Consider the following 288,358-nt stretch of genomic DNA (forward strand, 5'->3'; position numbering starts at 1 on the left):
AAAACCTCAAAATTGTGAACACAGTTTAAACAATGCAAAGACATCTATAGAGTCTGCAACAATAATTCAGAGTGTGAACTGCCCCACCATCCCAGTGTGGTGGTATCTCATAAGAACAGCCATATTTGGTCAGACCAATGGTCCATATAGCCCAGTATGTTGTCTTTGGCATTGGCTGATGCCAGATACTTCAGAGGGAAAGAACAGACCAGGGCCATTAATGAGAGATCTGTCCCCAGCAGCCAGGTCTAGCTTCTAGCAGTCAGAGGCTAGGGACACTCAGGGCATGGGGTTGTGTCCCTATTTTGGCTAATAGCCATTGAGGCACCTCCACAAACTTATCTAATTATTTTTGAACTCAGTTATATTTTTGGCCTTCACCACATTCCCTGGCAATGAGTTCTACACAATGACTGTGTTTTGTGTGACGAAATTCTTCCCTTTGTTTGTTTTAAAGCTGCTGCCTATTAATTTCATTAGATGACCTCTACTTGTGTTGTGTAAAGGATAAATAATACTTCCCTACTCACTATCTCCACACCATTCATGATTTTATATACTTCTACCTCCCACCCCCATCATCTCTTTTGCAAGCTGAACAGTGTCAATCTTTTTAATCTCCGCTCATATGAATGCTGTTCCATACTCTGTTGTTCTCAGGTGCCCAGAGATGATTTAGATGTCACTGTTGTGAGCTATTTCAGTCTTCATGTAAGAAAGGCAAGGAACTGGGATGACATTTCATTTTGGCATTTGGGAGATCCAACTTATTGCTCTTCCCCCACCAGTCAAGAAGCCAAGCCCAAGAAGCCTAGCATAGCCTGTGGCCTTATTCAACTCCAGGGAGTCAAGCTCAAGAAGCCTAGTGAATCTTAAAGAATACATCCTATTTTGAACATCTTCACAGGAAGCAGTGTGTCATTTTGGCAACTCATGTTGTTACAGTTTATTTTGCGGGTGGAGCTTAGAAGAGTATCGCCCTCCCAGTCTGACCCCTGGATGTATCACATGCTGGCAAGTAACAGGTGAGGATTCCATTCTCATTTAATGAAACTGGCTTTCATAAGAAACTACAGAGCTGCTCAAACTGCAGTTTAGCATTCCTAGCCGACTGCACTCACATACGCTGACTTCTTAGTGCCCCTTCCATGCTCTTCTCTCTGGCACCCCATGCTCCTACCTCTCTGTAGATTTCAAGCAGATTGCTATAGAAGTGCGATTGAAAAGGAGGCTTTGCACCACTTTTGTGCTTCCTGGAGTGATCAAACTGCTAGTCAGAGCCCTGAGATAAGTTAGGGGGCCTTGAAAACTGTCTTAATCTACTTCAGCTGTGAGTGACCTAAAAAGGCCCTTCCAGCCACTGGCCATCACATGCTTCCTCACCCCCAACACACACTTTCCCCCTGCCACACTCCCTGTGCTTGTGGGCAGGTGGAAAGATCCTGCTTTACCAGTTAATCTGGTTTTAAGGCAGCTTTGTGCTCGTAAATCTGTTCCATTGTACAGGAGGATTGGGACCAAAAGACTTGGAAAGACTCTTCATAGTTTCAAGAGTTGCATCCATTATTGACAAAATCTTATGACTTAAAATATTGTAAATTTCCTTTGTTACTGCCCACAGCTTCCTATATCCAAAAATGAGTGTTTAGTACTTTAAAAAAAATTGGAACACCTTTATATCCATAGGCATATTTCTCTAACCCTTATTCTTTCTCTTCCCCCATCCATTAAAAAGTGTATGTTATACTCTCAACTGCTGGGACTATAATTATATGTTCCTTGGAAGAGGCTGGTCTTCTAAATGCTTTTTTCATAAGCAAGAGAGTCTCAGGGCTTATGGTCACTATTCAGAGGTTATCTCCCAGATGGAGAACATTGAAGCTCACACATTAGCACTTCTCTAGCATTTCTTCCATCTTTAATACCCTTTGCAGACATTAAAATGATTCATGCACACAACACCTTTCTGAGGAAGGTATGACCGGGTGTCTGGGATAGACTCACACTGGTAATGCCACACTCAGAAGAAATAGGGAAGACAATCCCCAAAGATGGGGGTTTATTCTATAATTACTGGCTTTGTTAATCTAACACAATGGCTTCTGCAGTACCACATTGGTTAACCAGAAGCCACACACAGTCCTCTTTAGGCATTCCAGCCCTTGGCTCCCATCCAGATAAACAGGTCTAATATGGTGAGTGGTTATTGAAAACCTAATTCACCATCAATGAGGTTCTTACTCATCCCACAGGATCAGACACATACCCTCAGGTCAATATGAATCACAGATTCTATCCAAATATCACACTATCACCCAATCTTCACAAAGCTAACTAAAGATTAAGAAAAGAAAATAAGAGAGTTATAAATGGTTAATAAATCACATGCATACAAAATCCTTATACCAGGTTTGTAGCAGTGATGGAACAGACTGCTGGCTTGCAAAGTCTCTCTGGTAACTTCCAGAAGATTGGAAGGTCCTCCTTCTATAGTTCAAGATGCTTCTTTTAGTTGAAAATCCACAGTCCAGAGGATTAGGGCAGGAAAGAGGCAACATGGAAATTTAATGTCCCAGACAAAGCCCACAGCCCCCCTCCCCCATCTGTGAAAAGTTACTGGCCAAGATGGAGTCCAGGGTCACATGAGCATATCACATGTCCCTACATGGCGTGCTGACTCTCAGTGGGTGGCCATTGGCGCCTGGCTGTCTGAGGTATCCTCAGGAAGAGCTATCTGGGGAGGATGAGTTTCTTGTATGGCCCATCGTAAGAGCTGAGTGTCCTTGATGGGCCACCAATACATAGGTGTCTAGCCTTGATAGAAATGTATCTAAAGGGTGTCATCCGGGACTACAACACAGGTTTAAGATACAAGCACACAGCCACTATTCATAACTTCAGATACAAAGATGATACATGCATATAAACATAATCATAACTTTTCCATTGACCCATATATGATACTTTGTATAAGATTTATGGAAATTGTATAACAGTGATATAAATGGTCACCTTTCTTATACACAGCATCACAGAAGCAAATAACACTCTCTTTCCACAGATGGGGAACCTGAACATAAGATGTTAAGTAATTTGTCTTCCTTTGATCAGCAATATTTTTGAGGTGGGGAGGTAAGGATCAGTGCTCCTGGCTCACAGTCACATGCTGAGACCACATCTTTTCTTAAAGCAGGGCCTTTCCTTTCCAATGTAGTGAACTATTTCTTACTTTCTCAAGCACAGTTATATCTATATAGTGCAGCCTATCAAAAAAGGTGTGTGGCAGCATCACAGAACCAAGACAGAAAACAGGGCAGCTGGAGGAACCTTGTGGTGACCAAGACATTTTACAATGTACCCGTGGTGGTAGGTATTCAATACTACCATCATGCAAATTTCTATTCCAGTAGATGCTTACATGTTTAGATAGAATGTGTCAGTATGTGCTGCAGCTTTAGCTGAGTGACAGCTCTTGCAGAAGCAGGGTCAGCTGAGAGCCCAGGGCAAAAAGTAATTTTATGAAGATGAGTCATACAACCTGAGGAGAAGGTCCCACCCCTCTTGGTCTGATAAGTCATAGAAGGTTTCGCTACATGCAGAACTGAAAGTGGTCGTGCTGTCCTCACTGAAAAATGTTCTTGTTACAAAGGACTCTCTTCTCCTGCAACAGCAAGCGAGCAACATGCTTCTCAAAGCAGGGTGATGTTACAGAATTAGAAATATTACCAGTCTGCCATCAAACTATAAATAGCATCAGCAGCACAACTGGATTGTGGGTGTTTTTTCTGTGTTCTGCAGTGTCATGTACATAGTATATACTCTAAACCAGTCGTGGGCAACTTGAAGCCCATCAGGGTAATCCACTGGCGGGCTGCAAGACAGTTTGTTTACATTGACCATCCGCAGGCACAGCCGCCTGCAGCTCCCACTGGCCACGGTTCACTGTTCCTGGCCAATGGGAGCTGCAGGCAGCCATGCCTGCAGAAGATCAATGTAAACAAACTGTCTTGCGGCCTGCCAGAGAATTACCCTGATGGGTCATGTGTGGCCCACAGGCTGCCGGTTGCCCACCACTGGTTTGGTATCTTTCAGGATTGGGCCTTAAATGCCCACGGTTAAGTCTCACATACCTTACTAATGGCAGTAAACAGGAAAGTGAAGTGTCTGGTGGGGGATGTGGAAGAATAACCTGGTAAAGCATCATCAACATTTAAAAATATGTTCAAAGGATTTGAGGAAAAGAAAACATTCAGAAATTAGAGTATATCAGGTGAAGTAGGACATTATTCACAGGAGACAGAGACAAAAGAAGTTGTTTGCCATTAGGGACTGCAACAAGCTGGCAAAACTACTGTAAATAATAATTACTAGTAACAGTATTATTAATACTATTATTACTAATAACATTCTGCACTTTACAAAAGGAGGGTAAAGTATCATTAGCCTTAATAGGCTGCCTCATCTTGCAGAAAGCTACATTAAAAGTAGTACACAGGGCCACCAAGAAGGAAAAAGCAATCTTATCACCAGACTTACAATATGGAGGCGTCACCTAGAAATGTAGGCTTAGTGAAAGTTACTAAAAAAAGTTCTGGAATCTCAAGGAGTTGGCAGAAGGATAAGTCTTTCCCCTAGAAGAAAAAAATAAATAGTTTAGAATCATTTTTCTTTAAGGCACAAAATATAGTAATGCTATTCAGAAGCATTAACATGAGGAAACACTCACATGTTACAGAAGAATTGTCTGAAATCTCAGGATGCTGTGAATGCATTCATATGATTGATTCATTCATTTGTACAGGAAGAGAGTTGAGAGCAATTTAGTTTTAATTTGGCTAAATCAGGTTAATGGTTATGGTTCTATCCCTCATGCATTAGTAAAGTTTATAATAAGAAAACAGTCTATAAAGATTCAGTGTTCTCTAAAAACATATTAAAGCTCTTCCTAATGAGAAAAAAATTCATATGGCAGCAGAGACTTAAGCAAGCTATTGTACGGGAACATTACGAATCACTTATGATGCTGTCCTTCTCAGCAAGTAAACTTCTAATTAGAGCTGACCAGGAAATGGAAATCCCTTCCATGAAAAATGTTGCGTTTTGAAAAAAAAAAAGCATCCTAAAGAGGGACAAAAGTAAAAACCACTTGTTTTTTTCCAGGGGAAGGGATTTCAGGAAAAATTCCATTTCAGGAGATCCAAAAGGGAATTTTTTGGCTTCCCAGCCACCTGCCTAGAAGGCTTTGTCAGTTTCAGTAGTGAAATTGAAAAGCTTTCCAGCCTCACTACAGGAGAGGAGAGGTGGGGGCAGAGGAGGGAGACTAAGCCATTTTGTGTAAACCTAGTTGTGCATGTATCTACACTTACATTCGTTTTGCATTGGTGTAAGTGTCCCCTTATGCCAGAGTAACACCAGCTCGCTGAGCAGCATTGAGCCAGGATCAATGTACTGAAGTCAATGCAGCACGAGTGAAAACAAAGTGTTACTTGCGTCAAATCTAATAGTCTTCCAGCAACTCTCCCACAATGCCTGACACTGACTGCTCCAATCACAGTTGTGAACTCCACTGCATGGGGTCACATGGGTGCTTCTAGCCTGTGACATTTTCCAGGGCATAATCTAGACTAATGAACAGTTGTGTCCCCTCAGCTCTCCAGCTTGGGGTGCCTCTTACATTGCTTTGCTGTAAGAGCTACCACTTCTGGTCTGCTCTCACACAGCCTCCAACACATAAATTGCTTCCAGCTATATTGTATGAATACTATAGCCAGTCGCTCCTGAATTACATTGCAGAGCAACACCAGCAAATTCCCAGTCCCAGACCTCCCCCAGCAACGTGAGTCTTGTACTGCCCAGTGTCACAACCAAGTGGCCCCCTCCCTCAGGGGGTCCCCTGGGGAGGCAGATCAGCGTTGTATGTTGCTAATGCTGTTGCAAGCATCGCAAGGCATTTTGGGAAGGGTTAAAGGGTTAAAGGTGTGAGTGTGGAGTGGAAGATTCCTTTGCAGGTTGCAAGAGGCCGAAGGGGGAGGAGGGAGAAGAGAATGGGTTAAATCAATGCCTCAGCTTCCAGCACAGCCTGAAGATAAGACGTGGGCTCCAGTCCAAGATCATGGCACTCGAACGGACTGTATGCAGCCAAGAAACCTGTAGTCACATCTACATTTTACCCAATTCCAGCCAACCCTGAGGAAAGGGGGGTCAGCTGGGCAGAAGATTGCAAAACTGGCGAGACGGTGAAGGCCAGCAAGGGGGAAAAGATAGTCTCGTGTCCCTGAAGTCAGTGTGTTTTGGGAAAGCTGAGGATGCTGCAGAAAGCCAGTTTGGACTGGTACAAAGAGCACGGGGAATAGAGGTCCCTGAATGAAATGCCCCCAAAAGACCCCAGGACTTAAAATCCTCCTGAAAGTTGAAGCAAATAGGAGATCAACAGTGGACCCCAGACGACCTGTGCATAGGACAGAACTCCCGTCCACCTCTTCTCCCTCTTCTTCGTACATTACACCCAGGCTTGGCCAGCCCCCGGTAGTGTATATGTGAGTACGAAAGTGGGTTAGGGCTTGGGACACTAAGGCTTTCTTCCTTCCTTTGAGTGACGTGGGGAGCCCCACATTCACCGCTGTTATTATACTTCATTTTATAAATAAAAGCTTTAAAACTTAGACCCTTGATGTGCTCCTTCTTCTCCTCCCCTAACGATCCTCTGGCCTCAGCCTGATTACCTGACGCCTCAGGCAGACTGGTAACAGAAATCTGTCACACCAGCTCTCTCCTAGACAGTACAAGCTCATATACAATCTGTCATTTTATTAGTAGAATATGATATGCACAAATCCTGTAATCCTAAATGGAGTTTCCCAAATACTTCAATCCAAACACACTGGTTTAGATAAAACAGTAAGACACATTTAACTTCAGAAGGATAGCTTTTAAGTGATTCCCAATAATGAGACATAAAAGTCAGAACTGGTTACAAGAAAGCAGAAGTAAAATGCAACTAAAGTTTAACAACCAGCTAAGCGAATTCAAAGCAAAGTCTCTCTCACCACATTTCAGCATACTTACCAGCTGAACTTTTTTCAGTCAGGATTCCTCCCCCAGTCCAAAGCTGTTTCCTTTGTTCTTCCAGTGTTGTTGATGTCATGAGTAGGTAAAAAGTGAGAGATCATTTGCAGCATGTGCTCTTGTTTCTTATAGTTCTTTCTCTTCCTCCAGAATCATCTCCAGCTGAGGTTCAGGAGACACAGCCCTGGTCTACACTATGAGTTTAGGTTGAATTTAGCAGCGTTAGATCGATTTAACCCTGCACCCATCCACATGACAAAGCCACTTTTGTCGACTTAAAGGGCTCTTAAAATCGATTTTTGTACTCCTCCTCGATGAGGGGATTAGCACTGAAATAAACCCTGCTGGGTTGAATTTGGGGTAGCGTAGATGCAATTCAACGGTATTGGCCTCCAGGCGCTATCCTAGAGTGCTCCTTTATGACCACTCTGGACAGCACTCTCAACTCGGATGCACTGGCCAGGTAGACAGGAAAAGCCCTGCAAACTTTTGAATTTCATTTCCTGTTTGGCCAGTGTAGCGAGTTGATCAGCATAGGTGACCATGCAGAGCTCATTAGCACAGGTGACCATGGAGTCCCAGAATTGCAAAAGAGCTCCAGCATGGACTGAACGGGAGGTATTACATTTGATCGCTGTATGGGGAAATGAATCTGTGCTATCTGAACTCCATTCCAAAAGACAAAATGACGGAATATTTGAAAATCATCTCCAAGGGCATGAAGGACAGAGGTTATAACAGGGACCCAGAGCAGTGCCTCATGAAGCCTACCAAAGAACCAGAGAGGGAAACGGCTGCTCCGGGTCAGAGCCCCAGACATACCACTTCTATGATGAGTTGCATGCTATTCTAGGGGGTGCCCCTACAACTACCCCATTCCTGTGCTTCCCTTCTCCCCCACCCCTCCTGGGCTACCTTAGCAGTTATCACCCCCATTTGTGTGATGAATTAATAAAGAATGCAGGAATTTGAAAAAATGACTTTATTGCCTCTGCAAGTGGAGATCTTAGCGGGGAGGGGAGGGCAGTTGGCTTACAGGGAAGTAGAGTGAACCAAGGGGGTGGGTTTTCATCAAGGAGAAACAAACAGAACTTTCACACTGTAGCCTGGCCAGGCATGAAACTGGTTTTCAAAGCCTCTCTGATGCACAGCGTGCCCTGCTGTGCTCTTCTAACCGCCCTGGCGTCTGGCTGCGCATAATCAGCGGCCAGATGATTTGCCTCAACCTCCCATCCCATCATAAACGTCTCTCCCTTACTCTCACAGATATTGTAGAGCACACAGAAAGCAGTAATAACAATGGGAATATTGGTTTCACTGAGGTCTAACAGAGTCATTAAACTGCTCCAGTAAGCTTTTGAATGTCCAAATGCACATTCTACCACCATTCTGCACTTGCTCAGCCTATAGTGGAACTGCTCCTTACTACTGTTCAGGCTTCATGAGCCATGGGAGCAAGGGGTAGGCTGGGGTAGGTGCGACCACACGGTGCTGCTGACTGGGAGAGCAGCCTGAGGCAGAAGCCTCTAGCTGCCATGATATTCCAGGCAGGACTGAACCTCAATTAGATGAAACTTAAAGAGGAGAATGACCTGGAGTCATTCCCATTTTTGTCCAGACGCCCCCGACTGACCTCACCGAGGCTAGCCAGGAGCACCCATGTCTGCCCAGGAGCCCCTGACCAACCTAACCGAGGTTGGCCAGGAGCACCCATGGGATGACGACAAAGGCTAGCAGTCATATTGGACCATCTGCTGTCTGCAAGGCAAGGCAAGATGCTGCTGCTGTGTAGCACTTCAGTACCGCGTGTGTCAGCAGCACTCGGGAGACATACAGTGACAGTGAGCTGAGTGGGCTCCATGCTTTCCGTGGTATGTTGTCTGCATGGGTAACCCAGGAAAAAAGGTGAGAAACATTTTTTTGCCATTGCTTTCACGGAGGGAGGGAGGGGGCCTGACGACATGTACCCAGAACCACCCACGACAATGTTTTTGCCCCATCAGGCATTGAGAGCTCAACCCAGAATTCCAAAGGGTGGCGGAGACTGTGGGAACTGTGGGATAGCTACTACAGTGCCACACTCCGAAAGTCGATGCTAGCCTGAGCACTGTGGATGCACATCGCAGACTTAATGGACTTAGTGGGGACACACACAATCGACTATATCAAATGGATTTCTAAAAAAATTGACTTCTATTAAATCAACCTAATTTCATAGTGCAGACATACCCACAGTCTGTGTGAATAGGAGTCCCAAGCTGTTTCTTTGTCAAGATATAGATATTTTTCACTCACACCCTCTTTCCTGGCAAAGAATGGCCACGTAACCAGGTAATGGTCCATTTGATCTTGTTGACACCTGACTGAGGCATCGGCTAGTCTTTTGTCTCTGGGAGGACTTGTTTGTGACTGCTCCTCAGTTCAAACATGTCTTAGTAATATCATACAGTAGAATCTTAACTTTACTTACAATGTTGCCACACATTTTACTAGTGCAATAATGATCAGCAAATTATGAATTTTCAAATGATACCTTACAAGAAATACTTTGTATAATATGAGGCGCATAGCCCTGTAAAAGAGGTTAGCATAGGATACAGACTGTCACATACACCTTTAAATCCCTTGTGAATTTTTGAAATTCACGCATCACTTCCTGTGCTGCTTCCTGCAGCTCCCATTGGCTGGGAATGGCGAACCATGACCACTGGGAGCTGCAGGAGACTGTGCCTGTGGATGGTCAATATAAATAATCTGTCTTGCGGCCCACTAGCCAATTAACCTGATGTACTGTGTGTGGCCTGCGGACCGCAGGTTGCCCACCACTGTTTTAGGGGGAAGAAGGGAGGTCTGAATTTTTAGTTTCACTTTCCATTCCTACTATCCTGACCATGGTTCTTTTGTGTGTTTTATCCATAATTGTGTTGGCCTTGAGGGATTTGCCCTCCACACCAGAGGAAGGTGTGACCCCAGACAAGGAGTTAAAAAAAAAAAAGACACAGGAGGACAAGTCTGTGAGATCCTGCAACCTAGTGCTGCATCAGATCTTGATAAAGGGCCTGCAGGGTAGATAGTGCAGGTTGTATGGAGAGGGAAAGAGCAGACAGGAGAAAGGCACAGGGAGATGCACCTGGACATAATGGAGCTTATCTGTCAGCAAATTCAGATGGTGCAGCTTCTTGAGGCCCTACAGGTTCAGCAATGCCAGGCTCACCTCCCATTGGAATCTGTGTAGAACTGCAGCATAACACTCCCTATGCCCCCTCCCCTCAGCATTCCACATGACCTCAAGGCCTGCACACCTATTCCTACCACGCCATACCAGGGGAAAACATGAAAATTCTTCACTGCTTCACCTACACTGACCTATGAGAGCCACAGCTGATGTCTGTGTAGGTATAATGGACCTCAATGCTCCTTTCTTTTAAGACTTCTTTAAAAAAAGAAGTTAAAACATATTTACTTTTAAGTTTCAGATTTTTTTGGAATTGTGCTTGTAAGTGAATAAAACTTTTGTTTTGAAAATTATTCATCTCCATTAGTTTGCCAAGACTTAGGCCTGGTCTACACTATGAGTTTATGTCGAATTTAGCAGAGTTAAATCGAATTAACCCTGCACCCGTCCACACAATGAAACCATTTACTTTGACATAAACAGCTCTTAAAATCCATTTCTCTATTCCTCCCCGACGAGAGGATTAGAACTGAAATCGATATCGCCGGTTTAAATTAGGGTTAGTGTGGATCCAATTCGACGGTATTGGCCTCCGAGAGCTATCCCACAGTGCACCATTGTGACCGCTATGGACAGCACTTTCAACTCAGATGCACTGGTCAGGTGTATAGAAAAGTCCCGTGAACTTTTGAATCTCATTTCCTGTTTGGCCAGTCAGAGCTCATCAGCACAGGTGACCATGCAGAGCTCATCAGCACAGGTAACCATGCAGTCCGAGAATCAAAAAAGAGCTCCAGCATGGACCGAATGGGAGGTACTGGATCTGATCGCTGTATGGGGAGATGATTCCGTGCTATCAGAACTACATGCCAAAACATTTGAAAAAATCTCCAAAGGCGTGATGGAGAGAGGCCACAACAGGGACTCAATACAGTGCTGTGTGCAAGTTAAGGATCTCAGACAAGCGTACCAGAAAACCAAAGAATCAAACGGATGCTCCAGGGCAGAGCCACAGACATGCCGCTTCTACTCTGAGGGTACTGCTTTTATGGAGGCTGCAGAAGCAGAAAGACTACGGCTTACCATGGCTGCCTGCAAGCCGAATTCTGTTGCCCGGCCCTGCATCTGTGATCTTTTAACACCAAAGACGCAGGCACTCAATATAAAAGATGCAAAAAGTGACCTTGTACCGAAATATGTGAATAGTGTTGTTCACCGTGAACAAGTATACCCATTGTTCAGTATCTTTTTAAATACTTCTCTCCCTTTTTTTCCCTCTCACAGCCACAAATTTTTCAAGGCTCTCTCCTCGGTCCCGAAGGCTATCTCAGATAAGGCAGTGAAAAAAACACACACTTGATGAAATGTTCTCTGAGACCATGCAGTCGACCCACAATGAAAGAGCTCATCTGAATGAGTGGAAGGACACAGTATCACAGCACAAGAAAGCGGACAATGAACGTGAGGACAGGAGGGATGAACGTGAGGACAGGAGGGATGATCGAGATGAGAGGTGGTGGCAGGAAGATCAGAGGAGGCAGGATTCAATGCTGGGGCTACTGCGGGATCAAACGGACGTGCTCTGGAGTCTGGTGAAGCTTCAGGAATGGCAGCAGGATCACAGAGTGCCACTGCAGCCCCTCCTCCCTCCCCAAGTTCCATAGCCTCCTCACCCAGACGCCCAAGAATGCAGGGTGGGGAGGCTCCGGGGACTCAACCATTCCACCCCGGTGGACAGCCCAAGCAACAGAAGGCTGGCATTCAACAAGTTTTGAAGTGGTCTTTTCCTTCCCTCCTCCCACACCCCACCCTGGGCTACCTTATCAGTTATCTCTCTATTTTTATAATCAATACTTGGTTTTTAAACTATAGTGACTTCATTTCCTTTGCAAGCATGCTATGATTGAAGGGGAAAAGGGGGTGGCTTACAGGGAATGAGTCAATCAAAGGGGCGGGTTTTCATCAAGGAAAAAAACAGAACTGTCACACCATAGCCTGGCCAGTCATGAAACTGGTTTTCAAAGCTTCTCTGATGCGCAGCACTTCCTGGTGTGCTCTTCTAGTCACCCTGGCATCTGGGCGTAATCAGCGCGTAATCAGCAGCCAGGTGATTTGCCTCAACCTCCCATTCCACCATAAACGTTTCCCCCTTACTCTCACAGAGATTGCGGCGCACACAGCAAGCAGCAATAACAAAGGGGACATTGGTTTCGCTGAGGTCTGAGTGAGTCAGTAATGTGCGCCAGCGACTCTTTAAATGTCCAAAGGCACATTCTACCATCATTCTGCACTTGCTCAGTCTATAGTTGAACAGCTCCTGACTACTGTCCAGGCTGCCTGTGTATGGCTTCATGAGCCATGGCATCAAGGGGTAGGCTGGGTCCCCAAGAATAACTATAGGCATGTCAACATCCCCAACTGTTATTTTCTGGTCTGGGAAGTAAATCTCTTGCTGCGGCCGTTCAAACAGACTAGTGTTCCTGAAGATGCGAGTGTCATGAACCCTTCCCAGCCATCTCACGTTGATGTTGGTGAAACATCCCTTGTGATCCACCAGTGCTTGCAGCACCATTGAAAAGTACCTCTTGCGGTTTATGTACTGGGTACCCTGGTGCTCCAGTGCCAAGATAGATGGAACCCATATCCCTATCACCCCACCACAGTTAGGGAATCCTATTGCAGCAAAGCCATCTACTATGACCTGCACATTACCAGAGTCACTAACTTTGGTAGCAGCAGCTCAGTGATTGCTTTGGCTACTTGCATCACAGCAGCCCCCACAGTAGATTTGCCCACTCTAAATTGATTCCCGACTGACCGGTAGCTGTCTGGCGTTGCAAGCTTCCAGAGGGCTATCGCCACTCGCTTCTCAACTGTGAGGGCTGCTCTCATCTTGGTATTCTGGCATTTCAGGGCAGGGGAAAGCAAGTCACAAAGTTTCATGAAAGTGCTCTTATGCATGTGAAAGTTTCGCAGCCACTGGGAATCGTCATACACCTGCAACACTATGCGGTCCAAACGCGCTGTGCTTGTTTGCCAGGCCTAGAATCGGCGTTCCACGGCATGAACCTGCCCCATTAACACCATGATCTCCAAAGCGCCAGGGCCCATGGTTTAAGAGAATTCTGAGTCCATGTCCTCATCATTCTCATCACTGCGCTGCCGTTGCCTCCTCCTCACCTGGTTTTTCAGGTTCTGGTTCTGCATAAACTACACAATAATGCGAGAGGTGTTTACAGTGCTCATGACTGCTGTGTTGAGATGAGCAGGCTCCATGCTTGCCATGGTATGGCGTCTGCACTGAAAAAAGGTGCGAAACGATTGTCTGCCGTTGCTCTGGGGAGGGGTGACTGATGACATGACTTACAGGGAATTAAAATCAACAAAGGGTGTGGCTTTGCATCAAGGAGAAACACAAACAACTGTCACACAGAATGCCCTCTCAAGGATTTAACTCAAAATCCTGGGTTTAGCAGGCTGTCGATTTCATGGAGGGTGGGGGGAGCAAATGAATACAAAACAAATCTGGTCTATTTCTTGTTTTGATCCACTCCATCTATCTTTTACATCTTAGGCTGGCAGCAGATGGTGCATTACGACTGCTAGCCATTGTCATCTCCTGGGTGCTCGGCAGAAGATGGGAATGACCTGGCTGAGTCATTCCCATGTCTACCCAGGTGCCCCTGACTGACCTTGCTGAGGTTGGCTAAAAGAGCACCCAGGAGTACGATGACGATAGCTACCAATCGTAATGCACCGTCTACTGCCAAAAGGCAATGAGCTGCTGCTGTGTAGCAATGCAGTCCCACATCTGCCAGCACTAGGGCCGGCTCCAGGCCCCAGCGCGCCACATGCTTGGGGCAGCATGCTGCAAGGGGTGCTCTGCTGCTTGCCGGGAGGGCGGCAGGCAGCTCCGGTAGACCTCCCATAGGTGTCCCTGCGAAGGGTCCGCTGGTCCCGCGGCTCCAGTGGAGCATCCGCAGGCATGCCTGCGGGAGGTCCACCGGATCTGCAGGACCAGCAAGTGGCAGAGTGCCCCCCGCGGCATGCCGTCGTGCTTGGGGCAGTGAAATGGCTAGAGCCGGCCCTGGCCAGCACCCAGGAGATATACGGTGACGGTCAGCTGAGCAGGCTCCATGCTTGCCCTCTGAGTCTACCATAAGCACATTCAACTGTCATTCTGCATCTGCTTGGACTAGCAAAATCTTTTCTTGGTGCTCTTAGGGTAGCCAGTGCACAGCTTCATGAGCAGGGGCATAAAGGATAGGCTGGATCCCCCAAGATCACTCTTGGCATTTCAGTGGTAATCTGCTGGTTGGGAAAGAGGGTCTCCACATGTAGCTTTCTGAACTGTCCTGTGTTCTCAAAAATGTGAGCATCCTGCACCTTCTCTGATGAGTCTGTGTGGATGTCAGTGAAGCATGCTCAGTGGTCCACCAGCACTTGCATAAGCATGAAAAAAATAGTCCTTTTCATTGATGTACTTTGTGGCAAGGTGCTCTGGGGCCAAAATAGGCATGTGCATGCTGTCTATTGCTCCACCACAGTTTGGGAACCCCATAGCTGCTAAGCCATCCATTAGGTAACAGGAGATGAGTATTGGCCTTGCAAGCTTGCTTGAAAGAAGCCTTCACCAGGGCCGCGCGGGGGAGGGGGGGCAAGTAGGGCAATTTGCTCCAGGCCCCGCAGAGGCCCCCATGAGAATATAGTATTCTATAGTATTGCAACTTTTTTTTAAATGGAAGCAGCCACCGAAATTGCTTTGCCCCGGGGCCCCCTGAATACTCTGGGCAGCCCTGGCCTCCACAGTGGATTTTCCCACTTCAAAGTGACTTCTCACTGGCTGGTAGCAATGTGGCACTGCCAGTTTCCATAGAGTGATTGCCACAGATTATACTAGGGCCTGAGACTCATTTTGTCTGGATGATCTTTTCTTCACTAGGAGAAAAGGTGTTTTATTTTTTTATGTTAGGTGACATTAAGTGAAATCCTAGTGGAGATAAGGCAGTTTGTAGTTTTCATATGAGTTAGCAGGTTGAGGTAAACCTAGGCATGCTCATAGTCCTTACTTCAACCTGCTAAGAGGCCTAATGTTCCTTTCAACCTGCTAACCCATGTGAAAATTACATGCCTGCCTTGTTTCCACTAGGATTTCACCTTGTGAAAAGTGACATGAGTTAACACACCTTTTTCTTCAGTTAACATGTACCCTAGGAGGTACTGCAGTACATATCATATTATAAAATTGTGTTGCCAACTCTGATTTCATCAGAAGTTGCACAATACTTGGTGTTTATCCTAAAGCCCTAGCTCCTGGAATCTTAGTTTTCACATTGAAAGAGTGCCTAGTCCTCATGTTGGCAGAAAAAAGTTTGAAAATCTTAACCTTAAGGTTCAAACACCAGGAAAGCAAATAAAATAAACCCTAATTTATAATTTTCTAAAATCTGATTATTTTAGAGCCAATCTCATGATTTTTTTTAAAGTGGTTTGACTCCTGATTGTTGAATGCTTGATTTGGGTTGGAAGCATTGTAATAGTTACTTCGGCTTCTGCTGCAACCACCTGTAGGACTTCTATCAAAGTAATGTTCAGAGAAATAGTAGCAGGACCAGGACTGTGTCTGTTGGGAGCAGGACTGGAATAGAGTCATCAGCAGGCTAGATGGGCTAGTGGGTAGTGCACCTAGTGCCACTTCACAGCTGGAAGGTCTTTCCATCCAGTCCCTCTTCTTACCAGAGGAGAGGCAAGTTGGGCATGAGGCTTATGCCCCTCTTGCAGCAAGGGCAGTTGATACAGGAACCTGGGCCCTCCCACTCCACCAAGCTCCAACCCAGGACCTTAAAACGATCAGTGTCTGGCACCCTAGGGTGCCCCCTGAGTTACTCTCCCTGGGTCACTTCATACCATGCACTTCCCTCTCCCAGCTCCTAGTCCAATATAAGGTAAAAGGAAAAAGAAAACTTCAGCCCCAACTGGGCTCAGCACACAGTCTTATTCCTCTCAGAGTGGATTCTCCAACGTTCTTGTCCCACAGCTCTCTGGATAGGTCTGTCTTCCTCCTCAGCCTTCCCCCCGCATCCCCCTGAGCTGAGTTGTTCCCTTTTCAACTTTCTCCAGTTGGAGCATGCTCTGCAGGTCTGGGAGAGGTGGGACTACTTGGACCCAGTATTGTCCTTTAAACCCTATGGCCCACTGTGGAATTTATACATCCATCACAAGGACCATGTCAGCTTCCAGTGGGGTTTAAGAAGGGCTCTGGCATGGCTTTTCTGACTACTGTAGACCAGAGTTGAGAACCTCATCATAAAATCATGTTATATATAACATAGAAGAGTCATCTATAGCTCAATAGTCTATAGCATGTGTTGATCACTTGTACAGTCAATTGCTTGACCACATTTTGATTATCTAATATATTCAAGAGACCAAATAACCAATATCAGTCTGGTTTATTACTAAAAACCAATAATATAGTGCAGGAAAGTGGTTCAATGGGATATCAGTCTCCAAATATCTGTCTCCTGCAGTGTTGTTACATTCACCTTACACAGAAGGTGTACTGCAGAATATTTAAGGATGATTGTACAAGTTGCACATCTCTTTACATGTCATTAAAATCTAACCCATCAGCTGGTCTCAGCTCTTGTTGTTCTGTTTCTTTGCTTATCTTTCGTCCATGAAAGCATCTCCTAGGCTTCTATCAGGGTAGAACAATCATATATGTTGACCTTTTAATTTGAGACATTCCAGTACTGGCCTGTGAGTAACTCCCTAGTTGTTGCTATGGTAAAAAAAACACTCATTATGATGCTGACAGTTTTCCTAGCTACTTTAGCCAAAACTTACTTCAGCTAATGCAGGCCATTATGGGACACTTAGCACAAGTAAACAGAATTTTCAAAGGCATAGGCCAATGTGGGCCATACAGAACATTGTTACATGCTTAATGCATACTAATATATATGGTGCAAATATATTACATATATATGCACTGGTCAGCATGTGATTTGGCTGGGGAAGAGGGGTGTGTCTGTGCACATTGGTCAGGAAAAGTATGCTAGAAATATGGGATCCTGATGCTTATTAGCAACAAGGGCCATCAGGACCAAGGGTCAGAGCAGGGCAGACCTGAGTCTGGGAACAGCAGAGGAGTTCAAAGTCAGGTTCTAGGCCAGGGTTGATACTAAGGGTCACAGTCCAAGGCAGATTTCATGGTTCATGTCAGGAGGCAAAATTGATACCAAGACAAAATTCAGGAGCAGGAGCTGGCCACAGGAGTTACAGAATCACCGTTGCCTAGATGCTTCCTGGAATACCCGTTGGGTATATATAGGGCAGGGAGCCAATTGGGAGCCATGAGGCTGCAGTCTGTCTGTCAAAACCTTGAGGTGGAACTTCCTATGGTCTGTATCCACAGCAGGTCATGGAAAGTGGAGCACAAGCTGATTACAGCTGCCACTGGGTGTCAGTTTGGCACAGTTAGCTGCCTGGTAGTTTTACAGACGTGGGTCCTAGACTCATGGGGGCCTTACAATAATGTTGCTGAGATAACACAGTTCCTCGTCCACCATAGAGCAGCACTAAGTGAACCCTTTTTTCCTCATTGGCAGTATGCATGCATGAAATGTAAACCTGGATAATTTTACAGAGCACAATCCATTTAGTAGGAAATTACTATAGAAATATAATATTGAACTTCAGAGAGAAAGCCAGCTGCTCCTAACACATTAATACAGTCTCAAAGCAAGAGGCACACTGCTAGTATGAAAGACACAAAGAATGTTAGATAGAAGAGGAAAAAGACCTTAGAATCAGCAAAGACATGCCTCCAAATTCTGTTGTGTTACACAGGCTGCAGTGTCACTGGAGTCAGTGGAGTTGGAATGAGTGGGAAAGGGCCCAGCGGTCTCCCATTGGGGTAACTATTATTGAGGAAAAAGAGGAGCCCCTATGATGACAGAAGAGATACTATTAATCATTGCTAAGCTCTTCATTGCTGGTGTCTGGTTGTTAGTTCAATCAAACAGGAAGTGTTCACTGTGTTGCTTTAGATCTAACAGGTACGGTGTAAGACTAGGAGTTAAGTTTAATTTAGCAGGGGTAAATGTGTGATGTGCTCTGCAGCTGGGTCCATGGGCACTGTACGTATTAAAACAAAGTCAGGTCATGCTGAAAAAGGTCCAGGTGGTTATGCATTATTTCATTATTGTTATGCCTAGGAAAAAGTAGTTTTCCTGGGCATTTGGAATTGAAAATTCTACTATAGCCAGCAGCACTTATGGAATTAATGATCAATGGTCTGGCTAATGTTTTAGAATGCTTAATCCCTTTACATCTGCAATGGGATTTGTAGGCATGAAAGCAAGCAGCAGGGTGAATGCTTTAATCTTTTCCCTTTGCCAATGCAGTTGGCACAGAAGTAGTCCATTTGACCCACAAGGATACGATTACATGAAATCTTAAAAGATGGCTTTGTAAAATTGAAAAGTCTGAGTATGAACTGAAACACAGTAGGAAAGAACAGAAGATGTATGTGGCTTGAGGGAAGAGTAGTGCGGTAATGTGGAATGAAGCCACCCAGGAAAAAAAGCAGGCTCAGATCAGCCCTACTGACCAAATAGTAGCAGGGATGCCACGTTTTAAGAGTTCAGAACTCCTGAGTAATGCAGATAAACTGATCACATCTCCAAATAAACCTTATTAGAGGTATAAACACAAAAGGAGGTAATATGTTCTAAGGGAGGAAAAAGAATTTTGCAGGCAAGGCATGAGACTAGGATTTTGGAATAGAATCAACAGGTCAAATTCCCAACTCTGCCACAGGTTTATAGGGTGTTGCAGCCATGTAAGTGAACGAAAGAAGTCTGGATGCCTATAGGATAGTATGTCACTTCAGGCCAGATAGTAGGTAACGATACCAAACTACTCTCAAAGGGTGATGTGACTGCAAGTTAATTAGCATTTTTAAAGCTTTGATCTTCCTATCGAAGTTGAGAAGTAACATTATAGAAATTCTTCAGTTTCACATTCACTCAAGTTTTGTTAAACAAGTGAAATGCTAACTGAGATGTAAGTAAAGCTCTCTATGGTATAGTTTTAGACACTTTGATCATAGGACAGAGAGCTCCAGTGACATATGAACATGCACTTGGAGGAAACATGCTGCTCACTCATATTTTAATGGAGATTTTGCCTTCCCTGTAGACTTGTTTCACTAATATTCATCTGACAAGAATTCTGTTATTCTTCTTAACTCTTTGCCAATCAAAAGGTTCTTTGATCATATCCTTTTTATGAAACAAAGGCCATAGAAATTTAATCTTATTATGGACAACAGCTGAATATATTTGCCTTGCAAGAAAGATCAAAATTACCAGCGTTCTTGTTGAAAAAAAAATAGTGATACATCTAAATTGCCTCTGTCAGTTTAATAAGCATGGCCATCAAAGAAATCAGATCACTCATGGCTTAGTTTGCCCAGGTCTGCATTCTGGTAGAGTATAAATTGAAAGGAGATATGCTTTTTTTAAATTTTTTTGACTGTTTGAATATTTTAATGTTTATCAGAGGAAAAAAAGAGAGGTGATTAAACTTAATCTTAAAATGTGTTTTGGAAGGAAGAACAATAAAGGCCTATCTCCTAATCTGGTTAGGGTTACAATTTTGTTTACAAATATGTGAACCTGCTTACTTTAAAAATGACATGCCTCTCCCCAAACACACTCAAGCATTTCATAATGAGTTGAATCAAGCAACCTCTCAGGCAGTTTCCCCACCTCCCTGTCTGGGAGCCCACACGGCCAGACTCTCTCCCATGCCCTCTAGTTGACCACCCTCAGTTTCCCCTACAATCTTTGAAATTAATGGGAGTCTTGCCGTTGAAGTCAGTGGGCTTTGATTCAGACCATAAACAAGAGACCAGATGGAATAGTAGAGCATCTGCCAGGTCTTCAGGCTGTTACTATGGTCAGATCTCCTGCTGTCTGGACCTCTCCCCACCATGTACTTGGAGAAGCTCTGGAGTACACCTGAATACAGTCACAGATTGAGACCCTCAGCAAACCTACGCTAACAGACCTTTTATGTCCCACTAGTATCAACAGTGTTTGATGACTAAGAGAGAGTATGAAAAGGTAGGTAGTCATGGAAGTCTGTTGGTCAGAGGGAATGTCGATGGAAGAGACCCATGAAGACAGAAGTATAGTCTGGAAAGGGATATAAGAATGATTTAGAGAGGAGGAAAGGCTGAAACAAATTTAAAAAGGTTTGACTAAACACTTTAGATAACAGACTCCTTTGCTTTTTACCTGTTTGACTTTTATGAGGGCAAGTTATCATATGTGTTGAAAAACACAGCACAGCCTTGCTGCAAACCCCGTTGAAAATCAATGAAAGGCTTTCCATTGATTTCAGTGGGCTTTGAATTAGACCTCAAGTGCCTTGGCATGGGGTGTTTTCCAAATATATATTACAGAAACTGAGCTTTGGAATCTTTAGAGTTTTGCCCAAGTTGAGTGATAATGTGTCCATTGTATAGTTACTACAAAATTATGCACATTATTTCTAGAAAGATAAACTGATTAACTGATAAAATAATAAAACCAGGGAGAACCTGGACTGAAATAAAATTGAATATGAACGTTAGGTTAGAGAACTGTTGGAGGCCCCAAATCAAAGCCTTTAAACGTACTTAACTTTAAGCACATCCTTAAGTGCATTGCTGAATTGAGGCCGGAATAAGTTACTCTCATTTCCCCTCATGCAAAGCCACAAAATGCTGACATCAGCATCAGAATGTCTACGAGAGCTAGTCAGAAAGTGATACTTTTTCTGCAAAGTGATTCAAGAGGGAAAAAAGATAAGACAAAACAATTGGCAGGAAAAACTTTGTTTTCCCCGCAAGATGTTTTATTTTAAATAAAACGTGTTTTTTTGTCAACGTTTTCAGATGAAAAATTCTTATGCTGACATGTCAATATTCAGCTCCAAGGCATGTCTGGATTCATGGGACAACACATCTGGGAGGTATGACTCAAGGAAACCCTCAGTTGTGTAAGGTCTGAGCAGGGCAGCTGGTCCAGGCCCAGCATCAATCCCAACAGGATATCCTCACAGAGGCTTGTTAAAGTCAGAGGAAATGGAGATTATCTGGCTGGCTGGGGGCAAGAGGGGAGGTGGGAAGAGAGGGAAAAGCAGTGTTTTGAGTGGTTACAGTTTGCTCTTTTAACTTGGAGCTGTGATCACCACTTTCATGTACTTTATTGTATATTGCTTTCAACAGTGCTATAGATGTAAACAAGCTACCTAGTCTCCTTATCAAAATGTTCATCATTGCATTCCTTATAAACCCCTGAATACAGAATTCTAATGTTGAGATATGGCTTTAGCTATCTGAAGCTAAATTATTCATGTTTGTTGTGATGATAGTCTATGAAACGTTTAAACGTATGAAACAACTCCACTCTTTCCCCTATTGTTTAGCATAGCAGCAGAGTTCATTCATTCGTCTGATGCTCAGGGATTTGTTTTAACTTCAGACAGACAAAGAAATGACATGTTAGTGAGTCTGCTGAGAAAGCAGTTGCCTGAGTTGTCCTGACCAAAATCAAATAATAATTAATAAACTATGCAGTAGTCTGCTAAGTACTGGTTGCTCTGATTCTGCATGTTCATAGAGCCCAGTCATAGACACCAGCATGGTGTCTAGGCACTGTCAGTCAGGACTGACCAAAGACCAGTCTTCACTGGGTGCTCCCTAATCTGTCTTTTTCTCCAATGGATTCAATAAAGAAAAGCTTTTGAACAGTTATTCCACTGGGGTTTTGAACTAAAAATAATTATCAAACTTCTCAACCAAATACAACCCCCATGGTATCAATGTAGAGGGAGGGGAGGCTGTGTCTGGATGGACAGAAAGAAAAAAAACAGTAGTGATTCCTTTAGGAGTACCTGCTCCCTGCAGGGTGGGGGTTGAGATCACCAGAGCTAATGGCTAAGTCAGTGAAGCTCAGTAAGCCATTGGTCCCTGGGCACTTAAGGGAAGGTATATAAACCCTCTCTCCCACCAGCCTAAGCCCCATTTCACACCCAGCTAGCAGCTGCAAAGAGAGAGGGGTTTGCCATGGTTACATGCAGCTGCCAACCCTCAGTATGTGAGACTAGGGATCCCCATGAAAACAAGGGTCCCAGTGAAGACTGACTATGGCTACCCCAGGGTCACCAAGGCAGCAGTGGTAGAGGAATGGGACTAGGGCTCCTCATATCTGGTACAGCAATGAGACAATTCCCTTAACCTTTGTACAACAGGAGGGCAGTGGGATTCCAGCAATGGGGTTAGCTGCAGAGGGGTGGAGGGCTGATGGCAGCCTCTCTTCCCTCATCCCCCCTTACCCCAAATGTGCAAACAATTAAGGAAGCAATCATGATCTGTACTGTCTGAGGTATGGCCAGAAAGTTCCCAGAGGAGTTAAAGTTGCACACTAATTAAGCCATCTTCATTGCAGCTTGCCTTTCATCCTGCAGATCTGGGTTAATGGAATCTTTCTCTGACAGGCAAATGCATATTGAAAACCTGATCCTACAGCAGTGGTCGGCAACCTTTCAGAAGTAGTATGCCGAGTCTTCATTTATTCACCCTGATTTAAGGTTTCATGTGCCAGTAATACATGTTAACGTTTTTAGAAGGTCTCTTTCTATTAGTCTATAATATATAACTAAACTATTGTTGTATGTAAAGTAAATAAGGTTTTTAAAATGTTTAAGAAGCTTCATTTAAAATTAAATTAAAATGCAGAGCCCCCCGGATGGGTGGCCAGGACCTAAGCAGAGTGCCACTGAAAATCAGCTCGTGTGCCACCTTCGGCACGTGTGCCACAGGTTGCCTACCCCGTCTTACAGTCTTTATTCATCCAAGAAGTAAGTTGCTCACACCATTAGCCCTACTGGAGTCATCAGTATTGCTGGTGGCCCTGTTTTAGGAAGATATTTTAGCATATGCTTAGGGTTAGGCAGATAAGTAGCCCCAATAATGTCAATTGAATTATTATTGTGCTTGAAGTTAGGCAGATGCTTAAGTACATACCTGAATCTGGGCATACTCACATGAGTAAGAATGGCAGGGCTGATCCTGAAATGTGATGGGCCCAACCCAAATACAAATTATTAGACTGAGTAGAAGACACGCTTAGAGAAACTATCACAAGGAGGAGATTTGGATACTTGGGGAAGTAGCCAGCACAAGAATCAATACACTACTGTCATGTCAAAAGTGAAATGCTCACCCATACTGAGGGCAAAGGGCAGGCTCCTCAGTAATGTTTCCTTTCCCCAGTGCACTAACATCCTGCATGTGTTCACTAGGAATGGCTGAGCACATGTTCAGTGGGGATGGGGGAGGGGAAAAACACGACATTTTGACATGACATTGGAATCAGAGTTCAGTCATACAGTTTATTTAAAGCAACCCATTTGCTCTAGAGCATTTTGTTCTGCTTCCCATTACTATATACAAAAAATGTTATAATACACGCCCCCTCCCACGGTAGAAAGACTACAGACCAAATTCTGCTTTTATTATAGCCAGTACAAAATCATTGACCACAAGTGATGTTGCATGTTTTAAAGGAAAAGGATTTGCCTGATCTTCATTAAGGAATGGATTCTGAAGCTGCAAGACAAATTTGCCCAGCTGATATCACAGATGAATGACATGTCACACTGGTACTGTGCTTTATATCCTGATTTACTCTGAAGCAAGAACAGAGATGCTGAACCACTCATTTTGTGAAATCTCGCCAGCAGAGACCTACAGGCCTGATCCCATGAGGTGCCAAGCACCCACCTGGCATTAGGATAGTAACCCCAGGGCAGCCCTTTCCCAGGGCTGTTTTTAACCCCTTCCAAACCAGTGCGGGGTGACTGCCGCAATACATGTCCCTATAAGATCAGGACACCTGGTCAACTTTGGTTTGAATAAGTGTTTATTCTTTCAGTGTATTACATTCAGTGTCTATCATTTGCTCTTGGTAGTCTGACATCTTAAACAGAAGTATACAAATAGATTACTTCAAGGGCCCCGTTTGCCTAGTCATTTAATAAAGGAGAGTACATCAAAATCCACTATGGAATTTTTAGTGTGCATTAACATTGTCCACATGAAGATTTAGTGTGTGGCAGGCTGCTGCCCTGTACATTCACAGCCCAGCTTGCTGTGCACTGAGTCACCAAGTAGACAAGCCCTAAATTCATATGAATGTGAGCAAAATTACAGCACCTGCAGGATTAGAACTAAAAGATACTAATACTGTACTTTCATTTTTCCCAGTGATATTAGGAGAAGCTATTTCTAGAGTTGGAAGTCCTATTCTAAGGGTAATGACAAATTTTTTTCTATTCAATGGGTTTTAGGTATGTAATTCAGTATTGTGAGAGAAACCTATTTGGCCACCTTCCACAAGCTAACGTCCTTTCCACTTTTCCATGTGGTATACTTTTCCATTAACATTTATTAAACTCATTTCCCCTCTGAGAAATTGTTCTCCTTCTGTGATTACTCAAGTGGGGGGAGGATGAATGGTATAGGAATAATACCAGGTATAGGACCAGCTTTAAAAAAAAAAGTGTGTGTATGTGGTTGGTGCTTCACAGAATAGAGGTTCCTGTTCCAAAGAGCTTACAGTCCAATGACCTGATCCAGCAAATACCCACCCATAAATAACTTTTCCCATTAACATTAACTTTACTTTTGTGAGCAGTCACTCATGTGCTTATTTGCCAGTTTCACTCCCAAGCGATGGATAAGACTAGTAAACAATTATCAGTCAGGATGGAAGGTGTGAGAAAAGGCACAGATTACATATATTTGATAATGCACTTACTCAGGGTAAGCGTGTTTGTCTTTGTGGTTCAAAGGAGTCAGTCCTCTCCACCCCTTTAAGGAAGGTGCCTGGAAACAGTTGTGGTGCTCAACCAAATGGCTGCATGCAGACACAGTAAAACTAGTATGTGTGCACCTATATCCTTAGATGGTAGCAGTCCCATTCACAGCTCCTATAGGGCAGGGATCGGCAACCTTTGGCATGCAGCCCGTCAGGGAAATCCGCTGGCAGGCTGGGACAGTTTGTTTACCTGCAGCATCTGCAGGTTCGGCCAATCGTAGCTCCCACTGGCAGTGGTTTGCCGTTCCAGGCCAAAAGGGGCTTCGGGAATTGGTAGCCAGCACATCCTTCAGCCCACACCGCTTCCTGCAGCCTCCATTGGCCTGGAAGAGTGAACTACAGCCAGTGGGAGCTGTGATTGGCCGAACCTGCGGACTCTGCAGGTAAACAGACCGTCCTGGCTCCCAGCGGATTTCCCTGATGGACTGCATGCCAAAGGCTGCAGATCCCTGCTATAGGGAGTAAAAACATGCAAGATGCTGTAAGTAGAAGCCATAGTAAAGTCAGAGCTTCTATATGTATTAGCAAGCGGATCAGCTCCCTGCTGCCCTTTAGATTATACCCAGTAATATTTCTCTTGGCTATGGCCAGTAACATCCTCCATTGCTGTTTATGGCCACCATAGCAGTATTTCTGCAATGGTTTGGATGAATTAGTATGCAATATACGTATAGTCTGTACAAAAAAAGACAATGACGTAGAATATGTAGAGTTTTACCATCAAATTGTATTTACATATAAGACTTCTTAGTGTGTGAAGATGCTTGCTATGCAAATAAAATTCCTGTGATTCTAAGGAGAATGGCACACGAAGAGGGCAAGATGCATGTCCTAACCATACAATTCAAATATATCTCCCTTCACTGTGGACCACAGGTGTTTTGGCACTGTAAAATGAGTACATCCCATGGTTTCAGTAATCCAGTATGTCAGAATCCACTTGACTAAAGTCTAAAGTTGAAAGTCAATCCCCCTATTAATCATCTTTCAAATCCTTTATATGCTCTATGAAGTGGACCACCTATCCTTAAATTTTTACTCATGAAAAATTGTGTAAGGATATTTCAGTGTGCAATTAGTAGGATTCATATCTGTAGATAAGAACATAAGTAGCTGTTAGCCTAAAAGATTAAGGGTTATTGCCCTGAATCATGAGGGTTATAAGCCAATCACTGGTGTTAGGAAGACACTTTTCCTCTGTGCTGTTTATTCCTAGTTGACTATTATGAGGTCTCTTGTTCCTTCCTTCAAAATATCTGCTTCTGATTCCTGTGAGAGACCAGATCCCAGCAAGAGGGGTAATATTGCTGAAGCACATGTAAGATCATAGGCACCGACTCAGTGGGTGCTCTGAGGCTGGAGAACCCATGGGAAAAGAATGGTGGGTGCTAAGCACCCATCGGCAGCCCCCCTACCAGAACCTCCCCCTCCCCCAGCACCTCCTGCCCACCAGTAGGCCCCACCAATCAGCGCCTTCCCCTCTCTCCCAGCACCTACTGCCTGCCTTGGATCAGCTGTTTCATGGTGTTAGGAGGTGCTGGGGGGGAGGAATGAGGGCGCAGCATGCTTGTGGGAGGGGGCAGAACCGAGCAGGGAAGAGGAGGGGTGGGGGTGGAGTGGGAGCAGGACCTGGCCAGAGCTGGGGTGGGGGGAAGCACCACAGGCAGATTAGAAACTCTGTGCCTATGCGCAGGATGATATCATCTGAAGTGATACCAAGGTCTGCAATATCAGAGGGAAGCTTTAAGATGGGAGGTTGAGCTGGTATGGGCATGCAGAAGGGAATCCTGTTTGGGAGGCATATCAGACTAGAGTTCATGGCCAGAGAATGAGAGGATCACTAAGGAAAAAAAAAACAAAAACAGTGGATGTACTGTGTACAGGAAGACTGAATAGCTACAGAACAATCACTAGACTGGCAAGCCTGTAAAGATTGATCCAGTGACATGACCACAGCCAGCTGGGGGAAGAGGGAAGACACAAAAATTCTGCTTTTAACTCAAGTATATAGGCTTTAATTTGAGCTGCTAATCTGAGTTAAAAGCAGAGTTGCTGGATCTTCACTGCTATTTGAATCTGAGTTAGCTAAGAACACACTCCCCCTCTGCCCCGCCAGTGCAGACATTTTCAAAACACTGCTGTGGGTATTATTTAATTAACATTTGAAAGGAAATGAGATACTGTGGTGAAGGGGGACATACAAGTAGCTAGCTAGAAACAGTGTTGTATTGGCTAGATACTTTTCTGTTAGTAATCCCTTCCACACCAAACACTGAGAGGGTTTATCCACCCAACATCACACTTCCTTTCATGCACACCCTGATAGCTGATGCATCCTTCCTCTCCTTACAATATCAAGCAGCTTCCTTCCCATCTTGAGAGGGACTTTTCAGAAATCCTTCCTACACTGATCATATCACTGAAGTACATCTTCAAACCTATATTCAAGTTGTTATCCTGTGTACTATACTTATCCACTTAAGAACTTTGCCTTGTGGTGCTTAAGATCTAATCTTCAGTACTTTTAATATAATATTTTGTACAATTAAGGCATTATATAGATAGAGTGCAATAGTATACAGAAGCTTCCCAGGGGTACCCAAGGTTGTGAGGCATCTCACCAATACCTACCTGTAACATGAAGCAGCTTTATCTGCTGTAGCTCAACTCCCTGACAACCATCGCTTCTGGCCACACAAACACTGGCTTCCAAATCTCCACAGGCCTCACTCTCCCTGTGCCGACAAATGATAGGCTGACACCAACTCCTGAGTATTCTTAGTGTTCCCAGCAGCGTCCTGTACCACTGGACCCTCACAGAAATTACCAAGAAAGCGGTCCCCAAGCCTGCTTGTTTGGTTCAACTGAGGTTCAGCTCCAATATAACCTCACAGCACTGAGAAACTTATGATTGTTTTAACTATACATGTATTATCAAAGATTTAAGAGATGGTGAATAAGGGTAATGGAAACAGAAATGGTTACATATAAAACAAAATGATGAAACATAAAGTTGATTCTACACTTATCAATAGCTAACTTTCCTGTATGAAGTACATTTGCCCCACCCCCCCAGGCCCTCCAAGGATTCAGTCTTTTTGCAGTTTCCAGTCCATCCAGGATCCAAACATTCATGTAAAAGCAGCAAAGAACCCTGTGGCACCTTATAGACTAACAGACGTTTTGGAGCATGAGCTTTCATGGGTGAATACCCACTTCGTCAGATGCATGCAGATGCATGCATTTTACAGATCCAGACTAACACGGCTACTCCTCTGATACTAAACATTCATGGATACCCCCAGCTCTTCAAAGGGGTTTCCCCTCAGGGAAGGGATACTTAAGTGTATTTTTGCTTCTCCTTGTATTTCCCAAAACTCATTGTTTTTGTCCTCAGAGTCAGGATGACATCCTACAGTTCCCTTCCTGGTGTGCTGCCTTCACATCCTCATGTTAACTCCATGCACAAAAACAGGGCTTCCATTGTGTTTGCGTACAGTGCTTAATCAACATATGAACCAAGCAGACAGTGAATCTACATCCCTTGGTCTGGCAAAACCTGTTGTCAGCCATGCTTGGGACATGTACAGAAACCATGTTTTCAAATCTATAGACATCCATCTCACAACACTTAGGAGGATCAGTATGACATTATTAGATATTGCACTTGACCCTCTTTGAAAGCAATGTACTGGGTGTAGTAAGGTTGTCAGGCCTGTCAGGAGTTACTGTTACAGAACAGTGAACCCTATCAGTCGGCATTGAGGGACTTAGGGTCCCATACACTTACCTCCTAGATGTGGAGATGCCACTGCCTCAGTTTCCCTTTCATGATAGGGTAAGTTTAGCCCTTCAATCAAAAAAAACCTCTCATCCACTTACTGGCATAAGCAAGAACCCTGCAAAACAGACACTATACATGAACACAAGCCTTCATTCCTCAGTACAGGGCTCACACTTTACCAAATGAAAAGTGTGCCTCATTCTTCTGCCTGCTTCTAGGCCTCCTCCCTGGCCTTTGCACAGGTTTCTTCCCCCTCAGCTAGACACTCCATTGCAACTCCAATCACCTTCACACTGAGGAAAGGGAGATTACTTACAGTCCTGTTCAAAATGGTTGAAACTATAATAAAGAACAGTACTGTCAGACATATAGATGAGCATAATGTGTTGAGGAAGAGTCAATATGGTTTTAGTAAAGGGAAATCATGCCTCACCAATCTATTAGAATTCTTTGAGAGGGTCAACAAGCACGTGGACCAAGGGGATCCAGTGGACATAGTGTACTTAGATTTTCAGAAAGCCTTTGATAAGATCCCTCACCAAAGGCTCTTATGCAAAGTAAGCTGCCACAGGATAAGAGGGAAGGTGCTCTTATGGACTGGTAACTGGTTAAAAGATAGGAAACAAAGGGTAGGTATAAATGGTCAGTTCTCAGAATGGAGAGAGGTAAACAGTGGTGTCCCCTAGGGTCTGTTCTGGGACCAGTCGTATTCAACATATTTATAAAGGATCTGGAAAAAGGGGTAAACAGTGAGGTGGCAAAATTTGCAGATGATACAAAATTACCAAAGATAGTTAAGACCCAGGCAGACTGCGAAGAGCTACAAAAAAGGATCTCTCAAAACTGGGTGACTGGGCAACAAAATGGCATATGAAATTTAATGTTGATAAATGCAAAATAATGCATATTGGAAAGCATAATCCCAACTATACATATAAAATGATGGGGTCAAAATTAGTGGTTACCACTCAAGAAAGATCTTGGAGTCATTGTGGATAGTTCTCTGAAAACATCCACTCAATGTGCAGTGGCTGTCAAAAAAGCAAACAGAATGCAGGGAATAATTAAGAAGGGGATAGAAAATAGGACAGAAATATCATGTTGCCTCTATATAAATCCATGGTACACCCACATCTTGAATATTGTGTGCAGATGTGATTGCCTCATCTCAAAAAAGATATATTGGAATTGGAAAAGGTTCCGAAAAGGGCAACAAAAATTAGGGGTATGGAATGGCTTCAGTATGAAGAGAGGTTAATAAGACTGGGACTTTTCAGCTTGGAAAAAGAGATGGCTAACCGGAGATGTGATTGAGGTCTATAAAATCATGACTGTGTACATAAAGTAGATAAGGAAGTGTTGTTCACTACTTCTCATAACACAAGAACTAGGGGTCACCAAATGAAATTAATAGGCAGCAGATTTAAAACAAATAAAAGAAAGTATTTCTTCACACAACGCACAGTTAACCTTGGAACTCCTTTCCAGAGAATGTTGGGAAGGCCAAGACCATAGCAGGGTTCAAAAAAGAGCTAGATAAATTCATGGAGGATAGGTCCATCAATGGCTATTAGCCAGGAATGGTGTCTCTACCCTCTGTTTGCCAGAAGCTGGGAATGAACAACAGGGGATGGATCACTTGATGATTACCTGTTCTGTTCATTCCATCTGGGGCAACTGGCACTGGCCACAGTCGGAAGACTGGATACTGGGCTAGATGGACCTTTGGTCTGACTCAACAGGGTCATACTTATGTTCTTCGGTAGCAGGCTTTGCTTTCAGCCTATAGTTCTGATGATTCCTGGGAATTATAAGTCCCAGAACACTTCACCCCTGGCAAGGGCAATAATATGGCCCACTCTAGAGCTGAGGCAGCATAAAAGGTCAGCATACCACATTACAAACTGTAATGATCTCTAATTTCTGCTCTTACTATTGAATAATATATCTTCCCTGCTAAAATCCAACAGTGACTACTACTATTTTTACTTCTATTATCTGCTAAAGGCAGAAACTCAGTTGTTACATTATTAGATGGTGCTCTAAACTTTTTTTTTTGAGTGATTTGCAAAACATGCTAGCAATAAAAAATGACAACACAGATGATGATATGGCTATCGGTCCTTCTTTTGGTTACAGAATAAAACAAAATAATGTAATTCAATTGTTTAAATTACATTTTTCAGTTACTTTGTGTATACCAGCTTTTTCACACCATATTTTCATGTATATTCATAAGATTTTTATTTTTAAAGGAAGTTGAGCAATAAAAGAGGCATCAATTGACAGGCAAACACTAGGGCAAAGTTTCATAAACAGCATGCTCTGGGTGCCGGAGATAACCAGGCAAGGCTGCGGGGGTAGGGGAAATACACCTAGCCAGCTGATTCAGTCACTCTTTCAAAGCGAGAGACATAGGCTGAAATTCTGGTTTCGGGTTATATGTACATCTAAAAGATCAAGGAGTACTTGTGGCACCTTAGAAACTAACAAATTTATTTGAGCATAAGCTTTTGTGGTCTAAAACCCACTTCATCGGATGCATGCAGTGGAAAATACAGTAGGAAGATACATATACACAGAGGACATGAAAAATGGGTGTTGCCATACTAATTATAAGGAAAGTAATCAGCAGGAGGGAAACAAAACTTATGTAGAGATAATCAGGATGGCCCATTTCCAACAGTTGACAAGAAGGTGTGAGTAACAGTAGGGGGGAAAAATAGCATGGGGAAATAGGTTTTCTTTGTGTAATGACCCATCCACTCCCAGTCTTTATTCAAGCCTAATTTAATGGTGTCAAGTTTGCAAATTAATTCCAATTCTGCAGTTTCTTGTTGGAATCTGTTTTTGAAGTTTTTTTGTTGGAGTATTATTATTTGCAAACTGGACACCATTAAATTAGACTTGAATAAAGACTGGGAGTGGATGGGTCATTACACAAAGAAAACCTATTTCCCCATGCTATTTTTCCCCTACCGTTACTCACACCTTCTTGTCAACTGTTGGAAATGGGCCATCCTGATTATCACTGTTTATCACTGATTATCAGTTGACCTGGGTTCAGAGTTGCTGCAGTGGGATTTTTTCCCCCCAGTGTAGAAGTTCCCTGAAAAACTGCAGCCAGAAAGGGACTCATTACTGCTGCACCCCAACCCTGCCTCCCTCTGTACCTACCTCTCAACAGAGTCTTTGTGTGTTTAATTGTAAGAGCAAGAACAGACACTTAATGGAGGGGTGTCTGGCTGGTGGGTCTTGCCCACATGCTTAGGGTCTAATTGCCATATCTGGAGTTGGGAAGAAATCCTCCCCTCCCCTAGTCAGATTGGCAGAGACCATGGAGGTCATTCACCTTCCTCTGCAGCATGGGGCACAGATCACTTGCAGGTTTAAACTAGTGTAAATGGTGGCATCTTTGTAAACTGAGTCTTTAAACTATGATTTGAGGACTTCAGTAACTCAGCCAGAGTTTAGGGGTCTATTTCAGGAGTGGAAAGCATAATCCCAACTATACATATAAAATGATGGGAAAAGAAGCAGGACAGATCTGAAGGGGGCAAGAGAAGATAGAGGTCACCTTTTGTAAGGGAAGAGGTAGTCTGTTTCAAGTAGAGTGCTCTCCATGAAAAAGCTATAAAATGAAGAGTGGGAGGACATGAAAAAAGAGCTTTAAGGAAAAGAGATTGAGCAGGCTGTAAGACCCCAGAGAAGGCAGAAAAGGAATGAGGACTCAGATGTTCGTGTGAGGGGGAGCAGCAAGGTGAAGACTAGGACATAGAATTTGATTCACAAGAAGAGAGGAAGTCAGTGAAGGGGCTAAAAGAGGGGGATGGATGTGTTTGGAATGGAAGACTATGACAATCTGAATTGCAGCATGTTCCATAGATTGGAGAGAAAATAAGACACGGGATTCTGTAGATCATAGGTGAATTCACTGGGAAACTGTCACAATGATAAGTTTTTCCAGGTAAAGACAATAGAAAAAGGGAACGGAGGCATGCCCCTCTGCAGGTAGTAAGACACACTGAGAACTTGTGAAGTGTCAGGGTAAGGTCCTAGAGACTCCCTTCTGTAGCCTCAGCTTGTATGATGGATATGAATTATGCAATAAACTGTTGACTGAAACACAGATTGCTGCTGAACAAGCTCAGAGTTCACAAACATGCTATTCTTTCCCCAGTGAGACTTGTTTTTCATTGCAAGTCTGAAAGCACTTGTTAAACTCACGACTAGTGAGGTTAAAAACAGTGATTCTACCCACTCTTGGTGTGGAAGCTAGCAGAACTAAATAAGGTAACAGGAAGAGAAAGTTCACTGGAATGAGTACACTCTAAATGCAGATGTAGGTTGGAGGAGGTGTGTCATAAACTCAGGGCACACAACATCAGAACAACTGAGAAGGGAAACGAGGAGAGGGACATTGTGGATAGAAACCCAACACAGTACTGTATGTAAATCCTCTTCTCCATTGCAAATGCTCAAGACTAAAAGAACGTGGACTTTGGGAAACAGGACTTTTGAGTGCTTCCCTGCTCCCAGCCCTGTTCCCCAAGCAGCACTCTTCAGTGGTAATCTGTGTGTGCCAGATTCATCAAGAGGAGAGGCGCTAAAAACAAAATTAAAATCAAACTTTTAAGAAACTTTGTCCCCACCCCTACCCACTCAGGAAAGTCTAATCAAAGCTGGAGAAATCTAAGGGCAGTATCAGCGAGCTGAAAACAGCACAGGAGGGTGAGCCACAGCACCCAGAGTCCTCTCCATTAGCAAGAGAAAATGCATGAGAATTAAAAAAAGAAAATTATCCAGCTGTAAAGAGCTTATGAAAAGAGCTAGCATCTGCAATACTCTTTTTTGGTGTGAGTAAAAGATTACACATTCATACTGTGCCATTTAAAATCTTCTACATAATGATTTGGATTCTGTATCTCTTTCTTTCTTCCCCAGGTCAGGGAGGTTTGGCCTGAATCACTGCCTAATTTTATTAGACATAGGCAAGAAGCTGCATGGATTTTCCTCAAAACCTTCCTGTACGTCATTAGGTTTCCTTACTAGTCCTCTTTAGGATTATTTTCTGAAATGTAGCTGAATCCCAACAATATCAAGATATTGGCTATCAGATGAATATGCATAATCCTCTAATACAGCAAGGCTTTCAGTGATGCTTGACAGCATTTAAGGGATTTTTGGTACAGTTTTTTTGCCCGATACAGGACAGCTCTTTTGCACTTCCTTCAGGACCTGCTGTGATGGAGCAGCCTGGTCATCAGTCACTGAGCAAGACCCTGCAAAGGATATTTAACTAATGCTGGCACACAAGTAGATTACAGGTCTCCTGCAGAGTAAAATCTTGAAAACTGCAAACCTTGCTGTTCTAAAAATTGATGTGTTATTATATTTGAAATCTAACAGGACAAATGAATGACATCTGTTTACACAAAATGAGGCTAAGTATTCAACAAACAAAAATGGACTGTGCTTTCCTTTGCAGCTCTCCCACCACAGCCCTTAACAACAGGCCTGGGAATGGGAACCCATGAAATCCAGGTTCCCTGTTGCTACAGCAAAATCCTTTAATTATATCAAAGAACAACTATTTAAGGGTCTCAGTTAACTCAAAGCTCAATTGATATCTGACCTTTTTGACAGCTGAAGGTAGCACATTGAGTAAAGAGACCTAAACCAAAGACAGATCTGTTTCTTAATTCCTCTCCCCTTAGAAATCATCCCTAAGACATTCTGTGAAAGATAATTAGCCAATTCTTTCTCAAGAACTGTGAAGAAGCTGCTACCCTAAGACATTAACTCAGAAGAACTCAATAAAGGCCACGTACTTCACAGAAGTTGCTAGGCATTAAAAGAGACCATTATAGAATGGAAGCAAATCTAGATTCCATAACTGACCAGCTGTCAACAAAAATAGGTCAGAGTCAACACCCAACCCTGCCCCCCCAACATGAAGAAGGGCAGAAAAAGCAAAGGACTTCCAAGCTAGCAAAGAGACAGCATATAGAAACCATTCAACAGACTGGAGGGAAAGGCCACCATCCTGTTGACTAAATCAATGAGGTCCTGGCCACCTCTATGTAATGGCAGAAACAGCAAAGCAGGGGACAACCAGTGGTATCTGTTTAAAAAAAATAGTTAATATTCCTCTGAATCTGGTCCCAAAGGCCCAGGGGAGTGTCCATACATACTAGCCAGTGCCACAACATTGAGGCCACAAGCTTGTCAGCAACCAAAACCCATCTCTGAAAAAGAGTCTAGGAAGGAGCCAGTGCCATTTCTGCAGGCAGCCTTACACCTTCTCCTCAGCCACCTTGCAGTTCTTTAGAATATACTGTTCAGATCTCAAAGAAATCCCTGTCACAGGATACATCACTCACCACTGGTCTGGCACCTCCTCCTGGTCACTTTGAGGATTAGCTCAAGGGCAATACTCTCCCTCACCACCCATCCACAGTTTGCACACTCTCACTCTGTCTCTTGCAGCCTCAGGAACCACAATGTCCTCTTCATGGCTTGGCCCTCCAGCCATGTCACCATCCATGTTTTCCCTTCCAGGGGTCAGTGTCACAGTCTAATAATCATGCCATTTCCCCAGTGGTGAGGGGTGGGGGGAAATGTGGGCCTGCCCACTATTCCAGGTCCTGATCCAGGGACCCTGTCAATGGCACCCTCATAATGCTCTCTTTGGAACTGCTCACCACTTTTCCCTGGGCCTCTTCCCCTGCACCTACCTTGCCCTTACCTGAAGGCCTTCAAGCACTGCACTGCACTGTACTGTCCATGATGCTAGTGCTCATTCCACCTGCGGGGAGCCAGCCTTCATTCCTTGGGCTCCAGGCTGCTACTGAGCCTTCTCAGCCCTGCACCTCCTCTTAGATGAGCCTGCCGGGCCCGGATTGGTGGCTCCCTGCAACTCCTCCCTGATTGGCTAGTCCTCACACAGCATCTCTGGACTGCCAGAAAGGACCCATCTCCACTGCTTCCTTTCTACACCTGTGTGGGGCTAACATTTCATCACAACCCCCAACACCTTAATCCCAGAGGTGCCCTATGGCAATTGTTGGGGCAACAAAGGGAGGGACTCCTACACTGCCAAGAGCCCAATAAGATCAAATTGCTCTTAGCCCAGTTAATGTGGGCAGAAGATGCCTATTCATACATAAGCACAGAGAGCCTGCATGTCACCATCAGATGTGATAAAAACTGATATCTTCAGTATAGACTGATAAATGAACTGGGAAAACACCCAGCACGCCAACACAGAAAGCCAATCAGACAGCTTCAGAGAAGGTGCAGGAATGGCTCCAAACTAACAGCATTACAGCATCCCAGGTCGAGGATGCCTCTGACAGATGTCTCTGACAAATGCCTCTACAAACTGGGAAGCAATGGCTAAGACCCTTAATTATCTTTAGGACACTAAAGATGCTGGCCCAATACCAACACCTTCTAACCTCTTTAAAAGATAACTATGGTTAACTCTGTCAAAGGCCTTCTCCTGGTCCATTGAAACAAACTGGGCATCCAGAAGACAAAGTTTGCTAACAGTAAAAATATCATGAATTAAAAACAGATTATCAAAAACAGAGCAGTTAGGAATACAATATGTTTGATCTGGGTGTATCAAATAGTCCTTCAGTCAATTGGCTAAGCTCCTGGATAAAGTCTTATAATCAAAACAGAGAAGAGAAATAGGTCTCAAGTTCTGTAAGTCACAGAGGTCCCCTTTGTTGTACAGCAGGGTGATCACAGCCCTGCAGTAATTGAAGGGCAGCTCCTTCTCCTGGATACACTCCAGCACCCCTAGAAAAAAGTCAGGACTGATCAGATTCCAGAAATGCTTGTAGAATTCAGATGGCAGCCCATCATTACCTGAGGCCTGGCCTGTAGAGAGCTGCTGGACTGCAAAAGAGAGCTCCTTCAGCGACACCACTGTTCCTCACCAGTTAGATGGGTAACCCCTAGTATAGCTCCTCCATTGCCAGCACAACACAGGCATCAGGTGAGTACAGAGTATTGTAAAAAGAAATAGCTGCTTTCCGGATCTCAGTAGGGTCAGCCTCAGACAACCATCTGGTAGCTGGAGGCTAAAAATCTTCTGATAGTTTGTGGACTTTTTCTTCATCCTGGAAAAATCCTTGTGGAAGTGTCAGTTCCAGGAAGCTGAATAAAATGGGCCTAAACCAGGGCTCCTTGCACCTTCTCTTCCACCAAGCACCTCAGTTAAGGTTTGGTGAATCTGCTCTGGGTTTCCCACATCAAGGTTGCCACAGAGACCCAAGATGTCTCATTCCAGGGCACTAATGGCCTGATGCAAGCACTACATGGCAGCCTGGGTATACTACTGGCAAAACAGTTGGATCTGGACCTTTTCAACATCCCATCACTTTCTCAGAAACTCATGCAGTGGCTAGTGCTGCCGCCAAAGCTCCCAAAACACAGCAAATATCTGAGTGACATTCAAGTCCTGTAATAATCTGGTTTTAAAACACCAGTGGCAAATGCAGGCAAGAAGAGGGAGAGACACACTGACGGAAACATAATGATGATCAGACAAGTGAGTAGGAGACATGGGAAGACCAAACAAATATATTCACACTGGCCTTCATGGTATAAAAGTGATCCTGTCTAGCCTCTGAGGCCTGGTTGGGAGTAGCTTTCAGCCAAAAGTACTGCCTAACAGTGGGGTGAAAGAATCTCCAAACATCTACTAGCCCAAAGGTTTGCAGGAGACGATACAGTTCCTTGCCTGACTGAATATATGGCTCCTCATGATTCCTATCTAAAACATAATCTGCAGTTCAATAGAAATCCCCTCCCAGGACAATAATAGTATCAGGGCCATATCCAAGCATGGCACGTGCAAGTGTCTGGAGAAAAGAGACATGATCTCACCCCAGAGTAGTAGCAATCACAGTCAAAAGATGAAAAACAATAGTGACAGCTAACCCAGGAGTGACATTGAAGTCATGCTCAAGAATGCTTCCTCATCCCATTCCTTCAACCAGTTCCCCTGATTGTCAGGGCCTGAGTGTGTCTCTTGCAAAAAGACAACAGCAACCTGTTTTGTCTGAGAAATTCAAAGATTTGTGCCCTTTTATGACATCCCATCATGCATTAATATAGAGCCAAAACTGAGCAGCACCATAGAGACTGGAAAGAGAGAGCCAAACAGCAGAGAGAAACAATGGGAAGTGGAAATATTTGGAACAAAATGAGCTGCTATATATTTTGTACAATTCCCACAGGGTTCCTCACCTTTACCAACTTTTTGAGAAGGAAATTTTTCCTACAATCAACTAAGGTATGTCTCAAGACAAGGGCAGCTGAATGAATAAAGTGCTGTAAAACAGGGACATAGGCCTTGACCTCAGTTTCCCGCTTCCCTTAGTGCTATACAAAAAGTCCTTAATCTCCATCACACTGTACCCAGCCTTCCTATATAACTGACTGGCTGGGATACCAGGGACCAGTGAGGAGTCAGGGAGATCATTGTCATCCTCTTCATCTCCCCCAGACTCCACCAGCTCAGTAGAACATTGAGCCACCAGTGTAACATTCCCATCATTCATGAAGCAGAAAGATTCATTGGGAGCAACTGGCATATCCATATTCCCAAGCATGCTAGGCGGTGCAGCTCCAGGCTGGGAGCCAGTGTCATCACTGCAACATGCAGGATTGAGGGCTTGAGGACTCTTCATGCCCTGGGAAGAAAGTACCCCACTGGGAGCTCCTCGCAAGGAGCTACCACCCACCACCACAAGTGTATCCTTCTTCTCAGGGCACACAGCTCCATCATCAGCCACTGCCAGCAACTTAGGGGCCTCCAAAGTCTTAGCCCTTTTATAGTCCCACATAAGTGTACTTTGTCAGTCTGTTCTTCACCCCCATCTCTAGAACCTCTCTCTGATTTCTCTGCAGGAAAGTGCTCCTCAACCTCCAGGACAGAAGTAATGAGGTCACAGCGAAGAGTTCCTTGGGAGGGTGGCTGCTCCCTGTATAGTGGCAGACCACACATAGTGGGGGGGGAGCAGAAACTGGCAGTGTGGGTGCAGGCTCTGTGTCCTGATGGTCCCTTGATGTTTCAGCCCCCTCCCCACTATCCTGGGGTCCCACATTCTTACCAGGGACCCCAAACCGGCAGTGCATGAGCAGGAATCCCCCAAATGACCTGGTCACCACACAGGAAACATTTCATGTTTTCAGAGATAGCAAGCAATCTATGTGGTGCTTTAAGACCAAGTTAATCATCTTGAAAAGAAAGTAAAACAGTGAAGTGGCAATGTCTGTAGATGACACAAAACTAGGTTAGTCAAGGCTTGAGAAAAGTGGCGGGGAAAACTAGGTGATTGGAAAACACAGTGGCAGATGTAATTCAATGTTCACAATGCAAGGTAAAGCACATCAGAAGGAATAACTTATATTACTCATAGATTCTGCAGGCTACATTAACTGTACCCCTTTAGGAAAAAGACCTGGGCATCATTGTGGACAGCACACTGAAAACCTACTTAGAGCTTTTCAGTACAGATGCCTTTGTTTAGTAGCATTATCTTTACAATTCAATTTTTCTGTGCAAGCAGCAGGGAAAAGTCATTATTACATTAAATACAAGCTGTGGCTTCTAAACAAACTATTTCCTGGTCTTTTCTCCACCGGGCCTGTGTCTGAAAAATGTCCCACCATTGCAACCCCTGGTGCTGCACTAATGTAGATGAGGCTCTAGGAAGTCACTGCTATTTTAAGTCCAGGTTTACATGACATGGTGTGAGCAATGCAAAGTTTTACAGTGTTAGCATCATTAAAATATTAGTAGTGTTAGAAAGAAAAAAAGGCTAGTGTAGGCAAAGCCTCTGTGTGTGAGCATGTGTATACGTACACACACATACATACATGTTAAATGTATCCTACATAAAATGGTAGTAACTAAGAGGTCAACTGTGGAACAATATGATAAATTGCACTGATCATCTACCTTTAATTCTTTACCTGCACTCTGTTTGCTAATCCATCTCCAATGGATCTATTTCTAACATTTCAAACCTCTTGTCAGCTTCATTGAGCTGCCATAAAACAGTCTCCTCCTTTCCTCCAAATGATGAAATTATTTCTTCCGGGTTCTCCTCCCCCACCAATAAAATTACAATAGCTTGTGTTATAAGATATGGCTAGAAGTTAGGGCATTAGCTTAGAACTTGAGACGTAGGTTCAAATCCTTGCTCTGCCATAGCTACCTGTGTGTTCTTGGGCAAGTCACTTATAATCTTTGTGCCTCAGTTTCCTAGCTATAGAATGGGCATAAGTAGTACTTCCCTATCTCACATGGGTATTGTGAGGATAAATAAATTAAAATTGTTGAGGAGCTCAGATACTACAGCAATGGAGGTTGTATAAGAACCTCAACTAGCTAGATCAGTGGTTCTCAAACTTATGTACTAGTGACCCCTTTCACACAGCAAGCCTCTGAGTGTGAACCCCTCCTTATAAATTAAAAATGCTTTTTTTATATTTAACACTATTATAAATGCTAGAGGCAAAGCAGGGTTTGGGGTGGAGGCTGACAGCTCACGACCCTCCATGCAATAACCTCATGACCCCCTAAGAGGTCCTAACCCCCAGTTTGAGAACCCCTGAGCTAAATAGATATGTAATATCCAGTTCTGGACTTAGGGTTCCACATCTCAAGAACTATCAGGAGAGCTGGGAATCCCCCTTTAAGAAGGATAGAAACAAATTATACTATCAGAGGGATAGCTGTGATAGTCTGGATCTGTAAAAAGCAACAAAGAGTCCTGTGGCACTGATAGACTAACAGACATCTATGCTCCAATACGTCTGTTAGTATAATTTGCAACAAAGAGTCCTGTGGCACCTTATAGACTAACAGATGTATTGGAGCATAGATGTCTGTTAGTATAATTTGCAACAAAGAATCCTGTGGCACCTTATAGACTAACAGACATCTGTGCTCCAATACGTCTGTTAGTCTATAAGGTGCCACAGGACTCTTTGTTGCAAATTATACTCTCATTGAAGAGGATGAGTTATCAGATCATATTAAAACTGTTTTAAATTATTTTGGAGGTTTTATGGTACCAGTTAAAATTTTTCCTCTTTGTTTTCTGCTTCTAGAAAGAGTACAAAGTGTTACAAAAGCTGCAATACTATAGAATACTATATTCTCATGGGAGCCTCTGTGGGGCCCGGGGCCTGTGGCACATTGCCCCACTTGCCCCCTCTGCCCCCCTGGGCAGCCCTGAAGATCTGATGAAAAAGGAATGTAGGGTTGTGTTATAAATCCACAGATAAATTGTGCCTTTACTACCCTCCACACTTTTGCAAGAAAAAACTCTTCTTGTGTCTTTAAGCCTTTAGGGAAAACATATGTTGTTGGAATGCTTTAAACCTTTTGTTTATTTCTTAACTGTTTAAATGGCAAATGCCTTTATGAAATGCATACTTCCAAATATGTTAGCTAAATGCAAAACTCCTAATATCATTGCCATGTAAATGGTAAAATGTTTTTATGTTCCAACATGGAATCTAATGACCTTGCTAAACTAATTACTAATGTAAGAAGCCACTTTAAGTATAGAATATTTATATTAATGGAAAATTAATTAAATACTGGCACTGCTCAAGTAACTCTCTAATCCAACAGAGGAAGACAGGAAGAATCATCTTTCCAAAAATGATCATTTAGTATCAACAACTTCTTTAATAACTACTTAAACTACTGACTTTCTTTAAAAATGATTGAATATTAAAAGGCTGCTTTAAAAACTGAAAACTTTTATATAAAGAACAGGAATTCGGACTTTGAAATTGAAAGAATATCTCAGAAAATGGTTCAAATAAAAAAAGAGTTAAAACTAACTTTAAAAATTATCTAATGCTTTCCTGGCACAAGTGGAAAAAAGACAATTAAATGTTGAATATGCATCAGGAGTTGAAGGTGTCACCTCAGCAAACCCCACAAGCATGGAGCCAATGAAAGAATGACAGTAACCAACTTTGAATCTCCGGCAGCCTGTAAGAGGTGTATTTTCCTAATTTTATGGAAACAGGAAGGGAGTGCTAAAGCCAGCACCACTCATACACATACACCCCTTCTGCCAACCTGCATTAATAGGAAGCACAAAGCATTCATCAACTTATCCTGTCTATGTCTACAAGCAAGCTGCCATGACAGCCAAGAAAAAGAGAGAAGACTAAAGAAGACACCAGTCCAAGAAACCCTCTCCAATACTTCAACATGGATTGGTAAGAGAAAGTTAGCTAAAACACTGCCAATGGATTTGATTTAAAATGCTTGTAATAATCCTGTTGGGATATGGAAATGTTGTTGTAACTTAAAATATTTAGTTATTTTAATCACCAAATAGTTAGACTATGTATTCCTGACAAGGAGACAAGGCTAACATTGGGAAGCAGAGAAAAAACAGTGGAATTTAACTGAATATAAGTTTCTTAATATTCATGTTTGGCCTGTCTCAGGATAGCTCATTAAATGGCTTCTTCTAAGTACTGGTTTATATACCTTCGATCTCATAGGATTTAATTACAATTGCTTACTGTGCCCATCTCTAAACTGGCTGATTATTATTAATAACTGGACAGGTTTCACTTGCCCTTAAATTATTTTGCCTCTACCTGAACAGTTTTAAAGTATCTAATAAGATATTAAGACTGAATTCACAGTAATTTGAGAAACAATATACTTTGGTCTTAACTTATCAAATGGAGACTGTTCCCCACCTAGTCCCTTCTCAAAGGAGTACGCTCTGCTAAAATCTCTTCACAGACAGAAATAAAGAAGAGATTGTAACTGAAGTAACCAGTCTATCAATTGTGTTTTGTCATTTGTGTTGTTTGGTTTAATGTTTTTGTTTCCTTTTCTTACTGATAAAAAAGCCATGGTTAATCACTGTGATTATTCTGTTTGGTCTCAATCATGGTATTCTGTAAGGTAATTAAAAGAATAACCCTTGTGACTAAAATAGTGGGAGTCACATCCTCAAGCTGGCAGTAAGAGACACGATTAGAAAGAGCTGGCCTACCATTTCCTGATTCTCTAAACTAAACTGTTTTAGTAATTTTTAAAATAAAATCACTTGACATCAACAATTTAAAATTATTTCTTTCTATCCCACACTTCTCTTATTACTAGCCTTATTTATGTGTATTGCCATAGTGCCTAGGAATCTCAGTCATAGCCCAGGACCCATAGGCACTGTACAAACACAGAACAAATAGACAGTCCCTGCCCCAAGGAGCTTACCTAAGGCTCACATGCCTTGCTGGGATTCCTGAGTTTGGCTCTCTCTCGAGGGGGTCTGATGCCCAACTTTGGGCTTTCCTAGGTTCCTTGCACTTTGCTCCTTTTTCATTGCATGTAGAGAAAAGTGGTCATACCTGGTGGAGCCAAAATAAGCTGTCATTCACAAGAGATCTTCATTGTCTTCATCTAACATTATCTTCCCTCTCCATTCTTACATGCTCTGATGAGCAATGAGTTAACAATGTTAACATTTAAAGAATTAACACTGGCATCTCAGTCCCCACTGAGATGAATGGGTCAGATTACACCTCTGTGGACGAGGGGGTGCCGGGGCTCAACCCTTCCTTGGGAGGAGGAGAGCCACACCGGCCTCGTCTCGTCGTCCGAGGGCCTCTGCCCTCGGGATCGCAGTCCGCTCTGGCGGTTCGGACCCTGTGTGCGGGACCGAACAGCTACACAGTTAAATACTAGGGGCCCAGCCCTTGGTTCGGGCAGGGCACCAAACACAGTTATCAGCTCTGGCCCTTTGGAGCAGGGCAGAGCAGTGGCGAGTCAATAGGGGTCCAACCCTTGGCTCAGGCGGGGCACCAACAAACACAGTAACAGTTAGCTCTGGCCCTGTGGAGCAGGGCAGAGCAGTGGTAAAGTCAAAGGGGCCCAGCCCTTGGTTCGGGCGGGGCACCAAATACAGTTCAGCTAGCTCTGGCCTTTGGAGCAGGGCAGAGCAGTGGCAATGGGGCAGGGGGAGTCTGCCACCTGGTTACGGGTGGCAGGGGGAACGCAGGCCCACCCACTCCTCTGCGTTCCAGCCCGGGGCCCTAATAGCAGCTGACGCCGCTAGTGGCGGTCAGTGGGGAAGGGTATCCTGACCGAAGCACAGTGACATAGGCGCAGGGCCTTCTGCAGCCTGACTGTAGTCAGCTGCCTCTGGGCTACTTCCAGCCACCCCGCTCCCCCGGTTCCTACCTGGTCCGTTGGGGCGTCCAGTACCATGGGCTCCTCCCAGTCCGGACAGGGCGGTAGGTCTGGGAATAGCTCCGGGACAGCAGACCAGATCTGGTCTGGCGGCTCCTCGGGGCCATAGTGGGGACGGGGCAGCTCCGGCAGCTCCTCGTCGTAGCGACTGCGGGGCAGCTCCGGCAGCTCCTCGTCGTAGCGACTGCGGGGCAGCTCCCACAGGCCTCGGGACTCAGCGGCTTCCCGGTGAGGACGGTCAACGGGCACATCTGCTCCTGCCGGCGGCCGGACCCTGACTGAGGGCTGAGGCCCGGCTTTTATCCTTCCAGGTCGCCGCCTGACCCTTTGAGGGGCGGGACTTCCTCCCAGCGGTTCCGCCCTGGGGGGTGATTGACGGGGCTCAACCCTCCCTGGGGAGGAGGGGAGCCACACCGCCTCGCTACAACCTCTCAGAACTATTGTTGCAGGTTCTGCAAACACAGGCTGATGTCACAGTGTCCCTTAGTCTCAAAAGTGTGACCTGAGCATATCTCAGCAACCATTGTAACAGTAGCGACTTTGTTTTTTAAAAAATATATCTTAGATTCTGGAAAACAAGAAGGCAGCATAAAAGAGCTGCCCTGTACTGTGTGAATCCTGATCTAGGCTTTCATAGCTCACTCATCATCCTGGCATCTGATCACCTGCTTGAGTAGTTCTAGAGAATAAGCTCATCCTTATTTTTCAGAAATTAGATGGCAACTGTTAAGCTTTAAACTATGAGCCTATCATTAGCCCATTAATGATTCTGGAATTTTTTTTTAAAATGGAGCGTATGGAACGTGGCTAGTGTTAAATCTCCAATGGGCAGCTTGTGGCAAGCACTACATAACCAGAACAAGAGAAATAATTGTTGCACAGTATGAAATCTGCTCCTAACTCACATTCAGCAGTTTCAGAAAAGTCATTGTTGCCTACACTTCTAAACTTATTGAAAACAGACCCTCCAAACAGTGTCATAAAATTCTAATATTTTCTCCACCACTTGGTTCCAGACAGTAAGTGCATGCATTATTTATAGAAAATAATTGCAAGACAATTAGCCCAGTGAATGTAATCATTTCTGAATGGGAGTAGGTAGTGAGACACAAAAAGCATATGGTATTTTACAAACTGTTTATAAATATTAAAGGCAGTGAAAAGAAGCATGGACTTGATTCATCAAGAACATGAAAAGGAAATTTCCCAAAGGTTTGCCAGAGATTATATTGATCAGGTCCTTCATTTAAGGTTTATTTGTACACATTATATCACTTATGATGTTTTCCTACAATACAGACATCTCTGAGCTATGATTTAGGATTTCAAAGTGTTCCTGTTTCTGTTCTCTAGTTAATCTTTAGAAGCTAAGGTCTTTGACAGAAGACAGGTTTGGCTTTCCAAACGAGAGAAAACCCAGATATACAATGAAATGTGACCCAGAACTCTCTTAAAGTGCATCCCTTGCTTTCCTATGAGGTTTACACAAAGAGATGGATTGCCTGCAGTATTTACGGCCTCTTTGCACCACTCTGCTTTTTTCTTGTCCTCCCACATTTCCTCTCCATCTCTCTCTTATTTGATATACCCATTCTCTTCCTGTGTACAACTTCCAGAGAAAAAATGGCTTGTTCATGCTCCCCTGAAATCCCTGTGCCGCCTTCTCCTCATATCTACCTTCATTTTTGACTCCCTTCTTTTTTCAAAACTCTTTCTGTCCTCCTCATTATCATTTTAATGGGCATCTCCTCACATCCCTTCTCTCTTTTGTGCCTCTTTGAACTACTCCCTCCTCCATTTTGTTTCCTATTCCTTTCCTTGTCTGCTTCTCCTCCTCCCATTTTTTTAACCTTGTTGCCACTCCTGGACTTTGCACCTCTCTTCCTGTCCCTCTGTTTTTTGAAAAGCTTTTGTCTTTGTCCCATTTGACCCTTTTTACCATTCTCCTTTTCTCCTTGTATTTTTGTACCTATCTGCTCTTCCCTCGTTTCTTCCTTCCTCTTCCCCACCCTCATTTTGTGTTTCCCCTCCTTCCTGATCTTCTGCCCCATCACCCTCTGCCCAGCACCGTTAATCATGGCTCCATCTTTGTGATTTACACTTCTTGGTTTCACTGAATTAATTTACACATCCAAATCTCAGAATTTTATATTTGTCCATCGACTGAAATAAGCAAATGAGTATATGGACCCCATGCATGTATGCGTGTGTTTCCTGTTTGTCTAAAATCTGGAAATAAGCGGATAATCAGTAGGTACCCGTGTTGTGTGTGTGTGTGTGCGCGCATCTGTCATCTGGACATGTGTATGTATGTGAGCGAGAGAGAGGGAAACCTGGACATAAGTAACTGAGTGTGTCAGTGTGACATCTGGACTTAAGTAATTGAGTGTTTGTGAGATCTGGACTTAACTGTGTGTTGAGGGGTTGTGGGACATAATTTTGTGTGTGTGTGAGGAGTGCTGGTAGGGGTGAAAGTAGCATAGAAGACTTACTGGTATGGGGGCCCGGCTCCAGGCACCCGGAATGGGCAGTGCCTCTGGTGGAAGGGGTGGGGCTGGGGTCAGCCTCTCCCAGCTGGCCATATGCGCTGCCTGACCCGATGGGGCACTGTTGGTGATTTAAAAGGGCCTGGGGCTCCTGGCCCTTTTACACACATCCCCTCCATTGGTGGGGCAGGGTCACAAACAGGGGGGCGGGGGAGAGACAGAGACCTTAAAATGTGGCTGTGGCAACGCTTTAATGTCAGCTCTGTATGGGCTGGTACCAGTGACCACTTCTTACCTGTATGCCATAGTGGCCCACTTTCACCTCTGTGTGCTGGAACAATTTGTATGGTGGTAGATGTGCTGTAGGGTGACCAGATGTCCCGATTTTATAGAGATAGTCCTGATTTTTGGGTCTTTTTCTTATATAAGCGCCTATTACCCCCACCCCATCCAGATTTTTCACATTTGCTGTCTGCTCACCCTAGTGTGCTGAGAGCCACTGAACCGAACTGTAAACCCTGTATATAATGGAAACCACTTTTCCAGCCAGGGGGTGCAGGTGCTGCCACACCCCTAGTTCCAGCACATATGGGATGTACAGGGGGAGGGAGAGAGTGTGGTGGGGGGGTGAGAGAGATCTGCATTTCAGTAACTTAGTATATGTGCTCGACTTTGTGTGCGGGCGCGCCCGTCTGTGTTGCTCAGGAAAGTTCATGCTGAAATAAATTTGTTAGTCTCTAAGGTGCCACAAGTACTCCTGTTCTTTTTGAGGCTACAGACTAACATGGCTGCTACTTTGAACCCTTACAATAAGTATGTTTTGTTTCCTCCCCTGGCAGCTCTGGGGAAGTTGGTGCCGGAGTGAGCCGTTCTCCGGAGTAGGCCCCCAGGGGAGCAGGCTGAGCCGGCCCAACAGAGGCTGTGTATCTCTATCGGGGGTTGGATTGTTCCCGGCCGGGGAGGGAGAAGGATGGCAGCCCTTGTGCACTGAGCGCTCCTGCCGCTGGGGAGAGCTGTTCCCGCGCCGCTTGGAGCACAGGCAGGGCCAGCTCAGAGAGCCCTGGCCGCTTCCCTGCCTGCTGTCGCATGCAACTAGTGGGATCCTCCTCCTGCAGCTGCCGGGAGCAGCCTGGCGCTCCCTCCATAGCAGAGCAGTCCCCAAGAAAGGCTCAGTTCGGAGCAGAGGGGCCGCGGGGGCTTGCAAAGGGGGGGGGACCCTGCTGTGGCTGGCACCCAACTATGCAGGCGGCTGCCCAGTGGCATCGGCGGCTGCAGGCGGGCGGCAGGCAGAGGCAGCCGCCGCGTGCAGTGTGAGCGGAGAGCTCGGCTCCATTCCCAAGGATGCTGGGGGGCGATGCCTGGCGGCAGGGAGGACGAGATTTGTCAGAAAGCGCTGCAGCTGCTGGCCGAGCTCTGCTCCAGCGGGGCGGTGGAGAACGAGAACTGCCTGGATTTCATCTACTACTTGCGGGACAGAGCCCGGCCCCGGCTCACGGACTCAGGTACACGCTGCTGCTCAGGCCAGAGGGCGGGGGACGGGGGTTCCAAGAAGAAAACAACAGTCCCTAGTCCCTTCCCACCCTCATTGTGCCGCTAATTTACTGGGAAGGGGAGAAACCCCACTCCTCCAAGACGCCTTTTCCCCGTGTCTGGAGTCCGGGAGACGCAGATTCAATACTCCCCATCCCACCTCACCCATGGGGAGACGCAGAATCAACACCCCATCCCAACCCACCCATGGGAAGATAAAGAATCAATACCCCCATCCAACCCCACCCATGGGGAAATGCAGAATCAATACCCCCATCCCACCCACCCCCCGGGGGAGACACAGAATCAATACTCCACATGCCACCCTAGCCATGGGGAGATGCAATATCAATAGCCTCACCCTACCCCTGTGTACCTCCACTGAACAAGAGAGGTGAAGAATGTGTCCCCCCTCATACTCACTCCCCCAGCGCTCATACACCCTCTGTGCTCTAACTTCAGAGGGGAAACATCCTCCTAGAATAAAAGCAATAGCTCCAATTGTTCAGGACTCAGTCACAGAATCTATTCTTTAATTTCAAGCAACAACCTGACCTAAGTGTTGTTCTGAAGAGTAATCTACAAGGCTGCTGAAAGGTAAAACCTGATGGGGTTTTAAGTGTTCCTAAATCATTAGGGTTTTCTCTCAGACTACTTGAAGAAAGCAACAACTGGTGTCATCAATTTCCAGCCATTCTTTCAGGTGGTTACACTATTTATATTATTAGATTTCCCCCCTTGAAACTGGATTCATTTAGGACTAAAACATTTATGTACATCAATTTTAGCAAATCTTAATTTCAAAAGTATTCCCAGTGAAATATAATTGTGACTGCTGGTCTGAAACCAGGAATCATTGATACACTGCTTTAAATTGTCTCATCTTAGTTGTCCAGTGTTTTTGTTTGTTTTAAAGCTTAAGAATTTGCTTGCTTCCTGATAGTAGTTTGAACCTATAAGTAGCTTTACTACGTTCATTCAAACCAGAATCTCAGTGTTCAGTGAAAGGTCTTTGAGGGGTTGTTCCTGAATTTATGTGGTCCTTGTATCAGTATAGATTTTCTTTTAAATTATTGGAGTTTTATATTAGTCTTTTATTTAAACAATAAAATCTAATAGCTCACAGGACAATGTTTTGATATAGAGGAGCTTGATGGGTTTCTTTTGCCTTTCAGTGACAGGAGGCAGAATAAACAGCCTTTAAAATTGACAGAATGTAAACTGAGAGATTTATTTTCGATTATGTTTTGAGCATAGTTGTTTTAGTTTATTCTGATTTAAATACTCCCTTTAAGCTTCTTAATTAGAAAGCTGAATTCTGGCTGCCATTCAGAAAAATAGTAAACATTTGATGTTATCTTACCCCAAAGTGCCCAGATTCCTTCTACCCACAGTGGAGAAAACATTTTGTAGAGCATAAGCAGATTTAAAAGTTTCTCATACTATATTTCAATTTCTATAGTGCATCAAATCAAGGTTTCACAGGTGTGAATGAAAATTATAATGAGCAGAACCATTTTTAGAAAGAGTTAAAATAACTGAGAACTGGAGAGTATTTGCAGCACTCTAAATTGTACTGGCAGTTCAGCTGCTCATCACTGCACACTAATAATCATTTATTTACTATTCTTACAGTAGTTAGTTCACTTAGCAGATTTGATTCCAATTTCAGTCTATTCTTCAATGTCTAATGCTTTCAGACAAAGATTTTGCAGTAACCTGATTAATATGAGGCAGCTTTCATGATGCAAATTACTGACAAATGTTTGGGTAAACTAAGATAGCTTGAGCAATCCAATAAGGAGAATAAAACTGGTTAGGTAAAAAAATCTTCTATGTACAATAAATGAAGCAGAATTTTCATATATCTAGGTTATTTATATTAAGATCGATTTTCATCTGTGATAACTTCATTCACTTAAAACAACTCTGATTTTAAAAGATTTCAGACATTTGTAACAATAATGCTAACATTTACTAAAAAATAGGTAGAATAACTCACCAAATAAATTTTATACACATGAATTTAATAATTTTAATAATTATTTGGTTCAAATAAATACTTTGTGTGTGACAGACACTTGACTGTCAAAAAGCATTCAAGAAGTGATTGTGTCTATTTCTAGTTTCTCTAGTTTTTATATACTCAGGTCTCAAACACATTCTTGTATCCTAAGTAATGATTCCCAAGAGGACATCTACTTAAGTCAATTATCACTTAGAATTTGTGAGTTACTTGAACCATATGTAAAGAAGTAGCCTAAATCACTTTGAATAATAAGGGTTTTTGACATTTTTTTGTAGAAGACACCTGACCTTTCATGAAAGTATCATGCAGACATGATATCTGGCATTCTGTCTGGGAGCATTTTTAAAACATACTGTGCTCAATAAAGCTATGTACATTTAGCATACATAGTTGCAAGAATAAGAGATTCTAAGTCTTCTCATATTACTTTCCTTAATGAAGAAAACTGTTTCTGTGTTTCTTATTTTAGCTCATTATTTCTTAAACCAGGGGTAGGCAACCTATGGCACGCATGCCGAAGGAGGCACGCGAGCTGATTTTCAGTGACACTCACACTGCCCGGGTCGTGGCCACTGCTCTGGGGGCTCTGCATTTTAATTTAATTTTAAATGAAGCTTCTTAAGCATTTTAAAAACCTTATTTACTGTACATTCAACAATAGTTTAGTTATATATTATAGACTTATAGAAAGAGACCTTCTAAAAACGTTAACATGTATTACTGGCACGCGAAACCTTAAATCAGAGTGAATAAATGAAGACTCGGCACACCTCTTCTGAAAGATTGCCGACCCCTGTCCTGAACCATCCTGGTAGTATGGGTTTTTAGTATTTGCTGCAAACCTGATCTATTACACAAAGTAACTACTACATTAGGAAGCTATTAATTGCACTTAACTCACATTTCTATAATTCAAATATGGATTGTCAGGAAAATGAATTGCCCATAAAGTTTGGTTTCCCAGTCAAATCCATGGTTGGTAAGAAGACAGTGCATTCTACTCCCTTCAGTAGCAGACAGGCCAAATCCAGCTTGATTTATTCACATAAGAAATACCACTGAGTTAATGGTGTAATGGAATTTATGGGCTATGAAGAGAGACTCATCAGTTTTCAAGGACTGAAAGGATGGTGGCTACAATATAGGGCTGGGGACAGATTATTCTGGGCAAAAATAAGCATGAAGTCATTTTAATTGTGTCATACTCTCTTTCCTATGTAAGCAAGTTTTTCGTCAGCCACCCAAACTACATTCCTCTCAGATAGCAGGAAATCCTGTCAAGCCAGACATAAAAGAAAACCATTTAAAAATACATAGACATTTGTTAGTAAATAGAGCTGACAAGAGTGTGGCTATAAAGGAAAAATATATGCGGTATGTGGCTAATGGTTAGCAGTGTTACTGTTTTCATTATGGCAGTTCTTGTATAAAAATATGTGAATGCTGTTTTTAGAAAGTTTCTCTATGCTCAGATGCATTTTCCCAGTAAATTATATGCTCACCCAAACTCTTCAACCTGGTGAAAATGATGATGTACAGTATCTTTACTTGTTACATAACTTTCCCTATATGGAAGAAAGGATGGTCTATTGGTTAGGGTATAAGCCTGGGATGTAAGAGATCGAGGTTCACTTCACTGCTCCACCACAGACTTCATGTGTAAAATGACTTGGGCAAGTCACTCAGAACCAGATTTTCAAAGTTTTTAGGCACCTAAAGACATAGATAGGTATCTAGTAGGATTTGTTCAATGACAGTTAGGTGCCAAGGCACTTTTGAAAAATGCATCTATCTGCATCTTTAGGCATCTAAATACCATTAACAAGCTGGCCCTTAGCCTGAGCCTCTCTGTTTCAATTCCCCACCTGTAAAATGGTGTAGTAATAGCACTTCCCTACCACAGAGGGGTGTTGTGAGGATAAATATGTTGAAGACTCTGCAATGCTCAGATACTGTGGTAATGAGAGCCACATCAGTACCTTAGATACATATGCATGTGAAAACCATCTTAAGTGGAATTATGGGACCTATGAGATAGTCACCTGGAAAGTGACTTTAATTAAAGCCAACAAAAATTTTGCAGTTGAGGAATGGGTGTTCAAGAGGAATCAGGACAACAGCAAGTATGTGCTGATTCTTCGTGGACTTTTCCTCTAGTAGATTCCTCTCCCAGTCCTTTCTCACTTCCCAAGTTAAACATCTGATTTGGGGCATATTTTAGCAGTGTGTAGAAGCAGCTGTATACTTTTGTCACACAGGTATGTGATTCTGGATTGCCAGAGAAGCAGATGTTTTGTAGAAAGGTCAGTCAAAAGTGTACTATGATTTTGGTTTAGGACTGTTAACAGTTTAGCATTTAAGGTAAGTGATAGTGGTCTTCTTCTGTCCACTAGAGTCAATGCTGGTTTTCTCAGAGTGGCAAATTTTGTGGCAAATTACTGTGGTTTGCACTTCTGTTACAAATAGGACAGTATATATATTTTTGGATGACAACGTCCCATACATCAGATGACAATTTTTACATTTTTTTTGCCACTGCTTTTTGTTGTGTTTGCATAGCTTTTCACCCATCTTCCAACATGCCAGAGAATTCACCAGGGACCAGTCATTTGGCAGGGTTGGTCTGCCATTGTTCTTTGGTAGACGTGCCCATCCCTGCACATTTCTACAGGGTCCTCTAGTGTGGCATGTTTCACCCTTCTCAGATTACCCCCCACCTTTTCCACAGCTTCTGCTTTCTATGTGTTTCTTACTGTGCATGTCCTGCAGCCACACAGTGCTCACTGCCTGGTTTCCAGTTTGTTGATAATTACTGAGATATGAGTATGAAGTGTTTAGTCAAAGGAAATTTTATGATAAAATATTGGAGATTATGTCAAAAAAGACAGTATGCCTCTACAGCACAATCTGGATTGGATTCTTCACTCTTCCTGTAGATAAAAGAGTGAAAGGATCCAGCCCTAGAAACTTACAATAAAAATTTTTAAAAGGTCATTGGAAGCTGTTGTGGACCTTTGGAGGAGGATGAGAAGAATGATCAGGAAAGGTTTATGCAGATAAGGGTGTTATATAAAAGGGCTAGACCATTAATCTTGTGAATTTTCATTAATGTCACACTGAGCGGAATAATGACAGTAGAAATACTAAATAAAGCTGCCTATTCTTGACTGTCATATTGGATTTCACATTTTGAGGACAAGCCAATAAGATCAGAGGTTATTCTTAATTATGTCCTTTTAAAATGATCACTATCTGCTAAAAAAGAATAAACAGTGAATATTGTGGTTTAGTGATGGACATTAGACATGAAGAACTCTATAGGTCTTGAGCAAAAGCGATGGATTTTATACAGTAATGGAAGAATCATACTTTATTATTTAATCAAATTTAAAATAGTTGATTGCAATCAAGAAACCAAGAAATCTAGCCATGGCAATGCGACGGCTATTGAAGGAACAATGTGAAAGGATACAATTTACATTTATGTCAGTGGTAGCTAAGGGTCTTCTTCATCAATACATTACTTAACTAAGTGTGTTTTTAACTCTGCTTGATTCCTTTACACAGGACATAAGTGGCTTAGCTGCATAACACATTATCAACCGGAAAAACAAAAGTGGAAAGCAGCAAAGGTGTTTGGACTGGTTGGCATTCAGCCAACCATGTGAGCACAGAAGCCAAACTTGGGGCTTGTTTAAATGAAAATTTTGGCAAGCCAAGGTGTAAATCTACAGTGCTATAGCCTGTGGTACACAAACTGGCTGTGTGGACCCTGCTACTGCCACTTAGTAGTGGCATGCTAGTGTCCTGTAGATGCACACCCCAGCTTGCCACAGGCTAACTGTTCATCTAGACACAACCTTGCTCACAGAAAATCTTTCCAACACAGACTGTACATTTTACCCCATATTATGATTACTAATGGGTTGTGAATTCATCTTAAAACGAGTCTCATCATGGGGGCTTGTATTTTTCTGAATAAACTGTAGCCCTTATATGAAATCACTTTTTAAAAAAAAATTGGTGAATTAGGCCTGGGTTTTCACAGGAACCTAAAGGAGTTGTGGTTCAATGGGAGCTGGAGTCCTCACGCCTTTGGGCCGCTCTGAAAACCTCAGCTTAGGTTTCTTCAAACATGTAATTCCTTTGTCCTTAACTAGGGCTAAGTCCCCAGCAAGTTTGACATTAACTAGCTTAATTTCTTAAGAGGGACATGTCTAACTTTTCATGCTTGGACAACTCGAAAGTGACTCAACTGATTTTGTTCAAACTTTGAAAAGACAAAATGTATCAGAGAAAAAGATTAGTTTAAGCCTGAGAAATTTCAGCTAAAGGGGAAAAAACAACTTACACAGTCATGAAGTGAAAAAATGTGGAATAACCCTGTCAAGGTATAGTACATTTATCGTCACTGTGTTTTTTACTCATTCTGGACCAGACTCACCATTGCCCTGCATATTTTATAGCCAGTGACACCAGTACAAATAAAGGTAAAATGCTACAATTCTGAATTGATAATGTTTTCGACCCATTTCCCATCAATATAAATCACTCCACACAGTGTAAGGCAGCAGTGCACCAGCTCCTCTGACATTATGGCAAATGAACAAGGAAGACTGCAGCTCAGATTCCTTTGGATTTCAGAAACCAAAATATTGTTTTAAACTTCGTTAAAATATATTGTTAATTACATATTTTAAATGGGAGCTGAACACTGTTTTCCTCTTTTGAAAAGTCAGTCTCAAGTTTTGGGGATTTAAAGAAACATTTGCTGCTCATCTTTAATGTGAGATGGTATATTGTTTTAATTGGGTTTAGTGCACGTTTACTGTAAATGGCTAGGCACTCAGAGATTTTCCATTGACACTAATAGGGTTAAGTACTCAGGTTACGAGAGAAAAAATGATGCGTTCAACAGATAACTGTAAAATGATGTGCTTTGAGAAAGAGGAAACATAAGAGCATGTATCTGCTAAAACAAGAAGGACTACAAGTATGCTTACCAACAAAGATTTGGGGACTAGTTGTTGCCTTACAAAACCAGTGATACAATGTGAAGCAAACTAAAGAAGATGGTGAAAATTATTATACAAGTTACTATATTATTTTTTCTAAACAAAGGTTCTGCTTTAATATAACAACTGTACAAACCATTACAGATCTATACTGTGGGAAATGTCTTTTACAAAGTCTTCTGTGTATGTACAGATGCTTCAGATGTTTGTTATTGGATGTATTACAGTGGGATCCAGAGGTCCCAGATTGGAGCCTAGTTGTTGTAGATGTTGTACAGACATGTATGGCCAGATCCTCAGCCTAGCTAACCTCACTGTGCACTGCCAGGGTTGCATAAGTAACCTTAAAACTGCCCTAAAGGAGTCAACTGAACATTCCTCCAAACTGAGGAATCCTGAGCTGGCAAAAGCTAGTGTGGCTGACTTTACTCCAGTCTCTCTTGGCATTTCCACCCTCATCCCTTTCTACCAGTTCTCTATGGCTGCTCTGAGAGGGTCAGTTGGCCCCTTGCCGGCCACAGGAGAGAGGAAGGAGTAAAGGTGGCTCCTAGTCACTTTCCCCTTCTCCCCACACCTGTGCTGGGTAAGAGATTGGAGCTGTTGAGAACTGTCCCCATATTGTTGATTTAGGGGTTTAAAAAAATAACCTGAAGTAAATTCTTCAGGCTCTGAAACAGCAAGATTGCAGAGAATTACCTGTAAAAAGTTGGACCCAGCAAGTGAGTATAGGGAATAAATATTTAATGTAGCAAGTGAAAAGCAGAAATTCTTACAAAGGATTCCAGGTGACTTTCTTAAAGTAGAAAGAGGGAGGGGAGGGACAGTAAATTCCTTCCTTAAAATTATCCTTGCTGTAATCCTAGAACTTCCCAGGAGTTACACCAGACTTGCATAGTTTACAAAATAGTCCTTAAAGGCACATAGTGGTGTGCTGTACAGTATAGGGTGCTGCTAACTACATTTGCAGTTTGCATTTTTGAAGTGTTTTTTTTTTTTTAATACTCTGTGAGGCTACATCTTTACTACCCGCTGTATCGACGGGTAGCAATCGATTGCTCAGGGATCAATATATCGCGTCTCATATAGACGCAATATATCGATCCTCGAACGCGCTTATATCGATTCCGGAACTCCACCAACCCCAATGGAGTTGCAGAGTTGACATGGGGAGCGCGGACATCGATTCTGCGCTGTGAGGACAGTAATTCGATCTTAGATACTTCGACTTCAGCTACGTTATTCACGTAGCTGAAGTTGCGTATCTGAGATCGATTTTCCCCCGTAGTGTAGACCAGCCCTCAGAGAAGACAAATGTATCCAGTCTTCCACAGTATTACTTTGGGCTCCAATTGGTGTAAGATGCTAAGCATTCTGATTTGTTAGCGGTGCCCTGATAAAATCCCAGCATAAATCTTGAGAGAGAATCTCTTTATTAGAGCTTCCCATTGCCAGTCCAGTCAGTTCCCCATATGACTTCCCATTTTTATTACTGCGCCTGATCCTCTTTGTATTTAAATGGGAGATACTTCAGCCAGACTTGTTAAAATTATAACAAAAACATAAAGAAATTCACTTGCAAAATTAGAGTTGCTTTATGACATAAACATCCAAGGCAAAAATGCACATTGAGTCAAAATGAACCCCTGGTCTTTGCATAACTAGTCACACCTGGAGCCCTTTGCACTAGTTTCTTAAGATAGCTCATCTCCCCCGTTTATCTTTGTATTTCATAGCATATGTTTGTATATGATATGACACATCCTTACAGTTATTTCAATATCCCACTCTGTGCCTCAGTTTCTCCAGCTGTAAAATCAGAATAATGCTTGTCTCTCTCATGGGGCATTGTGGTTTTTAGTTAGGGCGGTCTAACAGAAGGTATGCACATGATAAAAATATAACACTTATTTTTCCTCTCACTTTTATAACTTCTTTTTTGCTATTTTTATTTATATTTTGTTACCCATTTTACTCATTCTTCCTCTGTTTACTTTAAATTCTTTAAAGTTTTTTCATAGACTCTAGGACTGGAAGGTACCTCGAGAGGTCATTGAGTCCAGTCCCCTGCCCTCATGGCAGGACCAAATACTGTCTAGACCATCTCTGATAGACATTTATCTAACCTGCTCTTAAATATCTCCAGAGATGGAGATTCCACAAACTCTCGAGGCAATTTATTCCAGTGTTAAACTACCCTGACAGTTAGGAACTTTTTCCTAATGTCCAACCTAAATCTCCCTTGCTGCAGGTTAAGCCCATTGCTTCTTGTTCTATCATTAGAGGCTAAGGTGAACAAGTTTTCTCCCTCCTCCTGATGACACCCTTTTAGATACCTGAAAATTGCTATCATGTCCCCTCTCAGTCTTCTCTTTTCTAAACTAAATAAACCCAGTTCTTTCAGCCTTCCTTCATAGGTCATGTTCTCAAGACCTTTAATCATTCTTGTTACTCTTCTCTGGACCCTCTCCAATTTCTCCACATCTTTCTTGAAATGCAGTGCCCAGAACTGGACACAATACTCCAGTTGAGGCCTAACCAGCACAGAGTAGAGCGGAAGAATGACTTGTTTACAACACACCTGTTAATGCATCCCAGAATCACGTTTGCTTTTTTTGCAACAGTATCACACTCTTGACTCATATTTAGCTTGTGGTCTACTATGACCCCTAGATCTCTTTCTGCCATACTCCTTCCTAGACAGTCTCTTCCCATTCTGTATGTGTGAAACTGATTGTTCCTTCCTAAGTGGAGCACTTTGCATTTGTCTTTATTGAACTTCATCCGGTTTACCTCAGACCATTTCTCCAATTTGTCCAGCTCATTTTGAATTTTGACCCTGTCCTCCAAAGCAGTTGCAAGCCCTCCAAGGTTGGTATCGTCTGCAAACTTAATAAGCGTACTTTCTGTGCCAACATCTCCTTGAGGTCTCCTTGAACGTTTGAGCTTTTAAAATTTACAAAGAAATTAATACAAAGCCAGTGTTCCTGCCATGGTATTTTTCAGTACTCTTCCAAAGGCGGTCCCTGTTCAGCTATGTCTGGAGTTAGGTGGGTGAGTAGTCCCATTGACTTCTATGGAACTACACACATTCTTAAAATTAGGACCTGCATATGGGTCAATATTCTGAACTACTAGAGCATTGCAATATACTGGAAAATGTGGTGGCAAGGATTATTTCAAGTGAGCTGGAGGCATATGCCAACTGTCTCCATGATGAAAGATTTTCTCTGAGGGCCTCATCCTATGGTGTCTTTGAAAGCAACCAAGTTTGATTCCTGGAAATACACCTAGAGCAAATAAATAGACAATACTGTCATTAATAATGCATCTTAGGAATCTACAGAAACATTCAAGGGAAATGATATGAGGGACCTGTATATAGGTCATTTTATATGTGTTTTTAATATATAATAAAGAGTAGGTTTATGAGTCATTCTTGGAAATTGGATTAGCAATTCAATACAAATTCAAATCAGAAATTATTTGTCCACTAACATCCAACTACTTAAGCAAGTTTCTTATAATATACTATCACTGTCAAATAAAATTAAGATAATCAATGGAAAAATACAGATGATGGGGAAATTACCTAAAAGAGAAACATAAGAAATACCAACATTTTAAGGTGTCTGTGATTAATTACAGTCCAATCCCTCTTCATTACTCCAAGGCTCTAACCTTAAATGCCTTTGCATATTCTGTAGATTTCAGTAATTGGATCAAATTCTGCTCTCACATGTATATGCTTGTAATTCCCACTGAGCCCTTACCGTCACATTAGTAGTGACAACATTTTCTTTAAATGGGATTTGCACATTCTTGTCTGAGGGCAGAATTTGCTTTATTACATCTCTAAGAAATATTCATGAGTTTATTTTCTACAGGCAGTCATTTACATTTATAGGGCACATAGCCCCAGTCACTTATGTATAGGTCTTAATTTCTAATGGCTGTATGGGTTAGTAGTTCCTTGTAAAAACTTTTTGTGAACATATGGTATGATAATGCTGTTGATACATAATGTTGTTATCATTCTAAATTGTTATATTTTGTGCTAATTTGAATGACCAAAGTGCAAATAATAGGCCACATTTCCCTCTCCCCTCCACCAAAATGGCTTCTAATTTCCTGAACAGAATCAATTGTGCGTGCAGATGTCTGCATTTAGACATCTAACTCCTTGATTGCATCCACAAATCAGAATCAGAAGTATAATCCCAACTGATTTCAGTTATAAAAACAAAGGCTTGGTTGAGGTCCCTTCTACAGATTTGACCTCCTATATGTAATTGTCTGATTTTTCTTTTTATTGGGCATTGCAAGGTTATTGCAAAGGAATGGAAAAGCTTAAATAAACATGGAGTTAAGTGCAGTTTTATATCCTGAATACACCTCTGACCGGGCTGTGGGGAGGCAATAAACGTAGAAATAAATTTTAACGTACATGTTTTTCTCACAGCACTGATTGGCTTGCTGGAAATAATGTATAATTCTGTGACCCTTTCCAATATGATGCTTCGCTATGAGATTCAATGAGTTCCAGGCATTAGATATGAACAACTTTTATCTAGTCTGTATTAAAAACCTTAAGTGATAAGGCTTTCACTACTTCCCTTGAGAAACTGTTCTACAGCCGAATTGTTCTTGTGGTCAGACAGTCTTTTTTATGACATTCAGCCTATATTTTCCTTTTTTAATTTGATCCCATTACTCTAAGTCATATAGCCCTGTGTATGTCAGGGATGTTCTATCTTATACCTTGCTTCCCATGGACCTCAGAGACCTCTCCAGCCCTCAGACATCTCTGAGGGATTTTAGGGATGCCCCAGTCCTGCTTCCTTTTTCCCAGCCAGGCCCCTTACACCTGGGCTGGAAATGGGGATGACATAGGAGCTGTACATGATATTCTTCTAAGTAGGAGCAGTCCCCAGGGGGCTGATCTTTACAGTAGCTTCGAACCATCAAAGTAGTCCTGATCTAGTCTTTTTAATTTATTGTTGAATAGTGGCTTTGCCACAAGCCCTGCCAAAGGACTGTCCCAGAAGAAGGCCAGGGTCTGCTGAGATTCAGAGTCTCGGTTCAGTCTCTGAGTCTCCCCTCCTCCACGCCAAGACACACACACACACACATGCCAGCCTTTCACTGGGTGAAGATTACTTCCACCTCCACACTGGAGTGGCTGCAATGACTAGCTTCTTTGAGTAGGGCAGGTGAAGCCAATGCTGCACCACGCACTCCCCACCATTTGCACAGGAGGGAAGGCAGCAGCTCCAGGAAGGCTGCTCCTCCCACCCCCCTCAATGCTGATACCAGCAATAGAAGTAGCCCAGGCAGGGGGTTAGGGCTACACCTCACACTACTACTCAGGTAGGTAACCAGGATAATGACTGTGCCATTACTAAACAATCAGAACCAACTCATAATTGCATCTCCAGTGCTGGCTCATATTTCTAACTACTGTATCTCCTTATCTAGTACACAAACATTATATTTTTGCAATGAGTTCTTTAATTTATATTTCATTTTTAAACACACATTTTGATTTTTTAAAAAATTCCTTTAGGGGATAATGAACATTGTTGTTGGCTAGTTACAGAACTGTACTCAAGAACTTTCTATAAGGTTGTGGATTTTTGCTGTACTTTAGCATTAATTTAAGCTCTCTTGTGGCTTTATTTAGCTTGAACAGATAGAGGGAGATTATTTTAATTTAAAGCTTTACTCTGATGCTATGTTTGTGACAGTGCCTGCTTTCAAATTGATAAGAAAAATAAGTGAGCTTTATAAGCCAAAATTCTTCATTCAGTGGGTTATCAGCAAAATTAAAGATAGAAATGTTTTTTATAAAGACTGTTGCTGATCACAATTTATAAAGTAGTTGATCACTGAGTTTATTGCAAAATAAATATTTACCTACATGTTCTTTAGTATTGACCATAATGAATACATTACAGCAAGTACAGGGGGTTTTATTCTTATCTGATAAATGTATAAAGTAGAGAAAATGTTCTCCATACCAGCTGGTGCAGCGTACATCTGTAACGTTGGCTTTTGTAATCACACCAGATCAGCATGTTTTTAGGTTCTCATTATGTTTAGCAGCATACTGAATACTTGTTAAGCAAGAAGAATGAAGTCTAGCTTTCTTCTCTGACAAGCAGGTCCACAACTAGGATTTATAGGATATGCTTGATATGCTTAAAAGGGATACATGGAGGCAGTGGATGTCGCCAAAACTGACACATAAAGGTTTGCCCTGAGCCAATTTACAACACCAGGGATATATCAAACTGTAGGTGGCAGAAGGGCTCCAGGGCATGAACTCCCTCAGAAAAATCTTTGGATTATTGATGAAAATCCCACATGGTAGTGAAAAAAATCCAGTGGTACTAATGTTTCCAGATTTTAGACATGCAAAGAATGAATAGAATAAAAGACATTTGAGATGGGATGCAGGATCGTCCCTACAGTATATTTTCTAGCATTTTAGACAGTTTTGCTTTACTAGTCCTAAGCAGTGAGGTTTTCAAGACTTCACTTGGGAGACTGTTTCTTCAGCATGATAAATCTGAGGCAGGACATTTTCTCAGATATTTAATTTAAATTTCTCTTCTTTAATTCTGTCTCACTGACAGTGGGCCTTTCTAGCCATGGTGTAGCCTGTTAGTGTGACTCCACCCTCTCTTGGCCATCTCTTAGCTAAGCCCAACATATTTCGCTATTTTAATCACGCTTTGTAAATCAATCCCCTGAGCTCCCAGATAATTTTTGTGGCTGTTCACTCAACTCCCTCCAGTTTGCCAATAATGTTCTGCTAATATGGTGCCCAGACAGATTCTTATAGAAAGGGGTCATTAGCTCCCTGCTCTATTGCCTTTGAGAAGCACAAATTTGAATTGGCCTAGTTTGTTGCTATAGCACATTGTAAACACACGTCAAATATGCTATCCTTTACCACCCTGTTTGCCAGATTTGTATGTGTATCTGTGTTTCCGATTATTTTCCCCAAATGCATGATCTTGTGCTTGTCCAAGCTGTATCTCATTTTATTATTTTCTACCCATGGTTCTAATCTCTGTAAGTCTCTTTGTATTATTTCTTTGTCCTCAGTGCTGTTTGCAATCCTTCAAATTTAGCATTGTCTAAGAAGTTCTTTACTGTGCTGTTGAATCCCTCTTCCATCACTGAAGATAATAAATAAGCCCAGACCTTATGGCACTCCCTACATTATCCTGCCAGACACCACTGCTCATCAATATTCAATTCTGTTTATCATTAGCCTTTATAGTCAGTTTTCAATTCAAATGAGTGTGACCTATTCAATTAATGGTTAAATTGAGGTTTTATAAAACAACATATTAAATACTTTATTGACATCTGTCATAGCTTAAAACTAATTAGAACTTGCTCTGAAATAACCCAGTAAGAATTCTGAATGTCCAGAAGAAAGAGACAATACACTGTCTCTGATAATGGTATCAACGAAACCAAGAGTTTTACAGTCTAATGGTTCTATGTGTAGCAGAGGAAAAGCCTTTCTACATGTCAAAGAGAGAAAGTTCTTTTGTCTTTCCTCCCAGATAGATTTAGGATATAATAAGATACATGGCAAGTTGTTGCAATTGTCTTGAGATATTTCCCACCATAAATAAAATATAATAGACTTGACCATCCATTACATTTTGGTCTCTTCGTGTTGCTGGAGCAGCAAAAAGGAATCATAAAACTTGTAGATCTGGCTACCAGGGAATACGCATAGTGAAGCCCTTTACTACTACACCCTTTATATGCCCCACTGTAGGGGATGTAGCCATTGCACTATGGCCCAGATCTTCAAAGGTATTTAGGCATCTAACTCCCATCAAAATCAATCCTCAGCTGCTGAAAAGTCCTCTTGGGGTCTGGGGCAACCTAATGCAAAACAGAGCAGACCTGAGGCTGCTCTAAATTATGGCAAGTTCTGAGCAGATATCTGGCTGGGCCCAGCGAAGGGGTGGTGCTAAATGTGGCTCACAGCCCTTTTAGCTCCCAGCCAACCAGCTCTGTTCCTGAGCTGAGCAGAAGTTGACCAGAATAGAAAGTGAGGCCAGTGTATTTACACAGTACAAGCAGCAAAGATTCCTGTGGCACCTTATAGACTAACAGATGTATTGGAGCATAAGCTTTCGTGGGTGAATACCCACTTCGTCGTCATGACATGCATCCGATGAAGTGGGTATTCACCCATGAAAGCTCATGCTCCAATACGTCTGTTAGTCTATAAGGTGCCACAGGACTCTTTGCTGCTTTTACAGATCCAGACTAACACGGCTACCCCTCTGATACTTTACACAGTATCAGTCATTATTAGCATATACTGAATATTAACAGACTTAAGCAATCAACTTTTTATAAAGTTAAAAAGTTACAATAAACTACAGTATGTAGGTCTCACACTTTGTTCTTCCCTCTCTCTTCCATAATTCCAGTTTCTTTTTTTCCCCATATCTAGAATTCTCTTCTAAGTCTTTTTCATTGTCTTTTCCTCAGTTAACTGTCATTTTCACTCCTTTCTTTGTCTGTAAATCTCTGCCTCTTATCACTCCTGCTATGGAACATTTTCCCTTTATTCATTCCCACTTCAATCTTTCTTTAGTCCCATACTCATTCATTGGTCCTCCTTTGTCTGCTCTATCCCTCTTCTTTTTCCTTGGGACTCTACTCCCTAATCAGTGTTATGATATTTATTATCTGTTGAGCTCTCACATTGGGGATTGGGGCTGTACAAGACGCAAAATAAAGACAGTGCCTGCACCAAAAAGATTTCAAGGTTTAATCTCATGATGGGCTCTTTCCTTAGCCCCGGAAGAGTAAGCCATAAGGAGAGGCCATTCCTGTTCTTCTCTTACCCCCAAATGAAAAATTAGCTTCCCTGGTCATCTCCTGTCAGTCAATGTCAAAGTGAGCTCCAGCTGTCCTGGGAAAGCCTTGGAAGCAGCTCCATCCTTCCACCCCCAATTAGTTTTTCAGATGAAGAGGCACTACTTCATGCCCTGAACAGCTGATTAGCCTTGGAGGTAAGAAACCTCTGAAGCACTCCATGCTCTGAGAGCTGTAGGGGGAATCAGGCTCTCCAGAAACCATTGACCAGCACAGCCCTTTACCAGGTCCTTTCACCAAGCTGAGACAGTCTCTCCTCTTAATAAGGTCTTGCTGACAAACAGCTACCATCTGTACTGTATGCATATATGATATTCCCTTTCTTCTCTCAGTAACCAACCAGATCAGAAAGCTGTAAAATAAGTGCCTTAAAATGTTATCTGAAAGCTATGTGTAACTAAATATGAAAGACCAATTATTAAAAGAACACAACATAAGCTATGACAGCAAAAAAAAATCAACCATATCAGGCCACAAGCAATAAAAACAGCTTTCTCCTGTGGATATTTTCCCACATTATAGTGTATCCAAGGCCCTAACAGATGGGTCACCTTTTACCATTCTTACAGACCCTGCTCGTCGGCAGGCAGCATCGAACCTGGGCCCAGTGCATGAGCCAAAAACCCTATCGCTGTTAGCTAAAGCTAGAGAGATTAATGAGTTTGCTCTACTTCTTTAAGTGGTCTCAGTACCACTAGCTGGGACAGAACACCACACCCAAAAGATATGTGGGTTACACTAGTATGCTGCGACATGGCTGCATTAAATAAACCATAATTTCAAGCACAGTAGAGTTAATGTGAATGTTTCATGTGGAAGAAGTAATCACTTTCTCAAACCAAAAGCTACGCATATCAGATTCACTGTAAATAGTATACCACAAGGCTGGGCCAGGACTCTGGGATTGTTGCCACCAATAAGATAATTTTTTTAAAAAAGCAGGAAGAAAATTTAATTACCATTGTACGTACAAACTGCTGCATAACGAACCAGTGATTATCAGGCAACTTCATAAGACTGTTTTTAGAAACATTCACAATGTGTTGTACCCAGTGAACGATATTGGACAGAGAAAGGGGTAGTGAGCCATTAAGTATTCTTAATTGCAATATTAATGTATTTGATTAAAAAACCCTAAACATTGCCTATTCTTGTTTGCCAGCGGTTAGCCACCGGAAAAACTCCTCAAAGGTGTTTGCTGACTCATGCTTAGAAGGTGAAGTAATGGGATGACAATTACAGGGTTAGTTTAAGGGAAAAGGAAGACATATAGAAAGCAGTTTGGAATTCTAAATGCTATACATTCAAAATTACACTGTAGATGTGCTGGATATGTCCTGTGTATCAATTTTGCTCGCTCTTATGTTGGTGCGAACCCACTGATCCAATGAGGTTATACAGAGGCAGCATAGTAGATATGGCAATAGATTTGGACTTGGGAGACCAGAGTTCTTTTCCCAGCTTTGCCACTCACCTACTGTGTGACCTTGGGCAAGTCACTTCACCTCTCTATGCTGCTATTTCCCTGCTATCACCCTTTGTACTAACTGTAAGCTCTTTGGGATAGGGACTCTCTCTCACTATCTGTTTTCACAGTGCCTAGAACAGTGAGGACCTGATCTCAGTTTGGCATGTAGGCACTAGTGTAATACAGATAATAAAGAATAATAATTTGTCCCATGTGCCTGCAGGGGAGAGAATGGGTTAGTATAACACCTTTTAGTTTTGCATTCTTAGCAATAAGCACTAATTGAACAAAGGTTTAGAGTTTTGGTGGGATACACTTTGGAGGTTGGATGCAATATGCAAATGTGGGCACTAAATAGGACATAATCTCCTACATTTGGGCATTGAAATCAACAGTTAAAAAAAAGCTAGGCACTTAAAGAGGCATCTGTCTGCCACTGTATTTGTTTGAATGTCCAGATGTGGGATTTGGTTGTGGAATTTAGGTGCCCATGTATTTGCAAGTTGTGCTCTCTGTGTTTAAAGAATCAAATGGAATATTTTGTAAGAACCATTCTGCCTCAGAATCTGGTCTATCTTTGACTATACAATAGGAATTTGGGTTTGCTTTCACTCATTTTCTAAATACCCAACACATTTTGCGATTGCTTCCTATTTTTGTGAGGTATAAGGATGTCAGACATCCATTGTATGTTTTCAAATACACTTCCTGTATGAACTAAGCTGAAGCAAAAAGTGAGAAGACTGTTATCATCTTTGCAAAATTGTTCCAGTTGTGGGAATAAAGAGACACAAGATATGGAATCCTTTTATTTCAGCAAACAAACTATAGCTTGACTCATACCACTTATGAACTAAATGGACACACACCAATTATTTTGGTCTTGATTTATTTGCTCTTTAAGTTACATGTTTGTCGCTAAGCTCTACCAAAAAAACTCAATATCCATGTAATGTTTGAATAAGCTGTTTAAAATGCACCAAGCTTCCCCCATGTGAAATTCTTGTGGGAAAATTGCAGAATGGCAGTGTACCTCGCTTTCGACTGAGCAAGCTCCTTCATGCTCCAACTTCCTTTCATAAATCTCTGGAAATTTAGAACATGCAGCTCTTCAAGATTCTTTTATTTAATCAGGTTTAATGATATAATTGTCTTAGATTTTTTTAATCAAAGTGGATAAAATCTGATCCTTAAATTTTTCCTAATTGAGAAGAATAGCAAGTAAGACATTTTCTGCTCTCTTAAACTGCATTTGTCTGGTAATTCAGCGGAATATTTCCTCTACTTGTCATTGTCTGAATTTATCCATTCTTTGGGACAAATTCAACCATGGTGTAACTCTACTTCAGTGGCATCATGTCAGTTTCTATCAGGGGCCACTAAATCTGGCCTCCAAACTATGGTATCATTTTCTAGTACCATTTCTGGCCTCTCAACTATTGTATCCAACTCACAAGGGTCTTTTAGATTGGGATTTTCAAAATGTTCATAGTAGTTAAACACCTAAATCTCACTAACATTCAATGGAAGTTGGATACTAAATCCCTTAAGCATCTTTGAAAATCCAAGCTTTAAATTATATAAGGGTATAGCAGAACAATCGTTAATTGTTTCTATTAGAGATGAGTTGAAATGACTTGCCCAAATATTGCAGTGTGAATAGATTCATGGTGTGTATTAAGCATCCTACAGAGTTGTCTTAAAATTGCTATGTGTAAATAATTCTAAAATAAGCAGACCTCATCATTAGTGTTCCAGACCACTACCTTACAGAGGAAAGTGAAAATGCAACACAAGACACAGTCACATGGACTTCAGTAGGGGAGCATAAATGTAACAAAGCAGAATGGGGTCTGGAAAGTTTCTCTTCTCTGATTCTTCTAACTATTAATTTCAATGGAGGCTGCATAGGAGTAACCGTGAACAGAATTTGGCCTCAAATTCTATATAAGATAACCCTCTCACCTGTCAGGAACTGTCACATCACAGTGTATCAATGGATATACACATATGGTTGTGTGTGTCCTATCTGGCATATTGATGTTTTTGCTTGGGTTTCCTATTCAGCCAACAGTCAAGAAAGGGAAAGATTGGTTACTGATAATCCAAAGAAAGAAAGAGTAGTTCACTCAGTGTGATTACACTGAGTCATCATCTTCATCTCCCTCATCACCCTCATTTTCCTAGGTGTACAATAAATAAATAAATAAATAAACAAACAAGAATTTACAAATTCTTCCTTTACAGTATCAGAGGGGCAGGGTTTTCCTCTTGCTCTGCCCTTTTAGAAGATGGTGAGGGGCATGGATCAGCATTCATGTCACGCTCCCGGTCAGCAGCTGGCCTGGAGGGGGGAAGCTAATAATCCAATCAGCAGACCAAATTTGACGATGAATCCTGGTAACGTGCTACCTAAGGCATGTTGCACATAAACTAAGAAGAAGCAAATAGTGGAATCCTACAGGGAACTGCAAGTCAATTCTAATGACTCACTGAGACAGGCATGGCCTGTTCAACACCTCCTTGAATATAAGAGAGGTGGGAGGAGCTCTGAGGTAGAATGGTTCTCTTGGAGAGGTTCTGAGGTAAGGAACTATAGGAGAAACCAAACAGTTTAGGCAGGGATTCATGTAGTGTTATTTTGAAATTACCTTCTTGTTAATAAAATTAGATCCCAGGAGGGTTGGTTGACTGCAATGACTGCATGGCTCTTTTGACGGATCTAGGAAAAGATTCCACCTGTTTTCAGTTGTATTTTCCCCCATGCAAATAAATGATCATGTAGAGGCCAGGGAATGACAAGTTTCATCTCACTGTGGTTACAGGGGGTTATCCTGCTGGGGATTGCCCCTCTTCCCTCAGAACAAGCAGGAGTCGTGGAATTCCTCAGAACCCAAGGAATCCTCCAGGTCTGTGAAGTATTACAGATCAAGACTGTGGAAAAGACAGGCACATTTGTAGAGGCCCGTGTTTCTGTGCTATTTCCTGGAGACTTCTTTGTCCATGGCATTATGGCTTTTGAGAGTTTAGGTTCAATGACTTCATTGATGGCTGCTGCCTCAGTTCTTCATCAATGCTGATAAAGTCAACAGTTTCTTACACTGCATATTCTCCATAGCTTTGAGGGTGCACTCTGGAGAATGCTTATTCCCCAGCCACACCTGTGAAGCCCAGATCCTGTAGTGTGTCGGCAGGACATCCACAGGCTCAAGGGAAGCATGCTATGTGTTTTATTAACAAACAGTGAAGCTGAATGCAAGTTAAGTTGAACATGTGGTATTATATTATACCCTGCAGAGTGCTCTGTCCATGTGGTTGAGTTGCTTACTGCCTAACTCCCCAGGTTGTTTTCCTGGTGTCCCTCAATAACAGTAGTGGGCGTGCTGAAAGCCAGCCCCCTTGCCCCTGTCTTCCTCCCTCCCTCGCTAAGGCTGTGAGCAGGGCTGTGTTTCTGGGGGCGGGGGGAGGGGACCTGGACATGGGTAAGGGGGCTGAGGCCACAGCTTGGGGGCGGGCCTGGAGCCAGGAGCAGAGCTCCAGGCAGGGGCCAGCAGCCAGGACCCCATGTGCAGGGCCAGGCAGAGCCCCGGCTGTGAGGCCAGGCGCGGGCCCCAGGAGTGGAGCCTGGCAGCGGGCAGCCAGGTGCAGGGCACGGGATCAGCACCTGGGGAGCAGGGCCAGCAGCCAGGGCCTCAGGAGCAGAGATGGGAGTAGGGTGCACCCCAGGAGCAGAGAGCTGGGTGCAGGGAGTGGGGCCAGTGGCTGGGACACAAGCCCCAGGTGAGGTGGGTTGGTGAGCAGAGTACGGGTGGAGGGCCGGGCCAGAGCATAGGTGCAGGAAGCATCCCCAAGTTTTTGCTCTGAGTCAGTGGCAGGGGAGTGGCATAAAACATGGGGCTGCTGCAGCACCCCCCACCCCTAGTTCCCACACCTATGCTCCTGCGCTCCAAACCCCTCATCCCTGGCTCCATCCCAGAGCCCACACACCCAGCCCTGAGTCTGTACCCCCTCCCACATGTCAACCCCCTTCCTCGACCGACAGCCCCCTCCCACATTTAGAATCCCTTAACCCCACCCCCCAGCCTGGAGCCCCCTTCTGCACTCCAACTTCCTGCCCCAACCTGGAGTCCCCTCACTCATCCTGAACCCCTCATTTCTGGCCCCACCCTGGAGCTTGCACCCTCAGTTAGAGTCCTCACCCCCTCCCACATGCCAACCCCATGCACCAGCCCAGTGAAAGTGAGTGAGGTTGAGGAACACCGAGTCACCAAGGGACAGGGAATGTACTGAGAGGAGGGCAGGGCCTCAGGGAAGAGGCGGAACTCAGGATAGGGGCAGGGCTGGGGTTTTCAGTTTTGTGCAGTTGGAAAGTTGGCAGTCCTAATCAAGCCTTCATTCTCTGACCAAATACACTTTTTAATGATTACAATGAGCTTCTCTTTAAAGAAGGTGTGATATATACTGTATATGATTTCACTATATGGTGATGTTGGTTACCCTCTTTATCTTATCTGTGGCTTTAATGAGCATAATACATTTTAAAATGTATTTTAGAAGAAATGAGGTACTCAACATTTGGCTGATGTCCCCTATAAAATAACCTTTAATCCTCTCGTATGCAGAGTAAGCTAGTACTGAGTCACCTGAATACCAAGCTCCATTTCATGTCCGCCTTCATGCTCGTTTCATACATCCTTGTTCAATCTATTCCTGCTATTCTGATTAGCATTGCAAATTATTATTATTAATATTTTACCATTAATACCCAGAGACCCAATCATGATTGCACTAGGAGCTATGCATACACATATAAAGAGATGGTCCTTGTTCCAAAATGCACATTGAAAATTGTATATACAAAAAACTGAATAAGTAAATCTTCTCTAATAGTAAATATGACGAGACAGTTAACATGCTGGAAATAAGTCATGGGTCCACATTAATATGTATCTTATTAATTACTAATAAATTTCCCCTTCATACAGGAAGCTGATTTTGGCACTGAAACTGCAGTCTGTTAAATAACTTGTCTCCTTTGTTTCCTCCTAGCTCTTGCAATTAACAGTAATTGCTATACTGTACCTATTCATAAAGTACATAATACATTAATATCCCTCTTCTGGGAACTCATAAAACTGAAGAGTAAACTGCTTGTAAAAATTATTCCGAATGAGCAGTCTTGTTTGTGTGAGAGTTTTGGGAGTTATATAAATATTCAGATTTTGAAGAAAAGAATGAAAAACAAACAAATGTAATGCCAACCCTGTAGTCCTTCTGTACTTGAAAGGGAGTTACTCACTCGCAAAGACATGGTACAATAGGGAAAATTGGGGCTTACAGATAGTAAGACAAATTCTGCCCACATTGTCATCCAACACTAGAAAGTGAGTGTTGCCCTTTGAACAAAAAGAATGAATAATTCCTAAATAGAAAAGCAAAGACAAATGCATTCTCAGCATGGTGCCTCTTCCTTTGGGAAGCCTCACTCCAAGTATGAGTTGGGAGCCCTACACTCAGGACCAGTGCAAGGATGTTTCGCACCCGAGGCGAAACTTCCACCTTGCCCCCCCGGTGCCCCCAGCCTGAGGCCTCACCCCCACAGCAGCTCCCCCCCTCCACCCTGAGGCACCCTCCCTGCCCCAGCTCACCCCTGCTCCTCGCACGAGCATGAACACCCCGAGCACGCTGTTGCTGCTTCACTTCTACCGCCTTCCAGGCTTGTGGCGCCTAAGCTGATTGGCACCGCAAGCCTGGGAGTTGGGAGAAGTGAAGCAGCCATGGCATGCTCGGGGAGGAGGTGGGGCAGGGGTGGGGAGTTCCCCTGCATGCCATGCCCCCCCCCTTGCTGCAGGCAGCCCTCCCTGCGCTCCCCTGCCCCAGCTCCCTCCACCTAAATGCCGGCAGCGACTGGGGCGGCCGAAGATCCGGCCGCTGCGGTTGCTGCCGAAGAAAATGGCGCCCCCCCAAATCCTAGCGCCCTAGGCAACCGTCTAGGTCACCTAAATGGTTGCACTGGCCCTGTCTGCACTCTATTTGGAATAGGGAGAAGTTAAACAGGTGGTGTCACTCCCTTCACTTCAGCAGTCACTGTGCCCAGATTCCATGGGCAGAAGAGCATAACACTCTCCTAGTGTGCACAGTGATAAGCTACTTAGCAGGAGAGCTGCTTGGAAAATGGCCAATATTTTTATGATTTCTTTTACACTCTTATCAGAATTGATATTGTTAAACTAAGTTATGACCCATTCCATAAAATCAAGCAGGAAATATTTTTCATGATTTTTTTTTAATTTCACTGAAAATTTTAACAGTTCCAGCCAGCTGTAGTTATCACACTTACTTTGGTTTCAGTTCAGCACAGTAGTTAGCCTTTGACACATGCTTAAATCTTAATGACTTCAAGATGACTACATGTGTGAAAGTGCTTTGCTGAACAGAGGAAGGCTTAAGAACATGCTTGAGGCTAAGCATGTGCTTAAGCACTTTGCTGAACTAGGGCCTTGGGATACTCCCATGTCTCCTGAGAAGTAAGCTGATAGCTCTTTGTCTATGTTGCCATCAGGAAGATTATTTTTATCGTATTAGTAAAGCTGACAAGGCCATAGAGCCTGCCCACAAAAAGGATGTACACTCTAGAAGATTCACTCCTTCAGGACAAGAGTGTAACAAACTAAAGTAGTTTCAGAATTCCCAGCAATAGAATAACTGCTTAAATGCCAGCGAAATTCCCTGTCACAAAATGCATCTCCTAATGCAAAAGATTAAATGGAATACAATCCACTACTAGATGAATCAACAGAAGCATGTGGCAGGGTCGCCAAAGAAGACATACAGCATGAGTAATTCCACAGTAAACCTGGAAGGGAGTATATTTTCCAAAAATATCATAGTTTAAAAATTGGAGGAAGCACTAAATCTCTCACATGAGTTAATCTGGCCATTTATGCTATTTATATAGCCAAGGCTACTCTGGACTGGCTATGAACCTCAATAGAATAGACTGACTGCTCCTCACAAAACTATCTGGGAAATCAAAGAAAACCCTGGCCCAATCTGCAGAAACAGCACAAGCATTTACAAGATTGCCCTACAAGTTAATGGGAAGCTATGTTGTCACCTGACGCACCATAGGGTTTGGTTTTGGAGCATGGATCTGTTTTCCAAGCTTAGGCTGACAGTATTCCTTTTTTTCCATTCACTGGGCTGTTCAGGATATAGCAGATAATAAAGTGCTCTTTCTTCTTAAGTACAGGGGATGAGACACTGCAGTTCCTCTTTTTCCTGTAAAAATAATTTCCGCAGATAAGCTATGGTCTAGCTAGATTAATTTAATTAAAGAAACAAGCCTAGTTCCTGTTTGTTGCCAACATGAGACATAAAATAGGGTGAATTAACTCCTCTAAAGTAACAGAGAATGCATGTTGGAAATATTGAGTTTCCCAAACATTTAAGAAATGTTCCATCAGAACATATGCTTTAAGATAAGAAATTGTTCAATTTGTTGCTATTATTTAGTTGCTCCCACTGCACGCAGATAGACAAGTCCGAATATATATATATGGAGATGAGCTAAAGAACATTCAAACTGTTTTGGAGCTTTCAGTTCAGTTAATTATTTTATTATTCCCCATTCAATTAATTGTCAGATTAATGTTCTCATGTCACATGTAGAGCAATCCTTAAACAATACAAGGGATTACTGCAAGGTTTTTTTTAGGAAGGATAACTCTGCAAGCTTGAAACCTGCAAAATTCTGTATTTAAGGGACTATTTACTTTACCCACACATTATATATATATATATATAGATATAGATATAGATATATATATATATATATATATATATATATATATATATATATATATATATATATATATATATATATATATAAAACTAGACCCTTTTAATGGAATCTTTTCAGTTGGCTTGTTGGTAGGAAGGATAGGAGTTTTTAGATAAATATTATTGCTGAACTCTTCAGCTAGCAGCATGCGTATCTTTAATAAGTCCTGTACTATATTTTATTACAGCAGCTGATCAGTGATAGTAGATGATTTCTTTTGTGCTGCATTTCAGTCTTTCTGAAACCTGCCAAATTATCTTTCACAACTTTCTAATTTACAGTCAGCAATCGCAGTATGTGATGACATAACTTCTCAATTGTTTCTGCTTTCTTTCTTCCTAGGTCTGTTGTGTCAGTTGGTAGTTTAACTGTCGTGCCAATATGCCTCTTTCAAAGTCATTGGCTTTGGATTAATGATTACATAATACAACTTCTTTGAAAACTAGATTATTAAAGTTAACCCATTAACGCGCGCGCGCACACACCCCACCCCCATTTGGAAAGTACAGAGTGTACTCCTAAAGGTAATAAGCATGGATATGCATTAAACAATGTTATCACGTTTCTATGGATGCCGCTCCATTGAATCACATTTTGTTCCGCTAACATAGTAGATATTGCTGTGTGAGTGTTTAATAGAAAAGTGCTGTTATGATATGACCCAGGAGGCTCAAGACTGGGAGTCAGGGGATACAGATTCCATTCCTAGCTTTGCCACTGATTTACTTTGTGACCTTGTGCGGCATCTCAGTTTCCATTCCACATCTGTGAAATGGAAATGATACTTAACCCACCTGTAATTCCTTTGAGATCTATGGATGTGTTCCGTCCGTAAGTTTTAAATAGTTTCATCACTATGATATTTTAGTGACTCAGTTCTCCAGGCAACGTGACAGACATATACAGGTAGGACAACACTACAAAAAATTCTGCAAATATTCATTCAAACTTTTAAACAAATTCTTTCTCATCCTGTTGTTCCATGAATGTCAGTTTGAGATTTGCTACTCATTTTTTAAATTTGTACGTCAGATCCTTGCACAATGTATGTGCAGAATTTTAAATTCCCTTTCTGAGACTATTCATGCCAAATACTTGTTTTGAAGAATTACACTCATCCAATCAGGAATAGAAACATTGCTAATTGCAACTAATCAAAGATAACAAATTTCAGAAAATGAATTCCAATAGCAAGCCAGAAAAGAAACAAAATTCATACACCAGAAAATGTTGAATAGATTTGTATAACAATACATTTGAGAAAATGGCAGAGGGTTCACAGACACTCCATAAGTAGAAGGAGGAGAAAATCAATTATATGTTATGAATTATTCTGCTAGTTCTAATGATGGATGTCCATAAAACCTGTAAGCATGCTACATTAGGGAGCAATCATTGTGTATCCATAGAATGCACAAGAGAGTAATCAATTATAAAATCTTTTTTGTTTTAGTCTACTTTATATTATTCCCAGCTTCTGACTCATTCACATTTTTGGTCAGAAAAGTAAGACTAAAGAAGTTGTCTCCTGAATAAGTAATGTCAACTATTCCCATTGCTTCAGTTCATGGGAAGATAGCACATTTTTGTGTTTTAGCACTAGTGAGGATTAAAGGCCTCTTTTCTGATGTGAAGGTGGATAGATTTCAGAGTGCAATTTCTCTTTGACTAGGCTAGCATGGTAAAGTCATTTTACATTTTCTTGATATTTGCATCTTTTCAGCCTTCATTATGATAAAGGTTTCTTACAGAAATATCTGCATAGGTTTCAGGTTGGTATTTTTTATGATGCTTAACATTTTCATAGCACTAGAAAGCAAGTAAGATTAAAGGTGAGGAGGAGGAAAGGAGTCATTGTCGGCACATGCTAAAACACTCTTCAGTGGACAGCTTTCTTTAACATGCATATACAGGAAACAACAAAACAGCCCTTGGGGTTTTTCTTCTTTTTTTCCCCTCCCTCTCTCCCAAGAGGGCGCCATTGTCTGTAGAGATAGTGCTTCCATAATAGAATGTGGCAGACAGTGGCCTCCTCTTGGAGGCCTTTTGTTATTACCGTTGCATGTAGAAGCCACAGTATTGGATTAGGACTCCATTGTGCTAGCACAGTGTTTCTTGAACTAGGGTTGGTTGGTTCTCCAAATCTCTTCACCTGGCTGCTTGGGTTTAGATCTAGTGTATTGGGTACTTTGTGATTAAATCGAGGCATTGCTCCTGGAATTCAGGCAACCTACCACTAGAAAACTCTGTGCATTAAAGCAGAAATTGTTCTAGATATTTTTGCAGGCCAAAGGTCTTGATCTGGTGTCTCACAAGGGTAACTTGCTCTGTGACCATACTGCTTCCACAGAGCCACACTGATCCTCCCTCCTTCCTTCTGCTTCAAAGCTTAAGATTGGCTTCTAAAGGGAGAGAAGAACTCAGGGCTGACTAGGAAGGGTGGATGTTCCAATGCTCAATCCATAGAATGGTGGGCTTGACAGAGCAGCACACGTTACCTGTCAGTACTGCTCAGAAAGATTCTGTTGACGTACAGCCAGGAATCCAGCTCCTACAGCAGGGGTGGGCAAATTAAGGCCTGCGGGCCGGATCTGTCCCACCAGCCATTTTAATCCGGCCCTAGAGCTCCCACTGGTGAGTGGGGTCTGGGGCTTGCCCTCACTCCGGTGCTTCCAGCTAGGGAGCAGGGTTGAGGGCTGCTCTATACAGCTTCCGGAAGCAGCGGCAAGGTCCACCTCCGGCTCCTGCATGTAGGGTCAGCCAGGGGGCTCCACTCTGCACACTGCCCCCACCTCAAGCGCTGCCCCCACGGCTCCCATTGGTCAGGAACCGTGGCCAATAGGAGCTGCAGGGGTGGCACAGGGCAGCGTGCAGAGCAGCCTGGCTGTGCCTCTGCATAGGAGCCGGAGAAGGGACATGCCGCTACTTCTGGGAGCCACTTGAGGTAAGCGCCACCCGGAATCTGCAACGCCGAGCCTCTCCCGGTGCCTCAACCCTCTGCCCCAGCCCTGATCCCCCTCTTGCTCTCCTAACCTCTTGATTCCAGCCCAGAGCATCCTCATGCACCCCAAATCCCTCATCCTCAGCCCCACTCTAGTGCCTGCACCCCTAGCCTGAGCCCTCACTCCACCCACCTCACTCCCCTGCCCCAGCCTGGAGCCCCCTCCTACACCCTGAGCTCTTCATTTTTGGCCCCACCCTGGAGCTTGCACCCCCAACCAGAGCTCTCACACCCCAACCCCAATTCTGTGAGCATTCATGGCCTATTTCTATTTCCAGATGTGGCCCTCAGGCCAAAAAGTTTGTTCTACAGGATGGGTCTATAGATGCAACATATTCAAAAAAAGAGTTACCTGTACAGAGTCTGCACTAACTTAATTGCTTGCCCTGCTGCTGTTGGAACAAGGGTTAAGGATAGTTCCAGGGGCAGCTGTAGTCATGGAAAGTAGTAGAGGAGCCATGCTATCCGAGCATTTGCTGTCTAAGTGTATGTCTATCTACACTGTAATTAGACAACTGGGGCTGGCTTGTGCCAGCTGACTTGGGCTCACAGGATTCAGGCTAAGGGGCAGGTTAATTGCTGTCTGGATGTTCTGGCTCAGCCTGCAGCCAGAGCTCTGGGAACCTCCCACCTCGCAGGGTCCTAGAGCCAGACTTCAGCCCAAGTCCAAACATCTACACTGCAGTTAAACAACCCCTTAGCTTGAGCCCCACGAGCCCAAGTCAGTTGGCACAGGCCAGCCAAGGAGTTTTTAATAGCAGTGCAGACATAGCCTTAGGGGCCAGTGGGGAGACAAGCAGCCGCCATACAGAAGTTTCTGGCCTCAAGCTGATCTCAGGTGATCTGCTGGTTAAGGGATGGAACTTGTTCTGAGGAGAACTGCATTTCCCATCAGGTGTGGGAATAACCTGAACAGTAGAAATTACGGCCTAATACCTAATTACAGTGATGTCCAAAACGATCTTTATTTCATCTCTAATACGCTCCTTCTGCCTCTGTCTGCTTATTTGTGCTAGATTGTTTTGGTACTAGGATAATAAACAAATACACGAAACATATCTAGTAACAAATTCAAAAATTATTATTATTACCAAGTAATACTTTTGTTATAAAGGGAATATTACATAAAGTGTTACCTAAATTTTGACTCCAGAAAACACCTTTTGAAGAAGGGAATAGAAGTACTAGAGAATTATCACCTGTGGAGTGACAACAACAAGAAGATCTTTAAAGCTATGTACCATGGGCCAAATTCTGCACTCCTGTGAATGCAGTTCCTCCTGATATCAATAAGAATTATGTATATGTATCCAATGGGAGACTCTGGCCCTTTATAAAGCAGAGGTCAGCAAGCTGCTAAATAGAGATTCAAGTTCTAACAAATGATTACTTGTAGATTTCTCTCAGAAATCTAGATCTGGCTTTCCCTTCATGTTAGGTTCACAATAACCTTCTGGTAAATTGGAAGTTACTGGAGAAAATGTGTCTACTACTTTTTCTTCTTCTTTTTTTTTAGTGTCTCTTTGTGTGTGCCACTAAAAGGCAGGCAGAACAACAGGAAAGGAACAGAATAAAGGTCACGTTTTGTGTCAGAAAGGTAGTCTAGAAATACAGAACTCTGGAAAACAAGGACAAGGATTTGGACCTCTATTTAAAACTCTCTGTCTCAGGCGTCAGATAATGTTATCACGGGTGTTTCTGTGGTCATTAATTGTTTACTGCAGAATATTCATAGTACACTCAGCCCTATACAAAACACAGGGCCTAATTCTGGCCCATTCTAAGGTCATTGGTGGTGACAAGGAGCCTTTAAACTACCCAGGACAAAAACTCTGAGGAAGATTTCCCTCAAGTGTCTCTGAGATTGTTTTAATTTGAACTATGACAGTGCTCCCCAAACTGGAAGCTGTAGCTGTGGCTCCCCAAGGGAGTCACAAAGGGTTCACGGGGGAGCCACCAATGTCTGGGGAAAAAAATTAATCAACATGCCAATTTTTGTGTTTTTCTAATTAAGAGACTATTAAACTAGGCTTAAAAATTGCTTGTGTCTTATTCATGGATCTGCATCTTATGCTGCTGCTGCTGCTGGAGAGGGGAGCCCCTCTGTGCCCTCCACTCCTGCAGGGAGACTTCAGCAGGGAGACTCCCTGCTGGGGGAAACATTCAGCAGGAAGTCTCTTGGCGCAAAGCCCCCTGGTGGAGCAGAGGGCAATGAGAGGCTCCCCTCTCCAGCAGGAGCAGCACCAGTACTAATGGATAGAAGAAGGAGGCTGAGCAAGAGATAGATGCTCTTTATAATTGATTCATTTTTACCAAGTGCTACAAGTACACGTAGTAAACGTTCAGCAGAAGAAAATCAAGATTTTAATAAAGTTAAACAGAAAAGGAAGAGAAGTACACAATACAATGATAGTTACATTATGTTTAATTACTGCAGAAAATTCACAGCTACAATGCATCATTTATTTTCAAGTATTAGTAAATGAAAGTATGAGATCAGGGAAACTAAGGGGACATAGAGAAACCAAACACCTGGAATTTGTAAACAAGAGCTGCAATTTTTTTCCTTCTGAAACAAGAAGAATGAAATCACACACAAAAAAATGTCCAAAAAAATAACTTGTTCCTCAAAAGGCCTCAGAAGTACCCTATTTTGTGGCTATGCAAACTGCAAAATGCACACAAACACACACCATTGGCAAGACCCTTCTACTTCCAGAAGCAATAGACCTGTCGAATTATGATTGGAGACAAAGCAACCATGGCACTGAAAACCATTCCTATGTCAAATAATACCATCCATTGACACATTAATGACCAAGACCAGTCAATAGACCAAGTTAAGAAGATGAAGATGCAGCTTGATAAATGCACAGACATAGTCAACATGCCTCAGCTTCTGTGTTATGTGAGATTTGTCAAAGCACTATTATAGTTGAAGAACTTTTATTTTGCAAAGAAATCCTAACCTGAGCAACCTGTGAGGAAATATTCAAGATCTTCAATAAATTCAGTGTGGATGAAGGTCTTAAGTGTGGGGTTCTACACTGTGTGGCTATGTGTGGGGCTCTGCACTGATGACATAGCACCCACCACCAAACAAGAACAGAGAGGTTGCAGCACAAGTAAGCAGGGGCATCTCTAGCTATTCTAAGGCCCTATGCAGCCCCCCCTGCGGTTTCGGGGGGGTGGCTTGGGGGGCAGAGGGGAGCTGCCCCCCAGCACTCACCAGTGGCATGGGGCTGGGTTGCTGCACTTTCTGCCGCTGGTGAGTGCATGCCCAGCCCTGCTGCAGTGCTCAGGGGAGTGGGGGCAGGGCTGGGAGGGGAAGAGGCAGGGCCGGGGAAGAGCTGGTCGGGGGCTTTAGGGAAGGGGTGGAGTGGGGGCAGGGCTGGGGCGGGCAGGGGTCATGGAGAAGAAGCAAGGCAGGTGCCCCAAATTTCCTGGCGTTCTACGCAGCTGCGTATTTTGCTTATGGGTAAGGATGGCCCTGCAAGTAAGGAAAGTGGCGCCGGCAGCAATATGAACACACTGTGTGATTCATCACCAAGCTTTGGCATCAAAAAAGTCATGATATAAAGTACACGAGGGCCTCAACATTGTTGTTAAAATTGTTAATTTTAGAAAATCCCAGGCAGTGAACCTACCCTGTTTTAGTATGCTGTGAGAAAAGATGGTCTCAGGTCACATTCTGTCTCTGTTTCACAGTGAAGTAATGTGGTTGTAACGTGGGAAAGTGTTACAACATGTCTTTGTATAGTGTGATGAGATCAGAAATTTCCTCCTTGGGAAAACAGATCTTGTGGATTACACGTGCAATGTGGACTTCTTGACTTTGTTAGCTTACCTGGGGGACGTTTATGGCAAATTGAATACACTGAACCTAATACTTCAAGATGGAATGCAAATATGCTAGATATGAAAGAAAATCAGGGGATTCATGAAGAAGCTTTGTTTTTGGAGATGCCACTTTGAAAATGAAGTGACCAAGATGTTTCCAGTGTTATCAGACTTTTTTAAAAACAGAAGAAAAGAACTCAAAATGCTATTAAAGGCCAAATATTAACTCTTTTTTTGGATTGTATTACTATTTTGATTAATATTTTCCTGCAGCTGAAGATGACTCTCCAGCTACCAACTGGATTCAAAACCTGTTCTCGATAACAGTTGACTCCATTCCAACCTTAAGTATCGCAGTTCAAGAAAATCTCTCAGAATTGTCAAGTGAATCACATTATGAAGACTAAGTTTTCAAATCTAACAAACCAGGAATTCTGGATTTCTCTTGAGGGAGGGTATGAAGAACTTGGAGACGAAGTTACAGAAGTGATGCTTCCATTTGCTTCCAGTTACCTCTGGGTTTTCAGCAATGATTTATGTGAAAACTAAATACAGAAATAATTTAAACTTGGAAAATGCCTTACATCTGGCACTATCAGAGATTCAAACAAATATTGTGCAACTATGCAGTTTGAAGCATGCTTATTCTTCTTGCTAAAATCCTGGCATATCCAAATGCCCCCCAAAAATCCATATTTTCAAGTTATAGTTTTAAAAAGCCAAATTAGATCAGATTATATAATTAAACAAACTGTATAAAATTGAATAAAGTCACAAAACCATCTGAACTCTAGTGTCCCTCTCGAATCTAATGTTTTAAATTGGTTTTTAATAGGGTATTTGGTTGTGGGGAGAAAACAAGTTTTAAAATATCTGCAAAGGAAACACAGTACTAAAACATTTGGGAGCCATGGCACTAGAGGATGAGATGGCTCCAGTTTTCTGAAGAACTGAGGGTGGGGATTTGGTTTAATGCAGCATTTGACCCATGTCACCCTCTTATCAGTAACAAACAGAACTCTGGCATAGCTGAGGATCAGGCTCACAGAGTGAGACATGGCCACTGTCCTATGGATGTCACAATCACTATTCCACTCATCTTACCTCTTCTTCTCATCAGGATTGAGTAATCTTTTTTCTATTTAAAAGTCAGAGATAAAGCTCTGGATATAGTGCAATTATGGAGCTTTCATAAAATGCCACTTTGAATTGGACATTTCTTCATTTCTCTGATTTGAGATTGACAACAGGGAAGAGAGATGTGATTCACAATGTCATGGGGTTGCTGGCTCCTTGGATAAGTCCACATTGCAGCTGGGAGCAAGCCTCCCAACCTGGTAGATGGGCTTGCACTGGGTTGGCTTGGGCTAGCATAGTAAAAATAGCAGTGTGGCTGTTGCAGCTCCAGCAGAGACTCAGGCTAGCCGTCCAAGTTCAGACCCAGAGGGTTGGATGGGCTTGAGAGCCTGCCTACCTACCACAAGGCAAATGGCACAACAGTGTTCTCAGGGCCTTGATTTTAAGTAGAGAGCATAGCTCACACATCACGAGAAGTGAAGTTGGATACCAGTCAGTATTTCCCAAAGGAACCATAGCCCAGGCAAAGAGTCTGATAAGTTCAGGAGAGATCGCTGTCACCTTAGCCAAACACAAGAGGAGAATCCACCACTATGAGTATATATTGGTTTCCCAAGGAGTTCTTTTCTAAAGGCCCAGCCATGTCCATCTCTGTTCTCTCAAATGGTGTTTCCACAAATAGAACTGGGACCAAAGGAGCCTTTGGGACATTCTTAGCTGCCACATACTGACACTCAGGACAGGGAGAGCAATACTCCCTTACCTCTTGATGCACCCCTGGCCAGAGAAACTGAATCAGTACCTGCTTCAGGGTCTTCTCACCACCTATATGCCCTGCACAAGGCATCTCATATGCCAGCTGAATTACAGCCTGACAGTAGTTACAGGACACGAGTTCTTATTACCACCAACTGACTCAGGCTGGGCTCCCCTAGCTACTGGATATCACTAGCAGTTCCCGGCAGCCTGCCCTCCTGGCAAACGTCCTCCCTCCTCTGTGGCAAGTTTCACCCTTTTAAGTTCCTCTTCTCCAGGTGGAGCATGTTCTGCAGTTGTGCTTAATTGGTACTGGCTGAGCAGGAATGCTCATTGGCCTATTTATCAACAGGATGAGGAGGCTTCCTATCACACAGACATATACCCCAGTAAGTCTAATTGAAAGGAAAAAATCCCAAATCTGCCATGATCTAGCTTCACCCTCCTTTTAATGAAATATTTGAATATTACATTGTAAACTTCATATGAAAATTGCAAAAGATAGTCATTACTGTTGGTTCTTTTTAAGGATTCCTTTTAATGACTGACAGTACAGTGCTACATCATGAATAGAAGTCCAGATTTGTTAAACTCCTGCCACTCATGGCATATTTTGCTTAGTTGTCTGTATTTTATTGATTAAAACGTGTGTTCTGCTTGTTTTAAACTTTTTTCTATTTCCTTTCATGAATCCTTCAGATGCTTCTGATGTCTAAAAGAATGTCGTGGTATAATGTGCTAGGGATGAGCACCGGAAAGTAAAATTGATTAAAATGTGATTATAAGCAAAACTGAAACTGAATTATCTAGTTTCATTTTTCAAGCCAAGGGAGTTATAGATAGCAAACAGCCATACTAATGAAAAATAAAGATTTTTAAAATTCTTTCCGTTTTAATAATTTACAGCAATCGTAACACAGGTAAGGGATACATTATATACGAAATAGTCCTTGTAATAAATAGCAAAAACCACAATGGTAGTTTTGAATTTCTAACTGTATATAAAAAAATGTATTCCGATAGCATGGCAAAACATTACCCACAGTACATTTTCACAGTCCAATTCAGTAAAGCACTACTTCGGCAAAACATTTAAGCATACACTTAACTCTAAAGATGTGCTCATGTCCCACTTAAATCAGCATATGCTTAAGTGATTTGCTGAATCATGGCCTAAGTGCAGCCTATACTCATCAAAGTCTGTCTGAAGGATAAAACTTGAGAGGAAGATGAGAAAATAGGTGTACCAGGTAAACGCAATACAGCGGGCTGACTGATATCACTTACTACTTTAATAATCTAAAAGCTAAACTAAACAAATCTAAATATTTTAGGTACAAAATTATAGTGACCCTATTGAGCCCTGGTCTACTCTACACAGGTAAGTCAATGCAAGGCAGCTTATGTCGATGTAGATGTGTATGCATCTACACTTAAATTTCACTCCCACCGACATAACTGCCCCGTTACCCTGTCTTAATAACACCACTCCCACACCCAGCACAGAGTCAAGGTTGATGTAGTTAGGTCAACATAGTGTCAGCGTGGATGGTGTGTTACTTGCATTGACTGTTAGTAGCCTCCTGGTTGTGTCCCCCACAAGGCATCACTCTGATCGCTCTGGTAACCGTTGTGAACTCTGCTGCGCAGTGGCCAGCTGGCCAGGAACCACCCCTCACTCAGGGCATGGAGGAGGGACCAGCACCAGGATTCACCAGACATCCCAGTGCACATAACCAGTGTTCTACAGGGCCCCCTCTGCCTAATTCTAGAGGGGGATGAGAAGCAGACAGCAATTCTACCTCTACTGGTTGTTTCACTACCTCTTCTAGCATAAATAAAAATGAGCAAATCAACAGATGTGTTCTACTGCTTTGGGGGTTCCATCTCTGTCATTTCAAAGCAAACAGCATACTTACCGGGAGTTCCTTCACCTGCATAAGGCTCAACCATGCTGGACTGTATGGACTGGTTGAACTGCACTGGATTAAAAAACATGTCCCGGCTTGCTGTGCACCTGGATCCCCTGGTTGCCTGTCCCCCATACTCCTCCTCCTCTTCCTTGTCCAACACTTCCTCCTCACGCTTCACGGTGTGGGCCTCTGACTCAGACTCCTCCAACGTATCCACGAGGTCTTCTGGTACACCTGCCACAGCTCCTTGGCTTTTATGTGGCACTGCTGCTGGTCCCTCCTCCATGCCCCAAGATCTGCTCATATAGGACAGTGTTTCTATGGCTAGACCAGAGCTGTGCCTGCACAGCCTCTTCTCCCCACACACACTAGAGATCCAACATCTCCTGTGTATTCCAGGCAGGCGGGGTTTGTGGAGTGGGGGGAAAGGTCATATGACCCCACATTTAGCACCACAGGCCAAAAGACCCTGTCAGACAGATTCTCACCTTTCACTTTTAAAAAATTTCTACCCTTTGTGAAAAAAGACTTGAAAACATAAACTAATGATGCCAGCCTCAGTCACCCTGTAACTATTTTCCCACAACTGTCCTCCCTCCTTCTTCCTTTATGCATGGAATACCTGCCCTGAACTGATTCATAAGTGAGACCCACTTCTACAGAGGTGCCATCAAAATATTAGCCAATCAGTGACTCGATCAAGGGCCCATTGGGAACAACTGACATCTTCCCCATCGTTCCCCATTGTTTTGTTTGAATTTTACTTTTTTAAGTTGTGAGATCTTCAGGGCAGAGGCTTTGTTGTTCTGTAAGTATCGACACAGCTAGCACATTGTAGGCACTAACATCATCCTGACGGTAATGATTTATGTAAAGTATGTGTGAGAGAGACTGGAGTAGTGGGGGGACATCTCTGAATTTTCTTTTCCCCCACCCCATTCCCCTTATTGCCTGTTTCAAGAGAACAGGAACCTGGTTGTTTGTGCTGGGTTCTGTTCGCAGCCAACGTTTAGAGAAATTTTACAAAGAAAAGATCCCCAGCTAAGCTAGTATTCTCTTGGGGCCACTAGCCTTCCTCCTGCCAGAAGGATTTGTGACTTTAGGAGTTCTAGGTAGCCCTTTACAAACTGTGAATAACCTAAAATCTTTATGAAAAATCATTGACTGCTTTCAGCTCTATTGATCGGGTTACATTTTCAAGTGCATTTCGGTAACAGGAAGGGCTTGAAACTTACTTTAAAAAAAAGGAAGCAAGCAAGCCGAGGTTCTTCTCTACATTTTGAGTTGCCAAATTTAGGGAAGGCCTGAGGCTGACAGCATCATGAGCTTACAAAGGCCAGCTTCTGTTCATAATCATAAAAGAGCAGCATAGAAGCTTGAATGTTCAGTTTTGTTCGAATAGGTTCTTTGGTTTTGATATTTTTAAGATGTCTCACTTCCTCAGACTTTTTCCTATCTTGTTTATTTGCATCTTTTATTCTCTCTACATTAAATTTCCTTCAATAAAATGTGTGTTGGGGGAAGAAGTAATGAGATGATGGGGTTGTTGCACAGTTTTAGTCACAAAGCACAATACATCATACTTAGTACATAAAGTGGACACTCTATAAGCTGTATGAAAGGCATACTTTTCAACTTGATATATATTTTGAAGCATGTGAATTTACTCTAGTAATTCAGAGATTCTCTGAACCTCTGGTAACAGTGAAAGTAAATTTTGAAACTGATCAGATACTAAACTAGTCCAATTAAAGGGTATCTAAAACTTAAGGGTTGATTGTAAAACTCTGTCTGCAGGCCAGTAAATAATATGATTGCCTGCAGCAGTAGTGAGATTTAAATGTATATCTCACAAAGTGGTGGTTTCAACATGCACACAACTACCATTAGCTTGGAAAAGTAGGTGTCCTGTCGGTAGTTCCCTGTTCCCTACCCTCCCAGCAAACGTTGTCATGAACAGTAGCAACTACCCCTAGCTTCCGTTTATGTATACACTGAAGCCGTGGAGGTTCTAGAAAAACAGAGTTTTCACTCTCAGGTTGGGTGCAGCAAGTCAGATACACTTTATTCTCTGTTAATTGCGTGAAGGGAGAGAGCACAACAAGTCTCTATACAGGTAAACAATTACAGCAGGCATTTATACCTTTTGTTTCATACAATAATGGGCGACAGCTACATTTTGTTTATACATATGTCATCCTGATATCTTATTTTTCTCACCTATTTAGACTATAGTCTACATTCCATACTTATCTAACACAAAGTCACAACTACCCATCACACAGTTCTTTCCCACTCGCTTCACACAATCCCCGCTTCTACAAATCTCGCATTATTAGGGTTACAGCTAGTCTGACTTGCTCACATAAGGGGACTATTTGAATCTGAAATCCCTTTCAAATCCCTGTCAGTTCTTTCTCTGCTTCCACACATCTGTTTAGCATTTCTGTCTTTGGAAAAGAGAAAATGAAATATAAAAGGCCAGATCTCCAAAATTACCTTCCAGAAGCACAGTCTACAGAAGCCTTCAGCACATTTCTTCTCCTCTCTGGGAAAGAAGCACGAAGGAAAAAAGAGCTTTCTGCTATAAATTCACTCCTGGACCCCCTGCACCTTAACAAGAAAAAGTTTCAAAGGTTTCCATTTTCATTCAGTCTTCAAAGGTTTTCCCCAAATTTAAAAAAACCTTGTAGATAAAAATATTCCTGATCCTAACATGAGCAGATGACCTCACTCAGCTGAAGCCTCCTAAAAGCCAATGAATAAATGAGTATTTCTGCAAGAAGCAAGGTCATCAGGCTGGGAGACTGCAACTTAGGGGATCTGAGCAAAGCAGATCTGCTGATCTTGTCAGAGAATCATAAAAAATAGAGCTGAAAAAACCCCTATTAGTTCCCTTTTTTAGTTTCCCGTAAACTACCTCTGGTGTGTATGTTTCTGTTTAGTGTTGAGGTGTCTAGAACTGAATGTGGTTTCCAGAAAGCCTGGGGTAGTTTTACTTAGGGTTTCTCTCTCTCTCTCTCTCTCTCTCTCTCTCTCTCTCTCTCACACACACACACACACACACACACACACACACTCTCTCTCTCTCTCTCTCTCTCTCTCTCACACACACACACACACACACACACACACACACAGGAAAATGTATTTTGAAGACAAAGGACCTGTCCTGCTCCCAGGACAATCAGCCAGAAATTTGTCATTGACTTCAGTGGGGGAACGGCCGGTCCCTTGAGGCGTATGCATGAAAATCCTTTAGAGAGGCCGGTTTGTGTGTGTATGTATGACAGGAATCTGAGAATTCATTTAGATTAGAATATGTTTTAAATCAAACAAGAAAAGTATAGATGGCTCCTGAATTTTATTATTGTAATTGCCTGATCCGTGGACAGCTAAGTCCCTTAACATTATGTACTACAAATGATCATTTATGGCAAAATCCCAGCACTATCTGCAGCCATGGAGAACTAATCAGATTCTCAAAGGCCATAAATCCTAGTGACTCTGCGCTCCCTAGGCCCAATCTGACTATGATGTCAGGGAAGGATTGAGGATGTGCACACCTCAATTCCATCTCGTAATCAGGCAAGGAGTGAACTGTTGGGCTTAAGGCAGAGACCTCCCAGCAGACAGTGCTGAACTGCATTTGTGAAGGCTGAGGTCTCTCGGGCTTACAAACCCTATGGCAACTGTGAGCTGGGCAGACAGAGAAATCTTTACCAACACTCTCCCAAGCCCTTGCTAGAGATCCCTTTTCTGTGTCTTATGAGGGTGTGGAATATATAGATAGATCTGGAGGTGTAATTTCATTCACTTTCTGACTCCACCTCCTTTCCACTGCTCACACTAACCCCTGTATGCCTATGCAGGGAGAAAAGAGCAGAGTTCTGTGGAAGGCTGCTTGGCTATGAGGAGCTTGCATGCTGTGGAGAAGATCTGCTGGTCCTCGCCACAGAGTGAGCATGAAACCTCTCTGCTGCCACTGCTGTACTGGGCCTGATTGACCTGGCAGAGCATTGTATCTGTGGTGAGAAAAGGATTAATGTGTGGCTTATTACTATGTAAAGCAGAGCCAGGAGCTGGCCCTTAGATCCTGTTGTTATGTCAAAATATTATCCTATTCTATTGGAAAATTAGAATGAATTAACTAAAGTTCCAAAACTTAGATCCAAAAAATAAAATGATTGTGATTTACAGAAGATTTCAATCAGCAGGAATAGAGAAACATGAAACTAAAATGCAGAAAAATCCTGCTGAAGAAATAGCACAGTTCTAGCTCCCTACTGTTATGACTCCAGGAAATGCTGCATGCAAAATTATTAGGCAGATGCCGAGACTGCAAACAAATAGATCCAACTTTAAAAAGCTGTGTCTAGTTTGCAATATTTTTCACAGAGAGGAGGTAGGAAAATAAAGATGTAAATAACCTGTATGATTCCAAAGGATGAAATGGACTATGGGCTATGTTGTTCTGCAGTGTAGACTATACAGGCAGAAGGAGCCATTGTGATAATCTAGGCTGACCTCTATAATACAGGATGCTTGGCCCTAGCAATGGTTGCATCATTGCCATTTCTACTACCCACATCTCAGGCACAATAGCAATCCATTCTGGAGATTTCTCCCTTCTAGAGCTCCCAGAGCGCAGATTACCCCAAGGGGTGCAAAGGAGGCAGAATACCAGCTAATAGGCACCAGGCTCCACTATCCAAAGGAACAGTGCAATATGCACACTATCATTGCATGCTGATGAGCTGGTACAGGGATTGTTCTTCTGAAGTATAATTCAGTCCAGTGCTCTTCCACACTAATACCAAATCCAGGCTTGTATGTAAATCCACAGCCCAGTTTACTGTATTGGAAGAGCTCTGATTTGCAGTTGCAGTTTGGGCCCATCTCCAGTAGTAGTGTCACATGCATGTTGCAAGAATTCCTGTGAAAGCTGAGCTAACTGAAAAGACTACCCTCTGAGGTCCTGAGTGTCACCACAATTCAGGTATTCACTCGCACTGTGGGCATGGCTAAACTTGCAGATGTAGGGTGCTTTGAGTTAAACCAGCCTTTGTGAGCGCAGTAGGGAAAGCGCTGTAGTCTGTCCACACTGACAGCTGCCAGAGCACTAGTGTGGCCACATTAGCAGCTCTTGCAACAGCCACAGAGAGCAGTGCAGTGCGGTAGCTATCCCAGCATGCAACGTGCTTTTCAAATGGGGGAGGGTGGGGTGGAGTGTGACAGAGAGTGTGTTGTGGGGGGAGGAAAGTGGGTTTTTGGGGGGCTGAGAGCATGTCAGCATTCTGTTCTGTAAGTTTAGATAGCAGCAGACTGTCCCCTCCACCTTTCCCCCCCACCCGCCCCTCTCTCTCTCACACACACAGCATTCCACAGTAATGGTTGCTTTGTCTCAGAGCAGATAAGCAGCCAGCTGTCAAACGGAGCTTTCAAAGGGCATATCCAAAACAAGGACAAGACTGTCTACTTGACATAAGGGGATTACAGGATGTTTTCGGAAGCTGATTAGAGCACAGTAATGCAACACCTAGTACCTATAGGACAAGATAATGATAAGATCTGTGAAAGGTTTGCAAAGAATCCACCTCCACATGCCCCTGAGGACCAGAAAGATATAGACCAACTGCAAGGGTTTCAGAGAAGAGCACAAAAATGAAGGCACTTGACCTTGTACAGATAGCTGTACCATAGTGAAATGATGATCAGGGGGACACAAGATTACCATGTAAAAACATCTGAAGAGTGCACACGCAAAGTAGAGAAAGAGGCTAGAACTGGAAGGAATAGAATTAAAATACTGAATATTTATGGTGAATTTTTGGGAAAATATCTTGACAGGTATTATATATATTAAACTGTGGAATATTCACCACAAGGCAAGTGGTGAAAGCCCGAATAAAGGAGGCATTTGAAATTGAACTGCACAAGGCAACAGAAAGTATATTGTAGGGAACAATCCTGCACTGGCGGGAAGATGAACAGATGATTTAACACACCTCTTCCATCCCTAGTTTGATTCTTCATTCCACCAGCCATCCCCACTCCCCAACTTTACGCAGGAAAAGAACACAAGCACAACCTCTACACTACCTCTGGATGAACCCATACAAGGGCTGTTGAACCTCATTGTGTAATGCTGGCTTCCCATGGCAAAGAGGGCACATGACAGCTCAACACCTGGCAAAGGGGCAACTGAGACATAAAAACATTTTGAAAGGCAATAGAGGATTTTTTTCATTTTACTCTTTTAAGTGTTATTTCACTAAAAAAATCTCTATCTGTAGATAAAATGGAAGACACTATTTGAAAAGTCTAAATATTGTACATTTCCGTTATGTCCATGCCAGGAAGTCCATAGCAATGTATGTTTCCAATATGCAATGTTGTAGCTGTGAAAGTCCCAAGATATTAGAGAGACAAAGTGGGTGAGGTAATATCTTTTATTGGATCAGCTTCTATGAGTGAGACAGAGAAGCTTTCCCCAAGTATGACATTTACTAGCAAGATAGAATGGAGAGTAGTTTAGGCTGATGAAAATCACTTTAAATGGTGTTTAATGCTCTCTTGTAGCATTAGTGAAGGCCAGAAGTCACAGAGCCTGTGTCCAATATTAATAATACATTTCAAAACTATAATTCATTAATATTTAATTACAGCAAGACATTAATGAAAGCTAATTTTTCTGGGAGAAATGGAGGAATAACATTTTGTTCTGTTTCTCTGACCTGAATGTTGCAGCTACCAGTGCTTATATTTTGCAATCCAGTAGAAAAGCAATATGTAAAGAAAGATTAATTCCATAATGTATGCCCCTTTGGAGCTACACAGAGCCATATCTGAACAGGAGAAAAAATGTGACATGTCTTTGTATTTTTCTTCTTTGCAGATATCTCAGTAAGCTTGCTGTCCTTAGTTGTCACAGCCTGTGGACTTGCTCTCTTTGGTGTGTCTCTGTTTGTGTCCTGGAAGCTTTGCTGGATCCCTTGGCGAGAACGTGGCCTGCCCTCTGGGAGCAAAGACAACAAGCAGGAATCGCTGAACTATACAGACACAGAGACCAATGACCATGAATACAGTGAGGATTACCTGGGGCAGCCTACTTCCTACCCGGAGTCCTCCCTAAAGATTAGCCACACCTCCCCTGATATTCCATTAGATGCTCAGGCAGGGACCAAGGAGAATTGTGTTCACAATGTCCGAATGCATCGCCAAATCACAGAACCAACCTCTTCTGCTCGGTCAGTAGCTGTAATTTCTTTCTAATGATAATCATTATGAATGGAGATGAGACCAAGAGAGTTACACTTTATTAGCTAACATAGAGCCTGACTGCAGATGTATATTTTACATCCCTCATTCTTTTACTTTAATGGTTATATGAAATCATTTGTGTGTTGGGGTGTGCTGGATGATGGATGGCTTTAAAATTAGGAAGGTGCTTCCATAGTAGCAACAGTGGCAATCCATTTTTTTCCAACATGAACAACTACTGCATCATCTGTGTCTCTCCCTTATAAGCTGGACAAAATAGTGAGGAAAGTTAGTGCCCTGTAGAACAAAAGAACGGCCTACACTGAATCTTGTAAATCACGTTCGTTTGAACTTATCATCAATGCTGAGGGCTCTGCAAACATTTCAACAGCCATCAAAAGAGAAAAATAGCGCAGGCTAATGAAACACTTGTGAGAGTTAGAAATAGGATTAAAGGTGATAAGTTTTAGCCACAGCCTTGACTGGAGGGGGAAACTGACTGAGCAAGATTAGATGGAGGCAGAGGAAAGAGTGCCAACATATAAGGGAACAGGAAAGGGGAAGGGGAGAATGTGAGAGTACATAGGGGCAGGTAATAATAGGATTAGGCTGCATGCAGCCAGAAAAAGGATCAGCACGTGAACAGCCAATTATTGGATTTCTGAGCAAATGCAGGTGTACTGGACCTGGAGAAGTGTCTCCCCATTGCTCCTCAGTAACTCGTCTGGCCATCTGACTGGAGTGGGTTTGGCAAAGGCTCTTGCTTGCAGGGTGTACAATAAGATAAGGTGTGGTAACAGCCATTAAAATTGAATAATTGTTGACAGACCCAGGTTTAGGTGTGAGAAGACTTGGCCTAAAAGAACAGAAGGCCCAACAAACACCACACATACTACAGAGCAAAGGCTCCATGTACATGGACATACTTTGTAATCTTTTTTCCATTGGCTGTAGATCAGTGTAATGGAGGCTCCTTCAGAGTCTTTTCTATGAATCTGTGGAGAGGGCATTGCCATAACTATTGATGCTGAACACTATGTTGCACACAAAGCCACATGCAAGGTTGATTTCAGATTGGAATTGTAGTTGGAGAGCTGTGGTATGGAGCTAATGTTGTTCTGTTTTTAAACCCCTGTAAAAGTTTGCCTCATGCTCTGTGGTTCACTAACAATACCACTAGCATTAGATGTTGGATGTGAAAAGGGCCCTCACATCCAGAGAGTATGGCAGGGAAGCACATGGCTGTAGCACAGTGGACTGTCTATTCCCAAAGTGTCTCTGGGACAGCAGTAAAATGGAGGAGTGTTATAAAGCAGGAGCAAAAGAACAGCAAAAGGGAGTGAGAGGGGGTAAATTAGTGGCAAATAATGGAGAGGATGGGTAGAAGGGAAAATATCAGAGACACAAAAAAAAGGAAGGCAATGAAATTTACTCATTCAAACCAGTGCCTCTTGTTGGTGCTCAATAAAAGACAGTTTAGGGCTGGGGAGGGGCAAGAGGCAACATCCTCCAGGAAAAGGTAAAAAGAGGAAATTAAGGGATTAACGTTACTATTATCATCATCATCACTATTTTTTTTTTTTTGCCATTGGTGAAACATTGTCACACTTAAGTCAATTTTGGAAATAAACTCTGTGTGAAGTACAAGAAAAGAATAAATACTCATTTTGAATCATGCATGCAATTTGATTCCCCACAGTATGCCTTTTTTTTGTTTGAACAGCTGTGACCTGGGAGCCCACATACACAAGCTGTATAAGATATTGTATGTGAGGCACTGGAGTCTAGCAAGCACAAAACTGAGAACCAGGATTCTAGTCTTTAGTCAGTTATGGCCTTTGCTGTGCGACCTTTATCACCTATACAATATAGATAATATACTAACCCACACACTAGTAGCATTACCACATCTCGATGATCTAAAGAGAATGCTAGGGGTATAATTCCTTATTTGTGGCATAATATCTTGTCATGGAAATTACTAATGCACAACAACATAATTATGCTTTTATTGTGCAGTAAGGGAGAATAAATGGATGGATTATAAGAGACAATGCTTTTGTTTTAATGCACACACTTTCAGGAAATGATAACAGCAGAGAAAAAATGCTGATTATATTCAACATAAATAGTTTTTGACTAATCCTATGCTAAGATTTCCCCAGGTTTTCCTTTTTATGTTCACCTCATTTTGTTTCTACAATATGTTGCATGATTGCTTTATACCAATTAGGGAAAAATGTAAAATCCAACTTGTATAGGATTAAAGTTTTACATAATCCAGCTTTCATATCCCACTGCTATACAAGAACTACAAATTTGATTTCTGCAATCTTCTTGTGGAGTGGAAATTTCAGTCACAATAACCAAGTCTAGATAATAAATCTCACTGGACTGAAACTAAAAGTAACTTCCTCTCCTAGGAGCAATGAAACTTTCATTCTAAGTATTACAGCACTTATTACATCAGCAAGGAGTTTTGAGAGGCAAACCAGCTTGATAGGAACAGGCAGAAAAATCATTTAAATTAGAATAACCAGTTTGTGAACCAAGTAGTAGGTTCCATCAGTAAATACAGATGTTGGGAAATATCTCCTCCCGTCGCTATAGACAAGATATGTGCAAATTCAACGCAAGTTTTTATTTAGCTTATGGGACCAACTCTGCTCTCGATTACATAGATGTTACATCCTTATATTTCATGGGATTTGTCTCTGTATTTACAAAGCCCTTTGAAGATGGCAGTTGTTAAGTATTAGTATTTATTATAATTATTACACTTATTGGGACAAATTCATACCTGGTGTACTTAAGTCCACTGACTTCTGTGGATTTGCACCAGCCATGAATTTGGTCCATTTCCTTTATGGGCTACATATGCAGTTGGATTGAATACTATACACTTCTAAGCTTTTCTTGGGAGTCAATGATTTTGCAGCATTCTTGTGAGTTTTGTCTAACAGGGGATGTTATAAGTTTCAACCAATTTTGGAGTGTAATTATTGCCAGCTTGAGGTATAGGATTGAAAATTTTGCAAACACCATGAGTCCAGTGATGACAAGAACTATAGTAACTTTTGGCAAATATAAGTATCCTTCTACTCATTAAAAGGGATATTGTGCTCTATAGGTGTATAGAAGTAAAATTCAAACCCTGTGGCACCATAAAACCCAAAATCATGGCTAAGGAAAGCAAAATGAAAATAAATAATAGGTCCTTTATACAGACCAGACTCACACAGCACCTAACAATGTAATCAGTTTAGTTTCTGTCATTTTTCCCTTAAGGCACAATTCAATCCGAAGACAGATCAAGCTCTCGAACCCTGACTTCAACATCCAGCAGCTTCAAAAACAGGAGCAGCTGACGGGGATTGGACGCATTAAGCCAGAGTTGTACAAGCAAAGATCAGTGGATACCGATGATGGCCGGAGGAATAACAGCAAGGCCTGTGGGAAACTCAACTTCATTCTGAAATATGATTGTGATTTAGAGCAGTTGATCGTGAAGATTCACAAAGCTGTCAACCTGCCAGCAAAGGACTTTTCTGGAACTTCAGACCCTTATGTGAAGATCTATTTGCTTCCGGATAGAAAAACAAAACAACAGACTAAAGTGCATAGAAAGACCCTAAACCCAGTGTTTGATGAAGTTTTTTTATTTCCCGTTCCGTACAATGATCTGACCACAAGGAAACTCCACTTCTCTGTGTATGACTTTGACAGATTCTCCAGGCATGACTTGATTGGCCAAGTGATAGTGGATAATTTTTTAGATTTGGCAGACTTTCCCAGGGAAAGTAATATTTGGAGGGATATTGAGTATGTCACCAATGTGAGTATGACACCTTTTCATTTTGAGATTTTATATGATAATTTAATAGTTTATAACCTCTACCTTTTTTTAACTGGCGATAAAAGTTCTCCATGGTAGATTTATGGAGAAAATGATTTTTTTTTCTCTTTCTCTCTTTCTATCAGCATTTGATCACAATCCATGGAACGTCCTCATTTTACCTTTATTGGACAGCATTAGAAATGTCCTTTATGTAGGAATTACTGAAGGTTAATCATTATCTTGTTTGTAGGGGAAGAAAGCCACAAAAATCTATTCTCTGTCCCTCACTTCCCCCGGGGAATGTTATATTTTCTTTTCTCGCTCTACTTTTCTGTGATTTGCATTATTTTCCACATGTATTCTGGGATGCTATTGGCCTCAGTTTGGAAATTGAAGACTTTTGCATGGCTTCCGTCAACGTCCCATAGGAAGTCATTCTGACAAAGTCAGCTGATCTTGCACCTACAAACAAACCTAGCACCAACAGTTAGTAGCCACAGCCTAAAATGAGAGGAAAGTTTGCAGATGTCATGCAGGATATGAAAACTCAAATCCACACAAGGACCGTCTCAGTTTACATTCCAGGAGGCAGGTCGCAGGTACTACATTTGTGTAGTGCTGTGCTGCTAAGGGCATTTTCTGAAGGGAACGTCTTTACTATAATCTACTAATATTCCTGCTCTCTTGACAACCTTTGGTATAGGGGCCTACAGAGGAACCCTCTCTAGGCACCGGCTGCAAAACAGACAGTACTTTCAGAAGTCAGGGGCTTTATACTTCTCTCATGGCATAGGCAAACCTCTCATAAGTATTAATGGGACTTCAGCATTCTCCAGTGCATTTCAGAGCTCACAAGGTGAAACTACTGGTTCCAGAAGCCAATAAATATTTCATTTGTTTTATGGAACTGTAGCCTTGCAGATTCTACCTTTTAGTGTCAGTTAAAAGCAAAAGAGTGTAAGTCATTTAGGCCCCAATCTAAAAAGCATTTAAGAGTGTGCTTAAAGTCATAGGTGCTGGAACTAAGGGTGCTGCTGTATCCCCTAGCTTGAAGTGGTTTAAGAACATAAGAACAGTCATATTGAGTCAAACCAAAGGTCCATCTAGCCCAGTATCCTGTCTTCCAACAGTGGCCAGCACCAGGTGCCCCAGAGGGAATGAACAGAACAGGTAATCATCCAGTGATCCATTCCCTGTTGCTCATTCCCAGCTTCTGGCAAACAGAGGCTAGGGGCACCATCCCTGCTCATCCTGGCTAATAGCCATTGATGGACCTATCCTCCATGAATTTATCTAGTTCTTTTTGAACCCTGCTATGGTCTTGGTCTTCTCTGGCAAAGGGTTTCACAGGTTGACTGTTTCCATCATATAGGGATTTACCGTTTGGTTCAATGGCTCTCAGGAGCCCCCACTGTACAAATTGTCCCAGCGCCCTTACTTAAAATTCCTTTTGACTTCCGTGGGATTTATGTACATAGTTCAAGTTAAGCATGTGCTAAATGCTGTTCTAAACAGGGATGCTTTCCTGAGTCAGCACTTTAATCTTTCTAATCTATAACCTGCTAATGTGCCATGTTATTGGCCATAGAACTAAAAGGACTAAATTAATTTTTTCTTGATTTTGTTTTTGAAATGTTTGCATTCCAACTGGCTGTCTTTATCTTAAACTCTCTTATCTGTGAAGTTCACAGTTAGCACTGGATACCCTGGCAGGGAGAACAGGGGGGACAGATGGAATGGGACAGAAGCTCCATCCAAATGGTGGGGTAGAGGAATAGGAGAGGGAATGAGGTTTGTCCAGAAAGATTGGAGGTAAGCAGCTGGCTCCAGGCTGGGAAGGAGGGTCCTGGAGGTTCCTACTTGTTCCCAGGCCCATTCCAGCCCCTCTAGGTCCTGCTCTTGCGTGTGCCTCCCCCCCAGGCATGTGCAAATTTACGTGAAAGAAATGTGTGCCTCCCCCCATCCCTTCCCAATATTTCTATTGTGTTAGAGTTCAAATTTTTAAAACTCTTTTGTTCCACATGTTCTGCATGGGTGATGAGGTATGGGTCCTTCTATAGTCCTTAGAGTTTTAGACAAGGTGCATTTCAGAGTACAGTAGAATACATTGATCCAAACAGAACAAAGGACATGGAATTCATTCTGATAAACAGGGGCTTTTCAATGTAAATGATGCACAGAGAAACATAACCCAATTTCAGGTACTGTTGGTTTCCAGATAACAGGTTCAGACAAATGATGTTCTGTTGTCCTGTTTCTCCAATTAACATTTCCAAAAATTCAAAAGGTTAGACTTAACACATTAAATATTGACAAACTAACCCAGCATAATTCAAGAACTTGTACGGAGTTCCAGCAAATCTGAATTCACTCTTTTATCTGCATCTCCTAGCTGCCAGATAGACTGGCAGCAAAATCTCAAATCCCATTGGGAACTCAACATTGCTGTAGAAAACTCACCTGATTTCACAGGACAAGGTTCAGGAACCTTTGAAGCAAAACTGGGCTGAGTTACAAAAAACCTGAGTTGATTAATGGTTGTGAGCAGGAATTGCATCAACCTTGGCAGCAGCTGAACTTAGAGTTTCTTGGTTTTTCAAACATCAAACTTAAAAGGGACCAAATGCCACTATGATTTACACCCAGTGTAACCCCACTGAAATCAGTGGACTTTCACAGGGTGTAAATCATCAAAGAATCCAGTAAAAGAGCAGAAGTAAGCATTATACAACCAAACCTGCCAAGTTACCCACAGTTCTGGTATTGTATCTGAGCAAAAGTGCATCTACTTCAGTTCCTGATGCATCTCATTACATTATATATCCCACGTCCCATTATCTTACATTATTCCCTATTTTATTATATTCTAATCCAATTTGATACATTACTGTAACATAGTGCATCAAATCAGACTTTACTGAATACCTAACAAAATGGTCTATTTCAAGTGAATATTGCAGATTATACATGAAATAAGTCAGCTTCTCCACAAACAAAGCCATTCGATTCCCCCATTAGACCATGCAGGATGGATTTGATTTAAACCATTTAAATCACTAGTCACAAAGACTTGATTTCATCAAGGATTTCTACATAAAAGTAAATTCTTGTTGGTTGCTATAACTTTAATACATATTCTTCACAACTCAGGCCATGGCTACACTTACAGTTCTGCAGTGCTGGTAGTTACAGCTGTGTTCGTATAGCGGTGTAGGGCCAGCACTGCAGTGTGGCCACACTGACAGCTACCAGCGCTGCAGTGTGGCCACATTTGCAGCATTTGCAGTGCTGTTGGGAGTGGTGCATTGTGGGCAGCTATCCCAGCATTCAAGTGGCTGCAACGTGCTTTTCAAAAGAGGGGGGTGGGTGGAATGTGACAGGGAGCGTGGGGGAGACAGAGAGAGTGGATTTTTGGAGCTGACACTGTTTTCAGCTCCCTGCCTTGCAAGTTCTAAGGACTGGAAGATACACAGTGCCTACCTTCAATCATTTTAAAAGTTCTGACCCCTTCCCCCACCCCTCTCTTATTCACTAAATGCAAATTATACACTCCTAAATAGACATCAGACCAGATAAGCAACCCCTCCCCCTCTGCCGTATGAGAGTGCTGTTTCTCTCTTCAAGCAAACAGCTGTGAACATTCCAAAATAATTCCCCTGCCTGCCTCCGCTCGCTCAGCAAACAGGAGCTGTGTTTGTTTTTTAAATAAGCAGTTTGGCTGAACTCCGAGCTCCCCGTTTCTTCCGGTTGGTTGTGGACAGGAATTCTGGGATACCTCCTTATACCCTGGAGGCCAATAAAAGCACTGGTGGTGTCCACACTTGCTGACCAGCGCTGCATCACCAGCGCTGGAATCGCTACACCCGAGGCACGACCAGGTGTACAGCCAGCGCTGCAACCAGGGAGTTGCAGCGCTGGCTGTGCTTTGCAAGTGTGGCCACATCCTGAGTTGCAGCGCTGTAACCCCCTCACCAGCGCTGCAACTCTCCAGTGTAGCCAAGCCCTCAGAGATAGATGTAGGTTTCATTTTTAGAAGGAACACGCTATACATTTTTATCACATTACATTATATAGCCGGGCATCCCATGTCCCATTATCTTACATTATTCCCTATTTTATTATATTCTAATCCAATTTGATCCATTACTGTAACATAGTGCATCAAACAGACTTTATTGAATACCTAACAAAATGGTCTATTTCAGGTGAATATTGCAGATTATACATGAAATAAGTCAGCTTCACCACAAAAAAGCCATTCCCCCATTAGACCACGCAAGGTGGATTTGATTTAAATCAATTGATTTAAATCATTTAAATCACTAGACACAAAGACTCAATTTCATCATTAATTTCTACATAAAAGTGAATTCTTGTTGGTTACTATAACCTTAATACATATTCTTCACAACTCAGAGATAGATGTAGGTTTCATTTTTAGAAGGTACACACTATACATTTTTAAAGTGATTTATTTTGAAAATGTTTTGGATTTGTTTTGTAGTTATATCAGAAAATGAATGATTGTTTGGTTATTTCATTACCAAAGGTAACTGAAACAGATATTTATGAAGTCATTGGGAGGTGAACTATATCCAGTTCAACAGGTTAATCATTAATATTTGGAGGATTTTCTTGCCATGCTGTATTAAGAGGAGAACATCACCAGACGGACATTTAAATTGTTTTACTTAACTAAAACAACAACATTATGTATTCTGCATTTTTTTTCTTCAACAGCAAACATAAAACATTTTAACAAAACAAGCATATGAATTTTTGAATTTACTTAAACATTCAAGATTTTTAAAATTAGGTTTGTTTTTGTTAAAATTGCTTTTAACTAAAATAGTTAAATGAAATATTTTTTAAAAATTACAAAAATTAAAAGCGACAATGTCAGCTAGATCAAGATAAGAAATTTAAAATAGTGGCATCTGTCGCTAACTCAATCGTCTTCGCCTTCATTTTCCTATTTGTTCATAATCTGGAAAAGAAAAAAGCTTTTCTGCTTTTTCAGGTCCCAAACGATTTCTCAATTTGGAATTAATTAGTCCAAAGGAAGAAAATATTCTTTCTATACCAAGAGGATACTGCTGTTAAAAGTGAGATTATCACTTCAACAGTCTCCGAATCCAAGTGCTTAAGTGACTTCCACCAGTTCACTGGTGAGACTTTCTTTAAAACATCATCAGCAAACATATATTTCTTGCGTGGTTCTTATTCCCGAACTGGGTCTCTTTTACGGCCTGCTGCCATTATATGTTTTCCCGTATAGTTAGAGAATGGTATGATACTCAAATCGATGAAGGTTACAATCAGAAAGACTTCAAGTCTTCTGAAATGTGCTGCTCACTTTCACTTTTGTTTCTACTGCCTGTCCCTTCCTTCTTACATTTATTCCAGTCTTCCTCTCTTTGTCCAGAACTATTCCAACAATCTTCTATTCGTTGAACTTTTTGAAACTGTGCACTTTTAGAGAGACTCTGTGTACACAAATTTGCAGAGGGACAAAAGGGTTGAGGTCTATTATTTCTCACCTCTCTATATTATTTATTTATTTAAAAACATTTTTGCTGTTAACAAGCATGTTATCTGTGGAGACACAAATCCACAGTTTGAGAACTGCAAAACTAAGCATCTCTGATGGTATCTTCTAGACTGAGCATTGAGTCCCATAGGGTAGTTAGAAAGATTAACCTAAGTAATCTATATAGAAGCCCCTGGAGCCCCTAAAATTGGGTACCTAATCCATGAACTATTGGAACTCATTTACAAAACTTTTCTTAAACATTACATGAATATATTGTCTAATACTATAGAATTAGAATTTATAATCCCTATTCCATGATAAAATATATTTCAGCTATAATGTATCTTAATTAAAACTATATTTAGATAGGTTTTTTCCCTCAAAAAGCATTTTATCAAAAAAATTGAATTGAAATTTTAAAAATCTGATTTTTTTTTAAATCACTGATTTTTATCCACCCTGAGACCACATCATCAATGTGTCTACTTGCTATTCTCAAACAAGGCTGAAGATCTACAATTCCACTGAAGCACAGTAGCTTCAATTCTTCTCCTTCCAGAATGCAGTACGATCCCAGACTATAAGATTGTTTTCTAATAGCATCATATACATTAAGTTAGCAGGGTTGGATATGCATATGGTAGTTTAAAGCACCTCCACAGCACACAAGAAATCTGTGGTGAGCACTGCCTCTAAGCAGAGAACAATCTGATATTCAAATGACTGTTCTTCTAATCATAGTTCCTCTGAGCATAAAACTGAATCTCTTATGTCACACTGCTTTTTCCAGCCAGAGGGAAGCAGAAGGGATTGCCTTACAGGCACCAGCAGCGGGTTCTTTAATGGAAGACATAATTAAGTGGTTCAGCCTTAGATGAACATGAAAGCAAGTTTGATTTGCTTTTTGTACATCTATCGAGCAAGTTAGTCTGATTTCTGACTGTTAGGATGGAGGAAAAGGGGTTGCTCTCATCTCTAGTTTTAGGTCTGAGTTAACAGGTCGAATTAATGCTCTCAGTAGCCTCTGAAGTTTGTATTCAAAAAATTTTTTTTAATGTTCACAGACTAGTGACATGTTTTGAAGAGGGCATGGTTGTTCATTGCCCCCCCCTCACACACACACATACTCCCCACATACAGTGCTATCCTCAAATTCATATTTCCTCAGGAGTAGCATATGGCCTCAGGAAAAGGCGGGTAACATATTAAACTATAAAATAAAATAATTAATTTATCTGCACAAGACATGAAACCCCATGTTACAGCACTCTGGATAGATGAGAATCACCTTCTCCATGAAATACTAAATACCCATTTATTAACATGCTGTGTATCAGAGAATAAAAAACTCTTTTCAAGGAAATACCCTACTAAACATGACCATGCTGCTACACAGGCAGACAGAAAGATTGCAAATCTTAGATGAACCAGTTTCTACTGTGAACATTTTGTTTCATAATGACTTGTTTTTGTTATATGTAGGCTTTACCTCTGTCACCTTGCTATGTAGCAGATCCTTCCACTATCTTCTTTCTTTAAGAACAAAACAAAAATTAGAACTGAGGAGTGATGATTTCCACTTAGAGGAGGGGAATAAATGGGAGCTGTGACTTCCTCACTTCTACTCCCAGCTCTGCTAGCATTTTCAAAAGAGGTTTTGGATGCCAAACTTTAGACACCTAGGATGTGATTTTCAAATGTGCCGAGTACCCACATCTTCTGCTGAGATCAGTGGGAGCAGGCCATGGGTGTTTCAAGATAGGCACACAAAACTAGTGGGCATGTCTGAATGTTCTTACCTTAAACTCTTGGTGCTTCAAGTTTAGCAGGTATGAAAGTAGTAAATCTCTATCTCCCTAGACATACAATTGCAACGTATTACAATGCACTTGCCTATTTGGCTTTGGTAAGCAGTTTTCCTACTGGACAGATAAATCCTAAAAGAAGCTAGTATAACTCCAGGAGCCGGGCACAACAGGAATGGTCTCTTGTATGATCTAACAGCATTGCCTCCCTCTTCACTATCTGCCTGCTTTAGTGTTAAATGCCAGATATTTTTCATGGTACAGCCATTTGATAAAGCAATACTGTCTCCAATTGCACCTTGACTTAGAAAACTTCTAAGTGATGTAATAAATTGCTGTGGCAAGAGAGAGCTCATGACACTAGTGGTATCTTTTCAGCTTCCAAATGTAGTTAATTTTGAGACCTGGGTATGGTAAGTGCATTTGTATTTTGGATATTCAGTATCTGTAAATATATTTTAAATTCTAGTATGGAAGAGCACCTATGCACATTCACACATGGAAGGAGTTCCTCATAAGCATCCACAAAGACCCTCCTCATCCCTCCTTAAAACTCAGCTCTGTAATTAGTCATCTGATGTGCTGTGACTACTGCTTACCATTCTTATCAATTAATTGTTACCAGGTGCTCCCTCTGTCTGTTGTATCCACCTCTTATCCCTGGTCTTCTTAGATTGCAAGCTCTGTATTATCTTTTGTTAAGTGTTTGTATAGTTATGTCTAGGACCGGGGTCCTGATTCATGATTGCAACTCCTGGACACAATCACAATACATATAAATAATAATTATAATTAAAGGTAAGTGAGAACAATATATTTACAGATTCCTTCCACTGTGTGTGGAAGAAACTGAGATCTGAATTATGTCTGTGGGTTCTATTTATGGAAAATAGTTACAAGTGTACGTTTTTGAAGTGTAACTGGAAATCTGCCACGCTTCCTGAAATTCAAAATTTGCATTCACATCCCAAACAAAAGGGACTTTTCTAAAGGTTACCCCACAAATTACCTGCCCAACTCATATGCTATGAGAAACGTGCACTTTGAGGAAGAATATTACCCCACTGGGACACACCCAGCAAGTTCTTTCCTAGGAGCAAAGCTTTCCAGAGGAACTAATAATATGTGATATTTTTATAGTTCACGTTTGGCATTTCCACTTTTAAACCTCTGTACAAACATGAACTAATCCAAAACATTCTTTGAGGGACGTTAGTAAATATTATCCCCAATTTGCAGAAGGAGAAACAGATCTAGAGAGGGTAAGTAACTTGGAAGAGCACCAAGACATCACAGTGAGTTAGTAGGAGGTGAGACTGGAACTGGGGAGCTCCTGCTCCCAGTGCCAGGTTTAATCCACTATATAACAGCCTCTTTCCCTCAGTTTACGACTAGAGATGCTGACAGCAAACCATCCAACTCTGCCTATGGTAATTAGAGAATCCTTCAGTGAGGCATCAAATTTTAGCCCATTTAAAAAAAATTCGTTTTGCAAGTGCTTTGTATACAGAAATGATGGGCTTGAGCTGCAGATCTCTGATCTGGATTTTAAATGCTCCAAGGTTTAGAATGGTTGAGCCTGGGATTTTGGTTTACAAACAGAGAGAAACCAGGAACAAAATGTCTCTTGCTCCAGATTTTAATTCAAACCCCAGAGATGTTAAGATCTGGACCTATCTCTGTTTTACAGAATTACAGCTGTTAGAGATCGAAAACACCAATAGAGTTCTGCCAATAGAAGATACAGTGTCATGACAGAGGACATAGCCAATATTAAACCAACACTGTATTTAGGGACACATTTAAAACCAGCCAATCTTCAGTGTCACTGGAGCAATCAATTGTTGAAGTGGACTTATAGGCATTTAACTATCCGTTTTGCAGGTGTGAATTGGCTAGTGAAAAGGTAGACTTGTAAATCATTATGTTCTACCTCAGGGGTCGGCAGCCTCTGGCACGCGGCTCGCGGGGCTAGTTTATTTACCTGCTGAGTTGGCAGGTTCGGCCGACCGCGGCTCCCACTGGCTGTGGTTCGCCATCCCAAGCCATAAGAATCAAGTCCCAGTGATCACTGTTTATTTGTGAGGGACTGTTTGTTTTTGCCTGTGCTTGCTTAATCAAAAGTACCAAAAAGGTTAAACAAAGTCCTTGGGGAATGCATGATATCATGTCAGGGAAAAGAAAAAAGTCTGAAAAATTGGAGATACTTGAATCCGCCTGATTTCTTAAGGATCAACCCAGTGTGGAGAGGAAAACATTTAATTAGCCTTCACGCTTAGCACAGCAGCTGCAGTTGTTGTCACATTGTTGGCTAATTGCACTGCAAAGTGTTCTTTCTACAGTTTTCATGTTTTTAAGCAGGCTTATTTTTCCAAGACTGGATTTTGCCTGTTGGTTTTGTGTTTTCTTTTTTATCTCATTGTTTTGTTAATCATGTTAGGAGAGGTTGATTAGAACTGAAATGTAAATTACTCTGATTAACAATTAGCACTCCACATGGCTATAGCATAGATAAATTTTCAAGTTATAATTATGTTATGCAATAGTTAAGAAAGATAATAGCATTAACCCATTGATTTCAAAGGGATTTAAGTATGGGCTTAAGTGGTGAGGTTGAATAGCGATCAATTTAAGCATGGGTTTAAGTACTCTGCTAAACTAGTTCTTTAAACTGTAAATTCTATGGGGCAGGGACTATGTCTGTATGCGTGTTTCTACAGCACCTAAAACACTGAGCCCCAAACCTGACAGGGTCATCTGGGCAGTACCATAATAAAAATATTTAATAGTAGTAACAACAACAACTGTAATAATAATACGGATGGGTCTGAATCTAAACCTCAGATGTAAATACCCCTGTATTTTGAGGATGAAGACATCCAAATCCAAACTATGTAGCTAGCCCCAACGTCTGTAATGGTCAGGACCAGAAACATGAGATCCAAGCACTACCACGCTTTGGGTCTGCAGCCCTGGTCCAGAGCTAATGGTGACAAACTGGTGCAATTGATTACTTCAGCAGCCTTTCACCTCTAAAGACACGGATTTGCACAATTTTGCTCAGAAATAAGATTAATTTGGTCAATCAAGTGTTTAAGCAATCAAGCGTTTAAGCAATTTATAATGGGGCTTAGGAATGGGTTAATGGTAGTGGCAGTTGAGAGCTGTTGCATGTAAAGAGATCTGAAAAAGAAGCTATTTCCAATGCAGAACAAGAAGTTTTATTGGTCTTACAAAAACCAGGTGTAGAGCTAGTCAGAAATTTTCGGACAGAACTTTTTCCATCAGAAAATGCCAATCTATCGAAAGCAAAATATTTAATGTAAATGTGACAGTTTTGATGAAAGCTAGTTTGGGGGGGAAAAGCATTTTGAGAAGGCTGAAACATTCCATTTTGACCTTTTCAGAATGGACCATTTCGATTTTCTGTTTCAAAATTATTTTTCATGCTTTTAAAATTCTATATATCATATAAAATAAAAAATAAAAATAAGAAAAACATGTTTTTGATTTTATCAAAACAAAATGTTTTGATCAATCCTAAATGAAAAAAAAAAAAATTTATTTTGTGGGGTTTTTTTTTTTGGTTCTGTTTTCTAAGAGATTTCTTGCATTAGAATCATAGAACTAGAGAATATTAGGGTTGGAAGAGACCTTAGGAGGTCATCTAGTCCAATCCCCTGCTCAAAGAAGGAACAACACCAACTAAATCATCTCAGTCAGGGCTCTATCAAGCTGGGCCTTAAAAACCTCTAAGGAAGGAGATTCCACCACCTCCTAGGTAACCCGTTCCAGTGCTTCATCAGCCTCCTAGCGAAATAGTGTTTCTTAATATCCAACCTAGACCTCCCCCACTGCAACTTGAGACCATTGCTTGTTCTGTCATCTGCCACCACTGAGAACAGCCTAGCTCCATTTTCTTTGGAACCTCCCTTCAGGTAGTTAAAGGCTGCTGTCAAATCCCCCTTCACTCTTCTCTTCTGCAGACTAGATACCCCAGTTCCCTCAGCCTCTCCTGATAAGTTATGTGCCCCAGCCCCCTAATCATTTTTGTTGCCCTCTACAGGGCTCTCCAATTTGTCCACATCCCTTCTGTAGTGGGGGGACCAAAACTGGACACAGTATTCCAGGTGTGGCCTCACCAGTGTTGAACAGAGGGGAATAATCACTTTCCTCAATCTGCTGGCAATGCTCCTACTAATACAGCCCAATATGCCATTGACCTTCTTGGCAACAAGGGCACACTGCTGACTCATATCCAGCTTCTCGTCCACTGTAATCCCCAGCAGCTTTTCTGCAAAACTACTGCTTAGCCAGTCTGTTCCCAGTCTGTAGCAGTGCATAGGATTCTTCCTTCCTAAATGCAGGACTCTGCACTTGTCCTTGTTGAACCTCATCAGATTTCTTTTGGTCTAATCCTCCAATTTTTTTAGATCACTCTGGACCCTATCTCTACCCTCCAGCATATCTACCTCTCCCCCAAGTTTAGCGTCATCTGCAAACTTGCTGCAAGTGCAATTCATCCCATCATCCAGATCATTAATAAAGATGTTAAACAAAGCTAGCCCCAGGACCGACCTCTGGGGCACTCTGCTTGATACCGGCTGCCAACTAGACATTGACCCGTTGATCACCACCTGTTTAGCCCAACAATCTAGCCAGCTTTCTATCCACCTTATAGTCCATTCATCCAATCCATACTTCTTTAACTTGCTGGCAAGAATACTGTGGGAGACTGTATCAAAAGATATATCACATCCACCACTTTCCCCATATCCACAGAGCCAGTTATCTCATCATAGAAGGCAATCAGGTTAGTCAGACATGACTCGCCCTTGGTGAATCCATGTTGACTGTTCCTGATCATCACCTTCCTCTCCTCCAAGTGCTTCAAAATGGATTCCTTGAAGACCTGCTCCATGATTTTGCTGGGGACTGAAGTGAGGGTGACCGGTCTGTAGTTCCCTGGGTTCTCTTTCTTCCCTTTTTTAAATATGGGCACTATATTTGCCTTTTTCCAATCATCCAGGACCTCTCCCGATTGCCACGAATTTTTGAAGGTAATGGCCAATGGCTCTGCAATCACATCAGCCAACTCCCTCAGCATCCTTAGATGCATTAGATCTGGACCCATGGACTTGCACGTGTCCAGCTTTTCTAAATAGTCCTTAACCTGTTCTTTCACCACTGAAGGCTGCTCACCTCCTCCCCATACTGTATGCCCAGCGCAGCAGTCTGGGAGCTGACCTTGTCTGTGAAGACCAAGACAAAAAAATCATTGAGTACTTCAGCTTTTTCCACATCATCTGTCACTACGTTGCCTCCCCCATTCATTAAGGGTCCCCCACTTTCCTTGACCTTCTTCTTGTTGCTAACAGACCCGTAGATACCCTTCTTGTTACCCTCAACATCCCTTGCTATCAGCAACTCCAGTCATGCCTTGGCTTTCCTTATTACACCCCTGCATGCTCTAGCGATATTTTTATACTCCTCTCTAGTCATCTGTTCAAATTGCCGCTTCTTGTAAGCTTCCTTTTTTAGTTTAAGCTCACCAAAGATTTCACTGTTAAGCCAAGCTGGTTGCCTTCCATATTTGCTATTCTTTCTGCACATTGGGATGGTTTCTTCCTGCACTCTCAATAAGGCTTCTTTAAAATACAGCTAGCTCTCCTGGACTTCTTTCCCCCTCCTGCCCATCAGTTCTCTAAGGGAGTCTAAGTCTGCTTTTCTGAAGTCCAGAGTCCATATTTTGCTACTCTCCTTTCTTCCTTTTGTCAGGATCCTGAACTCAACTGTTGTTTAAACTCTCAGGATTTCCCACAAAATGAAAAATCTGGTTCCAATTCAGCTTTACCCAGGAGCAATGCTGCATATTTTTTGAGACGATTTATGGTGGGCACTTTGCTATTTACATATGTGTACATACACGTTTCTCTTATAGAGCAGTCCTGTAACTGGCAGTGTGTGAAGATACAAGAGAAACACTTCCCTCCCCACACCACGTACAGTCACAAATTAATAGAAATAATAAGGTTAGACTGAGTTTTAGTTCCATGCTCTACTAGATGATCCAGATTTTACAGAAACAAGATGTAGTTAATTCTATAGTCAGCATCTTTTTCTCTCATTTTGTTTCCCACCTCCTCCTTACCCTGTTCTCCAGGACAATCCTTCCCTAATCTATACAGAAATGAAGCAAAATGCCATCTGCTGGCAGCCTCCAATATTGCATTATAACAAGTCAAACCTGGCCCTCAATTCCACCATACAATCCCAGCGATTTTAATGAGACATCACAGGTGTAACTGCGGAAAATATTAGCAGTTAATAGGCAGCAGTTTTACCATGCAAGCAAGAGCTTCTTCTGTAGCTGTGACCCTAAGGCAGCTATGTTAAGGTGGCCTCAGCTGGTGTCACTTTGCACAGAGGTCAGCTGTTAAGTTACTCAAAGAGCTAGGTTTTGTCACATTCATATTTTCACAAGGTTATATCTTTAAAACTTAAAACATTTATCTAGCCAGGTGTAAAAAAGCCACTTCAAACCAACATTTGTTTAATTATTAAATAGTCTGGAGACTTCTAACTCTACTGCTTTTCAGTTGAGTTTATGGAAAGCGTTTAAATAGCTGTAGAATTCATCAGATTTTCTGAAAGATCTCTACTCTGTAGATTCAGTTTCAATACCTGGAGCCAAACTTGAATTTATTCTTCTCATTGAATTTCATGTACTGTACTTACTTGAAAAGCCTCAAGCTATTTTTAGTCTTTAATCCCTACAAGATATCAGAGCCATCAGTCTTCCTTCTCCGTCAGGTTTCTTTAGAGATTTAGGATTTCAGATCTACTATGTACTGTCAATGCTCTGGTTATTCTAGTTTTCAAATTTTATTCTTTTTTGACTCTTCCCTAGCTTTCATAGACATGCTGAGCAATGGACACATTTTTGTTGTAGTTATGTATTATTAATCCAGAGCTCTACTGTGGCTCAGGGCAGGAGGTTCCAGAAATCAGCCAGGAAACTGACTGACTTGCAATCTGGTTCCTAGTTGGTTCTTCCTTTGCTCCAAGGCAGAGGGACCGTGACTTAACTGCAGTCATCCTATCATTGACACTGATTACTTCCCCACTACAACAACTCAGAAGCACTAGCTGGTGAATCTGATGCATGGTGCAGAGGCGTGGCTCCATCATCCACTTTCCATGCCTGCTTATATCAGGGCCGGCCCACAACATTTTGGCACCTGAGGCGGGGAGCTCAAATGATGCTCCTTTGCTTGGGCCAAAACTTTGAAAGGTCTCAATTCTGCCTTCTTCCTGTTCTACACCTTTCATGGCACTGCTCTGCTACCTACTCCAATAAAACTTACAACTTAAAATGTCTTATTCAAAATTTTTAACTAACACTTAACTTTCAAATGCCTGAACAGCAAATGTAACTCTTCTTGTCTGCAAAGTAAACACTGACATTTGTATCTGTTTGAATAATCAGAGTGGTACTTTCTGTGCCTTCTTGGTTGCAAAGATTTGAACTGCTTCCTGAAGGTCCACAGTCTGGGCCAGCTCATGCTTTATTGAGATGGTTTCAAGGCCAACCAGCCTCTCCTGTGTCATTGTAGAGCATAGATGTGTTTTTATTAACTTCAGCTTGGAGAAGCTGTGTTCTCCACTGGCAACTGTTACAGGAAGTGTTAGAAGTATTCACAGAGCAACAAAAGCATTTGGAAAGAGGATGCTCATCTTATTTGTGCACATATATTCCAGAACAGCCTTTGGAGTTGATCCTGCTGAAATGTATCTTGAAAGGGCTTTCAGTTCATCACCTAAATCACTCACATCAATATTGTGCATATCACCGTGTGTCAACACTGGCTCTAGTGCCCTGCATTGCTGGTGTAGGTCTTCTTCAGGTATAGTGAGGAGTTTTGGAATATCATACAACATCCCAAATATACTGCTGTGTTCCGTGAGCTGCATGAAATGTTCAACTGACTGTAGTGCACAATCTAACATCTGGTTAAAGAATTCAACTTTGAATTGTTGTTTGGAGTCTCTTAAGAGATTATCCTGTGCCTTGTAATCAAAATGTTGTCTTCTTCAGTGACTCTTGTATTCTTGCATGGTTGGGAAAATTGCTTCAGTGTGAAGTCCCTCTGCCAACTTCTGTGCACTCTTCAGAACATTTTGAAATCCCTCCTCTGACTGGTAAGACTGTAGGTATGACTTTGCTTTGTCCAGTTGTTCCATTGCTCCAGATATATCAAGATCAAGACCTTGGAGTCTCTTGCTTACAACATTTATTTCATACAGTATGTCATGCCACAACAGTAAGCCACAAGAAATTTGAACTTATGCATGTTTCTGGTGATTCTATTTCCCTCTGCCACTGCTCTCCCACGAACAGTTCCTGTCATAGCATTATCCTCTATAATGACAACTGTGGCATCATCTGTCTTCCCAATTTGGGGTTTGATAGGCTTTATCGCCTCCACTCGACTTTCCCATCGTGGTTTCAGTGTCAGAAACCCCTCAGTGGTTTCAGTGTCAGAGAGGATGTTCCCAGATGTTGCTTCAAAATTTGCCATCGATGAGTTGATGCAAAGAAAAATACATAGATGCTTTGTATTACGTTAAAAAAATCAGCAGCCTCACTAGAAGCTGATGCTGCATCACTGACCACCAAGTTCAGTTAATGAGAACTGCATGGGACAAAAAAAGCTTGAGGGTTTAACTCTCAGATCTGTGTCTGCACTCCTCTGTTCTTTCCTCTCGTGTTGGCACCATTATCATAGCCCTGACCTTTCATGTCAGCTATCGCAATTACCGTATCTTCCAGCTTTTTAAGAAGCACATTTATCAGCTCCTGTAGTATCATCAATGTCAATAAATTCTAGAAAATGCTCTCTGACAGTCACCATTGCGTGGACATTTTCACTAGGTTCTGTTGTTGTTACAAAACGCACCATTAAAGTAATTTGTTCTGTATGGCTGATGTCAGGTATGCAGTCCAGAATAACAGAGTAATATCTTGCTGACTTCAGATCTGCCGCAATCTTTTGTTTGATTTTTGTTGCCATTAACTGTGTGATCTCATTTTGAATTGTTTTTCCAAGGTAGTGATGTGTGTACATTTCTTGGATGGTGACTCTTCGTAGATGCTTCTGGAATACAGCATCAAACTCAACAATTTTAAGGAAGTTTCCACTGTTTGGCACATACAGCTGATCTGAAGTGCGATGCAGTGCTAGGTTCTGGGTAGCTAGCATTCTCACAATGGCAATGAGCCTTTTCAGAACATTTTGCCGGTAAAGGGACTCTGATGCAATCTTCTCTTGATGCTGATCATCTATGTGGCCTTTAACTTTAGGGTATGTCTACACTATGAAATTAGGTCAATTTAATAGAAATTGATTTTTTAGAATTCGATTTGATACAGTCGATTGTATGTGTGTCCACTAAGCGCAATAAGTCGGTGGTGTGCGTCCACAGTACTGAGGCTAGCGTCAAAGCATTGCACTATGGTAGCTATCCCACAGTTCCCGCAGTCTCCGCCACTCATTGGAATTCTGGGTTGCATTCCCAATGCCTGAAGGGGCAAAAACATTGTCATGGGTGGTTCTGGGTACATGCCTTGTGGATGGCAGACAGTGCAATATGACTGCAATATGACTGCGGATGGCAGATTGTGCAATATGACTGCTAACTGTTGTCATCGTCCCATGGGTGCTCCTGGCCGACCTCGGTTAGGTTGGTTGGGGGCGCCGGGGCAGACATGGGTGCTCTTGGCCAGCCTCGGTGAGGTTGGTTGGGGGCGCCTGGACAAAAATGAGAATGACTACAAGTCATTCTCTTCTTTAAGTTTAGTCTAATGGAGATTCAGTCCTGTCTGGAATATCATGCCAGCTGGAGGCTTCTGCCTCAGGCTGCTCTCCCAGTCGGCACCACCGTGCGATCACACCTACTCCAGCCTATCTCTTGCTCCCATGGCTCATGAAGCCTGGACAGTAGTAAGGAACAGTTCAACTATAGGCTGAGCAAGTGCATAATGGTGGTAGAACGTGCCTTTGGATGTTTAAAAGCTTGCTAGCACAGTTTACTGACTCAGTTAGTCCTCAGTGAAACCAATATTCCCATCGTTGTTACTGCTTGCTGTGTGCTCCACAATATCTGTGAGAGAAGGGGGAGATGTTTATGGCGGGATGGGAGGTTGAAGCAAATCGCCTGGCCACTGATTATGCACAGCCAGACACCAGGGCAGTTAGAAGACCACAGCAGAGCATGCTGTGCATAAGAGAAGCTTTGAAAACCAGTTTCATGACTGGCCAGGCTACGGTGTGAAAGTTCTGTTTGTTTCTCCTTGATGAAAACCTGCCCCCTTGGTTCACTCTAATTCCTTGTAAACCAACTGCCCTCCCCTCCCCGCTTTGATCTCCGCTTACAGAGGCAATAAAGTAATTGTTGTTTCAGATTCATGCATTCTTTATTAATTCATCACACAAATGAGGGGATAACTGCAAAGGTAGCCCAGGAGGGGTGGGGGAGGAGGGAAGCACAGGGGTGGGGTAGTTGTAGAGGCACCCCCTAGAATGGCATGCAGCTCATCATAGAAGTGACATGTCTGGGGCTTTGACCCGGAGTGGCCGTTTGCCTCTTTGGTTCTGCTGCGGGTCCCTGTTATAACCTCTGTTCTTCATGCCCTTGGAGATTTTTTCAAATGTTCCAGCATTTTTTCTTTTGGAACGGAGTTTGGATAGCACAGATTCATCTCCCCATACAGCGATCAGATGCAGTACCTCCCGTTCAGTCCATGCTGGAGCTCTTTTGCGATTCTGGAACTCCATGTCACCTGTGCTGATCAGCTTGCTACGCTGGCCAAACAGCCGGTACTCTGACATCTGTCACTAACTGGCTGACCCCAGAAAAGCACACATAAGCCACAAGACCCACAAAATGGTGAGTAGCCGTAGGGGCAAGGCAAATCAGTGTTCCCCGACCCTGCTTTACACTGGGCATGTGGTTCTTGGGCACTTGGGGAGAGCCAACACTGAAGGGTGTGCCTGATAATCATTTCTGTCTGCACACTTTCCACAGGATGTGATCACTATGGAAAATATCTCACTGTTGAGGGTGAGCAGAGAATCAGGGGAGAATCTTCTCCAAGCCGGAGGCTTCTGCCCTGGCCCCTATGCGGCTCGCCTGTGTGCAGCAATGTTGTCACCCCCCACCCCTACCCACGTCACGGCAAAGTGGCGCAGGAAAGTTACCATTAATGGGGCAAGAAACAAAGCAGGTCTGCCAAAGAACCTGCTGCAGCAGTTCAGAGATCTCTGAGGGAGATTCCCATGAAGCGAGGGAGTCAATCAACAGCCTGTTCCACTGCTCAGATTAGGCATGTGGTGAGAGCCAAGCCTGCTTTTTGCAACCCTCCTGCCCCCAACAATTCGCTTCAGCAATTCCCAAAATAAGATCCACTTACCGGAGCCTCCTCTCCAGTTTGCACTTCACCAAGATCTGACTGCTGTGACTGGATAGGCTCCTCCAGGATAGAAAAGAGCTCCTGGCTGCATGCATCTCTGGCTTCCTAGTCATCCTCTGCCTCTGGGTCCCCCTCCCCCTCTTCATCCAAGATTGCCTCCTCCTGGCTCGGTCCACTCTCAACTGGCATGCAAGCCAACCAAATATCCACAGGGGCCTTCCCAGTAGAGTTGAGGTCATCCAGCTTTCTGTAGAACCACCAGCTTGTGGGCACAACACTGGAGCAGCGGTTTGCCTCCCGCGCCATATGGTAGGCGTTACACAGCTCCTTCACTTTTACCCTGCACCGCAGTGTGTCCCAGTCATGGCCCATTTCTATCATGCATCTAGAAATCTGTCCTTAGGAATCATAATTCTGATGGTTGGAGTGCAGCTGGGACTGCACAGCCTCCTTTCCCCAAAATGCAGATGAAGTCCAGCAGCTCGGCATTGTTCCAAGCCAGGGATCACCTGGTGCCAGCAGCAGGCATAGGCCTGGTCTACACTATGCTTTTAAACCAATATTAGCAGCATTAAACCGATTTAATGCTGTACTCGTCCACACTACGAGGCCCTTTATATGGATATAAAGGGCTCTTTATATCGGTTTCTGTACTCCTCCCCAACGAGAGGAGTAGCACTAAAAGCGGTATAACCATATCGGATTAGCGTTAGTGTGGCCGCAAATCGACGGTATTGGCCTCCGGGCGGTATCCCACAGTGCACCACTGTGACCACTCTGGACAGCAATCTCAGCTCGGATGCAGTGGCCAGGTAAACAGGAAAAGCCCCGCGAAATTTTGATTTTCATTTCCTGTTTGCCCAGCGTGGAGCTCTGATCAGCATGGGTGGCAATGCAGTCCCAAATCCAAAAAGAGCTCCAGCATGGACTGTATGGGGAAACAAATCTGTTCTATCAGAGCTCCATTACAGAAGACGAAATGCCAAAGCATTTGAAAAAAAAATCTACAGGCTACACAGTGCTGCATGACAAGCGTAACGGGAAGCCAGAGATTCAAAAGGACGCTCATGGAGGGAGGGAGCAGGTACTGAGGACTCCAGCTATCCCACAGTCCACAGCAGTCTCCGAAAAGTATTTGCATTCTTGGCTGAGTTCCCAATGCCTGTAGGGTCAAACACATTGTCCAGCGTGGTTCAGGGAATAGCTCGTCAATTTACTCCCTCCTACCCCACGTGAAAGAAAAGGGAAAGAAATCGTTTTTTGACTTTTTTCAATGTCACCCTATGTCTACTGAATTCTGCTGGTAGACGCGATGCTGCAGCAGTGAAGAGCAGTATCCGCTCCTCTCCCCTCCCTGGTGGCAGACGGTACATGCTTGATAACTGCTGAATACCCCTGGCTGGCCTCAGGGGCGCCTGGGTAAAAATAGGAATGATTCCTGGTCATTCCCAGTAGATGGTACAGAATGGCTGGTAATCATCTTCATCATAGCCACGGGGGGCTGAGCTCCATCAGCCCCCTCCCTTTCTGGTGTAAAGAAAAGATTCTGTACTGCCTGGACTATCATAGCAGCGGGATGCTGGGCTCCTCTCCTCCGCACCACTTAATGTCCTGCCTGGACTGTCATAGCACCGGGAGGCTGCCTCCCCCTCATTTTATCTCACTAACAAGTCACTGTTTCTTATTCCTGCATTCTTTATAATGTCATGACACAAATGGGGGGGACATTGCCACGGTAGCCCAGGAAGGTTGGGGGAGGAGGGAAGCAACCGGTGGGGTTGTTGCAGAGGCACCCCCCGTGAATGGCAAGTAGCTCATCATTTCTGCGGGATCTGACACGGAGCAGCTGTGCTCTCTGATACACTGCTTCTCTAGTAAACTTGCCCCAAATTCTAGGCAGGACTGACTCTATTTTTAGAAACCATAAAGGAGGGATTGACTCGGGGAGTCATTCCCAGTTTTGCTTTTGCACCCCTGGCTGACCTCAGCCAGGGGCACCCCTAATAGTAGCAGATAGCACAGAAGGACAGATAACCATCATCTCATTGCCAAATTACCCTGGCAGCAGACAGTACAGAACAACTGGTAACCATCTCTGCTATCATGCAAAAGCAAATGAATGCTGCTGTGTAGCGCTGGAATATCGTCTCTGTCCACGGCATGCAGTACACATACTGTGACTAAAAAAAAAAAGCTGAATGGGCTCCATGGTTGCCATGCTATGGTGTCTGCCAGGACAATCCAGGGGAAAAGGGCGCGAAATGATTGTCTGCCGTTGCTTTCCTGGAGGAAGGAATGACTGACGACATTTACCCAGAACCACCCGCGACAATGATTTTTGCCCCATCAGCCACTGGGCTCTCAACCCAGAATTCTAAGGGGCGGGGGAGACTGTGGGAACTATGGGATAGCTACGGAATAGCTACCCACAGTGCAACGCTCTGGAAATCGACGCTAGCCTCGGACCATGGATGCACACCGCCGAATTAATGTGCTTAGTATGGCCGCGTGCACTTGACTTTATACAATCTGTTTTATAAAACCGGTTTATGTAAAATCGGAATTATCCCGTAGTGTAGACGTACCCATAGTCACCTGGAAAGATGTGCTGAGACCACTGCATGCATCACGGAGCAAACAGGGGAGAGGGGTCTGCTGCTGTCTAAACTTACAAGACAGAATGCTGACACACTCTCTGCCCCCTAAAACACACTGTCTCTCCCCCCACATACACACAACACACTCCCTTGTCATACTCCACCTCTAAGGACTGGAACATACACATCACCACCCTGCAATCAATTTAAAAGTTTCAAGCCCTTCCACCTCCCCCCATTTGAAAAGCACATTGCAGCCACTTGCACACTGAGATAGCTACCACAGTGCACTGCTCTGTGTGGCATTGCAAGAGCTGCTAATGTGGCCATGCCAGTGCACTTGCAGCTGACCGTGTAAACACACGGCAGCATTTTTCCTGCTGTGGTCTCCGAAGGCTGGTTTAACTCCTAGCACTCTACATCTGCAAGTGTAGCCAAGCCCTAAGTGGCTTGGCAGTGTGTACAGCTCAGGAGTTACAGTGCTCAAAGCTGTTTTACTGCGCACAAACGTGTCAGTGTAAACGGGGCCTTAGTGCACTACAGAGAATTACACCATACGTTATGATAGGCATGTGCAGGATCTATGGTTCTTGAAAGGTGTGGTATGGGGGCGCTGGTCATTGTAACAGTGGAGCTATGTCTGCAGGTTTTGCATTTGTTGTTCTGCCTGGGTCTGGTGCCCCTTTGAGTTGGTGTGTTCTGGTCTGTGGGGAGCTTGCGCTGGTTTGATCAGTATCTAGTGGTTAGATTTCACAGACTGTATGGCACTCCTCTCAGCGGCAGAGACATTCTGGTGGATGTGATATTTGCTAAGGATTTTGCAGTCCTGAAGCAGTCAATGTAATGAACAAGAGTGTGTTTTCATTAGCTCTGTGGTGTCCACTTCCAGGCCACTCCACCTTGAATGGTCCCTTTCAATATGTGCTAAACGACTTACACTAAACTACCTGTTCCACCTTGCATTTTGCTGTGATGTCGGGAGTTCCTTTCCCAGATCTGAAGAAGAGCTCTGCATAGCTCAGAAGCTTGTCCCTCTGTCCAACAGAAGCTCGTCCAACTTTGTCTCTCTAATATCCTGGGACTGACACAGTTACAACTACACAGCGTACATCATGCATATATGTTCTTCTAAATATTCAGAAGGAAATATATGTTTGAGAAATGACAAAGGAAAGTACAAAGTTTCCTCAAACCAGCCAATAAAGAGTTGGCACCTTATATCTCACTTCTGCCCTCCTAGGAAACACATTGCCACATATCTTGAAAAAATCAGCTCTGCCCGTGCCATCTCAAACACAGTAGGTGATTTTACAAGATAGTCCTCAATTCTGCGAACATTCCCAAGTGTGTTTAACTTTGTTTATGTGGGTAATCGTGATGTGAGACTCTTTGCATGGGTAAAGTTAAGGACATGCATTTTTGTAGGATCAAGGCTTTAGTGTGGCTGCCTAGTTGAGGAGTGGGACAGGCCTTTAGGGTATTTTACATCATTTATTTTGGTGAAGTGATGAGCTTAGATAGAAAGGCTATATTCATGTTTGCAGTATCATGACATTTAAGATCGATGCAGCCACATTGTTACAGTATTTAGTTGCTTGATTAAGCACCCTTTTCTTCAGGCAAACTGCTGTCATAGGATACAGCTCACCTTAGCAAATGCTTGATCATTCTCTGTCCCTTTCATCAGAAGGTATCAAACTAAACTACAAATAGCACCAAGGAGAAGAGATTTTTCACCAAGTGATGGCAGCCCGGTTGTGATGAATAAGAGGACAGAAAATAACTGAGCTGGTTTTTGGAGTCCTTTGTATGAACTCTTGGGGATAAATTCTGGGCTCGGATGCATGGGCAGACTCTGGCCCTATGCAGGCTCCTTAAAAAGTGGCAACTATCTGATATCAATCCATTCGACCTCCGCCACCCTCAGAAAGTTATATTACCTGCACATTTGAAAACATAAGTAATAAAAATGGTGGGTAGTATATATTAAGGGCTAGTTTGTGGTCTTTAAAGCCACAGCTCTGAGGGCAATGAGGTGCAGAGCTGCACCACCCCAGGAGAAGAACTGGGCTGCAAGGCAGCCAGGGGAAGCACAATTTGCTCTATCCCTAAGGGTATGGCTACACTTACAGTTGTACAGTGCTGGGAGTTATAGCTGTCTTCATACAGCTGTGTAGGGAAAGCGCTGCAGTGTGGCCACACTGACAGCTACCAGCGCTGCAGTGGGCATTGTGGGCAGCTATCCCAGCGTTGAAGTGGCTGCAACATGCTTTTCAAAAGAGGGGGGTGAGGGGGAACGTGGGGGAGAGAGAGAGAGAGTGGATTTTTGGATCTGTCAGCTCCCTGCCTTGCAAGTTCTAAGGACTGGAACATACACATCACCAACCTGCAATCAATTTAAAAGTTTCAAGCCCTTCCCCCACCCCTCTCTTATTCACTAAATGCAAATTATGCACTCCTAAATAGCCTTCAGACAACATAAGTAGCTGCTCAACATGGACTCCCCCTTCCCCCTCTGCCGTGTGACTTCTCTCTTCAAGCAAACAGCTGTGAACCTTCCAAAGCAATTCCCCTGCCTAACTCCGCTCGCTCGAGCAAACAGGAGCTGTGTTTGTTTTTTAGATAAGCAGCTCGGGGGAGCTCGGAGTTCAGCCATTCTTCCGGTTTGTTGTGAGCAGGCACTCTGGGATACCTCCTAATACCCTGAAGGCCAATTACAGCGCTTTTGGTGGCCACACTTGATAAGCAGCACTGCATCACCGGCGCTGCAATCGTTACACCCCAAGCAGACCAGGTGTACAGCCAGCGCTGCAGCCAGGGAGTTGCAGCGCTGGATATGCCTTGCAGGTGTGGGCAGTTACTAAGTTGCAGCGCTGTAAACCCACCACCAGCGCTGCAACTCTCCAGTGTAGCCAAGCCCTTACTGTGGTACACATTGTTCTTCTAGTTTGTGCTGGTTCCATGCCACAGGCCAATATATGCAGGGAGTTTGTCATTAACCTGCTTTCTAACAATGGGTTTTTTGGACACTGAAAATCCTACCATCCAAATGAAACAGACAGGGTTTGGTTTGACTGTATCACTACACCCCATCCAGTGGGATGGCAGAGGGAAAGGGAACACTCTGTCCCTTACTGAACAGACTGTTTGCCACAAGTACTAATTAAGTTGCAACCTTTCTAATTCCTGGTAACCGGACCCCCAAGACCCTGCCCCCTGTCTCGCCTCTTCCCCCAAGGTCCTGCCCTGCCTCTTCCCACAAGTCCCCACGCCTGCTCCGCTTCTTCCCCCCCAAGGCCCAGCCCCTGTTCTGCTTCTTCCCTCAAGGCCCCACCCCCTTCTCCACATTTTCCCCCAAGGACCCATCCCCATTGCTCACTCCTCTCCCACCTTCCCCCCCATCAAGGAGCCTGTCTGCAGGTGGGAGGTGACCTTGGCTAAGTAGGGTCTGGCACAGGTTTATGACCCTGTGCCTCCCCCTGCCTTGCAGTAACTAGGTTTTTGTTTCAGGTGCCATTTAGGGTTGCCACATCCCCAAAAACTGGGCACCTGGCAACCCTAAATGGCCCCCAGACACAGACTGTCCAGGTAAAAACCAGATGGGTGCCAACTCTGAGTGCAAGCCCTCATTGCCAAAGTGGGAATGCTGTGAGCTCATCTTGAGCGACTTGACCTATTAGGAGAGGTCTTTCAAGAGTTGTTTTTTGAGGACCTATCCTGAGAGATGCTGAGCACCCAGAACTCCATCTGAAATCAATGTGCATCATGGGAGCTCAATAACTTTCAAGATCAGACACCTTGGATTTGCACAGGCTTAGGAACCAGACTCACCCCAGGCTGAGGAGAAGAAAGAACCCTTTTGTCGGTTTATTGATCTCTGGTAAAAAGGAGTCCATGTGATGTACGGTCTAGATAAGACCTCTGAACCCCAAATGTTTAGACTGGTTATCTCTCCTTCACCTAGTCTGGCCTTACATCAACCATTACTGAAGTCTTTGTCGTAACACTAGGCGGTATGACTATACTTTTCAAATGCCCAGCTACTGAGAGTCACAGTGCAATTTGCTGAAACCCACAGATTCTGCAACCTCAAACTGGATTTCCCTTTCATGCCCCATCATGATGATTTTGGTGCCTCATTGCTATGAATATGAAACTTGTAATAAATACTGGATACTTAATATTTCTTACTAATCCATAATCAGTTACCCAAACAATAACAGACAAGTTAGCTCATAGAATACAAAAAAGAGAATTCATAACTCATTCACCATTGTAACTCATTCACCGTATTTGGTATGCTTGTTTTCAGACTCCATATAATGATTTCCATTTTTTCTTTTTATAAAAATGTCATTTTTAAAAGATTTTTTTAAAAATAGCAGCAGCGCCTTAATCAACCATATGACCCACTCTGTTATTCTAACATGCACAAGCCACATTATGATAATACAAGTTTGTATACACTAAGGAAGGGGGGGAAATGGTGAAAGAACATTAGTTTCAGTTCCCAAAAAGGTTATTTATTAGCACTGTGGGAAGGAATTACTTTAAAAATCAGGAAAACCTTTCAGTGTTTGTGCACCACTGAGTTTAGCAGTTTAGAGTAAGTGCTAAGCTAACAAGAAATTCTTACATTGTGGCTGCAAAATCTTGGTTAGATCAAAATGAGTAATTTTCCTTGCTCAGAAAACTGTGCTGAATATAGTACTGAATGAACCAAATGAATCTACCATATCTGATCAAGGCCCCCTATGTTACAGTCTGGAAAGACCTTTCCATTAAGCTTGAACTCTCAGGATAAAATCCTGGACCCACTGAAGCAAAACTCCCACTGAGCACTAACTTCAGTGGAGTCAGGATTTCACCCATGGTATTTTAAATCCATAGCAAGAAAATACCTTGGAATCAGTCCCAAGAGGCCTGGGAAATAAAATGAATGTATCAGTTGATACCACTGAAAGATACATTTGAGGATTCTATAAGGCACCAGAGCAAATGGACTGTGCTCCTTCAAACACAAAGAGTATATAAGAACAAATGGATATAAACTGTCCATTAATAAGTTTATGCTTGAAATTAGATGAAGGTTTCTAATCATCAGAGGAGTGAAGTTCTGGAACAGTCTTCCAAAAGGAGAAGGGGGGGGGACGGGGGACAGGACTTAAGTTGTTTTTGATTGAGCTTGATAAATTTATGGCGTACATGGTATGATCAGATTGTCTACAATAGTATATGGTCCATCCCCGATAGCTATTAGTAAGTATTCCCAATGGCTGGAGATGGGACACTTGATGGGAAGGGCTCTGAGTTACTGCACAGAATTCTTTCCCAGGTGTCTGGCTGGTGAGTCTTGCCCACATGCTCAGGGTCTAAGAGATCATTAAAGTTAAGATTTTGTCTCGTTATTTTTAGTAAAAATCACGGACAGACTGTAGGAAATAAACAAAAATTCACAGAAGGCCATGACCTGTCTGTGACTTTTACTAAAAATATTGAGGGGAAGGAGTGGCTGACAAGGGATGACTGAAGCCTGAGGAGAGGGGATAAGAGCCCAAGCCCTGCTACAGGGAGGGAGAACCAGCACCTGGCACACGTAGGGATTCAGAACTCTGGGGTAACCCCATGGCAGCTCGGCACTCTTGGGGGCCTCCACCCCCACAGTGGCTCGGAGCTCCAGGACCAGCAGCTCAGAGCTGCAGGGACCCCCTCCTGCCCATGGCAACTGAGAGCTGCAGGGGTCCCCCACAGCACTTGAGAGCTGACAGCTCCAGCTCCATCACCCCAGGGTTATGGCAGAAATGTCTCTGGAAGTCAACTCTGTGACATTATCTTATCCTTACTGATGACCATATTTGGGGTTGAGAAAGACTTTTCCCCCAGATCAGATTGGCAGAGACCCTTGAAGTGTTTCGCCTTCCTCTGCAGCATAGGGTAGGGGCCGCATGCTGGTTTGAACTAGAGTGAGTGGTGGATTCTTGGTCATTTGAAATCTTTAAATCAAGATTTGAGGACTTCAGGACTCAGCCAGAGTTTATGGGCATATTACAGGAGTGAATAAGTGAGGTTCTGCTGCCAGACTAGATGATCAGGTTGGTCCGTTCTAGCCTTAAAGTCTATGAGTCTAATACAGGAGAATGCTGATCTGTTCACCAAAGATTTGATTCCTAAAAAACCAGACTGATAAAATGTTTTGTTGGATTTGAAATGACATGTTTCGTTAGTTTTCAGCATCCTGTAACTTTTTAGATGTTTTAAAATAAAATAGAAGGAAATTTCTAAACAAAATGTTCATTTGAATTGACCAAATGAAGACATTCAGTTTAGAAAATGTTGAAATTAAACATTTAGACTTTTTCAGGCTTTTTTGAGGGGGAGGAGTGTTTCTACTTGAACAATTGGGAGAAACATGATTCTATAAGGCATTTCACTTGGTACCGCATGCTGTTTTAATTAAAAACTAGAATGATATAAAGTTAACATGGCACACATTAAATGGACTAAAAGCTGGCTAACTGATAGTCTCAAAATGTAACTGTAAATGTGGAATCATACTTAAGCAAGCGTGTTTATGGGGTTGCCCTGTAGGTTGGCCCTATGCTATATAACATTTTTATCAATGATGTGGAAGAAAACATAAAATCATCACAGTTTTGTGCAGATGACACAAAAATTGGAGGAGTGGTAAATAAAGAAGAGGAAGTCACTGAAATAGAGTGATCCAGATTGCTTGGTAAACCAGGTTCAAGTAAGCAATACGTTTTAATGCATCTAAATGTAATGTATATATCTAAGAACAAAGAATGTAGGCCATACCTACAGGATGGGAAGGGCTCTGTCCTGCGAAGGAGTGACTCTGAAAAAGATTGAGGGGTCCTGGTGGATAATCAGCTGAACATGAGCTCCCAGTGTGATGGTATAGCCAACAGAGATAATGTGATCCTTCGATGAATGAACAGGGGAATCTCAAGGAGAAGTTGAAAGGTTATTTTACCTTTTTATTTGGCACTGGTGTGACCACTGGAATGCTGTGTCCAGTTCTGATGCTCACAATACAAGAAGGATGTTGATATATTGGAAAGTTTCATAGAAGAGCCAGAAGAATGATTGAAGTATTAAAAATATGGTTTCTAGAGACTCAAAGTGCTCCACTTATTTAGTTTAACAAAGAGAAGGTTAAGGTCTACAAGTACATACATGGGGAACAAATATTTGATAATGGGCTCTTCAGCCTACCAGAGGAAGTATAACACAATCCAATGAATCGTATAATCATAGAAGATTAGGGTTGGAAGAAACCTCAAGAGGTAATCTAGTCCAACCCCCTGCTCAAAGCAGGACCAATGATTGGAAGTTGAAAAAATCAGATTGGAAACAAGGTGTAAATGTTCAACACTCATCCACTACCAGTCTTTATTCAAGCCTAATTTAATGGAGTCCAGTTTGCAAATTAATTCCAGTTCTGCAGTTTCTCGCTGGAGTCTGTTTTTGAAGTTTTTTTGTTGAATAATTGCGACTTTTAGGTCTGTAATTGAGTGACCAGGGAGATTGAAGTGTTCTCTAACTGTTTTTTGAATGTTATAATTCTTGACATCTGATTAGTGTCCATTTATTCTTTTGTATAGAGATTGTCCAGTTTGGCCAGTGTACATGGCAGAGGGGCATTGCTGGCACATGATGGCATATATCACATTGGTAGATGTGCAAGTGAACTAGCCTCTGATAGTGTGGCTGATGTGATTAGGTCCTATGATAGTGTCCCCTGAATAGATATGTGGACAGAGTTGGCAACGGGCTTTGTTGTAAGGATAGCTTCCTGGGTTAGTGTTTTTGTTGTGTGGTGTGTGGTTGCTGGTGAGTATTTGCTTCAGGTTGGAATGCTCGATTCATTTTTCGGTACCTACAACAATCAGATCCTTTTGCCTATGTTAAGTGCACTCTTGTTATCCCATATCTTATACAGCCTCTTGTGTGTTCTGTAAGGGGAAAAAAATGCTCCCCAGCTGAGATAATCCTAAAACTGCCAGCCACAGATGTCTAAATATAATGTGGAGACAAGTACATCTGTTGAAGTATAAGTATTATGGAAATAGAACTGCTATCACACGCCACATAATCACATTTTCACCTGCTCATTCTGTAGACACCTGGAGCGTGTTGATGATTCACTTCATTGCAGTGTCTGCAGTTTCTCAGATAGATTTCTCTCTTCTTCTCCTCCCCCACCCCAGCAAGTTCCTCAGAGTCTTTATTTTTTTATTTTGAAATCTTTTTTAGTTACAGGTTTTTAAAGTGGATTTAGCGCTAGATTGGTAGAGTGCCTGGCTGACAGATCTGAGGAGTGAAGTCATCCATTTATTTGTAAATCAGGTTCATCATGCACAGTGGCAGCACAAATCCCCCCTCCTGTGGCTAATGTAACTTAATTTTAACTTGGAGGAACCACCTCTGAGGACAACATAGCCGTGTAATGTCCAGGACTCTGGCCTTTCAGTTAACACCACGTCAAGATTCCAATCTGGACTTGTTTATATCTAGGCTTGGAAGGATTAGATTTTTATTGGTAAATGTCAGTAAATGTTGATTTCACCCTACACACACTAATTGACCAAAAAATATTTCTATCTATAATAACTGAAAATTTCAGCTAGGCAAAGTAAGAAAAGTGCTGCTATTAGAGTTTGATTGAAGGATATTTTACTTTGTATATTTTGCCATGTGATGTTGACAATTTATGTTTTAATGGTTATAAAGCTTTAACTTTTTTAATCTCAATAACTATTGTCTGACCCGCCCCCCTAATTTCCTGCAATTGTGAAAATTTAAATCAATAGAAATTAAAAAATGCTTGAAACCCATTATTTTGTGCAATAGTGAAAATTTAGAGGGATAAAAATCTTAAAAATGCTTTAAAATAAACATTATCTATCAAAATTATGAAAAAAATAATCATAAAATTCTGCCAAGCCTATTAAAATCAGTAGAATCACTGAAGTCATTTCCTCTCCCTCCCAGACAAGTGGTTAAATTAACCCCTTGCCTGTTCACCACCACAGATGAAAGTTCCACAAATGCTGGCATTTTCTCAGGGGATAAGGGATATGTGCACTGATGAAAGTTTTGGCATCATGTACTGAGTATGTTTATGCAGCAAACAAAGGCTAATAACAATTACATATGAAGTTAGTAATAGTAACTGTTAGAGGAATAAGATTTTTTTTCTCCTAATTGAGGTGGTAACATTTTTTTATACCATGAGAACCTAAATTCAGTGATGAAATTCATCAGTCCTGTTATTCACACTTTCGGAGTGAGACTCTCTCCTTGTCAGTGATTTTAAGTTTATTCTCACTCCTCCTTCCTAACTTTTGCTATTTTGGTTCCTTTTGCATTTCAACAGAAAGAGATTTTCCTTTCAGTATTTTGGAATCTCAGTGTTGCATCTGGGTATTTTGCCATTTACCAAACCTCATTTGGTAGGACATAATGACTATCTCTGGATTCTGTGACTTTTTCTTCCATCTAGATGATGGTTTGGTTGTTCATTCCATTTTATATTTCTTTGATTATCTCATAGTCAGATTCACAACTTTCAACTCAATAACCCACTCATTGAGTAGTACTATCATTGTAATTACTTTAGGCTGTTCCACTTCGAAATACTGAGATTTTCTTTTCTATATGAACCTATTACTTAAAAAATAAATGAAATCCTGATGGAAATTGCTTTACTTTTGATAAAAATGGGTCATTTTACAGACAGATCTTGCTGATAAAATGAATGTTGTTCAGTTTAGTTCTGCTTACCATCTAATGAAAACCTGGAATGCTCCCAGACATGTTTTTAAACTGTAATGGTTTCCTCTCTTTAACTGAAGTTTTCAGTGAGTTGCACATTTAATTAAGTATGGTGTGGCACCGGTAATATTGCTTATCAGTTCCAGCATTTACAACATGTCATCAGCCAACTTTGGAGCATTCAATGAGTCTATTTAATAGTAAGTAAGTCACAATTTCAAATTTACTGAAATAAAAAGGAGGTTCTAGGAAGAAATTACTTGTGGCCAGGAAAGTAGTTGTGAAAGATTGAGACTGGTTCCTGGGATGGAGAGAAAGAGATAGAAAGGGAGTGTCTAAGGAGACCGAACAAAGGAGAGACAAACTGAGAGACTCTTCCTCCTCTATTGTACAAAATATAAGGTAGTACATGAAAGATACTTATTCAAGAATAAAAGGTTTCCCACTAAAACATGAGAAACAAAATCGCTGTATAACGTTGGAAGAAGACTACAAAAACAGACTCACAATATCACCATCCTGGCCTCAACTGAGAAATGGGTACTAATAACTAAATGGACACATGGTGTGAAAAAAATGCATTACACTCCAAAACCTTCCTTGAATGTGCCTTATTAGTTATGCAACACTTCTGTAACTTCTCACCTCAATAAAATTGATCGTAATTTTATTGAGCAGGGGAGAGGGAGAGAAAGATAAATGCATGCAAGGCATCTTCTAGAACTGGGCAAAATATTCATAATGCAATTTTTTTTTCATTTAAATTAACATGTTTTTGAGAATTCAAAATATTCAAGAGCTGAAGAACTCAAAAATGACCAGATGGATTTTACAAAAACAAAAAACAACAATTCCCCTACCCCCAAGTTTTAGAAGAGACCAAACATGGAGAATTTCAACCCATAAGGGTTTTGTTGGAGAACATTATGAACAGCTGAACTAGAAGGGTTATCATGGAGTGTTTACATATATTCCCAGTTGCCAAAGAGGAATACTAGAAATGCAAAGAGGTTTTGATTGTAGCAGTAGTTAAAGATGCCAAACACTCCTCAACAAAAGCTTTCCAGCATAATCAGATTAAAATCTGTCAGGAAGGGTATTTTAATATTCAGGATGTAGTCGTCAAGGACCAGGATAACCACAATATTGAACAAATACTTCCTGAATACCTTTGCAAGAGAACGAGAGAGAACATTACAAATATCTCATTTAATTGTATCCATGCATTTGTTATCAAACAAGTGGTTTTGAGTCGGAGTGACTCAAGGCAAGCCTATCAAAAAGAGCAAGTTCAGCGGCACAGTGCTGCAAAAATGCTTGTGGCAGAAGACTAGAGACTGGTGACCAAGGGAGGGCAGCTTCCTCAGCAGCCAGCCAACAAAAGTGGAGCTACCTGAAAATCAGAAGGACTAGAAACCTCACCTCCTTAAGAAGGAATGTAAAACACAGTTATTCTACTTAGTGTGGGAGGTCACAGGCCTCAAACCCAGGTCCACAAGCAATGCTTGGGCCACCCAGCATCTCACCTGAGTAACCAGAGGAGGAACCAGCATGCAGAGGGCTCCAGCCCCCATCCCTAAAGCTCCTGTTTGGAGAAAACATCCAAAACCCCCCAACTGGCAGAGGAGCTCAGTATAAAATCGGGAAGTAGCACAGGAAATTGTCTGAGCAACTAGAGGAATCCCTGGCTGGCTGCTGTCTCCTGCTTTCATGACTCCTGAGTCCTGCATTCCTGCCTGCTCTCGGTTCCTGCCTCCCCACCTGCTCCTGGTTCCTGTCCTCCTATCCCAGACTCCCATCTATTTCCAGTTTCTGCTGTCCTGCCTTCCTCCAGGTTCCTGCCCCTATGCCGTGTTCTTGACACTGTATCCAGCTCTGGCTCCTGGCTTGGTACCTGATTGTGGCTCTGATCTTTGCTTTAAAGCTGACGCTGTCATCAATTCTGACCACCCATGCACTGGTTGTTGCACTTAGCTTTTCTACCATAATAAAGATGCACAGAAGAGTTGGGGAGGAGCGAACAAACCATAATTCTTATGTGTACATTTGATAGATACTTTAGTCAGGGGATCAAATAGGTGCTGGAGATAGGTAGAAGCTAGACAAAGAGCCATGCACCTAAAGTAAAATTAAATTTTAAAAGGGAAGTGAAGAAATCTGGACTTGTGTCAGACAGTTTCTCACAAGCACAGATTCTTTAGACTGATACTCTCATCTTAAACAGGTAAAGTAATCAGAACTCCCTTACAAAAGTAGTACTGGCCAAAGGTATTAGACCATAGAATCATAGAACTGGAAGGGACCTTGAGAGATCATCTAGTCCAGTCCTCTCTACTCAAGGCTGGACTAAGTATTATCTAGACATCCCTGACAGGTGTTTGCCCAACCTGCTCTTAAAAATCCCCAATGATGGAGATTCCACAACTTCCCTAGACAATTTACTCCAGTGCTTAATGACTCTGACAGTTAGGAAGTTTTTCCTAATGTCTGACTTAAACCGCCCTTGCTGCAATTTCAGCCCATCGCTTCTTGTCCTATCCTCAGAGATTAACAAGAACAATTTTTCTCCCTCCTCCTTGTAACCACCTTTTATGTACTTGAAAACGGTTATCATGTCCCCTCTCAGTCTTCTCTTCACCAGACTAAACAAACCCAATTTTTTCAATCTTCCCTCATAGGTCATGTTTTCTAGACCTTTAATCATTTTTGTTGCTCTTCTCTGGACTGGCTCCAATTTGTCCACATCTTTCCTGAAATGTGGTGCCCAGAACTGGACACAATAGTCTAGTTGAGGCCTCATCAGAGCGGAGTAGAGTGGAAGAATTACTTCTCGTGTCTTGCTTACAATACTCCTGCTAATATATCCCAAAATGATGTTTGCTTTTTTTGCAACTGTGTTACATTGTTGAGTCATATTTAGCTTGTGATCTACTATGACCCCCAGATCCCTTTCTGCAGTACTCCTTCCTAGGCAGTCATTTCCCATTTTGTATGTCTTGTTCTTTCCTAAGTGGAGTACTTTGCATTTGTCCTTATTGAATTTCATCCTGTTTACTTCAGACCATTTCTCCAGTTGGTCCAGATCATTTTGAATTTTAATCCTATCCTCCAAAGCACTTGCAGTCCCTCCCAGCTTAGTATCGCCCGTAAACTTTCTAAGTGTACTCTCTATGCCATTATCGAAATCATTGATGAAGATATTGAACAGAACCAGACACAGAATCAATCCCTGCGGGACCCCACTCCTTATGCCCTTCCAGCATGACTGTGAACCACTGATAACCACTCTCTGGAAATGATTTTCCAACCAGTTATGAACCTACCTTATAGTAGCTCCATCTAGGTTGTATTTCCCTAGTTTGTTTATGAGAAGGTCATGCAAGACAGTATCAAAAGCCTTACTAACATCAAGATATACCACATCTGCTGCTTCTCCCATCTACAAAGCTTGTTACTCTGTCAAAGAAAGGTTACTGTGACACGATTTCTTGACAAATCCATACTGACTGTTATTTATCACCTTATTATCTTCTAGGTGTTTGCAAATTGATTGCTTAATTATTTGCTCCATTATCTTTCAAGGTACAGAAGTTAAACTGACTGGTCTGTAATTCCCCGGGTTGTCCTTATTCCCCTTTTTCTGGATGGACACTATATTTACCTTTTTCCAGTCTTCTGGAATATCTCCCATCTTCCATGACTTTTCAAAGATAATTGCTAATGGCTCAGATATCTCCTCAGTCAGCTCCTTGAGTATTCTAGGATGCATTTAATCAGACCCTGGTGATTTGAAGACATCTAACTTGTCTATGTAATTTTTTATTTGTTCTTTCCCTGTTTTAGACTCTGATCCTACCTCATTATCACTGGTATTCACCATGTTAGACATCCAATTGCCACCAACCTTCTTGGTGAAAACCGAAACAAAGAAGTCATTAAGCACCTTTGCCATTTCCACGTTTTCTATTATTGTCTTTCCCCCCTCATTGAGTAATAGGCCTACTCTGTCCTTGGTCTTCCTCTTGCTTCTAATGTTTTTGTAGAACTGACATCAAAGCTGATCAAACACCTGTATTTTTTTTTAATTCTGAACTTTGATACTATGGTAACCCTCACATACTAAATAACATAGATGAATAGATTGATTAGATAGTTTTTGGTCACGGTGGAAATAGCTAAGAGAGCAGCAGTCTTGGCTTCTACAAGTAAAGGTGTAGCCTGCAAAATCCTAGGTCAGGAATAACAAACTTCAGGCTCAAACTGGTGCCCGGTGTGTAATCCATTGTCCCAAATGTAGTGGGGAATGGACTCAAGCCTATTTGAAGGTTGTGTTTCAGAAAGCGGTCAGCGTGATGCAGCATGTGACATGACTCATCACTATTCTAAAATGTAAGAGTGTGTTTTGGTGGAAAGGGAGAAAGCTTCAGACAATGAGAAGGATGAATTAGGGAGGGCAAATGGAAGAGAATGGAGTAGGGGGAGATGGACAGAACTAGGAAAGAAAGAAATGGAGAAAGGGACAGAAGATGAGCAAAAAGAACGAAGGGAACTGAGAAGGTGCCATATGAAGCAGACAATGTTTGTCACTTGAGGCTGTGCTCAGATGTTCTTTGTGGCCTCTGTACAGACAAGAGTCTAGTTTCACCATCATGGTACAAGACATAAGGTCTGGGTAGCTAAAGGCCCTCTAGAGTACAGATGTGTAAGTCAGATGATTGTATGCATTTACATTAAATCCTTGAGGATACAGTGGGTGCAGCTAAAATTCCCTACGTGCCTTTTCCCAATAGGTGAAAAATTACTGGTTCTAGTGATATCTCCCATTGTAAACAGAGTAGAACTTCAGAGTTACGAACACCTCGGGAATGGAGGTTGTTCATAACTCTGAAATGTTTGTAACTCTGAACAAAACGTTATGGTTGTTCTTTCAAAAGTTTACAGCTGAACATTGACTTAATACAGCTTTGAAAGTTTACTATGCAGAAGAAAAATACTGCTTTTAGCCAAATTATTTTAAATGAAACAAACACAGAAATAGTTTCCTTAACTTGTCATATCTTTTTTTTTAAACGTTCCCTTTATTTTTTTAGTAATTTATATTTAATGCAGTACTGTACTGTATTTGCTTTTTTCGGGGGCGGGGGAGAAGTCTCTGCTGCTGCCCGATTGCATACTTCTGGTCCTAAATGAGGTGTGTGGTTGACTGGTCAGTTAGTAACTCTGGTGTTCATAACTCTGAGGTTCTATTGTATAAGGAATACTTGTTAAAAGCAGCAATATCTCACCTACCATTAAAAAGATGAGATATAAACTTTTTAATTGTGCCCATTTTTTACCCTTTCCTAATTATGCAAAATGGAAAGATGTGGCAATAAAAGTTCAATGTAGCTGCTAAAACAGTAACAACAACAAAAAGAAAATATGCATGGCTGTGAATGTTTGACACATCTCAAGACTCTTCCTCTGCTTGAAGATATGCTCTTCTCTAGTGACTGTACCAAGACTCTTGTTGTACGTATGTTTTTCAAAATACAGAATTTAGCCAGAGCATTGATCTGTCAAGTGAGCAGCTTCATGACATTTACATACTTTCACGACACCTACATATAGTATTCTACACCATCATAGTATTTCTGTTTTCAAATTGGAAGTACTGGGATTGTCTATTACTGTAGACTGGGATTGTCTATTACTGTATACTGCTTTCAGAGTATCACAGCTAGGATATGAACATGAGACAAACACTTTTCCTGTAAAAATGTCAGTACATTATTCATTAGTAAATTTCCTGCAGCAGTCTGTGATGGGGGCCATCACAATCAGAGTATGTCAAACCCAGGGTAGAATACTGCTTGATTGACCATATGACTTTGTGTTGTGGATTTATTCAGCTGAAAAGGACAAATGAAGTGATCTCTCATCAATTTGCTAAGATAATATAACAAAAAGAGATTAGACATGATGGGCTAAATCCTGGTGTTGCTTAAGTCTATCGGATTGTTGCTATTAACTGCAGTAGGACCAAGATTTGGGCCTATAGCTTGAAAAGAGAACAGAGAAATTTCACTACAGACATGTCCATTTTCAAATAAAATGGTTATCCTGTACTTTCCCAGAAAAGTTTGTCAGTGCACCCTGGTTCTCTATATCCTCCCTTAAATTTAGCATACAGACTGAATCACAAAGCAGATGAATGAAATCTGCTGAGAGATGTCTGGTAATTCTTATGTTTTTAAAGAATACCTTAAGAGTAAAGTTTATTTTCTTTGTGGTACAATGAAAATGGCATATAGTTTGGACATGTTAATGCAATGGAAGAGGGCAGTTTTTGTTTTAACTTTAGAATTCTGTATTACTTTGGACCTTTACTCAATCCCTTCCCTGTCAGGCTGTGCAAATGCAGTACAAATTCTATTACTTTTAAAGAGGACTTTATAGTTATCAAAGGATTCTCTCTTTATTAGCCCTTCAAAGTTGAGTCTATGCTAGTTCTGAGTGGAAAGGAAATTATCCTAATGTAAGCGTAATGAATACATACTTTAGCACTTACAAAAGTTGCCTTTAAAGGTTGAAAATGACATCTCTATTTCTCTCACCGGCTGCCTCTCTCTCCATCTCACTCAATACTACCCAGGTATTTAGTTCCTATCCTTTTCAATGTGATCCGATTCAAATTAGATTCTCACAAATGGAATAAGAGTAAGTAGGCTGCTTTATTCAACACAGGTGGCAAGTTCAGAGGAAGCAATTCAATGCTAACGAAAGGCAAGTGACTGTCAACAGTGGAGTCCACAGCTTTTGTTTTATCCAAGTTTAGTAGCATAACTGTATTAACATAAGCTTTTTCCACGCAGCTCTGCCATTCCATTAGACTTCACCCTATATAAAGACTGATCACTCTCAATTCTCAGGTGTGAAAGGGTAATTTTATCCCCATGGTCCTTCATTTCTTAGCAGAGACTGGTTAGGAAGCAGAGCAGTGTGTGAAGTTTTTAGCAAGTGTGTATGTTCATACAGAGCCACTCAACTGAGGGTGGTCTGATATATCACTGCATTTGTCCACATACAAGTTTAACTGATCTCAACATCTTCAGTTTAGCTCATCAGTACCAAATGTTGACAAAGAAGACATTCTGGATGGAAATATTTTAATTAACTAATTTTCACAAACATTTTCCTCCTTTACATGTTTTTTCTTAGCTGTATAATTAATAGTATACAGAGAGAGATAAAAGTTCCTTCCACCTTGTACCAGAATAGAAGTGACAAGGAACTGGCAAAGAACAACATGTACCTGAATATATAGCAGAAGTAGATTTTAAGCCACAGGGTGGTTTTGCTGCTTTATTTTGAACAAGTTCGAGTCCTCTTAGTGATGGTGAAAATTTAAACTCAAATTAAGCCCTCAAATTATAACAGATCTAAATTTGGCCCTCAAACCACAGGAGTTTACAATCTCTTCTCCTTATACCTGTATGACTACCACTGAGAGTTTTCTTTTAAGATATCTATGATAGGTCAGCTGCTAATTTCTATTGTAAGATATTTAGTGCCACAATGGAAGTAACCTCTCTTTTCTCTATATTTTCAAGCTTAATATTTCATAGAAATTAGAGATGGACTTAGTGGGCCATCTTGTCCAACTGTCTACCAACATGTGACTATTCTGTACATGACTATATTCCTCAGTACTGACCCAATTTAAATGTCTCAAGCATTGGACCTACTGCCACTTATTTTGGGAAACTATTCCATACTCCTTCAGATCTCCCCACTGGGAATTTTTACCTGAACTGACATCTGGAACCTGGACCTATATGATTTGCCCTGTGCATTCTCTCACCATCTCTACCTACCTACCTACCACCAAAACCCTTGTGTTTCCCATTGGAAATTTTCTTCAACTTGTTCTCTAAATGTGGAGTATCAAGGTTGGAGGGGATCTCAAGAGGTCATCTAGTCCAACCCCCTGCTCAAAGCAGGGCCAATCCCCAGACAGATTTTTACCACAGATCCCTAAATGGCCTCCTTAAGGATTAAACTCACAACCCTGGGTTTAGCAGGCCAATGCTCAAACCACTGAGCTGTCCATTCCCCCCCCTTGATACTCTTCCAAACACAAACACTTAACATTTCAAAGTGAGCTGCAGTTTCTTCTTCAGTTTGTCAACATTTCTAAAGAATTACACTCATGCCTACAAAGAGAAATATTGCAGTGACTTCAGCACGAAAAGTGCTCTCTTTTAAAAGGTTTAACATTATGAAACCATTTAATCCACCCTCACGGTGCTTCCATTGTAAAGGCTTGTGAAGTACAATACCAAAGAATGGAGAGCTTTAAATACAGGCATTTATGAATGGATGTGAAGCAAGAGATATTTGCGGAGGAGGAGGAGCAGTTATCGCTTGCCCAGAATCTCACTTGTTAATTCATGTCTTTGAGAACATGAAATTTTCATTTTTAAATGAATCATATAATCAATAAGACACTTTGTTTTCCCCTGAAAGTTTTCTCTGCTTTCTCCCTGAGAGAGAACCAGAATGATCAAAGGACACATTGTTGTCTCTGGAAAATGAGGATGTTTTGTTTTGTTTTTTTTAAATCAAACACAGCACACTGTCTACTGGCAGGAAGGCAGCAAGTAACAAAATGTGGGACTAAAACATGAAATTTAAGAAAGCAAAACACCTTAAGACTCATTAAGCACAACACAGATGTCATTCAGTGAGAGACTTATCAACCTTTTTGAAGCACATTGCTTTTAACTGATCTCCCCTTCTGACTTCAACAGTGATACATGGAATAACTTATAAAACAACTCATTTTCTCACCAACTTTCTTTACATCTCAGTTTGTTCAGGAGGCAAAGATTACTTTAGAGCTCTTAGCTCTCTAGAGAAGTTTTTTTTCAGAATTCCCCATTAGCAGTTATGTCTGTGGAATAACTTTAACACAGTGTGTGACACACACAAGCAGCATGAATAATTCCATCTTTTTATTCACACCTGATTGCCAATTTGCATTGTATTGTTCACTGCAAGCTTTGGCTCCCCAACTCACCATTTTACCTTGTAACACCTCAAGATCTATCTCTGTTCATAGCTCCAGAGTAATCAATTAAAATCCACTATCAGACTCTGACTCACCAAAGCACGCACAACCCTGAAGTCCAATTAAAGTCAATGGGATTTAAGCATGTGCTTCAGTGCTTTGCTGAACAGGGATGCTTTAGTGAATCAGGCCCTTAATGAAGAATAATCTACTATCAAAATATCAGCTGGATCTGTGACAAAACCAGATGTTGTGCAGATGGACCACTAAAGGCAATATTCAGCTCTCTGATTTGTGAGGCAGATCTTATCTCCGATTCTCAGCCATCTTATTACAACTGCAATACATAAATTTGTGACCATGGAGGCTTTGTGTATGTCGCGAGAACAGAATATCAGAGTCAAGATCCATCTTGTGGCTCTGAGAATGGAACTTTGTTTTTCATTTATGAATGACATTATGGCAAGTGCAGGTTACATGCATATTATTCTCATAAGTATTATCTGAACTTGCTCTCAAATATATTACAAGAACATGTCCCTTGGTCTCACTTGCTCAAATCTTGAGCTTTCTATGCTGACCATCCCATAATGGATCACAGAATTCTGTTTTGGAGGATTTGTGCTATTGTGCTGTAAGGTGCTGCCTGTGAAAGGAAAGTGGTCATGATATTGGGTGGGTGTAAACACAAAAAAACCCTTTGGGGAAGGAGGCGGTTCTGTGGGCTCTGGTGGGAATAAGGAAGCCACCAGAACTGAAAGCATCAGAGAACAAAGAGGTGGGTTAAATCCACTGTACTTCTTACACCAAATGAGAAAGGGCATGGGAGGGAATCATCCTGCCACTCTGACAATGACTCAGTGAGTGGCTTTGAGAAAGTCATTTAATTGTCTGTGCTTCAGATTCCCATCCTGGACTATGGGAATACTACTATTTACAATATCCACTTCAGAGGGACCTTTGGAGGCTAAAATCAGTTAGGGCCTAGTCCTGCTCCTTCACCCTCAACACAGTGGAATGCAGGAGGTTCTACAGTGAAAAGAGGGTAAGGATATGGGAGCCTGCCCAAAGGGATGCATCCTTTGCATGTTCTGGAAGACTGCTCTTTGAGGGCTTGCATGCAGCTGAGTTTGAGGTGGGGCACAGGCAGACTAGGGAAGGAGCTCGAATGAGGCCAGTAGATCCTGTGTTCTGCAGATCCACTAACCAAAGTCGCCAAAGGAGCAGGAAGCCCAAGCCAGCAAAAGCCTTTCCCCAGGTAGTCTTATCCCCCAAAAAAGGAAAAATGCCACAGACTCCATGAAGTCCACTGGGGACTTTGCTGTTGCTATCAATTTTACATCAAAGGTCTCAGATTAGAGTGATAGGTCTTAAACTGCAAGATAAGAGAGAGTCTCAGAGCTGAGGGGCAGCCATGGTGCAGATCCACTATTACAGTCTGCAGAAAGGATTCATAGATTCATAGATTCTAGGGTCAGAAGGGACCAATGTGATCATCTAGTCCGACCCCCTGCACAAAGCAGGCCACAGAACCCTACCCATCCACTTCTATAACAAACCCCTAACCTATGCCTGAGTTATTGAAGTCTTCAAATTGTGGTTTGAAGACCTCAAGCTGCAGAGAATCCACCAGCAAGTGACCCATGCCCCACGCTGCAGGGGAAAGCGAAAAACCTCCAGGGCCTCTGCCAATCTGCCCTGGAAGAAAATTCCCTCCTGACCCCAAATATGGCGATCAGCTAAACCCTGAGCATGTGGGCAAGAGTCACCAGCCAGCACTCAGAAAAGAATTCTCTGCAGTAACTCAGATCCCATCCCATCCAACATCCCATCACCAACCACTGGGCATACCTATCTGGCGATAATCAAAGATCAATTGCCAAAATTAGGCTCTCGCATCATACCATCCCTTCCATAAACTTATCAAGCTTAATCTTAAAGCCAGATATGTCTTTTGCCCCCACTACTCCCCTTGGAAGGCTGTTCCAGAACTTCACTCCTCTAATGGTTAGAAACCTTCTAATTTCAAGTCTAAACTTCCTAGTGTCCAGTTTATACCTATTCGTTCTTGTATCTACATTGGTACTAAGCTTAAATAATTCCTCTCCCTCCCTAATATTAATCCCTCTGATATATTTATAAAGAGCAAGAATATCACCCCTCAGCCTTCTTTTGGCTAGACTAAACAAGCCAAGCTCTTTTGAGTCTCCTTTCATATGACAGGTTTTCCATTCCTCGGATCATCCTAGTAGCCTGTCTCTGAACCTGTTCCAGTTTGAATTCATCCTTCTTAAACATGGGAGACGAGAACTGCACACAGTATTGCAGGTGGGGTCTCACCAGCGCCTTATATAATGGTACTAACACCTCCTTATCTTTGCTGGAAATACCTCACCTGATGCATCCTAAAACCGCATTAGCTTTTTTAACAGCCATATCACATGACGGCTCATAGTCATCCTGCGACCAACCAATACCCCAAGGTCCTTCTCCTCTTCTGTGGCTTCCAACTGATGCGTCCCCAATCTATATCTAAAGTTCTTATTAATCCCTAAGTGCATGACCTTGCACTTTTCACTATTAAATTTCATCCTATTACTATTACTCCAGTTTACAAGGTCGTCCAGATCTTCCTGTATGATATCCAGGTCCTTCTCCGTGTTAGCAATACCACCCAGCTTTGTGTCATCCGTGAACTTTATTAGCACATTTCCACTTTTTGTGCCAAAGTCAGTAATAAAAAGGTTAAATAAGATTGGTCCCAGAACCAATCCTTGAGGAACTCCACTAGTAACCTCCTTCTAGCCTGACAGTTCACCCTTCAGTACGACCCGTTGTAGTCTCCCCTTTAACCAGTTCCTTATTCACCTTTCAATTCTCATATTGATCCCCATCTTTTCCAATTTGATTAATAATTCCACATGTGGAACCGTGTCAAATGCCTTACTGAAATCGAGGTAAATTAGGTCTACCGCATTTCCTTTGTCTAAATAGTCTGTCACCTTCTCAAAGAAGGAGATCAGGTTGGTTTGGCACGATCTACCTTTAGTAAAACCATGTTGTACTTTGTCCCAATTACCATTGACCTCAATGTCCTTAACTACTTTCTCCTTCAAAATTTTTTCCAAGACCTTACATACTACAGATGTCAAACTAACAGGCCTATAGTTACTCGGATCACTCTTTCTCCCTTTCTTAAAGATAGGAACTACGTTAGCAATTCTCCAGTCGTACGGTACAACCCCTGAGTTTACTGCTTCATTAAAAATTCTCGCTAATGGGCTTGCAATTTCATGCGCCAGTTCCTTTAATATTCTCGGATGAAGATTGTCCGGGCCCTCTGATTTTGTCCCATTAAGCTGTTCAAGTATGGCTTCTACCTCAGATGTGGTAATATCCACCTCCATATCCTCATTCCCGTTTGTCATCCTTCCATTACCCCTAAGCTCCCCATTAGCCTTATTAAAGACTGAGGCAAAGTACTTATTTAGATATTGGGCCATGCCTAGGTTATCCTTAACCTCCTTTCCATCCTCAATGTGTAGCGGTCCCACTTCTTCTTTCTTCGTTTTCTTCTTATTTACTATGACTATAGAATCTTTTACTATTGGTTTTAATTCCCTTTGCAAGGTTCCACTCTACTTGGCTTTTAGCCTTTCTCACTTTATCCCTACATGTTCTGACCTCACTAAAATAGCTTTCCTTGCTAATCCCACCCTTCTTCCACTCCTTGTAGGCTTTCTGCTTTTTCTTAATCACCTCTCTGAGATGCTTGCTCATCCAGCTTGGTCTACAACTCCTGCCTATGGTTTTTTTCCCCTTTCTTGGGATGCAGGCTTCCGATAGTTTCTGCAGCTGCGACTTAAAGTAATTCCAGGCCTCCTCCACATTTAGATCCACAAGTTCTTCAGTCCAATCCACTTTCCTAACTAATTTCCTTAATTCTTTAAAGTTAGCCCTTTTGAAATAAAAAACCCTAGTCCCAGATCTATTTTTGTTTATCCTTCCATCTAGTTTGAATTGAATTAGCTCATGATCACTCGAATCAAGGTTGTCCCCTACAACCATTTCTTCTATGAGGTCCTCACTGCTCACCAAAACCAAATCTAAAATGGCATCCCCTCTTGTCAGTTCTTCAACTACTTGGTGAAGAAATCCATCAGCTATCACATCCAGAAAAATCTGAGCCCTACTATTCTTGCTAGCACTTGTACTCCAGTCTATATCTGGGAAGTTAAAGTCTCCCATGATCACACATTTCCCATTAGTGTTTACTTCCTTAAAAACATTGAAGAGGTCTCTATCCATATCCAAATCAGATCCCGGCGGTCTGTAGCACACCCCAAGCACTATCTCAGGGGAGGCTCTAGTAGCTTTCTTTCCCAGTGTGATTTTTGCCCAGATAGACTCTGTCTTGTCCATTCCATCACTTCTTATTTCTTTACAGTTAACCTCCTCACTGATGTACAATGCTACTCCACCACCTTTGCCTTTTTTTCTATCTTTTCTAAACAGCACATAGCCTTCAATACCTGTACTCCAGTCATGACTACTATTCCACCACGTTTCCGTTATCCCTATAATATCCGGTTTCACTTCTTGCACCAGTAGCTCTAGTTCCTCCATTTTGTTCCCTAGGCTCCTCGCATTAGTGTACCGACATCTTAATTTTTACCATTTGGCTTCACTCACATTCTGTACCCTGTTAGGCCCAGACATTCTACCACCAGGCACAGACATTCTTTCCTCCTCCAGTCCCCTGGGAACTCCCAACATCAAGCTCAGCTATTCAGACTAAGCATGGGGGTCAGAATTTATCCCTTAGTGCAATATAGCACTTTGAGACTCTCTGATGAAAGATGCTGAAAGGTACAACATTATTATATTTTTGTTAGATAAACACACTCTGAATTAAAATACATTTTTCCAGAGTGAAAATACCTATTTGAATAATGAGGTAGAGCTTTTTTTCTGTCAGATGGAAAGCATTTTTTCCAATGTATAAATAGAAGAGAAATTATGTGGAATAACTTCTGTTGCTCACCATAATCGAGGATTGTCCACATACCATTTGTCTGTTTTTTGTTCCCTCGTTGCTAATGCTCTTTAGCCAGTTATATAATGGACAAAAATATACATAACTAAAAATGACACAAAACTTGTACTTTTTATTCACAAAGTGCCTAATAAGAAACTAGATCAATAAACATTGAGTCTGTCCATGTTATATCATGTCCATACTCAAATGCTCATGCTTCCCCATGTGACTCGTTTATGGAAATGATGGAGTCACACATCAGAGGGGCTTACTATTCTGTATTGCATTTGTTTTGGAGTATCAGGATGCCTCATGCTGTTTCAAAACATGCATTGTGCTGAACCATGTATTTTGTGGTGTCTGTCACACAGGAAACTTCCATGTCTAGCATTTTATTAGAGGGTAATTCCCTTTTATTAACTAGAGGGTAATAATTGCTGCCTGTACTACAGACAAACCAATGGGTAAAACACTAGGAAATCAATCCTGTCCTCTCATATCACTTGTAATATTGGCTTCTTTACATAGATGCACAAGCATGCCAGATGAACTGACAGTATATATGTCAATATCTGTCAGGGATGGTCTAGATAATACTGAGTTCTGCCAGGAGTGTAGGGGACTGGACTAGATGACCTGTTAAGGTCCCTTCCAGTCCTACAATTCTATGATTCTCTATTGCCTGTAGCAAAAGTTATACTGTACTTTAAAACAGGATCAAATGTAGGCGAATTACTACCTGATAATTCAGCCTTTTGTGATTTTTTTCTTTAATTAAGTAAAGCTAAGTTTCAGAACTGAATTATTCCCTATACTCTTTTCTAGCAAATAAAACCAGACTCATTCTAACATATAATTCTAAAAGCTTGTCTACTTATCCATTTTCATTTTAAAATAAAAGAAATACAATTGCTATCACACCAAGAAAATAAATGTCATTTACAAATTACTTAAAACATCAAATATAATCTGAAGTAGATATATGGAGGGGATAATTATAAAAGACAGGCTATTCAGATTTTTCATGAGTCACTGTTAATCATCTCTCTGCAAATATAATTTGATTGAGGCATTAATGGAAGCCTATTTTACAACTGATTTTTTTTATTTGATTTAAGGTGTAATGAAAATAGAATTTTCTAGTCTGAGAGGGAATCATACGTTAAGATGACTAAAGAAAATCTAATGAGAATGTAGTTGGCACTTTTCTAGTGATGTACAAATCCAATTTAAATCAAAGCTTACTAACCAGAGTTCTTTTTCATGTACATTTCTGATGCATAAAACTCATGAAAAAAATTCTCTAATGTCTTGGAAAATACTACAGTGAAATGGCTGAAAATGTAGAACTAATGTCATCAATTTATGCTGTAAATTAAATCAAAGATTTTAGAGTTATGCACAATCATTCACAATCAGATTCTAAACTCAAGTTGTGTGTGTGTAGTGCAGGAAATTTTCATAGTGTGTGTATCCTGGATGTAAATCTGAACCAAATGCAGGACTGAACATACATGAATCTGAATCCAGACTTTACAACACAACTCATCTCCAATATAAGAAACTGATTTCCCAAAAAGCATACAGCATTTTTCAGATTGATGGCATACTTTGTATTCATTTGGATGTAATATCTGTAGTTATAGTACTATATAAGTATACATCATTATTATCAGCTTAACTGAGTGTAACTCCACTAAATAAATCACTGCAATAGTTCCAAACCCCACATTACCAAAGATTGGAAGGACATAAAGTAAAATTTTATCTTGCAGCAGAGACGCATAATTCCATTAATTCTACTGAAGATTAAGGACTAACTGAACTAGGAGGATTTATTGGTTAAATCAAACTAATGCCCCATGCTAACTGAGCAAAAAATAAATCAGGAGGCAATGTTTTTGAAAAATAAAAGATTATTACCTAATATTACAGTAACAGTTAATTAAAATGTTGGCAGTTCTTGACATGCTTCAAAAATTCAAATGAAATTGTCTGGTTACTGATAAATATGCTTGTATTTGCATCATTTTTGTTCATATGGTGTCTAGCTTGCACACAATCACAAAGTGCCTATAGATATCTGGTATACTGAACCTAGACTTTTCCCTTTTAAAATTAAGTTTGCAACTCCAGGGACATTTTCTGTATGAATTTGTCAGGGGAGGTGGTATAAGATACTGCCATCTCATGCAGAATCTTTAGGTGGGTTGCACAATTAGTTTAAAACTATAAAGAAGTTCTCCCATATCCTTATTGCCTTTGATGAGTACTATTGCTCTTTCAGTATGTATCTGACTTGAGAGCAACATCAGCACAATAATAAAACACATCACTTCCTGTGAGTGTTCCTACTCTCACTGGTACTTATATGTCCCTTATCACCACAGTATCTGAGCACCTCACAGTCACTAATGGACTTTATCTTCATAACACACCAGAAAAGTAGAAGAACTTTATCCCTCATTTTATAAATGGGGAACTGAGGCACAGAATAAAATAAGTGACCTGTCCAAGATCACACAAGACATCTGTGACTGAGCCAAGTCTTAAACCCAAGTCTCTTGTATCCCAGTTCAGAGTCCTATCCTGTAGAACATTGTTAATATGGCTCTGCACCTAGGATATCATTTGAGAGACAAAACAGTCAGTAGCCTTACCAATTGGCTACATCTTGTGACATGCCCTTCAACCACAAGTAATGAATAGAGGAGAGGTTTACATTGTGTTTGAGAAAGTGACTCTCGTGCTCAAATCCAAATACAGGGACCAAAGATAAATGAAAACGACAAAATATATTTTCCCAGAATTTCATTAAAAATGCCCAATTTTTTAGCCAATATACTTGCAATTTTTTGGTGATATGGCTTATTTTACATCAGAATTTTGTACTGAATTTTATTGTATTTGGCATTTTGTATGTTCTGACGTAACAATGAATATTTGTCCAAATGGATTTTTGAAATTCGCAACAACTACCCCAAACAGGAAGATTTTTTTTTCCTGGTCCATAGAGATGCCACTATTTATTTTTCCAATCACATACACATTAGTAATATAAAACAGTAAGTAACACTTTGCCAACCATGCAGCTGAGGCTGTAGACAGTAAAATAGCTTTTGCCATTGAAGACAGATTTTTTCATAATTCCAAACATTGGTTTAAACCAAACTAATCTTTATGTGATTGGTTGTCTGAAAAGCACCAGGTTTCAGATTCTGGGCAATATAAGATCTTAACATCTAAGAGAAAAAGTAAGGTGTTCTATTTCCAAGAGAAACATTATCAGTGCTCTAAGGTGTCGAAGATTATGGAATGACTTTTTCAAACTTGATTGCCAAATCTTAAAGCAGTTGTGTGTATGGATTATGATACAGTCTTTAATTATGTGACCACATTTTTCTCACATGGTTCATTAGCATAGCCATAACCCTGTGTTAATAAATAGTTTGAACTATAGGACGTTCAGCTGAGTACCATACAGTTCTACTACTTGAGCCAAAGGTAACAGGTGTTGGCTGTTATGCTTTAAGTGGAGTAAGCACTACAGGCAGATGCAGCATAATATTTGCCTGTGGATTACACAACTCTTTGATGAGACAACAGTGGAATGCTGGGTGTCAGGAACCTTGGGCATGCTTGTTCTGAAAGGCAGTGTGGCCAAGGGAATGAGACGTTGCTTGTATTCCTATTCTCAGGAAGAAATATAAGCCCTCCCTTGGTACATGTTTGTTTACACATAAAAATCATACTGCTTTCACTATACCAGTCTAGTCAAAGCAGTACAACCTCCTGGTAATATCAATATAAAGGTGCCTTATAGCTACTCCTGTATGGCAAGAGGAATAAGTTATGATGGTGTAAGGCAACTTTTTACTGATAAAACTGCATAGGCCTGGTCTATACTGGGGATGGGGGGCGATCTAAGTTATGCAACTACAGCTATGTGAATAACGTAGCTGAAATCGACGTACTTAGATCTACTTACCGTGATGTCTTCACTGTCGTAGGCTGACTGCTGACGCTCCCCATCGACTCCGCCTATGCTTCTCATTCCGGTGGAGTACCGGAGTTGACGGGAGAGTGCTTGGTCGTCGATTTATCGCATCTTCACTAGACGCAATAAATTGACCCCTGCTGGATCGATCACTCCAGAGGTAAATGTAGACATGCCCTAAGGGGGGGAAATTGTACCAATACAACTATTTCAGCACACACACAAAAATCAAAGCCCTAACCAAAGTAGTTATAACAATATACGAACCGAATGTTGAGAATGCCTGATAAGCATTGTGAACTATAAAAATATTAAAAGCAGTTTGTAGAAGAGGTGAGTCTAGATTAGAATATGTGATGTCTGGCCTCACAGCACAGTGCACCTTCCCCGAGACCTCAAACATTATCAGAGAAGGAAGGTTGACTTCAGTCTCTTCCCACCTATTTTGCATATCCACTCTACTCAGACATGAATGATTTCACAGGAGGGTGGCGGCTGATCTACAGGGGACCCCGATCTGCAATGCTATTTCCATTTTGTCAAAAAACCTCCTACTCCAATGTAATTTACAGATCTCTGTGCGGAAGTCTGACTCAACACAGCCCCAAGGGAATCAGAAATGGAGCCATTAAGGAGTACATTTGTCATAGTTCTCTTTACAGTCACACATTTCACTATTTCTAATGCTGAACTATACTCACCTTCGAACCAGTACAAAGACTGTTGACATAGTACTAGGGGATGACTCAACCTGCAGGCTAACATCCAACAAAATTAATAATTTTAATGTCTACTAATAATGTGTGAAAAAACAGATTAACTAACAAGGTATTAGAATTACCAGTGAAATTCAACATTTAAAGATAGATGCTCACTACACTAGCTTTGCATAAGGAAATCAGGAAAACATTTGTGGGTAAATCAGAATCATTTGAAATAAACTGCCAGCATATTTGCGTAGCTTCTAAAACAATTCCGATGGTAGATCAAATGTTAGCTGTAAAAATGGAGTGTGAGATGGTGGTGATAAGATTTCATAACCCTTGATCCCCAGCAAAAATTCATGTTTCCCTTGTGTTTGCAAAATGGAATTTTTTGTTCTTGCCTGAAAATTGTATCTCTGCAAAGAGCTCCACAAACCTGGAATAATGTAAGACCGGAAATGCCATCACTCAGAATGGTGAAGGTTTTAATGCTCAGTTCCCAGCAACCCTCGTCAGAGTTCTCCAGACAACAGTTACCCTAGCAAACACAGGTGGGCTAGCAGAGCAGAGGAGACCTTTTCAGAACTAGCTTTCAGGAAAGGAACTTCAGGCTCCCCAACTTTGGAGTAATCGGCTGCATCTACCTAACAGTGCTTATCGACAAACATGGGCAAGATAAACAACATAGCCAGACCATTGAATAACTTCACTCCAAATGTATAGCTCCCTCCTGGCACTGTACAAATAAGGTGGTAGCTGTTTTTGCAATAACTGATGCAGAACTATTTTCAAGTTGGAATCCAAAATTTACTACTATGTCAGCTATTTCAAAATAAATGTTTGCCAATTGTGACGTGCCTAAGGAAACTGAATACAAACACATTAATTGATCAAATCAAAAGAGTTATTTTACTGAGTCACTTTTAACAACAAGAATACAAAACAATGCCCTGAAAGTATAATGTGTATACAGTCATATTTTGTTTTGTATACATAGTAATATAGAAGTACCCAACTCATACTGAAAACAAAATCTTCACTCAAAATCCTACCAGTTAAGTTTGTTAATTCTAAGCTGAAAATGCAGTTCATTTCTTGACAGTTACAGCCCACATTGGGTGATGGTACATGGCACAAAGCCCTAAGGCTCAGCGATATTAAACCAACCCAAGATATGCAATAATCCTCTAGACATTCTCTGCCTCGGGGAAACTGAATTTACATATAAAACAAAATGAAACAAAAACACATATCTGAACTCATGTATTTACTGGGTGTCTTGGCCACTTCTGTGACATCACTGACTGTCAACCAAAAAGCTCAATTTGTTCTCTCTGTTCTCTATTTCATCATTTAAATTAACACACTGTGTCAAGTTGCATTTATTGGTTCAGCATAAAAGCATCATCTCATAAGTAGTCAAGGCTTGAAAACCCCATAGCAAATTTAACATTTTGGGGACAGAGACTGTGATAGAAACAGCACTCTCACATGATAAGATATAATACCCTGCAGTAAAAATAAATAGCAGTTTGCTAAGTGGGAATGGGAAAGAGATTATGAGGCTCACTTCACCAGAAATTTACTAACATTTGAGATTTCAATAGCAAGATAATAATTTAATCTTTCCCAGATAATCAGTGCTCTGAAATATTTTAACTCCAGAGTCACCAAAATAAAAGTGCTTGATGAGACTGGGAAGTATCATATATTGATCGATTGGTGAGCACATTTGTTTGCTGAGATTCCATGGGATCTCCTAGCTAAATCAAGATTAACATGCATCTGAACTTAGGAGGAGGAGCACTAAGGAACATGTAGCCACCGCAGGACATAGACTGGTCATCATTATGTACCTTCAGAAATAGTACTGAAACACTGCTGTGGAACAGCACTATGCTACTGGAGGAGCCATCTTTCAAATGACAGAAAACAGATTTTAACCACTTGTGGGTTATTAAAGATGACAGAGTTCTTTCACTAGAAATTGCATTTAACCCTGTTTTCCTGGCCAAATTCTAAGCAGTTACATTCTGCCTACCTTCATGGACTTTGTTGGTTCAAGTAGTTACTGTACTAGTCTTCAATCCATGTCCTAAACTGTAATGTATTGTTACTGTGTGCTATTAAAAGAGACAGCATCAACATTTGTAAAATAACCTTTTCTGCATTGAATTTTTACCACTCACTATTATTACAGACAAAATCTAAAATTACTAGAACTGAAAAAGATTGGAGAAAGGAAAAGCTATGTTCTCTTTATTTTCAGTTTGCTTACTTTGCGCATTTACCAGCATTTTATGTTGAGTTCCAATGAGTCAGCTTACTTTTTTCTACTGTATAACCAGACAGTCATCTTCCACATGTTTATATTGGTCTTTCACACAGCAAGAAGAGAGAGAAAAATATTTGTGTATACATACATATACTGGCAAGTTGTCTCAGGGGCAGAAGTAATATCTGAAACTATGACTTTTTTTTTTTTAGTGAAACAATAATTTGAAATCTAGTCATTTAAGATCACGAGAGTCATGAATGACTTGATGCACGTGTGTTTGTGTGCACACATGCATTAGTCCATTCTAAGGCTTAATTAACATTTGTAAAACTGCTCTGAGATCCTTCACATAAAAAAGATTCTATAGATAATGCACAGTATTGTTGTAATTACCACCATTTAGAATTAAATTATTTTTTTAATCCTCTCATAGTAATAAGGAAGTCTATCATGTAACTATGCATGAGGTTTCCTGCACAGTAAGAACTTGGGATAAGAAGTGTATTTTTTACTACAGCAGTCTGAAAAATATCACCCCTACAAAGTAAAAATGTTGATTTTTTTGCTGTTTTTTGTCAACATTAAAAAAAATCATTGAAATTTCATGATTTTGATAAAATCTTAACCAGCTCTATTTGTTCCTGAGGCTATTTGATTCAAAATATATAATTTTATAGTTTAAGAGCTCTTATCAAATGTGAGGAGGTTTACCCAGCTTGAAGATAAATGTTTTATAGGATAATTTCCTGAAGTACACTCATAGTAGTTTCTTAAGCTCTTCTCTTGCAGTTCTTCTAAAAGCCTTAAATTCTTTGCTCTTAGAACTGAGAGCTATTTGCAGACAATCATTTATTCTTTAAATTTATGCCCTTTATTCTTTTTATGAACCATCCACAAACAATGGTTCATTCCTAATTGTCTGAACATTTTATTTTCATCTTTAGGTTTATTCACTGATTGTTTATTTCATCTGTATCTTTTACTATTTGTGATCTGTGTTTGGCCACTTGGTACCATGTGGTAAGTCGCATGGTATCTGATAGTTCTTCTTCGAGTGATTGCTCACATCCATTCCAGTTAGGTGTGCGCGCCGCGCGTGCACGTTCGTCGGAAACTTTTTTTTACCCTAGCAACTCCAGTGGGCCGGCAGGTCGCCCCCTGGAGTGGCGCCGCCATGGCGCCCAATATATATCCCTGCCGGCCCGCCCGCTCCTCAGTTCCTTCTTACCGCCGTGTCGGTCGTTGGAACTGTGGAGCGCGGCATAGCTGTCCTCCACGTCCCTAGCTCTCCTAGTTATCTATCGTTTATCTATCGTTCATCTCTAGTTCCATTATAGTTGTTAATTAGTTTGTTAAGTAGATAGTTAAGTTAAATAGTTGTTAAGTAGTTCTTCGCCGGGGGCTTAGCCCTTCCCGGCACCCGGCGCCAGGCTCATGCCTGTTTCGCCGGGCTTCAAGCAGTGTGCGGCCTGCAAGAAGCCCATGCCTACCAGCGATCCCCACGAAGCGTGCCTGAAGTGCCTCGGGGAATCGCACAGATCCGACAAGTGCCGCATCTGTAAGGCTTTTAAGCCGAGGACAAAGAAGGAGAGGGATCAAAGGCTCCGAACTCTCCTAATGGAGGTGGCACTTGACCCGACGGCTTCGCAGGCCGTGGTATCGGCACCGGCACCGGATCGCTCCGGCACCGAGAAGACTCCTCGACACCGACCCTCTCCGGCACTGGAGTCAGAGCCAAGGCCGTCGAAGTCTGATACTCCGGCCAGGCAGACCCGGCTAGAGCGCCCGGCCTCGACATCGGCCGTGGCGCCGCCGGCACCGTCAGCACCGTTGACTCCGGGCCCGGCGGGTCCGTTGAGTCCGGTGCCGCCGAGCTCCCCCATGAGATCTGGGGTTGAGATAGTGGTCCCGTCCACACCGGAGACCTTCGCCTCGGCTCGGGACCTTATTGCCCTGACTGAGCCCACTCGGCTGCCACCCCCGGTACCTCCGGTGCGGGTCGTGTCCAGAGGCAAGCCCATGATGTCGGCACCGCCCAGAGACAGTCGTTCACGATCCAGGTCCCGACTTCTTGGGCGCTCCAGATCCCGACGCCGCTCGCAGTCCCGGCACCGCTCCCCTCAGCGGTACCGGTCGCACTCGCGGCACCGGTCGGCATCGAGACGGTCGCGGTCAGGCTCCAGTCGTCGACACCGGCACCGCGATTCCAGGAGCAGGTCCCGACGCTACTCGCCGCACCGGTCGACCTCCCGGCACCGAGCTGGTGGCAGGTCCCGGTCTCGGTCGACCTCCCGGCACCGAGCTGGTGGTAGGTCCCGGTCGACCTCCCGGCACCGAGCTGGTGGCAGGTCCCGGCACCGAAGCGGCGCCCGGTACCGATCAGGATCCCGGCACCGTGACAGATCCCGGTCCCGATCCCGATCCCGGCACCGATATGACTCCTGGCACCGGTCCCCGGCACCGAGACGATCCTCCGTGCCGGCCCGCGCAGACCCTTACCATCCAGGGTCGGCCCCACCATGGCCCTCGAGACAGCCGTCCGTATCCTCCCAGACGGACAGCGGGTATGCGCTGGGCACGGACCGGCAGGCGGCGCTGTTCGGTGATCCGCCGCTGCAGGACCAAGGCCCACAACAGTGGGGATTCTGGACTCCCTGGGCATACCATCAGGCTCAGGGCCCCCAGCAGCTCCCTGCTAGACCGGCGACTGCGGAGCGTAGGGCCCCTGAAGCCTCGTTGTCTCGCCCCCCTCCCTCCCCGGAAGGGGAGGAAGGGTCCAAGCAGCAGGACTCCGCTGCGGCTCCGGAGGCAGAGGCGAGGGCTGAGGAAGACCCTCAGTTAGACACTCTCGTGCCTGGGGTCTCATCATCCTCCTCCCCGGATGAGGCGGTGGCGGGTACCTCCTCCAACAGTCCCCCCCCGCTGGATCTCAGGGCGCACCAAGACCTCCTCAGGCGATTGGCTCAAAATCTGAGTCTGCAGGCAGAGGAGGTCTCGGAGATAGAGGATCCAATTGTAACCATCCTCTCTTCTGATGCTCCCACCAGGGTCGCCCTGCCCTTCATACGGACCATCCAGGCCAACGCCAATACCATCTGGCAGTCCCCGGCCTCCATCCCTCCGACAGCGAAAGGAGTCGAGAGGAAGTACATGGCCCCTTCTAGGGGATACGAATATCTCCATGTACACCCGACTCCGGGTTCACTGGTGGTGCAATCAGTGAACGATAGGGAGCGTCACGGCCAGGAGGCTCCAGCCCCCAAATCCAGAGAAGCCAGGCGGATGGACCTCCTTGGCCGTAAGGTGTATTCGGCTGGGGCGCTGCAGCTCAGGGTCTCCAACCAGCAGGCCCTGCTGAGCAGGTATGCCTTTAATTCCTGGGTGGCAGTGGACAAATTTAAGGAGCTGCTGCCACAGGATGCTCGCCAAGAGTTTACGGCCATCTTGGACGAAGGCAAGAAGGTCGCACGCACGGCCTTACAAGCCTCCTTGGACGCTGCAGACTCGGCTGCCCGTACCCTCGCATCAGGGGTTACGATGCGTCGCATCTCCTGGCTGCAGGTTTCCGGCCTTCCGCCGGAGCTCCAGCATACTATACAGGACCTTCCTTTCGAAGGCCAGGGCCTGTTTTCTGATAAGACAGACCCCAGACTCAAGAGTCTAAAAGACAACCGGGTCATTATGCGGTCCCTCGGGATGCACACCCCCGTGACGCAGCGTAGACCCTTTAGGTCGCAACAACAGCAACAACGTAGGCCGTTTTCCCAGTTCCGCCAGCGGCAGGACCTTTACAGGTGCCGCGGCAGGAACGGAAGGCGCAGGCAGTCAGGGAACCAAGGGGGGCAGAACCAAGGCTCCTCAAAACCCCCGCCTGGTCCTAAGCCTTCATTTTGAAGGTGCGCCCGAGGGCGCAGTAACAGTTTCCCCTATGGATCCTTCCCCCCCGTTTTCCAACCGCCTTTCGTTTTTCCTCCCGGCGTGGTCCCAAATAACATCGGACCGCTGGGTCTTAAGCATGGTGCAGACGGGATACCGCCTGCAGTTTGTTTCATTTCCTCCTTCCCGCCCTCCTTCCTCGTCCCTCTTCAGGGACCCCTCTCACGAGCAATTCCTTCGGCAGGAGGTGCAGACGCTCCTCAGCAAAGGAGCTATAGAGGCGGTTCCGGAAAACGAGAAAGGCAAGGGGTTTTATTTCCGCTACTTTCTGATCCCCAAGGCCAAGGGGGGCCTCAGGCCTATCCTCCTGCGAGAACTCAACAAATACCTCGTGAAGTTGAAGTTCCGCATGGTATCCCTGGGGACCATTATTCCATCCCTGGATCCGGGAGACTGGTACGCCGCCCTCGACATGCAGGACGCGTATTTCCACATTGCCATTTGGCCGTGCCACAGACGCTTTCTCCGCTTCGTTGTGGGGGCTCTTCATTATCAATTTGCAGTCCTCCCATTCGGCCTGTCCACGGCCCCGAGGGTGTTTACAAAATGCATGGCAGTTGTCGTGGCGCATCTTCGGCGCAACCGTGTCCACGTGTTCCCTTATCTGGACGACTGGTTGATTCGGGGCACGTCGGAACAGCAAGTCAACAGCCATGTCCGCGTGATCACCGGCATGTTTGCAAGTCTGGGCCTCTTGATAAACACAGACAAGTCCACCCTGAGGCCCACGCAGAAGGTGGAATTTATCGGGGCCGTCCTGGACGCCACTGTGGGCAGGGCCTCGCTGCCTCTGCAACGGTTCCAGACCATGGCGGCGATCGTTCAACGTTTGCGGTCAGCCCCATTGACGTCAGTGAGGACATGTCTAACCCTGTTAGGCCACATGGCGGCGTGCACCTTTGTGACCGACTACGCTCGGCTCCACATGAGGCCTCTCCAGCTGTGGCTTATCAGTCATTACAGGCCGGCAAGGCAACTGTTAGACATGTTAGTCACAATCCCCCAGAAGGTCTTAGATTCTCTCGGCTGGTGGTTAGACCAGTCCGTATTATGTGCGGGTCTTCCCTTCCACCCCCTCAGCCCTCGGTATCCCTGACAACGGATGCCTCAGATCTAGGCTGGGGGGCCCACCTAGGGGCCCTGCGGACACAGGGCCTGTGGTCCCAGGAGGAGGTGGGGCTACACATCAACATGCGGGAGTTGAGAGCGGTCCGCCTTGCTTGTCAAGCGTTCTGTCATCAGGTTCAGGGGCGTTGTGTCGCCGTGTTCACGGACAACACGACGACCATGTACTATATCAACAAGCAGGGCGGCACCAGGTCCTCCTCCCTGTGCCACGAGGCGATACGACTCTGGGACTTTTGCGTAGCCCACTCCATTCACCTCAGGGCTTCCTTCCTCCCTGGAGTACGGAACACACTGGCGGATCGATTGAGCAGATCCTTCCTGTCACACGAGTGGTCCCTTCGCCCGGACGTCGCTCTCTCCATTTTCCGGAGGTGGGGTTATCCCCGGGTGGACCTCTTCGCGTCCAAGGGGAACAGGAAGTGCCAAGCGTTCTGCTCCTTTCAGGGCAGGGAGCCGGGGTCAATAGCGGATGCCTTCCTCATCCAGTGGTCGACCCACCTGTACTATGCGTTTCCCCCGTTCCCTCTGGTCCACAAGGTCCTCCTGAAGGTGCGCAGAGACAGGGCTCTCGTGATCATGGTGGCCCCGGCATGGCCCAGGCAGCACTGGTACACCATGCTGCTGGACTTGGCCATAGCCGACCCAGTTCCCCTGCCCCTTCATCCGGAACTGATTACCCAGGACCACGGGACCCTCTGTCACCCAGACCTGCAGTCGCTGCACCTAGCGGCGTGGCTCCTGCGTGGCTGACTGGTTCCGAGCTGCGCTGCTCCACGCCTGTGAGAGAGGTGCTCTTGAGCAGCAGGAAACCGTCCACAAGAGCCACATATTCGGCGAAATGGAAGCGCTTCTCCTGTTGGTGCGTAGAGAGAAATCTCCGCCCTATGGAAGTTTCGATAACCGAAATCTTAGACTACGTTTGGTCCCTCAAAGGGCAAGGTCTGGCCTTATCGTCGTTGCGAGTCCACCTAGCAGCTATCTCCACCTTTCACCCGGGTGCGGACGGTCGCTCCATTTTTTCTCACCCGACGGTGTCGAGATTCCTTAAAGGGCTGGAACGTTTATTCCCTAACGTCCGTCCCCCTGCTCCAACCTGGGATCTTAACCTGGTGTTGTCCCGGCTCATGGGGCCCCCCTTTGAGCCGTTAGCTACTTGCTCCCTGCTCTACCTCTCTTGGAAAACTGCCTTTCTAGTGGCTATCACCTCAGCTAGACGGGTGTCGGAGCTCCGAGCTCTTGTGGTAGACCCCCCATATACGGTCTTCCACAAGGACAAGGTGCAGCTGAGACCACACCCTGCTTTTCTGCCCAAGGTGGTCTCAGCCTTCCACGTCAACCAAGAGATTTTCCTTCCGGTTTTTTTCCCAAAACCTCACTCCTCAGGCAGGGAGCAGCAGCTCCACTCGCTGGATGTCCGTAGGGCTCTCGCGTTCTACATAGAGAGGACTAAGCCCTTCTGAAAATCCCCCCAGCTTTTCGTGGCGGTAGCAGATCGCATGAAAGGGCTTCCTATCTCCTCCCAGAGGGTATCCTCTTGGGTTACGTCCTGTATCAGGACCTGTTATGACTTGGCCCATGTCCCTACGGGCCGTGTGACTGCGCATTCTACCAGGGCGCAGGCGTCGTCGCTGGCTTTCCTCGCCCGCGTGCCCATCCACGAAATCTGTCGGGCAGCGACCTGGTCATCGGTCCACACCTTTGCTTCCCACTACGCCCTGGTCCAGCAGTCGAGGGAGGATGCGGCCTTCGGAACTGCAGTGCTCCGTGCCGCGACTTCTCACTCCGACCCCACCGCCTAGGTATGGCTTGGGAGTCACCTAACTGGAATGGATGTGAGCAATCACTCGAAGAAGAAAAGACGGTTACTCACCTTTGTAACTGTTGTTCTTCGAGATGTGTTGCTCACATCCATTCCACACCCGCCCTCCTTCCCCACTGTCGGAGTAGCCGGCAAGAAGGAACTGAGGAGCGGGCGGGCCGGCAGGGATATATATTGGGCGCCATGGCGGCGCCACTCCAGGGGGCGACCTGCCGGCCCACTGGAGTTGCTAGGGTAAAAAAAAGTTTCCGACGAACGTGCACGCGCGGCGCGCACACCTAACTGGAATGGATGTGAGCAACACATCTCGAAGAACAACAGTTACAAAGGTGAGTAACCGTCTTATATTGCAGCCACGTGCAATATATTTGGGGACTATTGTATGAACTTTATGAATGTTATATTTATTATTATGGGCCAGGGATTGTGTTCTACTCCATGGGGGAAAGTTACCACAGCTCCTCCCAAAACTAAAACCAGTGCAGGGTAATTACTGCAGTGCAGACTGTGGTGACCATACACAGCTCTGAGAAGTATCACCCCCTGGCCTGGATTATATAGACTGGCACAGGCCGTGTTCCAAGAGAAACAGGAGACAAAGAAAGAACTTGTGCTATAAAGGGCCGGAGGGAACAGCACGGGGGACTTTGGTTTGATTCAGTAAATGGACATGACCTTTAGTCCAAAGGAGGGCCAAACCCACCAGCTGAGTTGGGAGGACTTGAACCTGCCAGAGTCCCCATAGGACTGATGGGTGACTTCCGGTACATTTATTGCTTTTAGACCTTTTGCTATGTTTTCTCTCTATGCTTCTGTCCTTAAGTAAGTGTACTTTAGAAGAGCTGTGTGATCACTTGCAAACTCTGGCATTCCCTGGGCATAGCTCTGAGAGGACAAGCAAAGCACAGATGCTGGACATCAGTCAGAATTTACTTTTGATAATCATATGGCAACTGCAGGCAGCTGCAGCCTAAAACCCTGGTCTGGAGAGAGATGGATCTGGGGTGCCACCCAGAGACAGGTGACAGCTAGAGGCCTGAGATGGCATTCCTTGATCAGACCATAGAGGGAGTCAACAATGCAATTACACCGAATCTGCAACAGCATCATTTCTTGATTTGATTATTGTTTCAATCATGATTGTTGTATAAAGAAATTTAAAGGTGAACTCTTCTGGCCTGAAACCTCCAGTAAACATATTCTCATGAGTACATGCTAGGCTTTCACTTTCTTTGAATGTTCTTGTGAGTAAAGTTGCTCTTAGAAATGTTCGTAGACAACAATCAAAAAGGTAATGAATACCACTGAAACATATTCATTGTTTTTATTTATCCAGTTCTATCTACTGTGACTGCTCTTTACAACAAAATAAAAATGTATTTAATCAGTTAGTTACAGAAATCTGCTTTTGTCCACTAGAATTAATGATCCATTATTAATATCTATGCCAACTGTAAGGAGAGCATACTGCATTGGTAAGTATATTTTTTCTGGGAAGTTCTCATATTCAGAACCACTTCACAGTATCTCATTGAGATGATATTTTCTTCTTGCCATGAACTGCTGAAAAGTTTTGAAGTTTTGAAAGCATCAGGCAGGCTGATAAATTCAGAGAAAGTAGGGAAATTGAGGGTGGTGGTCTTTTTGTTGTTGTTTACAATAAACCAGTGACAGTAACAAGATAATGAATTATATAGCCACTGAGTAGAATACAAGGGTTTAATACAGAATGACACTGCTATAATGGAAAGAATATAGGAAATCCTATCTGCAACTAAAACAAACAAGGGAGGGGGCTTCTTTGTGGTGTTTAAGGCAAAATTACAGGCTTCATTAGTGTGCCAGATTTTCCTAATAGTTCATGAGCAATTTGATAGGGATAATCCCTCCTTTGGAATTTTCTTCAAATTTTTTGGTTCATGGGGGCAAGTTCTTGAAGAATACAGACGCAAAAAGGTGCCATTAACTATTGTAAATGGACCATGGAATTCTCTCCCCCAAAGAGGTACATAGTTTCCATCACAGGAGGGAAAATTGTATAGCTCAGAATCCCCATGGACCTGGGAAACTTCCAGCCAATCTCTTGAAACATTTCCCCCCAGAATCAGAAATGGCAGCAGTGCAGTGATTATGTACCATTTAGGGAAAATTTCTCAGTCAGAAAATAATCATGTCCAACTATTCATCAGTGAAATCTGATAAAGCAGATATGCCTCACCCAGAGCTGAGTGCAGATTTCAGCAAAGGAGTATTGCCTCTGAGTGTGGTGACACAACTTATAGTCCTGAGGGCTTCTTAAACATCACTTTGTCAAACACCACTTTGATCTTCCAGCAGTCCACATGAGTCAGTGACACCAAGAGTGTGGTGGCAGTCTATTTCCGTGCTGTGAACTGTTTGGAGACATTAAACAGGGTGAGTCACCCCAGACATCTTGTACTAGTGTCATGCCCTTTAATTGTTTGCTTTGCAATAACCACAAACAACTTATCCAAAGTGTTTACTTCTACTGCCAAGAGGTGAAGATCTGGACTGCTTATACCAACGGGAGTGTTTAAAGAAAAGAATAAGGAGGATTCCAATAGTAGAAGGTCCTAGAGTGTAACCTGTAGTGTGTCTTAATTCTTGTCTGTCAACTTTTTATTTCTGAACATAAGAACAGCCATACTGGGTCACACCAAAGGACCATCTACCCCAGTATCCTGTCTTCTGACAGTGGGCAATACCAGGGGCCGCAGAGGGAATGAAGAGAATAGGTAATCACCAATGATCCTTCCCCTGTCGCCCACTCCCAGCTTCTGGCAAACAGACGCTAGGTACACCATCCCTGCCCATCCTGGCTAATAGCCATTAATGGACCTATCCTCCATGAACTTTTCTAGTTCTTTTTTGAACCCTGTTATAGTCTTGGCCTTCATAACATCCTTTGGCAAGGAGTTCCACAGGTTGACTACGCATTGTGTGAAAAAATACTTCCTTTTGTTTGTTTTAAACTGCTGTCTATTAATTTCATTTGGTGCCCTCTAGTTCTTGTCTTATGAGAAGGAGTAAATAACACTTCCTTATTTACTTTCTCCACACCAGTCATGATTTTATAGACCTCTATCATATTCCCCCTAGTTGTGTCTTTTCCAAGCTGAAAAGTCCCAGTTTTATTAATCTCTCCTCATATGGCATGCGTTCCATATCCCTAATCATTTTTGTGGCCTTTTCTGAACCCTTTCCAATTCCAATACATCTTTTTTGAGATGGGGCAACCACATCTGCACACAGTATTCATGATGTTGCCATACCATGGATTTACATAGAGGCAATATGATATTTTCTGTCTTATTATCTATCCCTTTCCTAATGATTCCCAACATTCTGTTCACTTTTTTGACTGCCACTGCACATTGAGTGGATGTTTTCAGAGAACTATCCACAATGATTCCAAGATCTATTTCTTGAGTGGTAACAGCCAATTTAGATCCCATAATTTTATATGTATAGTTGGGATGTTTTCCAATGTGCATTACTTTGCATTTATCAACATTGAATTTCATCTGCCACTTTGTTGCCCAGTCACCAGTTCTGAGAGATCCTTTTGTAGCTCTTTGCAGTCTGCCTGGGACTTAACTATCTTGAGCAATTTTGTAACATCTGCAAATTTTGCCATCTCACTGTTTACCCCCTTTTCCATATCATTTATGAATATATTGAATAGAACTGGGCCCCAAACAGACCCCCGGAGGACACCACTATTTACCTCTCTCCATTCTGAAAACTGACCCTTTATTCCTACGCTTTGTTTCCTATCTTTTAACCAGTTACCAATCCACGAGAGGACCTTCTCTCTTATCCCATGACTGCTTACTTTGCTTAAGAGTCTTTGGTGAGGGAGCTGTCAAAGGCTTTCTGAAAAATCTAAGTACACTATATCCACTGGATCCCCCTTGTCCACATGTTTGTTGACCTTCTCAAAGAATTCTAGTAGGTTAGTGAGGTATGATTTCCCTTTATAAAAACCATGCTGACTATTTCCTAACAAATTATATTTATCTATGTGTCTGACAATTTTGTTCTTTAATAATAGTTTCAACCAGTTTTCCTGGTACTCAAGGCTTACCGACCTGTAATTGCTGAGATCACCTCTGGAGCCCTTTTAAAAAATTGGCATCACATTAACTATCCTCCAGTCATTTGGTACAGAAGCTGATTTAAATAATAGGTTACAGACTACAGTTAGTTGTTCTGCAATTTCATATATGAATTCCTTCAGAACTCTTTTGTGAATACTATCTAGTCCTGGTGTTTTATTACTGTTTAGTTTATCAATTTGTTCCAAAACCTCCTCTAATGACACCTCAATCTGGGACAGTTCCTCAGATTTGTCACCTAAAAAAAATGGCTCAGGTTTGGGAATCTCCCTCACATCCTCAGCCATGAAAACCGATGCAAAGAATTCATTTAGTTTCTCTGCAATGGTGTTATTGTCCTTGAGTGCTCCTTTAGCATCTCGATCATCCAGTGGCCCCACCAGTTGTTTAGCAGGCTTTCTGCTTCTGGTGTACTTAAAAAAAACAATTCCTATTACTTTTTGAGTCTTTGGTTAGCTGTTCTTCAAATTCTTTTTTGGCCTTCCTAATTATATTTTTACATTTCATTTGCCGGAGTTTATGCTCCTTTCTGTTTTCCTCACTAGGATTTAACTTCCACTTCTTAAAGGATGACTTTTTGCCTCTCGCTGCTTCTTTTACTTTGTTGTTTATCCACAGTAGTACTTTTTTGGTTCTCTTATTATGTTTTTTTTAATTTGGGGTATGCATTTTAGTTGAACCTCTAAAGTTTCCATGCAGCTTGCAGGGATTTCACTTTTGGCACTGCACTTTTTAATTTCTGTTTAACTAACCTCCTCATTTTTGTTTAGTTCCCTTTTCTGAAATTGAATGCTACAGTGTTGGGCTGCTGTGGTGTTTTCACCATCACAGAGATGTCAAATTTAATTATATTATGGTTGCTATTACCAAGCGGTCCAGCTACAGTCACCTCTCGGACCAGATCCTGTGCTCCACTTAGGACTAAATCAAGAATTGCCTCCCCTGTTGTGGGTTCCAGGACTAGCTGCTCCAAGAAGCTGTCATTTAAGGTGTCAAAAAACTTTCTCTCTGCATCCCATCCTGAGATGACAGATACCCAGTCAATATGGAGATAGCTGAAATCCCCTATTATTGAGTTTTTTTATTTTAATAGCCTCTCTAATCTCCCTGAACATTTCACAGTCACTATCACCATCCTGGTTAGGCGGTCAGTAATATATCCCTACTGCTACACCTCTACCCCGATATAACACTGTCCTCGGAAGCCAAAAAATCTTACTGCGTTATACTGAACTTGCTTTGATACGCCAGAGCGCACAGCCCCGCCTCCCCCCTGCCTCCTGGAGTTGTGCTTTACCGCGTTATATCCAAATTCGTGTTACATCGGGTCACGTTATATAGGGTAGAGATGTATATTCTTATTATTAGAGCATGGAATTACTATCCATAGAGATTCTGTGGTATAGTTTGGGTCATTTAAGATTTTTACTTCATTTAATTCTACGCTTTCTTTCACATATAATGCCACTCCCCCACCAGCACGGCCTGTTCTGTCCTTCCAATATATTTTTTACCCTGGTATTACTGTATCCCATTGATTATCCTCATTCCACCAAGTTTCTGTGATGCCTATTACATCAATAGCTTCATTTAATATTAAGTATCAGAGGGGTAGCGTGTTAGTCTGGATCTGTAAAAGACATGCATCTGACGAAGTGGGTATTCACCCACGAAAGCTCATGCTCCAAAACGTCTGTTAGTCTATAAGGTGCCACAGGACTCTTTGCTGCTCTCATTTAATATTAGGCACTCTAGTTCATCCATCTTATTATTTAGACTTACAGCATTGGTGCATATAAGCACTTTAAAAACTTGTCACTTTTTAGCTGTCTGCCATTACATGATGTAATTGAATGGGACTTTTTTTCATTTGACTCATTCTCATCAGATCCTACCTGTATTTCCACCCTTTCCTCCTTACTAAGACATAGAGAATCTCCATTAATAGATCATCCTCTAAGGGATGTCACTGTCTGAACCATGTGCTCCTCCACATCTGTCGGCTTTCCCCCAGCTCTTAGTTTAAAAACTACTCTATGACCTTTTTAATTTGAAAGGTCAGCTATAACAAGTTAAAGGGCTAAGAAGCTAAGGGGGAAGACAGGGTCATTGCAAGAAGGAAAAAAGATAGAAAGGGACAGTGTAAGTAGTGGATAGGACACTGGACTGGAATTCAGGAGACCTGAACTGCCACTGAACTGCTATGTGTGACCAGGAAAGGGATGCAGTCACTGCACCAGCTAAGGAGAAGAGAGGGCTGCAAGGGGAGAGCTGCTCCTGCAAACCAGAGAGAGGAAAATTCTCATTCTGCTTTTGGCGGAGAGGGAGAGTTACACTACCTCCTACTCCAGGTTACTTTAACCCCTGATGGTGCTCCCTTCACTGACCTTCCCTACTGCAGTGTTTGGCCTGACAAGTCCTGGGTAGTTGTATGAAACCGTATCCTACCTTGTCAATTTGCTGTTACTCCCATGAACCCTGTTATGGTAAATTCCCTGCAAATAGGGAAACTGAGACATAAAGAGCTCCAGAGACTTGTCCAACATCATACAGCAAGTCAGTAGTAGAACAAAGATCTCCAGGTACCTACTCCTGTTCTTATCACTGAGACACGGCTCCTGTCTGACTACTGACTGCTACAAAATTGTAATGAGATTTACAACTCGTGGTACTGCTGGTGTCAGAACTCTGCCTACGAACTGAGCAGCTTCTGCCATGTGCTTTTCAAGTGAGAACTAAGTTTCCTCTGGAATAACCAAAGCTCCTAAATACATATACTTTATCATTAGTTACTCTGTGCCTTTCTAGGCAGAGAGAGAGAAAGAGTGTTTTATTATTGTTTCACAAACTTGTTTTTTACAGGACAATGTGGATCTTGGTGACTTGATGTTCTCACTCTGCTACCTTCCAACAGCTGGCAGATTAACTATTACCATAATAAAGGCTAGGAATTTAAAGGCAATGGACATAACAGGAGCATCAGGTAGGAATTTCTTTCACGCCCAACATTACAATTTCATCTTATCCCCCTTGAATTAAAGATAATGATACAGTGTTTCCAACTCCTCTGATATTTGGTGTTTTTCTTAAAGCCCCAGTTTCTGGAGTTATTTGATTACGGAAGATTCTTTCATTAACAAATGATTTTAGCCATCCTAGTTGCAAAGAAATGCTTAAAAAATGTGAACTGTAAAGGCTCAAAAACTAGAAGGCAATTTAAAAGAACCCAAAGTTTATTACTGTAAAGACCTCAAGAATTTCAGGGGCCTGGCTTTTAAATACTTGGACGTGGCCATGCTGGGACTGTAACCACAGAATTTAATTTTGCACTGCCTGCTATTTGTTGGGGTTTATGTTGGGTACAGTATAAACTAACACTGACAATGGAGAGGCTCAACAGCCATTAATCTGATATAATGATGCTTGAGCCAAGATTATGAAGCTCACTGGTCCATTGTAGTAACTAGTTTCAGGGTCAGTATTGAAAACAAAATGAAACCAGTTTGGGATTTTGCTACAAAGGGGTCACAGATGCCTTGTTTCAATCCACTGGCAAAGGGGGAGAGAGAGGGGTAATAGTACTGTCAGAAAGGAGCTGCAATGAAACAGGTGCCCCAAGTGGGGCAGTCTTCTATTACACCCACAGCTTTAACTCTACCTCTAAAAAGAACAATAATTGTACACCATTCAAACTATTATACTTCTAAAGTGTTAACATAACTAATTCCATATCAGCAAATACTAACGCTGACCACATTATCTGATTGTGTCCGGGTTCTACTTCTGCTGTAGATATAATCAATTACACAGACTGTTACAAACATGGGAATGCACATTGTGTCATAATGGAAAATTTTACATTCTTTGAGAAGACAATACAAAACCCAGCTTCCTGAATGAACATCTAATTGTTCATTATAGTAATTCAACCAGGAAGACCTTTTAACTGCCAGCACCTCCCAGGCATTTCATTATTGAAGGAGCTCAGATTCTAATTTAGGTACTGGTGAATAAATTATGTATATAGATATAGGCATACATTAAAGGTTACTCCATTTGCTTTCCATCTGCGTTTATTTTTAAATTAACAAAACTGCTTATTATGATTCACACAGATCCCTATGTGAAGGTTTCTTTAATGTGCGAGGGAAGGCGCCTAAAGAAAAGGAAAACTTCCACCAAGAGGAATACCCTTAATCCTGTTTACAATGAAGCCATAGTCTTTGATGTCCCTCCGGAAAACATTGACCAAATTAACTTGTCAATAGCAGTTATGGATTATGACCGGTGAGATACCTGTAGCTGTTACTCTACTATGCAAGATTTTACGAAGCAAAAGATTGTAAAAAGGTGGCACAAATTCTCATAGTTTTCTCTCAGTTTGTGGTATTGATTAAAAATGTTTTGTCATGCAGGTCTCAGCAGAGGGCTACAATTCTCTGTACCATCATACAGCATTTCCGTCTTAGTTTTTGAGATACAGAATTGCGTCCATAACTTTGGATGCCTCGTTTGCATATATATTTACTAGAATTGTAATGATTGCTTGTCCAAATGAACAGTTTGCACTCTGAATGGCCACTTGTATGCCTATTAATCACTCAGATTTCCTCTGAAAATGTGGCCCACAGTATATTTTATTTGCAAATAAGTGCTTTGGAATAGGTGTACTGTTTGTTCAGATATCCCATTTCACATAGTAGTCTTTACATGTCGGATGCTTTGGGTGGGCTGGAGTCAGAACAAGTATGATGTATAGTTATTTTTCTCTTTTTCAGTTGGTTAAAATTGGAGTGTAGACAAATAAAAGTTCAACTGTCAATTTACTTCATAAAAGCCAACACACACACAGTGTGAACTAACATGATATAAAAGAGTAAATTATTGGTATATTATCTATGTTAGTGAGAAAGAAAGGGATGAAGCTCAAACCTGTGTTGTGTAGCTCATCAAGTTTTCCCAGCATCCTAAATCATTGTCTGTCATAACGAATTTAAATTATATTTGTTCTCAAATGTAAAATTTTAAGAAAAAAATATTATGGCACATTTTCACAGTGTAGGTCACAATGAGGTCATTGGAGTGTGTCAAATAGGCAACAATGCAGAGAGTCTAGGCCGGGACCACTGGAATGAAATGCTCTCGTATCCTCGGAAACCGATTGCTCATTGGCATCCTCTTGCAGAGGTAAGATTTCCATTTCCTGCGTATTTACTTGAATTGTGAAAGTTCTTTAATGCGAAACTAGAAGATGGATAAAATCTTTGTGAACAAAATAGCAGGATTTACATTTGTAGACTAAACCCAGAAAAGGGCTTTGAAACTCTTGTTTTTAAAGTGAGCCTGAAGTAGCAGGGACATAAAATCAGCTCTTATCCGTTTTAGTGGGATGTAAAATACTTCAAACTTTTAAAATATACATATATAACTTAAAACTCAGGCATTATATATAGGATGATTTTTATAACATATAAAACTTTGAGTAACTTTCACTGTATATTGGCTAAACCATATCCATCTGTTTAGAGCTGTTAAATAGTTAGGATGTTTTACATTTATATATTAGATAAAAATATGACTCACTCTCTTGTAATACTTTATTTTCATTCCATTGGCATGTCCAAAGGGATGTCTAATTGCACCGAAAATAATAAAATGTCCTTGGAGATTAGCAAATGTAAAAATAAGAAACCGCAAATTCAGAAAAGCTCTTCAAGTTACGATTGGCTTCCTATGTTTCTTTTGTCTTCATTTAGGGCCCTATTCAGCAGAAATGTTATGCGGGCCTTCTGCGCATGGATGGCTGCCGAAGAGGCTTCCTCACCCTTTTAACCTATTCAGCAGAAATTTGGCATTCCTGTTGATCTCTTTCTTAGCCATTTCCTCAGGGGCCATTCCGCAGAGAGTCCAGAGGGGTACAGACATCCTTCTAACCCCTCCCCCTCACTCCCTTCCCTCCCCAGGGATACTAATCCTGATTCATGAGACACAAAAATACATCATAGACACAGCTATATCTTGATTTCTGAAAGTTACCATCAGGTAGCTCTAATCTAGGCAAATGTAATACAAACAGTAACAGTGGCCTCTGCTGTTACCTAGGAATTACTTTTATTGTTACACGTATTGTCTAAATTCAGATGGCAACACATGTTCACACCCATTTCCAGAGGCTTATGGATATAAATACGGTAGCCTGTTTAACAACTACACCTCTACCCCGATACAACACAACCCTATATAACACAAATTTGGATATAATGCAGTAAAGCAGTGCTCTGGGGGGGCAGGGCTGCACACTCTGGTGGATCAAAGCAAGTTCGATACAACGCGGTTTCACCTCTAACGCAGTAAGATTTTTTGGCTCCCGAGGACAGCGTTATATCGGGGTAGAGGTATAGCATGCTAACCCTCAGCGCAGAAAGATGGGAAGGCCTGCCATATTGACATTTCTAGCCAGGAGCCAAGCCACGATGCCCATAAGTTATTCAGAGATATGATTAGTGGGCAGCCTCTCTATGTAAGTTGTATTGATTAGAATGTAATTGTGGATGCTTACAGTGATATGGCAGTTTTGCTAAGTTATAGGTGTCTACCATAGATGGCTTCAGTAGACAGTTGGCAAGTACCAGGAAGCCCTTGTACAAAGATAGCAGTATCCTACTGGGACCGCATCTCCGTGACTGATCATGTTTAGTAATGGGTCCCACTGCAGTTCAGTCTGCGTGTCTGGGACCTCTGAGCGCCCACAAACTGCCTGAATGAATGGAGTGGAAGATTATGGCACCTGGAAACAGTCCAAGCAAGGTGGCGAAGTTCAGCACACAAAGCTTTGGGCTCACTGAGAAGCTGAATACATGATCAATGGCACTTTATTTCTTTTAATGACGGGGCAAGAGCCAAAATTGTGCTTTGCTCCAATTGAGCTGAGCTTGGAAAACAGAGAACCTTGTTCTTAACTGTAGTCGAACAATGACACGAGTGGCTTGACAGAACCCTCGTGGAGCACTGAAAACCAGTATGACAACATCTGTTAGCAGAGGTTATGCATGCCCTTACATCAAACCCATATTTCCCTCTTTGAGGGAAATGGGCTGCAGAGGTCCTGTCCATAGAAGAGAAAGGGCTGTCAGAATCTAATTGACATCATTATTCTCTCAGCATGTGCTCAGTTGAGTTCTTCAGCGGTCATTATGTGGGTCACTTTACATCTACCTGACCTACAAAGAGGCATATGTTTGGAATTCCCAAGAATCAAGTGGGGGAGGGTACCCAAAGCATCCAAGATGTGCAGAGAAATATTTATACAAACAACATATAATTTTGGGTCCTGAATCAGGATTAGGCTCAGTGATAGCTAAGCTTTGGAAGCTTCTAGAGCCTGTGTGTCTAGAGCTATAAGACTCTTGACTATTTGCTGAATAAGACCCTCAGTTTTCAAACAAATGTTTCAACTATGTGAAGAGTGGTTTGTTTAGATAGAAACTGCGAGTAACAGTAACACCCAGAGGCCTTTGGTGGTACCCACAAATTACTGGTATGGATACTAGCATTGCCCAAATTCAGATGGTGAGCTACATTCATCCCATTTCCAGAGATTCATGGAATTAGTTTGGTTTTAATAGCCAGCCTGATAGCAATGGAAATCAGCAAGCAGTGTGATTTGCAGCTGGTGCAGCAACCAGTTTCATTCTTATATTCAATATTTTTCAAACAAAAAAATGAATGCTGTAGTGGATATTCTTGCAAATACATTTCTTCAAGAGTGATTGTCATTATACATTTATATTGTGGTCATGCCTCAAGGTACCAGTAAGGATTGGTGTCCCCTCTCACCCTGTACAAAAATCCAGGTTAACATGGTTCCTGCCCCAAAGACCTTACAATCTAAGAAACTAAAGAAGGAGCTACTGTCTGTAGGGCAAGAATGAGACAGGTACAGCAACCTTAGTGACATGATGTTCCTTCAGCAAGAAGGAGAATAAGTAGGATTGTGTTTGTATTTTATGTAGCCTGTAAATCCTCATTGCTCTTTGAAGATCCATTTTCAACAGCTGTCTCAGTTATATAGGTAACATTGAATAAGGAAGATTTGTTCACCTCTGTATAAAATAGGTGCAGATCAAAGGTGGCTCTGCCCTGTAACACCCACACGGCTGTTATTTTAAATTAATTTACCAACAGATAATGCATAGGAGCTTTCTCTGTAATTTGCATAGGCAATAACTAGATGCCACTGTGTGGTAATTGCTGACACATTTTGAAAAGTGATCACAGTACTGGGCAGTATCACACCAAGAAATCCACATCCAGGAATAAGAGCCACTGAGATAAAAAGCTACTTTCACTATATCTTCAATTGTGCATGTAATTAGCTGTCTAAAGCCTTTCCAGCATAGTTTTAATTTCAAGGATTTAGTAAAAGCCCTAATGTTAAAACATACACATGCAAGCTTGTGTACACTTTTGTCTGAGCAAAATGCCTGATGCATAGTCACACTTTCCTTTGTGTCCACACACCATCTTGCATGTTCATTAGGCATTTTGGATTTGCAACTGAGCATATGCAAATACAAGTAGGTAATCTTGAGCACATGCCTACAAGGCTGGCCCAAAATTTGCAAAAAGTGTCAGTCTGTTTCTGTCTTGTTAGACTTTCAACAAAAAGTGTCTGAGCAGCTCCTTGGTATCAGCAAGTCTGTGGCACTGTGACAGTATTCTAGTCTGTCATGCATGAACCTCATTTCAGGCCTGTCCTCTTTATTCAGGCAAAACTCCCGTGGAGGTCAATGAATTTGGTCCTGTAAGAGAAATATTTTGATTCCTTGGCAAGTCAATGCATGCATCCCTGCTTGGAATGCAAATCAGACAGGTGCATACTTACCCACTGTAACTACTATTCCCAGTGTAGTGCCAGGATTGGTAGCTGCAGTGGAAAGGGAAACACCAGCAGAGAGAGAGAGAGAGAGACTCATGATGGATGTGAAAGTTCTCACACAGCTTCTGCATCTCCAGCATGTTAAAGAGGCACCTTTATAGACATAAAAGTTATATATATAGTATTGCCTACTCTCATTAGTTTATTGCCATTCTCACATTATATGGTATTTTACTTACAGCCCCAGCTGCTGGGATCTAGAAAGCTGAGATTCTCATGCAGTGTCATTTGGGGGTGGAGAGGTGGGGGAGTTTCTAGCTGGCTCAGTTATTGAGAAAGTGCTTGGAAACTTGACCTGAGTGCACCCTAAAAGGTTCAGAAACCAGAAGGCAAAGAAAAAGAACCCAACATTTATTTATTTTAACTCTCATGATTTTTTGGTGCCCAACTCAGGATGCCTGAACAGTTGGGGGTGGCAGTACTATATAAAAGATGCGCACAGTAGGTTAGCACCATACTGTGAATATTAACATTCTTCCTTTTTCATAATTGATGTATCACCATTGATAATTTCTGTTTAACTCTGTACCCCATTGGCCAATGAAATCCACTCGATCAGTTAATTTCATATTCTGGTTCTCATGCATTAGCACAATGCTACTGTGTTTGGGGTTCCACCCCTGCAGGGCAGCATTTTACTAGGTGGAGTACCCCAGAGATCATGTTTAAATTCTGCCACAGAACTAACAGGAGAGTTGGGGTGACATAGTCGACCCCTTGACCCTTGACCCTGACACAGTCGACCCCTTTTTGAAACACTGCTCCCATGGGTAACTTGTCACTAGGGCCCATGAAAATAATCCCAACCCTCTTTTTAAAATTTTGTATATTTCCCTTGGAACGGAAGAAATTGCTCCAAATGGAAGGTACGGTAATTTCCAGAATACTTCCTCAAGAGAGAAAACTGCCCCCGGCCCCAAACACAGTCCTACAAGTTTTTCATCTTACTGCCACTTCAGATTACACTGTACACTTGTGCTATGCTGTGCTTTATACAGTCAGTATAGTTTTCAGGAACAAAACACTTCCATAAATTTGATCACTATGAGATTATGGGTGCAATCCTGTTCCCACTGAAGTCCATGGGAATTTTGCACTTATTGCCTCATTTCCTTGGTAGAAGAGAGCATTTTTGTTTAAAGAGGAAATTAAAAAAATAAATATTTCAATCCCTCCAAGACACTCATGTTGTTGCAGGCTAGAAAGGCATTTTTGTGGAAGTTCCTTGTTAATATATTGACATCACATCACTGCTGCACATGAATTTTAAAATTAAAAAAAAACAACTCTTTTTACTGAACTTACAAAGCACTAAAAACATTTCTATTCTATAGTTTTATAAAAAAAAATTCTCCCCTCTTTTCATAAACAAAGCATAAATGTGTGTCTAAAGTACCTGGCAGTGAATGAGTGCATATACAACTCCACTGCTGGGCAGCAGGTGCTTCCAGAGCAGAAATCAGGCCCATAGCAGAGGAGACACATGTGTCTCAAGATGATGGTACCAGTGCATGTGCATTTCAGCATTCTTTCCAGCTGATCCATGGATCAGCTAAGAGCAGTAACATGAAAAAGGTAATGACAGCCTGTTACACAAGGGCCTGATCTAACTCCCACTGGAGAAAAGAGAAGGAGTCCCACTGTCTTCAGCAGAAGTTGGATCAATCCCACAGAGAGGCATGAAAGGAAAAGAGATCTAAAGAATTACAAGAAGACTAAGTGGATGAGAGTCATTCTCCATTCAGGAGTGGGTATCACTGAAAAACAGGTACATTTCCTTCAGGGGGATTTAGAAGGAGTTTTAAACCTAGGATTATATTGACCCATATTATCACACAAGATATAAATGAAGAGGTACAAGAGACATATTTCACGCCAACACCACTCAGCAATGTTAAAAGATTAAGAAGGCCTATTTGCCATAAAAACAAAATTGCTTAAAACATCAACTGATTTTTAAAAAAAAATCAGAACTTTTAATTGTTTTTGTTTGACCCAATTAGAAATACAGTGCAATTTAGTGTATTGTTCAAACATTTTGTGTTTCAACTGGAGAGAAAAAAATAGAAGAACTTAAACTAGGCTGAAACCAACAGAACTGTTCTCAATTCAACATTCTTACTGTCTGTTTAGAACAATACACTGTAAAATGACTATACCTTAGAATCAAATGGGGGAAAAAAATGGCATTATTATAAGGAAAAAAATGTAGAGTTAGCAATGCATAATATAGTTGAATTTAATAAAAGCACTTGTGCAGGTGAAAACAGAAGCAGAACAGGATATGTAACAGATGTTTAAAAGCTTTCTCTTTCTGCTGTAATTAATGAACATCCTTGCTTACATCTTAATTCTGTTCTGAAGTGACAAACTTTACAGCATGTGAACAAAGCCGTGTAAATGTGAATAATACTGTGTAAATGGAACTGTGACATTTATGGACATTGCTGAATGTCTTCAAGAATTGCATTAAAAGGTGATTTCTAATACAGTGGGTTGGGCAAGGAACTACAGCTGGAAGCACTCCAGGGTCCTGCAATTCTCTGAAAGGACCGCCATCTCCATGAAGGCACATGAAATTTATGAATCCAAATGGCAGTGATGGACCACATACAGGAAGACCCATCTCAGCGGCTAACTAAACATTAACAGACCTGGCACAGACGAGAAGTACACAAAGGGGACTGTGAGCATCTGGGATGTTTGTTTGTTTTGTTGGTTTCTTTTAGTTCCTTTTTTCCTTTGGCCAGACTCAGACATCCCTAAAACTGGAATGTTTTAGTCAGTTGCATGCTGGCCAGTTGCCATAATTTTTTTAAATACGCATCACAAAGGTATGTAAAGAGACCAGTACAGTTTTGATATACAGTAACTTTGATTTTACTATACATGAACATTGTATTCTACTTTACTATTTCTTGTTCAATGAGTAATCCTGTTATGTCTATGTTTCTGTCTAATTTTGGAAAGTAGAGCCACATCTTTATCAGGACTCGTTCAGTTAGGTGGATCTTATCTTTGTTTAGTAGAGATAATGCATGATTCCTTTGCAGTAATGGTTTGAGGGATAAAGTAAATAAATTTAAATTTTCTTAATTTTATAAAAAGTATATCATTCTTCTAAACACAAGTAAAATGTACTTTGATTTATTTATATAGAGCTAGCCTATACAAATAGTTTTGTTCTTAAGACATTGTGCAATTGTTATTTATTCCTATTTTGTATTTATATATTAAAGTTTAAGTGAATGTTTAAAGAACTCACATGTAACACTTTAGAGATGTTTTAATTCAGTGTTTATCAATAGGAAGCAATGGAAAACCTCTCTCTAGTACAATTCTGAACATCCATTTTTAAAACAAAATGAGCATGGAGCTCACGTTGTAGATGAAGTAAAAGACACAATAATCACACAAATAGGGTGTTCAAAGAGGAAAATCAGAAAGCTACAGAAAGCTTTCTGCAGAGTGAAGCATAATTTCCTAGCAATTTAAGGGCATCCTGACTTTGCTCTATCCACCATATTTCACATTTTCATGTAATTTTTGAAGTGACAAAGTATGATTTTCTTGTTTAAATTAACCAGACCGGTATTCTTCCTGTCAGAGCTTGACATGCAGCCTAGGGAAATTGCCAGCTGTGCTGAGGTAGAGTATAGACACATATGGGAAAGAGTGTATAGAAATAAGAAACTGGCATGACTAAGTAAGTTATACCTAGCAGCACAGGTGACGCGTAGAGGGAGGACATGCAGGAGCAAGTCCCCCCAGATTTCTGCTTGGCCTCCTGGGGGACAGGGGTGGGAGGGAAGAGGGGCTCTGTCCTTCTCCCACTGCACCTGCCCCCTGGCATGTTCAGCCCCTGTCCCTCGCAGTCGGGCCCAGGCATGGAGTGGAAGGGGCGGGGCCAGCTGCTTCTCATGTTGGCTGCTCTGGGTTGCTGTTCTATGTGGCACAGCAGCTGCCTGAGAGAGCCCAGCTGGGGAGGCGGCAGCTTCTGCTTCCCGCCTGGGCCTGGCTGCCAGGGACAGGGGCCCAAAGAGCCAGAATCCCCTCTCCTCTCAGCATGTTTCCAGCTCGCTTGGCCCCATCCCTGGCAGCTGGGCCCAGGTGGGAGCAGATGCCACTGCCTCCCCAGCTGGGCTTCCTCTCAGGCAGCCGCCACGCTGCACAGCATAGCGACCCTAAGCAGCCACTTTCAGCCTTAGGAGAAGCAGCTCTGTTCCGCTCCCCGCCCAAGCCCGGCTGCCAGGGAGACTGGCCAAATGTGCTGGGGGGGGAAGCACGGTGGGAGAAAAAAAAAGCTCTCCCACCTCCTGCAGGTAACTTTGGTGGGGCAGGGAGAACGCAGCAGTCCCCAGGCTGGGCACGGGGGGGGGGGGGGGTTTGCTAGGGAAGGAACTGGGAGCAAGTTCCCAGAAATGTGTGCTCCCCTCTCCTGTGGCCTCAGCCCCCTCCCTCACAGGAGATGGCGGGATTGGCTGCCCTGACCCAGAGAGGTGGAGCTGGAAGTTCCTCCCAGAGGAGACACATGGGGCAATCACATGTCCTCCCCTTTACATTGTCCCCCACCCAGTATCAGGTGGTCTAGCAGGGCCTCGTTCTTGTCATATTCCACACCTAGTGATATGTAGAACTCTCATTGATGTGAATGAAACATGCATGACTGGTCCAGCATTGAATCTGATTAAACAAGAATCCATCTGGCAAGCTCGCCATTAACTCATTTGGAAGATCTCTACCCACCTGCTTCCGCTACGTTAATGGACTAGTCCCCAGAATGTAAGTTCTGTGGATGTAGAATAGCAATTTAAAAACAACTTCGTAGAACACTGCTCTTTCAACTATTTGAAAGTCCCAGAAATATAAGGAAGAAATTAGAGCAGAATTGTAGTTTTGAAGTTGACACTGTATTTAATCGTAATCCAAAAAAGGACTAGAGCCTCATTGTGCTAGAGGCCATATAAGCATATAAAAAGATACAATCTCTGCTCCAAACAGCTTACAATCTAAGGGGACAAGAGATATACAGTGGTGGTAGGAGAAAGATATAATTCAATAAATACAACATCTACACACACACACACACACACACTCTCTTCCTTTTCCTCCCAAACTATAAATAAAGTGCCAGCTATCCCCATCTGCCCCTCAAGCCATTATTAACTGGCTGATAAAGACATCACAGCAGAAAGATATTTGAAGAAGAGCACTTACAGATCAGTTGAAATCATACTTCTTTTTAAATAATATACTATAAATAGACAGCACTGAAAACTGGTATCACATTAAATGTTTTGGTGTTTACTATTTCTATTTTGAAACTACTATCTTCTTTCAACAGATATTCCCACGTTGTTCACAGTTTGAGCATTTGCATTCAGACTGCAGACTTGAAACAGACGAAGTACCTTATGTTTTGGGTGCCCGGAAGAAATTTGTGACTATGACAGACTTTACCAGCCACTTGTTTGCCACTTTCAGTTCATTACTAGTGCTGTATGTCATCAGCACTTGAAACACCTCATTCCAAAGCTAATAAAACACTTCACCATAATATTAAATATGAACAGTCAAGAGATGCTACAGAGTTAATATTTAGTTAATTGAAAAATCAATGAGAACAAACACACTTTGGTCCAAACAGTAAACTTCAGAAATTTATGCACTGGGATGAATGTGGCTCTCTACATTTAGACAATGGGAAGGTAGGTAGATTCCGAGTATCAACAAGCAATGAGTTCCACAAAGAGCCTCAAGTGATACAATTGGAGAGAAGACACAAGATGAAATTTATGAGTGACCTGAGCCAAAGGTCAGTAGGGTAAGAAAACAGGAACTCCAAAAGATAACTTGGACCCTGTTAAGAACATAAGAACGGTCATACTGGTCAAACTAAAGGTCCATCTAGCCCACTATCCTGTCTTCTGACAGTGGCCAATGATAGGTGCCCCAGAGGGAACGAACCGAACAGGTAATCATCAAGTGATCCATCCCCTGTTGACCATTTCCAGCTTCTGGCAAACAGAGACTAGGGACACCATCCCTGCTCATCCTGGCTAATAACCACTGATTAACTTATCTAGTTCTTTTTTGAACCCTGTTATAGGAACAGGGTTGGTCTTCACAACATCCTCTGGCAATGAGTTCCATAGGTTGACTATGCATTATATGAAAAAAATACTTTATTTTATTGTTTTAAACCTGTTGCCTATTAATTTAATTTGGTGACCCCTAATTCTTGTGTCATGAGGAGAAGTAAATAACACTTCCTTATTTACTTTCCCACGCCAGTCATTATTTTCTAGACTTCTATCATATCCCCCCTTAGTCATCTCTTTTCCAAGCTGAAAAGTCCCAGTCTTATTAATCTCTCCTCATATGGAAGCTCTTCCATACCCTTAATCATTTTTGTTGCCATTTTCTGAACCTTTCCAATTCCAATATATCTTTTTTGAGATGGGGTGACCCGATCTGCACACAGTATTCAAGGTGTGGGCATGCCATGGATTTATATAGAGGCAATATGATATTTTCTGTCTTCTTATCTACCCCTTTCCTAATGATTCCCAACATTCTGTTCACTTTTTTAAGAGAACTATCCACAATGACTCCACAATCTCTTTGAGTGCTAATAGCTAATTTAGACCCCATCATTTTATGTGTATAGTTGGTATGATGTTTTACAATGTGTACTGCTTTGCATTTATCAACATTGAATTTAATCTGCCATTTTGTTGCCCAGTCACCTAGTTTTGTGAGAAAGCTTAGTCTGAATTGGCAAACACTTATAATTAATATGAAATTTGATGAGAAACCAGTACATTTTGGATAGGATTGAGGTGATATGGAATCACCTGCTGCCAGCAGGAATATAAACAGCTGAATTTTGTATTGTTTATAGCCCACTACTCAAGCAAGTTGAAATGCTAGTAAGAGCATTCCAATAATCAGTATAAGAAAGCCGCAAAAGGATGGATCAGATACTGTTTCCAAAGGAAGGAGAAGGGCAGTACAATGAGTGATTTTTTACCTGGCTTTTTTCAGGAAACTGGGTGACATATTATTCTGTCATATACTAGTTCCATTCACAGCTGAAACCATTGTGCCTGAGCAAGAGAATTTGGTATGGTAGAAACCAGCAGCTGTTTGCAATACATATAATATACAAATTGTATAAAATAAGATTTGCAGTGCATATTGTATAGGGAACAAACAAAAAGATGGCATGCTTTGCAACAAAATCAGCTGATTGATTAGGTCTAAATCATGCACTGGCACAACTTGTGCAAGTAGAAAGTCCCCATGATTGTACCTGACAGCTGAAATTGTCCCATAGTGGAACATAAGCCAAAAAAAAGTGCATTTGAAGTAACATGTAATCTTCCTGATCCAAATCTTTATAGTGATTTGCCATTCTAAAATAGTGCCCAGTAATCTACTGGATGTATTTAGAAATGTTAGCCATTTCACATTTAATTAACCACATGTCCTAATTTGGCACACAGAGTCATTAAAAAGGTCATCGATTTAAACTGAATGTGATAAAACTTGGAATCATTTAATAATTTGCAAATAACATTTAATTACTTTAGTGTTCCAGTACAAATACAAATGGGGTTTAAAATACTGGGAAAACTCGAAAGTGTTCCATTGGCTATAATTTATGCCACGTTGTCTGTTAAGACACTAAGAGCCTAACCAAAGTAGTCAGCAATATTAAGTGATCCATTAAGACGTACTGTTTCTCAGCACATTGAGAATTACCAGTTTGCTAACTCATCAGTACAGCATTAGTCATGAAACAAATGGAGAGTCACGGATTGTTTTTGTGTGGAAAATAGTCCTTTAAAAAAGTTTAAAGCTTTACTATTTTCCATCTAACAGACTGTAAGAGTCATAGACTCATAGACTTTAAGGTCAGAAGGACCATTATGATATCTCGTCTGACCTCCTGCACTGTGCAGGCCACAGAATCTCACCCACCCACTCCTGTAACAAACCCCTAACCTATGTCTGAGTTATTGAAGTCCACATATTGTGGTTTGAAGACCTCAAGCGGCAGAGAATCCTCCAGCAAGTGACCCATGCCCCATGCTGCAGTCCATCTCTAATGTGTCACTTCTGGTGGTTAGTCATATCCTGTTAACTAATAAATGCATATGCAAGACATCAGGTTAGTAGAGCTCAGCTCATGACTTAAAAAAAAAAAAAGTTGAAAAATAAATATTAATTTAAAAAATACCCAAATATTCCAAAAAGGTATTTTAAACTACTTTCTCTTTCTAAAAATGATTATTTTTATTTATAAAATCAACAGATAAATATTAATAAACAAACAAATAGTATTTTTAAAACATTAACTGCTTATTTAAACTAAATTGTGTGAATTCAAAACTCCTAATCAGTCAGTTGTTTCCCGACCAAACTCTTGCCAGGGAAACATTTGCTGTTCTGCCAAAAGAAAATCCCTCATGATCACAGCACTGATATTCCTCACTCCTAAAACACTACTGTTCTGATATGGTAGCATTTTTATTCTCACTTTACACTGGTGACCCCCATATAGTACAGGGCACCAAAGAATCAGGCTCAATGTATTATAAAGCTTTGCTCTCTGTGTTTGTAATCCTGCTAGCCTGGACACCTGCACTCAGGGGAGTCTCCCTGACTTCCATAGGACTCCATAGATGCAGGGGTCTTCACTAACACAGTCTGATACAGGATAAGGGCCCTGGGTGAAATTCACCTGCATGCATGACTGTATTCAGCACTTAGGGTGACCAGATGTCCCAATTTTATAGGGACAGTCTGATTTTTGGGTCTTTTTCTTATATAGGCTCCTTTTACCCCCCACCCCCGTCCCGATTTTCACGCTTGCTGTCTGGTCACCCTATCAGCTCTTGAGCCTAAACACAGGGTTAACATAGCATCGAAGATATTGAATGGGCTCTCTGCTCTTGGGTGCATTTTGCCACAAAGGTCTTATGAATAAATTATGCCTTCATCCCAAATGAAGAGAAAAATCAATGAGTTATGGGAACTGAAGCTACCTGAGGATCACAGCAGATTCATGTGATCACACCTATTAAAATAGAAGGCACTTTTTTGTTCTGTAATTAAACAAAATCAGGCAATCGCCAGTAATGAACTACTCTCTAAACTGATAGTTTGCACAAAGTCTAGGAGAACGCTTATACAGTATGTAGGACCAAGATCGATGTTCTGATCATTTCCAAGAGGTCCTGGGAATGTCAGAACATGATAAAATTTAGCACAAAAGCAGTTTAATACAGAAAACAAATAATCGTTTGTTTTGAAAACAGTCACCATTATGGACGCGGCTGTTGCCTTAAGAAACCTCACTTCTTTGTTTTTCTCACTATTCTCCATCTTTTTTTTCTTTATTTCCCTTTGTCTTTCTACAGCTATTCCTCGCTCTCTCAAGACTGCTTTTTTCTTACATCTGGACACTTTAAACCAGTGGTTAAAGTGGGCTGAAACATGAAGAAAGGGGGCCTGCTCCGCCAAGCCAGAGAAAGGAGAAGGGAGCACTGTTCCTCCCACCCTTAGTTTATCCTAATCCTACTTTGAACTTAATACATTGGATCAATTTCTCACTTACATCAGCAGGGCCCCCCTAAAATCAACAGGGTTGCACAAGGCCCAAAAAAGATAATAATGAAGATTCAAATGAAACACTACCCCTATTTTTCTCTGCTTCTCTTATATTCTTTTGCACACTCTCTCGGTTTCTTTAGTGGAGTAGCCCAATCCACAAAAAGCCTAAGGCGCTGGGCCTGAGAAGAGATTATCCTAAGTATATAAACACTAATCCTTAAGGAAATATCACTTAGAGATCCAAAAGGCAAACTATGTGCAGGAATGCTTCCCTTTGTTTCCCTATCCAGTGTTCTATAGAAATAGAAACCTGGGTCCCTTCTTGTCTCAGAGAAGAATTCCCCTACAAAGGGAAACATCTCCAGAGGTCTGGGTTTCCTTTGAAAAAACAGCATTGCTTGTATATTGCTGGCAGCAGCCTTCTTGGAGTCAGGTGAGTGAGCTTGGTTTCATAACTTGGCACAGCATCACATCATGGCAGGAATGCAGTACTGTGCCATTCCACAGCCATAAATAGATACAGGAACTCCTCACTTAAGGTTGTAGTTAACAATGTTAAGTTAATCCAATTTCCCCATAAGAATTAATGTACATGAGGGGGTTAAGTTCCAGGGAAATTTTTTTCACCAGACAAAAGACTCTCTCTCTATATATATATATACATACACACACACAGTATAAGTTTTAAACAATTTAATACTGGTACACAGTGATGATGATTGTGAAGCTTGGTTGGGGGGAGGAGTCAGAGGGTGGGATATTTCTCAGGGAATGCCTTACTGTTAAATGAACTAACAATTGACTGAGCCCTCAAGGGTTAACTCTCACAACACTCTGCAAGGCAGCATGAAAGGAGGGAGGGCAGATAGAGACAGAGACACACCCTGTGTGTAAGAGAAAAAAATGTGCATTTCCCCTTTAAGTAGCTGACCCCAGGCTTAAGTACACTGCATTATTAATTAAATCAGCTTGCTGAGACCTGAGACCACAGCTACTGCCTAGAACAGGGGTCTCAAACTCAAATGATCATGAGGGCCACATGAGGACTGTACATCGGCCCGAGGGCCGCATTACTGACACCTCCCCCGCACCCGCCCTTGGCCCTGCCCCCACTCCACCCCTTCCATGAGGCCCCGCCTCTGCCCACCTCTTCCTACCCCTTCCCTGCCCCCATTTCAACCCCTTCCCTGAAATCTCCACCCCAACTCCACCCCCTCCCTGCCCCCAGGGGGTGCAGAAAGGGTATGGTGGGGGCTCAGGACACGGAGTTGGGGTGTGGGGTGCAGGAGGGGGTGAGCGGTGCAGCAGGGGGTTAGAGTGCAGCGGGCTCAGGGCAGGGGGTTGGGGTGCAGGAGGAGTGCAGGGTGTGGCAAGGGCTTAGGGCAGGGGGTTGGGCTGCAAGAAGGGTGTGGGGTGCGGCAGGGGGCTCGGGCGGGGGTCGGGGTGCAGCATGGGGCTCAGCAGGGGGTCAGGGTGCTGAAGGGGGCTCAGGGCAGGGGGTCAGGGTGCAGGGTGTGGCAGGGGGCTCAGGGTTGGGGTGCAGGAGGGGCGCATGGTGCGGCAGGGGGCTCAGGGCAGGGGGTCAGGGTTCAGGATGGGTGCAGAAGGGGTGAGGGGCTTGGCAGGTGGCTCAGGGCAGGGGGTTGGGGTGCAGAAGGGTGCAGTGTGCGGCAGGGGGTTCAGGGTGCAGGAGAGATGCAGAGTACAGCATGGGATTGGGGTGCAGGAGGGGTGTGGCAGGAGGCTCAGGGCAGGGGGTTGGGGTGCAGGGTGCAGCAAGTTGCTCAAGGCAAGGGGTTGGGGAGCAGGAGGGGTGCAGGGTACAGCAGGGGGTCAGGGTGCAGGAGGGATGCGGCAGGGGTCTCAGGGCAGAGCATTCAGCTGCAGGACAGGTTCGGGGGGCAGGCTCTGGCCCAGTACGCACCAGGGGCAGGGCGGGCTCCCTGCCTGCCTGGGAATGGGGACCACGGCCAATGGGAGCTGCTGGGGGCGCTGCCTGAAGCAAGAGCAACACACAGATCCCTCTGCCCCCCCTTCTCCATGTTACAGCTGCTTCCTGGAGCAGTGCAGGGGCAGGGCAGGCAGGGAGCCTGCCCTGCCCCCGGTGCACGTCAGACGAAGTCGCTCTAGGTAAAGGCTAGGAGGGCAGGGGGGCAGCAAGGAGTTCGTGGGCCGCAAAAAATAACCACGTGGACCACGTGTTTGAGACCCCTGGCCTAGAAGCTCCCTCCATCATGTGTACCCCCGCTTTATGGAAGACGCTAGCCTCAATACATGTGCTTAGTGTGGCCGCATGCACTCAACTTTATACAATGTTTCCAAAAACCAGTGTCTGTAAAATCAGAATAATCCCATAGTGTAGACATACCTTAAGGTCACTTATGCCACTCTGACTACATACAGGGGCCTTAAAGGGGTAGAAACAGCCTCCTGAGAATACCCTACTGCACAGAGTAGAACTGATGTAAGGGGAAGACTTGAATGCTAGCCCTGCTTCCAGCTCCCAGCATAGGAGTTGTTCCCTACTTCCCAAGACCTGTAGAGTATATCTACATGGTAATAGAAGGTCCATGGCATGGCTGGCACCAGTCAGCCAGCTCGGCCTCTCAGGCTATAAAACTGCAATGTAGATGTTCAGGCTTGGGCTGGAGCCCAGGCTATGAGACCGTGTGAGTGGGGAGGGCCTCAGAGAACCAAATGTCTACACTGGTATATTTAGTCCTGCAGCCTGAGCCCCCCAAGCCCAAGTCAGCTGACCTGGGCTCTGAGACTCAGTGCCGCAGGTTTTTTATCATACTGCCAACGTCGATGCCCATGGCTCACTATGGGTAGCAAAGATAAACAAGAGCAGCCCTGAAACTTCTTAAAGCTTACATGGGTGTGCCAGGCAGACCCTTGGCTGCTCTAGAATATGAGGAACGTAAAAGGTAGCTTTAAGCCACCCCCACCCCACACTCTATTCCTGTGCTCATTGCAGGAATGACACACCAAAATCCGGGACTCATCTCTCCTGCTTTTTAAACCTGGGTCTTATGCATAGGACCATATTAACATATTTGCAAATACATCTTGGAGGTTTCTTTGCAGAAATTGGGCTGACTGGTCATTCAGAGTGGCAAAGTGGAGTCAATAGCTATCACCCTATGAGGGGAAGGGAAAAAGCTTGCATTTCCCCTCAGCAGGTGATCTGTTTGTTTGATCTCAATCACTTCACACACAATAAACCAACACAGAGAAAGAATGATTCATAGAAACCAAGCCACATTAGAAAGTGGTTAGCTGGTGGATGGTGAAACTGAACAATTAAGAATTAGGAGTGACTTATCTAAATGTATAATAAATGTGCATATCACCTTTCAAAGAAGCAGGAGCACTAGCTATTCCCTACTACATAACTGTTACTTCCCCTCCCCTGAACTCAAGGGAAGAGCTATACAAAAGGGCTTGCTGCGAAGGAGCATACCTGTGAAAGGCAGGGCTCCAGACCAGGTGCTGAGTGAACCCTAACTGGAGAACCCTTTTCATGTTTGTCTTTCCTAATGGAACTAGTTGTTATGTGCTTCTGCTGTTCACACTGATTACTGCTGAGCCATCCCACCAGCTTACATGCCTTTCATCTCAAAAGCACTTTAAAACCCCATTGCACACAAAAAGACTGCTGAGTCATGCCATTGACTTGCACACCTTTCATCTCAAAGTACTTTAAAGGTTAAGGTTGCAAAATCAAGCACTCAGAAGTTACAAAATGTCAGAATTAAGATTGCCTATGCAACCTTGATTTGATCCCCTTGTGCACATGTATTATGCGGCAGTCTTTAATTACAAAAGCATGTATAATTTTTTTCCACAGGACTCTTGCCTCATTCGCTGCACAGGATGGATGGTCCTCACTGACCACGCGGCAATTAAATATTTTATTTTATCCTCATGTGGCCCCATTCCTTATTTACTGCACACCATTCCTCATGGGCTTTTATATGGCGCTCCTCACTATAGTCTCTAAGTGCTTCATAAACATTAATTATTTTCATAACACCCATGGGAGGTGAAGCGGTATTATCATCTCTATTTTATAGATGAGATGCAGAGAAGCTAAGCTCAAAACTGTCCATTAATTTTGAGTGCTCAATCTGAGAAGCCTAGGGCCCGATTTTTCAGAATACTTAGCATTTTTATAGCACTCTGTTTGTTCAGAGCACAGCTCTATTCCACTTAATTTGCAACTGAGTTCTCGGCACTTCGGCAAATCAGATCCAGGGTCTCAGACTGGGAACCAAGAAAATGAAGTACACCCAATTAGTGACGACTTGTGAAAAGCTTGGTTTACGTGACCTTTTCCGACCATCACACACTTTTGGCAGGGGCAGGAATAGAATCCAGTTCTCTGGGGCAGAATTAAACTGCCTGAATAACGAAACTTTCTCTTCCTGTAATTGCCTGTCTTATTCACTACAAACCTTCCAGCTTCTGCACCAAAGAAAGCAGAGGGTTTACAGACAACAGCCTCCTTCACTGATTCACACAACCCTGGTTCATCCCCGGAACAAGAGCCAACCTCTGCACTGAATGAGACAGAAGTCCTGTGTAAAAATAGAATGTGATCACATAAATTAAAGACCATATCACCAGACTTACCCAGCTAGTCCCAAGACCCTATTGTAAATCTATGGGAACAATCTTTTTAATCTGTTGCACAAACTTCCACTCTTCATTGTCAAGGAAGATTTCATACTGGCCATTCAGAATCCCCAAATTATTAACCCATTTCTGCAGTCATTACTCAGCCAATATTCCCATTAAAGATTTTCATGTAAGAAAGCCTACAAATGAAATCTGAACTTTGAGACCCAAAGAATTCAACACAAAGCATATTATCACCACAAAAAATTAAGGTATTTTAAGGAAACCATGATAGACCTTCATCTATATGGCATGTCTGGCACTATTCTATGCATAATATTACATTACGTTACTTAATTGTTTTTTATTCATCTCTCTGCTATGTGCTCCAACAGTGTGTTTCTGTTTGTTTCTTACTCCAAGATAAGCACCACAGATGTGCTCACACTTTGCCTAAAATTGCAGCTGGTTTGTAATTACAGTCTGAGACCTAAATTATCAGCGCCTGCGGCCCCCTGAAAAGATATAATTACAGAAAGGATTTTGTCTGTACATTTTGTCTGCGCACTCAACCATCAATTAAATCATTATCATCTAATTCTGTTCCCAGGCTGTGGAATATTCTTAGAGTTGCTAATTTCTGAAGCTACTAAAGCTTGTTTTCAGATGGTTTTTAAGTGAAAAATTACTAAGTTTATTGAGTGACTTAAGGTAAGTGCATTTCTCCTATAGAAATCAGGGCTGAAGAGCCCTTTATCTCTTTCCTCTGTGAAATGGCAGCACAGTGTCATTGTGAGTTACCCAGCCCTTGCTAGATGAGTGAAGTGGAATTATGCCTACTTACCTCTTATGGGCACATGGGGGGGCAGATTAGTTAGGGCTAAATCCTGCCCCCTGGCCAATGCCCCATTAAGCAGGCATTGCCCATAGTTCTCATGCACACCCCCAGACTGCAGAAACTCTACCTGGTTCCTGCACTCTAGCACTACAGGGAATTTTGTCTCTGGCTCCTGCATTCCACTTCTAAAGGTTTTGCCCCTTAGGCTTTGTCTACATTAGTACTTTTGTCGGCAAAACTTTTGTTGTCAGGGGTATGAAAAATCTCCAGTTAGGAAGGAGTCTCATATCCACAATGGAATTTCTGGTCAAAACAGGGCAGGGAGAAAGAAAACCACTTCGGATTAGCCAATAGCCCAGTGGTTAGGGCACTCACATGGGATGTAGGCAATTTAGCTCAACTCCTTCCTCTGCCCAATTCAGAGCAGGGACTTGAACTTGAGAATACAAGTTTACATGGAAAACAATGGTGAAAGGGTTCAGGTTCATTCTGATGCAGAACAAAAACAAATTCTGAAATATCAATTTTTTTCACAAAATAGAATTGTTGGTTTGGGGCCAGCCCTGCTCAGCACAGGAACTGGGAAGCTAGAAGGCTAGAGAAACATAAGATAACGTCACTGCACCTCTTGCTATTCTGGGTCTGGCCCAGCCAGGGCCCCAATGTAAATCAGAGGCGCCTCAGAGATGCCCCCTACCTCTTGGCATGACCTCTACTGTTATGTGTCAACTCAGCAACCCCGTATGCCCAGGTTGTTCTGTGAGGGAAAGAGGAAGACTGGCTTCTGTAAAGGCCTTTTATGCTGCTGGATCAGCTTTAGGGCAATGGAGACTTCTGCTCTCTGTGTTGAGTTGTGGACAGAACCACTACTCCAGGATGCATGGAAGCACATGCCCTCTTCAGTGCTGGGACCCTTTGGAGGCCTTAACATGGCCTCAGCACTCTGAAGTGCTATGTGTGATTGTGGCAATATCCTTCTCACTGTTTTAAGCGTGCGGGTCAGAAAGTATTCTTTTCCCTGACAGAGCCGCGTTCACAGCAGCCCCTTAAAAATGCTTCATCATATTCCTCTCAGCTGAGAAACTGTCACTCAGGGGGGAAAGTATTTAGAAAGGAAAACATGTCCCCTTATTTTCCTTAAAAGGCATGTGCCTGCTTTGCATTGGTGAGGAGCTACCTTTGGCAACTTCTAGTCTCACCATAAGCAAAGTACACAAATTTCCTGGTGCCCTAGCAGCTGCATGCTGCTCTAGCCCCTGCTCCACCTCTTCGCCATGGCCCCTGCCTCTGCTCCACCCTTCCCTGCCCCCACTCCACCTCTTCCCCAAAGCCCCCGCCCCTGCTCTGCCCCAGCCCCACCCTCTTCCTGCCCCAGTCTCTCCCCCACTCCTCTGAGGACTGCAGCAGGGCCGGGCCTGCACTCACCAGCGGCAGGAAGTGCAGTGACCTGGCCCCAGCCATGACACTGGTGATTGCTGTGGGGCAGTTTCCCCCTGCCCCCGAAGTCAGACCCCCCCCCGCAGAGGCCTGGGGCCCCACACCCACCCAGTGAGGAGGCTGCGTAGAGCCCCAGAATAGCTGGGGACCGCCCTGATTCTTACTCTTCCACAATCCTGACAAACATTTACAACTATCAGTATATTTAATAATAATAAAATAAAGATCATACATCAGATACTTTAGCACTTCCAAGTACTTTGTCTAGAGTACTTTGGGGACGTGAGGTTGTGCTGGTATCCTCTACGTACATAAGAACATAAGAATGGCCATACTGGCTCAGACCAAAGGTCCATCTAGCCCAGTATCCTGTCTTCCGACAGCGGCCAGTGCCAGATGACCCAGAGGGAATGAACAGAACAGGTAATCATCAAGTGATCCATCCCGTCGCCCATTCCCAGCTTCTGGCAACAGAGGCTAGGGACATTATCCCTGCTCATCCCGGCTAATAACCATTGATGGACCTATTCTCCATAAACTTATCTAGTTCTTTTTTGAACCCTGTTATAGTCTGTTATAACGTAACCCTGTTATGTATTCCCTCTAAGAACGTGATTACTCTGAAGAACCTGATTTTATTAATTCAGTTTTAAACTATTTAATATTTTGGCAGGGGAAGGGTAATTTGTTTTTAAAAATTTCAAAGGATGAGGTTATGAAAAGTTACTTGGCCAGATTCCGCTTTACTGCTCTCCTCAGATGTTCTCCAGCTAGCAGCACAGAAACACATGGAATGTATCGGTCAGCTGCAGACAGAAATATTGCCATGTGGTGCATGGAAATGCAATCCAGGATTTACTTGTGACAGATGACAAGTGTCGGTTAATTAAAGCCTTCTCACTGTTTATACATCCTGGCCCAAACTAGAAGTATTGGAAACTTCTTCATTCATTGCACTTTCCAGATTTATTAATTGAGAAGTTGAAAAGTATTCCAGACCATAGCATGATTATTATTATTTATTGCTTACATTATGGCAGCACCCTGATACACCACCTCGCATCCCATTGTGCTAGGCACTGTTCAAAACATAAGAACGGTCGTACTGGGTCAGACCAAAGGTCCATCTTGCCCAGTATTCTGTCTTTCTACAGTGACCAGTGCCTGGTGCCCCAGAGGAAATGAACAGAACAGGTAATGATCAAGTGATCCAACCCTTGTTGCTCATTCCCAGCTTTTGGCAAACAGAGGCTAGGGCACCATAGAAAGACCTGATTCTTTTCCCCAGATCTTATAATCTATTTGAAGACAAGCTACAACAAACATCTGGAAAGGGGACAGGAAAGGGAAGATGAGGGTGAACAATGCTAGAGAGATATGGCTCTATAGCTGGGGTCTCAAACTCCTGGCCTGCAGGCCATCTGTGGCCAGCAAGCCTCCCCAATGTGGCCTGTGGGACTCCAGCAGTTTTGGGGCCAGGTCTCTCCCTTGGCCCCACCTGCCACCCCTGGGTGCTCCCCCCTCAGGCTCTCTGGCAGTGCAGCAGAGCTGAGCGGTGTCCGCCTGATCGCTCCAGTGGCTGCCAGCTCCTCCCTGCAGCCCAGGGGCAGGGAAGGGCAGGGCAGGGCTGTGCCTCTGCATGTTGCCCCAACTCCAAGCACCTCTGTGTCCAATGGGACTGTGCCAGGGCAGTGCCTGGGGGGTAGAAGCACGTGGAGGCCCCCCGGCCTCACCCACCTTGGAGCCCCAGGTAAGCATCACATCCCTGACCCCCCACCCCAGAGCCTGCACCCTCTCCCCATATACCCCCTCCTGCCCCAAACTCCCTCCCAGAGCCTGCACGCCATCCCCCCGCTCCCCCCAACTTCCTCTCAGAGCCTGCACCACCTCCCTACACATCCCCACCCCCCAAACTCCCTCCTAGACCCTGCACCCCATCCCCACACTGCCCCAGCCCCCAAACTCCCTCACAGAGCCTGCACCCCTCCCCACACTCCCCCAGCCCCCCAAATCCTTCCCAGAGCCTGCACGCCAAACCCCTACCCCAGACCTTCTCCCCTACCCAAACTCCATCCCAGAGCCTTAGGCAGATGGGAGGTGGAGTTTTTTGGGGGTGGGTTCTGGACAGCATGAGTGACATTGGCCCACTGGGAGGATTTGAGGACTGGCACTGGCCCTAAGGTAAATTGAGTTTGAGACCCCTGTTCTATAGGGTACCAATATGCACAATGGAAATGTTTGAATTATTAATTCTAATTCCCCTGGAGTTGCCTAGAATGCAGATCTTGAGCTTCTTCCAAGGGTCAAGAATCCCTCTACTTCTGTCCTACAACCTGCTTCAACAGTAGCCAGTAGCACTCCTTGACCAAGTAGGACTGAGTCTTTTGGCCTGGTTCATGGCAGGCCATTCCACCAAGGCTGGGTATTTCAGTCACGTTATCCCAGACCATGCTCCAGTCTCACAAAAAGTGTACCTTGGTGCCTTGTATTCGGTACGGGAGGTACAGAGCAAGGTGAGTTCAGATAGTCATGACAAGATCCCATCAACCTTAGATTCCCCGCAGGTTTTGACAAGAGGCCTAATCTCTAGTGCTATGAAGAGTCCAAACTTCAGCACTCAGCACAAAGAAGGTTGATGAATGGGAAGAGGTGGGATACTCTCCTCTAGTGTTATCCAAACTGTGCTGTACCTCAGAATCTCCTGAGGATCACCCTGCACTGATGAGAATAAAAAATAAATATTTTTAGTCTATCAATCCTGAAACAGTTCAACGTATTCCCAAACCATGTCCACATAGCTCCACTGAAAGGGAGCTACCTAGGGGTGGAGTGCATTCGTCCCATTGTACAACAGCAGGCAGAGACACTAAGATAAAGCAGTGTCCCACTTTCAAAAAGTGCCATCAGTGCAGACACAGCTGGGCTTTGCTATATACCCTTTACCCTGATGATGAGATATGAACTAGTAATCATAAACTTCGCTTACCCAATATCAGTGATAATCCTGGAGAGCAAATGTGAGGGCTCTCTCATTTTATTTTTTGATTTATACAAAGATGCCTTACATAAAACCTTTTGGGTGTGTGGAGAATAGTCATGGACAATATAACAGTAAAGAATACTGACCAAATTCACTTATGCTCAACTCTCCCTCACCCACAAAATAAAATGAAATACAATCATTTACACTCATGTCACCACATACTTCCTTCAGGAAAAGTCTTACACCTTGCCCTGCAGATTAACAGCTTTGGGCTTTGTTGAATTTATGTAGGAGTGAATTTTAGAGTCCTTTCAAATGAAGGAATATTCTCTGATTTATGCACAAATGAGTCTTTGGTCCCTGGGATTTCCTACTGTGCTGCCTACTCTGCCTTTTCTGTAAAATGACTTCCCTTCTGGAAATAGAAGTAAAAGCCACATCCTTTACGCTACAGTGAAATGAAATTTCCTGGAAAGTACTGCAAAAAATATAGTTTAGGTCCATTTCTTTGCTCTGAAGGGATAGTGTGGCTTTATGAGTAATCTCCCCCTTCCTATGCCCCCTCCTCAATCCCTTCAGCTGTGTTTATTGGAGAGGTATTAACAGAAAGCTAAATTACATCAGATACTGCACATCTGTATTTTCCACTTAAAGAGGTGCTCCTCTTTCAGATACACACAGTAATTTATTTTACATCTATCCCATCGACCACACACCACCTGCTGTAGCACACATTCCCAATGGAACAGTCATTGCTTTCCTTGTCTCCTCTCTTAGCACAAATGTTCACCTAATGCCTGTCTGTCACTCTATCATCACACCACAAACAGAATGACAGCTGTATAGGAATAGGATGGGCTCTGCATGTCTCACACGAACCAGGAGCCCACAAGTCTTCAAGAACACCCCATTCTGAGGGCATCCACAGCTGGAAATAGGGCAAGTGGGAGAGTCATTTCATGGGACACTGTGAGAGTTGCTACCTATCACTATAGGGCGGAGCTAGGTATAAGCTGCAAAGTTCAGATCCACATTTTACCGGAGTTATCTGCTGTTCAAATCCAGGGGTTTGGTTCAGCCTCAGCTTTAATTTCCTAGTACATACCGGTGCCTATATCACAAGTTTAAATTTATAGCTATTAGTAAAGTTTGCACTTTGATCAGCATGATCCAGGGAAGAGAGCAGCAGAAATGCAGTCAGGAGACCTGGGTTCTATTCCACTTATTCATTGTGTGGTCTTGGCCAAACTACATCACACATCTGTGCCTCTGTTTCCCCATCAGTAAAATTGGGATAGTAGTGTTTACCCATCTGTGTGAGGTACTTTGAGAGCTACTGCTGAAAAGTGATATAGAATAATTAAATATTACTATTCTATAATTAGTCAAACAAAGATTTCATGGCCCTATCAATTCACTCAAATGAGGAGATGAATTATGTTACCAGACTTAGATTTTTTGTGACCTCACTAAATGGCCTTCAGTACAGCTGTAGCTAAACAGCAGGTAAAGTGAAAAGCACAGGGGGAAATCAACTGTAAACCTTTATAAATATATTTGTTGAGGTTTCATAGGCTGATTCCTGCAGTATCATCTTAATCTTAATGGTTTGTCAGCAGTATAACAGGACTAAACTGTTTGTGAACCATTAAAGTGCCTGTCAACTTAAAAATACACCTTGAATAGATGATAATTTAAATTTACATTAATAGTCTATGCTAAATTAGCCTCTAGGATTTGAGGCAAGGCATACCAGTGCATGCTCAATAACTATGACCTCAGCAATCAATGTGAAAATATTGTTGTTAGTTGCAAAAATACACTCTAGTTACAGTGAAATTCTGGAATGTACCATGGCTTTGAGGAGGTATAAGTACTTCTATACATTTGAGATCTTTTTAGCAATGCATGGTATGTCCAGTGCTATGTTTGCAGCTTAATGCGTTCATTTAGCCATCAGTAATAATATAACAAATTATGTTCATGAAGAGTGGTATTGTCATAAACAGATAGCTAAGGGTTAATGTCTTTTTCACCTGAAGCACCTGACCCAGAGGACCAATCAGGAAACAGGATTTTTTTTCAACTCTGGGTGGAGGGAAGTTTGTGTCTGAGTCTTTGTCTGTCTGCCTGCTTTTCTCTCAGCTTTGAGAAGTGATTTCCTGTTTTCTAATCTTCTGTTTCCAAGTTGTAAGGACAAAGAGATCAATAGTGAGTTATATGATTTATTTTCTTTGGTATTTACATGTCTATAGTTGCTGGAGTGCTTTGATTTGTATTCTTTTGAATAAGGCTGTTTATTAAATATTCTTTAAGCAATGACCCTGTATTTGTCACCTTAATACAGAGAGACCATTTTTTATGTATTTTCTTTCTTTTTATATAAAGCTTTCTTTTTGAGACCTGTTGGAGTTTTTCTTTACTGGGAAACTTCAGGGAAATTGAGTCTGTACTCACCAGGGAATTGGTGGGAGGAAGAAGTCAGAGGGAGATCTGTGTGTGTTAGATTTATTCGCCTGACTTTGCATACCCTCTGGGTGAGGGGGGAAAGAGAGATTAACTCTCGGTAATTCTGTTCTCCAGGACTGGAAAACGGGGAGGGGGAAGTCCCTCTGTTTAAATTCATAGAGCTTGTGTCTGTGTATCTCTCCAGGAGCACCTGGAGGGGGGAAGGGAAAAAGGATTATTTCCCTTTGTTGTGAGACTCAAGGGATTTGGGTCTTGGGGTCCCCAGGGAAGGTTTTTCAGGGGGACCAGAGTGCCCCAAAATACTCTAATTTTTTGGGTGGTGGCAGCAAGTACCAGGTCCAAGCTGGTAACTAAGCTTGGAGGTTTTCATGCTAACCCCCATATTTTGGACGCTAAGGTCCAAATCTGGGACTAAGGTTATCTGACAGTTATACAGAATTATCAATTTTGATGCTGTATGAAGATAACCACCTTGGAATGATATGTCAGGATGACAGTCACTTCACAGCTGGATGCTGATTGAGACAAGACAATCTAGTCCTGCATGAAATTGAATTTGAAAAACAGTAGATGTGTTTGGTTTTTTTAAGAAATGGGAATTTGGGATTTAACACAATGATCATATTGCTGCAGCCTTGACCTGAGCAGCTAGCTAAAATTCGGGCCCTGACTGGGTTATTTCAATTAGATGAGACAACAGTAAAATGAGCCAGGTATATTTTTTGGTGCATCTTGCTCATTCACAAAAAGGTAGGCAAATTACTTTCACTGAATTCAGTGGAAGAGGTGGATGTAGAGCTCTTGCTCTTAGTTCCATACTTCATTCAGAAGACCTTTTTGCCTCTCAAAGGACTTCACTCTGTGAAGTGCTGAGCACCATCTGTAAGGTGCTGAGTGCTGTTAGCTCCCCATGATTTCTGAGGAATGTTTTCCATTTCAGTCACCAGAAGTATACTTAATCCAGTCCAATACATAGCCTGTGCTTTTCAAACTGCAGTTGCCCTTTCCTACAAACAGTGTACAATCTCTGTCAGAGCAGTGAGTGTGAAGGATTCAGTCCATGGTTTTCCATACAGCATAACAGCCAAAAGCATTAGTCCAGTCCCTCAGTGATTCATTAAAATGTTTTACAGTCAAGTTGGAGTGCACATTTCATGTAAATAACGTTTGCATGGTACTTCCCTCAAAATAAAAAAAAAAGTGCTTTTAAAACAACATGCTACAACTCCTCAAAAGAAAAATCTAATATATCTTAAGCATTTGACAAAGATTTTGTGGCATAATCCCGCATCCTTTGAGGCTATGGGAAGTTTTGCCATTGACTTCAAAGGGAACTGGCTCTTGGTTTGATATTTGCTTCAGTTTTTATGCCAAAAAGTGACTTAACATTTTAGCACTTCTCTGGATAGATTTTTATGTGATACAGAAAATGAAGAACAAAAAAAGGAAGTTGTGAAATTTAGAAAAGGCTCCAGTGCTTCCTTTTTATTTCAGATTTTACAAAAAACAAAAATTCATTTCAACATGAATTTGGCATTATTAGCTTGGTAGCATCCTGTCTATCCTCTAAGAATGGGTAAAATACAATTACAGGTGCATGAATATGAGTGGAATGACTGCATGGTGGTAATGAGAAAATTTTAATAGCTTCTGTCAGATTTCTGGTGAACCAGCCAGAGGCAACTCCTGCCATCACACATTTTTAACCAGTCAATATTTATGTTCCCCATTACTGTCTCAGCCTATCATAGTAAGGAATGACAGTGCTGAACAACTGACGAATTGGTAATGTTCCCAAGGGCTTATCACTTAAGGGCTAGCAAATTTGACTTATCAATATAATTATTGAACAATTTCATTCTGCAATTATTCCACTTGCATTTTCAATACAGAGTTAAATTATAATATACAAAAAATATAACAGAAATCTTGACTGGCTTAGAAGAGAATCGCATGTAAATTTTGCTCAAAGGAAATAAATCCTGATAATGTAATTTAGGACTTTCTGGCCCTAGTGACCTGAGGCCTGACTGTGTACAACTGGAGTGAATAAGGGCCTTGCCATTAACTTCAAAGGGTGCAGGATCAAGCCCTGGTTGAAGGAAGTACTTCAGGAACTCCTCTTGCTCTGCCAGGATGAAGTTTCGGGAGGAGTGAGATATGGTACTGCTAATCTTCAGGTAGGGGACTGTAGTAGCACATTTTTCCTTTGCTTCCCTTACCTCCTCAGCTCATGCCCTCTGCCTAAAGGTTAATATTGGAGTTGGGAGGCAGAGTAAACTAGGCCTTTACAAAATTAGGTCTTGCTAAAGGACTGTAGTACAAATGCTCCTGTTCCATCAAGAGCCGCTGTTTTGTGCTCCCCTCAGGACAGGGGAGTCAGGCAGGAGGGTCAGTGCCCTCAGACTCCAAGAGCCCATGTCAAATCCTGGCTCTAAGCCAGTAAATTTCTGGGCATCACATGTGCTGTTCCCTCCACATTGCTCATGGTCCTCCGCCACAGCTCCTTTGCCCATCTTTGTGACTTACTGTAGAGGGAAGCTTAACAACATTCCCCATGCCCTGCCATTAAAATGATCCAGTAGTCAGTTCAGTGACGTGGTTTTACACTGCTTCCTGAACCTCACAAAACTCAGGGTACCACTAGAGAGAGCATCTCCTTAGAAACTGTGGCCTCATTCCAAAGCCCACTGAGGTCAACGGGAGTCTTTCCAGTGACTTCTAACGACTTTGCATTGAGCCCATACGAAACTTTTAGAGTGCTTTCGTGCCTGTCCTCAGCAGTTCTAGCTGAGGAACCACCAGCAAGAATGATGCAGCAGATAATTGCTACAACAGGACATGGGTCCCAGCTCATTGAAGGATTTATGGATCAGAATCAGCACCATGAACTTCACACACACACACTCACACGAGTGCAGGGGCAGCACAGAAGCCCAGCTCCACAAAGGTATTGGGTCCTGACTTCCTGAAGTCAAGAGCCTAAATAGCTTTGTGGATCTGGGCCAGAGTGCTGTTGGTATGTGCTTAAAATTACTAGATCCACCTCCCTACCCCACTGAATACAAACCACTTTAAAAAAAAAACAGACAAGATTTTCAAAATTGATTAGTGATTTTGGATGGCTTCTATTTTTGGGTGCCTAACTTGAGACCCATTGAAGATGCTTGATTTTCAATAAATGCTGAGCACCCACACTCTGAAAATTAGGCCTTTTTAAGGTGTTCCAAAAATTTAGGCACTCAAAATTCAAGCCACTTTTTAAATATTGGCCCAGCAAAGTATTACGCACTGGGAGGGCCAAATTCTCTTTCAGAAGCCCACCCAGTGCACAAAATGTTTGTGGATGTCTCCATGGGACATGGGCAGCATCATGTACTTGATATTTTGCCCTGCTCTTCAAGATCCGGAGGAACAGATCTATGATGTTACTCAGACCACCCCACACCAGCCCCCATGGGGTTAAGATGGCTCAGAAGAGGCCAGTTAGACTTATATGCTGCACTTGGGGTATAGTCAGGGTTGAGTGATAAGCACTAACTGAAGATGAAACCCAGCTGGGCAGGTTGGGCTTGTACAAAGCCATGATGTTGCGAGCAGAAGGATACTATAGGGAGAGAGTCTGTAGGTGCTCTCTAGGCACAGAGAAGTGGGTAGGAGGAAACCCAGGATGGAGCAAAAGCCCTGGGTTCCTTCCTGATGGAAGGCATTTATTTACCCAGAGAAGTTGCAGGGGTAAGCCTGTGGAAGGAAGAACAGGAAGAAGCCCAGGGACAGAGATATGAGGGTTGAAACTTTGTGTATACTTTGGCTGCTGATAGCAGTGGACAGGCTTGGATTCAGGGAAGTGGAATGGACTGGGAATTACAGAAGACTGGCGGGGATGGTGTACAGACAATTGGTCCAGAAGGACTTGATCACCTCAGAAAGAGAAAATGATATAGCAACCTGGCTGGAGGCTGAGTCATGAAGAGAGAACCTCAGGTCCTGGAGAGTGAGGTGGGCCATGGGCAAGCGAGTAATTGAAGGGAGCATTAGACCAGACAAGAACTAATCCCCAGTGAATGTACCCCCATTACAAGACCAATCTATAGTAAGGATATGTCTACACTATGAAATTAGGTCAGGTTTTATAGAGGTTGATCTTTAGATAGCGATTGTATACAGTCGATTGTGCATGTCCCCACTAAGCGCATTAGGTCAGCGGAGTGCGTCCTCAATACCGAGGTCAGCATCGACTCACGGAGTGGTGCACCGTGGGTAGCTATCCCACAGTCCCTGCTGCCCATTGGAATTCTGCGTTAAGCTCCCAATGCCTGATGGGGCAAAAACATTGTCACGGGTGGTTTGGGGTACATGTCATCAGTGTCCCTTCCCTCCCTCCTTGAAAGCAATGGCAAACAATCATTTTGTGCCTTTTTTCCTGTGTTACCCATGCAGACACCATAGCACAGCAAGCATGGAGCCCGCTCACACCGCTGCTGTTGTGAGCATTGTAATCACCTCACGCATTATCCTGCAGTATGTGCAAAACCTGGCTAGGAGACGCCAGCATGAGGACAATTGTGAGGAGGACATGGACACAGACATTCCTGAAAGCATAGGATGTGGCAATTGTGACATCACTGCGGCAGTGGGGCAGGTTGATACAGTGGGATGCCGATTCTGGGCCCAGAAAACAAGCATAGACTGGTGGGACAGCATAGTGTTGTGGATATGGGATGATTCCCATTGGCTGTGAAACTTTCGCATGCGTAAAGCCACTTTCATGGCAGTGTGTGAGTTGCTTTCCCCCTGCCCTGAAGCACAGAAATACCAAGATGAGAGCTGCCCTGACAGTTGAGAAGCGAGTGGCGATAGCCCTGTGGAAGCTTGCAACGCCAGACAGCTACCGGTCAGTTGGGAATCAATTTGGAGAGGACAAATCTACCGTGGGGACTGCTGTGATCCATGTAGCCAAGGCAATCAGTAACCTTCTGCTAGCAAGGGTAAAGACTCTGAGAAATGTGCAGGTCATAGTGGATGGCTTTGCTGCAATGGGGCTCCCTAACTGTGGTGGAGTGATAGACGGAACACATACCTATCTTGGCACTGGACCACCTTGCCAACCAGTACATAAACTGCAAGGGATACTTCTCAGTGGTGCTGCAAACACTGGTGGATCTCAAGGGACGTTTCAGGGACATCAGTGTGGGATGGTCAGGAAAGGTGCCTGGTGCTTGCATCTTCAGGAACTCTGGGCTGCTCGAACAGCTGCAAGAAGGGACTTATTTCCCAGACTAGAAAATTACCACTGGGGATGTTGAAATGCCAATAGTTATCCTTGGGGACCCAGCCTACCCCTTGCTCCCATGGCTCATGAAGCCATGCACAGGCAGCCTGGACAGTAGTAAGGAGCAGTTCAACTATAGGCTGAGCAAGTGCAGAATGGTGGTAGAATGTGCTTTTGGACGTTTAAAAGCTCGCTGGCGCTGTTTGCTGACTAGGTTAGACCTCAGTGCAACCAATATTCCCATTGTTATTGCTTCTTGCTGTGTGTTCCATAATATCTGTGAGAATAGCGGGGAGACATTTATGGCGGGGTGGAGGTTGAGGCAAATCACCTGGTGGCCAATTTTGAACAGCCAGACACCAGGGTGATTGGAAGAGCACAGCTAGGCATGCTATGCATCAGAGAGGCTTTGAAAACCCGTTTAATCACTGGCCAGGCTATGGTGTGACAGTTGTGTGTGTTTCTTCTTGATGCAAAGCTGCCCCCTTTGTTGAATTTACCTCCCTGTAAGTCAATCCTCCTTCCCACTTTGACCACAGCTGGCAAAGGAAATAAAGTCCCTATTGTTCTGAATCCATGCATTCTTTATTTATTAAAAAAAGAGTGAGAACACTGACAAGTTAGCCAGGGTGGGGTGGGGGAGGAGGGAAAGACAAGGCCATGTTGCTTATTGTAGCCACACTACAAATCTCAGCTGTTTGAATGACAGCATTCTGTTGTTTGGACCATCCTCTGGAGTGGAGTGGCTGAGTGCCCAGAACTTCCCCCTTATACCCTCCCCCTACGTTCTTGGGTATCTGGGTAAGGAGAATATGGAACTTGGGGAGGAGGGGAGGCAGTTATTCAATGGGTGCAGCGGTGGTCTGTGCTCTTATTGCCTTTTCTGCAGCTCCACCAGATGCCTGATCATGTCCGTTTGCTCCCTCGTTAGTCTCAACATCTCCTCCTGCATGTTCTGATCATACTCACTGTATGCTTTCCTGGCCTCTGCCACCAAATGACTCCATGCACTCAGCTGTGCCCTATCAGTGCGGGAGGACTGCATGAGCTTGGAAAACATGTCATCGCGAGTGTGGGTTTTTTGCCTTCTAATCTATGATAACCTCAGGGATGGAGATGATATGGGGAGTATAGAAACTTTTGCACCTGCAGGGGGAATAAAAAAGAGAGTAAAATTTAAGAAGATACATTTCTGAGAACAAAAGGGAGACTCTTTCACAGTAAATCAAGCAATTCACAACAGCACATGTGCTTTAGGTACAAGGTCGCATTTTGCCTTTTATATTGAGGACCTGCCTGTATGGTGACACATCACATACAGCTGGACAACAGAATTTGGTTTCCAGGCAGCCATGGTAAGCCAAAGGGTACGCGGGGTTGGCTTCTTCCGCCTTCATAACATGTGGGAATTGTTTCAAACTGCAGCGCCCTCCTTTCCCATAGCAAGCAATGCTGGTTGGGTTTGCTGTTTAAAAGGAGGGGGCTGCAGTTTTGGGTTGGATATGCAGCACACTCCTCCTCTGACTCCATGGCTATTCTCCGGGATGATCCCTTTTATCCAAGCACAAACAGCCCAGCATAAATGGGATCCTTTTACTGTTCCCTTACAAAGATTCCCATATTTCAACCAGGTGACCATGAATGATATCACTTCCCTGAGGCCGACACAGAAAGATAAAGACCGAATGTTGCATGAATGTGATCAAAACCTGGGAACATTCGCTGCCATGCTTCATGCTGCAATGATTCCAGACTACTTGCTAGTGGCTTGGCGTGGTAAAGTGACCTACTGTGGAGGACGAAATAAGGCAGCCCTGGAGGATTCCCAGTCCATCCCCAGATATGTTAACAGATTTTTCCAGTATCTGTACTGGCCGCGAATGCATCCCAATTCTTCAGGCCAAATCAAACATTAAACACAATTTATTTTAACCCCTGTAGTGTAGTTACAAATGTGCACTCACCAGAGGTGCCTTCTCTACCTTCAGGGTCTGTGAACTCTGGGAGGATATTGGCTCCAGGGTGATGAAAAAGTCCTGGCTGCCGGAGAGAACAGATTCTCTGCTTGCCTGCTGTGCACTCTCCTCCTCCTCCTCTTCCTCATCCACAAAATTCTCCTCTAGGTTGTGTGAGACTCTCCTCTTGCAGGTGTCCACGGACAGTGGTGGAATACTGGTAGGGTCCCCCCCAGAATGCCATGCAGCTGATCATAGAAGCGGCACGTATGGGGCTCTGACCCAGAGTGACCATTTGCCTCCATTGTCTTATGATAGGCTTGCCTGAGCTCCTTAACTTTCACACAGCACTGCTGTGTGTTCCTGGGGTAGCCTCTCTTCACCATGCCCTGTGCGATTTTGGCATATATATTAGCATTTCTTCGTTTTGATCTGAGTTCTCCCTGCACAGATTCTTCTCCCTGTACAGCGATCAGATCCAGTGTCTCCCATTTGCTACATGCTGGAGCTCATTTGCGATTCTGGGATTGCATGGTCACCTGTGCTGCTGAGCTTGCCACACTGACCAAATAGGAAATGAAATTCAAAAGTTCCCAGGGCTTTTCCTGTGTACCTGGCTAGTGTATCGGAGTTGAAAGTGCTGTCCAGAGTAGTCCCATTGGAGCACTCTGGGATAGCTCCTGGAGGCCAATACTGTCAAATTGCACAACACAGCATCTGCACTACCCCAAATTCAACCCAATAAGGTCAATTTTAGAGCTATTCCCCTCGCCAGGGAGGAGTACGGCAGTCGATTTTAAGAGCCCTTTAGGTCGACAGAATGGGGTTGGTTGTGTAGCCGCATTGCTTATAAAATCGACCTAACGCAGCTAAATTCTACCTAACCTTGTAGTGTAGATCAGAGCTAAGAGTTTAATCCATACTGTTATTTTTATATAGTTTGCTGTTGGGTTTTTGTTTGTTTGTTACAATGTGTCTCCTTCAGGCGTTCAAATACAGAATGGGCTTCCAAGTTATTTCTTTATCTGTAGTAGCACTGACTCTTTACATATGAACAACATTATCAGAAGAATAATCAGTGTTCTGCTAAAACTCCAGGGACCCAACAAATTATCCCAAACTGCATTACTCAGACTTCTGCCCACAGTTTAAAATAAATGCTCAATTTGGAAGTGGAGCAATATCTAGTAACTCTTGCCTGTGTTCCTCCATCACGTGGAGAGAACTTTATTTCAAGCAATGAACCAGAAAGTGAAGCAGTGGAGAGCAGGGAGGAGGGGGAAATAAGTTCATTAGAATTAAAGGCATTCATGTAGAAAAATCTCTGACAACTCTAGTAGGCTGTGAGAGAAGAGATCCACAGGCCCGAAAAAAGAAATAAATAGCAAAGCCATTGTACAGGTCAGTGGAATTGAAAGAAGGGGGCTGGAACTAGCTTTGTGCACTGAACTTTACCTATGGTTTCAGAATGCCAACACCAAAGTACACTTTGAAAAAGGAGATTATGAATGGTGCTCCATGAAAAACTGTTTTATTTAACAGTGGTTTGATTGTAGAGATGAGTCCAAACCTAAGACTCTCCATTCTGTGCTTCCCCGCCTGGTAACAAATATGAAAGTGGTAGCAAACACTTTCAGAGATTATAATGTTTCCTAGGGGGTGGAGGGTGGAAACAGGGACTCTTAGAAAGGAACACCTGTCTGAGAAGCCATGACGCTGAATAAGTCATGTTGTAAGCAGCAACGATAAAGCTGCAGTTTGTTAATTAATCTTGTTTTCAAAGTGAGATCTTATATGGCAGATTATCCAGTCCAGACACAACAAAGCATAAAACATAGTGGAGCTGATAATCAAATCCTAGACGACAAGAGGGACTGGTCTTAGCTGCACTGCAAAGAGCAAAATACTTCTGAGTACATAGTTTGTGTTTTCTGCCTTCTCTTATAATAGAACATGGAGGGGCTGATGCCTCCCGGGACATTAAACCTGCAAGCTAAGAAGTTAGCTCAGGCATGGAAGAACTGGAAAGAAGAATTTAACCTCTATGTAGATATTGCTATGGCAGATAGAGAACATGCTGTGAAAATAAAACCGTTTTGTTAAATGATTGGAGAAAAGGGAAGAGAAAGAGATCAGTGGGACTCTGTGCATGGAAATGTCCCAAGCTCAATGCACCTTAGAAGCAATAATGGACTGTTTTGATACTCACTGTAACTCCAGGAAGAATGGAACAGTAGAAAGACATACACTTCTACCCTGATATAATGCTGTCCTCGGGAGCCAAAAAATCTTACCACGTTATAGGTGAAACCACGTTATATCAAACTTGCTTTGATCCACTGGAGTGCGCAGCCCCCCCTTCCCCCCCTCCCCGGAGCACTGCTTTACTGCATTATATCTTAATTTGTGTTATATAGGGTCATGTTATATCGAGCTAGGGGTGTAATTTCTTTACTCGGGATCAAGCACTTGTGGAGGGTATAGACTGAGTACAGAACCCATTTAGAAGTGCTAGCAGCCAGTTGCAATTTTAGAAATATTAAAGATCTATTGATAAGAGACCAGACAGTGTGTGGGATACAAGACTTGCAATTATGAGAGCAGTTGCTGAGATAAGCTGTCTAACTTTGGAGAAAAGCTTGGAGATCTGCTGGGCTGCAGAGCCATCAGAAAGAGAGAATGAGAACCCTGCAAGGGCAGTCAGCAGAAACAGTCCATGCAACATATAAGAAAGAGAAATCAAAACCAGGCACACCACCATTGGATGACAATGGCACTAAAGAAGCCATGTTGTAAACAGCTACAATAAAACTGGAGTTTGTTCATTAATCTTGTGTCAGAGATCTTATATGGCAGATGATCCAGCCACAAAGCATAGAACACCTATTAACCATAGTAACATCCAATCCCAAGAAGCAACCAGGATACAGCAATGAGACAGAGTTCTGAATCCTCCTGAGATGTGATCACAGCTGACTAATTATTATAGTGGCTAATGGTATTGCACTCTAGTGCATTCATGCAGTGCTCTAACTCCTTGGTGAGGGTGTTTCTCAATAATGCTATCATCAGACGCAATCACTCTGCACCAGGAACAGCACCGGAGAGCTTTGTAGGAAGGGAAATGAAGAGTGAAACAAACTACATAAAGAACTCATTGGTGGAAGTTATCCCTTGCCTTGGATTACGGGTGGTGCTGAACCTCCACAGCAGAAGCTCTAAAGGGAGTTGTACCTTTTCCAGAGACATAGGATATAGAGGGCATGATGTCTGCCACATTATGCTCACTTTTCTGCTTCATGTATTCTCCTCCAACCACCTGGCAGGCCAGGTCCAATCAGACCCAAGTAATTTTAGACTAGCAGAAAATGTATGCAGTAAAACAAAGAAAATTATGATGAATATTTTCCTATTATCCCTTTAGAACAGGGGTAGGCAACCTATGGCACGTGTGCCGAAGGCGGCACGGGAGCTGATTTTCAGTGACACTCACACTGCCCGGGTCCTGGCCACCGGTACAGGGGGCTCTGCATTTTAATTTAATTTTAAATGAAGCTTCTTATACATTTTAAAAACCTTATTTACTTTACATACAACAATAGTTTAGTTACATATTATAGATTTATAGAAAGAGACCTTCTAAAAACATTAAACTACATTACTGGGGCGCGAAACCTTAAATTAGAGTAAATAAATGAAGACTCGGCACACCACTTCTGAAAGGTTGCCAACCCCTGCTTTAGAAGAAGGCAGCTCCATAGCCTGAAAGGACACACCCAGGTAGGAGTTGGAAGGTTGATAAACATATTCAATGAATTAACTTGTTGCTATAATTCTATCAACAATAGTGTTTATAAAGGGATTTCTACTGTTTTGCACTCATTGTAGAGAAAACAGCATCTTAATACTATTCATCCCACAGTAATTGACGCACCCTGGCAACAGCTGAGAATCAATCTCTTTTAAAAATAAATCTTTCCTTAAATCTGTATTTCCTTTCTCTTCCCTCCCATTGTTTTGTTTTTCTGAGGGCATTTGTAGAAAAACAAGATGTTGTGTTTAAGGAATTCATTTATTCCTGTTGCTGCTTCCCTACCACCATTCATAATCCTCTGTTACATTTCATTTCTGTACCAGTGGATTAAAGCCAGTGGCACCAATAAAGCAGGAATAGAGGAATTCTTAAACACAGGTTCTATTTTCTAGCCAACATTCAAGTATTACTGGACATCTGCATTCCTTCTCTAAGGCTTCCGAAGGCACCTAAAATCATTTGGACTATTATAATTGGAGGTCCTATTTAGCCAATTACTGCCAATCATGGAAATTGTTCGATCATTTTATTTTGTAGACAAAAGCAATTAGGAAGTTCAGGGGATGGTGTGTGTGAGGGGGGGAAAGTTGTACTATTTTTTCTTCTTGTGCCCCATTATTTTCCCTTCATCTCTCTCCCCCTGCCGTCACCCACTCTGGTAATTCACTTCAAACCCTGTAGCATATCTAAGAATAACAGGACGAAGTTATGAAGAGAGATTAGGCTAGAAAAACAAGGCACTGCCTAATGCTGAGATGTCTAAGGTTGTGCAGTAATCCCCCCCAGGGCTCATTGCTTGGGAGATTTAACAATAGATAGGACAAAGCCCTGAAGAATGTACTACAGAGAACAATATTATTAGGTAGCTAATGAAGGCACTTGACTTTTTAGGTAGACGGATACAAGAAATAGTCTTCATTTCCTCAAAAAAGGTTATTCTTCACTTCTTTTTCCTGGAACATATGTAGCACTTAGCAAACACATGGTGTGGCATGGTATAAAGGTTCTCCTTTGAGATAGCCTGCATAGCACAGCCATGGTCTTGTCATCTACTGTGGTGTGTTATAAAGATTTGGCTTGAGATTAGTGGGGCAGGTATCACCTTCTTAGCAAATTCCTCCCTCAATCCTGCAACTGGCTCCATGTAGGCATAGTGATCCACCTGCATTAAGGTATTGCAGGATTGAGATCTTTAAAAACATAACCATGTAATTATTTTACCACTGATACTGTAATGGCATGATGTTAAACAATTACACAGACATAAAATGAATGTATCTGCTTGTCATGGATTTGCTGGAGCCAGTGGGACATCTCACAAAGCGAGCTCACCATCTTTTAAAACAGTAAATTGATATTCAACTCACGATGGCCAGCTGGACTTTAAACTCCATCACATACAACAACTCCTCTGCACTGGCTTAACCAAAAAGGTAGCCAGTGAGGCCATAGACCAAATGTGAATTGGTACTCTAGTAGTTAGAAAGTCCAGGAGCAGACAGAAACCAATCAGAGCTCAGCATGCAAGATAAAAAGGGTTAGATGCTTGTTCTAGGGCCCCAGTTCCGGGTGAAGCTAGAACATATACATATACCTGCTACTGTATTTTCCACTCCATGCATCTGATGAACTGGGTTCTAACCCATGAAAGCTTATACCCAAATAAATTTGCTAGACTCTAAGGTGCCACGGGGACTCTGAAACTTGTATCTGAGAGACACTTAATATTTCAGGCTCCAAGAAGTAAGCTAATAAGTAACAGTGATTTATCAAACTATTTAAAGCATGTTAGACCTAGCACCTTGATGCCTGTTGTTAAAGCATCTTATGATTTTCACTACTATTCAAACTCCACAAAAAAGGGAGGCCCTAACTTGAAGCAGGTGTTGGTCACACTTTTGTTTTGAGACCATTCAACATTTAGCATAGGCCAGATATCAACAAGGAATTAATGTTATCAAATGGGAACTACATCACAACAGCTTTTTCCTTCTACTCTGTATGAGTTTTGGGCTGTGACCAAAGTCAGGTTACATTGTTGGCTAAGAGCCATCTTTCAACAAAATCCTTTCTGCTTTTAGAGAATGGGATATTATTTCTAGTGTCTCTCACTCCCATCCCAACCTTTTATTTTTTTTTAAGAGTAGCGGTTGACAATCATTGCTTAACTCTCCCATCCCAAAATATATAATTTAGCTAATATCTAAATCTGTCATTTAACACCTGGTGCCCAATCCAAAAGCCACTTAAATCAATGAGAGTCCTACCATTTACATTCATTGGACTCTGAATTCAACCCAGATGGCATAATATCACCTGTAGCAATGTGCACACAAGTCTGTGTGTGCATATCTGAGGCTAGATTTTGGCTCATTTTAAACTGGTACTAGGATAGTAATGCATTCCTGAATCTCTCTGTATTTGTATTAGTTTACCTAAGGTGGTTTTTGTTTTTTTTTAATGTTTCTCCTATAGAAAAGTCCTGTAGAATTTAATAGGAAATAAACTTTTTCATATTTATGAGCCATCCTCTAGAGATTATAAATCATAACCTTTCAATAGAACTGTTCAAGATAATCTAAAATGGGTATCACTCTACTCAAGTCTATCAGCAGATTCTGAATTGTAATCTGGCTCCTTATGCCTCTGGAACAGTGCAAAGTTGCCTGTGATGGGGCTCCACTCACCACACTGATGCCTCCTGCTGGTCATCTTGGCGATTCTTTCCACAGATCAGTACACCCACTTCTGGCGGTGCCCCGCCTACCGTAAATTCTTCTCCCAGACCTACGTCACTTCAAGGAACGAGGCATTTTCTTCATGACACAGTCCTCCATCTGCGTCATGATCTATGCTCCCCACTTCTGGGGGTAAGTGTTGCAGTCCAACTGTCCAGCCACTTCCCCAGTGGCACCAGCACCCTCTTCACCCTTGCTTCAGGGCCTCAGACTGCAAATCCCAGCAGCCAGCCAGGAGCTCTTCTCTAGCTACCCTGTTCCCTGCCAGCAACACTGCTCTGTCCAGGGTACTAGCTTCCTTCTACCTGCCAGGTGCCCAGGTCTTCCTCCTTGAGCTCCAGGGAGTAACTGACCCTGCTCTGCCCTGTGGCTCTTCTTATATGGGCCTGCTGGACTCTGACTGGCTGTTCCTCGCAGCCCCTCTCCTATTGGCTGCTTCCTGTGTAGCCTCCCTAGGGCCCTATTAATCCCTTGCATGTCTGTGTGGGGTGAACGCCCCATCACAGGACAAGAAAGCAGTCAGATCTCTTCAGCTGCTTTCCCCCACAAGGAGCAGTCCCTACTGAGTGTACATCCTTGGTTCCTTCAACTCCCCCTGACAGCTACTGAAGCAGGGGATGTATGGCCAGAGCAGTACTGGAGAGAGGAAAGTACTTAATCTCTGTTTTGGGCCCCACACTGTTGGTCTCAGCCTCTCTCTCTCTCTCGGCAGGTTGTTTTGATGTTACTTAATACTGGAGGCCTGAAATTACTTATGTATTTTGCAACTGTACATTTATCCTTTATACATATGTTGATTACTCTTCAGCCTGAAGCACAAAACACTAGTCAGCAGTCATAATAGCAAAAATAACTGCAGGAAAAATAACAGCACTTCATTATGTAATGCATATAGTAACAGCAGCATATAATAGCAATAATAATACCTACTTCACTGTGTGCTACTTTCCACTTGCATTGCAACTCACCATCATCCAACTTCACTGAAGGTGAGTGAGGGCCTAAAAGTTTATGGGAGTTCTCTACATTTTCTCCACAGTGATTTCATAAAAAGGGCAAAGAAGAATATTTAAACACCCAACCCCAAGAAGCAACCAGGATACAGCAATGTAGTCAGTAGCTGAACAAGGCAACAGTGTGTAACACAGACTCACACAACAGTGTCAAAGCATTTTAAATCTCTCTTTGAATGGTACTTGGCCCACTTTTAAAAGTGTAATTATCATAAACCTATCTTGTATCTTTTCATTCAGCCCAATGTATTAAATCAGCAGGATAACATAATCTTTTAAGCACGTTCAGCTTCTCTGAGCAATTATAGTATATATTTTTCTTTACTTTAGGAGCCACCAACTCTGGCTGCCAAAATCAAACAAACTGCAGCTGTACCAATATTCAGCACCACAGCAGAATTACTTCAGATATTGTCCTTACTGCAAGTTAAGTGAACGGCCCTGTGAGATGCTGAGCCCATCCTGCGAATTCCATTGGCTGCTGAGAACAATCAACACCTCACAGACACACTTCTCATCTCTCCAATTTCCACTACAATCAATGGGAGTTAATAGTTGCTCAACACCTCCGAAAACCAAAACATAATTGTTTCATTTGCAGTTTTTGAGGTTGCCACAATGCCCAGGTAGAGTTAAGTAGTTTCAGGATTCCTCCCAAGAGCTGAGAAAGGAGCCAGTACCCCAAGCTTAAAATATGGATAAATGGTCACAACAAAGGGCAAAAGTGTGATTGTCCAGAACATCAGATACACGTAATGCCCGCTATTTTCAGAGGAGCCTCTAATGTTCATAAAACTGGTGGTGCCACTAAAACTAAAAGCTGAAACTTCAGCTCTAAATGTTCCACAACTGAAGGTGACCTTGGAGGAGTGGATAGCAATTGGTTTTACACAAATTGTTTGTGCTCAGGGACAAGTTATGAGATGTAAGATGTTCTCCACCTACAATATTCACTTACCAGCATTAGAAGAGTTATTACATTTATATATACCTTCTTTTTCACTATATGCTCTATGGGGCAGTGACCGCCACTTATGCATTTTTACAACACCTAGCACAAGATGATCAACCTGGTAGAGGCCTTTAGGTGCTATTGGAATGTAAATGTTAAATACATACTACTACTACTACCACCACCACCACACTTTAGAAACGACATCATCATTATAGCTGATTTGGATTGGTACAGAATTATTGTATGCACATAATAGCCATATAAGATGTTGTTTCTTCTGATTCTGTGTAAAAACATGCAATGTATGTGTGTTCTAAAAAGACTTATAACAATCAACTTTCAAGCCAATAGCTCTAGGTTCAGCCAACTGTTTAGCATCTATTTTGCTGTTTTGTTTCAAAAAAGTATGTTTATAATTGTGATATACGAGCAGCTAACATTAAAAACCACAAGCCTAGGAGCTTGAAAGGAAAAAAAAAAGTATTGTAATCTGCATATAGCCAGGCATTCTTACAGTACATATATAACCTTGTCTTTACTTCATAGGATCACCATACGCAACCGTGAAACTGAATACAAATAGCAGAAAGAAGTTTATCAAACTGCTAAAAGTAATTGAATTATATCTAGTAAACAATTTGTTCAGATAATTTCTTTTTTTTCCCCGTTTGCAAATTGTCCATGGCAGCAGATCATATTTTTTACAAATGTGTTCATTATCTGATGAATATTGAGAGCTAACCAATTACAACCTGTAAACTGAATAGTGAGCATTCACCTGAGAACCAACTATTAGCTTGCTGAGCTGTGTTATTGGTAATTTAAGTCACATGGTACTTTTGCCCACCTATACACAGTATATTTCCTACTTTTCTTTCTTATCCTGCCTAAAGAGATTTTTATTATATCTGTACTAGCTACACTTTCAAAGTAGCTGATATATAATTTGACCAGATCTACAATTGAATAAGATTTGAGACGTTCGATGATATTTAACAAGATGTGAAGTAAAGGGCTGACTTATAAGAACGGTCATTCTGGTCCATCTAGTGCAGCATCCTATCTTCTGACAGTGGCCAATGCCAGGTGCTTCAGAGGGAATTAACGGAACAGGCAATCAACGAGTGATCCATCTTCTGTTGTCCACTCCCAGCTTCTGGCAATCAGAGGACAGAGACACCCAGAAGACGGGGTTGCATCCCTGACCATCTTGGCTAATAGTCATTGATGGACCTATCCTCCATGAGCTTATCTAGTTCTTTTTTGAACCCCGTTATAGTTTTGGACTTCACAACGTTCGCTGGCAACAAGTTTCACAGGTTAACTGTGTGCTGTGTGAAGTACTTCCTTTTGTTTATTTTAAACCTGCTCCCTATTAATTTATTTGGGTGACTCCTGGTCCCTGTGTTTCATGAAGGAGTAAATAGAACTCTTATGCACTTCCTCCACATCATTCAGGATTATTAGACTTTTATCTCCCCTCCTGGACCCTCTTAAGAGTTTATCTTCCAAGCTGTAAAGTCTCCGTCTTTTTAAGCTCCCCTCCCATGGAAGCTGTTCATAACCCTAATAATTTTGGTTGCCGTTCCCTATTCCTTTTCCAGTTCTAATCCATCTTTTTTGAGATGGGGTGACCAGAACTGCACACAGTATTTGAAGTGTGGGCATACCATGGATTTATATAGTAGCATTAAGACAGAAAATATCATATTAGCTAACCCCTTCCTAATGGTTCCTAACATTCTCTTAGCTTTTTTGACTGGTGCTGCACAGTGAGCAGATGTTTTCAGAGCACTGTCCACAGTGTGTAAGATCTGAATGGTAACAGCTAATTTAGATCCATCATTTTGTATGTAATAGTTGGGATTACGTTTTACAGTGTGCATTACTTTGCATTTATCAACACTGAAGTTCATCTGCCATTTTGTTGTCCAGTCACCTAGTTCTGTGAGATCCCTTTGTAATACTTTGCAGTCTGCTTTGGACTTAACTATCTTGACTAATTTTGTAACATCTGCAAATTTTGCCTCCTTAGTGTTTACCCCTTTTTCCAGGTAGGGTGATCAGATGTCCCCATTTTATAGTGACAGTCCAGATATTTGGGGCTTTTTTCTTATGTAGGTGCCTATTACCCCCCACCCTCTGTCCCAATTTTTCACATTTACTATCAGGTCACCCTATTTCCAGATCATTTATTAATATGTTGAACAGCACTGATCCCAGTACAGATCCCTGGGAGACACCACTGTTTACCTCTCTCCATTCTGAAAATTGACCATTTCTTCCTAGCCTTTGTTTTCTGTCAGTTAGGAAATTCAGTTAGGACACATAATAAATCAGCTCTAACAGCACTTTTCATCTGTTGATGTCATAGCACTTTGAAAATGAAGGTAAGTATCATTATTTCTATTTACAGATGAGGAAGAGAGGGAAAGAGAACTACCAAGGTCACACAGCAAGTCAACTGCAGAGCCAGGAATTATAATCCAGGTCTAACTCCCAATGCAGTGTCCCATTTACTGGACTCTGCTACCTCTGTAAATAGTTTATACCAGTGGTTTTCAACTTCTAGTTTGCACACTCTTGGGGCTTGGGGTCTGCACCGCCATTTGAAATTTTTAGGGGTCTCCAAATGAAAAATGATTGAAAACCAGTAGTTTACACTGCCATTGTTTGCAAAATCAACTTGTTCAGATTCTTCACCATTTTTCATCAATTTGGGTCCACTTTTCACCTTTCATCTACCAGGCCAAATTCTGCCCTGCGTTACAGTGAGTGAAATCCTCATGATGTCAGTGAGACACTATGCACTGTAAATCACAGCAGAATTTAGTCCATCATGTTCAGTTTTGACATTACCGGAAAACCCATGCTACAAGCTCTCTGCAGATCCTCTGCCAAGTTAGATTTTGCACACACACAGGGAACAATTAAAGTTACCCGAAACATCCCAGCAATCTGTATCTTAACTAAATTAGCATTATGCCTAATGCTGTCAGAGTTCCATGCAGAAGCATTTTTGCTTTTCCTTGTTACCAACTAATCAGTGTGTTCTGTGGTGCAACACTGCTAACAAAAACCCAGCTAAGAGCAGAAACCAGAAATGTCTACAATACTTGCAATGCAAAGCAACAAAATAGAAGCTCCTACATATCAAAGAAGCCAAACCTTGGGTATTAATTGTCCCTAATAGGCAAATTATGAAGCATAAACAATTTTTAAAAATACCAAAGCTAAGAGCAGTTGCCATGGAGACATCAGTTGCCTTGGGGTTTAAGAAAAGACAATTAGCCTGCAGGAAGACTTTAAAACACTTTTATTTTGACCTTTTGGAGTTTCAGCAATCCATTGATCTGCTGTAATGAATTTTACTCTGCGTTTTTCCAGCCAATATATCTTACTGTGTTTTTAAAAAATCAGTGATTATAGATCAAAACCTTTCCATTCAAATATTTTTAAACTGATTTTTTTTTTAAATAGGGAAACCTTGCGCTTTGATTTTCTTTATGCTGGACTCAAAAAATAAGAAAGGACAACTAATTGCCACAGAAAAATGACATTTCCCTCTCTTTATTTTCTTTGATTCTCTAAACCTTTCTAATTCCACATCCATGCAAATTATTTTTCTTTCATGCAACTAGACTGTCCTTATAGAAGCAAAATGCTCCACAATTCGACTCAAGTATTATATGCAAAATTGCTGTCTGCTAACTTTCAGTTTGCAAATGACAATTCTCATACAAAAGACAGAGGTACAAATAGTCTCTAAATGTGTTTGTAAATTTCAAACATAGAAAACCTGATGTCTTTTTTCTTAGATATAAGAGATCTGTGAGGATTTGTGAGGCTGTTTAGTGATCTGTGTTGGAGTCATTTGGGCCCAGATTCAACAAGGTATTTAAGTAGGTGCCTAACTACAAGCAAGTGAATAATCCAGATGAAATCAGTAGCACTACTCATTTGCTTATTCAAGTATGTGCTGAATACTTTGAAAGTTAGATACATGCTGAAGTAACTTGCTGAATTAGAACCTTTAGGAAGCAATCTTCCAAAGACTTATATCTCTGAGTAACTTTACTCACAGGGTCAAAGTATATTTAATTTGTAGTGTACAAACAACTCCCTCTCATTTTATTATTCTTCATTTACAAAAAAAATTTAAAAACTACACCAGGGGTGAGATTTGCTCCCCTTCCCCAGCCCCTTTACAGTAGTAAAATGACCAGAGTGATGTGAAGGAGTTCTAAATGCCCCTGATCTGGCTGGAGGCAATTACCCCAGCATGAGACTTGAGGAAGATATCTCTGTGGGCTGCCATCTAAAGACCTCTCTTCATACGGAGCATGCTAGGATAGGGTCAGGGTGACCGAACATGGTGCTATGGAAGTACTAGGCAGTGCTATTGCTCATAGGGCAATCTAGGGAGGCTGACAACTTATGTTACACACTGGACTAGTACCCCTCAGTATGGTCACCAGTCGTTTCCTAGTAGACCCTGTGACAGATGTGAGACTGGGAAGTATAAAGAGTTCAAATAACTATAATGAAGTGTGCCATACAGACATGGACTTTGGGGATAATAAGCATTAGGTGGGTTTCCTGGGGCATCGTTAGGTAGTAGCTGATGCAAATTCCACTATCGCAGTTACGCAAAAGCTCAGCCTTTTGAAGATACACCCTAAGGAGAAGGCCAATGAATGATGATTACCTGTTCCAGGAGACTGGAGATCACACACTTAAGCCGTATAAAGAAAACAGCTGAACCATCCAGTTGGGGTCTGGTTCCTGTTCTAAAAAACAGACACAATCTTGTAGCCAAGAAGCAAACGCACTTGTAGGGTTTGAAGGACACAAGAACGGCCATACTGGGTCAGATCAAAGGTCCATCCAGCCCAGTATCCTGTCTACCAACAGTGGCCAATTCCAGGTGCCCCAGAGAGAGTGAACCTAACAGGTAATGATCAAGTGATCTCTCTCCTGCCATCCATCTCCACCCTCTGACAAACTGAGGCTAGGGACACCATTCCTTACCCATCCTGGCTAATAGCCATTAATGGACCTAACCTCCATGAATTTATCTAGCTCTCTTTTAAACCCTGTTATAGTCCTAGCCATCACAACCTCCTGAGGCAAGGAGTTCCACAGGTTGACTGTGCACTGTGTGAAGAAGAACTTCCTTTTACTTATTTTAAACCTGCTGCCCATTAATTTCATTTGGTGGCCCCTAGTTCTTATATTATGGGAACAAGTAAATAACTTTTCCTTATTCACTTTCTGCACACCACTCATGATTTTATATAACTCTATCATATCCCCCCTTAGTCTCCTCTGTTCCAAGCTGAAAACTCCTAGCCTCTTTAGTCTCTCCTTATATGGGACCCGTTCCAAACCCCTAAGCATTTTAGTTGCTCTTCTCTGAACCTTTTCTAATGCCAGTATATCTTTTTTAAGATGAGGAGACCACATCTGAATGCAGTATTCAAGATGTGGGCGTACCATCGATTTATATAGGGGCAATAACATATTCTCTATTCCCTTTTTAATGATTCCTAACATTCTGTTTGCTTTTTTGACTGCCACTGCACACTGTGTGGCTGTCTTCAGAAGGAGAGAGGGATAGCTCAGCAGTTTGAGCACTGGCCTGCCAAACCCAGAGTTAAGAGCTCAATCCTTGAGGTGCCATTTAGGGATCTGGGGCAAAATCAGTATTTGGTCCTGTTAGTGAAGGCAGGGGATTGGACTCAATGACCTTTCAAAGTCCTTTCCAGTTCTATGAGATAGGTATATCTCCATATATTCATTTTTATTTATATTCAACTATCCGCAATGACTCCAAGATGTCTTTCCAGATTAGTTGTAACTAAATTAGCCCCCATCATATTGTATATATAGTTAGGGTTATTTTTTCCAATGTGCATTACTTTTCATTTATGCACATTAAATTTCATTTGCCATTTTGTTGACCAATTACTTAGTTTTGTGAGATCTTTTTGAAGTTCTTCACAGTCTGTTTTGGTCTTAATTATCTTGAGCAGTTTAGTATCATTTGCAAACTTTGCCACCTCGCTGTTTACCCTTTTCTCCAGATGAATAAGTTGAATAGGATTAGTCCTAGGACAGACCCTTGGGGAACACCACTAGTTACCCCTCTGCATTCTGAAAATTTACCATTATTTCCTACCCTTTGTTCCCTGTCTTTTAACCAGTTCTCAATCCATGAAAGGACCTTTCCTCTTATCCCATGACAACTTAATTTAAGTAAGAGCCTTTGGTGAGGGACTTTGTCAAAGGCTTTCTGGAAATCTAAGTACACTATGTCCACTGGATCCCCGTTGCCCACATGTTTATTGACCCCGTAAAAGAACTCTAATGGATTAGTAAGAAATGATTTCCCTTTACAGAAACCATATTGACTTTTGCCTAACAATTTATGTTCTTCTATGTGTCTGATAATTTTATTCTTTACTATTGTTTCAACTAATTTGCCCAGTACTGACATTAGACTTACTGGTCTGCAATTGCCAGGATCACCTCAAGAACCCTTTTTAAATATTTGTGTTACATTAGCTATCTTCCAGTCATTGGGTACAAAAGCTGATTTAAAGGACAGGTTACAAACCATAGCTAATAATTTAGCAATTTCACATTTGAGTTCTTTCAGCACTCTTGGATGAATGCCATCTGGTCACGGTGACTTGTTACTGTTAAGGGTATCAATTAATTCCAAAACCTCCTCCAATGACACTTCAATCTGTGACAATTCCTCAGATTTGTCACCTACAAAGGATGGCTCAGGTTTGGGAATCTCCCTAACATTGTCAGCTGAAGACTGAAGCAAAGAATTCATTTAGTTTTTCCGCAATGACTTTATTGTCTTTAAGTGCTCCTTTTATATCTCGATCGTCCAGGGGCCCCACTGGTTGTTTAGCAGCCTTCCTGCTTCTGATGTACTTAAAAAACATTCTGTTATATTACCTTTTGAAGTTTGGCTAGCTGTCCTTCAAACTCATTTTTGTTCTTCAAACTCTTATTACATTTTTACAGTTTGCTTTGTGATGGCTGGTTGTTAATGAATGTACACTGTTATAACCTCTAGAGAAAGATAACCACAGGTGCTGGAATCTGGAAAATCACAGTGAGATGCAGAAAAACTGCAAGCCTAGAGCCTTGGTCTGAAGGGAGAGATACACGGGTCTCTGCCTCAAGAGAGGTGCTGGCTGGGAAGCCTAAAACCTTAAATGGGTGCCTTTAATGGAGACCAAGAGTTCAGTCAAAGGTGTAGTTAATCCTGAAACTATGACAGACCCAATCACTAGGTCCCAGGCCAAGCCAACTGGGTCTAGGTAGATTCTAGTTGTTCTTCCTTGCTTTTGGATTCCAGGGCACACTCCCTGGCTCAGAGGTCCTTCCTTGCCATGTGGGATGCCACTGTCCAGCTGCCCTAGACCCTTTTAAAATCAGTGCTGCAGACCTCCCGATCACTCTCTTATACTCCCTCACAATTCCACCAGGCTGTGGGCACTCTGGAGTCAGTGGTTTATGTTGCAAGAAAGCAAGGAACACAGGCTTACCAAAGGAAATTCTTAACCTAGTGATTTTACTCTTAAAGTACTGGAGTTACAGATTTCTGAAAAATAAGAAAAGTTCTGAGATGCACGCTCCTCTAGTCTGAACTCGTGCATTCCGTGGTTCCTCAGTATTTCAGGCTGGGCTGAGTCCCTCCCGCCTGTGGTTCTGACATGTAGTAATGGACAGCTGTGTCTCCCCTCCCACTGCACACCACCTTCCCCCCCATACACACACACTTTTAAATAGGGCTTTTGTCTCTGTGCCACATGCTCATACCGAGAAACTCCAGATCTACCAGTCATGCTTGCCTCCACCCCTCTTTTTAGGCTCCTTTTGTAGACATACCATTGTTCTGTGGGGGTGAATCAGTAGTCAACCGTCATTCAAAGTCAGTGGCCCCAAGACTGCTATCTAGATGTCTCTCACTGATAGACCTTCAATGAAGTGTCAAACACCTGCCTGGAATGCAGTACAATATGCTGCTCTTGGGCAGGTTCAGACTTGTGCAGTCATAGTGGTAATATTCCCACACATTGTACAACATAGATTAAGATACATACATAACCCTGAAAAAGAGTTCTGTATAGCTCAAAAGCTTGTCTCTTCCACCAACAGAAGTTGGTCCATTAAAAGATATTACCTCATCCACCATGTCTCTCTTGCATTCTACTTTGCCATACCTCAGACAGCCCTCAGGGCTGCCCAGAATGAGAAGGGCACAAAGGTATCTGAAAACATCACAGCCTCTGGGCTGCAAATTCTGCACTGTCTTTAAGAAAGACATCTCACCCTATGTGCCCAGTATAAATGCAGAATGAAACCTCATGAGTCCAATCAATAAACTGTAGTTCTGAATGTCTCCTCATCACTGTGAAAGATGGACCTAACATTCATTAATATCATTACATTTATAACCTTCATTGTAATAGGCACATCAGGTGTTCTTAAGACAAGATTCTGTAATCTTCATTCAAAATGAGTTGTACCTTTCACCTTGAGTTCTCCACTGATATCAATGGGAGGATCTGAAGCATATGGTATTAATCAAAGTGAGCCCAGGTGACTGAGGACAGGTCTACTCTACAGGGCCCACACTGGCACAGCGATGGTGACGTAGCTATGCCAATCTACACCAATAGACGGTTTTATTCCATCAGTATAGGAACATCCCCTCTGTGAGCAGCTGTAGCTAGCTCAGCAGAAGCATTCTTCCATCAACATAGCTGCATCTATATTAAGGGTTATGTCAGCATAGCTGTGTCAGTCAGGGATGTGGACTTTTCCCATTTCGGCTAAAGAGCAGTCAATGAAATATATAATGAGGGTTCAGAAGAAAGAACAGTGGTGGACATTGGCACAAGTCAGTTGCCTTAAACCAGTGGTTCTCAACCAGCGGTACACAGAAGTCTTCCAGGGGGTATATCAACTCATCTAGATATTTGCCTAGTTTTACAACAGACTACATAAAAAGCACTAGTGAAGTCAATACAAACTAAAATTTCATACAGACAATGGCTTAATACCGCTCTGTATACTATACACTGAAATGTAAGTACAATATTTATATTGCAATTGCTTTATTTTATAATTATATGGTAAATGAGAAAGTAAGCAATTTTTCAGTACTAATGTGCTGTGACACTTTTGTATTTTTATGTCTGATTTTGTAAGCAAGTAGTTTGTAAGTGAGGTTAAACTCGGGGTACAGAAGACAAATCAGACTCCTGAAAGGGGCACAGTACCCTGAAGAAGTTGAGAGTCACTGCCTTAGATAACTTTATCTCACTATTGCAGTGGCCAAAGTATGGGGAATGATACAAGACTGAGGAAATATATTTATATAGTTTAAGTTAATCTGGCAAATTTTTAAGTGCCACTCCTTGATAATTTTGGGCCAACTATCCTCTATATCAGAATATACAGAGACTCCTCTGCACACCAATATTGCCCTTCCACACACAAGAGGGATTCAAATGTCGCAGAAACTCATAATAATAATAAATTCAGATCCAAATTTAGAACAGTATATAAGCTATTGCACTAAAGTGTCCTTGGTATTAAAATTAAGACATGGGAAAAAATGGAACAAAGGAATTAAAACTGAGGTAGCTGCCAATTTTGTTTTAACTTTCTGAGGGGAAATAAAATATTTAAGTTTATTATTGAAAGTCGTTTCTCATTAGAAGAGAATGTTTCCAGAAGATGAACATTTGATCTGCCTCTGTAATGATGATATCCCCCTGTTCACAATTACCCACATTGATGTGGAATCTTTTGGCACCTACCGTAGTTCTGTATTTGTTCCTTCATCCAGAAATGCACAAAAAGAATTATAACAGCTTCTTAACCTGCAACTCTGTGTTAGGATGTAGGTGTAATGACCCACTATTAGCAAGGTCTTTTGAAAGGAACATACACTTCCAAACATAAACCTTAAGAAATGAATCAACCATGCTAAAAGCTGTCATTACATGCTTTTAACACTTAAAATGAAATGAGCTATTCCCAACTTTTAGATCTACCTAAAACCTTTATGCTTCTAATCATTCACACTTTTCTTTAATCCTCCAAATCTTTTTCAAAAAGCAAGTCAATTAGCTCCAACACATCATCTCCAGTCATTTCATATAAATAATGGAAATGCATTTTCATTAGTCTCCTTTTCTTCCTTTTGCTTTTGAAACAGGCTGGTAGGCCATGTTGACAACTATAACTCTGATCTGAAAATGCAAAGAACAAATTCATCAGAACCAGTGGTGTCTAATTAGGTGAAATAGGGATAAATTCTCCATCTGTGAAATGAGGATACCAACATTATATGGTAGTGTACTCACCACCTGTAGCACTCCCTTGTGGGGCCTCATCTCCAGCACCTCCTGCAGGCTGTCTGCCTCTCGCTGAGTCTTCTATGGCTAAGTCCTGCAGCCAAGGCACATACAATTCAGTCCCCTTCCAGGGTAACAAGAAGTTCCACGTGCAAGTTCACCAAATGTTCCAACATGAAAGAGCCTTCTGCCCCCATCCTGGCCCACTCTTCAGCCCTGGCCTCAATATTCCTCACAATGGGTTTCCACGCCCCTTCCTCTGTGGCTGGTACTCTGGGTTCCAGCCCAGGAACCTGTGTTAACCTAGGTCTGCTTCTTTGGATCTGTTGCTGTTTTCTTGGGCCATTTCCTACCTCTATGATCCCCTCCTAAGGTAGTACCTGCCAGTTACTGTTCCAACTGTTCCAACTCTTCTTCTAGGTCATATTCCTGGGAGACTAAACTGTTTTTGTCATCCAGCACATCTTGATAACATTCTTCACCATATTCTTTGTCCTGCATGACCATTTGCAGGGCCTCCTCAGTGACAGCTAGCCCCTTCCAGGGTTCGCTGGTGATTTTCTTACACGTTGAGTAAATGATAGATTATCTGTTAAGAAAAGGTAAAAAACACTTGGTCAATTGGAAAATATACTTCTCTTGTTTCCTCTCTTGTGCTGTCTAATATTTGTTTGGTTTTATACTTTGGGGGCTTGATTGTATAAAAAGATGAGCGCCTCCTGCAAGATGCTGAGGCCCAAATCCTCAAAGGTATTTAAGCACTTAATTCCCTAATTGAAATCAACAGGAGTTAGATGCCTAAATACCTCTGAGGATCTGGGCCTAAGTGAAGTCTATGAGAGCTGAGACCCCTCAACTGCTGCTTGAGGTGCTGAGCACCTTGCAGAATCACTGGAAAAGGAATGGCACAATACTGTTATAGTGAAGTCTGGAGAATTTAATCATAGGTTACCAGTATCACATACAATAAAAAAAGGGCACAACAGAAGGGTGCAGACCAAACCTGCTCCCACTGAATTCCCATGGGAATCTTGCCATTGATATTAAAGGGAGGAGGATCGTGTCCTGTAGACTTGGAGCCTTTGACTTCCACCAGTCTTGCAGGGGATTTTCTGATCTCCAGGCTGAATGACATTGAACAACGAGTTACTGTAAAATGACATTCACCACCTGAAGGGCAAGAGGAATTGTAATGTTCTAGGACTGCACTCCCCTTTATAATAGGGTCCAGTATGCTGACATGTAGCTACCGCCCCAAACAGGTGGGTGCTGTCATGAAGTGGAAGTAGTAGAGCTGAGCATCTGATTTATAAGGTGATTGCCATTAAAAGTCAATGCTTGTCAATAGACTCCACACAGTTACCATAGCAATTTCCTGTTTCCTAATATAGGGGAACACTTTGGTGTCTCAGGTCTCTGGTAGCAGAACAGACTAGTTCTTCCAGCAATCTCTGTTCTTTTCTATACTATAAATCCTGTAACAAAATGCTGTGTCCTTTGTCTTCTCCTTGTCATTCTTTAGCTGTAACATCTCCTTTCTTAGGATTCTATTATGACTATGAGCCAGATGGGAACAGTGGTCCTTGGAGGGAAAAATAGAATAGGCATTATGCCTGTGAGAGCATGCTCAGGACAAACAGTTGCTAATTTTATTCTATGGGTTTCTGTGATCCTTAGAATGCAGACTGACCAGTGCATAGGGGACAAAGCTGTAGCTACACTGATCTGTCCAGATATGTCCTCGCTGGGATATGGAGCACAGCTATCAGCATTCCAGCGTCTCCCCATGGTGCTTCTGGAAGACTAGAAACTACAGTATTTCAGCTTCCTGTGCTGGTGTTCTTGGGAGAAGGAAGTAGCTCCTTGTGCACTCTCCATCTTCTAACACATCCACCTGAGGCAAACATAGTTCAGCCCTTGAGGCTTAAGGGAATGCTTTGATCTTTTACCATCTTGTCTAAATTTTGGAATTCCTGCTCTCATATAAGTGATAATCCATTACGATCACACAGAACCACATATGCCTGAGATGGAAAAGCTTTCATATTACAACTTTATCTATACAGTGTTCCCGAGGACAAAAATCTAATGAGCCTTTGCAGAACTAACACACAAGTGTGACTTACTTCAAACAACTAGTACTCTAATACAACAAACACAACTAATACAAAAATCAGTGCCACTTGTTTTAGAAGATGTTTAATCAAAATAGTGAACACTGACATAGCACAGGGGTTCTTAAACTGGGGGTTGGGACCCCTCAGGGGGTCATGAGTTTATTACATGGGGGGGTCACGAGCTGTCACCCTCCACCTCAAACCCTGATTTGCCTCCAGCATTTATAATGGTGTTAAATATATAAAAAAAGTTTTTAATGCATAATGGGGGGGATCACAATCAGAGGCTTGCTGTGTGAAAGGGATCACCGGTACAAAAGTCTGAGAACCCCTGACATAGCATGTCTTTGGAACAATTTGTTAACTAGGCTGGGAAAAAAATATATCCTAGCCTAGGATCTGTATATGTCTGATCTATGTGCACACAGTCATAGACTATCTTGAAAATATACAAGGAGAAATACGCATTTCTGCCAATATGCAATTGTTAACAAAAGCACTTGATCCTTTTTTGCCATATCAAGATTAGTAAAGATCAGATTTCTTTAAATATTCTGTCACCTTACTGATAAAATAAGTCAAGCACTATCCCACTTACAGTATAACTAGGAAGACTGAACTGCACAGTGTCCTTATTCAGAATAAGGGCTGGTCCACACTACGGGGGGGAAATCGATCTTAGATACACAACTTCAGCTCCGTGAATAACGTAGCTGAAGTCGAATATCTAAGATTGGATTATTCACCTGTCCACACCGCGTGGGATCAATGTCCGCGGCTCTCCCTGTCTATTCCGGAACTCCGTTGGGGTTGATGGAGTTCCGGAATCGATATAAGTGCGCTCGGGGATCAATATATCGCGTCTATATTAGATGCGATCTATCGATCCCCGAGCAATCGATTTTAACCCGCCAATATGGCGGGTAGTCTGGACGTAGCCTAAGATTTGACACAGTTCGGGACAAAGGGAGCAAAAGGAATGAAAAATACTAATTTCAAAGACTAATACATTGTTTACACTATTCTACTAGGTCCTGGAGAAACGGATATAGTCTAGCAACTCACCCATGCACTTGTGATTATAATAAGGCTATGTTTTAGTCACAGGTATTTTTACTAAAAGTCATGGCCAGGTCATGGGCAATAAACAAAAAGTCACGGCCCCTGACCTGTCCATGACTTTTACTAAAATTGCCTGTGACAAAATCTTACCTGCTGGGAGGGGGCGTTCCTGAAGACTGCTGATGGGGGGAGGGGTGGGGAGGGCAGTGCAGTGCAGTCCACTGCCAGTCCAGGTGGGGGGGTCGCCTGGGGCCCCACGGCCACCACTGGTCTTGGACCGCTGCTCCAGGGCAGCACCGGGGACCAGCTGCCTGGGGCTGCCTGAGCAGTGGCCGGTGCAGCTAACCCCAGGGCTTCCCCAGCTGCTGGGGAAATCCTGAAGTCAGCCGCACCAGCACTGCAAAATTCATGGCGGTCACAGAAAGTCACAGAAGCTGTGACTTCTGTGACCTCAGTGAATGATTTGCAGCCTTAATTATAAATACATTAAGAATTTGTCTGTGAACCTTTGGGGTTCAACCCACACAGTAAAGGGCTATGTCACTGTGTGACCAGAGACCCAGGGAAGCCGGCTGAGGTCACTCAGTTTGGGTGAATTGCAAAGAATGGGCCAGGCAATTCCCAAAGCTGGTGGATAGTCCAATACTTAGATTTACCAAACCATCACAAAACAGCTTCTAATATATGTCACTGGTTACTTAGAATTTAACATAGTTCCCTTAAAGCAGGCCTGCACAACACGCGGCCCGTGGGCAAGCGGTGGGGGGGTGCTTCCGGGTTCACCCTCTGCCTGGGGGGGATGACCTCACAGCGCTCCGACTGCCTGGACAGTCAGAAGCGTGGCTACTGGGTTTGCCCCCTGCCTGGGGGTGGGGGCAAACCCAGCAGCCATGCTTCTGACTGTCCGGGTGGTCGGAGGGCAGTGCGTGAGCGTGTGCAGGGCTGTGAGGTCGGCCCTCCTGCCCCGGGCAGGGGGTGAACCCGGCAGCCGCGCTTGTGACCGGGTTCGCCCTCTGCCAGGGGGGGCCGACCTCACAGTCCTACGCACCACACTCCGACTGTCCGGACGGTCAGAAGCGCGACTGCCAGGTTCACCCCCTGCCGGGGGGGGGGGGCGGGCAAACCCGGCAGCCACGCTTCTGACTGTCCGGGTGGTCAGAGCACTGTGCGCGGGGCTGTGAGATCGGCCCCCACCCCGGGCAGGGGGCGAACCTGGCAGCCGTGCTTCTGACCGGGTTCACCCCCTGCCTGGGGGGCCCAACCTCACAGCCCGGTGCGCACTGCACTCCGACTGCCTGAATGGTCAGAAGTGCGGCACATGTGCCTCTGTCTCCTGCTCCTCCTGCCTCCCTCTCCTGCTCCTCCTGCCTGGTGTACAGCGTCACTTCCGGGGCTGCTGAGGCGGGAAGCACTGGGCACAAGGCGGAGCGGGTAAGTGTGAGCGAGGGGAGAGGCACCCAGCCTGGGCTCGAGCCACAGCAGGGGCTGGGGTCCAGGGGTCCTTGGCTCAGAGGGGCTGGGCTCAGAGCTGGGCTCAGGGCTCAGGGGGGATGGGGTATGGGGGGTATCCGTTTCAGAGGGGCTGGGCTTGGAGCTGGGGGTCAGAAATGGAGGGGGCTGGGGTTGGGGATGTCAGAGGGGCTGGGCTCAGAGCCGGGGGGCAGGAATGGGGGGGCTGGGGTCAGGGGGGTGTAAATCTCAGAGGTGCTGGGCTCAGAGCTAGGGGTCAGGGATGGGGAGGATGGGGTCAGGGGGGTGTCCATCTCAGAGGGGCTGGGCTCAGAGCTGGGCATCAGGGCTGGGAGCGGGATGCCCAGCTCAGAGAGGCTTACCATGCTGCTTACCCCTGCCTCCCCCCTCTCCCGGAGCCTCAGCGCGCTGCATCCAGGAGTGGCCCTGGACAGTGCTGCAGCAGCCTGGCTGCAGCGGGGCACGAGCTCCCACCACTCGGCTGCAGCTCACAGCTCCGCCCCCTTACCATGTGACTCTGAGCTGGAGGAGTTCAGGCCTCACTGGAGCGACACCGCTGCAGCACTGTCCAGGGCTGCTCCTGGACGTGGCATGCTGAGGCACCGGGGGATGGGGGAAGGTGAAGGCAGAGGCGGGGTGGAGCCTCCGACATTCTCGTGGGGGCCTCTATGGGGCCTGGGGCAAATTGCCCCACTTGACCCCCCCCGGGTGGCCCTGCTTGTGTGTGTGTTGCACCTGCCCTGCTCCGACTGCTGCCCCCTTCCCTGGTCCAGGCACTCTTACCCCTCCCTGGCCCCTATCACACTGCTCCCCCCCCCACCCCCGGGCTCCCTGCAGCCCCTGTGTTTGTGTGTTGGACACTCACATCCAATCCCTTCACAATGCCCCCCTTTCCTCTCCCTGACTTAGTTCATAGTCCCAGAAAATCCCTTCAAACTGTCCCCTTTTTCCCCTCCCCTTATTTCATGGGGGGATGATGAACCGAGAGGGTGGGTGACCAAGTAGTGGCAGTGAGGCTTTATACTTGGGGGAGGGTAAGGAGGCGAGCAGCAAGTTGGTGGCTAGAGGGAGGCATCTATTTTCAGTATTTTAATTTTTGATACTGCTGTGTGCACTAATATAGTGATCCCTGGTGGGTTGAAGAGGGATGTAATGGTGAGGCCAAGCAGGGAGGGGGTGGGCCCTATTTTACTGCTGTGATCTGGTTACCCTAAGCACGCCATTTCTTTCCCCCTCTACAGGCTTCCACACACTGTCAGTGCCTTGCTAGTGTGCCACATGCCATGAGATATCTCTTCTCTTTGTGTGTGACTGTGAGTGTTTCCCTTGTGTGTGAATTTATTCAACAAAACCTTGAGCTTCATAATGGCTACCATGAGTGAAAAGAAAAAGAGAATCAGAGCACAGAGTTTTCAACACTGAATGGACGAATAAATACTTATGTACTGTTTCCAAAGACAAAATACTGTGCCTCATGTGTCTTGAAACATTAGCCGTTCTGAAAGAATACAACCTTCGGCGGAGCTTTGAAACTAAACATCCCAATCTTGTCAAATTGAACCCAAATGAAAAAATAATTAAAGCAGCCAGTTTAGTGAAAAACCTTAGTGGAGAACAGCAAATTTTCAAGAAAGTGAGCACTGAGAACGATACGGTTACTAAAGTAAGCTTTCAAATTTCTAAGGAAATTGCTGCTGCTGGGAAATGCTTCACAGAAGGCGAGTTTTTTTAAAAGTGTATGTTGATTGCTGTATCTGAGTTATGTCCAGAAAAGAGGGGAATATTTGAGAATGTCAGTCTATCACGCATGACTGTACAGAGAAGAATAGCTGACATTTCTACCAATCTAAGTGATTAGTTAAAGCAGAGAGACACTGAATTTTGCTTTTACTCCCTAACTATGGATGAAAGCACCAATTTAAAAGACACCACCCAACTTCTTATTTTTATTAGAGGTATTGATAAAAACTTTGAAATTACTGAAGAGCTTGTTGGCATGTGCTCCATGAAGGGTTGCACAACTGGAAAAGAAATCTCCAGTGAAGTGATAAAGTACATGAATGATAAATTGGGATTAGATTTCACAAACTCGGTGGCCATTTGTACTGATGGTGCTCCAGCTATGTGTGGAAAAAATTTTGGAGCAGTTAGTCTTCTTGAAGAATTTATCGGGAGACAAATAACCAAACATCACTGCATTATACATCAGCAGGTTTTGTGTAGCAAAGTCTTAAAATTTGAGCATGTAATGTCAGTGGTAGTTTCCATTGTAAACTACAACCGTTCTAGAGGACTAAAACATAGGACATTTCGAGCCTTTCTTGAAGGGGAAGACGCCAAGTGCAGCGACTTAATCTACCATACAGAAGTTAGGTGGTTGAGTCAAGGAAGAGTGCTCCAGTGTTTCGTTGCTTTGAAAGAGAAGGTAGCAAAATTCCTAGAAAATGGGCCAATAAAATTCCCAGAACTTGAAAATGAGCCCTGGAATCAAGATCTCTTTTTCTTTTGTGATATTACAGCACACCTGAATGATCTCAACATTCAGCTTCAGGGAAAAAATCAACTTATATTTCAAATGTGTGCAGCAGGGAAAGCTTTCAAAATGAAATTGAAACTTCTCAGAAATCAGCTGTCAAAAGGTGAAATGTGTCACTTTCCCACTTGTGCACGGCATATCCCTCAGCACAAACACGCCGAGTTAGGAGAAAAATACACAAAGCACATCAATCTTTTGACTGAAGAATTTGATAGAAGACTTACTTTGTCTAAAGATGATGATATCCAGTTGAAGCTGATTGAATATCCCTTTTCTGTGGATCCAGAGGAAGTGCCACAAGATTTGCAGTTGGAGGTTATTGAACTTCAGTGTTCGGCAGTTTACCAAAATAAGCACAGAGAAAGCAGCCTGTGGGACTTCTACAAAAGTCTGGACGATGAAAAACACAAGAATCTTACCAAAGTTGTACTGAAAACGTTCAGTATTTTTGGAAGCACTTACATATGTGAACAAACATTTTCCATCATTAACATGAATAAAAACAAGCAACGTTCTTCTCTGACTGATGACCATTTGGAAGACATTATGAAAATATCCATTTCAAATATGACCCCCGAATATGACAAGCTTGTTGCCAAAGAGAGATGTAATATCTCTCATTAAAAAGTACAAATATTTTCTTTCAACGGAACAGGTGTTTTTCATTTTTCCATGATTCATAAAAAAAAATTAAAATAATTTAAAAAATTGTTTGCTTTAATTGAAAATTCTTAATAAAGTATCAGCACCCCCCCAAAAAAACCCTTCCTTTTCTGCCCACAGCTGTTTTGGCAGGGCAGCGCTGGGGAAGGAGGGTTTGTTTCCATGGTGCGGGCGGTGTTGGGGTGGTGGATGTGTTTCAGGGGGTGTAGCAGGGTGGTTACCCTGCTTCTTCCCTGAAGGGCTTAAAACAGTCCTGGGGGAGGGCTGTGGCAGGGGAATAGCTGAGCTGATTGGGAAAGCCGCCCCAGCTAGCCTGTATAAAAAGGCTGTGGGCCAGAGGCCCAGAGGAAGTCTCTCTCTGCTTGTAGAGAGAGAAGGGTCTGGCTGCTAGGGAGCTGAGCAGGGTACTGGGAGTGGAGGAGGGCTGGGGGAAGGCTAGAGGAGCTGGGGAGCTCCAGCCTGGAAAACCCCCAAGCTGCGGACCTAACTAAGGGCCTAAGATCAGTACGAGGGCTGCAGAGGAGCAGCCCAGCTATAAAGGGAGGCAGTAGGTCCAAACCCAACCTTGCCTGTGATGAGTGGCTGATATACTGCAGTCTGCCCCAGGGCTCGGGGGCTAGTTGGCATTAGCCTTATACTGAGGTGAGGATTAGAGGATTGGGGGTTCCCCAGAAAGGGGAGACCTAGACCCAGAGAGTGGGGGTATTGCTAGGGGGTAGCACTCCAGATCAAAGGGCACTGGGGTCCAGAAGGACACAGAGCCAGCGGCAGTGAGACACCAGCCTGCAGAGGGCGCTCCAATGGCTGGTTGATCTAATTCCCAAGAAGACCAGCAGGTGGCGCTGCTGGGGTGAGTCTTGCTTGCTTACACAGGGGCTAGGTGGTGCTGGGGTAGGCGTTCAGCAGGGCTGGGTAGCACTGGGGGAGGGGGTGTTTCAGTACGGCCAGGGGGGTTCGGCCCTCAGCTATTTTCTTTGAAGTAATATGGTCCTCACCACTTTATGAGTTGTGCAGGCCTGTCTTAAAGTAACCCAGCCTCAGGCCTCCACCTACTCACTCAAGTGAAATATTTTTCATCATATAAAAAAAGTTCTACCAATTCCGTAGGGTCAGACAGGATATCCTATGTTTACAGTTCATTTAAATGTTAAGATGTCCTTTTGATCTCTGAATTAACAGAATACAGCATAGACAGGAACAGTTTGATTACATTGTTGACCTCTAACAATATATATGTAAATAACACAAACATTATCTTCCCATATGTTTTAAGGGTTGAATTTGAATAATTTATCCTGCAGGATGCGTAACCCTTTCTGGTCATGCATCACACACTTCCTGCCCTGCACTTCTGGATGCCTTACATGCTATGCTGCTGTGGCTCACAGCCCTGACACCAACAGCCACCAACAGAGGCGGATTAAGCTTTCATAGGGCCCTAGGCCAGACCAAGAGGGGGACTCCTCCCTTACCCTTCCCCCTGCAGTCTCCACCCCATTCTGCCTCTTTCTTCCATGACCCTGCCCTGTTCCACCCACAGTCCTGCCCCATTCCCCCACTTCACTGAGGCCCCAAGACTGGAGATGCTTCTGCCGGTGAGTGGGGTCAAGGCACAGAAGCACCCATTTCCTCCCCTGGGCATGGGCCCCATCAGCCCAGTGGCTAATCTGCCATTGGCAACCAGACAGGCATGCAGGTCTCACCCTGGTTTCCTCCAGCCAGTTACTTTTTGCAGAGTGATCCCAACATTCTTCCAGTTCTGAATTTCCCAAATGCCAATCTGCTGGGGTTCCCAGAATTGCAAGTTCTGTGTTACCTCTTTCAGGGTGAGCTAGTGAGAGTTTTGCTACTCCTAAGCTGTGTGACAACTCCCTGACACACCAGCTTGTCTGCCTTGCCAGCAAATTCTTTATGACTCTCCCAGTCTAAACCTTGCCTTGCAAGTAACAAGCAATCATAGAATATCAGGGTTGGAAGGGACCTCAGGAGATCATCTAGTCCAACCTCCTGCTCAAAGCAGGACCAATCCCCAGACAGATTTTTGCTCCAGATTCCTAAATGACCCCCTCAAAGATTGAACTGGGTTTAGCAGGCCAATGCTCAAACCACTGAGCTATCCTTCCCCCCAATGAACCCCAACTCCCGAAATCCCCCAAGACATCTCACTGCAGCATCCAGCCCTGTCCTGTAACACTCACAGAAGTTATTAAGCTGGTTGCACCTTTAAAGAGACAATACATTTCAGCTCATTAATTCAACTGGGTTTGACAAACACTCTTATTTCAATCATAGCACTGAATTGGTTTATAGTAAAACTAAAGCAAGTTTATTTAACAAAAGGACACAGGATTAAGTGACATCAAGTATAAGGAATAACAATAGAAAGGGGAACAAAATTTAATTTCAACAAGTTACAATCTTTGCATATGCAGATTTCTCACCTATATTCAGTTCCCAGAGACTTCAACCCTTTTGGTTGAAAAATCCAACATTCTGCAATTTCAAGAGGTCTGGCTCTTTGAATCCCTCAAGGTGATGGATAAGTATGGGGTTCTCTCCTCTTTCTTATTATAGTTCAGTAAACTTTTGAAATTTATTCTTTGAAAAGTAAGCACAGACAAAGCTTCTCTCCTTCTGGGATGCAGACGTCACATTGTCTTCTCAAAGTTCATTGACTCTATGTAACAGCATGGCACCCACCTCTTGTGAGTACCCCCTTCTGGTCAGATGGTGTCTGCAGTCTTTCAGTTCTGGTGACCCCTGTCAGTGGTTTCTCAGGCGGTTTTTCAGTGACAGCCCTCCAGCCAAGTCACATACACTCTGTATGTGAGTCAGAACAGACCCCTTCTCAGGTATGCAGTCCGCCAGTGGCCTATCTCAGTAAGGCATCTCACTAGCCCTCCCCAGATTCAGGCTTTAAGTAGGCCCAGCCCTGGTCTGGGACTGTATGTGCAGGGCATCCTCCCTGGAGACACTACCTTCCTGCGGCCTTCCCTGTGCTCAGTCCTTACTTAGTCCCAACAGTCAGCCAGGAGCTCCTTCATTGCTCCCCCTCACCCTGCCCCGCCCCGTCCTGCCCCACTGTCAGTGGGCAGTTCCAGGCAACAACTGCAACTGCTCAGTTCTGCAGCTCCTTTTATATGGCCCAGCTGGGCCTGACTGGATGCTCCCTGAAACTGGTCTCATTGGCTACATTCCCACACCACTCTAGGTTGCCTGGAGGACTTCTCTTCTGCTCCTCTCTTGGATAAGGTGTGGCAGGACCCTGAGCCCTACAGTAGGGGACCTAGTCCACCCTGTGACACCCTGCTTCAAGAGGCAGGAAGGCTTCCTGGGGGTACAGTCTCCATCTTCCATCAAGATTAAGTATTCCTCTTTCCCCACTTGCTCTCCTGATGGCTTTGTTTACCTGGCATGTAAATGTGCTATTCTTTGTCTTTGGTCATACCTTGCCTAATTTATATCAGAGACACATTCAAATAGAATCATAGAAAATAGGTGGAACCACATTTATTTGTCTGAAATAGGAGTGGCTTAGATACCGCTTGCCAAATACATTTTAAGAACGTATTTTCAGCACATATATATAATTATTCATATAACACCCATACATACACCTACAATAATATTAATGACTAGCATGTTACCAGTTTGTATTATGTGACACCTTTTAGATACAGATCATGACAACAGTGTGTTAGGTGCAGTGAGTATGTCAGGCCTGACAAGAGTTGCTGACACAGTGTAGTGAACCACTAGTGGCCTCTGTGACACATTTTCAAATAATAAAGATCTTTATGGTAAACAAATTATATCAGTGAAAAACAGTTACTTGTTTTCACAGTGCAGGTGTTCACCAGCATTTTCAGGCTACAGGAGCTGTCAGAAGAAATTATCTGTTGGAATACCATTAACTTTTTATCAGCAAAAATATTACATAGAAATGTTGGGAAGCTATTGTGAATTCAACAGTGAGACTGGATGTCCTCCTTCATGGAATACCATCTTTGCAACAGTAACACATATGCCAAAGCATATATTTGAAAACATATATTTGAAAACATAAGGGCAACATATTTTTCACATAGTGTTAATAAGAAAGGACAGCTAAAGGCTTCCCATCTTCCCTCATCAGTCTGTCTAATTCACTCAGATGGTTTTTGCTATGACAACAGTATTGCTGTTTTGAGAATGCTTGGGTGGTACTGGAATTTTAGTGACGTCAAAACTGTTATGATTGCTATTATATTATTCTCTCAGACAGAAAGAGTTTAACAATCTAATAGTCCAATTATGCATGTGCATATCAGTCTTCGCATTTTTACACTTCTTGTTATATACATTTAGAAAAAACATAGTTGCTCACTCAGTCTTCTCCTCTGCTAATGCGCGGTTGTGCCCTGCAGTACATTTTCTAGTAGTTTGTCCAACTCAGTTTTAAATTATTCAAGCAGCGGAAGCTCTTCTCCTTTTCCATCAACACTGTTCTTTGAACTCTGCTCTACATTCTAAGAGGTATTCAGTACTCCTCCGCTAGAATCTCACAAATGTACGATGACTTGATAGATTGTTTCTGAGATACAGCTTATTTTGTATATGTAAAATAACATGCCTGGAGTGTTGGTAACCCATTTCTACCTTACCTGGCAACTTACTCATTACATAGTATAACTCTTCTCTTTAAACATTCCTTCAAATAACTGCACAATTGACTTTTTTGGGGGGTGGGGAGCTTTTTTCCCCCCATTAAACATGAAAAACAATATATCTGGTAGTCCCAGAATGTTAATATATAGGTACCTTCAAACTCTCTTAAAGAGGTATCTAATAATGTAATATGTAATAAATTATTACACTTATTCACCAATGGCATTATATTAAATGGAGAGTGCCTGATAATTTAAAACTTAATTTTTAAATTCACATCTTATTTTGTGTGTCTTATTTTATTAAAGCAATGATCAGCCAGCTTTACGACTGGGAAATTAATAGGTGCTACTTGAAAAAAATCAATTTGCAAGCCAAATCTGAGTGTGCAGCACTGCTCCTCCTCTCTGCTGCCAATGGTACGCACTGTGCATTATGTGTATGTGGCTGTGGGCATCACTGGATAGAAAGGTAGGGGTGTAGGTAGGTGTGGGTGGGTGGGTGGGTGGCTGGGTGTGCGTGCGAGAGAGAGAGAGAGAAAGAGATTTCCCAACTCTATCAAAATACCCTGTAATGCAAGGGAAAGTTCACTGAACGAGGCAGAAATTCAAGTCTTACCTCTTCCGCAAACTGGCTAGTAACTATGTGCCCTTTACAAACCCTTATTATTGAGAGAGGCTGCGTATCCCTCCTCTAAAATGAAGGCAACTTTCAGTGGCACATGCATTCTTAATTCTGTCCCTTACAATCAGGCCCCTGTGTATTCTGCAGTTCTGCAGTAATGGAATTCACTTCACTGTAAAATATTGACAAAATTATGTTACTAGTCCTTATGGTTGTGAAAAAAACCCTCACAAATATGAAATCAATACAGTGGAACATGCCTGAGTTTGCAAAGAACCTAAAACAAAAGGACTGACAGATGTTACCCACTCTTGCTGGCAGCGTTTTTCCTCCAGCAGATGTCCCGGAACCCTCTCTCAAATGGAACTTCAGCATCACAAAAGGGGCTCAAGAAAATGAGTTATTGGGCTGTATTAACTCCTATTGTGCAACTAGGGCACATCCACACAAGGAACACCTTCCCTCGAGGAGGAGCAACAGGATATTATCAAGCCACAAATATCACATGATAGCAAAATAGTATTTCTGTGATTCTCATGTTAGGTAAGTGAAGGTGCCAGTACTACCTGGGAAGTAGTGAAGTAGAGAAGTTTACATAGATAAATGTTACAAATTTGTGGCAAGCTTTTGTTTCTTTTGGAAATTTTGCTTGCTCTAAGGAATCATATGCAAATTATATTCTACCAGTTGACTCTCCAAACTGGGAAATATTAATAGAACAACTGAAAATAAAAGTCTTGGAAATACGATTAAAAAACAAGAAGTTCTCTATAAATTTGACCTTCCTGCAAATGTAATGAAAAAAATCATAAGAGTGGAAAAATTGTTTAGGTAGTGTATTAAGCATGTAGGCTGAACTCCTGTGACAAGGGCAGTTTGACAACCTAGCCAATAGTATCTCCAGTCCCTTTGTACATACCTGCCTCAAATCTGCTAACTGGAAAATTGTAACTGCCACGTGGAATCATATGCAACGAACACATGCTAATTCCTATATTTCTTCAAAAAAATTGAAATTTGCCATCAAACTAGGTATCTGGGAGGAGAGATGAGAACTTAACAAGTCACAGTCTAGAACAACATCCCTTAAAAGTAGAAGTCAAATTGGTCCCACTCACTAGAAATATCTCTTGATTTTTTTCCCTTCCACTGAAGTCAGGAGTGGTTGTAAAATGGTAATTAGACAGAGAAATATTCTAAAATATCAACTACCCTGTCAGGCAGGGCAACATGCTTTTGATAGTGGAAGGATATTAAAAGAAAACTGCAATCTATGGTTAACATTTTATAATCCTTTAGCTATAAAAACATTTTAAAGAACTTTTATAATGTATAATTTAAATAAATTACTAAAGACACAAGAATCCATTATATGGCTGCCTGCTTACTAAGGACCCAGAACCAGACCCAAAGCCAGCTGGGCCTGGGTAGTAATCAACCTACTGCATAAGTGGTGTGTGGAAAGGACCAGACCATAGGTAATTTATATGGATCTCTTCAGAGGTGTATGTAAATTAGCTCCCACCAATCCCTCCAAGCATAATTACATCAGTCTAAACCCTTTCTTCCATATACCTCTGCTGAAGCCACAGGAATTCCTGACGCATCATTGACCCCTACACTGCTTCACTGCGAAGAGAGGAGGAGAACAAAAGATCCATACATTGTAGCGAAGGTTATTTAAGGAGCCTTCTCCTAGCCCAATTGGTAGGAGCGAATCTTCAGCTCTATGAGCACCAAACTCACTCTCTTGGTATGTCACTTCCATTTCTGAGTGGTCTGCTAAGACACCACACTGAGCCACATAGCCCTTTTAAGTTTTCCCCATCTGACAGTCAACTAGAAGGAATCTGCCTCTGCTGGGACTTCGGGAAGGGAAGGTTATTTCACATGCTCAGTATCTACCTGACATCAGCACTCTGCAATGCACCCAACTGCTATCTATGGCAACTCAGACTCTGATTCCACACCAGGGAATGGAGAGGTGCTGAGGGAACCACATAAACTATCGCCTTGGGAAGCATGCCCACCAGTATTTACACAGAGGTCCCAAGGATTCTGCAAGGCAGACATGTCTGGGCACAGGATTTGATTTGACTCATTTTTGTGTCAAAGAAAGTGCTGTTCAGCGGATGAAGTCATGAAAAAGCCTGGAGATTTTCACATCTCTCTATATTCAAGTAATGAGTAGATCTTTAAATCAATTGCAATTGTCTCCAGCCTCTCTCATGTATACCTCTGCTGATTAACACTTCCTTTATCACCACCTATGTCCGAAAGCAGACTTCCTCTTGGGAAACAGCCTTGAAACAGCACAAAAGGGGTGAATTTTCTATCTGATCCTCATGGATTTAGCTGTGCAACTTTCATGAATGATAATAGCAGCCACATAGCAAAATCCTTAGGCAGCATATTGAAAATGTGTCTTTAAAAGTCTGAGAGAAATCCACAGTGAGATGGAAATCCTTGTTAAATGTCTGTATTCCTACTGGAGTGAGTTATGTGAATAATGTTCATATTGTTTACAAGCAAACTTTTAAAAAAGTATCTAACATTCTGCATAAGGACTCAAAAGATCTCACACCTCACAGGGAAGATAACAACTAAGGTTGGTCAAAAAAAAAAGTGTGATGGAATATTTTTCCACTGGAAAGATGCAGTTTCACCAAAATCCAAACTTTTCAAAGGAATACTGAGTGTTGGGATATAGATATTCAAGCCTGTCTGGCCTATACTTTAAGAATTTAGGTGTATTCTTATCACTTAGCTAGTTATAGAGGTATAAAAGAAAGACAATGATTTTGATTCTTTCTGTGTAAGGGCCTTCTCTCACTGTGACAGTCTGAAGCCCTGTTTAGTCATATTGAAATAAGGCAATCTGGGGCTGTTAGGAAGGTGATCTGATCTATCACCTCCAGAGAAAGGAAAGAGCCTAGAACATGTTAAAATAAATTTAATTTGATAGTTTTCTGTCACTTATCAATAGACACAGCTGGAAAACCCTTAAGTCTGTATAGATGTAGTTGTGAAATCCTCACTTCTGTATTGTTTTGTATGTTTATTTGCATGGTCTCTGTCTGATTCTGTGATTGTTTCTGTCTGCTGTATAATTAATTTTGCTGGGTGTAAACTAATTAAGGTGGTGGGATATAACTGGTTAGCTAATCATGTTACAATATGTTAGGATTGGTTAGATACATTTTAGTAGAATGATTGGTTAAGGTATAGCTAAGAATACTACTATATAAATTAGGGGCAAACAAGAAGTAAATTGGGATTCAAAAATAAGGAAAAAGGAACTTGGATTTGAGCTTGCTGGAAGTTCACCCCAATAAACATCGAATTGTTTGCAACTTCAGACTTCAGGTATTGTTGCTCTCTATTCATGCAAGGACCAGGGAAGTGGGAGAGTGAAGGAATAAGCTCTCTAACACTGAGTTCAAGGAAATTTTCCTGGCAAAAAGTAGATATGAATCATTTCATCTTTCTCATTTTGTTTCATTCATGTTGAAATGTTTTGTTTGATTTTATGTATATTGTTGTTTGTATTACTATAGCACCTTGTCATGAACCAGAACCCCATAGTGCTAGGACTGTGAAAACACATTATATAATAATGTTTCAACATTATCAAAATTAAACATTTCAGAGGTCCCAAACCAACATTTTTCAATGTCTTCATTCATCAACAAATTTCAAAGTTTCAGCTTTTTGTTCTGATTTGGAATGAAAACAAGTTTCACAATGTCAGAATATCCCCCCGAGTGGAAATATTATTTTTGACCAGTTCTATGAGTGAATGGGCAAGAATTTTTCCCTATCAGTTTTATCCCCGTCCTTTTCTCCTTGAGGAGAGTTATAATTATCCAAATTAAAAATAGCAGTCCACATCCATCCATTCACTGTCCACCTGTCCTAGGACTCGTATTGTTACTGGAGTCTAGCTGTAATCCTCTTGTTTATGTATTAAAAACAGAAATAAATAATATATAAGAATGTTATGGTTTACCCTACACAAATAGGCCCCGGGGAGGGAAGGAAAATGTAGAGCCCTCTTTATCCGTGATCTGGAGGTGTGGTACTCCCACTGAGGCTAATAAAACCTATTTACAACCAGATGGGGAAGAACAGACCCTGTCCTTTGAAGAATAGTTTGTGACATGCAAACACAGCCATGACTAGGGGCCTGTGTGAGACTGCCCCACTCCAGGGAGCGCACAGTCCCTCCTGCTGGAGCTCCATGGAGTACACAATAAAAATGGCCAGCAGGAACCATCATCAGGGATTTAAGCTGGGACCCCAGTGTTAAAAAGCCCAAGCATCCTCCATTTGAGCTGAAGGAGTGGCAAGCAAGGCTACCTATAATAGATCCATCACCTCTGGGTAGCTGCCGCTAGAGAGGGGATACCCATGGGCTACGATTCTGAACCTCGGAATGGTGCTGTTTTCTCCCTTCTCCATGGCCATCCCATTCCATAGACTGGGGCAGAGGGCGGGAGGGAACAGGGCTTCTTTCCCCCATCTCTCTGTTTTCTGGGGCTATTTGTGTCCGACAAGCCTTTCCCCCCAAATAAGGTGACCAAACAGGACACTGTATGGGGCTAGCCTGAGGACACCCCCCTCCACCCCTGCATGGGGCTATCCAGAGACCTTCCCCCACCCGGGGCTGGCCCCAGCTGCTCACCCGAGCCCTGCCTGCCCCCCTGCCCAAACCCTGCCTTCCCTTTTTGTGGGCTGGTGTCACAGGTCACCCCCCCATGTTCTTCTGCACCCCATTTTTTGACAAGAGTGGGCATTTGTCCTGTTTTGCTCTTCGCAAAGGAAGTCCAGGCTGGCAGCAGGCTGTGAGCACAGCTGACAGGAGTCGGTAGGTGAAACCCCAGAGTGGCGGCAGGCTGAGCCACTCAGCCTACCGCCACTCTGGGGATTCCACTGCCAGCTCCTGCCTGCCGGGCTTCCACCACCGGTCCCACTCAGCGCTCGCTGCTGGCCTAGGGTTCCTTCCCCCAGGCTGGCAATGGGCTGAGACCCCAGCTGACAGGAACCGGAGGCTGAAACCCCAGATCAGCAGCAGGCTGAGCTGCTCAGACAGCCGCCGCACTGGAGTTCCCACTGCTGGCCCCTTGCCAGCTGGGGTCCCACTCAGCACCCGCTGCTGGCCTAGGAGAAGGAACCCCAGGCTGGCAGCGGGCTGAGACCCCAGCTGGCAGGAGCCAGTGGCTGAAACCCCAGAGGGGGGCTGGCGGAGACGCTCAGCCCACCCCTGAAACCCCAGAGCTGGGCAGGCTGACCCGCTCAGCCCGCTGCCACTCTGGGGTTCTGGCTTCTGGCCCCTTACCAGCTGGGGTCCCAATTGCAGCCCCACTCACCTTACTTCCAGCGCAGGCCCCCTGCCAGACAAGGTCCAGGCTTCCGTCCCTGCTCAGCCCTACCAGCCACCAGCCTCACTCACCTCAGATGCCGATCTGGGGCTCCAGCCGCTGACCTCCTGCCAGCCGGTTATCAATTTATAACTCAGAAGCCTGTGTGCTGCTTAAAGTATCTAAATAGGTGCTACCAGACATTGGAAAACTCAGCAAGGGCAAGGATCACACTAAATTAATAAGATCTGCATTTTAATTTAATTTTAAATAAAGCTTCGGAAACATTTTGAAAACCTTGTTTACTTTACACATAACAGTAGTTTTGTTATATATTATAGACTTATAGAGAGACTTTCTAAAAAACGTTAATGCATTACCAGCACGCGAAGCCTTAAATTAGAGTGTATACATGAAGACGGCATACCACTGCTGAAAGGTTGCCGAACCCTGACCTCACCTAAGGTAATTGCAAGATCATGCTAACCATAGCATGTTGGGTGCTGCTTTAATCACCAGGTAGTTTTAGGTGCTAAATATTTTCCTGCCTTTCACCCAGAGATTCTAACACAGACTATTCCAAAGCCTAACCCTTCACAGGATTTTCTAGACACAATCCAAGTTGCCCACAGCTCTGCCACAAATTAAGTGTTTACAGTATGTGATTAGGATTTGAGATCTCTGCACAGCTTTATTTGTCATTAATATTTTCCATGCAAGTTATAGTGCTATTCTCCTTTAATATGATTACACAATGTTCCTTTAATATATGCCTGGAAGAGAGCAATTTAGCCCCAGTCTATCTTTTTGCATTGCTATAACAAACAGCCTTAGTCTCTCACATGCAACTCGATCATGTGCACAGCATTTCAAAAGTAAGGAAAACAAGGCATTGCCCACCCCAGCACTTTCTATATTCCTATCTTTTTCTGATATTTTAAATGAAGCTTTCCGGTATTGATGAAAGTTAGAAGACAAGAAAGGATTATTATTAATGATCTGTCAGTAAAATAATTGTATTACTTTTCTGTGCATCATTCAAACAACAGGGTCACCAATGATTGCATCTTAGCTATGATAATCACACTTCAGTTATTTGATTAGGTTGAGATGTGCCAGACCCTTTTAGGGGAGGACACTGAGATTTAGCTTGAGGCTACATTAGACTAGGTTTAGGATGGATAGAGATTCAAACTTGCATTGTGTTAGGTGCCCAAAGGCAGAGGGAGAACATATAAGACTTCTCAGCCCTCCCAATTTATGGTATGACTCCCTGAATATGAAGCTGTTTTAAGTATTTATATGGCCACTATTATTGTAGTATCTTAGTGATCACTGTTTTCAATGTATTTCTCTTTCCAACACCTCCATGAGATAGGGAAGTGCTATTATCCCCATAATACAAATGGGGAACCGAGGCACAGGAAGGCTAAATGACATACACAGAATTACATAGGAAGTCTGTGGCCAAGCAGAGACTTGAACCCAGGTATTCTAAATCCTAGGCTGGAGCCCAAACCACTGGACAACTCTTCTCTGATAGTGGTGGGGACGGGCCATGATCATATGCTCCTCTGCACTGATCTGAGGTGCTTAGTCAGTGCAAGGGAGCTCCTCCTTTCCCCTTTAGCAGGACTTGCTTTGGCCAATACTCTTTGAGATATTATGCCTGTTTGTTGCCTGGAGCGCCAATGGGCTGATGTGCCTTCACACCAGTGGTGAGCTGGAGCTGGTTCGCACAAACCGGTTGTTAAATTTAGAAGCCAGTTTAGAACCAGTTGTTAAAGGGCCGGGCAAACTCTGGGCCTCAGGCCACATCCAGCCCGTGGGACTGTCCTGTCCGTCTTGCCTGAGGTCGCGGCTGGGGAGGCTCCCCTGGCCCCTCCCCTGCCTTTCCCCCTCTCACAGAGTCCACCCTGGACTGCTCCTGGGCAGCTCTGCAGTTCCTGTTGCTTTGAGTGGCATGGTAAGTGGGTGGGGCTGCGAGCTAAAGCAGGCCATGCAGCATCCATAGACAGTGCCCTGAGCAGCATGGCAAGGGGGCCAGGTCAGGGCTGGGAGGATGGGATGCATAAGGGGCAAGGAGCAGTTGGAGGAGGCGGAGGTTCTGGGGGGCTGGTCAGGGGACGGGGAAGGGTTGGGTAGGCATGGGAGTTCCGGGGCTCTGTCGGGGTGATGGTGGATGGGGTCAGCAGAGGTGAAAGTAAGCTGGTATGCCTCAGTAGATGTACTGGCAAAAGCCGGTGCGCCATACAGAGTGGCTTGGCTTCCCCAGGCGGCAATTTAAAGGGTCTGGGGCTCCCAGCAGTGGCTGGAGCCCTAGGCACTTTAAATTGCCACCAGAGCCCCGCTGCTGGAGCCCTGGGGTAGCAGCAGCGGGGCTCCGGAGACTATTTAAAGGGCCGGGGCTCCCACTGCCTCTACTGCCCTGGACCCTTTAAATAGCCACCAGGGCCTCGCTGCCGCTACCCCAGGGCTCCAGGGGCTATTTGAAGGGCTGGGGCGGTAGAAGCAGGGGAGTCCTGGGCCCTTTAAATAGCCCCTGGAGCCCTGGAGTAGCAGCAGGGCTCCGAGGGCTATTTAAGGGGCTCAGGGTAGCATTGGCAGCTGGGGGTTCTGGCAGCTGTTTAAAGGGCCCGAGGCAGTAATGGCAGCTGAGCCCTGGACCCTTTAAACTGCTGCCAGAGTCTCCGGCTGCCACTGCTACCCCAGTGGGGAAGAGGGAGGGCACTTACTGGTACAGTGTGGGCTGGGGCTGGCTCTGACTCCCTCCCATCCCTGCCCTTTCTGCGGGCCAGAGCTGGCCCCAACCCAGCCCCATATCGATAAGTCCCTATTTCTACTTTCACCCCTAGGGTCGGGGCAGTCGGGGACAGGGAGCAGGGCTAGTTGGGTATGGGGTGGGACCCTGGGGGGCAGTTAGGGTGGGGGGGGTTGGGTTTGTACTCACTGGGTGGTGCTTAATAACCAGTTCCTTACCGGGTTCGCAGCGGCACTTCAGCAGCGGGTTGTTCACTCGTTCCAGGTCTTCGACATCACTGAAGGACCCACCGCCGAAATTCTGCCGAAACCCCAGAGCAGGTGAGGACGTGCCACTGATGTGCTGCCGAAGACCCAGTAGGGAACCGGTTGTTAACATTCTGGCAGCTTATCACTGCTCCACCCTACCCCTTCTTCAAGCAGTGTCCAAAAGCCGTATTTTAGCCCTATGTTCTTTAAAAAAGTAAGAAACAGACAGTGGAGTAGCAAGAATTTCAAAGTATAAGAACGATGAATGGAATTAGATAAAAGCTGTATAAAATACACATAATGAAATGCAAAACTGTCAGGATTCCAGCCTTTACCTTTGGTTATGAACTCACAACTTGGGCCCATTTTCACTAATTTACATGAATCACTCACCTACAAGTGGACCCCTTGCCCAGTGAAAATAGGCCCAAGCCAAGATGGCTTTTTTATCTAAAAAATATAAGAATGCAGATTTTCATATTTTCCATATGAAAAAATAGCCATTTCAGTCAAAAATGTGAATAAAATAAAATGTGAACATTTATGAAATGTCAGTAAAGGAAAGAGCGAAAAGATAAGTGGGAAATTACCACCACCACCAAAAATTGTGAATTTTTCATAGGTCTATTCAGTGCAAAGCTCCCATTCAGTGCAAGATTATTCCCTACAGTGTAATTTTCAGTGGTTCATGTTAGTGGTTCGTTTCAGTCTCATTTTAAATGTCTCAAATGATGGGTTTTACACCACTTCCCTAGGGAGATGGTCTAATAGTTTGGACATATTTTATTAATTTTCAGATAACAATGACTGTTACTGAATACTCATCCACATACCTGGTAGCTACCCTTTGTCTGAAGTTTAATCCTCAAATGAACTTATCTGGCCTGAGCCCTGTTACAGGAGAGGCCTTAAAAGATGACGAAAGATGACAAACCACGTATCTCCTTTCACACAGAAATAGCCCATGAATTATTAATCTGACCCAGAAAAGGTTATAATCAAAGACTAGCAGGGGCCCCTTGAGCACTGTTTGTGCATAATTCAGCCCCTTGCATCTTTAAAGCTTGGGGAGCTAACACAAAACTGTGAAGCAGCAAAGCAATACTGTAATGAATACAGAACATAAATGGGGTTCTTAAAGAAGTGGCATATTCCCCAGTTTAGCTACCGGTAAATTTATGTTCCCATTTATGAAAGTATTTTCAATTGTTCCTATGTCCAGATTTTTTTAAGGAGCAAGGGGGGATATTGTTTGTAATCTCAAAAATATTATTGAATCATTCCTTAAATTTTGAATAGTAAAAGGCTCCAAGGAAGAAGAAATGCATTTCTGGTGCATTTCATTTAGAAAGATATTATGCTTGTGTTGCTTCTTTGATGTCACACAGAGAGCCAGAATTTACCTTTTGCTTCTTAACATAGGTATCATTTCCACAGAACCAAGGAAATAGAAATCTGTTCAACAGTTACATCAAATTATTGATTAGCATGACATTGGATATTACTTCATAAACTCAAACTACAAAGCACTGTGCAAAAAAAAAAGTAATTAAAAGATTTTAGCTCAAACCTATCCGCTTCGTGGTGTGCAACCACTGGAGTAAAGTTACCTCTGTTCTGTTATCTACTGAAAAAACAAGATGTTGACATGAACCACCAATGCATTTTCATTGTCTTCAGATCATCATCATCTTTTTATGGGATCATAGGAAATCACATGAACTAATCCTCAATTACTCCTAATCAAGCAGTTCTTAACACAGCAGGTCTGCTAACTCAGACTACTGAAAAGATGTATAAAACTCTACAGTTTACATATGCAAGTAAATAGTAGAGACTGGGTTTCTGCCAAATACTGCAGCCAGTGCTCTCATCCCAGCTTTAGAGAAGTTCAAAGTCTGATCTGAATGAGGATCCAAACTCCATGACTTGGTTGGGACAGTTGCTGATGAACAATATTGTGATGCATGACCAGAAAGGGTTAAGTATGCTGCAGAATAAATGACTCAAATTCAACCCTTAAAACATATGGGGAGATAATATTTGTGTTTTTGTGTATTTACATATATATTGGTGGAGGTCAACAATGTAATCAAATAGTCCCTGTCTATGCTGTATTCTGTTAATTCAGAGATCAAAAGGACATCTTAACATTTAAATGAACTGTAAACATAGGCTATTGGTGTATTCATCTTTCTTTGAAGTGTATAGCAAATCATCCATGAAACAGAAAAACAGGCAATTGCCTTATGTTAATGTGTGAATAATTACTGGTGATACTTAGGAAATGGGTCCACTTCAAAGACCCCGTGAGTGCCTATTGTTTGTCAAAGGACTATGAGCTGTCACAAGAGGGCCTGAAAAGGTATAAAAAATGGCTTGGATCCTGATCCTGTTTATCTCAGATCTGCTTGAGGCTTCATGCAGGGAAAACCTAAGCCATAAGGACTGAGATACCAGCCTGACTGGTCTGCCTGAATAAGAGTACTGAACTATTTCTGAAAGAACTCTTTGCAACTATAAAGCTCACCATCTCTGCTATGAATCTGAAGCTCAAGAATTGAACTCATGTCTGTATGTATATTGATCTTTGAACCAATTCTATCTCGGTTCTTTTTTAATAAATTTTAGTTTAGTTAATAAGAATAAGCTCTAAGCACATATTTGGGTAAGATCTGGAATATTCATTAACCTGGGAGGTAATGTGTCCAGTCATTTGGGATTGGTAGAACTTTTTTATATGATGAATAAGATTTTCAGTAATCCTCATCATATTTGACTTGAGTGTCCGGCTAAGGCTGGGTTGCTTTAAGGGAACTATGTAGTTGGCTTCTGGGTAACCAGTGAGGTATTATAGAAGATGTTTTGTGCTGGTTTGGTAAATCTAAATATTGGAATATCTACCAACTTTAGGGGATTGTCTGCCCCATTCTTTGCAGTTTACCCTAAGTGAGTGACCTCAGTTGGCTCTCCTGGGACTCTGATCACAACTTGGTTCGGAGAATTGTGGATGAACAATAGCCATAGCTATGTATCTCCCCAAAAATGCTTTAAGAAGGAAATAAGGAAGGACTTGGTGGCTTAAAAGACGGTGTAAAAAGTGCTGGGCATGAGAGGTTAGTACTGGAGTCTTACATATTGGACAGACAGAAACAAGAAGGCTTGCCAAACTCTGCAGCAATAGGACACACCAGATAAGCTTGCAAGAGCTCCTTGTTGACTTACATTTGGTAATAATAACTAACCTTTACATTGCAACTTTCATGGACTCCAGAAGGCTCTAAAAGTGCTTAACTAACTTTTGCAGCTCCTATGTTATAGGAATCACTTCATCTGTCATTTAAACGCAGGACAGAGAATGGAGACCAAAGCCTTATTCAATTGATACTATACAGGGAATTGCAGACAGATGGAAATGCAAGATGTAAACTCTCAAATCTAATTTGTCTAACACACTGTAATTTAGGATCCCTGCCTAGTAGATAGTTGGTGATTCTACCTTACACTATTTTATGGACCATCCATTGAAAGAATAAACAAGTAGCCAAATATGGTAAAATACAGAAAATGTATGTCACATAGAAGTTAGAACATTTTGAAAAGTGTAGTCAAGCCTGGTCTGGGGCAGCCACGTGGGACAGCTGTCCCATCCCAGCATATTTGAAATATTCAGAAATTGTTTAAAGATTTCATGAAATCTGAAACTTTCTCTGGCTTCCCTCATCCCTACAGGACATACACACACAATACAACACTAATAGAAACACTGCCACTTGCAGAGTCTGATATGCACGGTTGCTTGTGTACCAGAAACAGCGCAGAATAGTTATAGTACACACAAAGTGATGTGCACATACACATCTTTGAAATAATCTTCCCCAGTTTATTAGGTTTGATTGTTTCTAGTTTTAAAGACTTTCTCATGAACATATGTTGGAAAAAGCAAGCTTTGCTGAGTGTATTAAATGAAAAAAACCTATGTTCGTAGGTGAACAAGACTGAAGCACCCAGAGGTGATGGGAACATTTTACAAAACTAGAAATAAAACACAAAACTACTAAAGATTTTGTGGCCACCTGCCACAGTTGTAACTCAGTCCCAATTTAGGCGCTGTCGTGTATACTATTTGAGTTTTCATCAGACAGCCTGAAACATTAAGTGATCCTACATACTCTCTGGGGTTCCTTTCAAAAACAGAGGATGTTATTTATCTAAAGTGCTTATATGGCCCTCATCACTGTAGTATCTGAACACCTCGCAGTCTTTAATGTATTTATCCTCCCAACATCCCTATGAGATAGGGAAGTGCTATGAACCCCATGTTGCAGATGGGGACCTGAGGCATGGAGAAACTACGTGATTTGCTCAAGGTCACATAGGAAGCCTACAGCAAAGCAAAGAATTGAACTGGGGTCTCAGGCCAGTGCCCCAACCACTGGACCATCTTCTTTCTCTTTTTCAGACAGCACCACAGACAGGATAAGTAGTTTCTAGGATAAGACTACTGATAGGGATGCTATTCATGAATTTATTAATGAATAATAATTTATTTGATAAATTTAACCCCTTTTTCTTTTTGTTAATTATCCATGAACTGCTTTGATTTTTACGAATGTGTCTATTGGTTAAAATTATTCAGTGAGTGCTCAGTGCAAACACAGGGCTCGATCCTTCAGGGTGCTGACCACACTGATCCCCGTCCAGCAAAGCACTTGTGCACATGCTTAACTTTAAGCATGTGAGTAGTCCCAAAGAAGTTAAAGCACATGCGCTAGTGCTTTGCTGGATCAGGGACAGGCACATTGCAGGACTGAGCAAACTATTTGCGACATCTCTACAAATCTGTACTTGCTACTTTTACATTACACATCTGCATTTGCTACCTGTAATCTTGTGTCTAGAGATAGGATACTGAACTAGATGGACCACTAGTCTGAACATTCCTACTTTCTGTTCCTATGCTTACTGCCGCTTCCCAGGCCCAGGATAACCTCCATGTTGTGTTTCCCTGATGGTGGTCCCTTTTAATCAGATCCTCCTTTATGCCTTATAAATTTGTTCAAGGTGCCATTTCAGGTACAGATTTTCAAACTGCAAATCCTCCATTTACATGGGACATGGAACAGCTTTGCATGGAAATAGCCCTTAATCATGTTGAGATCTTGTTTCCTGCTCCCTTTGAAAAACGAGGGGCATTTCGTCACCAAGGAAGATATTTAGTCCAATTAATGCAAAAGAGCTTCCACAGATACATTTCCAGATAATTCAAATTTAATGAGATTTTCTTCTGTACACTCCAGCAGATTAAAGACAGTCAGAGAGAAGCTATTAACTAATGCAAATGAAAGTTTCAGAGGAAAATTTGCAGAGTTCATGGCATTATAATGTAACTTTCATTACTACCACCTTCAGAATGACGCAACAAAACACCAACAATATCAAATAACCGGTAGGGCTGTCAAGCGATTAAAAAAATTAATTGTGATTAATTGCTCTGTTAAACAATAATAGAATACTATTTATATACATATTTTTGGATATTTTCCACATTTTCAAATATATTGATTTCAGTTACAACACAGAATACAAAGTTTTCAGTGCTCCCTTTATATTTTATTATACATATTTGCACTGTAAAAATAAAAGAAATAGTATTTTTCAATTCACTTAATACAAGTACTATAGTGCAATCTCTTTGCCATTAAAGTTGAACTTACAAATGTAGAATTATGTATAAAAATAACTGCATTCAAAAATAAAACAATGTAAAACTGTAGAGCCTACAAGTCCACTCAGTCCTACTTCTTGTTCAGCCAATCTCTGACAAACAAGTTTGGTTACAATTTGCAGGAGATAATACTGCGCATGTCTTGTTTACAGTGTCACCTGAAAATGAGAACAGGCGTTCGCACAGCACCGTTGTAGCCGGCATTGCAAGATATTTATGTGCTAAAGATTCATATGTCCCTATGCTTCAACCACCATTCCAGAGGACTTGCGTCCACACTGATGATGAGTTTTGCTCGATTATGATCCAAAGCAGTGCAGACCAAAGCATGTTTATTTTCTTCATCTGAGTCAGACGCCACCAGCAGAAGGTTGATTTTCTTTTTTGGTGGTTCAGGGTCTGTAGTTTCTGCATCAGAATGTTGCTCTTTTAAGACTTCTGAAAGCATGCTCCACATCCCGTCCTGATCAGATTTTGGAAGGCACATCAGATTCTTCAATCTTGGGTAGAGTGCTGGAGCTAAACTTTAGAAATCTCACATTGGTACCTTCTTTGCGTTTTGTCAAATCTGCAGTGAAAGTGTTCTTAAAATGAACAATATGCTGAGTCATCATCCGAGATTGCTATAACATGAAATATATGGCAGAATGTGGATAAAACAGAGAGTAGGAGACATATAATTCTCCCCCAAGGAGTTCAGTCACAAATTTAATTAACACATTTTTTTTTAATGAGTGTCATCAGCATGGATGCATGCCTCCTGGAATGGTGGCCAAGGCATGAAGGGGCATAAGAATGTTTAGCATAACTGGCACATAAATACCTTGCAATGCTGACTACAAAAATCCCATGTGAATGTCTGTTCTCACTTTCTGGTGACATTGTAAATAAGAAGGGGGCAACATTGTCTCCCGTAAATGTAAATAAACTTGTTTGTCTTAGCATTTGGTTGAACAAGAAGTAGGACTGAGCAAGGCACCCAGAGGATTTAGGGTGCCTGGGATCTTTGGTGGTGGGGGGCCCCTGCTTTGGTGGTAACTCGGCAGCGGCGGGGTCCTTCCACTCCAGGACCTGCCGCCAGAGTGCCCCGAAGACCCGTGGTGGTGCCCCCCACCACTGAATCAGGGCTGCCTGGGGGTGGGCAAGAGGGGCAATTTTCCCCAGGCCCCCTGAATCCTCTGGGTGGCCCTGTGCTGAATTACCGCCGAAGCGGGACCAGCCGCCAAAGTACCAGGTCCCGCTTAGGCAGTAATTCGGCCGCAGGGGGTCCTTCCGCCCCGGGGCGGAAGGACCCCCCATGCAGAAGACCCGGAGTGGAAGAAGCTCCGAGGCCCGAGCCCCGTGAGAGTTTTCTGGGGCTCCCAGAGCGAGTGAAGGACCCCTCTCCAGGGGCCCCAAAAAACTCTCGTGGGGGCCCCTGCAGGGCCTGGAGCAAATTGCCCAACTTGCCCCCCCACTGGGCAGCCCTGGGACTGAGTGGACTTGTAGTCTCTAAAGTTTTACATTGTTTTGTTTTGATGCAGTTATGTAACAAAAAAAAAACCCTACATTGTAAGTTGCACTTTCACAATAAAGAGATTGAACTATGGTACTTGTATGAGGTGAACTGAAAAATATTATTTCTTTTGTTCATCATTTTTACAGTGCAAATATCTGTAATAATATAAAATGAGTATTGTACAGTTTGTATTCTGTGTTGTAATTGAATTAATATATTTGAAAATGTAGAAAAAATCCAAAATAATAAATTTCAATTAATATTCTATTGTTTAGCAGCGCAATTAAAACTGCGATTAATCGTGATTAATTTTTTGAGTTAATGAGTGAGTTAACTGCAATTAATAGACAGCCCTAATAGCCATTGTTGTATTCAGCAGCTAAAACGTACTTGCTTAGTGAGGGGATTTTTTTACAGGTTAAACCATAATCAGGACACAATAGGCTAGTTTTCAAAAGGGCTTCAGCCTGGTCTCTAATTTGGGCTTCAAAATCATTTGTGTAATTAGGGGCTGGTACTGCAAAGTCAATGAGCAATTTACTGAAATCCCAAGCGCCTTGAATTCCCATAGACTACAACAGGTGTTGAAGATACTCTGAAGCTCCAGGAGTTGTATAGCACATAACAGGATCAAGCTTTTATTTCTTTGGACCTTAGAATTCAGTGATAAATACTGTCTGAACAAATGGCCTGTAATTATGGGTCACAGCTGCCAAAAGCTGCTCTGACACCTTTTGAGCAGGCAGCCGTGCAGCTCACTATTCTGAGTGGGAACTGATCTAAGTAGGAACAGAGGGAGCCTAGAGAAGGATAGTGAAGTGGTAATAGCAGGAAGAGGGCCTAGCTTCCATCAAACCATCTTCCCCAGACAGCCCTCCCTATTCCTAGTATCTCCTCAGCTTTCCCCCCACAGGCCACCAACAACAACAGCAGCCCGCAGAGACAGCTGTCCCCAGCTTCTTTTACGTAGCCACTGAACTGCCCCACCCCCCATTCCTCATCTACTTTTGGACACCCCCAAAAATCCAGCTTCCCTTGGCTAACCCCTAGAAACCTCCTCTGACCCAGCTCTTCCAATAGCCCCCTGCTCCCTTCTTCGTTCCAACACCCCATAAACCCAGCTTCCTTTAACCTCCCCCTAGACTCTGCAACAATCCTGAACTACCCTATCTGCCACTCCGACAGTGCCAAAAACCCAACTGGCCAGCTTCTCCCAGCCTCCTCAATACCCACCCCCACTATCTCCATTTTCTGCCAGATACTCCTACAAACCTACTTGCTCCAGTTTTTCCCTCCCAGACATCTCCCACCTACTCCCCAGAGAATCCTTCACCGTCATCCACCTATCACAGTTGCCATGTTTTGTGCAGCTCCATGTCTTACTTAAGCCATTGCTTGAAATAGGGTATCTTCTCCTTATGATGAAATTTATGGTCAGATAAAAATTATGTACAAATATGCAAATTCTTTAATTAGTTAATTTGCAAAAATGGCATAGGTATCACAGATGGAGCTTCACAAAACTTGGTAGCTATTAATATCTGTCAGTACTGAGTAAGTCAGCACAGTTAAGTAGATTCTTGCTCCCAGGGTGGGGGAGAAAGGATGGTTCCATGGTTAAGGTTGTTTCTCAGCTCTGCCACAGACTTCTTGTCTGACTGGAAGCAAGTCCCTTAACCTCTCTGTTTCTCTGTTTCCTCTTATCTCTATAAAGCAGAGATAATATGGCAGGACAATGAGGCTTAATTCATTAATGTTTGTAGAAATGCCAGAAGAACCTCAGACAGAGGTGCACAATGTTATTGTGCCATACCTCACCATCAATTTTTAAGCAGAACTAGATATTGAAAGCAGTATTTATGGTACCATTGTTCATCAATACTGGAAAGCAATATAAAGTAGACCCAACCTAGGGAAAGAATACCCAGGACCAACTAATGAAGTAAATGGAAGTGGGCTACACATTTTAAATAGACCTTAATGAGCCAAATTCAACCCTGTCATAAGTGAGCAAATCACAGTTGACATCAAGCAAGTTTGGATCACCTATGCCATGAGGGTGCTGGTCTACTGGTTTTAAAAGCTTTAGCCGTCTGTGGTATCTCTTATGACTTGTTTTCTAGTATTGAACCTTTAAATGAAAACAATCCCCAATCCTGCTTCAGATGTAGCTGTACACATACACACAGACTCACACAGTGCTCTCTCATGGACACCATATTTTTGTCCTTTTTTGTTTTGTACTCTAAAATAAAAGGTAGAGTGAAAGCATGCAGCTCCTTTGCCTGTATGGAAAAATATACTACAATCATTTAAGAATATTTAAGTAAAAACATACATAAAACTACTTATTGAAAATTTGAGTTTCAGTGCATGCTCACTGGTTATTTAATAGCATCACATTTGACATTAAATTGATTTGAATAATACTTTTTTAAAAAAATAAAAGCCTGTACATTTACTTATATAATCTCCTCCTCTCATTGCACAGGGTATGTAAATATTTCAAGTATTTTACACATTTCAAATGAACACATACACACAAAAGACATATGGACATGAATATTGTAGGGTCTGATGCAATCTTTCAGGATTTGTGAGATCAAGCTGCTCATCTGTAATTTTTATACAGCTGGTATAGTTAATCCCTTGAACTTCAACCCGTTCATTTGTCTTTCTAGCTCAAATACTTGTCCAGACGATGTTGTCCTGGCCTCTCTTCCACATACTTTAAGCTTCTCAGGAGTTTCTGTGCTACAATAAAGAAATTTTTGCAGCCAACAGCTCTGTTATTTTATTTGCATAACCTCTGCTGTTTTGCTTACCGCACTTTTTTATAAAACAGATCACGTAAAGCAATGTTGAGAACAATTACAACAAGAATGTATTGACTAGGAGCCGTACTCATTGCTAAACAGAATTTAACAGAAGGTATGCAGTATTAATCTCTTCAGCTTGGAAGAGGTTAAGAGGTTTTCTATTTTTATCAAGATGTTTCTTAGTGCTCTGTTATTGTTCGTCTATTTTATCTTTGAAGAAAATGTTCTGGCTGAATCTGGTGACTGAAGAAGACAGAAATTATTAAAGCAGTTGCTATGATTCTCCTTCCTCAAAGAGCAATCATATGCTTTCAGCATGAATGAGCTTTACATTAAGAGAAAAAACAAAGCAAGAATAAAAGCATCCATGAGTGTCTCTGCTATCTAACACGCTGTATGAACTCTGCTTCACAAAATAGCAGGCAGAATCCTTTGGAATGTAAAGATGTAAAGAAAGTCTTAACAGTAGTGTTCCAGCAGAGAAGAAATAGCCAAGTTCCTGCTAGATAAACTTCCTCTGCACAAGGAGGAATGCACAATGTATGATAGTGTCTCCAATTTACTTCTAGAGCAAGTCTGAGTAAGCATAGGCAAAATCGTGCACTTGTAGAATGCTTTTGGGAGGTTTTAATTTTAACATTTAAAGATGCAAAGGTACTAGGTCAAATTCATAGATGATGTGTAAGGTGGTGCAAATTATATTTTGACAAATGGGTATAAGGGAGGTTAAGGGAGCTTATGTATGTCTAAAAGGAAAAGAGCAGTTCAGCAGGAAAATCAACTAGCATGAGGACGTAAAATAGAAGTTCAAACCCCTGCCCAAATTTAATTCCAACTTAAAATTTAACTTTTTATACCTTCCTGCTCAATCTGGGTCTAAGTTACACCATTTTACACTAGGCCCATTGAGTCTCATGTTCCTTAGCAAGCTTTGGATACAGTATGTCCTGTTTCTCAGTCTCAGGTCTGAAATTATGGGGATTTTGTTTTAGAATGACAAAACAGCATCTCTGTATTCCTCATGCAACAACACTAGGCCTTGAAAATACCAAGACTGCCATCCTAGAAATGCAAACAGTTCATGAAAGGTGGGTCTGGACAGAGAATCAGGGAACCTACACTCAGCAGAACATCTGGCCTTCAAGGTCCATTTTTAGGCTCAAGGTCACATCCAGTGTGCATCTAAGGCTTTGTATTGATATTTGTGTTTTCATTGTTTTGGTTGTACAGTCTGCATACTTTCCCCTATAGTACAACATTGTTTGACTGCTGGAATTGACTGTGGCATACTAGAAGTTGTATTGCTGAGCCTTTCAAACCATTCAAAGGATTTGGACACCCAATTCCCATTCATTTTAATCCCCCCGTAGTATTATAGATTGTTCATTCTGATAGTCTCTTCCTCTTTTGTATTGACTGTGATATATGATAGTGGTAAGATAGGTTTCTCTCTGCAGTAACTGAGGTTGGATGTGTTAGGGCCTGATTCTGCAAAGTGCTGGGTGTAGAACTAAGTGAAATTTTGAATTTCCATCCTGAAAATTGACATTTTTGAGCAAAATCAAGATTTTCTTGTGGAAAATTATGATTTTGCAGAAATTTTCCACTGGAAAATTCCTAACCAGCTCATTCTAATTGCCTTCACCTTCCATTGACTGATCTGGAATGGATGGTGTAAGCATACTCGACACTTTGCCAGTTCAGCAAATTCCACTCTTGGATATCACACTATATTTTAGGGATTTTTTTAAAGCCATGGTTGTCCTAGCACTATGGAGATGGGCACTCTGTCTTTGCTTAGAAATTTAAATAAATAAGTAAATAAACAAACACATCTTCTCTAATGCCTCAGATACACAACAAAAAGGAGAGTAGCCATTCAGTGAAATCATACACACAGTTATGTGATAGACTGTAATGACAGGAAGGTATAGCATGTGTGACTCTACAAATTTTATAATACCCCACTTTTTCCCCCTTACAAAAGCTATTTTTTCTTGGGCTAATGAAGAGATCATAGATAAGGGACAAATTAACATCAGCCTATCACAAATCAGGTTTAACAATGGTGTATCCCTCTTGCTCCATACTGAAGGAGAGATTTTTTTCAGCTTTCTCCCCTTTCTTACAGAGCAGCAATCAATTGAAGGCACCTATAAAGTGTGCAACCTTCCTGGATAATGTTGTCTGCTTACTAATTCCTCTTACGTCACTGGTGCCTCCATGAATTGTTCCAACATCAAATACAAATAACACAGTGATTAGTGAAGCAGCAGGACGGTGCTTGGAATTACATTCCAACTTCCTAGTTATTAAATAACAGTTCTGTAAAAATGTCAATCCTTTTTAAACAAGAGTGTTGAATATATTTCTCCTCTGTCTTTCCCAAAGTGAATAATTAGTCTGAAGACCATCTGTCTGTGTAGCAGTCTCCTGCCTCTGTTCCTAGGTCTGATTAATGAGGCTAAAGAACATAATGGTACATACACATAACCTAGCACTGTGTCCTACAGAAGACAACAGTATCTGTGTAATCCTGTCTGTTACATGCTGTCTCTCCAACAGCAGGGTGTTTGTGGATGGGTGAAAAACAGGGAGACAAAGAATACCTACGTGCCTCAATATGTCCTTTAAAAATACCACTAGCTGTGGACTTTCATAACCTGATACAAAAATCACCTCATGGTTTTCATTCAATACACTCCTTAAAACTCTACTGCGATGCTTTAAAAAAAATCAAACATAGTTAGGCAACATGTGTGGTGTGACCACTGCTTAGCACACTGTTCATAATCACCTGTTACCTGGCATCCCCCAGTCTGTTTATTGTAGCCAATTGTTGCTTTGGAAGCGCTTCGAGGGAAGCACCACAGCATCTAGCACAATGGGGCAATGACTGAGGCTGTTGGTCGCTAATGCAGTATGCTACTAAGTACCACCAGCTGGTTTTACTAGGATATAGTGGTAAATTAATGGTGGATTTGGTGTACATTCACAGGCATGGAATATTGGTATATATTTTTACTGAGCTCTTTCTTTTAAAAATCATTTTTAGAGGGTTCAGCTGTGTTACTATTGGAGGTACTCAGAAATCTTTAATCAAGAAGTATTTGAGGAAAAACTGGAAAGAAAATTGTTCACAAAAATGGGTAAGATTTTTTTTCCCCGCAGCAGCTCTAGTTGTATATTTTGGTTTGATCCAAGAGTACATTGTCCCATTGATGTAACGTATAAGTTGAACTAGCAATGATGGGAGTTTAGTGCATATATAGAAAGTAGAAAATGCCCTCCTTTTGAAAATGCATTTGTGACCGATATGGCAATTTCCTGCAATATCTTTGGGAGGCCTTACTGTATTAAGTTTCTGCATCATTGTGGGCCAGGGAGTGTGTATATTACTATGGGGGAGGGTGACCACAGCACTCCAGAAACTAAGATCAGTGCAGGATGATTAGGCAAATTCACTCAGGTTGTAATTTGATACAAAGACCTGGAGAGGCTCATATATACTGGTTCAAACTGGATTCTCCAGAGACCAAACAGGCAAAGAAAGGACTTTTGGGTAAATAATCTGAGTTTAATCTGACTCAGCCACCTTTCTGTCAATATATGGATAAGAACCATTGCCCTCCTTGCAGAAGGGTTGGAAGGACTGGCACTAACCAGAGTCCTTACTGGAGTTGGGGAGGTGATCTCTGGTAATGCATGTTTCAGCATGCTTGTTTGGGGTTTTTTATTGTTTTTAATATGTTTTTTCTAATGCTTTCACATTAAAAATAAATGTACTTTCTTATAAAGGGCTGCACGGTAACTTACAAAGGGCTGCTGCCTGGTAACTAGTAACTACTGGTAATTTCAGCTTTTCATAGCCTTGTAGGAGAAAGCAAAGTGCAGACACAGTCTGTTCTGGGTTATCTGGCTTGCTCCTAATGTAGGCAGGGAACCATGCTCTTTGGGAAAACCCCAGTCAGAAGAAAGACAGATGCAGCTGTCAACTCAAGAGACATGAGGAGCCAGGAGTTCTTTCTGAACCATAGAGGGAGAATACAGCTGCAATTGCCATGAATTGTGACAACAGTCCCTCAACAACCTTATTCCTTTACAAAGCTTCCAATCCAAGGGCCCAATCCTGTGAGCAGTTGAGTAACTCAGCGTGAGACACTGAGCAACCTCCATTCATATTTATTTCAGTGGGAGTCAAGGGAGCTCAGCACATTGAAGGTTCAGGTACAAGATGAAAAGACTGAGAATTCAATTTAGTGCAAGTAAAAACGCAAAATTCTGGATGCTTTGCAGAACTATGGGACCAATTCTGCAAACTGATACTACAAAGCATGGCATTTAGTACCAAAAAGGGCAGGACCAGCTCCTATCTAATTCTGTTGGGTAGATTGGAGCCTGATCCTCAGGCAAAACACCCACTGACATCAAAGAGACTTTCGTATGATTAAGGACTGGCCTTTGTGCTGGAGGAGAACAGATTTTCTGTCCAGGTCTCTGGTAAGTCATACTTCTGGTCAGGCTGGAAATACTGCAAAAACAGCCTCTCTCATGAGACTTCCAGACTCAGCTGCTTCTGGGAAGCACAAGAAACATGGAAATTAAAAATACAGAGAAAAGGAATCTGAGAAGTTTCACACTGCATACATATTTTATGTTTGTTGCGGGGGAAAGGGGTTGAGTGGGAGGGATATTCTACTACTCCAGTCTGGTGCAAGGGATAACATGGAGAAGAATACACAAGCCCAAAGGGAACAGATTCTAAAGTGAAGGGTATATACAGAACACCATAACCCTTACTCCTTAAGACTGACATTCTGCCACATAGTAAGGTTGTAAAAGTACAGGGCTTGGTTCTGGCTTTCTTACAATAATGTACATTAGTGAAGTTCTCTTTGTCTCATTGTTTCTTTGCAGTCTGTCCACATTCATCTTTTGTCTTATCCTTGGAGTGTATGAGCCCTAGGTCGCAGGGATCATCTTTCTGTTCTGTGTTCATACAGTGAATGCACAGCGGGGTCCTGGTTCATAACTGGGGCTCCTAGAGATTACAGTAATACAAATAAATAATATAATTTCCAGCACTGTAAACACATTTTTTGTTTGGGCTTTGGATTTTAATTGGTCATAGCATTTCATCTGTATCTAAAGTCACTAATCATCATCATCACAATTATCAGCATGTGTCAGTCCTGAAGAAATGCATCCTTGTGTCCTGCTTTGACTATGTACAGTACTGTATTGACTCTGATTCTCCTCATTTCAATCTCATTCTTTTCAGAGGTGTTGGGCTGAATTCAAACCTACTGCAACTCTATTTCTGTCATGTTATCAAGCCGTTCATTCTAGTCTGCTTCTACTACTTCTCTCGATCTGACCACTAATTGCTTTGGCCATTATTATAGCATTTTTCAAAAAAATACATCACCTAGATTTTTCACAGCTTTACACCACGAACAGTGAATGGGACAGGATTTCCTTTTTATATAGCTATTTCATTTGTGTGTGTGTGTGTGTGTGTGTGTGTGTGTGTGTACAATTAAGTAGCCTGATTTTCAGTGATAAGCGCCTACAGCTCCAATTGCCATAGATGGGAATTGTGGGTGCTCAGAAAGTCAGGCAATTGTTGGCTTATTAGACGGAGGAATTTTATCAATATATAAAAACCCTAGCTGTATCTAAATCCATTAAATTAAACTCTCCTCCCTATTCAAGTTAATTTATTTAGTTTCTCAAGTAGTTTAGTTAGTAAGAGAAATGATGGATGAGTTCTTGGAAAATCCTAATCCAAAACATGAGAATGTTCTTTAAATTAGTACTAATGTCTGAATTCTTTATTGTATCAAATTCAGACAATTGTTTCATCAGAAAAGACATTTAAATGTGTGGCAAAAAAGCCTCCAACCGCCCTTCCCCCAAAAAAGAAGCAAATTTTAGCCTTTTGTTGCTGTTGCGAATGCTGAAAAATTTCACAAAACCACATATCTAAATGGCTTCTATTGAAATAAGCAGGAAAAAGTTCCAGCTGCACATGCATTTTCCTACAGGCCAGTGCCTCTAAGTGGGTTTCTTCATACATTTATTAATGTGGCACATTTCAAAACAGAGTCCCTCCAGTGATGGTGCTGTGCACATTTACTCTTTACAAGACTTCAGTGGGAGCAGAGGGTGCTCAATACCTTGAAAGAGCATTCAGTACCTTGCATATACAACTGTGCAAATGATTTCTTGGTTCGTTGACATAGCGAAAAAATGGTGAAAAAAATAATTTGGGTCAAAGTGTTTCTATTTTAAGGAAAAAATGTTCCCACCCCACCAAATTAATTGGTAAATTTGACAAATTTGAGATGGATTCCTGAAATGTATGATCAATCTGCATTTTTCAGTGAAAAAAAATTCTCAGCTGAAAAATTTCTCCCATCTCTACTTGCACATCAAGCACCAATATATGTAGCATAAGCCTAGCTTGGGGCCTGGTTGTCGCCACACATATTGCCAACATGGTAGCAGTTTACTGTCATGCCTTAAGAATCAACAAATCTCCAGTAGTTTAGGCAATGAGTACTCTGTTCATTTCAGCTAAAACACGCTGCTCCTCCAGAATGCCTAATTGTGAAGATGAGTCAAAAAAACCTCAACTAACAGTGATCCAGAGTCAGACAAAGAAGGTGAGACAAGAATGGGGATGAGTTAATAAGGGCTTGTCTACACAGTGGGATAATATGCTCCACAGTGGTGTGATTTCTGAAGAGCACTAACATGTTGCACATTAATTGGTCCCTGTAGACCCTGCTGTTGTGCATTACAGGACACCTAGTGTGCTTGAACATAATACTATCCCAAACAGCACTATGTTCGATATAACACTCTATTATATCATTGCATCATTATTACCATAGACACTGGCAGCCTTCATGCGACCCACTTTGTTGAGTGAGCATTCACAACGAATGCCATCAACTTGGCAACCGAACACCGCTCGGTGATTTCCTGGTCATCAGACCAGCAACTCAACAACCATAGACATATCACATTCAGAGAGCTTTATCACTCCAGGTGCTGATTCATCTGCAGAGTGCATCAGCTCTTGAACTTTGGAGGGTTGGAAAATGGAGATAAACTGTTAGAAAATCCACAGTATAAATAACAGTGGGTCAAATTCTCCCTTCATTTACAATTCCATAGGTTTTACCCAATATGATTTACTTGCTGCCCACCCCTCAGTTTAATTGTCACTTATTGATTTAATTAAAATCATCTTTAGCTTATAAACCCAGTAAATGTGAATAATTTAATAAAGTACAAGTTTGCCAGCAAATGAGGATGTTGCAAATTATCACAGCTTTAATTTTTCTTTTTGGAGCTTTTCCCATGTTTTTAAATCTTTGCTTCCATTCACCTAGTAAAGACAGTCATTCTATAATTACTAGAGACCCCCTTCCTTTTTGCCTCTCTCTCATTACATGCATTATACATTCCACCCCTTCCTCCTGTTCTGAATCCTCTCAATTCACCTTTTCACTGTCATAAGAGAAAATAGGATACCACAGAAGATTGAGGGCTTTGATTGGCACTTGACAGTGGCAGGTGAAGAGAAAAGAATTCCTATAGCTCATCATGGTGCACAGAGAGGTTGGTGAGGGGTCCTGGTCACAGGATCTCTATTTGGTAAGTGGGGAATTACCCTGGTATTGTGTGGTTTGTAGTTATGGATTTTCTTGATCAGCCATCTCTGGGAATCCTTAGAAAGGAGAGGAGTTTCCTGAGAAAATTACGTACAAATAATCACTTGTTAGAAGACTGTTTCTTAACTTCTGCTTCCATTTGGCACTTTTCATAATTGCTGTCTTAAACAGAAGATGAACCCATTCTGTTTTCTAGAGTGGCTGGAATGATACTATCACCACAATGATAAGTCACTTTCTAATGAGGCCTATTATTCAAAAACTATTTGCCAGTCATGTGATAAATGATGGGCTGCTTGGAGCCATGCATATTTCTTTCTTTGTCCATTGACAGGCTCCCAAGGATGACTTCAAATTCTACCATCTCAGAAAAACTCCTATAAAGGCTAGATAGTGCCCTAGAGCTACAATGCTGTGTTTCTGATGAGGGTTTAGGAAGAGCTACGGATCAGCAAGCACCCTGGGAGGAATTTCATCTGACTCAGACAGAGTCCACGGCAACTCTTAATTTCCTCGAGCAGGTTCACATTAAATGTTGAAGGGAAAAAGTCAAGTTGAAGTAAACATGATTTGGGGTCTGGGTAGTGGGGAATAGGTGCCTTTCCTGAATATCTGGTATGTAGTAAAAATAAGTGGATCCAGCCTAGTGCTACCCTGTCTATTCCAACAAACTTGTATATATGTCAGTACATGGTCAATTATGTAAAAGATCAGAAAGACCTATTAGAATAAAGCACAAGGATTTTCCTGTTCAAATTCTGTCTTTTCCTGGTCTAAAATCTGACTGTGATGGATGCAGGATTGTGTGAAAAGATAAATGCTGCAGGAGTTCAGAGTCCAAAATGAAGTAACTTGCCAAGATCACAAACACATCAATGGCAGAACTTGGAGTAGAACTCAGATCTTCTGACATCCAGTCAGATGACCCACTGGACCATTGCTTCTTCCCAAGAAGGTGAGTGAGAGCTCTTCACAGACAGATCAACCTCAGGTATGAAGGATGAATTAGCCATGGCTTGCTGCATGAGTCAGTTATGGTGGTTGTGCTCTGGCTGATGTGATTGTGTCAAATAGGAAGATTCCTTATGCCGGATATGAGCTTTGAGCTGTACATGAACTCAGATTGTTGAGGTCAGTAGCCGACCCCTAATGCCCACATACTCTTTATGCATCAGCACAGGGCCAGCCACTCTGCCTCAACACACCAACATTTATGTCAGTTACTACACATAATTATTTCAACTCTAGCTATGCTAAGAAGTGTTGTGACTTTCTGAGAGAAATAATAAATTGGGTAAATTGAGTTATCCTTTGCAGTAAGATTAAAGCAACTTTATGTAGCTAATTTTCCTTCATTTTCATTTAAAGTGAAATAAGTGTTCTGAAAAAAACCCATAAAAATACAGCATGTGGAGAATAATGTGGGAGGCTTACTGAATAAGGAGTGAGGATGGATAAAGAGGAAGAGATTTGTTTTGGTTTAGTTATGTCAATTTTTACTTATAAAACTAAACTTTTAATGTTCATTCACCTTGGAATTCACCAAATGCATTTACTCTCAATATCCAACCATTCATGTTCCTTAGTCTTAATGGGTATTTATCTCCTTGTTACCACAAAAGTGATGACTTCTCTTTTTTTGGGCCAGTAAAATTACCATATACAGTCAAACCTTGCAATAATATGCCCTGTGATAACACAAATTTGGATATAATGCCATCATAAGTTGGCTCCCCTTTAAGGCTGTAATACTGTTTGCATATTGCAGGAATACTGTACTTTTTTAATGACATTTGTAACTAAACCGTGTTCTTCTGGTCTTATAGGATGAAGTGACTCATGGCCATTGCAGGCCCATTGCACTTAGCTCTCGGGTTGTACATGTGTATGGAGTTTACCTATAAACTTGTTATTAATTTCCTATATTTTAAAAAATATTTTACCATTATGGATACTCCAGTTCGCAAACGCAAGTCATTTTCTGCCCAAGAGAAATTGTACGCCCTGGATCAACTAAAGAAGGGCAAACAACAAATCCAGCTTGCTAGAGAACTAGGAATTAGCAAGTCTACTCTGTGAAGGTGGAAAAAAGAAGAAGAAAAGCTCTGTAGCCTACCCAGCATTCTTGAAGAGGAAACTGGATTACAGAGTAAAAAGGTCAAGTTTCCTAATGACAAAAGCCTAGATTCAGCCTTGTACCAATGGTTTGTCCAGGCTCACTCAGAAAGAGTTCCCATTTCTGGCCCTATTCTGAAAGCTCAAGCAGAGAAATTTGATCATCTTATCAATGGAAATGAATCCAAATCTAAGGCGAGTGACAGCTGGCTGGACAGATTCAAGAAAAGGCACACTATAAGCCAAGTTCTTGTGTCTGAGGAAATCCACTCAGCTGCTGATTCCTACCCAATTGAGCTTAAAAAGTTGCTGGAGGAAGGTTGCAACACAGCCGATCAAGTTTACAGCTGTGACGAGACTGGTTTATGCTTTAAAATGTTACCCGATTGCACCCTCGCAACCAGGACTGATAGTCACAAATGAGAAGGCTTTAAGCAGAGGAAGGACCAAATCACTCTTGTTTTGCATTAAGAAGTCTGGCAGCCACAAAGTGAGACCTCTGATGATCAGAAAAGTGAGGTCTCCCAGATGTTTTCATCATGTTAATATGCAAGCCCTTCCCTTTGAATACACCAACAGCAAGAATGCATGGATGAATAGCTCCATGTTTGAAGGCTGGTTCCATAAAACTTTTATGTCAGCCGCTCGGGCTCATTTGCAAAAACTCAAGCAGGAGGAAAAAGCTCTCCTCCTGCTGGATAATTGCTCTGCCCACTCCACAGCAGAAAATCTTGTCAGTCATGACAGCAAGATTAAAGTCTCTTATCTCCCGAAGAATACTACATCAGAAATCCAGCCACTGGACAAAGGCATCATATCAGCATTTAAGCAAAACTATCGTCGCGAAATGATCGGGCAGATGGTAGTGGATAACAGCTCCTCCTTTGACACATCACTGGCATCACTGAACTTGAAAGAAGTTTGTCACCTCGGCGGGAAAGCCTGGGATGCTATCTCTGCACATTGCATTGAATGATGCTGGATAAAGTGTCTTGGTCCAGCTTTTCCGTCATCTACACACGATGATGGTAACGATGATGAGCCTGAATTTACAAGATTCATTGACGATGACGTATGTTTAGCTGAAGAAGCACTCAGAGAATATGAGCACAGTCATCATGATATCCTCAACTGGTTTTCAGCAGATGACATCTGCCCCATAAATGAACACATCTCAGATGATGAAAATGTTGCAAATGTCAGCAGGAAGAATGAAACTGCACCACTAGAGACTGAAACCAGTCGCACTAATGACAATGATGGCACCCGAACTCCCCCACCAAAAGTGTCTGAGGCAGTAAAGCACCTAGAAGTCAGTTTGAGGTGGCTGGAAACTCAAGATGTGTACAGCATCAAAATCCTCCAGCTCAGAAGCATTCTTTACTTTGCTAGAAGCCAACAGTCTGTGGCAAATAAGCAGACCATAGTAGATAGCTTTTTTAAGAAGTGATGAAATTTAAAATTATGGAGTCATGGAACCAGATTGACTCTGCACAATGATTACTATAGTCTATTTCCCATGTTTCTTTCATGTACATGTAATTAAATTACTACTTTTGTGTTTAAAACAAGCTGGGATAACCGTTGGTTTTTTTACAAGATTTAAACTGACCAGCTTGAAATGGTAAATTTTCATAACACTGCTATAAAGCAACCCTGCATTTATCGCGATCGAATTTTTTGGACCCCAATTATCGCGTTATCGCGGGGTTTCACTGTACTACAGAACATAGAGTAAAAAGGCACTCCATACATGACACGTCTCATCACATCAATATTTTATTTGTAAATCCTGGTCCCATTTAAGTGAATGAGAGTTTTACCATGGACTTCAGTGAGGACTTTCATCCTCTCTCTCTTGCTCTCTTTTTCCCTTGACCCCAGAAAGATCTACAGTGAAATCTTGGCCCCATTAACATCAAAGGAGCTGGGATTTTACTCAAGGGGTACAGGAACACTCTACAAGCAGAATAAATAGAACTGGCAAACATGACTATTTTCCATGGAAGTTTTGCCTGAAAAAGAATTACAGGATCATCCCAGAGTTTAGGAAACAATATCTATTTTCTGGGATTTAAAAAAAACATTGATACATATGCCTATCTTGCATATATGTCGCATGAAAAAATCCCCTTGCATAAGACAGATAGATGATGTATTTCACTGCAAGGACAGTTTAATTAAAAATACTTTAATTAAATACTTCAATGGCATTGTGTGAACACAGTTTCTTTTATGCTATATATTTTTATACAGCATTTAACTTAGTAACAGTACTATACTGAACATGACCTTCAACAAATCAACTTATAAATATTAATTGAAACAAACTGCATAGACAGGTAGATGCATGTCATGCTACAGTTAAAATTACCTTGCTAACAATATCCAGATGCAATCTTTTCTCATTTCCATTTTGCATATATTAGGTGACATGATCTAATCTTTCCCCAGTTCTTCAAGCAGCTGTTGACGCAGCCCTGCCAGCCTGTTTCTAAGTTTAGCCTTTCTAGACCTACTTGATAACCGCCATTATTTAATCAAAACAATAAAGACAAAATGATCTACTTTATCAGCTGTCAATCTCAAACAAAATTTGTCAAAAGAGAAAATTGTCTGAGAAAGGAAATTAGTGTAACATGAAGCTATTTTATATAAATTAAATATTAATGGAGCAAAATGAACACCACTTCTTTTTTGCGGGGGTGGGAAGAGAACTATTTACTTTTTAATCCTGTTGCATAAGATCTAAGGATCCCTATATAATCAGGTCATAGATTTGGACCAATTTATGAAAATTAATGGAGAGAGTATTCAATGCCCTAACCAAGTTGACAGAGCTTTGTCCTGGTTCATATTTTTGGTTTAAATTTATTGGATAAAATCCTTTAAACCTTGTTAGAAACAACTATGTCATGAAACAACTTCCAGTGTCTATTTCTCAGCAGTCATTATACTATTAGTAATAGTAAACTTTTTAGCAGAAAAGTCATAACAGAATAGGACCAACCCCGCCCCGGATATTTCACAACAGAACTGGAAGATTGCTGGAAAGAGGGGACAGTGAGTGACAAAAGAGCATTACTAAAGTTTAGCATTGTGTCTTCTTGGTTCCATGAATCCTGTACAGATTTAGGTGAAGTCCTGGCCCCACTGAAGTCAGTTGGAGTTGTGACGCTGACTTCAATAAGGGCCAGGCTTTCATCCTAAGTTTTTATATATTTTTTTTTGTTAAACACCTAGGGATCCATTTCATTTACACTAAAGCCCCTTTACGTTGCTCTGACAGTAAAGTAAAGTAAAGTAGCTGCAAGCATAATTCCTCCTTCCTCCCCTTTATGGCCACCTTTTCACTGCCAGAGCATTGCAAAGGAACCACAGACCTGGTCTACGCTAGAAAAATTGTAGCAGTAAAACTATGTCAGGTAGGGAGATTAATTTTTTTATCAATATAGTTATACTGGCATAAGCCCCAGTGTGGCTGCAGTTACATCCATATAAAAGTGCCTTATGCTAGTACAGATTATTCCCCTTCCCAAACTGGAATAAATCATACTGGTATAAACATTTTTATAGTTGTATGTATAACTGCATCCACAGTCCGGGGGTGTTTGCAGCTTTGAGGATACCGATATGGTTAAAGCAGCAAAACTTCCTAGTATATACAAGCCCTTTGTGTAAATGAGAATCTAGTCCTTACCATCATGATGTTTGTTAAGGGAGGACCAGGGTTTACAGACCTTTTGGAGGAAGAATGATTTAAGGAGGGATTTCAGTGCTGAAAGAGATAAGGTGTGGGAGACAGATCAGCAAGGAGTAGAGGGCTGCAGATATACAAAGGAGAGTGAGAGAAGAATATCTAGTAGATGTGTAGGTATTATTATGATTGTTCACTGGAATGATTAATCAGTCATACTGCTCCACAGATCACTCAGTCTTCTAGATCAGAAAGACTTTCCCAAAGGCATCACATTGGGAAAGCACCTTAATACGGCTTTCTCTCTCTCAGGATAAAGGTGAAGTGAGTGGAAAATGTAACTCGAGAGGCTTTGGTCAGAAAAATTAAACAACAGACCAGGGCAGAGAACTAGACTGGAGTAGAGAGTGAATGTTTAGTGAGGACAACATTTCTAATTATGAACTAATACCTTGACTTTGGCCAGGCTGTATAAGTTCCTGATGCCTAGGAGAGAGGGGATACCTCTCTATCATTTACCAGGCCAGATGTACAATATTGCTAGCCCTGGAGATAACTATCCTTCCTCGCCCATGCAAGTGACTAGCCTATGCTCTGAAGCATAAGATTTGCTTACCCTTGTATCACTGTTAGCTTGTATATATAAAAATAATATACATGAACACAGTTATCTAGTCTAGTCTTAAACAAAACCAAAAAACTCTCTACTTTACTTGCCTCAGAAAATTCAACAAATATGATTCAATTTGCTTGAAGAGAAGAACATGGAATAATTAAACAATAGATTTTCTTTAAAATCTCCCACCAAGGTAAACTGGTCCAAGTACTCATTGCTTAGAGTTCAAAGAATTTGGCAATCAGAATAATTTATTTCTATAATAGTCATCAATATCAGGTCTTAACTGCTCAATTATTTGCCTTCTAGGTTATCTAAGCCCAGCTGGAGTATATAGCGATGTTCCATGTCATGGGGTCCACTCACCAGTAGGGGCACCTCCTTCTGGCTGCTCTTTCCACATCCAACACCCTCTTACTCACTGCACACCCTGCCACTGCTCTCTCCCTGAAACTCAGGGTGCTCTGTGTTCATTCCTCTGGCCAGGTGACTGTAGTTTTTCCATCCGGGTATTGCATGCATCAAATTCCTCAGGATCTACTGTCCAAGGCAGCCTTCTTTCTCACTGCCCCTTAACAGTGCCACTTGCCCAGTGGCTAGCAAGGGAACCCAGACCCACCCTCTACACTGGGTTCCAGTCCATGGACACTACAACAAAGTCTGCAAAGTCCTAGCCCTTACTACTGTATCCCTGGGCTACTTCCTACCTTGACTTCTCTCACCCTAACAGTGACTACAGCCTCTCTCTCTGCAAACTCCTTCTATTCTCAGCTACTGGGCTTAATATAGACCCCTCCTGTTCCTGTCCAGCTGAGCTTCCTCTTTAATTAGTCCTCATTAGTTCTGGCTAATGAGTCCCATTAGTCCTCAATTAGTCCTGGCTCCTCCTCCAGGTGCTGCCTACATGGTTAACTGGCCCACTTAGACACCTGGACCCCTGACACTCCATCACGGTCCAGTGCAAAAGAGATGACCACCCTCACAGGCCCTACGATTTATCCATTCATGTGGCTTGTAAATTCCAGGAATTATTTCACTTCACTGGCTGATGTTGATTGGATAATGTGAAGACATTGATGCAGGGGGTCTCTCTCCACTTTGGGAACTCCAGCAATAAAATCAATGCCATTATACTAAGCACGATTTAAAGTGCCCCCACTAAGTAGGAAGATACTTGTAAGAACTAGGAACACATACACCAGTTTGGATAAAATAATAATGTCTCATTTTCCTCTCCCCCTCTCCTCCCAATTCTCCAACCTTTGGCCAAAACTCAAAGTAAGTCTTTCAGAATGTTCTAAACAATTGGTACAACTGTGTTTCTTACAAGTGTTTTTAATTCTTAAATTTCTCTAACACTTTCTGGTTCTTGTCTGAAGCAGAAGTGCTGAAATCCTTCATGAAAGGCCATTCTTGCAAGATTTCAAAGATAACTGGAAGCAGGGAGAACTGGAAGGTCTATTTTTACAAGATTTCCAGCCCAACTTTAAGAATCCAGCTTCTGGAAGTTCATTCATCACTAGTGATAATGGTGGCCGGTCTGGGGCCTGCTTGTTCAGAGCATTACTGATGAGCGCCTTCCAGTGCACAACAAAACACATAGGTACAAGATGCAGTAATTTAAACACCACCATCATTTCTGTTTCTATGGCAACATATGTCTTGCAGCTTTCTCGGTTAATAAGCAAGTTAGTTAGTCACAATCACAGTCTTGTTATCTGTGCATCCTTCCCTTAGCCCATTATTGTCATGGTATAATCCCCACGCCGAACCTCAGCGTCCAAAAAGATGGGGTACCAGCATGAATTCCTCTAAGCTTAATTACCAGCTTAGAACCTGTAGCGCTGCCACCAACCAGGAATTTCAGTGCCTGGTACACTCTGGTCCCCCCAAAACCTTGCCCGGGGACCCCCAAGACCCAGACCCTCTGGATCTTAACACAAGGAAAGTAAACCCTTTCCCTCACCATTGCCTCTACCAGGCTTCCCCTCCCTGTGTTACCCTGGAAGTTCACTGTGTGATTCAAACTCCTTGAATCACAAAACAGAGAGGACAATTCACCTTCCTCCCTCCTTCTCTTTCCCCCTCCCAGACTCTTCCTGAGAGAAAGTAATCCTGGCACAGAGAGAAATCAGCCTCTCTCTCCCTCTTCCCTCCTTTCTCCCCACCAATTCCCTGGTGAATCCAGACCAGTCCCCTGGGGTCTCACCAGAATAAAAAAAAAACAATCAGGTTCTTAAACAAGAAAAGCTTTTAATTAAAGAGAGAAAAACAGTAAAAATGATCTTGTAAATTTAAGAAGGAATAGGTACAGGTTTTTTTAGCTATAGACACTGGGAATACCCTCCCAGCCTAAGTATACAAGTACAAATTAAAATCTTTTCAGCAAAATACCAATTTGAACTCCTTTCAGCCAAATACACATTTGAACTTCTTCCAACCAAATACACATTTGCAAATAAAGAAAACAAACATAAGCCTAACTCGCTTTATCTACCTAGTACTCACTAGTCTGAACTTATAAGAGACTGTATTGGAGAGATTGGAGAGAAACCTGGTTGCACGTCTGGTCCCTCTGAGCCCCCAGAGTGAACAACAACCAAAACTAACAGCACAGCACAAAAACTTCCCTCCCTCAAGATTTGAAAGTATCCTGTCCTCTGATTGGTCCTCTGGTCAGGTGACAGCCAGGCTCACTGTTCTTGTTAACCCTTTCCAGGCAAAGAGATATGAAGCACTTTTGTTCTATTAACTTTTCTTATCTGTTTATGACAATTATAAAATATTTTATTCTCATGTCTTTCCTATTTTGAGACTCTACAGACAGAACTACTATTTGCCCTTTACTCTTGATACCCATTTGTTTGACTTTGAATTAGTCGACTTCTTCGTGGTTACCAGTAGCAGTTCATTAAACTCTCATTTTTCTGGTTATATAAAAGCTACACTACTCCATACCCCACCACTCATCTGATTCTGTCCATCAACATCACAATCCTTTCTAATAGCTCTGCTGTCACAGATCTCTTCTGGGACAATTCTTCCCATTCTGACTTTTTGCCTTCATTCTATACTTAGGTGCATACACTAAGGACTCAGTTTTCAATTCTATATCTGCTTTTGGTCTGTGTATTTTATGTAATTTTCCCTTCCCCAATACTTAGGCACGTCCTCTGGAGAATGCCTGCTCAAATATTCATACTCCTTTCAATTTAGCTAAAAGTCACCTGACCTTAAATAAATGTTGTCATAACCTTAGTCCCAGATTTGGACGTTAGCATCCAAAATATGGGGGTTAGCATGAAAACCTCCAAGCTTAGTTACCAGCTTGGACCTGGTACTTGCTGCCACCACCCAAAAAATTAGAGTGTTTTGGGGCACTCTGGTCCCCCTGAAAAACCTTCCCTGGGGACCCCAAGACCCAAATCCCTTGAGTCTCACAACAAAGGGAAATAATCCTTTTTCCCTTCCCCCCTCCAGGTGCTCCTGGAGAGATACACAGACACAAGCTCTGTGAAACTACACAGAGTGACTCCCCCTCTCTGTTCCCAGTCCTGGAAACAAAAAGTACTTTCCTATTCACCCAGAGGGAATGCAAAATCAGGCTAGCAAATCCAACGCACACAGATTTCCCCTGATTTTCTCCTCCCACCAATTCCCTGGTGAGTACAGACTCAATTTCCCTGAAGTAAAGAAAAACTCCAACAGGTCTTAAAAGAAAGCTTTATATAAAAAGAAAGAAAAAATACATACAAATGGTCTCTCTGTATTAAGGTGACACAACACAGGATCAATTGCTTAAAAGAATATTGAATAAACAGCCTTATTCAAAAAGAATACAAATCAAAGCACTCCAGCACTTATATTCATGCAAATACCAAAGAAAAGAAACCATATAACTTACTATCTGATCTCTTTGTCCTTACACTTAGAAACAGAAGATTAGAAAACAGAACTACTTCTCCAAAGCTCAGAGAAAGCAGGCAGACAGCAAACAAAGACTCAGACACAAAATTCCCTCCACCCAAAGTTGAAAAAATCCGGTTTCCTGATTGGTCCTCTGGTCAGGTGCTTCAGGTGGAAGAGACATTAACCCTTAGCTATCTGTTTATGACAAATGTTTCTTACCCAAATGTGCTCCAGGAGTCCATGAAAGCAATACACTCATCTGTACACTGTTAGTATGAAAATGTATGCAAATTTATTTATTGTAATTTGTCTGGCTTTTATATTTGATAACATGTAAAGAGATCTTTTTTCCTGTTATTTTCATGTCTAACGGGTATTTTTCTTCACAAAGTCTTCAAATCCCTTTGACCTTCTATTTCTAATTACATTATTTCCTACGAGTGACCATAGCAGACTTTTAATAAACCTATCTGTCCAATCCCTTCCGAGAAAATACTGAGGGACGGGAGTTCTAATTAGAGCCAGTTTCAAAGCTTTTAAACATACAAGCTGCCAAAATTGCTCTTGCTGGCACTTTCAGTTCCAAATGAAGGCTGCTATACTTCTATTGACCCACAGAACTTCTAGTATCATTCTGGCCTGCCATGATCCTTCCTGTATCCATCATGAGAATGGGTGTAATTTCTTGCCAGGTCATTAAGAATGGGGTTTTCAAAGAAGCCTAAAAGAGTTAGGTACCACTGATCACCAAATTCACATGTACTTATCAAATCATGCAGATGCATTCTTACCAAGCCTCTTGCAGTAATTTATGATGCTTTTCTTTGCAGGAATGCCAAGGGAAGACAGCACTGGACACAATCCCTGCCTTTGTCCTGAAGTTGATCCCCTGGTGGGCAGCAAGATTCAAGTAGAACCTCCTTGTGCCAGCCACAGTGCATCCTGTCCATAAGACAAAACTTAAACCCATACTTGGGGAAAGGTTTGTTTCTCATAAATCTACCACTTTTTAGTTATTATTCTCTTGCTCTCTTTCTTCTTTTTTCCCTCCAGAGTCCAAAGCAGGCTAAAACTAGAAAAATACATTAATGATGTAGCAACTCTGCTATATGTGTACAGTGCTTAGTGCAATGGGTCCCCAATCTAAGTGTCACTGTAATATACATTTAAATAATCCACATCACTTATACAGCACTTTACCTTTTCAAAGCACCATACAAACCTTCACTAAGTAATTCATCTTCATGCACCCCTGCGAGGTAGATCAAGAGAGGAAAGAGAAATACAGAGAGGCTAAGTGCGTCACTAGCAGAGCTAGGATTAGAACCCAGATGTTCCTGATTCCCAATCTTGTGCTCTAGACAATAAAAACTATCACACAATAAAAACTGTTGTGACATGGTGGCTGGCTTATGAGTGAGACTGGTGCTAGGGTTTGTGGGGCTCATGAGAGACTGTTTCCAGAGGTTCCATACTGTATATTACTGTATGTGTGGTTGAGAAGGATGGAGCCTGCTTATCTCCTCTCTCTAGTTCGGAGGGGGCAAACTTTTTGGCCCAAGGGCCACTTACAGGGCCGGCCTTAGGATTTATGGTGCCCTAGGCGAGATTATTAAACTGGTGTCCCTGTGCCTGATCTGCTCTTAACAACACAAACATAAGTTTACAGTATTGGAAAACTTGCCACATTCACGTTATTAAAACCAGTTTAACTTAATTAAGCATACTGTAATGCTGATGGACTAGCACTAAAGAAGCAGCACTATAGAAAAAATTCTGATGACAGAATGATGCAAATTTTTTTTTAATTTATCAAAATTTTATTGGAAATTTATATGAAGAGGTATTGAAACAAAGATTTGTTTTAAATTAAAAGCAATCTTTCTGGCTTTTTTGGCTGCAAAATCAGTAATAATGTCATCGTATGACAAAGACAAAGTCATGTCTTGTTTGATTGCAAGAATAGCAAGACCAGTTAAACGTTCCTGACTCATTGTAGAGCGGAGATAGTTTTTAATGAGCTTTAGTTTTGAGAAACTCCGTTCTCCTGATGCTACTGTTAAAGGAATTGTCAGTAGAATACGAGTGGCAATGTACACATTAGGATATATGTCAACAAGTTTGCGGGTATGAATAAACTGTACAATGTCCATCACCGATTTTGCATGTGGCAACATTGATGACAGTGTACTCAATTCTTCGTACAGTTCAAGTCCATTTAAATCAAAACTATCACCGTGCTTCAGGAGGCTCTCTAGGTTCTTGCACTTTGTCATTATTTGCTCTTGTTTTCCTATTTCGTTGAATTTAGTTATGTCATACAAAAATCCAAACTGTTCATGGTGTACTTGCAAGGTATTAAACCTTTCATCAACAGCAGATACTGCTTTATCCATCACAACATTAAAAAATTCAACCTCAAATTTCTTTTCTGGATCGTCTATGGGCATGATCTGCTGTACAGATTCTTCACAAAGAAGTGTCCCTGGCCTTTTTAACTCATATTAACTACATATTTACTTTATGAAAGTTGGAGAAAACATTGTGAAAACGTAAAACATTGGCTGCCCAACTTCTGGGCTGGCAAAAGTTATACTGACTCACAGGGAAAAAAAAAAGCAGGAGAATCTTAGTACAACATATGGTCACTCTATACCAGGGGTCGGATCGGCAACCTTTCAGAAGTGGTGTGCCAAGTTCACTGTAATTTAAGGTTTCTCGTGCCAGTAATACATTTTAAAGTTTGTAGAAGGTTTCTCTCTATGTCTATATTATATAAATAAACTATTGTTATTATCTGAGGTCTTGGCCACCGGTCCTGCTCAGGCCACTGCCAGCTGAGTAAATGAAACCCCAAACCGGCAGTGGGCTGGTGGCTGGAACCCTAGACAAGGATCCCAGGCCCTGCTCAGCCCGCTGCTGGTCTGGGGTTCTGACCACCAACTCCTGCCAGCCAGGATCCCAGCCGCCAACCCCCCCTCAGCCCGCTACCAGCCTGGGATTCTGCTCACCCAGGCTGGCAGGAGGCAGAGTGGGGCTGGCGGCTGAGCTCCTGACTGGCACAGGGCCGGCAGCCGGAACCCTGGAGTAGTAGTAGGCTGAGTGCTGCTGGCACCCCAGACTGGCAGCAGACTGAGCCACTCAACCCCCCATCGGCCCTGCTCAGCCCACCACCAGCCCACTCAGCCCGCTGCCGGCTGAGTGAATGGAACCCCAGGCTGACAGCAGGTTGAGTGGTTCAGCTGGCCTGCTCAGCCCACTGCCAGCCTGGGGTTCCTTGGGGGTCCCTAGGCCAGCAGCAGGTGCTGAGTGGGGCCGATGGCTGGTATCCCAGCTGGCAATAGGGCAGCAGCTGGAACCCCAGAGCAGTGATGGGCTGAGCCGCTCAGCCTGCTGCTGCATACCATCAAAAATCAGCTCACCTGCCACCTTTGACACGTGTGCCGTAGGTTGCCGACCCCTGCTTTATACGCTAGTAAGGAGATGAGCATATTACAGTTGTTGGAGGGCTCTTATCAGGAGTAACAGCCTATAGGAAAGTCAGTCAACATTTTTTGTTTCTCTGATGAAAACTGGCCCACTCCCTGCCTCAAACCAAACCTGTCACTAATAATTGTCAACAACTTAATTTTCTGTTTTTGGTTAAGATATTGATTTTTTTTAAAAAAAATATTGAAATTGGATTCAGGATTGTTAGCAAGAATTTTTGGCAAACAAAGTTGTTAAATGACAATCTAAATGGCAACACAGTACTGCTTTCATGCTTGGCTCACCCCCCAGCCCACTAGTCCAACAGTTGCAGTAGAGGAGGAGATAGGTGGAAAACTGCAGGACCCCAAAATCCACCTCTTGGGGTGCAGAGTGGCAACAGCAGCAGCAAACCCTCAGGTCCAATCACACGCCAATGGGCACCACCACCAGCCTTATGGACCATGGTGAAGTTAGCACAGCATCTGATCTCAGGGACAGGGCACCCATGGAGCCACAGCAGTTCATCCTGCCCTGTGCAGCTCCCCTCGGATGAGATGGATCGCTGGCAGCTGCCAGCCTGGGGGAGAGGCGCTCCCCAGCTAGGGTGGCCAGATCCAGATGTCCTGATTTTATAGGGCCAGTCCCGATATTTCGGGCTTTGTCTTATATAGGCACCAATTACCCCCACCTAGAGTGACCAGACAGAAAGTGTGTAAAATCAGGACAGGGATGGGTGGAGGTCGGGGGGTAAAAGGAGCCTATATAAGAAAAAGACCCCAAAATTGGGACTGTCCCTATAAAATAGGGATATCTGCTCACCCTACCCCAATCCCCTATCCTGATTGTTCACACATCTGGCTAACCCCAGCCAAGCCCTGTGTGACATTCCAATTCTGGCTGTCTGCAGAGGGAGTGAGTTACTTTCACTTTCATTCCTCAGCAGGCAGGCAGCCAGCCTCCCCTTCCCCCACCTACCCCCAGCACCTCACCCAACCCAGCCCTGACGGAGGGGAGGGAGGAGAGAGAGAGGGGTGCTCCTGGGGAGGAGGGAGAAAGGAGGGGGTGCTCCGTGGGGCAGGGGGGAGAAGAATGGATGTTATGGGAGACAGCAAAGGATACTGGTTCCAGAGCCACAGAGCCTGCCTCACCTCACCTCAGCCAGGGGGAAAGAGTCACACTCACAGGTGAGCTCCTTTCCCAACCCCCACCCCCTCCCCTTCCCAGAGACCCCAGCAGCCAATCCCATTCCTCAGACTGTGCTTCATTCGGCTCTCTCTAGGACCCAGCAGCCCTGCTTCTACACTGTCTGGGCTCCCTGCAGAGTGGTGCCCCCAGGCAGAGTGAGGCCCTATGCGGCTGCCTATTCTGCCTATGCCTAAGGACGGCCCTGGCCACATGTGAGTATGGAAATTGTATGGCATGCCATGAATGCTCATGAAATTGGGGGTGGTATTCAGGAGGGGGTGTAGACTCGGGGGTGGTGCCAGAAATGAGGAGTTCAGGGGGCTGCAGGGGGCTCTGGGCTGGGGCAGGAGGTTGGAGTGCAGGTGGGGAGGGGTGAAGGCTCCTGCTGGGGGTGCGGGCTCTGGAGTGCAGGAGGGTGGGACCAAGGGGTTTGGAGGGCAGGAGGGGGATCAGGGGGTGGGATGCTGGAGGGGGTCAGAAGTGCAGCCTCTGGGCCGCGCTTACTTCAAGCAGTTCCTGGAAGCAACGGCATGTCCCTGCTCTGGCTCCTACGTGGAGGTGCAGCCAGGCATGCACTGTCCCATCCACAGGCGTCACCCCGAAGCTCCCACTCACTGCGGTTGCCAACCAATGGGAGCTGCAGGGGTGGCGCTTGGAGCAGGGGCTGTGCTTGGGGCAGGGGCAGTGTGCAGTGCCCCCCGTCTGCACCTACACATAGGAGCTGGAGGGGGGACATGCTGCTGCTTCTGGGAGCCAGGTGGAGCCTCGGCACACATGGAGTGGGGCAAGCTCCGGATCCCATGCCCCAGCAGGAGCTCAAGGGCTGGATGTGGCCCCCAGGCTGTAGTTTGTCCACCCCTTCTCTAGTTCATCAGAATGGCCTTTGTGACTGTAATGTCCATATCACAACTTTACCAAGACTTCCTAACTCTTCAGTGAAGGCCACTGTCAGTACCAAGTGGATGTTTCCTCAACAGGCCACATCCTCTGTCCTCTCTCTGTGACACATTTAGAGCACTAGTCATTGATTTCAGAAATGTTCTGGTGCTAACTAGACAAAATGTTCCACTCCTTGATGAATTTGTGAGAGGCCAGTAGTCAGATCTCTCTTACAAGAGTGTTATCACATCTTAATAAATTGCTTACTGTTTCCTTTGCCTTGGGAAATTTGATTAATGATACTGAAACAACACGTCTGGTCATCCACGGAAGCAATCAGTCACTCTAGTAATGACACATAGTTTCAAGGGCAATACCCAGTGGCATAGAGCCTGTGCACAAAGGGTCAATGATGTCAACCAGCTTGATGGAAGTCTGCGGGACACAGTGGGGGTTATGGGGCTTCTAGTTCGGTTGCGTATTGTCATATCAGCAGGGAGAGCTAGGCGAAGCATTGTTACAAGCAGTGATGTGGCTTCCCCTCCCAAACTACATCAGCATCTAAAGTAAAACCTATTTACCTTTAGAAGAGGAAGTCAGCTTTTGAGAGATGGACTTTACAGGTGTGTGTAACACATTAGTGAGTGTGGTTACAGGTCCACATCTGTGCCCAATCAGCAGAGGACAGGAGTCTGTTACTGGCCCACCTAGAGAGCCTTAGCTCTCTAACTCAAGCTGTTGCAGTGCTAGCACACCTAAATTTATGCCTTCCAGACAGACTCTTTAAACAGTACTCCATTGCTTTGCCTACTAGTTCCCCGGCAGACCAGACTTCTGACTGAATGCAACAAGTCATGCAGTCTGTCAAAGCATCAAGAGAAGGCATGTGGCTTCACTCCTAATGAAAAGAGCTCACCTCCAAACCTCTGCCTCTGAGACCATCAACCAGCCCTAAACAGCAAATACTTCCTTATCTAGTGCCCTATATGCTGCCTGTGCCTCTCCAGTTTGAAAGAAGTCAAATGGATAGGTCAGGACCTCTCATCCCATTCAGTTGTGATAGGTACGTTCTTGAAAGTGATCAGGTAAGCTGCAGGGTTCTTCTGGTTCCCTTTAGACTTATTGGCAACACATGCAGCAGCTGCTTCTGGGTACTTCTGCTGCTGTTGCTATTGGGCTGCAGCTTGGGCTTACTGCGGTTGCTGGAACTGTTGCAGCTGTTTCTGCTCCTCAGTAAGTCACAGCAGGGTCTGCTCCTGTTGTTTCTGCTGTTCCAGCATCCATTTCAGGGCTTCTTCCACTTTTCTTCTTGGTGCAGAGGATGTTCAATCCCATTCCGGATCCCACATCCCTCCCTGCTGCCAACAGAATCTGCACACATTGTATATTGTCCAAACTTACCCCCTTCTTGGAATCTCAATAAACTGGTAATTCTAATAACCACCGAAGAGAAAAATCCAAAAAACAAAAACAAACTATAAACACCCTTCAACCTTGGATGTTGCTCAGTTTCTCTTCAGGACTCCTTGGCCTCAGCCCTGGTTCCTTTTTCCCCAGACAGCCATTCCAAGCATCTTATATCCTGACTGGAGTGAACAATGGGACTTACCAGAATAAGTCAATAGTAATTACTCTGCATCTTTTTACAGGGTTCTAGCACTTGACCTTAGGATGACTTATATTCCTACGTCTATGTGCAACAACTGTCAACTGGGCTGTCAACAGGGATTGTACCTTGGACCTCAAGACCTGCCTCTATGGCTTGAGCTAAAGAACTAATCCTTTACCTGACACGGGTAGCACACACCCATCCTTTGTAGGCCCAGCAGAGAGAGGGGACAAGAAACGCGCATTGAACAGTGGTTTATGTATGCTCACTTGTACAAATGTTAAATGTTCATAGTATTGCATTTCCATAAGACCTATTCAGACAGATTTTGTATTCTCATTTTTGGGAGCCATTCTGAGTAAGAAAAGGCACCTTCATCTCGTGAGACGGTAAATCTGAAAAAATCTATGACAGATCAGCAAGACAAAGTCATAATTTGGCATTAAGACAGAATGGAAAAGAGCAAGTTTTGCCTAGGGAGAAGGATATAAAATTATTTAGCGTTCTTCAGGCTGACAGTAATCATTTTTTATGCCTCTCACATGAAGAAGCCAACTGACAAAATAGCCATTTGAGGAGCCAGTACCAATCACTTCCAGAAAGTTCTAATATTTACTTTTGTCAGCATTAGTTGAAGGATATTTGAGAGGTAATAGATCAGGAGGGTCTACCCTAGTTAATCCATGATATCCTCTGAACAGTCAAAAAGAAGACAAGGTAGATGGGAGATGCAGAGTTTGTGAAAGAACTTTAGAAAGCAAGAATATGGAGATGAGAACGTGATAGACCCAGTTAATGTTATTTATTTACAAGCATTCTGTCCAGACCAGGTTCTCTCAGGAACCTTGAATCATACACAAAAACACTGAAATAAATAAAATTACGAAGGACTAGTATAAATATTGCAGATTCTTCCTAATTTCAACCTGGCTAGTCATCACTACTCTGTTTTTAATATGGTTTATAAGTAAGCAGACCCACCTGCAATAGTAGCTTAAAAACACCCAGAAAAATGACATGAGGCAATCTGAACAATTCAATAGCTTATAGTGACCTTATAGTTTTATTACTCTTATTACAACATTTGGGTACACTTTATATACTTTTGAGGAATAAATTTTGAATTCCTGATCTAAACAGGGAGCATATACCAGCTATCCAGAAAGGATCAGCTGAAGGGGAACACTTGCCAAGAGACTAAATGCCAGAGATTCTCCAGAAACCTACAGTGAGGAGAAAGGCTAACAAAAAAGGTGCTTTAAGAATGATCTAAAAGCAGCCAGGCTTGAGCTCAGGTATACTTCCAGGTACAGTAAAATCTCGAGGGTCCTGACCATACCTTGCCCCTGGCTCCTGTAATATCATGGTGGAGGAAGAAACAAGAAGCATAAAGAGACTCATGCATTTACAACAGGTGTAAGAGTTCTCAGGAAGGTAACCCTGAAGCATCCTAACCAACACATTACAGTCCTCTGTAGGAACTGGAGAACTCAGAGCTCTAACTCTCCACAGGCTGCATTTTAGGACAGATAGCTGTAAGGTTCCTGCCAAATGCAAATGCCATGATTGAGCACAGAGTTCATCTTTATAGCAGTATAAACTCCATAGTGCTCAAGTATGTACCCTAGGTCCGAAGCAGGCAGGATTGCCCATGCTGCCATAGCTTCACTGCTATTGTTACTAGAGCTAGGATATATATACATGTGCTGCAATCACACTTCCCAATTGCAGTGTAGACATAAGTAAAGTGTGGTTACTGCACCTTTGGGGTGGGACTTTCAGAAGTGTTCAGAATTGACTTAACTGCTTCTACTGAAGTCAGAACTCCTATTGACTTCATTGAGTACAGTGAACCCCTCTGAGATACAAAAGAGAGACATCTGGGATGATCCTGAGCCCATAAACCTGGACAACTGGCAGTGTGTTCTGGTTACACTTAAAGAAGTGCTGGGACAGCTACTCAAACAAAAAGGGAGAGGTGGTAGCACTATCACTGGGAGCTGAGTTGTTGAGCATTTTTTAAAACTTTCTAGGCTGTAGAGTGCAAAACTAAGGCTGGAGACTGAACCCAAGAGAGAAGTGGTGCTGAATGACATTGGAAATAAGGATTCTCTCACTGTACCAACTTGATCCATTCTCGTTGTTACTTTATTTTCCTTTTTATTGTAATTCTGATCCCATTAGAGTCACTATTGTTAATTAAAAGGCATTTTGGGCTTTTGGGAGACATAACAACCAGTACCAGGCATTTCACCAGGAAATGAACTGGCAGCCAGCACAGAATGTGGACTCCTCAAAAGGTCCATAGATGGTGAAAAGGAGACACAGGACTGAGTATCACCAGCACAATGGCACTGCAATTCATAGCACCTCACACAATCTCAACCAGTGGCTTTAGCTAGACATTGGCCAAAAAGATGAGAGGACTGAATCCTCAGGAATAAGAACTCTCTGTGAGAAAAAGTAGTTTCTCCACACAGCCTGTGATGGGTTGGATAACAGTAACCCCCTTGGGAACTGCCAACCGATGTGCCAAGACTACTTCTGCCCCTGCTTTCCCTGACAGCTCAGGACTCCAGCACCCTCTCTTGCTGAGCCAGACACACCAGTCTGCTCCAACACAGACCCAGGGTCTGAATCACATGCCCAGAGCTGCAGACTTAACCTGAAAGCAGCTTACAGAAGTGTTCCTGTCTTTAACACACAGATGCCCAACTCCCAATGGGGTCCAAACCCCAAATAAATCCATTTCACCCTGTATAAAGCTTATCCAGCATAAACTCATAAATTGTTCACCCTCTATAACACTGATAGAGAGGTATGCACAGCTGTCCTTCCCTGCCCCAGGTATTAATACATACTCTGGGTTAATTAATAAGTGATAAGTGATTTTATTAAATATAGAAAGTAGGATTTAAGTGGTTCCAAGTAATGACAGACAGAACAAAGTGAATTACCAAGTGAAATAAAATCTAAGCCTAATACAGTAATAAAACTGAATACAGATAAAATCTCACCCTCAGAGATGTTTCGATAAGTTTCTATCACAGACTGGATGCCTTCCTAGTCTGGGCACAATTCTTTCCCCTGGTACAGCCCTTGTTCCAGCTCAGGCGGTAGCTAGGGGATTTCTCATGATGGCGCCTCCCTTTGTTCTGTTCCACTCACTTATATATCTTTTGCATAGGCGGGAATCCTTTGTCCCTCTCTGGGTTCCCACCTCCTCCTTCTCAATGGAAAAGCACCAGGATAAAGATGGATTCCAGTTCAGGTGACATGATCACGTCACTGTAAGACTTCATACCCACTTGCCAGCACATACGTATACAGGGAGACTTACAAGTAAAACAGAGCCATCTACAGACAATTGTCCTGGTTGATGGGAGCCATCAAGAATCCAAACCACCATTAATGGCCCACACTTTGCATTATTACATAGGACCTCAATAGTTTCAGATAGATTATAAGCTTTGTAATGATACCTTACAAGAGACCTTTTGCATTAAGCATATTTCAGTTATATTATATTCAAACTCATTAGCATATTCCCATAAAATCATATAGCGTGCAATGTCGGACAGCCCCCTGTGATCGCTTTGAAAAGTACAGGTAAATTCATCTTAAAACCACTTTGTCCAAACTGCTGTAATTGAATCAGTAGCATCTCATGACCAGCTGTTTTGAAGGTGGCTGATAACCCTAGTAGATGATCATCTGAACTTAGTCTATTGACCTGAAGAGATAGCTGAAAATAAAGATTACAATTTTGTGTGATACCCAGATAGGCATCTGAGTGTTTGGAGTGCAGAGAACCAGACTTATGCAAGTAGCAATCACTTACTTTCTGACAAAACTAGGAAATTGCAGCCCAGAGAAAAAGATTATCAGGCAGTTGCAAAAGGGTCCAGAAGAGAGCAACAAACATGATAAAAGGTTTAAAAAGGAAGATTAAAGGGGGGACCTGATAACAGTCTTCAAATATGTAAAGGGCTGTTACAAAGAAGACTATGATCAATCGTTCTCCATGTCCACTGAAGGTAGGACAAGAAGTAATGGGATTAATTGCAGCTAGGGAGATTTGGATTAGATATTAGGAAAAACTGTCTAACTATAATCGTAGTTAAGCACTCGAATAAGCTTCCAGGGTAGGTTGTGGAATCCCCATCACTGGAGGTTTTAAGAACAGGTTAGAGAGGGATGGTCTAGTTTCCTTGGTCCTGCCTCAGCACAGGGGGCTGGTATAAATAATTTCTCAAAGTTCCTTCCTGCTTCTCTGAAATTGTCGTGATCATATTTAGAGATGAGTGAGCAGTAAATTATTCTATTCATTTATTATTCATATCAATTATTCCAGTAACATTTCCTATTCTATTAATTATTTGAGACCTAGTCAAAGCAGAGAGCTGTTCGAAGCAGCTCCAGTAGGAAGCCCTTTGGAGTTTGACTGGGTTTGTTTTCCACTGAAAATGATGAAGCCAACTGAACAGTTCTTCATGCAAAAGAAAATACAAAAATTACATGCATTTGCTAAGGAAATAAACAAAATCGTACCATCTACCCATCTCTTCTACCATCCACCCATCCCTCCTATTCCTGTACTCTTGGCTCCCCTGTTCTTTTCAGGATGGAAGGACCAGCTGCCAAATTGCCAGCGAAAAATGAAGCGGCGGGGGTAGAGCTGCAGATCACAATCACAGCTTTTTTTTTCTGCCACTTGCAGCGCTTGTACTCACCAGATGGTGCCTGTTGCTGAAGTGCCATTGAAAACCCGGGCAGCTCGAGGGGCCCCTGCAGGGCCCTGGGCAAATTGCCCCACTTGCCCCCCACCCCCGGGCAGCCCTGCTCATCACAGAATTTCTTTTCAATCCTCCCCCGACCCCCTCTTTGACTGGCTGTGTAAGGGCTGCATGTCTTACCTGTGATTAAAGTCAGCAAAAGTTATGCTATGAGCAACAGCCAGACCCTGTCAAAAGCAGATGCTTGCCTGTAAGTCAGTGTCTGGTACACGAACTTGACACCAGTAGCATTGCTAAAACACACTGAATATGTAAACACATTCCAGCAGGACAGCATAAGAACACCCCAGCCTAGTACACAATAAAATAGTTTGACAAAAGTGATGAATAGTAATATTTTGTCTGAGATATCAGGAGTGAAAGTACGACAAGTGATGAATAGGAATGTTTTGTCTAAAACATCAGGGAGAAAGTACAAGTGGAGTTAACAAACATGTCATGAAATGTGTAAGGTGAAATACAAGTTGTTTATCCCAGATTGTTTGTCTCAGTCTAGGGGGAAAGTCCCACCACTGACTGAGCTGTGTTCATTGTCATGGGTATACATGTGTTAGTCTACCTGTAACCACTGAGCCAGGACATTAGCACCATGCTTCATCGGCAATAAACCTGGCCATCTGCCTTTGCTACTAAACCAAGTCTTCTGGTTAAATAACATGCCAGTCAAGCGGGAAGAATGACACTAGTGAGAAAACTTATTTGAACAAAGCACTCTCTAGTTGTAGTTCTAGTCTTAGGGCCAGTCTACACTTAAAATGCTTCATTAGTGCTGCTGCACCGATGTAGCTGCACTGCTGTAGTGCTTCAGTGAAGACATTCCTATGCCGAGAGGAGAGAGCTCTCCCACAAACATAGTGCTATTTACATGGGGAATGAGGTCAGTATAAGTACATTGCTCAGGGGTGTGGATTTTTCACACCCATGAGCAATGTAGTTATACCAGTATAGGTCTGTAGTGTAGACCAGACCTCAGAAGCATATTTTTACTTTTGTTTGTAAGCATTTCTGTCCTTATTCCTCATACTTGGTATTACATAAACCTATATCCTTTTGTTAATAAACCTGTTTTACTATCACCATAAACCAACTCAGTGTTTTGACTGAAGTAGAGGCTTTATCAACTCCAGTTAAGCAAAAAAGTCACTGTGTACCTTCTTTTAAAGGAGCAGCAAACTCAATACGGTTTTGTGGGTGCTACAGCTAGAGGAGCTGAGAACTGCTCTGAGACCTGAGAGACATCTCTTAGGAACTTAGGATTCACTGATTGCTACCTGCTTGACTGGAAGAGTCCAGCTGAATTTGCTGGTAAGTCATTCAAGTGGGTGTGTTACTGTTAGGGAATTGATGCACAGGTTAATAGCAGCAAAGCTTTCACTTGTTGAGGCTGAGAGAGGTAACACAGTGGGTCATAGTTCTGGGAACCCCAGCAGACTGTCACATGTTATGCTTTGCTTGGAATAGTATCTTTCCATTCTCTCCACAGAATAATGTTATCTATAAAGTTTTAGATACTTTATTTTGGGAAGATGGAGAGGAGGAATATACCACACAGAACTTCATTTAAAGTAGGTGTTAGAGTACCAGCTAAGCCCAGGTATGTTCACAAGTAATACAAGCCAACTGGAACTTCTAAATGTCAGTGCAACATAGAAGACAATATTAGCCCAAACCCCTTTGTAACAAGTCCATGACTGTGTGCACAGTGCTAAAATGTCATCCGATTAAAAGCTCACCCAAGTCCAATAATGTCACTCGGTGTTTCTGTGGATCCTTATATCTGAGGATCACAAAGTGCCTTACAAACATTAATTAATTAAGTCTCTTGCCCATCACAGAAATGCAGTAACCAGTGAGGTGGAAACATAACAGCTGTTTAATCATGCAAACATGCAAACCAACATTACACAACAGTTTAGAGCAGAGAGTGAAGAAAAACACCACAGCCACATGAAACTGCAAGAACAATGAAATTAGCTAGATTGGAATTTGGCCAGAACATCAGGATAAAAACCTTCCTTTCCCTTATAAACTTTTTAACTACCACAGGTTGAACCAGTAGCTTGGCTTTATCCCAAACACAGCTCTTTTGATAGCATATTTCATGCTGTGTCATTGGTTCAGTAAGGGAGGGGGGTCCTCTTCTGCAGTCACCAGCATCACTTCCTTCAGCACTTCTCTGTTCTGTGGTAGTCTAATAACTAATCTGCCCTGATCCTGCTTAGTCTGAGAGAGTCAGTGGGAACAAGGCTAAAGGATGTGCTCTAGATCACCCTAGGCCAGATACCCTAAACCTGCTAGCTCCTGGCATCACTGGAAAACTCGGCTGATCCCGCACTCTGCTGCAATTTTCTGCCTCTCTGTTGCTCAACATTTTCTCCTGTTTATGCTTACTCATCCTGAACCCATAGTTACTATCAGACCAAACTAACCTGATCTCTACCACTCCTAGATTTATCTCAAATGTTGGGGTGTCATTCGGGTCTCCTTTCTTAATCTACCCACTAAAATAACCCACTCTTTCCTGCCCCAAACCAACACATAGTGAGCAGCAAATCTCATGGATTCTAACCCAATACAGAGCTATTTTCAGCATATTGTTGTTGTTATTATTAGTCAAAAGATTAAACCATTATTCTTCTATTTTTAATTCATTTGGCAGTATTATCTGTACCCATCATGAACTACAAAGGACACAGGTTTGATTGGCGAGGTACAGATGCCAAGCTGCGATATTTTATAGTGGCAGCATCTGGTTTCTACTTAAGAGGCAGTTGTGTTAGCAGCTTTAGAGCTGTCTTTGGGTCTGTTATGTGGTGAGGCTGCAGATGGATGGTCTAAGCTGCCGCATCCTCCTTGATCATTTTCATTTGACTTACCGTGAATTCTGCAACATTTGTTCTTTATTATTGTTTGCCTGAAAATTAAGTTATTTATTCAGTTTTCTTACCTTCTAACTACATGGTTCAAAAATATCATATGTATTCAGACATACCCACTCCCCTCACCTGCATCCAACATAAGTTATATATATTGCACTAATCTGCCCTGTAAATGGAAGTCACAGTAACTACATAATTCAGTATTGAAACAACTAAGATGGTCTGAGATGATACTAGAAGTGTCAAGGACAGTACTAGAAACCAGAAGCTCATCAACTTGCAACAAGTGTTTAAAGCAAATTCAAGTCTCCAAATCAGGATCAGCTTTTATACCAGATAAGAAAATCACGGTTATTAAAATGTTTTAGAAGAAGAGAGCTATCTGTCAAACTTTTACATGAAGTAACAAAAAAAACTAAACAACAATCAAAAGCTAGAATAGCACTAGTTAGTGGGAGAAGCAGGACTACAAAAGATTTTTCCTGTTCCTGGGTGGAAAAGTGCACAGGGAAAATGGAAGTAAGAGGTGTGAATGGAGGTAGAGAATTAACGAAGAACTCTGACATTTCAAGGACCACAAGAGGAAAAGAGAATTTGAGATTCTGACCTGTCAGCACTGATATAACTAGAGCAGACCTGTTGGCTAATGGGTATCATCATCCTGCTGGGACAGGTGATCAGTTGCCTTGAGCCATCTTTTTTTTTTTAAGTAAACTGTATAGCAATGTTAATTAATATGAAGGCCCTTAGACACTCCTATAATACAAATAATAAGAAAAAGTATAGTACTGGGCTAGTTGGAAACAGCATAGCTCAGAATAGATCACAAAGGAGTTCAATACATCTCAATACCTGGCACATGTCAGACAGTCTGGTTTACTAGTTCTTTGTCACAGGGTGTCTGGTCCTTTAAGGGGAAATGGGTCTCAGCCTCGCCTGTGTTACCACCAGTTCTTCTCCCCAGATAGAGAAAATGAAGATGCCCATGTGATCCAGATAAGCCTGTGGGTAAAGCAGAAGCCTGAGCCAGAGGACCTGTAGAGAGCAGGAAGGTTTTTGCAGGAGTGCTGAGGTAGCCCAGTGAAGAAAGGACTGAGATGTTATAACCTAACATTCACTCTGTGGAGGAAGGCTGGAAGGCCTTGCCCAGCAGAGATGTCTTGGAGGACAGAGCTATTGTCATGAAGATTTTGTTTGTTGAAAGACTTTGCTAGCTTGCCTGGAACAGGCAGATCACAATTTAAAAGGACCAAGGAGAAGCACAGTACAACCCCTGGAAGGAAGGCTGTGTACTCCCTTAACTAAGAGGGAGGTTTTGGGCCTGCAGGGTCACTGGAAATGGTATGAAAGACTCCATGAATTAGACCCCAAAAGGAGAATTTTCTTTTAAATACTTTAGGTTGTGGTAAGTTACTGGGCAAATCAGGAAGGAACTGAGGGGGATGCCTGCAGGCCACCCTTTGTCACAAGAGCAAATGAGTGAGTACACACCCACACACACACACAGCGCAAATGAGTATTTAAAGTGCACTAAAATGTTGTGGGTGTGATGCTCTAGTGCTAGTGGAATAGGCAGACATCAACAGCAAGCTAAAACTGGCCTCTCCAAGGAAAACAGGAAACTGAGAATGTTCCAAAGACTGAACTAGAGAATTTTTCATACATCACTAAGGCACTTCTGTTCATGTGAAACTGCTGAATGATGTGCTTACTAGTGAGTCCAGTGGATCAGGAGTTCTCGTATGAGAGAGGGCAGGCAGAAATTCACAATAAAAGGGAGCTAATGGTCAAATTTAGTTTGGCCATTGACACAGTGACCAACAGTAACATTCTTTTCATGTTGTCTTTCACATGAAATCACTTAGTGTGGTTTGGATGATTATTTCTAATCTAAAAATTTTTCATGAATCTCTAAAATTTTTCCATTGTTTCTAGACATGGGGTGTAGACTAAGATGAAGCCCGAGCTACTCTGAAAGCAAGAGTAAGAGAATCACCATACGAGTTGCCCCCTTTGGGGGGTATCTCAGTCCCTCTTGACAAATAGGCTCAGGCAGTCTTCCTGCTCACATCCTTGCTGGTGTACTTCATCAGTGGCTGGTCTGGGGACCGGGGACCAACCTCTACCCTGGGTCCCAGCCCAGGGACCCTCTCAGTAGCAGCCCAGGTGCAACCTTCCCCACACCTCTCTGCTTTTCCCCTGAGCCTTGCCTACCTCTCTGGCTCTCCCCTTCTCTGGGCATGGCAAGCCAAGTCACACTTCCTCTTCTCAGGGAGTGACTGGAAACTCCCTCCCTCCCACCCCTTCTGTTGCCAGCTTCCTGGCTTATATAGGTCCTGCCTCTTCCTGCCCAGTGGAGCCTGTTCTACTTAAACCCTGTTCCCTGGCTCCTTCTCCAGGTGCATCCTGGGCAGTGAATTGGCCCACTCAGCCATCTTAACCCTGTCAGGCTGTGTGCAGGGTGAACTCTCCATCACAGGACAACTATTTAACAATGGACTGTGACATTATCTGATTACAAAATAACCATATAGACCATTGTTGCAATCACTGTTAAATATTTGCAGCAAATCTTGTGCAACGGTTGTCAAGAGAGGTGTCTATGAAAAGGTTATAATTTGCTGGTTATGATTATGCTAGCTGAATGCATGTATCACTTCTGTATTTGAAGTTGTAAGTACTGGCACTATACCTGGATTTCAAATGTTTACTCCTTGGGTAATGCCACAAGGTAACACTCAGCACATCTTGGAGGAACCATTCAAATTAAGCGGTTCATGAAGAAACACTTGGTTGACAATAGACCATGGAAGATGCCCATCTACACTGAGTGGAATCTCATGTAAACATGCTGTCTAGCGTGTAGGTAATGGCTTCCTGCAATGACTGAGGGAAATTGGGCATGAACAAGTGACTGGCCCATGTCTCTCCAAACTCCATCTTGTTGCTGTAATTTTCAATCCTGCTTCTTACCTCTGGAGGAACTTTAGTACAAACTGAAGCTCTGAACGGTGGACTGAATGACCCATCCAAGCTGTGGATGCACTCCAGAGACTTAACTTAGTCCAGCAATTTATTCCATCACTACTACAAGCCTGAACCAAGAACTTTGCCATTGCTGTATGTGATTGATTCCTTCACCCAGTTTTCTTTCTTTCTTTCTTTCTTTCTTTCTTTCTTTCTTTCTTTCTTTCTTTCTTTCTTTCTTTCAATAAACCTCTGGTTTTTAGATACTAAAGGATTGGCACCAGTGTGATTTTTGGGTAAGATCTAAGTTATATATTGACCTGAGTGTGGGGCTGTTCCTTTGGGATCAGAAGAACCTATTATTTGATTAGACTGATTCTAAAGAACCGCTTATCTCTGAATCCAGTGGTTTCGATGGTGATATAAGAACTGAAATGCCTTTATGTTTTCTTGTTAGCAAGCCTGGTGAAATAGGAGTTTGCTTTTGAGCCTGGTTTGGTCTGTCTTAGAATGACCACCAGTTCTGGGTTGTGTTTGCCCTATTTCATCTGCAATTTGGCATTCTCAGTTGTGACCCACTAAGGCTCGGTTACAGTTTAATTGGCCATCTGAACCTTGCGAGGCCCTGTGTAGAGTGAACTCCCCATCACAGGAGCAAATATGTAATACAGGCCTCTTCAATCTAGCACACAAAGGTCTACCAAGATCCAATGGCTGGAGATAAGGTGTAAAATTTTTAATGGTGGGAGTAATTAACCACTGAAAGAATTTACTAAGGGCCATGGTAGGTTCTTCCTCACTGACAATTTTAAATCAAGACTGGTAATTTTTCTAAAAGTTCTGTTCTAGGAGTTATTTGAGGGCCATTCTCTGGCCTGTGTTATACAAGGGGTCAGACTGATCTCAGTAGTGCCTTCTCACCTTAGAATCTATGAACCCCCCTGATAACCATACTCCCATTGCAACCTTAGCTTTGCTGGGGCCATGCCCTTGGCCAGCTGTTCTTGGCACATTCATTTGCTAATGAAACAGAGAAGAGAAAATCACCATGCACCTCCTCATGTTAACCTTGGCCATTGCGAGTTTTTGTTTGGTTTTTCAGTCTGCCACTAGTGGGGCACTTACAGGCAAACCAGAACGAGAACTGTCATGCCTTGCTCGTGTGCTGAATTTCGAGGCATTTGTTTCCTTGAGCAGCTCATTGTGAGATCAGTCATATCTGTTCTCCCTAGCTCTGGGAGGGCTGAGGCAGGAGCTGTGTCTATAAAACCCTGCCCAGGTGTGTTCATTCCCCAAAAGGGCTTTGGTTGGAGAGATGGAGGCAGTTAGTTTTAGCTAAGACAGGACTAGGTGAGGCTGGATCATGGGACATCTCTGCTCCCCACTGGCCATAGCGCTGCTGGCAACTAGCCTGGCTCAGTGTGAGTGTGGGGTGGAGGTGAGATGGGAGACAAGGCCCTACCTCCCATGGGGAGGGGAAAGAAAAACTGGCTTGTTGGTAAGGGAATTGGGCTAGTGGAGAAGAGGTGGATCCAATCCCTTTGCCATTCATAGAAAGCCCCTGCTCCCCATCTAGCCGCTATTTCTGCATTCACTCCTGAGCTATCCTCTTCATGTTGCTTGTTGTTGTTGACTCTGGAACCTACAGATGATGAGTTGAAAAGCAATGCTTCTAAGATGTTTAACTCTTGCTGTGGATAGCAGGGCTGTTTCAGGAGAGTGAGTGGAGCCTGAGAACTGCAGGTGAAGCGACTTTCACCCATTCTCTCAGAGACACAGTGCAGACTATGTATAATGTACAGCAATAACTGTGTATCACTCCCCACTCCCTTCACACATTAATATCTGTGACTTCTTTGCTCCCTAGGTGCCCAGGGGAGTCAGAATCAGGCAGGTAAGACACTCATAGGAAAATGCCATCCTTGCCTGCCGTGGGCATGTGGAATGAGAATGAGGCTGGGAGCCAAGGCTACTGGGTCCTAACCCAGTCATGGGGCGGGAGAAAGGCATAGTTAGAACAAGGTTGATAAGTTGGTATTATCAGGGTTCCCAGTAAGGGTTAAGGTTATTTTGGGGTTAAGGTTATCATTGGGTTAGGGTTAAGGGTATCATTGGGTGAAGGTTATCATTGCGGTTATGAGAAAGTTTATAATGGAGGGTTAGAGTTGAAATATGGGCTCTCTTGTTTGCTTGCTTTTCCACAGAGTGGCAGAACCAGGGTGAGTTAAAGTTTTACCAGGACAACTTGTGTTAATTCAATTTTCTTATGTAAATAACACTTTTACCTTTAAATGCCCTAGGGCTGTGCTCGTGAATTGCAAGGGAACCCAGGTGTTCTGGTTGCATTCCACCTCCCAGAATTAGTCTGTGATTTCTATGGGATGCAGAGTTCTCTCTCTCTGGCTTCTAGTTCCCCTGATAATACCTCAGCATAACCCTGATGATAACCCTATACCCATTATAACCTATCATAACCTTAACCCTAACACTATGATACCCTTAATCTTAATCCCACAATAACCTTAAATGCATGATAACTGTATCTTTACCGCCACGAGAACCTTAATCTAACCTCCATGGGAGCCTCAACTCCATAATAATCAAAGCCCTTCCTGCTCTTTCTTCACTCCCTAAGCACTTGGAACATATCTATACCCAAACTCATCCAGCCATGTACTGGCAGGGACATTGTATCTGAGTCCAACCAGTGACAATGAAAGGGGCTCGTGGGATCTCTGTTAAAAGCTAAGTTTGAGCTGATTGCCATGGTTATTGCAAGATGTTTGTGCATGGAATTAGGTTTACATAGGATGTTGTGCTCCAAATCTGATGGGGAGTCTGAAAACTGAGCAGCCATGGAGATTGCCTCTCATCACTGGTTGGATGAGATGTAGGTTGGAGATTTAAAAAGACAATTGATTCAATGGAGAACCTTGGAAGACGGGGACTGTGACATTCCCCTGGTGTTATGTGGACTGGTGATCTGCTAGTTCACTCCAATCCTTAATCATGCTCTGCTGTGAGTGCCCCCACTCCTGGGCTGTTCACGCACACCCTCTAGTATGTCAGCTGCCCCTTGGATTGTGTAACCGAATGACACTAGCCAATATCTCTGGTCCTAGACACAACCCTAGGAACCTCTCTCTAGTTATGCCTACTGGCTGCTGCAAGCTTATATGAGTTTGTCATTTTAACAAAGAAATATATATGCACCTGGCTTGTTATCCCAAGAGGAGTCTCTGACATGCTTTGAACCAAATGCACTGCTTCAGGTAGAACAAACAAATTTATTAACTACAAAGATAGATTTTACATGATTATAAGTCAAAGCACAAGAAGTCAGATTTGGTCAAATGAAATTAAATCAAAAATGCATTCTAAGATGATCTTAACACTTTCAGTGCCCTTAGAAACTTAGATGCTTCTCACCACTTAGATGCTGGTTGCCCCTTTGGTCAGCGCTTCAGTCGCTTGGTGATGGTGTCTGTAGATGGAGGTGGAAGAGAGAGGAAAAGCATAGCAAACATCTCTCCCTTTTATTGTGTCCTTTCTTCCCTCTTGGCTTTTCCCTCCCCTTCAGAGTCAGGTGAGCATTACCTTGTCGCAGTTCCAAACTGACCAAAGGAAGAGGAGTGACTCACCTGAGAGTCCAACTGATCCTTTGTTTCTGCCTAGGCCAGTGTCCTTTGTTCCTGTAAGGCTGGGCTGGGTTTGTCCCATCCATGCCGTGATGAGGTGTGAACTGCCCCCCTGTTCCTGGAGAGTTTTGCCTGGGCCTGCTTTAAGCCCTGAGGACACATTTTCGGCCCCATATCTATATACATGAAATTACAGCCTATAACATCACTATAGCATTACTGTAACAACAATTACTATAACATTACTATAACAACAATGCTCAAATCTGACATGACAGACTTGGCATTGGATACCACACAATGATATTATAAGGATGAACATGGGGGTGCAGGGTATTCCCCCGAGATACAGAATGTCACACGGACCTTGTGACTGGATAAGAGCAGAAGCTTGGTCCATTACAATGGAACTGGGTGTGAGTTGTATTCATAGATTCATATATTCTAGGGTCAGAAGGGACCAATGTGATCATCTAGTCCCACCCCCGGCACAAAGCAGGCCACAGAACCCTACCCATCCACTTCTATAACAAACCCATAACCTATGCCTGAGTTACTTGAAGTCTTCAAATTGTGGTTTGAAGACCTCAAGCTGCAGAGAATCCACCAGCAAGTGACCCATGCCCCATGCTGCAGGGGAAGGCGAAAAACCTCCAGGGCCTCTGCCAATCTGCCCCCGAGGAAAATTCCTTCCCGACCCCAAATATGGCGATCAGCTAAACCCTGAGCATGTGGGCAAGACTCACCAGCCAGCACTCAGAAAAGAATTCTCTGCTGTAACTCAGATCCCATCCCATCTAACATCCCATCACAATCACTGGGCATACTTATCTGGCAATAATCAAAGATCAATTGCCAAAATTAGGCTCTCCTGTCATACCATCCCTTCCATAAGCTTATCAAGCTTAATCTTAAAGCCAGATATGTATCCCAGCTTTATGGGCTGGATAAGGGCTGGAAGAACTAACCATTGGGTGAGAAACACCCTATCAGACAGGACGGCACCTTGCTAACAGGTACAGGCACTAGATTGTGTTTTATATTTTTCTTCTGCCTGTGACCTTACATTTCCATGTACTGTTCCTTGCCTTTAGTTTGAATCTCTGCCTCAAGCTCTGCTAAATAAACTTCAGCATGGTTTTATTATAGACGTATCTAGGTGTCAGGAGCTAAGGAGAGGGTTGAACTGAGGGGAGAGCAGGGTGCTGGGGAGTGCTGTTTCCATGGAAGCAGCGGAACGCTGTGCATTGCAGGTGCACAGAAGACAGGGGACTGGGCACTGGAGTGTAACGGAGTTGGGTGTGTAAAGTGCTGCCTGCAGAGGGATAGAGCAGGGATCATGAAGCACTTGGGATGCCAGCAGCTGGTGGCTGGGAGGGTTTCCTCTGGTGGGCACAGACTTGCCTCCCTCCTGCTGGGTGCAGGGGGTTACTACAGAAAGTGTCAGAGTGCTCGTGGGAGTTAGAATCAGGGAGGTAAAGTGCCCAAAACAAAACAGTAGCATTAGCTGCCCTGACGTGCAACCCATGTGTGGCTACAAGCAGGACTCACAGGTTCTAGCCCCAGCTCGCGGAAGGGAGTGGGGGTGGATGGGTTACAGCAGGTGCGTTGGGAGTCAGGATTCCTGAGTTCTTTCCCAGGCTCTGGGCAGGGGAACAGTTGCTCTCTTGTCATCAGGGAACACTTATAATTATTTATACTCTCCCCATTTTAGCTCCCTTGCCTGGGGATAATGCATTTCCCTCTTTTCTTCCCAGCCTGTGGCAAGCCATTGGTCTCAGGACGCATCTTGAATGGTTAAGATGCCAAGGCCTGGGCCTGGCCCTGGCAGG

At 42.7% G+C, this 288,358-nt stretch overlaps 1 protein-coding gene across 3 annotated transcripts; it reads left to right on the plus strand.

Moving 5' to 3' along the window:
* Nucleotides 1-48,004: 48,004 nt before the first annotated feature.
* SYT9 (synaptotagmin 9) lies at nt 48,005-170,680 on the plus strand. 3 transcript variants are annotated; one of them, XM_030560303.1, is made up of 7 exons: nt 48,005-48,213; nt 91,001-91,352; nt 94,654-95,200; nt 161,363-161,483; nt 162,616-162,787; nt 163,558-163,687; nt 169,931-170,680. In XM_030560303.1, the coding sequence occupies exons 1-7, from the start codon at nt 48,066-48,068 to the stop codon at nt 170,003-170,005; spliced, it is 1,545 nt and encodes a 514-aa protein (XP_030416163.1). In that variant the 5' UTR covers nt 48,005-48,065; the 3' UTR covers nt 170,006-170,680. The 3 variants fall into 3 exon arrangements, with proteins under 3 accessions (XP_030416163.1, XP_030416162.1, XP_030416164.1); XM_030560302.1 differs by lacking the exon at nt 169,931-170,680 and adding an exon at nt 164,257-164,729; XM_030560304.1 differs by lacking the exon at nt 169,931-170,680 and having other exon boundaries at nt 163,563-163,617.
* The last annotated feature ends 117,678 nt before the right edge of the window (nt 170,681-288,358 follow it).

This window comes from Gopherus evgoodei, chromosome 4 (genome assembly GCF_007399415.2).
Source record: "Gopherus evgoodei ecotype Sinaloan lineage chromosome 4, rGopEvg1_v1.p, whole genome shotgun sequence".
Classification (NCBI taxonomy): domain Eukaryota; kingdom Metazoa; phylum Chordata; order Testudines; family Testudinidae; genus Gopherus; species Gopherus evgoodei.

Bases quoted from the DNA above. Each gene is read 5' to 3' on its own strand.
- SYT9 (XM_030560302.1), top strand. From the start codon at position 48,066: ATGCCTGGCGGCAGGGAGGACGAGATTTGTCAGAAAGCGCTGCAGCTG. The intron at 48,214-91,000 runs GTACACGCTGCT...TCTTCTTTGCAG, and splicing joins GCCCCGGCTCACGGACTCAG to ATATCTCAGTAAGCTTGCTG. The intron at 91,353-94,653 runs GTCAGTAGCTGT...TTTTCCCTTAAG, and splicing joins GAACCAACCTCTTCTGCTCG to GCACAATTCAATCCGAAGAC.